The 288358-nt window shown below is 40.1% G+C and overlaps 6 protein-coding genes across 21 annotated transcripts; 3 read left to right on the top strand and 3 right to left on the bottom strand.

The window, feature by feature from the left end:
* The first annotated feature begins 63463 nt into the window (after nucleotides 1-63463).
* GEMIN8 (gem nuclear organelle associated protein 8) lies at nucleotides 63464-91402 on the top strand. The gene is made up of 5 exons (XM_056498469.1): nucleotides 63464-63573; nucleotides 64284-64333; nucleotides 67904-67941; nucleotides 70747-71212; nucleotides 89449-91402. The coding sequence occupies exons 3-5, from the start codon at nucleotides 67939-67941 to the stop codon at nucleotides 89697-89699; spliced, it is 720 nt and encodes a 239-aa protein (XP_056354444.1). The 5' UTR covers nucleotides 63464-63573; nucleotides 64284-64333; nucleotides 67904-67938; the 3' UTR covers nucleotides 89700-91402.
* Nucleotides 91403-106883: 15481 nt separating this feature from the next.
* GPM6B (glycoprotein M6B) lies at nucleotides 106884-212342 on the top strand. Of its 9 annotated transcripts, none has more exons than XM_056501556.1 (8): nucleotides 106901-107069; nucleotides 188085-188204; nucleotides 198805-198991; nucleotides 202399-202555; nucleotides 205679-205850; nucleotides 207708-207781; nucleotides 208089-208154; nucleotides 210479-212342. In XM_056501556.1, the coding sequence occupies exons 1-8, from the start codon at nucleotides 107066-107068 to the stop codon at nucleotides 210626-210628; spliced, it is 930 nt and encodes a 309-aa protein (XP_056357531.1). In that variant the 5' UTR covers nucleotides 106901-107065; the 3' UTR covers nucleotides 210629-212342. The 9 variants fall into 9 exon arrangements, with proteins under 9 accessions (XP_056357577.1, XP_056357531.1, XP_056357537.1 ...); XM_056501562.1 differs by having other exon boundaries at nucleotides 208844-212342; XM_056501611.1 differs by lacking the exon at nucleotides 106901-107069 and adding an exon at nucleotides 180672-180732.
* A 1059-nt stretch (nucleotides 212343-213401) lies between these two features.
* Nucleotides 213402-242672, bottom strand: OFD1 (OFD1 centriole and centriolar satellite protein). 3 transcript variants are annotated; one of them, XM_056501527.1, is made up of 23 exons: nucleotides 242591-242672; nucleotides 242361-242462; nucleotides 240381-240581; nucleotides 239544-239612; nucleotides 239431-239458; nucleotides 238535-238642; nucleotides 237722-237858; nucleotides 235736-235909; nucleotides 233687-233793; nucleotides 232711-232830; nucleotides 230294-230367; nucleotides 229580-229671; nucleotides 229251-229440; nucleotides 228473-228603; nucleotides 227991-228102; nucleotides 225968-226546; nucleotides 223602-223734; nucleotides 220721-220821; nucleotides 217205-217324; nucleotides 215996-216147; nucleotides 215222-215392; nucleotides 214516-214583; nucleotides 213402-213587 (listed from the first exon to the last, which is right to left on the bottom strand). In XM_056501527.1, exons 2-23 carry the CDS (start codon nucleotides 242454-242456, stop codon nucleotides 213542-213544), a joined length of 3009 nt encoding a protein of 1002 aa, XP_056357502.1. In that variant the 5' UTR covers nucleotides 242457-242462; nucleotides 242591-242672; the 3' UTR covers nucleotides 213402-213541. The 3 variants fall into 3 exon arrangements, with proteins under 3 accessions (XP_056357502.1, XP_056357509.1, XP_056357519.1); XM_056501534.1 differs by lacking the exon at nucleotides 239544-239612; XM_056501544.1 differs by lacking the exons at nucleotides 242361-242462; nucleotides 242591-242672 and adding an exon at nucleotides 241560-241674.
* Nucleotides 242673-242772: 100 nt separating this feature from the next.
* On the top strand, nucleotides 242773-248506 carry TRAPPC2 (trafficking protein particle complex subunit 2). The gene is made up of 5 exons (XM_056501653.1): nucleotides 242773-243159; nucleotides 243575-243684; nucleotides 245283-245431; nucleotides 246187-246268; nucleotides 247120-248506. The coding sequence occupies exons 2-5, from the start codon at nucleotides 243592-243594 to the stop codon at nucleotides 247216-247218; spliced, it is 423 nt and encodes a 140-aa protein (XP_056357628.1). The 5' UTR covers nucleotides 242773-243159; nucleotides 243575-243591; the 3' UTR covers nucleotides 247219-248506.
* On the bottom strand, nucleotides 247985-261293 carry RAB9A (RAB9A, member RAS oncogene family). Of its 2 annotated transcripts, XM_056501642.1 has the most exons (3): nucleotides 261089-261271; nucleotides 257838-257925; nucleotides 247985-253123 (listed from the first exon to the last, which is right to left on the bottom strand). In XM_056501642.1, exon 3 carries the CDS (start codon nucleotides 253087-253089, stop codon nucleotides 252484-252486), a length of 606 nt encoding a protein of 201 aa, XP_056357617.1. In that variant the 5' UTR covers nucleotides 253090-253123; nucleotides 257838-257925; nucleotides 261089-261271; the 3' UTR covers nucleotides 247985-252483. The 2 variants fall into 2 exon arrangements, with proteins under 2 accessions (XP_056357617.1, XP_056357609.1); XM_056501634.1 differs by lacking the exon at nucleotides 257838-257925 and having other exon boundaries at nucleotides 261089-261293.
* Nucleotides 261294-265045: 3752 nt separating this feature from the next.
* Nucleotides 265046-280683, bottom strand: TCEANC (transcription elongation factor A N-terminal and central domain containing). 5 transcript variants are annotated; one of them, XM_056501519.1, is made up of 4 exons: nucleotides 279813-279875; nucleotides 278136-278237; nucleotides 275197-275281; nucleotides 265046-268672 (listed from the first exon to the last, which is right to left on the bottom strand). In XM_056501519.1, exon 4 carries the CDS (start codon nucleotides 268662-268664, stop codon nucleotides 267588-267590), a length of 1077 nt encoding a protein of 358 aa, XP_056357494.1. In that variant the 5' UTR covers nucleotides 268665-268672; nucleotides 275197-275281; nucleotides 278136-278237; nucleotides 279813-279875; the 3' UTR covers nucleotides 265046-267587. The 5 variants fall into 5 exon arrangements, with proteins under 5 accessions (XP_056357494.1, XP_056357469.1, XP_056357476.1 ...); XM_056501494.1 differs by lacking the exon at nucleotides 275197-275281; XM_056501501.1 differs by lacking the exon at nucleotides 275197-275281 and having other exon boundaries at nucleotides 279796-279814.
* Between the last annotated feature and the right edge of the window lie 7675 nt (nucleotides 280684-288358).

Below are 288358 nucleotides of genomic sequence, written 5' to 3'. Positions count from 1 at the left end.
TGACTCTACACTTAGGACATTGTGCCCTGTGAGCATTTGAAGCTTTCTCATATTTCAAGAAAGACTAAGTCCAAAGGAGAACAAATAATTTAAAAAAAAAAAAAAAATTTAAAAAAAAAATTAAAAAAAAAAATTTAGGCCCACATTCATGCTTACAAAAGGATACTTACCTTAAAATCTTGCCTTTCATCTACACCTGCTGTAGTGCATTCCCCAGACAAGGACTACACATTGCATCTTTCCTGTTATCTCATGTGCCTGCCAAACCAGCACAGGAAAACACATCTAGGCCCTGATGCATGTGGTTCTGCAAGGCCTTTGTCCAAATTTATTCCTCTAAACATAGAGAAAAATGCAGAATTCCTTGAGGCATCAAAAGCCTTGAGTGAGGCTGGTTCTTGGGCAAATTTGTTTCAAAAAATAAATCTGTGTTAATTTAATCAATGAAACTTAAACTGCTTGAACTTCAGCTTGTCTAAAAACACACACAAAAATAAAGGGGGGCAAAACCAAAGTGCAAATCAAAACCTAACCTAGCCAAGCACAGGGCTAGGTAACAAAGATATTGAGGATTTTAAACAACACTTGAATCTGCATGAAAGATGCACTGGTTTCCCAAAAGACTGCTGAGAAAGTAACCTAGCTACATCTGATGTTCCCAAATACAGAAAGCAGGACATCTGCCTACCTTATTTTTTATGTGACATTGCAGTCATGTAGGTAAGAAGTTAATGGAACTTGTAATAATAACAGTAATAATAAGAATTCAATAGGTCATGATTTGTTACTTGAATTTTGGTGTAAGAAGTCATTATAGAACAAGAGAGTCTTCTTTCATTAACCACTTTGTTGTGCTTCTCCAAAGCTGAGCTTATTAAACTGATCCAGTGATATATGATCTAAACACCTTAGCTTTTAATTACCAAGTCCTGGCTGTGGCAATGTTACAAAAAGGGTGTGAAGGCTTTGTAATCAAATTATTGGCTGAATAGGGTTCTGAAGAAGTTATATGAAGAAATATTTTTGTTATAAGATTACTTGGGGATTTTGGTGCTGAACTGAAATGGGTATAGGTAATTTTTATTTTAAAAAATATTTTAAAGAATTGGGGTCTTATAAAGGGGCATATAAAGCCTAAAAAAGGTACTTTCCACCTGTGGATACAAATGGTGGAAAACATGATAGCATGAATCAGTAAAAACAGATTAAATTTCACCTGCACAGCAGTCATCCAAAGCATGATTGATTGCCTAAAGAAGAAAGCTGAAGTCATTATTGGTTTGAACTTGTTTTAAGTCACAGGCATGCATTAGAAAAAAAATTGTGTGCTCCAGGATGGAATAGAATAGTGTGTCGTGTCCCTCAGCCCTTCAGAGCCCTTCAACATAGGGCAGGACAAGTCTCCTTGCTAAGACTAATGGTAGTGCTGTGCTAGGGGAATTTGCACAAAAGCTCAAGGTGAAAATAGAAAACAATGCATTTAAAGGTTAGAAAATCACTAACAAAGACTAACATGCATTTCTCTAATATACATAATTGCACTGAGATCACTGAGACAAACAGACTCTTGGTCAAAAAAGCCAGAAAGGTCAGACAGATCCCAACAGCAGCTGAACTGATCTGCCTAAGTCTTTAAGCCTAGCTTGAAAGTTCCCTACTTACAAAAGCTGTCACTGCCAGGAAAAGAACTTTACTGACACTGCTGTCACCATGCAGCAAGAACATGGTATATCTGAGAAAGAGTTACTGGCACTGGGCTTCAAGGCAGTTGAACTGGCTCTGTTCCTTCTGCCAGCTTTAAAAAAAAGTAAAGCAATCCCTGGCATCAAGACTAAGTGCCAGTGGCAAGCTCACAGCCACACTGCCAACACCACATAAATTTGGTCTAAAAGAGCCAGATGGAGAGGTCCAAAGCAGAGCTGGGGTTCAGTGCTCAGGGTCACTCCTTTGGGCACTTTATTTTAACTGTAGAGACATAACCATCACCATAATACTCCATATTCAATATCTGGCTAAACAATGTGTGCTGTTTGTTTCACAGGCCTTGGAGATGGCCCTTTAGACAAGCAGTTTACAAGCTGCAAATGTACATCACACAACATCATCCCACTTCAAAGAGAGGAAAGACTCATTATTTACACTTATTACTGAAATCTGACCTGAAAGCTTTTTTTCTTCTTAACTCTGATGTTCCTGTCCAACCTAATGTTACATGGTACTTCTGAAGTCACGACATAAATTAATAATAATGTTCTGTGGCCATAATCTGACTCCCAGCACACCATTTCCCCAGATACTCTTATGTAAAAGCATTTTGTTATTTATAGTTAGGCAACTCCATCCTCTTCTGCAATTTGAATTAAGAATGGTCTAAATAATTAGACCATTACTGTTCCCCTAATGATCAAATCTGTTTCAAGTGTAAACACAAGGGGAATAAAGCAGGTCAGTCTTGTTCTCATTGATTTTTAATGAAAAAAACGTGAAATATCCTCTAACCTAGTTTGTACCTTCCTTTTTCAGATCAATAAGAAATCGGTAATAGTTTTGCTTTCAGCAAACAGGGATTGTGTTCATTAAAACATTTTGCTTCTCCAACCTTGATCTTACTGAATATATTAAAAAGTAGGTCACTTGGCAGGTCTTTTCTTATTCCTTTTAATTGAAATCAATGAAGCTGACCCTGGCAGGTAAAACTAATTAGATCATTAAAGAAGTAGCAATATTTTTAATTATGAGATATCTTCTATTCAACTTGGCATTCTTTTAAAAGGAAATGAGTTTGAAGTCAATGTAAGGAAGAAGTTCCTAAAAAAAAATTCTATGAACTTTGAGGAAGAACTTCAGATTCAGCCTTTCATAGTCAGTGGCATTGTAACAAAGCTGAGTATGATTCTAGAACCTCTTCTCCACACATGTAAGCAGAGGAAAACCCACAAACACAATTGCATTTGGGAATTAAACCTCTTGTGACTGAAATAAATAATGTCACATCTATGGACCAGGCAGTCTGTCAGCTCTTGTGTCCTTCAAAATGTCTCAGGTTTCATGAAAACACTGCAACTTCTGAATGAGCTTTAGATTGAGTGAATCAACAGGCAGTGAATAAATCTGATCATCGTGGTGGCAGTGGCTTGTTTTATATGTTAACAAAAATAGTCCAACCAATAGTTGCCCATCAAGAAAATTTGTATCAGTCACCTAAATTATTATTTAGATACAGAGAAGATAATCAAATATATGAAAATCATAACAAGCAGGCTAATTATCAGATCTTGAGGCAATCCATGAAATTCATTCACATCATGAGAAACTGGATAAAAATCAGGCTTAAAAACATTACCTCATTGTCCTTACACAAAAAACTTTCAAGCAGTTCAGAACAAGGACTAAAATGAACTCTCAAGTTAGCATATATTGCTGAATAACTGCAAGAGCTTTCTGTCAGTTCTGATGCCCTAAAGGAATAAATGCATATAACTCAATTCAGTTTTATGCATAAAATATAATCAACGTCATCTAATACATTATTTGCAAGTGAAGGGATTTTTTGAAAAGAGACTGTAATTGAACACTCAGTTATGCAAAATTAGCTCATCTTTCAGGAGAACAGTTATTAGTGGAATGAAAAGCATTGTGCTAAGTAAACAGCTATAATAACATTGGCATAAGAGCCAAACACATTTCAAAAATAGTTATTAAAAAAAATAAAATGAAGATAGTTTAACTTTTTAAGATTTGTAACTAGTAACAAAACAAAATAGACATAATGTAGATAAAGCAAAGGAAAACATGCACACACACAAAAGTCAGGTATGTAAAGCAAATACATTATTAAAAATAAGCCCAAAGAAAAACTGTAGAAAATCAGTAACAAGGTGATTATTATGAAGAGGTTGCAAATATAGTGTACACATTTTCTGTATTGTGTGACTGAAGAAGAGCATCTCTTTCAAGGAGCTATTTTCCTAGACCAACATAATTAATATGGGATTTAACAGCAGAATCCAGGCATTTGAATCCAGGTTCTGAGTGACATAAAACCAAAGGCTGGGTGATATGCAATAGGACCTCTGAAAGTTTTCAACCTCTCTAAAGTGGCCCCTAGGCCAGTTGTTATCCTCAGGGGCATTTGAAATGCACTTTACTATGGGCAAGTGAAAGCAGTACTGAAAGGTAACATTGGACACTTTGGGAGGGATTTGGCCTAGAGTGTATGTTTTCTAAATATGAACTGGGTGTCTAAGCTCCACAGCAATATAATCAAGACAACTGGAGACTCAAGAGTAGCTCATCCTAAAGCAGACATCTGTGTCTGGATAGCTGATTATCTCCCAGACTCCAGAGACTGTGATTTCTCTGACTTCACTGGACATATAAATTAATGGGTAGTGTAAAAAGAGAGATCACATACACAGATTTGAAACTCTCCACTGCACTGGGATTTTGTTACTTGGTATTACTGAGAAGTCTGTTTGGAAAAGGAAGATGTGGGGAACTGTAAATTCAGAAAGCCTTGACCTAGCCCAGGAAGAAATATATGCAGTATCCAGAAGCTCATTAGCTTTTATCAGACAACACATCATATTACAAAAAGACTCAAATGTCCAGCTGAATCACACCCCAAAGCTTTGTGTGACAAAATTCTGGTATGGAGCTAATTCAAAGCCTATGAAAGAACATTAATCCAAGAGGAGAAAGGGAAATAAATCTCTAAATACTGTACTTAAAATACCACGCAGAGTTATGGCTCCCCATAAATGTTTAACAAAAGGCATCAATAATGAATGCCTCTTCATTTCTACTCACATCTGACTCTGTAAGGTTTTATTTTGGAAAATTAAATCTACCTACTCCGTGGAGGTGGATTGCTCTCTGGTGATCAGTGAAGGAGTTTGAGAGGCAGTGGCCACTGGTCCACACCAGGGCTGGGATTGCTCTCTGAATGTGAATCCCCTTCCTCAGACAGGGAAAAAGTACCTAAAATGTCAGAAGACATATTGCATAACAAGTCTAAGTCATTCCTTATGGGCAAGCATGAAATTCCCACCAATGGCAGAGTTCTATGGGTATATGACTATCCAAGATCTGAACACAGTCAGACTGTACAGACTCTCCATAAGTCTTATCCAATGCTTGTAGGAGACTTTATACTTCAGAGTATAAAACTCAGCTCCTTAGACTTCTTCAAACTAGAGGCATCTGCTGTGCATTTCACCTGGAGCATTTCTGGTCCCCAGAAATACATCCATTTGTTTCCATACTGCATTTTGTCCCCAGCTGCAGTTTTGTAACTCCACCTGACTTGCCTCCCACTTTAGGTGACATCCAGGACATCCTGGCAAGTGTTTCAACATCTCTCTCAGGGCCCAAAGTGTGGGTTTAAGCAATTCTAGGATTTGAATTCTCAATATGTAATGATAATGTCATGCTCTTTATTCAGAAATACACTCTGGTTTGAAAATTACTCAGAGCACATCAAATAGTTCAATTTCAGATTAGACAACAGTGTTGCCTATTGTTTGTATTAGCACTTAACATTTATTTATGGAAAGCATAGAAGACAGAACAAGGTAAAGACCTTTATTCTAAAAAAAGGCATTCATCCTTTTATTCTTTAAGATGTATTTTTGGGTGTCTTTCTTTAATGAATAGTGGAAAATCAATTTCTCAGTCTATGCCAACAGGGAATAATCACATTATGTATTCTGGCTTATGAAGAACCCCAAGCTTGTTTCTTGTTTATGCTAGGGTGGTTTAGAAAATGGTATTCTCCAGTTTAGTGCTCTCACTAAAACCATGATCTGTTCACTCCCCACTGCTCCATCCCCTGCAGCTGGCTGGAGAGGGAAACTGGAGGTACAACAGCCAAAGATCATCAATTGAGATAAGAACAATTTACTGGAAACAGCAATGAGATAAGAAAATGAGCAGTACCAGTAGCAATATTAATTTTAAAAAATAAGAGAGAGGTGAGTGATTCACATGCAAATGGTCAGAATTAGGGATCCCAGCTGCTCCCTCTAACACATTTACTTGACAGGAAGGAACCCCTTTTCCCTGGAATAGGGGAATTTTCTCTTCTCCTACCCCTGGCAATGATGTGAGGTGGTGTAGAACTTCCAGGCCCTAGCCATGCTCCTTCCTGGCTACTGCAAAAATCAACCCAGTATTGCTGGAACCAGGACACTGTGACAGGTACTGTGAACTCTGGAAATGACAATGAGAGCTCTGAGACTGCCTTTCTGCTGGGAGATCCTTACCCAAGAACACTTAGGTAACAGCCTGTAATGAACTATTCTCCACTTCTTCCTTTCAGCATGCAGATACTTTAAGATCTCTCCAATAGGTAACTTTATTAAAGGCATTGCCTGAAAGCATGATCCTCATTAATCACCAATAATTCTGATATGCCCAGAGGAAGAAAAATACATGCAAAGATCTCTTTCACAGATAGATAAAAGAACTGCCTTGTCCTCTTTAGGCTCAAGTGCCTTTAATCTAACTAGAGAAACAGCAAAAAACTAGGAGTTGCCTCTGAATCACTCATTTTCACATGAGCAGCTAATTTGGTTTTGATATATGGATGATAAAAGACAAAGTTTGTATTCAATGGTGTAAAAAGAAACTGTCTTTGTTCATATTTCAGACTGCTGCAATATTGATCTTAGGGGTACTGGGTATGAAGATGCTAATAAGCATTATTGAGCATTCATTTTTTTGTTCCTTTATATCAGCATGTTTCACTGCAAACCTACAGAATCCTCTCTTTTACCAGCTGAGTTAGATATATCACCTCTTAGATGTGCTCTTATATTTTTCATCATTACCAGTAACTTATGCATTTACTGCCTGTTTTACCCTTTGGTGCAGTGCAGTAGAACCCAACAGCCTGCCCATAAAATTAACATACATTAAATAACCTGTCCCATGCACCAGGAATGCATCCCATCACCACTCTACTGCAGAGAACTCTGATATGTGAAGACTGATGCATATTTTAACCTTAAATGTGTGTCTCAGACACTGCAAATCAGGCCAAAAGACTTACACTGATCTAGGACTAGAGTTCAGTAGTGTAGATAAGCACCCATTTCAGAAGAAAATTAAAGGCACTAACTTTATTCCAAATAAATGTTCAACCAGGCAAAATTATAAGATGAAAAGCATTTCTTGATGCCATTGAATATAACTTTGCTCACTTTAAACAAAGCACCTCAATCTTTGGTAGAGAATTTACTGGAAACTATTCAGTGTCTGAGTCCTGAAAAAGGTAGGAGACTTGTCCAGGCAAGTTGATTCTCTGGAACCAGATTTGGCACAGCTGCCAGGGCAAAAACAAACAGAAAAGCAAGGCAGGATGACTGTTTTTCAGTCCAGTCATAAGTTGTGCCTTGAAACACCTGGTAGGATTTCCAGACTTGACACCCCCTGTGAAAAGGAATTAAAACAGCAGAAGCTGAGCACTGTGATCCTTGTTTCTATACTAGTTGCTGCAGTAGACTGGAATTTTCTTACAGTCTCACTGCCTCCTCCTGGTCTCACAAAAATGGTCCATGCCCACCAGAGACAGAGAGTTCACACGATGCCCCATGAATGCATTTGGGCATTCATGTACATGCAGGGGTCACTGAACCCTTGCTGTCCTCAAGTTTAAGTGCAGACACATGAAACTATATTTCAACACTTGTCTCAGAGATACAGCATCAGTTCACCACTAACTGGACCCTTGCAGTCTTAGGCTGCAAGAAAACAGGCTGGTTTTATATACAATTGGAATGGTGACACCAGTGATTTTCTTAATAGGAGAGCAGAGCCTAGAGGGATAAAAATAAGTAGCTTTTGATTCTGAGAGATTTAATAGAAACAGATATGTCTGCTGTGAAAAATTCAAAGCTTGAAAATTTGTTTTGAAATCCTAGCCCCATGGAAATCTGCATTTTCCATTAGCACAAATAAAGCATCCGTTTTGTTTCTATTAAGTCAGCTGTGGCTCTCGTTGGCTTGCCCAGTGGTGTTTCCTCATCAGAGATGTCCACAGTTCCTATGATAAAGAATAGCATTTTTACCCTGGGCCCCTCTGTGCCCTTGTCCTGCACAGCCTGCTGGTTGCAGTCAAAGGCAGAGTACAGGACTAGACAGCCATTTAGTCTGAACGAAATGTTCCTGTGTTCTTAGAAGACAAAAATCCTGCATGTTCTTTAACACACCATTAACTCACAGGAATAGTTTTCTTGCATCAGCACAGATGGATTACCCTTGTCCAACTGATTTTAATCACACTACAAAGTCACAATCCATTTAATGGGTCTTCTCTGGTACTCTGCTTTTGCATGTTATCTTTTAAGCCTTCAGACATCTCCTGTGGTTCTTGATACTATATTATGCTGAGCTACTCTGATCTTTCACTGAGGATGGTTTGGGAAATTTTCTGTCTTTCTGGACTCAAAGGGGAATTGTAGGACTGCATTAGTGGACCATTAGCTCTTGAGAGTGACTTAGCCAATATAAATGGAAGTGGCATCTGAGCCTAACTGGACAGATTAATTGATCTAAATATGAAGCATCAGCACACTTAGATAAGAGCTAAAGGTGAGAGGAGGTTAACATTCAATGACTCAAAATCTCACTGGACACTCATAAGGCACTAACAATCTGAAAACATGGGAGCAGAAGGACATCTATTTTCTTCTCTAAACAGAAAATGCAGTCATGGAAGGAAATACATTGATCACAGTGATAAAAACCACAAACATCACAGGCACCCACACTATCCAGTCATTTTCCTGCTCTGTTCTATCTAAAAAGTAATTAACTTGCTCCCATTATTTCTTCAGGAAGATGATTACAAGCCCTCATTGCTTCTAATTTCCAGCCTATATTTATTCCTAGCCCCTAAATACATGGGAATTAAAATGTCAGTGTTGAGAGTTGTGTCTGGTAGCAACTCGGAAACAAAAGGTCTTTTACTGGTGTCTGGGGATCCATTGGCAGATCCACATCATCATCTGTGAGCAAAATATCTCACAAACTGCATGGATGACGAAGGCAGTGACTGTCATGGTTTAAACACAGCTGGAAATTAAGCACCACACAGCCACTCACTTAGTCCCCCCCTCCTCTTCACCCCTATCCCAGTGGAATGGGGATGAGAATCCAATTAAAATCTCTAGGTTGAGATAAAAACAGTTTAATAATTGAAAATAAAGTAAAATAGCATAATAATGGTAAATAAAAATAATGATAATAAAAAGGGAAAAACAAGTGATGCACAACAGAGTTGCTCACTGCCCAATGCCCAATGCCAGACCAGACAAAAAAAAACCTTTCCAAATCCAGACAGATCCCCCTTCCAGGTTACTCCCTCATTCTATATGCTGTGCATTATGTTCCACAGTGTGAAATATCCCCTTAGTCAGCTTGGGTCACCTGTTCCAGCTATGCTCCCTCCACTTTCTTTTGCACATTTCCTCACTGGCAGAGAATGAGCCAAGGCAAAAAGGTCATTAACTTACAATAAACACAACTTAACAAAACCCAAAACCCAGTGTGTTATCAACACCATTCTCATACTGAAACCAAAATATAGCACTGTAGCAGATACTGAGAAGGAATTAACTCTACTGTAGCTGAAACCAAAACAGTTACACAACTGGTACCTGATTTCCAGAGGTCTGTATGGAGACATATGCTTAAAAGTCCATCAGTTGAGGAGTAGAATAATTTAACTGCAGTTGAAACCCAGTAATGTTTTATCAGGGAATTAATTAGGCAAACCACTTGCTCAGGGGCTGTCTCTCCTTCAGGTCTTTTGATGAAGAGAAACCCTCAGCCAGGACAGCAGTCTGGTGGTTCTTGTTTTAGCCAGGCCTGACACTTCAGGGCTGCAGAAGGGTGAAGGGTAGGAGACAGCACCTCTGACTTTACCATGGACAGCTAAGAAACCTCAGCTCTGTACCTCAGATTGGTATCTTTAGTAAACAGAGAGCTGGAGCCTTCCCAATGGCTGGAATCAGTCTGGACAAAATCAGAAATACACTCTGATATCAAGGAGTATCAGCCAAGTTCACACATGCACACTTCCCTGGGAATTCACTGAGAGCTGGGTGAGGGATGGCTGCCTCTCTCCTTATCCCCAGGTTTGTGAGCAAGCTCAAGTGTCCAGACACTCGAGTCCACAAACTCCATCCAAATGTAATGTCCAGCAGTGGGACAAAGGAAGGAATCATACTGAGCCTGCAGCCTCCAAAGCTCAAAACACATCTGTCCTTCCTTCTTCAGAGCAAGAGGGTTCCTAGGAAAACAGACTTGAGCCTAGGAGAGAGGGATATTTACACTCACACCAGGACAAAGCCAAGGGCTCCACAGGGATATGGTGACAGTGCTGGGATATAGCCCTGGGGACACAGGACCCTCAAAGGCTCTTGAGTTTTCTACCCTTTTAGGAGGCACAAAGTGGTTTGTTCTTTTCTTACCCTGTACACTTCACACACCTGACTGGTCCTAACTGTTTAATTTGTGAAAAAATTAGAAGCTCAAACCAAGCACTTACCTTATGCTGCCACTTGATGTGATATAATGTGACATATGGTGCCAGCTGCAGTCACAACCTATGTCCTAAAATAACTTAATAGAATATGTCATGACATGAAATAATAGGAAATTATGCATGACAAATTAATACCTAAAAAAGCAGCAGCAGCTGGATGTGCAATCCTTTCTTCAACAGTTCTCATAACATGCTTGTTGGAGCAGTTTCCCATTTAACAATAAGAGGCACTGCAGTTCACCACACCACAGCAAATCCCTTACTTTACACCAAATCCTTGGCTTCTGCAGCTTTTACTTTTTAATAGGTAAGATCCAGTGTGATCCTCCTACCAGGCATTTTCACAGTTCACTATTCATGATTGAGAGCACCAACATGCCAGCTTCGATTTTGGTACGGATATTTCAAAGTCTGTCAGATTCTGCTTGATTTCAGGGAGTTAATGTGAAGAGTTTTCCATGCATTCCTTAACCCAAGGCATGTTTCAGGAGCACTTGAAGTGTCTGCCTTGTAAGATTAAGTACTGCTTCACCTTGTTTTTTGTCAGTCTGCTTAGACTTGGTTTATGAAGGGAACTTCTTAGAAGATATAATGCTTTAAAAGGTTTGTAACATAAGTAAAGGTTATTTCCTTACACTGAAATTTCCATCACGCCTGCTGGACAGCACAGAAGGCTGCAAGGAGCACAGGATTGTCCATCCCAGACAATGAAATGTGCTGTTATTAGATTTTGGGGGAAAGATAAAATACTTTATATATGCACCAAAGCCAATAATCAGTTCCATAAACAACTGGTTTTTCAGGTAAAAGAAATGTTTGTACAGTTGAAGAAGTGAACCCACTGGTTCACACTTTAATGCACTGAGTGCCTGTTAACACAGGAATGATAATGGCACATGTTGCAGCAAACACTGTGGTCTTAGGCCACTTACTTTGATTTAGATCAAATAAATCACCTTTTTTTTCCCTAGCTGAACTTGACTACTACAGTTGTTTAAACCTAAAAGGTCAAAAATACGTTATTAATTACAAATTATTTTATTAAAGAAGTATTTTAGAATGAGGAGGTTTTATACAAATATGTATAAATACACATATATTCTATTGAATAAATATGAAAAATAAACTATTTTCTGCAAATGCAAATAGCAGCTTTGTGGAAATTTATTCTTCAATCACATATTCTTTTTTCCCATCACGTGTTCCAGGTGATCTGGAGTGCAGAGTCATGGACCTCTGTCATCAGCAGGCTTTGAAACTTCACTATCAATAATCACACTGGTTGACAAGAATGAATGCATCCAGAATGGTATTCTGGAGGAATCCAGTTTCAGAATTATGTTTATTTCTCACAAGGCTTTTAATCTCCTAATTAAGAATCTGAGTATCTCTCACGTTTAGAGAACTGGAAAAGTCAGTTCACTTGGATTCATTCTCTTTCATTGACTACCTCAGGTTTTTCACATACTGATCATTCCCTAGTATTACTTTGTAGTCACAGATATTGTGCACACTGGCATGACTAACATGATGTTCCTGCATCTCTCTCCTGTGCCTGGCATATTTTCCCTACATCCAGAAGTGCCCTCTGAGTTATGTGCAGAGCACTCAGCCTCTGGAGTTCAGGCCAATAAACATTCCCATGTGCTAAGAAAATCCAGCCTCCAAGTCAATCCTGCTAAGACTTGCTGTGAGCAACTTTAAACCACAGGTGCATATATACACTTAGCAAGTCAACCTTGAAGAAGAGGGAGAAAAAGGAGCTGCTGTTTCATTCCACAGAATGTACAAAATTTGTGGCAAACAGATCAGTCACCTAAAGCCTTCACACACTAAGCATTTTCCTACATAAAAGCCTTTCTGGACTTAGGAAAATCATAGAAGCTGCCTGATCTTTTTATGGAACTTTATTTTCAATTTTGGGAAAAGAACCACAAATTCTGCATCTTTACTTATAGCACTTGAGAGCTGCCAGGTCTATAAAATATAGAACAAAACTGAACAAAATTTACTGACAATCAAATATTATAAAAAGTTGAATAATGCAAGCTTTCTCTGAAAAATGTTCTATCCACAGTTCATCACATAACACTGAAAAAGGCTTCAGCCACCAAAGGTTAGGCCAAAACACTAAGAAATGAAATTTTATCTAAGCCAGCTTCAGAATTATGAAGACAAGCTGAGAACTGTCAAATACTTCAGAAAAATGCTATCAGCTGACATATTGAACTTTCCACTTCATACCTTCAAGGATAACAAACAGCCTGTCACATAAGCTCCTGGAATGTAATTAGCATTAATAGTACAGAAAGTAAGCAATTACCTTCAAAATGTGATGGACACAAGTACAGTTTCTTTACCATAACAACCAAGAGTTCCTCTTCAAAGCCACAGCAATTCATCTTGAATGACTCATGTAATATTACTTCTATATTTCAACCAGCATAGGATGCTGATTCAACCCCAACAATGCCTTTGCTTTCCCAAAAATAAAATCCTCAGAGGCAATTTTCCAAAACAAATATTCTTAATCCTCTTTTTACGTGAAACAGGATGACAATAGCATCACACAAAAGTTTTAAATGTATGGATTTAATTCTTGGTCTGTGGAAAAGTTTGGTCTCTGCACTTTTCCCTTCATAAATATAAATGTGACAACCTTGGGAAATCAACTTTCCTTTGGGAATTATTGTTGACTTCTAGTATACATGTCTTGGCAGAGATGCTAAACAAGGGTTTAAAATCAAACAATAATTCAACAGAAGTATAGGCTTTCTTTTTTGTACAAATTTAGAAACATTTGCATTGCATTTTCCAGTGTTTTCAAGCTTAGCTCTTGAAGAAAAAATAAATAAATTGATTATACTGCATCCAAAAGTAATCTGTTTTTAGCAACATGAAAGAGATACTGATAATAAAGCTTAAAGACATAATAGAATATTTTTAATACTATTCAGAATTGCTTCTTTGAAGAAACAAGATCTGCAATGTACAGATGTCTATAACTGGTCTAAAGCATAAACCCACTGGCACAAATAATTTCATTTTGAGAAAACAGCAAAAACTCCATTTGTGGTATGTATACACAGGGCAGGAATGTCCTGGCTGCACTTTTATTTCAGAAGAATCAATTAGAATAAAAGCACTAACTGTGGAAATGAATAGTGAAATACTGATACTGTGAACATGAATCTGTTGCTGTTTAAGCAAGCAGTATGCAGAAACTATACTGGAAGATAGGAGTGATCAGCTGGAACAGGAAATTTATCCTTTTAAGCAGGCAGAGAATCTCTATGGGCATTCATTCAGTAAGCTCTTTAGATGGGTATTCTGTGAGTTCAGATAGTCAGAATCCCAGCAGACTTCAAATTGTATGTTTACTTCATTTAATTATAAACTGAAGAAGACATACAAAATTCTGCAACAAACCTACAACAGAAATAAAATGCAGGAATCTCTATTTCTTCATGAGGTGAATACTCGGTGTCTCAGTATCACTGGAAGAACAGCAGTAGCTTAAGATAATGCCCTTGTTCTCTTTACTTTGCTGTTTTGTCTAACTGTTAGAAATAAAATCTGCATAGACCAGAGATTGCTGGGTTGTTAACAATTTTTGTTGTTTTCCATGCTTTTTGCTTAGTGATTTACATATTTTTCCACTTCTTTTCAATAATTTCTCATAATATGAAAAATTATGTCTTTATAAAATCAGTATATAATTAATCCAAAACATTTCACATATTCATGCGAAGGTAAGTGCAAAAAATACACTTATGGAATTATGTCTAGTACATTCAAGGGGAGGAAAAAAAAGAAAAAGAAGGTAAGCATAGTGTAATCTTTCTGATAATAATCCTCTTATTCCCCAGACTCCTTGTGTTTGAATACTAAAAATGAGATTTTGAGCAGTCCGTCACACGCAAAATGTTACAATAGAGCAGAGAATCAAAAGAGAGTGAATTTAATCTTTTTACTACTGTGAAAAAACCCTCTGATGCTTCCAAAGAGGCTCTGAAAGGAATGAGGGAACAATCAGCAAAGGTCTGAGAATCATAGGATCATTGAGTTTGGAAGAATCCTGTAAGATCAAATCCAGCTGTTAGCAGAGCATGGCAAAGTCCACCACTAAACCATCTCCCTTAGCACCACATCTACATTTTGTTAAAACTTCAAGGGACAATGACTCCACCACTTCCCTGGGTATTCAATGATGAAGTTTTAGTGATGAAGTTTTTCTAATATTTAATCTGAACCTCCTCTGGAGTATGCTATTTATGTCCATCCTTTCCTCTCTGCCAGACCACACCAGCCTTGAACCTTGAAAACAGCCTTGAAGGGTAATCTCAAGAATAAATTGTGACCTTTGTCTTCAAAAATTCACATAGTTTGCATTTCTCTCAAAATATTCTGTCAAATATGCTCCAGGTACTAGAACCTCCAAAGCTAAAGTGAAACAATTTGGAAAGCTGCACTGCATCTGTGCAGGTCATATTTGCAGTGATCTGCTACGTCTGCCATTGGAAAATCCGCAGACATGTCTGGTGTTGGCTGTAATGCTGATTGTGCAGAGTTGCCCTACACATAAAGTGAAGTTTGGTTCTTTCAATGTAATTTCACTGCAGGATTAAAACCTATGCAGCTGTGAAGCTGCTACAGCTCTCCCTGTGCCCATGAGTGACTACCCTGAGATAACAGGTTTCACAGGAACTCCTGATTGTGCTGAGCTAACCTGCTCTAAAATAACATGGGGTTTATTATCTTGGAAGCTTTATAAAAATTTTAATCTGTAAATATTCTGAACTCTATGCTTTCTGTAATTTTTAGCGTCTCAGGCCATGTTCTTTGTACTGTGTATCTCACTACAATATGCACCTTGTTGCAGAGCAGTGCTGGCTCACATCCAGTACATACATCACTAGATAACAAGGTGATTTTCTACATCAATTTTCCCCATCTTGCCTTTATTCAGTCTAACATCTTGTTCTGTCTTGCATTTATTCCTACCAAATCACAGAACAAAAAATTTCTTTGAGTTGTATACTCAGCTTCCTCATATGTTTTGTGAGACTTTTCCCTAGTTTATCAAGGTAGTTTGGATTTCTAATTCTATCCTTCAGTGGTATTTCTGTATCTGCAAGGTACACTCTTATTTTTTTCATTGAAGTCATTCATGAAAATGCTGAACAGCCTCATTGCATTGAAGTACTTTACCTGCACAGTTCCCTGGTGTGACAATGAGTGACAGTGATCAAGCTTTCTCTTGCTGTGGCATGCTCTGCATTTCTGCTTTCACTTTGCAGTAGTTTCAGCTAATTCAGATTTCCTTCGTTTCTTTATGATACTGTTAGAAGAATATGATATGGCAGCATCAAAGATATTCCTAAAGTCATGGTAATTTTCTGTTTCCTGCCTATTGCCAAAAACAAGCTAAAACTGTGGCCTGATCTTACATTGATGGAAAGATAGACCTCATGTTTGTTACCTGTCAGAGCTTACTCAGCCTCCAGGAGCTCTCAGGAAAAGTTACAAGAACATAACTTAGACAGGTACAAAATCTCAGTTCTTATCTAGGTAGGAAAGGCTTGGCTCCTCCCCCTGCTGGAGCATCTCCCAGTGGGATGATGTAATTTTATCAGCCATACACTGGGACTGAATGGGCCAGCAGCAGATGATATCTTCCTGGAGGGAGGATGGGTTGTGGAAAAGATAAAGATGATTGCCCACCTGGTTTTAAAGAGGCCCATTAGCAGATGGTATGTGCCACAGAGATAAGGAAATCACTACCCACCCAGCTTCAGCAGATGGTGATAGAATACACATTTCTGGTCACATGCTGTATTGCAACCCAAGGCAAACATATGCTTAAAATCCAAATCATTATTTCCAATTCATCTGCTGGATCAATTAAATTACCCTTTACATACCTCCAGTGACAAAAGATTACAATGAAAATTACTGAATGTTTCTCATGTGACTCTCACAGCAATTCTTTTCACTAGTTAAGAGCAGGATGAGGATTGTTTTTCAGAGAGCATTGGTCAAAATTTACATTAAAAAAATTTAGCTAGACTAAAAGCAACAGACAAAGGAATATGTCAGTTTAAAAAAACATGATTGCAAAAAACCACATAAATTAATTTGAGTCATTTCAATTTTCCATTAGTTTCTGAGTTAGAGCATATTGTTTCAGATATGATTTAAATCATATTTCCTTTGTGTGATTCACTTTGCTTAGCTATGTAAAATATGCAAGCTGCCATTCCATTAAGATACAATTAGAAAACATATTTTACATTATAATATCTTGATGCTATCTGATTAAAACAATTAAATGGTTCTGCATATTTTTCTCGGTCTGTGGAAGCTGTTAAATGATATTATTTGTTTGATTGTCAAGTCAAATTTGAAAGTGTCAAAGCTAAATTCATAATCTTACCAGCTCTGAGGAGAAGAGAGAATTGTGCACACACTAAGTATAAGTATTTCCATCCAAATGAAATGCTTATTTATCCAACACAGATGAGCCAAAACCATGACTTATATATCTAAGTTTTGTTTATATTTTTTCAACAGCTAGTATGGCTGAAGGACAGCTGCTTACACTTGTTTACACATTTTCTACCTATATTTGTTTCTATTATTTCCTATAAAGTTTGCAAATCCTTTGTTATAAGTATCTCTTTCCATGCTTTGTTATATATTTCATGCCATTATATGATATTTGCAAACAAACAGAATCTTCCAGGTAAAAATAACTGCCCTGGTTTTAGACTTAGGGCTAAATTCTGGGCTTCTCTCTTATACCCCAAAAAACCAGCAGTATAGGTCTGTGGAGAGAGTAAATAACATTGTTCTGTTAAATTTAGAAAATCCTGAGATCTAAACTTCCACAGCCTTTACAGAATACATGCTGGGATAAACTCTATGCCATTATTATGTGAGAAGAATTAGTCTGAAAAATATAAAATAATCAAATTGGCTTTAGAAATACTTCAATTTTTACAAATAACAACAATCTCTACAATAGAATAAAATATATCGTGCTAATACAAAAGTATAAGCACTGTTATCCAATACTGATATTTATTCCTTGGCTGTGGAAGATTAGAGACTTCTTTCAAAAACTATTGTGCAGGTAATTCCACTTGAACAAAGAAATTATTTCATATTTCTCTTACAAAATAACCTTCAGGGAAAAGGAGGAAGGAATATATATTTGAGCATCATCTTGAGATGAAGCTGAGATACCACCTGAATATGTATCCATACATAAAAGGAGAAGCACTCCCAGTTCTCAACATTTACATGCAGCCTGGCTGCTCAAAAGTTAAATAAATAAATATAACCTCTAAGTACCACGGGGAGTCAATTGCTCAGATGTGTTAAAAATAGCCTCCTGACTTCTCTCCTGTCAGAGCAGATTTGTTTGTAAGGATGTGAGACACAAGCATGCAATGAAATACAATCTAGATAATCCATTTATTAGTATAGGCAATTATTTGAACAGCCTGAATGAATAAGGAGATTCCTAAAAGGACTATTTCCAAGAGACCAGTGGATAAATGGACACCTACTGTTACAGCAGCCTTTAAGGAAGGTTAGAGAGACCTTAAGCTCGGCAGACAATCAGGTACCAGTGGCATCCCTGAAGGTAAAGAAGACCTGTCTAGACAGAAATTATGCTTTACTAATTCTTTCCTTACCTCTTCTTCATGGAAAAGGTGTACTGTGTGATAGGATATCTCTACATGACAGGAGAAAAGAACAAAAAGCTGATGATAAAATTAACATAAATGAATTCTGGCTTTCCTCCATATATCCCACCTAACTTAGTGATAGTAATTAACAATGAAATTAGGTACACACTCAATTTCCATGAGGTGATAGGCAATGTTTGCTGACTGTCTCTGCAAAGTTAGAGGCATTAGAGGATTCTGTCACTGACTGTCAGTGAACTCCAGTCTAGAATTCTCTGTATAGAAATTTTCATAAAGATTTCTATTCAGCTGAGGTCTCAGCAATAAAACCAACAGCTGAATGCTTTAAAGTCTGATTTCAAACTGCAGCACTGCCAGCATATTTATTCAGCTTTAATAACAGCTGCTGGTTTATGATTCTGCTGATAAAGTGGAGCAAATACACAGTGCCCTTCTCCTCCTGATAAGAATACAGAAATATCGATATGTGATTTTGTAAACGGATAATCTTTAAAGAGAGTTTTTCACCTAGAGCTGGCAAACAATAGTTGATAACAAAAGCACCAAAAATAAATATATAGAAAGGCTTTTTAAAAGGAAACAAAAACTCAGAGGGATTTAGATACTTGAGTAACATCAGTCCTCATCATACTGGTTATGGGCATGAGCTAAAATAGACAGTCACACTTCTAATTAGTTATTTTCACACTCTTTTAACTAAATATTTGTTTTGGACAAATATGCAGATTATTTGTGGTGGAATCTGCATCCTAATCCAGGAGTCCCTGTGTTCTGGCTAATATTCACTAGCAGTTCCTGCCTGAGAAAGCTGCTCAGCCTGGCAGCTCATCTGGCACTGTGTGCTCTCTGTACCCACAATCTCTGTGCTGCCAGTATTCCTTCACAGCTAGGTGCTGCAAACATTTGCTAAGAAATTACAAATAAGCCCTTTGCAGAGCATGTGCAACAAAACAAAGGCTTTGGAGATGTGACTGTTCTACCCTGTAGATGGTCTGTGCATGCACTGTGCTTTCAGGACAGGGGGATTTTAGCTCCAGCAGCTCAGAGCTGCTCAAACTACACTCACAGGCTGTCTGATGTCGACTGCAGGTTTTAGCTTTGCTGTCCTTACAGAGCACAGTCATCCAGCAAGTGTGCTCAAGATGTGTCTGGAGCTTACGAGTTATCTGCCAGTCTGGACAAATAAACAAACTCTTCCAAAGTCCTGCCCAAAAATAGGAGGACAGGCCTTCAATGTTCACAGTGTGTCAGCTCTGAGCCTTGCCATGAGTTTTCTGTGGGTGTTTAAGAGACAAACAAACACAAATGTCTTTGGTTCATCCAGCTAACCTTTGGCTCATCAAAGCTGGACAGGATCATCTCAAGAGGGACACAGGGACAGGGGAAAGTAAAACAGACCTCAGAATTTGTCAGTCCATATCTGAGTCCACACTGGAATGTGACCTCCCAATCTCACCCCTCTAAACTACAGTAGTCCTTCTAAAAAACAGATGTGTATAGCTGTGCACAGACAGAGCCAGGAGCAATACAGACACTTGCAGAATCTGAGAAACTTTTTTTCCTCTGGCCAGCTCTAGGTTAAACAACTTCCCCTGCTCCTCTAGAGATCACTGTACTGGGCCAGGCAGGTAATGCATATCATGAGCTCCTGGCAAGACATAAGCTCTCCTGTCCAAAAGGCACAAAAGTTTTCTACTTTTCCAGTTTCAACACTCAGTGCAGAAAAGAGCATCTGGCAAGAGGCAAGAGGCCATTCAGCTGCTCCCTGAGCAGATCCCTCTCACAGGGTGGTGGCAGGCAGAAACCAAGAGGAAGCCACCTAAGCCACAGGCCATGCAGCAATCTGCTATTAGCATTTAGGCACCTATCAAGTGTTTTACAAATGTATTGTATCCCTACTTAACCTCTTTTCAGCTCCATTTCCCCATGCTTCTTCAACAAGTTGGTGACTGAGCTGGAAAATATATTTCTTGCTGGCTTCAGACCTTGCCAGAAATACAAATGCTACTTTAGCAGCTCCCTGTAGATGCTCTTCATGCCTAGCAAAAATAAACTTTTTTTTTTTTTTTTTTTTTTTTTTTTTTTTTTGAGAGCGGGTTAATTATAGGGAATTTCAAGTAATAGAAAAGGCTAGTGCAAAACACCCAACTTCAAATTTTAAGGCAAAAAGGATAATTCATGTTCATCTATATTTTCTTTTCTTTGCCATCAGTACCAGGTTAATTACCTACTGCCCCTTCACCCAGAGGAATAAGAGTTCACCTGGATTTTATTCCACCATTCTGAGGAACACATATCTTCCAGCTATATTAAGCTAAACCCTGTTTAAAACATATAAAATCGGAGAATTTGGTTCAGCTTTTTCCTTTCCTCTAGTGACTCTGATGTCCTTTTCAGCAAGCAGCACCATGCATGGGAAGCACTTGTCTGAAAGGCTCCAATATAACATGAGCATTTAGGCTGAGTCCCCTGGGGAAGAGCTCCACGGTGGTTTTGACAATTTCCATAAAAACTTCTGAATGTCACATTTTGAGTGAACTTTGCCTCAAAATATCATTTATGGTAGGAACCATAGATGGTAAAAACAAAGCAGGCAGCACTTTGATTCAGTCTGGACAAAGTTCAGACAGAGGGTGAAGGAATTAAACTCTATGTGCTGAGAGGAAAATCATGAACATCTTCTAGGTGGCATTACAGGCACCAGAGCTGCACAGAGAGATTCACCCTAGGCAAAATGAAACTGCTTGTCTAGCCCGAGGGAAATTCAAACACTGAGCAACAGGGTAACCAGTAAGAAGGAATTTGTACCTGCTGAGATGCTGTTGAAGTTACTACTTTAAAAGTTTCCTCTAGAATGCAACCTCTCTGTAAGAGAATTAAAGACTGCTGAGGTGATATGATCTCACACAACTCCAGACTTCAACATGAGTTTAACGTGGAGCCTTCATCATCTGTTTTAGATATTTTCTTCAGGATTAGGAGAATTGCTCACTTTTCTCCTTTGACCACAGAGGGCTGGACAAGCAGCACTGATACACAAGGCTGTTGTCAGCTGAACTTCCCTTCAGTTTTTAACCTGGACCTACATTTTCAAACAAAACAAACACTGCTTTTCCCTCTGCAATTAAGAGGAATCAAACTTCAACCAACTGAGCTAATCCATTCTCTTTCTCCTTTTTGCCATGGAAGAATTAAGAGGTAGTCTGTTTCCAAGTCAGAGGCAGAAAAGAGCTGTGAAACAGCACAAATAAGGAAAGAGAAAAGGAGAAAGCAGTTGGAACTGTGCAGAGAGGGATTTCTCCCAGTGTTGATGCTGAAGGTGCCACACTGGTTCAGCTCCAGTTATGTAAACCTATGGATGAGGGAGATGATAGCCAAAGTAAAGTTATCCCAGGAAAAGGTGAGACACGGAAATTGTCAACAGATCTATTAACTGTATTAACTTTTGGGATCCAAAACACATACTTGAGCTAAATATTCAGGTGTTTTTAATGATCAATGTAGGAAATAGACAAAATTTTACATTACCGGCTATGGAAGACCAGGAGGACTATGAAAAAGACAAATTGTTTAAAGAGGAGTTACAGAGAAAGTGGCAAAAGATCCAAGAGAATAGGAACTTGCCTGAAGGTTGCATCCAGTAGGTTAAATCTCCAAAAATGGAAAGAGCTTCATTTGAGCTCCATTTCATTTCATGTAAATTTCATTTCATGTAAACAGCTTAAATTAGATTTATTAAATACCAATAAAAGACTAATTTTTTTTGTCAAAACAAATTTTTTAAAAAACACAAAAAAATCTTTCTGGGAAAATTATTTATATTCCTATATTGCAGTTCTAATGTCTTTCTCGTTTTTTGCAACTGAATTTTTTTAAAAAAGTCAACAAGAACCCTTTCCTTGTATGCAAAAGGGTTTAGATTTATTAAGAATGTAAAGGCAATGTAAAGGCATATATTCCAACCCTTGTGTCTGTAGCTAAAATCCAGTGGCCTGGTTTTAAATTGAGCAGAATGCCTGCACTTTCCATCAGGTTCAGGGAGGATAACACAAAAGACAGAATAAAGATTAAATGAAAAATCGCCCTATGGGTTTGCCTCCCATGACATTTAAGGCAGTCCGTGTTGTTTTTCTCCTTGTCTACTGAATTTTGGCAGCTGTACCAAAGGTGTCTGCACTAACTGGGTCAACCTCAAATGAAAGTGCCTTAGAAATGACTCCTGTGTCTGCTGCCCAGAACTGTGTCCAGCAGCAGGGACTAAAGGGGAGTGAGACTTACACAAACAGCATCTCGTGCTTACTGTACATTCTGCCTGTGCCAGGCAGCTCAAAGGGAGAGACCCAGCCTAGTGAGGATTTGGGTAGGGCAGGGTGGTGTAGCCAGGGGTCTGTCTGAACTTACACAGTAACCTGGCTTTGATGGGAGGTCTATGCCAGGTTCCTCAAGAAGCCTTATTGAATGCCTGTTTATAAACCACAGAAGGACTCAATAAACCAGAAATGCTGAGATTATTTCCATCTATTCAGCCCCTCTGTGATCTTTATGTACCACAGAATGAAACCAGTGAAAAAGAAGGGCTGGGAAGCAAAGTGGGGGTGAGCAACAGCAGAGAGTGAAGAGCTGAGAAACTAAGAAAATTTTCAGTTCGGTGTTTACATTTGGCAAAACAGTGAAAGGGCTGAAGTGGATCTGTCTCTGTCTCTCTAACACAATCTTATTACTGTGTTCTGGATTCCTGGTTTTGACACCACCCTTCACCTTGCATCAGCTTTGGTTAACAACCCTGAGCCACATCTCTCCTGATCCCAAGGTTAACAACCCTCTGGGGTTAAATGGAATTGGCACAGCTTGGTGAGACTGGGCTGGGCTGCTTGTTCAGTTTATGTCAACTCTCTGTCCTAAGGGTATTCTTCATCAGAGCATCTCATTTTCCATAAACTGTTCTTTTAAATGCTTGAGTGATCACTCAAAGTTGGTCATACGACCAATCATGCACAGCTACACCAAAAGTCCAGGGAGCAGAGCATTCATTCTCTGGTGTCTTTATAAAACAGATAAGTTATAAATAGACATGGGCTATTTCACAGCCAGGGTGGGCTTTTTACTTGCCAACCATGGATGGACTCTCTATGGGTAAAATAGCAGCAAGAGGGATTTATTCAACAGTCCTTGGACATCTGCAGTGCACACTTTTAGTCTTGACCCAGTTATGCCTGTTTTCTCCATTGATCATCAAAGGCATTTAAACACTTAGCTCAAGTTCACATTATAGATACCAAAGGTTAATAGTCTCAAAAAGTCACTGCCCAAAATTTTACAGCTGATCAGGCTGCATAAACAGCCCTACAGCATAACTGCTGCTAATGGACCCAGCCCTGCTTCTGTATTTTCAGACCTCCTATTCTCCTTCTAGAAACCCAAAGAAATCTGTCCCTCATCAGCTCTGCCCCCATGGCAGTGATCTCACCAAATTGCCAAAATCAGCCTTTACCCCTTTAACAGCCCCTCAGTGCAAACCAAGCTCAAGTTGAACTGTTTGGCTGCTGAGACACTGGTTTAAAAGTGAAACTGTGGGAATAAATTAGTTGTGACATTTGACTGGGAAGATTAGATTCCCAGAAGCTGAATACAGAATTTGTGGACCATGAAAGTGATACCCTGATGAGGTAAGAAAGGAATTCTGGGTTGCTTAGGGCTGTTTCTCCTCTTGCAGCAGAAACTCAATCAAATTTCTTCAGCCTCCTACTGTTTTTTTATTTTTAATGATCATAAATACTTTCTAGCAGTAACCATGCCATTTTTTCTCCCTGAGACTACATCAAGAAATTGGAAGTACATCCTGTTTATTCTTATCTCATTTGCTGATTTTTCTGGAGTATTTTGAGCACCTGTAGAGCCTACATGGATTTGGATGAGTAGGTGTGCAGGGACTGTTGGAAAATTTTCTGGACACATATGTTTTGTGCTAGTTCCTTTGACTGGCACTTGATGGAAATCTGGGTTCTTCACTGCATGCATATACTGGGCAAAACGAACTGGGACGTACAAGAGGAAATTTTCATGCAATTAAAACACGCATACAAAGATTACTGAGACAATTGAAAATTAAAATTCCCCAGGGTATGGTATTAGGAAGACTATCAGAGTGAATATAGCTTAGAGGAGCAGCAAAGATGCTCTCCAAGGAGAAATCAGATAAAACAGTTGAGCATGAAAAGTATTCACAAGGGTATCCCTGATCACGACAGCCATTGCACAGGAGATGGATCAAATCCATATTACAACTGAAATAAAACCTGCAGAGGGAGCTCAGAATTTCCTCAGCACAAGGGGATTTTCCCCAAGGAGGAATTTTGCATAAACAGCCTTTGTAGAGGAGGTGGAGATGCTACCCAAGACAGCATGAACAAATTCACCTGAGAGATGCTGCATAAATATTTGAAATGCGAGAAAAGACAAGAAGTGTCTCAGATGTAAAGGAATATTCCAGGCTCCCCCAGCCGGGCAGCAGGCAAAGTCACAGATCTGTGGTGAAATAAAAACAGAGTCTATGCAGGAGAAACACTGATCAATGACCTGTGAGAGATGAAAAGCCATCCAAAACCTGTCCTTGCTAAATCACAGACCTCCTGCTAAAACCAAACCTTTGTGATGGAAACCGTTTTGTTGGAAACAGGGAACCCACAGAGAAGAGAGATTTAGGAAACAAATCATATAGGAAAACTCCTATTTGCTGGGGGAATCCTTGAAGATGAGAGGCCAAATTGAACCCAAAGATGATCCCCCCTTTGCTCCTGCATCAGGAGTAAGGTGTATGAGTTCACATGTAGGCACCTAAGGAGGCTTCCTGAGCACTTTGCAGTTGGAGGGACAGGGACTGAGGAGGTGAGAGAAGGATGAGGAGTGAGATGGGCACAGACAAGTGTTGAGATACCAGGAGAAAAGGGGCTGGAATCTGTGTTTTAGCTCATCCTGGATGACTACTGGAATAAAGAATCCAAGAGAAAGTAGCCAGCTCCCAGCCACAAGGAGGCATGTTGGAGAGAGCATCCAGGTGATGAATGATGCCACATCCAGTTGGCAGCCAGTCACTAGTGGTGTCCCCCAGGGATCAGTTTTGGGCTCAGTCCTGATTAAAATCTTTATTGATGATCTGGTTGAGGGGATTGAGTCCACCACTGGTAAATTTGCAGATGACACCAAGTTGAAGCAAGTGTCAATCTGCTGGAGAGTAGGAGGGCTCTGCAGAGAGCCCTGGAATGGTTGGATTGATGGGCTGAATGCAACAATATGAGGTCCAACAATTCCAGGTGCTGGGTCCTGCACTTTGGCTGCAACAACCCCATGCAGCACTAAAGACTGGGGACAGAGTGGCTGGACAGCAAAAAGGACCTGGGTACTGGTTGACAGTGACTGAGCCAGCAGTGTCCCTGGTGGCCAAGAAGGCCAATGTCCCCTGGCCTGTGTCAGGAATGGTGTGGCCAGCAGGAGCAGGGAGGTCATTCTTACCCTGTGCTCAGCACTGGTGAGGCCACACCCTGAGTGCTGTGTCCAGTTCTGTCCCCTCAGTTCAGGAAGGACATTGAGATGTTTGAGCACATCCAGAGGAGGCAACGAGGCTGGTGAGGGGCTGGAACACAAACCCTGTGAGGAATGGCTGAGGGAGCTGGGGGTGTTCAGCCTGGAGAAAAGGAGACTCAGGGGTGACCTTGTCACTCTCTACAACCCCTGAAAGGTGTTTGTAGCCAGGTGTGGGTCAGTCTCTTCTCCCAGCCAACCAGCCACAGAACAAGAGGACACAGCCTCAAGCTGCACCAGGGGAAGTTTAGTCTGGACATTAGGAAAAAGTTCCTCACAGAAAGAGTGACTGGGCATTGGAATGGGTTGCCCAGGGAGGTGGTGGAGTCACCATCACTGGAGGTGTTTAAAAAAGACTGGATGTGGCACCTAGTGCCTTGGTTTAGTTGATGAGGTAGTGTTAGATCATAGACTGGACTTGATGATCTCCAAGGTAATTTCCAATCTAGTTAATTCTGTGATTCTGTGATTTATTTTGGCCAGTGGCTGTTTCAGGAAAAGGGGGATGAGCAGGGAAATGCAGACTGTTTACAGAGGTGGGAGAAAACTGCCCTAGTAATGCAAGGAGTTTTAAATGCCACATTCTTTTTTTGTTTCAATTTTTTTCATATCCTCCTCATGGGAATTTCCAAAAATTTCTTCTTTGGAAGTGTCTTGCATGCAGTACATTTTCATTTTCACAGGATATATTTAAATACTCTCTGTCCTGTGCTAGAGCAAAGGATTAATACTCCAAATTATTCCAGTACTACAATAACTCCAGCCCTTGTGAAGTCTAGCAGCTGTTCCCATTGCAATTAATTAATTTAATTAAGGAAAAATAATTAATCAACAAGTAATCCAACTTGCAATCTGCCCCTAGATAAGCATTTTATATTGAGATTCGAGTCATCAGAACTACCTCCAGTATAGTTTTTAAAACCTGATAAAATGTCCCCTGACTGGAGTTTTCTAGAGAAGCCAGGTGACTCCCAGGAGAGGTGTCATGGCTCTGCTGGGCAGTCACAGGCTGGCAGTGGGTGCTGCCCCAGCAGAGCAGCCTGATCACAACTGCTGCCTCTTCACAGTGAGGGAAAAAGGGGAAATGTGATTCTGAGCTTACTTCTCATAAAGATGGAAATGTGGGTTTCTCTGGCAGACAGTGAGATACAGGAATTTGTTCTGAGACTTTCAGAACACTGCAAAGAAAATGGTATATCTGACTGAGGAGTCCCCTGCACCAGCATTTTTTTTTTGGAAACCAGAAATCCTGGATTAGCAGGAGCCAGAAATTCTTGACCAGTGGTGTCTGCCACAAGTGAGGCCAAGTCATGGAAGAAAATCTTTCTGCAAAAACCAGTGAGTGAGGCACAGACACATTAAGTCATGGCAAGCATTGTGTTGATGACATTACAGGTCAAAGGAAGAAGGAGACAGCTACAGGAAATGAAATCTGATTTAGCAATGTGTTTCATTGCATCTTCCTTTAGTTTCAAAACATTCCCATGTACAGTTTAAATCTGTTTATGCATATGTATATATGTATACACATATAGACATAGACATATAGACATATATATATTCTGTTTAAGGTGAAAACCTTTATCAGAAAGGTATAATCATGCATTTCTCATGTAAGTTTAATTTTGTTATGCAAAGGGATAGTTCTCTGTTCTGCTCACAAGAAACATCCCTTTGCTTCAAAAGCAATGGCAGATGGGTTTTGATAAAAAAACTACAGCCCTCTATCTTCTGCTTTCATAGAAGACTTTCACTTATGTTCCCAAACACTGCTGATGGTGCACCCCTTATTTTCAGAGGTAATAAACCACATCTTGCATCTGATACAAAGAAAACCATATGCTGTTTCCAGCAGGCCATTCTGCTTTAGAGAAAAAGGCACATTTATTATTAAAAACAAAAGAAACAAAAATCCAAAACACAAACAAAACAAAAGAAAAAAAATTACACAAAACAAAATCCACAGCCAAAGTAAGCTATTAAATTCAATGACTGTGCATTTTCCACCAAAAATTCCACAAATCCTGCATAACAACTCCCCTCCTCAGCAGCTCTGTGTTCAGTGTGTGAAGGATTCAGGGGCACCATACAAGTTGGCTGCTTGTCAGAAGAAGACTTACACTTGTTTTTTACCTGTATCTAAGCAAAATACATTTACAAAACAAGCAGAGAATGCTTAACAATTCACATTCACATTCAAAGCCCACTGTTGAGAGCCTTAAAGGCTCTCAAGAATTTTGCTTTTCACATAGTCCAGAGAAAGGGTGCTGGGATTTGGTTTGGGGTTTATTTTTCTCCTGATTTTCCCCTGCAGTTACTCAAACTTTATGAAAATTTATGCTAGCAAAAAAGAAAAAAATTAACAAGTTAAGCAATTATATCCCCAATGTGACTGCTGTTTTAAGTGCAGCACTAAAAGCATTACTCATAACAAAAACCTATTCTGAAAGCATTTACCCATTCCAAGTGAATCACAGGAAGTTTCTGCTGTTCAGCAATTAGAAAAATAAGTCTATAAGCAGAACATGAACCTCAAGGCCTGGGGCAGCATATTAAAACAGAAACATTTATACACATACAGTCAGTTATAAAAATTAGGTAGGCTTGTTTCCAGGTCTACAGAAGCAGCCACCTTTCTGTCACAAGGTTGCATTTTAAAATGCAGAGAAATTGATCTGCTTAAAGCTGTGGTTTTTATAGTTTGTAATGGGATACTGAGGCCCAAGTCCTATTTGTATCTCAAGAAAAAATATCACATTCTTGCAATTAAGATGAGCCAAACATTTTCTTTTCCTAAGAGGACTGCACTGTTCCAGCAGTATATTTATGGCATGCATCAAGAAAAAGATTTTTCTTTGTAAAATGAAACCATCAGTTCTGCCTGCTAATAGCAAATGAATGACTCAAGCCCCGTGTACTTCAAGGTGCTCTTCTGAGTCCTGTGGGGCTGTACTGAGTACAGACTGGTCTGCTAACATGAGGAATAAACCCTTCATGCTTTTTAATGGGATATTAAAAAGGGATTTCAAGAAAGAGGTGGGAAAAGGTCAGAAACAGTGACAAATGACATTCTGCCTGCAGAAATTTATCTCAGTCATCTCTGGAGATTTTCCATGTGCTCCAAAGCAATAGACAAAGTAATACTCCTTTCCTCTTCCCAGTATTAATGTGAATTTAAATCTTTAAAGTTTTTGCCTTCCAATTGCTTCTTTTGAAAATTGACATATCTAGGTGTGAGTGAAACAACATCTGCTCTATTTTCCAGAGACAAAACCCCCTGGACTCCTGGCTTAGTGAAAATGAATATAGATAAAAGATATGAAATATGGCATTTACTGTACATATTACTGTTTATAGGACTTGGATTTTGAAATACATATTTTGGTCCTCTACTGAAAGAAATTTATACTTTTTGTATGCCAAAAACACACATAACTAATAATATATCATGTCAGTTTAAGTATAAAGGAGATATATAAAATATATTGGACAAAAAAATGATGATAAAGTTGTCTGCTTTTCTTATTGCTGCATTTTAAAAATATATTTTATGAAACATTTTATGTTTTGCATTATAATTGCCTTTCATTTTCCATTTTACAAAATTTTCTTTCATTCTTTCCTTCATCATTGGAGCAGATGATAATGTGAGGAATAGAACATCTTGCTTCTCATAGACCTTGTTTAAAGTATACAAACATTTGAAGAATGTACTTTACTTTATCTCAGGAAATCTGTACTTGTTACCTTGACACAATCCTCACTTTTACTGAAGTAAGAGTTAACAGAGTGCTACTGCATAGGCAGAAGATGGTTAATTTATCATTTTGATGGTTAATTTATCATTGAAATCAAGAAAATGGCTATTCTCATTCTAAAGCAGCAAGTTGTTTCTTTATTTTTCTAGAAACTTGTGTGGTTTTTAGCAAGGTGTGTCAAACCAATATCAACACTTATTTTAACATTCCTATGGAATTTCCTTTTTTCCTTGTTATCATTTTTAAACCTCAAAGGCCATAAAGAATTGACAAAACAATGCCACTGTCTTGCCTTTGTTAATTAAAAAAAAAAAAATATATAGGGAAAATGTGACTGGATTATACCAAACTACACAAAAAGGTAATCAAACTGCAATTAGAAATACCATAGTCTTCTTCCAAAATGTATATTTTTATCAAAAGCAAACTTTTAAACAATAGTTAGTTTTATTTCTTCAGCATAGCCTAACTGCATTTTTACAGGCAGATCATTTTAAAGAGGGCTTTATCATTGCTGTTACACAGCATTCATTACACCTAAGGTAACAATAAACAAATGGAGTTGAGGGTTAATATTGCTTACTGTTGTCAACATTTTGCTAACTTTACCTACTGTATCAAGTGAACATTCCTCTTTCTGGTCACATTAGTTTAAAAAGTCATTTTGGCATTTAAATACTTACATGGCCTTTTGCAAGGACAATTCCTGCATCAAATGCTGTAACATACACACAAAGTGCTTGTCACAAGTTTACCACTATAACAATGTTGTTGTTATTATTATTATTGTCACTGTCAGTGTTGCTAACAATAATGTCAGTATCAATAAGAATTTATTCTTTAGATTGGCATAATTTCAAATCAACCATTCATGGGCATGATCGTCTTCCAGATGATGAAAAAGCAAAGCTCTCATTACAGATCCCAGCAAGTTTTTCATCTAATCTTCTAAATAAGGACCTGTGTTTCAACAGCCACAATCATTTGGAGACTGTGACACTTTCTTATCAGCCTTTCTGACCTCTTTCTCTCTTGTCATTTCTGTGATGTAGGCCACTTTTCTGAGTGTCTGGGAGCAACAGGTGGCAGAGAGATACCTAGGCAGGCTGTAGACATAAACAAAATAATTCCCATCTGATTGCCACCAACCTCTCCTGCCTGAAACCAATGTTGGCATCCATTTTTCTGTGCTTCATTCAGTCCCTACAGACGTATATTGACACTCACAGTTATGGACATTTGTATGTATACTTATACATACACATGCATGTTTATGTACTTGAGAGGGCACATGTTCCTTTACCTGTTCCTCAGCTTCAGAATGCTCTCAGTAGCCACATCCCACCCATGAATCAGTTTTCTGTGTTTAGAACTCATGTAGCAGCAAGCTAAGGGCAGAGGGAAGCAAGACACATCTGAATCCAAATGCAATTAGGCAAATTCCAGAATTCCTGTACGTCACATTTACCAAGGAGCAGAGGTGTGATTAGGTTTAATCAAGAGCTTGCTTTCTGATACCTATCTTTTTTTTTCATTCTGTAATTAACTGCAATGGGGGTGCAGGCTTTGATAAGGGTCTGAGTGATTTATATGCCATTTCCAAACACATCCTTTTTATTTTAATTTAATTCAGTTTGAGAAGAGGCACCTGGACATCTCCAGTCTCTCTGTGCCCTCTGGCAGCCCCATTCCCAGGATAAGCACGCAGCAGACATTAAGCACAGAGGAGATCTGAAGCATTCCTGAACAGCCAGGAAAGACATGAGAGAAAGGCTGTTCAACAAAAACATGCTGGGCACATAAAACTTCACTAGATAATAGGATTATTGTGTAGAAACACCCCACTTCTATCTCTCAGGCCCACAGTAGCTACAAAAAAAAAAAAAAAAATGGCAATAGTGAGTACAATGTTAGAGTTGCAGCCAGAGTGAAAGAATAACGAATAAGCATGGTGTTAAACTTAAATTGGGCTCCCAGCTGGAGTTTTGCTGTAGTCTGCCAAGCACAACAGGGAAGAAGGCAACAAGGACACCAGTCTGAAGATCAGAGAGGAGGTGTCTGTAAAGAACAAAGGATATCCAAATAGTATTGTTGGCTGCAGACACTGCACTGATAAGTCAGGCAGCATTTGGAAAGAGGAAACTCACAGGAGGAGAAGAGAAAGAAAATGAAGGTGGCAGAGGGATAGAAGAGAACAAAATGGTACAAATGAAGATAATGAGAAAAAGGCAGAGTTGTAGTGTTCTTCAGCATTTAATGATGAGAAATCAGTGGTACATTATAACTATTGATCAATGGGCAAAAAGAAGTACAGAAAAGAGAGAGAATGCTGCTGGAAGGGTCAAATGTCATAAGAGAGGGGATTAAGGTAACTGAGACCTACTTTAGTTCTGCAGACCCTTGGGACAAATGCCACTAATGAAATGCCACACTCTCTGTGGCATGACCCACATCTGTGTCCAACCAAGTGGTCATGGACCACTTCATGAACCAGGTCAGAGAGTTGGTGGGAAAAGCAGAGAGAAGGGGGGAACTTCTTTCCTCATGGTATTTCTTGGAGGAAAGTATAAGGGGATGTTTCCTCTAGCACCCTCTCCTCTTGACCCAAACTGATTTGCTGAGGGGAAAGCAAGACAGGTTCTGAATAAAAATATCCCTACAAGAATAATATCAGTGAGGATAATATTAAGCACAGAGACACTAAGCCCTACATAATAGCAGAGTGAAAAGTAAAAACCAGAGTTTCTATAGAAGAGTTGGCATAGAGAAAGAAGACATTAGCCATAGATTTTCCCCTTGAATACTTTTCTTGAACTACTAGGGTGTTTAGATCCACTTCCACTGGGAAAATCCCCATGTTTTTCACAAACCTTTCACAATTAGTTGTCATTCTCTGCTCTCCTAGGCTTCTAATACTGAGACATAATTAATTTATTAGCAAAATTAATTTCAATTGCTTCAAAGTAATGAGCAAAGATACACTCTTTTCTTTATTTAGCTCATTACTGGATAAATGACTGCTGCAGGCACCAGCTTGCAAGTGATGCAGAGAACATGTGCATGCCTTGTCCTTTCATCCTACCCACTTCAGTCCAGTAGGGCAGACTTCATGCTCTATACCCACCCCAGAACACTGTTTCCCCTGTGGATAGGTTTCTCCCAAAGGAAAGGAACCATCTGGGAACCATCTGGGATTTCTTTGAAGAGTGGTAAGCAAAGTTAAATATTTGTGCAGAGAATTGTCAACATGGAGATGTCCTCAGAAGGATTTTCCCAGGCTGAGTTCCCTACAGAGCCTTTCAAAGACACCAGCCTAGGGAGCAGTCAGTCACATGCATCCCAAGTGATTCTGTGGACATCACAGGTCAGCATGTCTGCAGCCTAATTTAGATGGAGCTGGCACATCATAAATCAGGAGCCAAATCACTGGGATGTTGGCTCTCTGGGAGCTTTTCCCAAGCCCTTTCCTATAATAAAACACTCCAAAGACTGACTTGCTAAGATGCAGAACGACACAGGTTTCCAGAAGTTCAAACAAATTGAAATTCTCTGGGGTCTTGGCCTATAATTAAAGCTCCCCAGTAAGGTACTGAGTAAGTATATTTTCCTAAGCACTCTGGGTATTGCTCCTTCATCCTGACTCATAAATTACTGATGCCTCCCTGTTTCTCCTGGTGTCTTCTTCAGTGGAGTCTTCAGATTTGTAATGTCAAGTAACTCACAACTGGCTGTCCCTGGCTTATGCAGACATAAGAACTTCCCTGTTTGCTCTTCAAAAGCACCATGCAATCCAAGGACACTGAGGAGGGGCTCATTTATCTTTTACTCTTCCCAAAAATATCAGTGAGGTATTTCATTTGTAGCCTGCAATCATAACCAGAAAAGGAGAAGCATACAAGTTGAAATTGACAGCATGCAATCTGGCTGTTTTCCAATTTTCATCTTTCTGGAAATTAGTAGATCCACTAGTTTCATAACTAGTACATTGTGAAAAGTTGTGTTAAACAAAAATCTTACCTGCTATAGTAAAAAATAATAATAATAAATCAATCTGCTCTGTCAGCTGGGTCCACTCCACATGTGATAGCATCATTTTCTTTTTGTGTGCTGACTTCAGGATCAGCTATCACAGATGCTCCATTTTCAGGTTCTGTGAAGTCCTTTTCATGCACATTAGTTTTGGAGGAAGGATGCAGTAGAAAATTTGAAAAAAGCTAGAAGCTTTCAGCATCATTTGATGAAAATGAAACCATTGTGAAGGTTCAGCAGTTCAGTAAATTGTCACTGCTGCATCTGTGCTTTCAAGTCATTTTAAAACACTGATGCTCTTTATGTAATCCAGGTCCATAAACCACACAATTACACCCTGCTATGTTGTATTGAGACCTGGAACTACTCTATGCCACCACCAAGTAGACAAAATAGAACAAGTCACCACAGAAGACAAGCTCAAGAATGAAAATCTATTTAGACTAGTCTCTGCCAATCCATAAACAGCTTGGCCTCACTTTTAGAACATCTGTTTCCAAGAGGATACTGATAACCAACCAAACCCTGTCTTTTGAGGTGAAAGAGTCTACTTTGAATTGTTTCAGTGTGTGCTGCAACATTAATAAATCTCCATGCTATGTGACATGTCAGAAACACCACCAAGACAAACTCAGGCTGTTTGTGCCATCACTGCTCTGCCTCTCGTTGTAACCTTGTGCACCTCTGGCAGAAAAAGACCTACACACATGAGGGACTTCACTAAGAGAAACACCACTGCTGTTTGGAGAATGATGCCTTCCCTTTCCTGTTTGAAAAATTCAGCTGGAAAATGCTCTGTCACCTTCCCCATGTAGACAAGATCTTCTACAAGAGCATTGGGAAAAATGCATTAATTTTATCTGCTTGCACCCCAGAACTTTGATCAGCACATCTCATTCCAGAAGAAGTGAGTCTTCCAGTTCAAAGAGAGTTAAAAGGCTCAATTGTGAGTCTTGCAATCTCTGACAATAGAGCCAGCTTGTCACATCAGGATACAGCTTTTAATCAGAACAAAATCAAGCTCTTGGAGTTATTGAGTACCTCAAAGAATATTGCCTGTGTTCCTGAACAGTTACAAATGATAAAAATATCCTCTGTATCTAGAAGTACAGCTAAGTTGTCATTACCTGTGAGCCAGTTTCATAAGCTTGACTAATTTATTCAGGATTTTTTATCTTGGGAGATGCCAATCCTATAGCTATGATAATAAAAATCACAATGTATACTTGAAAAAATATGAGAGTCATAGCTGTTTCCTTTGGTTACACCCAAGCAGTTGCAAGTTGAAGTAAGGTATCACACTAGATTTGCCACTAATCCCATATGAACATATAAGCATTTCTTTCCTTCTAGTCACTAGAAACCATATAGCAAATCTTTCTATGTTTATTCCAAATTTTCTTTCTAGACTAATCCACTAAACTATTATCATCTCTAATCTTTAGGGCATTTTATTCTTGGTTCTTGAATACTCCTCCAAAAGAGTCAGGTTTGCTAGTTTTTAGAGGGTATTAGCTTTCCTTTCACCATTGCTGTGCTGCAGCTGAGATGGATTTATCACCCAGTGTAGTTCAAAAGGACCTCAGCCCTATCACCAACACACCAGAAGGATTTGGTCTGCAAGTTCCTGAGACAGACAGCACCAGCCAAGTGGCCCAGGCAGGGTAGATTTTATCATTCTTAAGGGAGAAACAACAAACCCACATAAAGCAGGGAAGCATCAATCAACTGATTTGGCTGACTCTAATGTTGGCTTTGGCATTCCACCTTGCCTGGCATCCTTCTCTGAAAAACAGCTGAATTCTACTTTGGTCTTTCTGAATACTTGACTAGATTTCCCTAATTCAACTTTTACTACCAGTGTGACATGTAACACTAATTTTCAGACATGTAATTCACTCTGCAAAATAGCAAATTATCAAAAGCCATGAGTACAGGCCATGTCTGGCATTGCCTTACCTCTGTGTTTAGTTAGATCATATTTCCCACTAGCTTACAGGTTGCACTAAGAGTACTAATTGAGAGAGAAAGGACATCATCACTTTTAAGAGCTTTCCTCTAGTCAGACAAATAGAAGGGACTTTAATCACATTGTATACAGTGTCTACCACACTGTACTGTGAAATCACTAGTCCATCAAAAGCCAGATTCAGTTGGATTTCAGCTCTTAGCTACCCATTTTAAGTGTTGATTAGAAAGCTGGGAGCTTTCACATCTTATCAAAGGTACAGGATGAAAAAAAAGTTGCACTGCAAAGAAAACTGAGTGTGCCAGGATTCCATCCTCATAGAAATATAGTCTTACAGCTTGAAGAGATATTTGAAATGTTTGCAAATATGCTTGTCTATGCATACTTGTTCTGGAACTGTATTTGTGAATTTTTTAATCTCCTTGTCATAAGATTTTTGTAAGTAAACAGTCTCAGGGAAAACAAAAGTTCCTTTCTGCATAAAAGTGTGCAAACCCTACTTACTGTGAAGACCAATGGTATTTTGTCAGTTCCCCATGCTGCCCAGGTATTTTTTTATCTACTGCCTCTCCTCCTGCACTTGGGTCATAAACTCTTTTGGGCAAAGACCATTTTTATGCCTACCTTAAAACATCAAGTACAATAGCATCTTGGTGCATGACTTAGTTCCTGGTCCAAATAATAATGTGGCTTTTAGATCTTAGATGAAAGAGGTTTTCAATCTCTGTAAAGAACAAATTAATTACTGCTATTTCTTGAAGTACAGAAGCATAACCAAATAGAAAGAAAAAAAAAAAAAAAGAACAGAAATACAAAGGCTGACAATGCTTTTTGCAGAAACCTAGAAATATTAAAGGAGAAATAGATGCCTCATATTACCTCAAATCAAAGGGAACTCAGAGCAAATGACCAAACAGTGATGTTTTGTTAAGCTGGAGTCATGAAAGCTGTAAAAAGCAACTGGAAAAGGCCTTATTATCTAAAGTTAGGAACAATGCTGAACAAAGAATTTCAAAAGAATCAAAACAACATTAAGATGGGCAGATATTTTACACAGAAGGATGGTATTATTTTTAAGCCATCTGTCAAATCAAACTCTAATATTTCCAAACCCATTTTGCAAGGCATGGAAATACCATCAGATGCTTTATATTATCTTGATGTAAGGCTAACTGGGTTAGTTCACTGTCTCCAATAGTCATTGTCTCTGTTATCTTGCAAATTTAAAAGAAACCGTAAAATTCTAAAGTAAAGGTAAAGCAGTTTAAAAAGCAGTGCATTTTCTGTTTTCTGATAATACCATCATGTTCTTTGATTTTACTTTGGGCAATAAAGTGATTCAAAGTCTCCAAAGCACCCTGGTAAGTTATTTCTGTTGATCCACAAAGCTTAATCACAAAGTTTTCTGTAGCACATAATCCGTGTTCCTCTGAATTTTGGAGCTATTTACATTACTCTAAGATCAAATAAATTGCTCAACACGTGAGCATCAAACTGCAGTGTAACTCTTGCTGATAGGAAAAGAAACTAACAAAAAACCAACCGAGAACCTACACGTTAAATAGTGGCAGATCTTGCTAGAGTTGATGATGACTCCCTGGTGCAGTCAGGTCCACACAAAGGCACACTGGCAAAAGCTCTGCTGCTCTCTCCAGCCTAAATAATCCATGCACCTGTTTCATATAGTCAGAATTAACTAAACCAAATATATTTCCTCTTTTCTCCTCCCATTACCCACCTAGAAGCCTCTTTGCAAACCCTGAGCTTTCCATAGAGAGATGAAAGTCCCTTCCAACTCAACATATTCTATGATTTGGAATTTGCTCTGTGATTCAACTTCATCATTTTCTGTTGAGCATGACTCCTTCTTAATCCTCTGCTCTGCCTTCTTTTTCTCTTTCCTTTCTTTCTCTTCCCCTTTGTCCTCTTCCCCACAGGCATAACATGTTTTCCACAGCATGACTCAATATTTGAAGGCAAAATTTGCTTTTTTCTTTTTTTTGTTTGTTTGTTTTTCCCTCCAAGCACTTCATTCTAAACTGGCTGTTTGTTCAAACACAAAGCATCATGCAATCACAGATCTTAAACTTGTCTCATTATGTATTGTGCACTATCAAGGAGATCCACATCTTTGCTTTTTTGTTGTGAGCTGTATGGAGCCTCATTCTCAAGCTCAGCATTGCTGCCAGCAGTCCTGCCCTTTGCCTCCTGTGGCACTCCACTGCTGCCATGGCCAAGAGCAGAGCACTACAAGATGAAATCCAGACCCAGGGGACTGAAGGGTTCAAACATCACTCTCATCATGAAAGTAAGATCTGTGATATCATATCAAAATAAGCAAAGATCTAAAGCTAAAGTTAGACGTTTGTTTCCATCCTTGAAAAGCAATATTTCTTTCTTCTAAAAAACCAGAAGGCTGTTGAGAAGTCTTTCTGTTAGCTGCTGATGAGCTCAAGGAGAAAGAGGGAAGGTTTAGAAGCCTTATCCTTACCAAAAGAACCCAAGGAAACTTAAGGAAGTGGCCTCTTTCACCACAGAATTGTTGCTCAGACTCCAGTTTCTCCTGGGGGAATGTAGCAAACCAAAGCTGACCTCATGTTTGGCATTTGATAATTTCATCGGGGTTTTTGCTACAAAACTTTTCCTCTGGGTCAAGGCAGAAGAAGAAGCTTAGATGTGAATATCAAGACATTGCTCTGCTGTGGCTTGACAAGCTGCAGTCTCTCCTATTGTTGAAAGTTTTCTAACTGTATGCAAAAAATAAGGATGAAATCCCTATCAAAATATTCACAGCCCCAAAATCCACACTTCTGTGGCTCCAGCTGGGAGTAAGGACACAAGCAGAAACTGTTTGCTCTTATTTTGTCATCCCTGGATTGAAATACAGAAAGATATTAAGTTTGTCCAAGAAACAGCAGGCATTAAGTCTTCAATTTTCACAGGTCATTTTAGACTTGAAACAGTAACCAAAAATGAAAAGCTTGAACATTTGGGTTGGTTCAACAGAGAATAAATTAAATGTATGTTTTATAAAAAATGACTGTGTGGCAGGGAAATATTTATTCCTTTGGGGAAAGAAATTAATAGAGAAATAAAAAGCAGAAGGAAACCCAAGAAAAACTTAGATCTGTGACTATCTGTATGCACATTAAGGTGCTCATTGGAACATTGAGCCCATAAGATGTTTTTCATCTTTAAGGAAAAATAATGTTATGTGTGAATGCATATATAGATAAATATATGTATAAATACATAATGTGTTGAAACAGGATTTTCAAAGAGCTATTATTTATGGATTTTTTTACTCAGATGGAAGAAAATACCTAAATTCTTTTTGCAGTTTTAGTGCTCACTTTCCCATCCTAAAAGAGGTCCCCTAAAACACTAAGAGCAAAAGTTAATGCCTCCATGCAACTCTTGCAAACAGGATAGCAATATGAGCAGCTAGAAAAAAAAAATTCAAAGTAAATAGGACAGATATTTCAGGAACAAATAGAAATGAGGAAAAAACACCACCAATTGTTTGCATGAGATAGATTTGTTTTTCAGGACTGGAATTTTAAGTTCATGCTCCACTATTGGGAAAAAAGAATATCTGCAGCCAAAAGCCATGCCTAGATTTCTGAATGAAGCTTGCCTGAAACTGCTCTCTGACACTGAGACCAAGTGGCATGGAACAGCCAATGTCCATACTATTAAATACTCTTACTCTGTAAAATAGGGAAATAGGGTGGCTGCAGCTACATCACACTTGGGAGCAGTCCCTGGCCTAAGCCAGCTTCTTGGACTGTGCCAAAAATCATCTGGGAGAGCACTACTTGGCCAAAAGCAAGCCAATGGGCATTTCAATAATTTAACAATATAAACAATCAAGTCCAGTGATGTGCCTGGCACTGCTTAATTTATTAGAGCAGATACAGCTGACACAGCCAGCTGCTGATCCCTTGATGGCCCAGAGAAAGCACAGCTGGCCTGGGACTGCTGCTCTTGAAGCAGGGTGCAGGGTTCAGGGATGCAGGGATGCAGGAGGGACCAGGGATGCAGGGATGCAGGGATGCAGGAATTACCAAGGATTCTGTGGCAGGGACAGTACCCAGCAGTCAGAGGCAAACCTGTCCAGGAGATCAAGCCCATCCTTGCCCTGCTGAGCTGCTGGGGCTTACCCCAGCACAAACAAGAGCTTTGGTATCTGGCTTTTGATTTATAAAAAGGTATAAATCCTTTTTCTGCTGAGGAGCACAGTTCAGCTCAAGCCTGGATGTGTGCCCTTTGCCAGGGTGCAGTGTGCAGCCACCACCAGGGAACAGCTGCCCCCAGGCAGGCACTGGGATCCAGGGGAGCTTGGACACCAAGGGACCACTTTTCCAGGTGGCAGAGACTTGTCAAAGAGCAGGGAGAGATCTGCTGGGATCTTTGCATACTGCAGCAAAAATAAAAACAGAAGCAGGCTTACAGGAGGGACTGCATTGTTTACTACAATTTACATTTCTTAGTGCAGTTCTCAAAACAGGTGGCTTGTTTTCCTCCTGAGTAGCAGTGTAAGTATCTGTGGTGTGAACTTTTCAAAAATTATCTACTTTTTAATAGAACAGTTTTGTTACTGGACTACTCTGATCATTAATTTTTAATGAATGTCTGGAAAGACGGCAATTATTTTTTGTAGGTCACTGGATAAAACCCAACTTTTTCTTCAAGAGTCTTATTTTAAGAATTGTAATGAACTAAACCACAAACATTTAAATGACATAAAAAATTTAAAAATATATGCAGGGTAGCCATGCATAGACAAGTTCCCAACAGCTCTTGCGTGTCTGTCCCTCTGTTTTTTGTCTGGAAGGAAATCAGCAGCCCTGAGGAATTCACCAGCCTTTCCTCATTTGCCTCACAACACTCTCACTGTTAAGCCTCCACAGATGAGGCACATGCCATGGGCCTCAACTCTTTGTCAACCACCCACTTCAGACTGGGATTCCAAGCTCCTGGTCACACCTGAGGGCTGATCCTCATCTCTCATCACTGGCCCCAACCTCACATCCATCACACCCTGGACAGCTTGACTCAAACCTCCTACAGGAGGTTTAAGAAAAGTCTAGAAGAGTCTTTACTCCAGCAGTCTCCACTGCCAAGCATCATCTGAGATGGGCAGCATGGATGCCATGTCTTCAGCAGCTTGTCTCAGAGATAGCCTTTACCTTGCTCCAATGAATGGTGGGGAAAACCTTTCCTTGGACCTTTTCCTCATTCCTGTTCATTTGCATTCCCAAGTTACAGCTGTTTAAGTTACAGCTTCCCCTTCAGAGTTTGCCATACCTCCACAGAAGGGTTAAAATGTTTGAGTGTAGGGGGATTGATGCAAACTTGCCAGCATGGCATGTGGGAAGGGGCCTGAAGATTCACCTGGATCCAGAAAATGGGAAATGTTTCTGAAATCTGTAATACAGCCATGACCTCAGATAATCTGTCTGCAAAATGTGGGGCTGGTCTCAGGCTGTGACATCTGTGGACAGATTGGCTTGTCTTGGCTGAAAAAACTAGAAAATGGAACAATCCAGTGAACTTAGAGAATGAGCAGCTATTACCCCCAGTGTGTTGGATCTAGGCTGCATTTAAGCCAGAGGAAGTTATAAAGGCACTGTGGATGTAGGTGTCTGTGTCCTGAGAACTTTGTGTGGAGCCTCCACAGCAAAAAACTGCTGGGTGATTTCACCTCCCTGATGTCCTGACCACCAGAACAGACCAATACCATGATAAGTCAATTGAAAAAAAGCAAAAGTCCAAACATCCAAGCACTCAAGCCATTCTCTGGAATTCCAGGATGATTTCCTGGGACACATGCTGAGGATTTGTTAGCAGGGACACCTGTGCTCACTTCAGGCAAAAGCACTCCTCTCACAGTTAGTTTTGAGCCTGGGACTGTGTTTCTGAGAGTGCACCTGGAAGTTTCTGTCATTATGTGGGACCATAATATCTTTTTAACCAAGATCATTTATCATCTCAGCAGAAACATGTCACTGCAATTCCTGAAAAGCTCATACAATTAAAAATCCTGCTGACATGACCTCTAGCAGTAAGAACAAGAGGGTGAAATTTTTATATGAAATATCCATGACAATTTATTGTGAAAATTTGATTCTGGATGTACAATGTCACTGAAAAATCAAAAATAATGAAATTTTGATAGAGCTAATTTTACAATATTTATAGTATGAAAAGAGGACGCAATTATTTAATTAGTCCAATCCCTCTCAGTTGCACGAGAGCACAGTTTTACTTAAAATAGGCTGTATTTCTAGGAATCTGGATAAACACAGGCCCATAAACATGTTATTACATTTGCTGGAAAAGGAACAGAAGAAGCAATCTAATCTGATCATATTACCAACACAGAGTAAGTGTCTCATAAACTGTGAAACAGGAAAAGGTAAACTCCATGAATTTCCTCTCTGGTAACCCAGTTTGATTTTAGCAACTGTAGAAAATAAAATTATGAAAGAATAACATTCTTTTTAATATTGGTAACATAAACAGACTCTTGTTCCAAATGAATGTGAAAAGCACAGCCACTGTTTTTTCCTCTACAGATAGAAATAATTCTGCTCCTCTCTATGAAGAATTAAAGATCCCAGTAGCCCTAGTAACTGGGCTACTGAAAGTCTTAGGCAGACCACATAAAGATCTGAGAGACATCCCAAAAGCCCAGATCAAACAGTTTAAAAGGGAAGCATTCTTCTTCACTCCATGACTACCATTTTCTTGTTGCTGGGGAAAGAGGCAAACCTTCTAACTCCCAATGTGATATCTTTGTACATTAAGCAGTTATAATAAAGGCTAAATTCAAAACTAAATCACTTGAGTAGAAATTGAGGACCTAATTTACTGTAATATTAGGCTCCTGGCTCCTATTCTCTTCAGTTCATAAATGCAGATTGGCTAGAGGGACTGCAAAACACAAAGCAATAACATAAAATAAAGTATTAAAGCAAAGGACACCATGTTCCTTTGATTCTCACACACACCCACACACACGCCCACACACACACAAAAGCTCCTTGGGAGTAAGAATTCTGAAATGAGAGAAGTCCAATGTACAACAAGGCTGTAAAATAGGCTTATTACTTTTTTTATGTACATGTCCTGTGTCATTAAACAGCTTTTTCTGAAAAAAGGCCATGACATCTACACAGTTTTTTTTTTCCTGCTGGAGATGTAATTGCTTTTTCAGTAGAAGTTATTTCAAGCTTTTTGTTACACATTGAGTGACAAACTGGACAAATAGTTTTGTGTTCCCACAACAGCAAATTAGAAAGGCAGCAGAAGAGTAGAATAACCACAGGACAAACCTTTTAATTATTGCTTAGAAAGAAAACAATATAATATCCAGCTATTGATTCCACAGTGGAACCTATTCCACCTCAAACTCTCTTGCAACAGTTCACATCTACATTGCTTTTGAAGGGATTGCAAAGGTCTAGAAAGTTAAGAAAGAAAGTTAGAAATGTTTAATTTCACAGCAAACAAGTTAAAAATTAGACTGTTTTTCCATTTGGAAATAATTTCTTGATTGTCAGAGGGCCTGATTTGCCCTTTAGAGTTTTTCTGCCTTAACCAGTTCTCCAGTCAGTCATAAAAATTCAGTTGTGAATTTACAAATTCAGCTACATCATTTGCACAAGAATAAAGACATGGTTGTCCATGGAAAGCAAAACAAAGCTTTTGGGACAGTTCTGAATAGGAGAGAAAGGACTGCAGTTTTTGTACTTAAAGGCAGGGGGAATAAGAAAGTCTGGAGCTGTCACCTCCATTCTGGATGCTACTGTGCAGAACTGGATTCAGTGCTGAGCTCAGATTGCAACACTCCCACATGCCAGAGCAGATGCCTTCCAGCACTGAGAGGAAGAGCTGAGGAAGGCCAGCTAACACCAGTTTTATTCAAAAGCTTCTGACCCCTCTTAATGACTCTCCAACGTTCGGCTAAAATTGATTCAGCCTGCTGAAGGAGGGAAAAGGAGTTAAAGTACCTTTATTCTTGTGTACTCCAGTTCAATTTCCCTCCTTGTCCTTTCCTCTTTCCCAGAAGTGTCAAGCTTGCACTGTGGATGGAAATAGGAGAGACCCTTTCGAAGAAGACCATTTATTTTCACAATGTGCACTGACAGTCATAAGCATACAAAACAGGAAAAGAAAGGTTAGCAATGAAAGCATGCATATAAACCATTTCTGAGTGTATGATTTTACAGGACAGGCAGAGAAGTTTTACAGAATAAATCAAAGCAATGAAAATGGAAAAAGGAACATGCTGAAACCCATACTTCAGTACTTAGATAAAATGCATACAAATTTGAAAGCAAGTTTTGCAAGCAATTCACTAACTGTTCATATTCCATGACTTTTCATAAATAAAATGACAAATATGTAAAGTAAACATCCAGATGCACCATGTCAGTTTTCCCGTCTCCAAATCCAAGTCCAAAACAAATTACTTCCCTTCTGTGCTTGGACTCAGAAATAAGTTGAACTGGTTCACTTTTGGCTCAAGGGATTGGCTTTCAGTTGGCTTGCTGAGTTAGAGAGCAGCAATAAGCTTCCTGTTTGTAGAATATAATCTTAAACTTGGCACTTGCTGTCCGTGCAGTCCTCTGGCACAATGGCATCTATTCAGACTGCCTACTTTACTTGCCTAACACGAGTGCTGAACATCTCAAAACTGGATGCCTGTCCACAGCAGGCATCATTAGAAAGATAACTCAGAGTACCCAGATTAGGGCTACTTAGCCAGTGGAAAGAGCCAGGCCTGAAAGAAGGCTCCTAAAGAATGATTCAAATCACTGAGAAGCTGCCAACCTCCCCCTGAGGCCACGAAGGCTCTAAGCAATGAAGAAACAATCCTGAAAGTTTCCTTGGGACTACTGCTGTGTAGCTGAATAGACAAGTGCCTGAAGGAGAGGAGAAGGTGCACTCCCAGCAGGTGTTTCTCTGGAAGTTTTGCACTGTTTGTTGCGTGCACATGGTCAGAAAGAGGAGCCCTCTCCTGTGGGTGCCACATCAGGGATGTTTCTGCTCCTTGTGTGCCCAGCTCGGGGTGAGCCAGACCTGATACCTTGCAGCCCCAAAGAGGAGTCACTGGGGACCTGAGCCCATTGCCCTCTTTTCCCAGGGATGTACTATCTGTTACCACCTTAGAGGTCATCTAGCAGAGCCTGTTTTCACACCATCCCACAAACCACAGCAACAGAGCAGATACATTTCCTTAAGCAATTAGTTAGGTAAGGGAAGAAGATTATATCATTGCCCCTGCTGCAAACCAGGAGCTGATGCACTGCTGGCAGCACAATGAAATCTAGTTTTGATACATCCTGTAACATATATGTGTCTACAGCTATACATACACATCATAAAGTACAAATATATATTTATACAATAGATAAAATGTAGGTGAAACATGTTACAAACTATCACATTCATCACAAATACTTATGTATTCTATATTAGTAATATATATAAACTGAATTCTTACTCATTTCAAAAAATAATAATTTGAAGTTGCTTTCAGACTTTCTGGGCTGCATTCTTTAAAGCAGCTGACATTTCAAGAAAACCTTGATCCCACCCCCTAGAATGGGAGGTAGGATCAATACATTTAATAATGGCTTCAATAAAATACAGCGTTGCAGTGAAAATTTCATCAAGAGTTGGAATGATGTAAAGCAATCAGTTCAGCTGAACTTCTACTTCCTCTGCTTGCATTTTTAAGCATGAATAAATGTAACATAAATGTAGAACAACCATAAGTCTTGCAGCATCTGCAATCCCATCTTTCTATTTTTTGATTTAATTTGTTTCATTTTGCAACTTTCATTTGGTTTTCCCAGTATTGCTAATCTTATTCAGTGCAATGTTCTGGCATTGTAAATTAAAAATTTGTAAAATATACAAATAAATTTCATTCCTAGTTACAAGTCACGCTAAAGCTAAGCAGCTCTGCCAAATAATAGCCTGTAAATATCAAAGTGAATTGCACTCTGTTTGTATAGGCAAATGTAGAAAAATTTTACTGGAATCGGTGGATACTCCAAGCTTATATCATCCCTAGCAAGTACAGAATGTGGATCAACACCTAATATTAAGCTTTAGCAGTATTCTGCTCATTTAACGAAGTCACAAACATTTTTTAGATTGCTGTCAGCGTGACTAAAAGAGAAGACTATGGAATTTACAGTCCCATTCTTCAAAAGTAAAGTATACTTTATACATATATATATATATATATACTTATATTTTCTGGCCTGTGTTAGTCCTCTTGTAGCCACTCACTGCATCTTTTCTAGAACTTGTCTTCTTATTTCGATCTTCCCATGAAATATCACTTCCTTTCCTTGCAAAGTTGGGTTTTTTTCAAGGAAAAAAATATCAGAACATCTGTGTCAGTATCAAAGTTGTTTTGCAGGATTTAATGGTTTTCAGCCACAGGTTATGTTCTCTCCTAGGAAGCTACTTTCTTGACTCCAGCCTCATCAGCAAATACAAAAATTCCCAAATGCCCAGATGTCATAAATGTCTGCTTGTCAAGTATAGACATCCCACAGATCTGGCGATAATCATTTGTGGACTCAATGTCTTCTAGGAACCATAAATAAAATTCTCTGTATCAAGGACAAGAACCAGTAGCCAGGAAGAAAAATCAAGATTATATAAAATTTAGCTGTGCACCTACTTAGTGGCACAAGTTGCTTTGCCCTTAAAAAATAGCACATCTACTGCAGAGAGAAGGCTGTGAATTCTAAAATCATGCTGTTCAAGTTAGAGAGGTGGTAAACAGAGAAAATTACATTTGAACATTAAGTCATAAATGTAAGATGATTGGCAATTGGTATTCATTCCTCCATCATCTATAAGGCCTCACTGGTGTTCATAGCTGTGTGCAGCAGCTGAGCTGAGGTTAAGTGAAGATCTGGCCATTGCAGTCAGTTGAAAAGTGAGGCTCATACTCCAAGATATAAAATATTGTGAATCTATTCTGTCTGTAGGATCACTGATTTGCCTCTTCAGCCTTGCCCAGCTGAGGCATGAATCTCCCTGTTGCTGGGGATCACACCCTCATTGTTGCATACTTTGTGCAAATGGCATGCACACCTCAGTGTCAGTGTCCTGTCTCTGATCTCTGCTCACTCACAAGTAACCACCAGCTCTTTCCAGCTCACAGATGTCTTTCCTCATCCAAGCTTTTAATGGGTTCCTTACAGAAAAACATTGCCCAGACTCATATTAATCTTCAGTGCCACAGAGGTCTAAAATTTGATTGTTGTGGAAATTCCTCTGGCTTTGTGGTATTTAAATTCTCAGCCACAATCCCATGTTAATGTAGAAGTTATTGTGTCTTGAATATGTTTGTGTCTTCCCAGAACAATGTTAGATTAGAGCTTAACATTTCAGGGTTGCTCAGCTTCTTGTCACATTTGCTTTTTTTTTTTTTTTTTTTTTTTTTTTTCAGAATTAAGTCCAGCTTTATCTAGTACATACTAATGAGTCCAAGCTTCTCCTGTTTACATGTCAGGAGTTTCCTAAGGCTACAGTTACAGGTTGGAAAGTCTACTGTGTATTCTGTCCAAAAGAAAGAATAAAAGAAACAGAGTGGAAAATTAAATCCTTGAGTAAAAAGGGAAAACTAAGAAAATTCGCCCAGCCCTCCAAATAATCACTTGCTTATTCAGGCCTCGTCTGTTGCCAGCAGACTACACACTGATAAAACCAATTTTGGACTATTTAGACTTGAGCAAAACCCTGTGAGTTTAGGAAGTCAGCATGAAAATCACTGGCATAATTACAAGCTCCAGCAATAAGAAAATTCAATTAAATCATTACACAGAAACATAAGCACTGATGGAGTTTTCACAGCTTTAATGAGGCCAGTATGGAGTTCATGACCCTCTATGAAAGAAAGTGTGTTTAATGATGATGGGCTGGGCCACTGCAAGCCATTATTTATTTAAAGTCCTAAAAGGGAGCTTGTCTTTCACTCTGGATGAGTCTAATCAGCATGAAAAAAATGTTAGCCTAAATAAGATATTTCTTTGCCTTTTTCAGCCTCCCCTTCACTAGCACCAGAGAAGAAAGGAAAAATATGAGTTTTGCAGCATTCTCATATATTGAGAACCAGGCAACTTGGTGAATGAAGAGCAGAGTTCAGCTCTATCCATGGGTCATGGCAATACTTTAAAGGATGTGAGGAAAATTATTTTCTTACTTCAACAATTGCTAAGCTGTCAAGGGAGAAAGAGAACAGGTGAACTGGGGTTAGGGGGTACAAGAAAAAGAGCCATGTTTATGGGAAAAGAAACAGAGCAGGAAGTTCCTGAGTTTAGAAGTAAAGCATGGCTAAATAAATCCAACATTTAACTGATTTAATATTAATTAATAAACTGATGTTTAATGGTGGAGAGCAGAAAATCAGAAAGGCCATGCCTATTCTTGTAAATCAAACAGCACAAGGCACATTTCAGCTTTAACACTTCTTGGCTCAATTCTTTGCCCCATTAAATTGTTAGTGATCTCTGGTATAGTTCAGGAACATTTCGGCTAACACTATCTGAAAGTTTCCAGTTATGGTACAAAAGTCAGCAGGGATAATCAGGTGGCACACAGCAGCTTGAATTAGAGAGGAGGGTGGATGCAGTGCCCCACATCATGCAGCAGCAACACCAGGCAGCACTCACAGGCAGTTGCCATTACTGATGTAGATGTAGCTGGAAGCTCCATCTCTATTGCTCCAGTTCCACCTGGCCTCATTTCGGCTCCTGAAGAAAGCAAGAGGTGATGAATTTCTGCCCCAAGACACTGTTTGAGAGTGCAAGATACTGGCATTTATTGCAGTGCTGAGTTCTGGGTGTATGGTCAAAGTTTTTACAAGAAATTAAATCAAAATCAGAAAAAATGTCAGCTGAATGTGTCACGAGACTACTTGCGTGGTCATCTTTATTTCATTTGGTTTATTTCAGATCAGCTCTTGAGAACACTAAGTACTTTGGACTCCATATGGAGTCCTCGAGTCAAAATTTTATTAAGATAAAATTGAACTCCCTCTTTAGGGAGTACACAAAATGAAATCCAACACCAAGAAAGAAAAAGAATTACATACTTCTGTACCCATGGGAGAAGTGAAATCCTATTAAAAAAAATGCACAGTGGGTAAACACAGCTTCTCACACTTTCCCTCCAATAGCATTTTAGAAATATTTTATTAGGGTTACCACCAGTCTTACAGTTGTTGTGCAGAGCTGGGAAGAAAACACTCCTTGGTTTTCAAGAAGCTGTACTGTGCAAACTTCAGAGGATCTTTTTTGATTTTTGAACTCTGAGTGTCTCCACATACTGCTCCTCCACATGCAGACAGGACCTTTTGTTGAGTGTTTATAGAACAGATATATGTCATGCTGCCTCATAAATACTGTTCTATTGACATTTTCTAGCTAAATAAGTTTTTCTTTGGCTGTTTAAAATTCACCACACAATACTCGGTGTTTGTAGAAAGGTGCTAAATAAAGAGAAGGAAGAAAAAAGAAAGGGAGAAAAATGCTTCAGGCAAAGTTTTCCATCACCTTCTTCTTACTGTAATTATCACCAGAAGCATAGCAAAAAACGGTTCAGAGCACAATGGTTTATCTAAGGTGATAAACTAATAAAGGTCTGATTCTGATTTTCTGATATTCGTCAGTATTAGTAGGAAGACTCTTCTACCCTGTGTAAACGACACCACAAAAGAGTGGGGACTGATGCCCTTGGGGATGTTAACCTTATTTCCTTCCAGACTGATCCAGCCAGTTTTCAGTGTTCCCACTTCCAAGGAGGCACTCAGCTGTGCTGTTTTCATCAGCATCTCTGTTCTCAAATGCCTCCATGCTCCAGGGGACAGTTTGCAGTCAAGGCAGTTTGCTCAGGAGGATGCTGTATATTGTGCTGACCATGGCCTCTACTCCCTCTTTATAGAGCAGAGAGAAACATCTGTGGAAAATGCCTGATTTTCTGAGGAGCTAGAAGTTATAGAAGTTATTGCTAAGAGAAGCAAGGCAAGAACAGAGGGAAAAAGTAGGATAGGTCCAGGAGGGGACATAGGAGAAAAACAAGCCCTGGGTTGCTACGCTTTTTATAGATGTAGAGGGATTGCCATTTAAATGTTTTGCCAAAGTAAATCAAATATTTATTAAGGAAATCGCCTGCTTGGATGGAAAGTTGGAGCTCTTCAGAACCAATGATGTGTTTACCTGAAACAAATGGAGATTTATTTTTTTTTAAATAATCCCACACCATAAGCAAAAGTAAAACCCAGGCCTTGACAGAGAAATTCCTCTGCACTGCAACATTTGGAAATAACCCAGGTATTCCAACATTTGGTATCTAACATAGCTCAGCTTCCCATTTGCATTTCTAAACAAGCTGCAGTGCTATAGATAATGCAAATAAAACAAGTTGTGTTGCACAATATTCTGATGGGGATGATTTCTGCTTTGTTTTACTGCTCTGCAGCAGATTATCTTGCAAGTGTTTGCTGCAATGCCTGATTATGCCTGATTGAAACACAAAAAATCCCAGCAGCATATTCTTGCTGGGAACTTAATCATTTAATCGAATTGCTATGGCTTTTTTAATCCACTGAAAGGAATAATTCAATTTTAGTCTGAAATGCCTTTACTAGAAAAAACATAAGAAACAAAAATAATAGTAACTTTTGTTTCTTATGTTTTTTCTAGTAACATCTCGGTTGCAAAGAAGCTCTTTAGAAACCAGAAGGCAAAACACAGAGAAAAATCAAATGATACTTTCATCATTGTCTTCTTCCTCTTTACCCAGACTGGAAGCTGTTCCCAGGTATATTTTATAAAACTTTTCCCCCCAGCTAGTTAGCTGCACAGTCATCTTGAGTTTTTTTGTCTGTTTGTGAGAGTCCTGGAATCTGACTTAGGAACACACATTGATGCACTTCTCAGAGATGGCTTAGTTTGAGGGTATTTAAACATTAGCTATATATCACACAGTTTTCAAGCACTTGAGCAGCAGGTTAAATATGATAAGGCTTTTAAAAATAAAGATTTTTTTTTTTACAGCTTTCCTTCTTTGATGTTATTGATTTTGTAGTTTCCTGAGCAGCTTATTTGTTATGTTTTGGAGCATGATCATGAAAGCTCAGTTGTTCATGGTCAAGGAAACAGCTGTGAACAGATGGAATATTTTATGCCCATTCTTGTTGCAGGGTCATACAAGAATTTGTTTGAATGGCCATCAGAGCTGAAAATTTTCTCTTATCAATATGAGTTGAAAGATACTTTGACCTATAGTAGCCTAGATAAGGACTGGACATTTTAGAAAAGTACAGAAAGATACTAGTGAGATTACCAGTCTAAAGAATTAAACTTCTGAAATTCAGTTGTCAAATTGTATCTCAAAAAAGATGTGATGAAAGCTAGCATGCTATTACTTTTGCACCTATAGGAAAAACTTTAAAGAGGTGACAACTGCATTCCCAAAGTTTTGCAGTGTTTACATCAGGGTCCCCTTCCTCTTTCCTTGTGTTAGCTTGTCTATCTTCCTGCTTCCACCTCCTTTATAAATATAGTCACTTTTATTCAGGCTCATGCTTCTGCCCCTCCAAACTGCTGGTGTCTCCCTGCCCTCTCAAATGTAGCAACTCTTATCTCTTTTTTTTTCCAAACAAATCCTTACAGTTCAAGCATGCCAACCCTGTCCATCCCAACTCTCTGCATCCCTGTCAGGGCTGCAGCTTCCTGGAAGGGTTCCTGGCACTTTGCCTCACCCAGGTCTTAACACCTTCTCACTTTTTAGCCAGCTTCCTCTACATCTCTTCAGCTCACTCAAAAAAACCCACACTTTTCCATATATCCTTGGGGCTTAGCCCTTTCTGCTTCCATTCCTGGTGTGCCCTACCAGCTGCACCACCATCCCCCAGAGGAATGTGCCCTTGCCACCACCACCCTGCACCTGTGCTGCCCCTCACAGCCCCACTCACACCTTGGACATTTTAAACAGAACTCCTATTCACAATTATTTTTCAATGTTTTATCATTTAGCATACTTTATATCATTATCTTCTAAGTTCTGTCATCAAAATCCCTAAAGTGGCAGAGGGAGGAAATGTTAAGAGAAGAAAATCTGGCTGTGCATTAGCACAACCCAACTAGATTTGCTGAATGCTCCTTCTGTTTTTCTTGTTAAATGGACGTTGATGAAATGTGACCTGGTTGTATACATGTGAAAACTGTATCTCATTAGGTGATAACTCATATAAATGTGTAAAAGACTGTTACTTGTATTAATGTGCTAAAGAAAGACTTCTATAATCATTTCAAGATAACGAAGACATTGTGATCTCAGTTAAATCTATTTTAGGAAGATATAATGAGCCAAAATTCATCTAAACTAAAAAATTTGAAAGCTGTGTGTCTTGAGAGTTTGAAAAATGTAATGTCTTACAAGCAATGCCTAGAAAATGTAACACAATGAATTTTGAATAGCATTTAGATGCCAAGAAAAGACAGAGCATTCTATTTCAAAATGAAAAATATCAAATTACAGATTTCTGTAAATTCTAGAGAATAGTAACGAGATAAATGAGAGAAAAGGAGTGGAAGGGGAATAAATTAATCTCTTCAAGCTTAATGATACAATGATTTGCATGTAGTTTTTCTGGTTTTACCAGCACTTTTGTTGGAAAAGTTTAAGGAATTCTGTGAAGATGTTACAAAACCTGTACAGCATTTTTCACCTAGGAAGTCTTGCTGCAATACAGACTTTAGGAAGAACGTGCCTACAGGGAAGCCAGAGCAGCACCCTAGAATTCTGCTTTTGAAACTCAACTTTGGGGCCTCCATGGTGACCATGGAGGTGCTCTAGCAAAAGCACTGCCTCACTTGGAACAACCTCACACAACAAGATGTAAGCTTCCCTTGGCCACTTTCACATCCCACTATTTCCAGAGCTGTAAGAAGAGCTGTGGAAGCACCTGCCCACCTCCAGGCTGGATGGATGGCCAGGGAGAGGCAGCAGCCTTGTGCATTATCCCTGCTCAGCACAGACAGTGTGATCATCATAGTGATCATCACTATCTTCACTGCAGCTGCACCCATCCTCTGTAATGGCACAAAAGGATGGCAGTCCTTTTTCTAGTCATCAAAGTTACAGAGGTACCCTTAGGCCACACAGCCTAATGGAAGATAATGGAAGTATGCATTGCAGGCTGTATCCTGTTAAAAACCCACAGGGCTGGAAGTAGACTGATGCATCAAAAATTATTTATTTCCAAGCAAGCAGCTCTATGTGTTAGGACAAACTATTCTGAGGATCATCTCATACTCAAATAACTCAGACCTTGGCACACAGCACCAACAGTTGCCTTCTTCTACTGCTGCCCTATTAATATGCTGTCACACTGCTGACTTTTCTTCCTTTCACACCTGTTGAAACCCTGGAAACTGAGAATTTTAGACTTTCTGTGCTAACAGGCAATGACCCCCAAAAAAAAACACTTGCAAGTAGACATGGTGCTCCTCTTTGCTTTCTCCTGACCAATCCTCAGGGCTGGCTCACCCATACAACTTCTGAAACAGGGAGAGCAAATTACATCAGCTCAGAGTAACTGAAGCTGGAAGGAAAGGTGTTACCTTACCTGAGGATTAAGGCAGTACTGCAAAGATTCTATGGGAACTGTCATGATTTTAGGTGTTGACAGCATGGCCTCCATATTTCTCAAAGTAAGAATAGGCCCTAGCTGTTCTGAAAAAGGATGAAGCCTAGAAATATGGTTGCATTCATTCATGAAAATATCTTCTGAAAACCTAACACCATTAAATCAATAGTAATAAAATAAGCCTTGGTAATTCTGTACAAGCTAAGCCAGCTAAAAAGATTCTGAAAGGATTTTTCACTGTTTGTACTCTCATAAATTGTTACTTCCTAGAAGTAGTATTCTAAATACAGCAAAAAAAAAAAAAAAAGTCTTGAAGAAGGAGTTTTATAATGTCCCCATAAACCTGTAAAATAACAATGCAAGTGCAGGAGCTCTTTTTCTTTTTTTAAAGTGTATCACAGAATGCTGATGTGTAGACTGGAATTATGTTTTCAGGAATAAATCTCTGGAACTACCTCTGGATCTATCTACTTATGTCATATTGCATCCATTACAGCAGCATTTGAACACCTTCCAACTACTTACAGTACAAATAATAATCTCTGTCTCCTTTACCACAACAGGGCAGTGCTCATATTTGCAGTCTGGAGTCTGTATAGTGTGTATGGCAGCTTGATGCTATTTCTGGGTACAACTTAGAAAAAGTATAACAAGAAAGAACAAAAGTGAAGCAAATTGTTTGGTAAGACTTTTTGTACATTCAAGCCTAGGAAATTGAATGGCCAAGTATTGCATTTGCTTTTCAAAGCAAGTGTTATTTATCACACCAGCATGTCTCTCATTTTGTAGAGACAGATTATCATCTCTACTGCTGAAGATTTCTTGTCACACTGGTTCAATCCCATGTGTACGTCCTTTCTGCTAAGATAAACCCTCCATGAAATACTGGTAGTGAGATTTTGATTTTCACAGCCATTTAATAAAAAGTACTTCATTATTCATTCTATACGACTCCCTCTGGAAATAGCAAGCTCTCTTTTAACAGGGAGATGCCTTGGCAGTAAATCATAGGATACCAAACAGGGAAGATAAAACTTGTGAAGAACTTTTTAATTAAGAGAATGGATGAACAATTCATAATTAATTATTTGGGAATTAATGCCACCTCAATTTATCATCAAACGTTTGTAAAGGCAATACATGCACTTGTAGCCTTTTACAGTCTTTACTGTCTTTAGGTCAGTACTGAATGCTGACCCAATCCAATGCAGTATGACAGATGTAGTCAGGTCTACATTAGTCCTTTGTTGACTGCTCTGCAGAAATTGTATGAAGGATGATGTTAGTAATCATTTAAATGCTCAGTTCTTTGCAGATAAAAGGACCAGGAAATTAAAACTTTGTGCCTATTTATTATTTCAGTGTGACTGGCTGTAAATTGTTATGCAATGATTTGTGTAATCTCCGTACAATTTGAAATAGTTTGATATTATGAATTCCCTGTGTTTAATTCATGAAGACTGCAACTTCATTTCACATACAGAGTTTTCCTTTGCTCACCATTGGTTGTTTTATCTCTTCATTTTATTTTGTACTGAAATTCTCAAAGATGGTGATTCAGGGCTAATAGCTGAGCAGGGATGCCATCTTTCTGCCAGCATGTGTCACATAACCTGTTATGAAGACATTGGGCAGCTATTCTCTGCTAGATTTGTCACTCATAAAATCAGACATACAGCATCTCAGCATCACCAAGGCCCTTCCTCTACCAGGGTCACTACGTGCATCATCACCAGCATCATTTCCCACATGGTGAGACTGTGCACCAGGTCTCCTAAGCAATTTCTCACACACATCTCAGACCACAGCAAGGAGATTCTGATCATGTCAGCTGCAATAAATACATTTCATTCACAGTCTCATGATGGAAGAGCTGAATCTTCAGAAGGGAGAATGTTAGGGAAGAGGCTGTGAGCTCCCAGAGCAATTCAACCAGTCCACTTCAGGCTCTCCTCATCTCCAGGCTAACCCCATAAAAAGAGTCAGTATGAAAACCACAGAATGGTTGAACTCTTCTAGTCATTACATTTTTTTCATCCTCTGTTCACATGGAAATTTGATGGTCCAAAATGTTCATTAACACATTAGTCAGTTTTTTTCCTAAACTTGAATTTCAAGAGAGAAGTAACCAAGCAGGCAATTACTGAGTGGGGATCTAGATAACCTGAGAAGGCCAATAAAAGTTTTAATTGACACAGAAAATTTTGGTCTAAATATAGAGACAGAGACAAGTCCAGGAGAGGAGACAGAAAGATAGTTATATGCCAGAAGAGAAACCCTAAAGGAAAAGAGATATCATTGCTGCTGAAAGAGGATTCTGGGCACTCCAAGCCCAAGGACAGTTCCAAAGGAGAAAATTGGAGTATGTGTATATATGGAGACATTCTGGTTCTGATTGCTCATGCAAGGTAACAAAGAGTTACCATTTTCTAGATCACTTGCCACTTGCATCTCCACACAGAACTTTGAGAAAGAGTAAGCAACAGTGTGTGAGGACACTAAGAGATCATCATTGTTCCTGGCTAGTTCAGGCTTCTAGACATTTAAGACCTTTTTCTGAGAAAATTGCCAAGTTTCATAGACAATATTTATTAATACCAGAATTACTCAAGTGGCAGAAAGTTTAAAAGGATAGAGGATCAACAGCAGCCATCCCAGCAGTATGACATATATTTAGCTTCTTTAAAAGTTCACATTTTTCCACCCTTCAGAACATCTCAGTGAAATGCAACCCAGATAATGAGACCCAGAAGCAGCAATTAATGAATTCTCAAAGGAAAATACATTCACTTTTAGTGTTATAAAACCAGCTCCTGTATAAAGATATTTAATTTAGATATGCCAAAATATTTTGAGAGTTTCCAACACTACTCTATATCAGTAATTGTCATACCTGAGGTTCTTGTGCATCTTTTATTCAGATCAAAAAAAGAAAAATTAGTCTTCAGTGAAGTCTTCAGGATCTGTAGGAATTTATGCCTCACAGATCAGCAGGATCTAAATATTATATGTAGGCCATTCCTTTGGGCTTGCATGCATCTAGGACCTCCTGGAAAAGTTCTTATTTCTGATTTGGGAATTTTTGGTGGAGGAAATCTGAGGGATAGATCCATTTGTCTGACTTTTCTGTAGTGCTGTTAAGTGCAAAAGTTCCTGAGGTTTTGTTGTCTATGCAAAACCCCACTCCAGAACACTGGCTTAGCCAACTCTAGAACTACTTAGGCTGCTGGAGATTTGCTGTAGATATTGCTTGTATGTCCAAGCTGCCTTGGTTTTCCTATACAGAAATAAATCAGCAATATCCCCATAAACAGTAGATCCAACATGAGTAGCAGAGATCTTCCTGCCCATTTACCATGCAATACATAAAACAAGTACTTCTGACATGTCCAAGACTCAGATTTCACCTCTCCTGCCCAGAAGCAGAAATCACCTTCCCATAGATCACCAACAGTCAGATCCCATGGCTAAGAGCTGAGAATATACTGAAGGGAAGGCCAACATGACTCACCTCCCTCAGGCCTCGCATAAGTTCTTTTGAGAAAAGTTGTTTCCCTTCTTATGCCCTCATTCCTAGAGAGACCTTCAATGTGGTAGGTCCTCAGGTACTTCTGCACAAGGACAAACTACACTTAGAGAGCAATAGCCAATGTTTCCATGCAAATAACAGCCCAGAAGAGCATTCTCACTGAACTAATATGATGGAGGTAATTATACAGAGGAGCTGGGTCCAATTCATGACTAGAAAAATGAAGTAAAACAAACTGATGATGTTCAAAATACTTAACATTTTTCTCATTAGTCATTCCTACTGCAACAGACATGCTACTTGTTCCCCTAAACTGTAGGGTTTCTTCTCTATATTGGCCAAAATATTTGTGTCTGGAGCACTGCAGCATCCCTGGCTAAGCCAGTAGAATGGCTTGCCAAATAATGTCTGTGGACATACAAAAAACTGGAATGAAAAACAAAATGCTGATGCTGGCCTATAAACAGGAGTCATGCTTTCAAGGTCAGTGAGAGGTAAGTGGTTTGTTTGTTCTCATGGGGGTAAGTATTAAGCCTCTGAGGCTTAGAAGGGAATTAAGCCCAGATGTTTCATTTTCTAAGGAAGTGATGTACTCAGCAAGCTATTCAATAATCAGAGGGGGCACATTCATTTCACTGCCACCTAAGAGAGATGTGTTGTTTTTTGAGAAAACAGCTGCAGATAAAGATCCCTCCATGCAGCAGTTTCTTCACTTGCTCTCATCTACCTTTAAATACACAGCAGAAGTACCTAAGCTTGTATCTGTTTGGTCGAAGGTCATTGGAGGCAGCCAGAGAGCTTAGCTCAGAGACTAGATATGATCTCTGTCTCCTGGAGATGCAAGGCTTCAATGACTATAAAGGAAGTACTGGCACTACAGCTGGAAGGTTAAAGTTGATAGAATAAACACAGGTAGCAGTACAAAGGTTTTTCAGGTAATTCCCTTGGACACCCAACTGCCGTCCTGGTTTAAACCAGGATATGGCTTTGAACTGCCTTCATGGTTTGAAACCACAGATATGGCTTTCAGCTTTGGATCCCACCTTGTGAATTAAGGGCTTAAAAGTCATGCACTTGTCTTCTACTACATCTGTCTTTTTTCTCCTCTCCTTCCTGTTAGTCAGCTCCTCTCCTTCCTGTTAGTCAGCTCCTCAGTCAGCTTCAAGTTTCACAGATCTAATGTTGATCCCTAGATCCCTGGAAAGCCTCAAGATCCCTGATACTAACAAGCCACCTGTAGCTCCTTGGCTACAGGATACTTATGAGCAGTTCAGAAGTCATTCTTACATGAAAGCTGTGCCTCCCAGGGCTGTGTTGGCCTCACAGACAATGGGTTATCTAAATCCTTGGCTGCTAGAAGAAGCTGCTGAGGCTGACTTTGCTGGGTTACAATCCACCTTTGTACGCAACTCAAGAGCCATTGCCATCTCCTGTCCTTGTGCTCAGAACATTCTGTAACTTTTGGAGCAGTGTGACAGACATCTTGTCCTTCTCAGTCTGAGAGCAATGTATTTGCAGGGTCAGGCAGCCTCCCCTTATTTGGAGCAGGTGTTCATGAGTACACACCCAATCTATATTCTGCACTCCTTCCCAGTGCATTTCTACTGCCACTTCAAAGCCTCTGTGACTAAAGTCAATGATAGCTGAGGATATAGATAACACCTCATGAAAGAGCTCCTGTAGCTGGGAGATTGGTCAGCATGCTCTGGGCTGCCTCAGGTTCTCTGCAGTTATGTGCAGAGTTACTTTCACCCACTGTACTGAGCACAGCCATTTACAATTGTGGAAATTCAAAGGGTCATGGAAACACCATTAGTGAGGCAGTCTGCAATGACAGCTCCTGGTGAGAGTGAGCTATTCAAACAACCAAGAGCTTGGGTTCACAAACAAGCAGTCATTGTTAACAGCAGTAGACACAACAGGTAGGTACAAGAAATAACAGAAGAAGGGAAGAAAAGAGGAAAGATGGAGGGCAATGCTAAGAAATCAAGCAGCTACAAGACCTGACAAAGTATGTAACTGAGTGATTTCAATTGGATTCAAGGAGTTGTTCAGCTCTTCTGACTAACCTCTGGTCAATCAAAAGCTGATCTTTAAGGTTATGCAGAAGTTAACACTTGCACAATAATGGAGAAAACTGATCCCAAGCTACAGGACTTGTAGAAGCACTTTCCACACATAGATGCCTATTCATTTTGGTGGAATCTGTTTACCTTTCAGGCAGATCGTGGTATTTCAAAAACCAATAAAGACATTCAGTGCACAAATAACACAAATAAAAACTTATAATTTATTTAAGAATCCAGTTGTATCTCTAATATTTATAATGTTTATCAAAGCGGGGGGGGGGGGGGGTAAAGAAACAGACAAACAAAAACCAAACAAAAAAACCCCCACTGAGCAATGTTGTATTAAAATGCTGAATGTTATGTAGTTGTTATTGATCATAAGTAATTTGAAAATTTGTACAACAATAACAGACAACTCAGTGGATTAAATATTAGTCCAGGGAATTAACCTGTATGAGTTTTGTGGACTAGATTCTAGTAATGTGGAATACATGCCTTTGGAAATCTTTTTAGAGTTACTGATGTTACAAAAACTGAAGGAGAAAGGGAGTAATGAAGATAGGTACAGTGCAGTTTTGATTCAGCAGTGTTTCTTGGGGCTACATTCAGGCAGGAGAAGCTGATATCAAACACTTTGTATGCAGCAGCACTTAAGCCAAGAGAATGTGGAAGCTACTCAGCCTAGACAGAACAAGATTTACCAGGAAATCCAGTCCTGCCCCTCACTGCTGTAGTCACAGCCATTTGGCCACACAACTCTTACCTGATCCAAGACAGAGCCTCTCTGGAATCAAAACCTGGCCACATCTTCTGATGTCTTTACAGTATTCAGTCTTATCATGACATTTTCACATGTTACGTGCTGACTGCAAAGCACTTCTGGCATTATTAATATTTTCTCAGTTAATAACAACAAATATTAATATATTTTTTCATATAAAAGAAACAGTAGTATGCCATCTGTATTTCCTAATAAAAATTGGTAAATGCTTTTGTTGTATAATAATGTCAAAATAACAATGACACATGAAATAAATCCAATTACTAAAGACTGAAAGAATAAAATTCAAAGATGAAAATGTAAGACTATAATGTTTTATTGTGTGTACAAACTGAATACAATTACCATATAAAATTCTCATCTAAATCATTGTAAGCTACTATGTCATATGTTCCAGTGTAAAATGTTCAGGAATGGAAATTTAGGAGTTAGCTGAATATTCAGTTTTCTTTTGTTTTTAAGACTTTGGATATCTGGATATACGGTTCAAGGTTCTTTTGTTATCTTTCAAAAAAAGGTAGATTTTGTGCCATCTGAAAGGTGAGACGAGACAGCATATTTTAGCAAGGCAGAGGTACACGAGTCAGGGCTATTTGGCAGATCTGTTACTCCCCCAGAGTAACCAGTTCAGACTCCCTTGTGCTGCTGTTTCAGTAGAAGGCTCTGCTTTACCATTTACAATGCTGCCATCTATTGACGGCGGTGGGCTTTTATCTCATGATCCGCGGTAGTATTTTCCTTTCGCAACTTTTTGCACTTGTATTTTTCTCGATGGGATTTATCTGACTAAACATACACATTTGCAATAACAGCACCACGTGAGAATTGCCTCAGGCTTCCTTGAAAATCACTGGAAGAAAAAAGCACTTCTGGAGTGTGATTTGCTTTTACTGAAAGTACATAACCAACTTATACCAGATGAACAGCACCCAAAATGCATTACTGTGCTTTGCCCGTGGCTATAATGGTATCTGAAGAGTGACTGGCTCAGGTGTAGAGATCACTGTCAGACTGTAAGTGAGCACAGAAAGACAGCAAAAGGAATATTACCTCCTGTCCCAGTGGGGGATGTTTTTAGAGGTGCTCCTGATATTTAATTCATTAACATATATTCATGTACAATGAGGCCACAGAAGCTACAGAAGAGAGATATGAGCTGCATCTAACTTTGGATAAAAGTATTGGCATTTGGTTTAGAAGTATAGCTCCACTTCATATTTTCTTTGGCAGTAAAATTGTCTTAAAGATATTTTACCTCTCCCCAACTCTGCCTCTGGTAGCCTGTCCCTCAGAAAGCCAGGGGTGAGAGAAATTTCACATGTAGTTTCCCACACACAAACACAGCCACACACCTTCCCCCTCCCTCTCCCCAAAAGTAACATCTTTTCCTGTAAATTTTATTAATTGTAGATTCAGATTATACAGGAGTTAGACCTCAGAAGAATTTGTTTTACCAAACAAAGAATTTAAATAAACATTGAAAATCTGCTACAAATAAATTAAAATATTATTTTGTCTTCGTAAAGAACAAGTGGAGTCAATAATTGGAACACCTTGGCCAATCTGTTCAAAATGCCATTTATTTTGAATTATATTTAACTCACTTCAATAACACAATCTTTGCAAAATAATGGTCTACATACAAATTTGCACAAGCTGTGCAGAACCACACACTTGGGTGTGACAGATGTATCATTCTTGAACAGCAGAACAAGAAAAAGAGGTTCCTGCCCACTTTCCAACTTCCAGTCATTGCCACTGTGCATTGGAAACTACCTCCCCTTCGGATCTGATGCCCAGAACACTTTTTCAGCTTATGTAAGTGTGCTGCAGATTTAAACTTTCTACACCCTTTTTTTTTTTTTTTTTTTACAAACCTCCAGCCATTAAACTCAAAGCTTCTTAAAGAATAAGTTAATGAAATTAATTTGCTAATTAATGAATCTGAGTACCAACAAATATTCCCTAAGACTTGACAACTGCAAATGCTGTTTCTTATGAAGAAATTTCCGTACTCTAAAAGGTAGTCTTGTCCAACATTTTGTTTTCTTGCCAGGAAACATTTCCCAGCAAAGAGTGTCCTTATTTTTAGCCTATTGGAGCAACACTGAAAGCTACAAAGAACACAGTCATGGAAGAAAGTAGTTCAAGAGGGACGTGCTGCATTATGGGACACCATTGACAAAACTGATCAATAAAAGCAAGGCTCCCCTGTGCTGCTTTGGCCCTCAGCCTGTGAGAGATCTCATGCTGGAATCAATAGGACCAAATCATTAGTTTTGAGAAAGAAATTGCAGGGGTATTCACTTCATTCTAGACTCAGTTTATATTTTTTATGTTTCATGGGTGTAGAAAAAAAATGTATTTACCAATCAAAAATTAATGTGACACCTTCTCTACTGTTGGGTTTTGGGAGGGACCATGTAAAGAGGCTTCCTTTAAAAGCAAACCTTGCCAGGGTGCTCCTTCTCCTCTGATAAGATAGATTTTAAACTCACTAAATATCTACATGGTCTTCCAAGGAAAACACAGCTCATACTGCAGCAGATATCTTGTGAAGTGAAAGATTCAAAAGTAATCCAGGGAAAGGGATCAGGTGAAACACAGAGGAAGAAATTGGTTTTCAGCAGATGAGAAAGGGGAGGGGAGAGGAGGGGAGGAGAGAGGGAAGTTCCGGGAAGGGGAAGGGGAAGGGGAAGAGGAAGAGGAAGAGGAAGAGGAAGAGGAAGAGGAAGAGGAAGAGGAAGAGAAGAGAAGAGAAGAGAAGAGAAGAGAAGAGAAGAGAAGAGAAGAGAAGAGAAGAGAAAGAGAATTGTAACACACATACGTGTGTGTTACAGCCCATCCATGAGCTGTCCAGAGAAAGGCACAATGGGATGGCACGGTCTGTTGAGGATGCTGGGCTATTCAGTATGGTACAGCTGAGGGGTTTATTGACCATGAAGAAACACACAACAACATTATGGCACCAAGTAATAGCTGGCAAATTTAATATAGAGAGTGTAAAATGCTACACAGGGGAAAATGCAATCCCTGCTCTGCCAGCTATGACAGGTCCCCAAGGCGCTGCTCATTCACAGTCGCGTGAAAATACTGGCTCAGTACAGAACCTGAAGAGAAAATTAACATATTAACTGTGGGAAAAATAATAACCAGAGGGTAAAAAATATAGCCGTGCCACACCACCACCACGGCAGAGCACAAGTTTTGAGTAACACATCAGTTTGGGGAGCACTGTGTGTGCCCCGGGACTGGAGATGGCGACAGGGAGGGATGAGGCGGGACAGCAGGAGCTGAGAACTTGCCAGAGAAGGGCAATGGAGCTGGTGAAGGTCCGGAGCACAGGGCTGGAGGAGCGGCTGAGGGAGCTGGGGGTGCTCAGCCTGCAGAAAAGGAGGCTCAGGGGGAACTCACCACTCCCTACAGCTCCCTGGAAAGAGGCTCCAGTGAGGTTTCTTCTTGGTCTCTTTCCTCAGGACAAGAAGAGATAATGTTAAGCTGTGCAAGGGAAGGTTTAGGTTGGACACTAGAAAAAGTTCCTCACAGAACGGGCGATTAGACATTGGAATAAATTCCAGGGAGGTGGTTAAGGAAAGCCTGGACGTGGCACTCAGTGCCGTGGTTTAGTTGACGAGGTGGTGTTCGGTCACAGGCTGAACTCGATGATGTCGCAGGTATTTCCCCAACTAAGCGATCACGTTAAGCCCGTGAGGGGCCGGCGGCGGCGGGGAGCGGGCCCGGGCGGCGCCTCCCCACACACCGCGAGATGGCGCCGCGGGCCCGGCAGCGCCCGGCGGAAGCGGCGGGGAAGGCGCGCTCGGCCCCGCCGGAACGGAGCGAGGCGGCGCTGGAGGCGGCTGTGCCCGGCTCTGGCTGCCCGCCGGAGCCCCGCGCTGCCCGGGTGGGTGCGGGGACGGCGGTGCCCCCCGCAGGGTGCGGCCCGGGCCTCCCGCCCGGCGAGGGGACCGCGCTGAGGGCGGTGGCAGCGGGGGCGAAACGGCGGCGGGAGCGGGAAAGCGAAGGGCTGAGGAGGGAGATGTGGGAGCCTTGGCAGGGCCGGGGGCGGTGGGTGGCAGCGGTACGGCGCGGGGCTTTGCCCTTTCTCTGCAGTTCATGGCGTGAGGCGGCGCTGAGCGCGCTCGGCGCTCTGTGTGCCGGGCAGCCGGGGCACGAGGCCTGTGCTCCCGCAGCTCTTGGGTGCAACTTGTGCCCTGTTTGCTGAGACGGGAGCTGCTCATCGCTTCTGCGAGCCTTTCAGTCACTTGCTGCAGTCTGGGCACGACATCTGTGAGACCAGGAAGCTATTTATGCCTTCAAAAGCTGGAGAAGTTCCGTCCTGTTCCTTGACCAGACTAAATTGACCAGATGAAACAGAAGCTAACAGGGCTATTGATAGTTGTACAGCTTTTAGCACTTTATTTCTTCCATCTGGTTTTTGGCCAAAATAGCTTTTGGGTTTATGTCCTGGAGCTCAGAGAATAAAGACCCTCTTTTGGGGAGTCGCACTGCCTCGGCTTGTGCTAGAGCCAAAAAACCTGTAATACATACGCTAAAATTTGAGAACATTTTCTTTTTTTGCGTTATGTTAATTTGTTTTCCTTCCATTCACAGGAGTTGCTGCTGTTGTTTTAAGGACATTGATGTGAACATCATAGTGATAGGTGGGTCTTCATGCTACTCCTGTTGGGATGAGAAGCAGCTGTAACTGTATCCTGAGTGCTCGACAAGTCTTGTATTTACAGCCATTCACAAACCAGAATGCAGTGTATAGCGTTGGGAATTTTTACCCCTTCTTTTGAAGAGAAATAACTTTTCTTGCCAACTGTCCCAGCAATCACAGGCTTGTGTTTCTGCGTGACTGTAACTAGGGCATTTTGGTATTAAAGTAAACGTCACAGCAATGCACAGTAGTAATCTGAATCACAGAATGTCTGACCACTTTTCAGACATTTCCCTCTCCTGGTGGTAATTCTGCATCAGAGTAGGCATCAGAAGTGTAAAATGAAATAGTGTTCATGGGAGGATGCACTCGATGTTATGCTCACATTTTTTTAGCTAGTTTATACTAAAGTGAGTTCAAAATATACAGCACAAAATTGTGTTTAATCCCTTAAACTGAAATTTACTGCCCGGGGATTTATCGGAAACACCTGTTACGTATGGGGATTTTGGTTTTAAATGCCAAAACCAGTTTGGAGATGAAAAAAAAAAAGCATCTGAATTACCACTTTTTGAAATCAGGAGAAATGTATCTGGAAAAGTAATTCTTTTATGAATATGTTAGTGTCACATTTTACTGAGTATCTCTTAGTAATCTTTGCCAGAAACTGGATACTGAATTAGGGCAGCTCTGGCCTGACTGAAGACACTTCTCACAGCAGGGACAAAAGCAGCAGTGGGCACTGGGGCTGGTCAGTTGTCTGTTGTTAAGGGCATATCCAATTCAAATGTAGTTGGCTTTTTCATGAAACTTTGTTTAAATGTGTTTTGTTGAAACCTGCTGAATTTATTCGACCTTCTGTTAATAACATACGATGTTTTTACCACAGTATCATGCAAGAGGTTAGTTAATCTTGTGTCAATGGATACTGTGAATAGTGGAACCCTCACTGATCCTGCTGTGGGCTCAGAGTTGTCCCTGTTTTTGTCTGTGTGGCCACACTGTATCCAACACACCACTAGTCCCAGAGTGGGATTTACTTACCAAGTTATAAACCCCGTGCATTGACCTTGTGGTATGACAGACATTGTCTTAATTTCTATTGACTCTAAGGGAATTGAATGCTGTTATTGCTTTGATCAGGTTTATTTATTTTCTCTAATGCTCACCTGCTTCAAGCTGGTAAGGGAGACATGTTTTGATGAAAGGGAATACATCCCTGGTTAATTATCAGTGGAGAAATATTTTAAAATTGGGAAAGAAAGTTTAAAAAAATTTCCATCATTGATGATCAGTTTAAGCAAACAAATCTCTTTCCCAGTTTAAGCAAACAAATCTCTTTCCCATTTTAAATTGTACATTTGCTGGTGAGTTCCATATGTTCAGTTGGTTCATATTTCATTTTTAAGTATTAATTATAGATGTAGAACTATTACATTTATTTTTTTTCTGCTGCTTGTCATGTTTCATATTTTATGTAGTTTGTTTTGGAAGAGTAATTCAACTGAAAATAAACTCATTTTTTAATTTAGTGTCCTTGCTTGCAGCATTTTTATGCTCTGTTTTATATTTGTAGTCTAATGTTTCATAAATAATTTATGAAAATAATTAAAGTTTCTGTATTTGGCAAAACAAGTTTTTCATATTTGGTAAACTAATATAGTTGGATGGTTTTGCCATCCCTTTCAGAAAGCATATGTACAAGTTGTGTATTAATAATAAAGCATCAGACTTTACCAATTACTGCTTTAAATATTATTTAGCTTGAGATCAGTCCTGATTTCTGTTTATTCTGAAGCAGTTTCAAAGAAATTTTTGACATGTAGGAATTAGAATGAACATGAAAATTAAACACACCTACTTTTCTGAAGTGGAAAATGAAATTGGCTATCATGGGCTTAGGTTTTTTAAGTATGAGCAAAAGACGTTATGGCAACCTTGACAGTATGCAGATGTATCTGGGAAAGAGACAAAAAGTATATGTGCACATCTGAGAGTGGAGGTGAAAGTTTTGAAGAAGGCAGTGGTTGGATTTCAGATGTTTGAGATGCACAAAGAGGAATGGCACAGCAGTCTTTTATGTGTGCATGGGTTTTGAGTGTTACAAAATGCTGTAGTGTTTTGCAATGATCTCAGTGCTGGGTTTCCTTCTTCCTCCAAGGAGGCAGGAGAGAATCCAGTGACTCAAATGCTTTAGTTGCCTAATGCCTGAATCTGCAGCCTTTGCTGGCATGAGTTGTTATCAACTGCAGTGGGAGTGCTGCTGTATGCAGAGCTTCTTGCAGACAGATGGGTGTTACCAGGGGTTTATGGCTTTGAGCTTAGTGTGGGCTCTGGAAAGGACAGTCATTTGCTTTTATGGTTGCTGCATGATTTGCATTTTGTTTGACCATTCCATTTTTCTTCCAAGAAGTATGGCTTGTCTTAAGTGACAAAAAATTGCTCTTTAATCGGAATCATTAAATATGAGGCAGAACACAACTGGTCTATGTACGGTGTTCATATGCATTTTGAAACACCCTGGCTTTACCCTGGTATAAATCTGCAACAGTTTTAAGTGCTGTCTTGGCTATGTTCCAGTGTTTCTGGGAGCAGCATTTGACCATCTCTTAAGAGTAGCAATAGGTAGTTTAGTGTATTCTATTTCTGTTACCTTTCACTGGCAGCTAAAATAAAGTTCAGGCTGAGGGTGAGAATGTCAGGAGAAATATGTGAAGGAAGCAGCTAACTTATTAGTGTAATAAATAAGTAAAATAATATGTAATAAGTAATAAAATAATTGTCAGATAAGAGGAGACTAAGAATATTTCTCAGCAATATGTATTGGTAAACCACCTGGAAATTATGGTAATTATAAATCCTGCCTGATTATTATAGAGCTCTTGTTCTCCCTTTCAACCCCCACAACCATTTATTTCATTTTTTGGTTTTTTTTCCTGTCCAGTTGCCTCTCTTCCTTATGCCCTTTCCACACATTTACAAAACATGGTTGCAACTTGAACTGATCTGTGTTTTCTTCATGGGAGGCAGGATCAGATGCCAGAAAAGAAAAAAAAAAAAAATAGCAAAGAGAAAGAAGGCACTATATGTGGTCAAAAGTGCAGCACAGGTTAAACAGAAATCTCACTGCATGAGTGGAATCAGGATGGGTTTAATCATTTTATGGCAATTGCTTATTTTATACAAGCTCCTGTGCAGACACAGCTGAGAAGTGAGAACAATTTGTTTGGCATTAATTTGGAGAATAAAAGTTGTAGAAACGTGAAGAAAGAGAAGAGCAATGGGAGAAATGTTCAGTTCCAGTATTTTAGGCTGCATTTTGTAGAAGGCTCCCATTTAATTTTCTTATTGTAGTGGGGAATTTTAATGAATGGGATTTTTACTGCTGCTTATCAAAATCTATCAGTGAGGAACTTCAAACGTGCCTAAACAGAGAAGAGATGCTTAACAGCTGTTGGTTATAGTACTCAAATATAAAAAGTATATTCAGTACAAAAAATTTATTCAGTGCCTGTGACCACCTTAATACATATATTTTTATGAATTAAAAAGCTACTCTTTTCTTTCCTAGTTCACGTTGATCATCACCAGAACAAACTCCAAGAGATGGTAAGAGGTCTTCATGGGTTTCTATGTGATAGCTTAGTCACATTTTATATATAAAATGCATATAAACACGTCTATTGAACTGTGAATGCAGACATATAAAAATTAGATGTAAAAGTCACTAAATTGCTTTGAAAATAGAATTCATATTACAACAATGAGTGATTTGTCTATTCCTGGGAAGACTCCAGAGAAATAACGGGAGAATAACAGAGGACTGATCATTTGCCTTAGATTTATAGCTTTTGTTTCCTTTAGGAAATCTCTTATTTCCATTTATTCCACAGCTGAAAAAGCACAGACACAGAATTAAGTGAGACTAAAAGTGTTCCTTTCCCTTTTCCACTCAAAAACATTTCTGTAATTCCTTTTTTAACAGATGTATTTTTAAAATTCAAATGTAAGAGTGGTTTTCAAGGGTCGCTTTCAACAAAAAACCCCTCACAAAAAGTAGTTGGACAAGCACCAGCATCACAGTTCTGTCTGCATGAACTGGCTTTTTGTCTTCTTTTCCCTTAACAACTGGAGCTAGTCAGCCAGACAAATCAACCAACTTGATTCCAGAGCTTTCAGTAAAGTCATCAAGTTCCTTTTTAGAAACATTTTATAAGAACTAGAGATAATTTTAGAGCTTTAAAAGAAAATATTGTCTTCTGTGCAGATATATAGAATGTAGGAGATACCTGCTTTTGTCAAGCTTCATGGTCTTCCAAAACTGGATTTTAAAGTATTTAATATTTAAGGGGAAAAAAAAATAGGCGAATGTTTTAAAAGTAGCTTGTTAATGTATCAGATTTGATAATAGGACATTCTCATCTGTCTCCTGAAGGATGAGGAGTCAGTATGACATTCTTAAACTAACGGAAACAGTAAATAAAACATTGCTCATCCTAGCTGTTAGGTAGTTGAATGATTAAGGATGAGGAAATTCCATATGGAAGGCAGATGCTTTCTTTCTACCCACTCATTTTGGGAATGGTGCATTTTGGGAACTCCAAGTAGGAGTGCAGTGTTAGACCAAGAGGAGAAGAGCAGTCAAGGTTCATGTCCATTAATTCTTTCTTTTCAGGAAAGATTAGTTGTCTGCACTTTTAAAATACATAGCTGAGCTACACAGCCTTTCACAAATAGGCTGCAGATTTTGATCCTTAAGGAATGCAAGTTTGTTGTAAAGAGTTTTCATTATGTACTCTATTAGCTGAAGATATTTTGTTTCTGAGAGCACTTAGCCATGACCTTAAAAAGATATAGCATTGATCTCTTATGGAATAATGGGCTCAATTTTCCAGAAAGAAGGGCAGCATGTGTGAGGTCAGTATTATTCCGAAGTCACTAGCCTTTGCTTTATTGCCTGAGAACCAGAAAGTGAAAACAAATGTAAGTAAACTAGACAAACCTCTCTGGATAGTGTTAAATAGAAGCTATATTTTAGGTTTGAGTTTTCTGTTTTACCTTGGGATTTCTTTTCCCCAGAGAATCATTCTTTTAAGGGTACCAAATGGTGCCAGTGCAGATCAAGAAAACAGACTTAAAGATTTTTGTCCTGAATGTCCTTTAAAAAAAAGAAAAGAAACCACCTTAATATAAAGGACTGTAAATGTCACATTCATCTCTGAAAAGTCAGCTAGTTTTGCCATAATTTTGAGTGTTTGCCAGAACATGGCTTAATTAAAATTTTCCTATTTAAAGTAGAGGCATTCTGTTTTACTCCAGATAAAAGATTTTCTATGGAAATTATGACATGAGGGAAAGGGGGAAAATAGTTGCTTTATTTAATTTACCTAAATAATTTAGTTTACTTGTTTTAGGCTCTATCTACATCATGGCTTTTTAAGATCCTCTATTATCCTGCTTTTTAAGAGTAGGATGAGGGTGGACATGAAATAGTTTGTATGAAGGGAGCTTAAGGCTACAGGGCCTGTGAGGCTTTGTAGTTGCTGGTGAAATCTGAACAGCATGAAACTTCTTTAAGGAAAATTATGATTAGCTGGAAGACAGGAGAAGGTGTGTTACACTATGTTTCTTTCTATAGAACTGTTTTTCTCTGTACTTTATCAGTGGCACTTTATTGCCTCTTTTCATGTTTTGGCTGGTGATGGATACAAAAGGGAGATTTACTGGCAGCTTGCATTTAGCTAAATACAGTCTTGTTTTTAATTGTGGCCATGGTGGATATATGAACTTGTCTGAATTTGCTGTTTGACCTTTTCTGAGAAACTTTGGCAGGCAGATGGAGGAAATACATTACTGGAGGAAATATGTTACTGGATAAAATGAATGCACTTCTTTTAATGCAGAAGAATTTTAATCTCTTGTGTTTTGTGTCTGTGGATTTGGAAATCAGGTATAGGTTGTAATATCTACCCCTTGGAATGATTCCGTTCTTACAACTCATGTGAGTGTCTAAGGAATTGTGGAATATATCCACACGGCTTATTTCCTAAAAAGAACTGATTCCCATTGTAGTAGCATGAACACTTGGAAAATACATTCTGGACACTACAACCTCTGTGTTTCTAGTTCTTCAGTAGTTGTGTTGGTGCCAAAACAGTCTCTTGTAGGAGTAATGAGGTGTGGTCCAAGTGCCCTGTGCTCATACATGTTGTTTTTCAAATCTCCATGTTCTATCATAGCTAAAGGATGACAGAAGATTAAAAGGCAGCGTTGTGCTTGCATTTAGTTGCTCCCCTCAATTATTCTTTGTTTCTCTCTCTCTTTATACCTTCTTTTTTGGGGGGAGCATTAGTGCTGTGGTGTGTGGCTGATTTTTCTTTGTTCTTTCCCTCTCCCCGTGTGTTTTGGCTGCAGGAGGACACCGAGCCGTGGTACTCTCAGAAGGTGTACGGGAGGTACTGGAGGCACTATGACTTAGCCATGCGCTGGATGCGCCGGCACCAGAAAGCCTACAGGAAAGCCATGGAGTGCTGGTATCACCTGCCACAGCATCCATGGCATCCTGCTGCAGCCTCTCCCAGCAGCCACTACTCACATTGGGGTGGGAATGGTCTCCCTCATACCCAAAACTATTCTTCCAGCTATAGACCAGATGTCAGAGTTCCTTATCATGGAGGAGCTCAGCGTTACACAGGTGCCTACCAGGAGAGGGAGGATGCTGATGAGGACTCCGAAATGGAAGAGGATGCTGAAAGGGACTCTGAAATGGAGGAAGACTCTGAGTCTGAAGGGGAGATAGAATATGACTTGAGTAACATGGAGATCACAGAGGAGCTTCGCCAGTTTTTTGCAGAGACAGAGAGGCACCGAGAAGAGCTGCGTAAGTCTGTGTTTGTTCTGTGTTTTGTGGTATTAGCACTTGAGTGTTGGATTCAACATTTACAGGTTTTGTAAGAATTCACAGAAATAGGCTCTGCAAGTGAGAAAGTCAACTGACTGAAGTAGGCAGAACTGATAGGTGCACTTAAGTACCACTCATTAGAAATAAGTTTCAGAACATGTTTGAAAGTTTTTGGTGAGAGAAAACTATGACTGTAAAGAGGAGAATAATGCTTTTGTCCAGAAGACAATATTAATTTTGAGTGCTGAGGGAAAAAAACTCCAGAATTTTTGTGGTTAAATCTAGTTAATGTGCTGTATATCTGAGAGGAGAACCCACAGGAAATGCTTGACTCCATCTCTGAAGCAGGGAGTAAGCCTCCATGTATTTTATAACACAGAACAGCCATTTTGTTTCTTATCCTTTGGCTAACCTGACATTAAAATTTCATTACCCTTTTCTTCTCCCCCTGCATCCTCTTCATTTTGTACTCTACTGCAAGTTTCTCTTTGTTTTGCATCTTGATCTGGACCCAAGTCCTTTGGTAGGGAATGTAAGCCAAAGTCTTAATATTTTTCTCAGGTCTTGGTCCTCAGAGGTGTTGGTGATCTTTGTCTGAAATCCTTAAAAGAAGTAAAGCATTATGCTGTAATTTATTGACTCTTCATTTATATACAGATGTTGTAGATAAATTTATCTGTTTTAAGAAAGCAGCATGATAAAAATAACTTTTCTCACATGAATCCAGTAGAAAATACTCATAATTCATGTTTAGTAGAGGTTTATGTTCTTCTCTGAAAGATAAAATGTTCTAAAAACATATAATAAAGGCAATGATTGGAAGGGAAAGAAAAAGTGGTTTAAATTCTTTGATCAGCAGGTATCAGAGGGTGAGCTGAAACAACTCAGCTTAACTTCACACTTCTCATCAGTGTGATGCACAGTTGATCTAGTTAGCAGAGGAAGGTGAGTTAAAGAGATCTGTGGTAGTGCCTGACATGAATCCACTTCTCATCGTGCTTTTGCAGAATCAGCTTGGTGTTCTCTTGGAATGTTCCTTTGTTGAGATACATGGTGTTTTAAGACACTGGGCTGTTTCTTGGAATGCAGAAAATTTTCTTTGGATTTATTTTGACTCTTATGATTAGTGGTGTTTAAAGGTATGTGAGTGATTAAAGGTGGTATCCTGGAAACTGGGAAATTAGGGCTTAGAGATGTTCTCTGTTGGAAATATCCTGTTTGACCTTGGTATAGCTATTTAGTCTCTTCCTGACCCCTTGCTGGCTGCTCTTGCAAAAAATATTATTTGATTCTTAAGGTGAGCAGGTGAATTGGGAAGAGGTTTGAGACTCAGAATACAGATTTTACTTTTGTTCCTTCCAGCACAGCAGTACTTGCAGCCTTTTGGAATGATTTGGTCTCTGCTGTGTAGTAACCTAAGTGTAACTCGGTGTGCTTCAGTGGCGCTATTGCAGATCTTCATGCAAATTCAAGCAGTCTCTGGTCTTTCACTACTGTGCATGCCTCAGTTTCTTTAGTAGTGTCCCTGATAAAGTGAGAATAGTACTAAATAAGCATCTATAATTCCTCAAAGCATGAAAAAGTAAACAGGTACTTGACTTAAATGAAATTTAAAAGTGTCATAGAAATCTAGGGTGAATGGTGCTTTCTAAATGCTTATTTCGTGAGTTATTAAAAACACAGTGTGATCTTGTTTGGAAATTTTTTTTTCTTGCATGGTGAGGGAAAAGGAAAATAGAATAAATTAAGTTTAGAGATTCATTAAGCCATGATCCATAATGATGCTATATCATGTTATATCTTTCATCCTTTGACAATTGTCATTCTGTATTGATTGAGAAGATTGAGATAATTCATCCGCAAAAGAAACCCTCAGTTACTTGAGTATTTTTTCTTTCATGCCTTTTCGTTTTAATCCCAAACTGCATGTCCTGAGCATGCCTACCTTAGGAGCAGATTTATAGAGAAACTTGGGTAGCATAAACCTCAGTAATGCCTGAAATTTACACCTCCGTGTCTGAGAGAGACATTTTAAGGGTGAGGCGAGAATTTTACATAGCACTTAATGCAAATGAGATTGTTTGGGTGTGCCCCCAGTGGAATACCAATAGGGACCTTGACCATCAGTTAAAGTAAAAGCCCGACTTTAGGGAACATTGAGGGGAAGACTGTGTGTCATGTTTTCTTTCTCTGGCATCAGTAAGGGGCTCCGGGTGGAATTCACAGCTTCTGACCTCTGCACCTTGATATTCACTTGGGAGAAGACACACAGCTTGCTCTTCTTTTAAAAAAAGAGTTTGCAAGAGTTAGATACATGCTTATGGGCAGCTTAGTGAAGTGTGAGTCACGGGGGAACAGAGCAGCAATGGGGCACATAGGATGGGGAATTTGGCACATAAGGAAAGGGATACCAATCTTTGTGAAGTATGACCTCCATTATTTTGATGTTTTTCTACCTGTCCAAAATTAGGAAATACTACACAGCATTAATGCATCTATTTTGGTCTTGATTATTCATGTGGGATACAGCTGATTCCCACTCTTGATCCACAGATGTCTCATCAAAATGTAGAAGGATAATCAAATGGATTAAAAGGAATCCTAGCTGATGTCAGACTCTTCACTAGGAGTGCCTGATCTTGAGCTTGCTGGAGGTAAATGATTACAGACATCAGAGGATAAGATCTTGCAAACTTCACCTGTGAAAGACTTAAATAGGCCTGAGATGTAGGTGGGAATGAGATGACTCGGTCTTGGAGGTCTTTTCCAACCTTAATGATTCTGTGATTCTGTGGCTCTGTGAAAGGCAGTTGAGCCTAGATGGTGACTTACAAACCTTAATGCTAACTGCAAAGACAAAAGCTTCAAAGATAAGAAAGATCTTGTGTCAGACTAGCCAAAGAAGAAAAGTTAAGATTTATTTCACTTTTTGGTAGCTGCCACAAATTTGAAAAACAAGCAGATTTCTAACAGTGTAGGATTTTTTGTTTTGTTTTCTCAGTGGGCATTTGCAGCGATAGGCTAACTTGCAAAGTAAGGGCTTTGAAACTGACAAACTTGCTGCATGCTTTATCTCTGCAGTGATACAGTTCACAACCAACCTCTTTTAAAACAATCTGTTTTTTTGTGTGTTGGAAGTCACTTCAATTTCTTACTAGCTTTTATATTTGTATTGTGTGTTGTAATCACTTACATATTCCTGGAATGCCCAGGAGTAATTATGAGCAAAGTTTTGCTGTGGCTGTACGAACTCAGACATACTAATAGACTACAAACTTATCTCGTATTTTAGATAAATGGTGCATTTGGTTAAAACCCTTAGAGACAGTTTTAATTCCTCTTCATTTGTTTCTTCATATGCAATCGTAATTATATAGTGATTCTCTATTTTAGAAGGTTTTCTTGTCAGTCTAGCCTGTCATTCTGGTTCTTCAGTAGCTGGTGATCCAGGTATACTATGCATCTTGGGACTGTTTATGGTTGCATTTAATTTTTCCCTCTGGCAGTTGAAAAGCATTAAGTTGTTTTCCTGAGTTTCCATACCTGTCAGACCTAGGTATGGTAGCAGATTCCCCAGGCATCCAAGATGTAAAGGACAGAATGTAGTAAGTTGCCTTTTTACATTAGGAGGAATTAAAAGAGCAAAAACCAAGAAAGGAAGATTCACAACCATAACAATTCTGTAAATTGTCTAATTGCACATATTTATTACACTTTTAAATTTAGCCTTTGAAACATGTAGTTTGTCCTTACACAATTTTTCTTTGTTTCCTTTTGCTTAAAAGAGAAAATCACTGCTATAATTGAGTGAGTGCAGCATTGCATGTACTTTGAGAACCATTCTGTAGTAGTTAACAGAACACAGACAGGATCTTTTATTTAAAAACAAAGAAAAGCAAGGGAAAGTACCATCATGTCAGTTCATTACTGAAGGATAATAGTCTGTCATTTGTTAATGCTCTGACTAGTTTTTTCCATCAAAGCCTCTGTTTGTATTGCCCACACATAGCCTCCAGCTTTTCCCAAAAATAATGTCTCAAATTTTTATTTGCTAGATGGAAAATATTTTTTTAGAAATGAACGGAAATGGTGAATGAAGATGTTTGTTTGAAGACTGCAATCTGTAGGCTTTTCCCCTCAGGTTTCTTTTCCTCTGAAAGATGAGAGTTGCCACTGCCTCTTCTGTGAAGAGGAAGTAATGGAATTTTCCATGTTTTGTAACTTGTTTGAATCGTACCAGATCCAGATTTGGTTTTGTTTAAGGCCTGCATGCCTCTTGGAATATAGAGTTTGATTCAGTGTTTTTGCCACCACGTTTTCCTTCTTTCCTTCAGTTTTGGTAAATGCTTTTCCCTGTTTTTTATCTGCCTTTTTCTTTATAAGATTGTAGCTCTAATTCTTGGAACGACATACTGCTGGTCCCCATCGTTTCTTTTTGTTTCTTCTTCTCTACCCTAAACTGTCCAAGCAGTGTGGATGGTGAACTTATAAATACTGCTCAACTTCCCTGCCTTTAATAGCTTTGGTTGACAAACTTTTTGAGAAACCAAAAAGCCTTGTTTGGCATGAACTTCAGCCACAGTCTGTAGAAGCTGAGTTGCTGAAGTTTCTGAGAAATGGCTGTGAAATAAAAGCACTCTCTGCAATATGTGTGGGTGCTTGAGAGATGCTTTTGAAACAAGTTCTTTCGTGAATTGAAGAAGAAATCGGAAAGTTCCTCCTTTTGTACCAAATCTCTGATCCTGATGATTGAACCTTTTGTTTTGTAGCAGCAGACTCTTCTCAAATGCACACACTCTGTCCAGCATAGAGGCTGTGTTATTCAGTACAAGAAGCCAACAATTGAGAAAAGGCTTCCTTACTATAGAAACAAGGAAAAATGCCACAATTTTCACTGCTTTAATATTGAAAACTAATCTCTACTTGCAAAATTAGAGAGTCTGGAGAGAAAGAATTGGGCAGAGTTTTACATCTGTTTCATGGCAGACAAGGTTATCTTTATACAAAGTGTATTAAGAAAATGTCCTTGGATCCTAGATGATGATCCTTGGATGCTAGAGACAGAATTTGAGCTTAGGAGAATGTATAAATTTGCTCTGTGAACCTATGACTTGCTGCTGCAGGAAGTAGTGGAAGAGAGTAATTGGAAAACTCGAGGTACTGCTGAGGAAACTGAGCTGTGTGCTCTGGAGTGTTGCAGAGGAGTTAGTACACGTACCTGGAAATTATATATAAAGTCTTTCTTAATTGTATTTCCCTCAGGCTGAGCCTGTTTGACAGTGTTGGCAGCCCCTGAAAGTACACAAGAGCAAGGCCAGGCTTCTTGTTTTCTCCTAAGGGATGCCAGAGGCTTCAGCTCCTGGGTGGCATCTGGGGATTCTGTGGACTGGACTCCCATGGGTGCAGCCTGGACAGTTGGGTGGAGCTGGGACCTGGAATGCCAGTTCCCTATCTGCCAGTGGCTGTACTGGTCTTAGGTTTTTCTGAGCATGATGTGGAGTACTGGTGTTGGAGTTACAGTAGGTTTATAGCTGGGAGGGTGGGAAAAGAAGCTCATGTGATTCATTGTGACTGTAGTGTAGATGTTGCTTTAAGAGGAATGCCAAGATGTTGAACACCTCTACTTCCTCTTACATTTGATGAAAATGAAGAATGCTGTTTTAATATGAGCATATATATTAAACTTCATAAATCTGTGTTTGAAGTTTTCATCCTTTTTTTGTCTGCCTCATGTATTCCTCTTATTGTAGTGAGACAGAACATGCACTAGGGGGCTTGTTGAGAAGTTCACTTTATTCTTCTTTCTAAAGGATTTTGAGGACCTCAGCAAGAAGAAAGCAAAAGCCTCAAGTGCTAGAATAATGAACAATATGATATAAGTGTTCTTTATGGACCTTTTGCTTAACAGTTAACTTATATGTCATCCCTGTTACAAAAATACATCTTGTTGACAACACCCTTGCTGAACAAATACAGAATTTGAGCTACTCTTTCTCCCAGGAAGCTATTATCCCTAAGTTATTCTTGACTCAGTAAGAGAAGTCTGGTAGTCTTGTATTGTTGCTGTCCTGTAAATCAGTAATGTGGTAAAATTCCTTCTGACTGGACTTGTCTTGAAGATACAGGAATAAAAACAGGAGAGACAGGTCATTGCTCCTCTCAGCTGCTCTGTCCCTCATATTCTGAGATCCATTTGATACCTGTTTCTTGGTATTGTGGGTTGCAGAGGGATCCCATGGAAACTAGTCAGTAGTTTGCTCTGATGGATCAGTCACTGGAACTTCCTCTGCACAAATAAAATACATGTGATAATTCAGTTTTAGATCACACATAGTGTCAGTGTCTGATTTGTGTCCATGAGGTGTCCAAGGATTGAAGATACTGCTATGACATACTTGGTCTCTGCAGAGTTTTGGCGAAGAACCAACAGGTGGATCCCAGGGCTGAGGCCATGTGTGGAACAAGGAATCCTTCCCCAGTCTTTTAGTAAAAGTAAAAATTCCTTTCAGAATGCTGTTATGGAAGATTGCTTCATATGGGAACAGTTTGGTGTGGGAAGATGCAAACACTGCTTACACTCAGAGCTGGTGCTGGTAATTTTTTGAAGGCAGGTTTGCCTACTTGATTATTCCATTAGCATCTGCAGCTGCTCTGAGTGGCTCCTCTAGTCTCCTCTTCATTGTTTGTCCTTGCAGGGAAGGCTGTGAAAGCAGCTGCAGCTGCTGTGGAAAAGAGCAGGTGAGACCATGCTGACAGGCACAGCTCTAGGGAAAAGTGGCATAAAAGCATCTCTGTGCTAATCACTCAGCTTGGGCAGTCTGTCTTCACAGTTTATACAATTTACCCTGAAATTCCTCAATTACTGGTTCCATCTGGATACCACATGCAGCATTTTTGGATCTCTAAATGATCTTACTTTGAGGAGACCTGTGTCTCAGTTCGCTGCTGATAAGTCTAAATTCATCTGCCTTTAGTGTGATACTTTCAACCTTGAAAGTGGACAGTGACACTGTGGGCTGTGAAGTGAGTGTTTTCTAACACACCTATTTTGGTATCTACTGGGAGAGCTTTTGTTGTAGAAAGAACAAGTTCCAGGGCATTGAGCACCAGAGTGAGTAATAGTGAAAAGCGAATGCCAAAGAGCAAGGTGGAAATGGATGTAATGATGATGTCTTCTTTCTACACTCATGGCATACAAAATCTGCTCAGAAGCTGCAACAGAGCATGGCAGCAAGATACCTTGAGTGTTACACATTTTAGGGCTCTCTGTCATAATGCAAATCCCCTCTACAGACAGATTTGCTTGGAGACACGTAATTTACCCTGGCTCATTTTAATGGGACATTGTTGATGCCAAGACTTCCAGAGGCACCATTTGCTTTTCAGCGTCTCTCACTGTGCTTCAGTTTTATCAGAAGCATCCAGATGGAATTCACATCCTTTTGTCATTAGGGAAGTGTGGGTGCTGGCGTGGCAGAAACTGACAGTTCAGAGACTTCCATCTGACTGGGTCTTTTCAAAATTCATTTCCTTGGATGCTAAGAATCAAGTGAGAGAGGCAGCAGAGGTTGTTAGGCCACCCATCTCAGACTTGGGTGGCCTGTACAGATTTCAGTCACAGCCTTTTTGTGCCACTTAGACTAGATCCACAAAAGTTTTCAAAGTAGGTGGAATTCAGAAACAAATATTCCAAATAATAATCTTTGTCTTCCACATATGCCTTCCAGGAAGAAAAAAGCTAGTCATAACCAAAGGATGATGCATCTTAGACCCTAAGGATCCAAGGGAGCATTGTCCTTCTTGTCTTTTCCAGGGAAAAGGTTGAGCAGCTATGCCACTGTGTGATGTCATCTTCTGGGAAGCTCATTCTAAGGAATCTAGAACACCTCCTGCTCTAGAATTTGTGTCCATTTTCTGTTTATTTAGACCTTTAGTACAGGGATGATTGCACTTCCCTGTTGCTCAGAGAAATAGAGAAGGTTGATACGGCAACATACTGAGAAACACTTGTGCTGTAACCCTCTAAAGTACCCAGTACAGAGCAATCCAGTTGTTCATCAGTGTTACAATTATTACAATTGTTGCTGGCCTCCAAAGTACCCAAAGCTGTTTTTGTGACTCTCGAAATTTCCCACAATATTTTCAAGGACATAGGTCTGAATTTGTCAGATCACTGCTCTGGTACACCAAAATTGTGGAGATAAAGTAAAAAAAAAAAAGAAGGCTAAATATTAAATGGATATTTTTACTGAAATAAATAACATGGGTGTTACGCCATTGAGTGTTATTGTTCACATTTACCTGGATAAGAATCTCTTGGGTTTAATTTCATTTGTAGTTGCTGAAGTGATTGTTGCTCTAAAAGTCAGCTCTGCATCCACAGAAATTGTAGAAATTTTCCAAGGAATGTAGGTCTCCAAAGAGTGTGCTGGGCCTCAGCTTTTCTGTGGGTCAAATGCTGAAACTGATGCTGCTGTTCTCACTTCGTACAAGCCTTGCAGAATACCTTGATTTCTAGAAGGTCTGCAATTTCTGATGTGGTTGCTGAACAGAGGGTTGGCAGAATCACTCTTAAAATTCATCAGTTGTCATTGCCTTGGGATTTTTGGCCACTGGTAAATGTAGAAGTGTCCAGACTGTGAAGATTGCATCATGTGCAACATGCTGGTGGAGGAGGTGTTGAGGTGGTAGATCGCAGAGCAGCTGGCTGGCTTTGGAGGAGAGCAGGAAGAAGCATCTGCATTTTTCTGATCTCTGCATTGCTCACTAGGTGATACTGGTGACGTGTAGGGATTTGTATTCTCTGCTTTTACATCCTTCCCTTGGCATTAGGTACTGACCTCTGTCATAAGCAGGCTGTCAGGCTAGATGGGCTTTGAGTCTGGTGGCTCTCCAGTGTAAAGTCTTCATCAAGTCATTGAAATACTTCATGTATGAATTATCCTGTTGAAGTGACAGAGCAGAGACAGGGAGCTCCCAAGTGCTAAGAAGTACAACTTAACTTTCTGACAAGTGGGATGCCAGCTGTCTCTCTTAAAAGAGAGTGCTCTCTTTTTTCTCTCAGATTTGTGCTCCAGCACCAAATCCTGGAATTTCTTCTGAAGTCGAACATTCACATTTTGTGGAAGGTATAATAGATGCACATCTGCAGGTTTCTTCTGACATATGTCCCCAGGTTTTGTTGTGTGTTTTTAATGCTGGGCATAGCAGTTGCCCTCATGGGTTCAAGTATATTTTATTTAATTTACTGGAGTGCTGAAATGAGCGATGAGAAATTTCTTAGAAGGTCAGAGGTAAACTTAAATTTTCAAAATTATCCCTCAGCCCTTCCTTCCAAAACTTGTGATACATTTCACCAATTCCTTTAGTTTGACCCTTTTGCCAGATATCTCTTTCCAAATGCTTGGTCAGGCAGCACATGTAGTTTACTAGCAACATGGAGAAAATATGTATTTACTTGCTGAAATTAATTTTCTCTGGATTAGGCCTTGTTATTTAATTCTTCATGTCTATGTTAATACTGAATTTTGGACCTGCCAGTTAACTGAAAGGTCAGTTCATAGCCTGACTATACTTCCTCTCAGAAAACCAGCAACATGGTGGCAGGTTGCTCTCCAAAAAACTGTATTTTAAAGTGTTTTTGATAAAGTAGCTTTCTCATATCAAGCAATAAACCAGACTTGAAATCAGCACTGTACTGTGTCTGGAGTCAAGAAAGAAATGTCAGTGTGAAGTTCAAATGTGTGAGTTTGATCTAGAAGACTGAGCAGAACACAGGCTACTTCCTTTGTTTTTTTCATGAAAGCACCAAAGCTGTCTAACAGCTCAGTGCATCGTGAAACATGTTCTTCCAAGTGCAATTTCATTTCTATTCAGGGCACACATAAAAAATTATTGTGAAACTCATGTTTCTTTAGTGTTCTGGTTTGCTTTTAAAGTAGCACTTTTAAATTTTAACATTTCCTTGTTCAGTCTCCTCAGACTGTACCATAAATGTATGTGAAGGCATAGTTATATATAGATTTAAGTAATCTTTCTGTTTACTCTGGCAGTGTTGTCTTTGTCTGGTGTCAGCATTGTTGCCATCAGTGACAGATTGGAGTTGTTTTGGGGGATGGGAATGCAGAGTCAGCTGGTCTGTATTTAATCTTACTGAAGTAGACTTGATCCTTACTAGAGGCAGCTGCCAGTGCCTGATCCTGTTCTAATTTCTTAGCAGTGGTCGGTCAGCAACTTCCTATCAGTTTAATTCTGTCAGATGGCACCAGCACACAGACACCTTGGTGCCTCTGGTGTGCTACAGACCCCTGATTGCACAGGGCTCACCTCTGTGTTTTCAAGCCTTCATCAACAAATCCCTGATTATGAATTGCATTTAGAGCAATCAAATTTCTAGAGCAGGCTGAAGTTCCACAGACTAGCTGATTGTTTCATGTTCCTGTTGAATCGTTTCAGTACATTTTCTGGTTGGGCTAAAAATACTCCTTTTTAGGGGTTTCATTGTGGAAGGTAATAGAAGAAAATAAAAGAAAGGTGATTTGAGGTTTAGCTGGGCAGTAACCAGTGTAGCCTAGTGCTAAGGTAAACATGGACATGAAGGCTTATATTGTTTCGGTGTAGGATCCCTGTCAATTTGTTTTGGAGACCACACAACAATCCTTGGTTTTTAATTCTATTTCTAAAACAGAAATAGGCTTCTTTATTCTCCAGTTAGCTGAATAACTTTCTGCCAGTTGCTTAACCCAAATAACAAAATAATGTCAGATAATTAATTCTTTAAAGTGTTTAATTCATTTTACAGTGAGACTAATTAACTTGTGAGTGACATATACCATTAAGTACCAAACCTGAAAGTGGAACACCTTAGTTCTAATCTTACTTCTTGGTTTCTGTTCATTTTTATTTCAAAGGTAGGTTTTTTTCACTTGCTGTCTTGGTAAGTAGCTTTTTGCCCTGTTTCTATAAAGCTGTCCTCTTCAAACTGTGCAGAAAAATTGGATTACAGTGAAAGAGAAGTTATTGGAGTACATCAGATGTGCAAAATCTGTTTGCTGTCTGTTTAGACAGCCTGTTGCAACTGTGTCTGAGGGAGCGCACTCTCTTACCTGAGATTATTTCCTGCTCTGAGCAATAGGTTTCAGTTGGGCTGTGCTTCAGTAAACACATCTTGGTGCAAAGCCAGGCCAAGCAATTCTTCTTCCCAGGCATTCGCTCCTGCTTTGGTGTTTTCCAGGGCACTGAACTGTACCAGAACGAAATATAATGTGTTGAGATTTTGTTTGTTTGGGGGGATTGTTTGTTTTTTTGTAGGATTCTCAGTGTTGCCCCTGAGACAATTGTAGCATCATCCATGAGGGGCCTGGGAGCTGGAGCATGCAGCTAAGGGAGAAGTAGAGCAGAAATTGCATAAGCTGGTTTTTTAGCTGAGGAAAGAAAAATGTCCATGGAATCATGGTTTCAGACTGCCACAAGCTTGCCAAGGAATCACATCTGCTCTTACTTCAAAGCCTGTAAGAGAACGTTCTTCTTTTTCTTGGGAATATTGCATTGCTTGTAGATATATGTGGTGAAAATAGTCCATTTCTTTTAACTCATTCTCTCCTCAACTAGCAGATGGAAACTTTGTCAGATATTTGGGATTTTAATATCCTCAGGATTTTTGGTATTTCTCTTTCATGAATATCATGACTAGTGACTGAAAGCTTAATGTTGCAGGCAGTTACTCCCACCAAAAGTAAATTTTATTCCATATTAGTGCTTTCCAGTCAACTAGAGCATTTTGATTTTTCTGTATAGATGAGACTACTTGTATAGTAGGATAGTGCTTAGCTGTCCTTGAAGATCAGACTTCTGTTAAAAATGGGAAGGGGAAAGTTACGTGATGTCATGGGGAATCCTGTTGTCACAGCTTCTGAAGCACAAAGTTTTATATTTAAGAATAGGTTTTAAAATAAGTCTATTTTCCCCAAGCCAGTTTATAGCTAGAATGAGGCTGTATAAAATCATCATTCTGCTATAAAATCATAATTCTCTTACAGTAGGTTTCCACAGTTTCAGTAAGTTACTTAGTGTTCCATAGTAACCTTCCAGCAAGCAAAAGTACACTGTCTTTAGCAACCAAGAATATTTTATCTTTACAGATGTGGGGGTAAGTCACAATTGTTTGTATCTTGTAGACTCCCACTGATAGAAACTTGTTCTGCAAAGCTTTGCACTGATAAAGAGTTAGTACTTGAGATTCCAGCCCTGTGGAAATCCAGAGCTCTGCAGAAATTAAACTCCTTGAATATCCTGTGTACAAATCCTGATTTAAATCCCTGTTTTGGTGGAATTCCTTGAGGCAGAGATTTTGATTTTCCACATGTTATGCCCAGTTCATTCAAGTATGGGCACAATAAAATGGTCTGATTCTATCACCTAAAAAAAAAACAAAAAAAAAAAGCAAACAAACTTCTGTAGGTTTATGGTGAAGGTATTTAGCTTTTCTAGGAAGATGAAGATGCTGGCATTTTGCATGGAGAAGCCTGTGTGGGCAGAACTTAGCACAGCAGATAGGCTCGTGGGAAGTGGCATTCAAAGAGAGAACTAGGAGTTTTTAATCACTAGAAATGAGTAGAGGTTTTAACTGTTAGTGTGGGCTGCTCAAGATTAGCTCAGGTACCATTTAAGATGAAAAAGCTCTCAAAGTGCACATGCAGCAGTAACAGAAAATAATTCATCATTTGAAATAAGCAGACAAATATGTGAACACATAGGTCAGTCTGAAATCATGGAAAATTAAAAACACATCAAGGCTGGAGAAAGTGCAATATTTCCTTGAAAAATAATGTGCTAAGTAAGCAAGCAACTGGAAGTCAGTAATGCCATTTAACACTTGGGAGGGGCAAGCCCTTGGTCTCTTACCGTACCTACAATTGTGTGGGGCAGCACATGGCAGGCTGCTGAGTGTGGGCACCTACAGACCTGTGGGGAAGAATGTCTGTATAAGAAATGTTGTCAGATGGCATATGATCAGTGGCTGCAGTGAGCTGAGGGCTGGATGTATAAATACTGAAAGCTAAAAATGGTACAAGAAACCACACGATGCTGGGTATGAATCTTTCATTGAAAATCTGACATAGATAATTACCCTCCCTATTCCAATGTCCTTTTAATGTTGCAAAGTCTCTCCATGGAGACTTCTTTCTAAATAAGGGGATTTATTTGGGTTTGGGTTTTGAAGTTGTTTCTTTTCCTAGGTTTGTTTTATTGAGTTGTTTTGGTTTTTTTTTCCTTTTAATAAGAAGAGGATAAATTCTGGACAGGAATTATTTTATTATTACTACTTAAGCTTCTCCAAGGATATCACAAAGAAAGAAAGAAATACAAAGTGGATCAAACTTACAAAAAGTGTGTGACATTTTCCCTTTTATAAAATAAGGGAAACAAGGCATCTGAGTTTCTAAGGACCTATGAGGAAAATAGCTTATGTCATAGTCTTGCTGAAAGTAGGAAAGAGGTCATTTGTGTGCATATGAAGGCACAAATGCAGTGAATGGCTAATACACTAGTTACTGTCTTCTGCTTTTGCCAGTCCCTAAGCATGGGGTAGTTGTCTGTATTTTATTTGTTCACTTTTCTTTTCAGCTACTACACAACAGATAAAAAGTCATCCATAAAAAGTGGGAAAAGTAGTAAAGGGAGAAACAGTAATCCACAATTTTTTTTTCATAAGACCTATAATTACTAATGATGGCCCAGGAATGTAGCATGAGTTAGGTAAATGTGCTAGTTTTGGCTGGGGTAGAGTTGATTTCCTTCACAGTGACTGGTATGGGCAGTGTTTCAAATCTGGACTCAACACAGGGTTAAATATATAGAAATGTTTTTGTTATTGCTGAGCAGAGATAACATAGAGCCAAGGCTTTTTCTGTCTTTCCTACTGCCACACTGGTGAGGACTTTGGTGATGCATGGGAGACTGGGAGGAGACACAGCTGGGACAGGTGACCCCAGCTGACCAAAGGGATATTCCAGACCATCTGACATCATGCTCAGTATATAAAGCAGGGGCAAGAAGAAGGAAGGGGGGACATTTGGAGTGATGACATTTGTCTTCCCAAGTTACTGTTATATGTGATGGAGCCCTGCTCTCCTGGACATGGCTGAGCACCTGCCTACCTCATGAAAAAACCCGAAGAGAAAAGCAGAGGGGAGCTTCCAGCAGTGCTGCCTCAGCTCTCCACCTGCAAGAATGAAAGGCAAATAGCAAGAGCCATGGGCAAGAGAGAACTCTGTACAACCCCAACTTTAAAAGGCCTGGCACCTGCTGGCCCACAGTTCCATTTCTGGATCCAGCATCTTAAAGAGACACTTCCCATTTTGGGCACAGATAGATACAGAATACAGTAACCTTTTGGGTTACCCAGGACACTGGGTGCATGACAGAGCTGGACTGTTTTTTCTTCATGGTTAAAGAATTCTATTTACTGTTTCGGAAAAAGATCCCCCGACTGGTTTTGGCCAGGTAATGATGACTTCCCGGCAGAGCTGGACTTGGTAGGAATAAGTTAATTTTGAGAAGAGCTTCAAGTGAGAGAAAGAGCATTTTTGAAAAGAAATGGAACTGACCAACTGGGAAAACGTCAGCAATGCTTTTCCTTTGTGCAGGAACCAACCACCACTGCACTGCCTGCCTGCCTTGTGAACATTTACAAAATACTGTTCCTTGATTGGGAAAGCTTGCAAGTAGTTGAAGCTGCATGCTGTAAAAGAAAGCATGTTTATTTTAGTCTGTGTGAAGTGGAAGGAGAAACTAGTTAGGATTGTGTAAAAATTACTTGTTTTACATTTATAACTCGACAGCCCAATGACTTGAGAATTTGGAATGTGAAACTGATCTGTGAGTGAGCTGGAGACTTCATTGCTGCAGGCTGAGAATTAGTGTTTTGATAAACGGTGCTGCCTGCTTCATGGATGAGTATGTGTTGCTTGTTTCAGAGAAATTCTGTTTGTCTCCATAGGCTTGGGGTTATAGGCAGTTTATAATTTTGTTTGTATTTCCGTTGTCAGATTCTAGTTGTCAGCTTTTTGATGAAGAGGTAGTTCACATTTAGCTCAAGTTGTACTGCTTTGTATTGTTTTTAAAGTAAACTCTGAGGTAATAGATAGAATCCAGACTGCTGGAAATTACAGTGCTTCTGCTTCCCAGCCCATGCCCCACCAATTAAAGTTTAGTGAGCATCTCAACAGGACAATCCTTTCACTGTTATCTATTCCTTATGTCTGTTTTTGGCTGGAAATACTGTTTTTTGAAAAGCAGTAGTTCACATGCCCATTTGGTTTCATGACTTCTTTCCTTGACAGTCTGTAAAAGCAAATAATGCTGCCTACTCTGAGGGTGGTGGAAACACTGGAACAAGTCACCCAGAGAAGCTGTGGATGTCACATCCCTGGCGGTGTTCAAGGCCAGGCTGGATGGGGCTCTGAGCAACTTAGTCTAGTGGACACTGTCTCTTCCTGTGGCAGGGAGGTTGCAATAAGACAATCTTTAAAAGGTCCCTTCTAGTCCAAGCCATTTTATGATTCTGTCTATGACTGTGGAGTTTGTTACAGTAGTATCTCTGCACAGATAACTGATTTGAAACTGCAATGTATTGCACACAGCAGCAGCTGTCACATTCTGTGCTCAGATTCAGCCTTTGGTGCAAAAAACTCTGGGTCCCTATAGCACATTTCTGTCCTGAGCCTCTGCCTGGATTCTAAACCTGATTTATGTGTCTAAAACTCTGTAATGCAATCACTCTGAGATTTATTTTTTTTTTTTTTTTAACCAGTAGCTGTGGAATGGCAGAAGTCAAGTTAGAAAGTTAAGGGCAGTATATCTGATTAGTGTAAAGTAAAACACTCCAGACATACATCAGGTAATTCTGAGAATGGAATTTAAATTGGTATTACAATTTTGATTGTTACAATTAGGATCTACAGATTTATTGACTACTCTGTGTTGAGAAATGGAGATTGATGCACACTAGACTGTAATCCACTCATCCACCATGAAGCTTCTACTAGAGATCCATTTAATTTCCAAACAGAAGAATTAATTATCTATCTCCAGAGAAATATTTTTTCTTAAGGATCAACGTGTGCAGTGAGCTATCAGACAGGATTTTACAGCAAACAAGCAAGGGAGCAGCTGTCTCTAGCACGCATGGAACTAAAGACTAAAAAATGGAACTATGGAACTAAAGAATAAAAAATTTCCATGGGCAATACAGAAGTATGAGGAATAATCTAATGTCCCAAGAGAATTAACAAATATGGGTCCAATTCATTGCCTTGCCAGTATTTCTGTGTTATCTGCAGTGGGAGACATGGGTTTGCCAGCACAGCCTTGTTTGGTTTTTTCTGTCTAAAACTACTCAGTGTAATTTGCATCAAGTTTGTGCTTAAAAGTGTGTTATGTAGTTGTGGGAAGTGTGGTGTCCCAGGAAGTTGGTTTCAGTGGGATGCAAGGTATAGCCTGGGTGCTATACCTTGTCTCAAAGTGCTGAGCCCTCTGCAGGCAATGTTAGTTTCTTTAATTCAGACCTTCTGGTTAAAATGGCCCAACACCAAATAAATCTGACTCTTCCAAAAACACATATGGACTCTAATGTATATTTCCTTGTGAATTCTGGCAGTGCAGCCTAATTCAGGGGTGTGCCCTTAAAGCAGAATCGCAGAAATGGCTTTCTGGAATAGATCACTAATAACTCCTCAAGTCCTTCCCCAGCCAACACAAAACTGTGAATGCTGTTTCAAATGACAGGACAAAAGCTTTCTGTGTCTGTCAGACAAACAGATCCCAAAATTGAAGTTTCTGATCATATCATTTAAAATATCTGTTTTCTGTGAATGCCGTACAGGGGATAATTCCTTCAGGAAAGCTGACAGTCAGTTGGCTGCTCGGTACAGTACTTTCCAGTATAAAAATAAACTGCAGATGTTTGACACAGAAATGTCAGGATATTTAACTTTGGGTTAGGGTTTGCAGATGTCATGTGCGTTGTGGAAGCTAAATCTCTGCCTTAGGGTGAAAGAAGGAAGAGTTACATGGCATCAAACGCATGTCCTGTGTGTGACCAGTGCATCCTGACCTGTGGACACTTTGTCCTTTCTGATGTTTAAAAAAACCCGACTGCTGTCATTAGTACTGAACTGTGCCTGTTACACGGTTTTGAGGATGGTCATTTGTTATTGAGAAGTTCAGCTGCAGGGTAATTTTCTCCCTCTTGTCAAAATGTCCCCATAAGAGGGGAGTTTTGTGTAGCACTTTGATATTTTAACTGCACTCAGCATTGTTTGTTTCCTCAGAGCAGTACCCAGGAAGTGGAAGTAAATTTGGACATGCACAATCGAGTTCTTGCTTCCAATCAGGCTTACCACAGAGCATTTTTGTTGACAGATTGATTCAGATGTTTCACCTCTTTAATTGTTTTAAATCCTCTTTAAAAGACCTGATGCATGCATTTATGTTGGTGTTGTTTTGTTTGTTTTCAAAGCAATAAGTAAGTCTGCCAGCTTTGAACTTTACAAGTCTTGAGAAATGGCTGAGCTTGGACAGTTTATCTAGACACAATGCTTACAGCTGTGTTCCATTGAATGCACTTAATGGCAGACATGACAGACCTATTTGTTCATTTTCACAGGGTAGTAACTGGTTACATTTTCTCTTGGTATCATTCAGCTAAAGTTACATTGTCCTGTGCATTGTTGCCTTTCTCAGCTGCTAAGTCATTATTTTGGAAACAACTCTCCTTTTTGTTTAGATTTTTTTTGCTATAGGGAGTGGGTTGGGTTGTTTCTGTTTTCTTGGGAGGGGCAGGGGGGTTGTGTGTTGTGTTTTGTGTTTTTGTTGTTTAGTTGTTTGAACTTTTTCAGGGCATGTGTATTTTGGGGAGAAATGGAGCAATGTTGATTTTTGCTTAGTAGTACTAATACAGAGGTTTCCTACAGTTTTAGGATTCAGTACCAGGATCTTCTTCATTTCTCCCCATTCATTCTAGCCTGACTTTATCATGATATTTAGTAGGAATTTCTCTTTATGCAAAATGAGTGCAGCTGCACCCTAGAACATGTGTCTTCTTCCTTTTAGACACAGCAAAAATATGAATATATAATATTTTTACAAGTTAAAATAAAACATGATTGGTTGATAGCCCAGTAACTTACATCTCCTGTGGTTTATTTGTCTAGGGAGGCAGCAGCAGCTGGAGGCTGAGGACCCATATGTGGAGGCTGATCAAGACCTGCACAGGAGGGTGGAGCGTTCTGTGGAGCCGCCTACGGAAAGACCTGGGGAGAGGCGCATGGCAGAAATGAAGAAACTGTATGGTGCTGAAGCTGCCAAAATCCAGGCAATGGAGGCTGCCATGCAGCTAATCTTTGATAGGAACTGTGACAAAAAGCAGCCCAAATACTGGCCCATTATTCCCCTTAAGCTGTGAGTATCTGGACTGTGCTCTGACATGGCACAGTGCTACAGGGTCAGGTGCCTTAGGTTGGGCTGCTGAAAGAACAAACTGCAAATTTTGGTTTGGGGCTTTGGGGGAGCAGTCTGGCAAGGACAGCATGTATTTCTTTGGCCTTTTTCTCTTTTACAGTGTCTGTTAGTGATGTTCACAGTCCATTCAACCCACATACAGTTGTCAACTAGTAATAGGACGGACAGAAATACCAAACCTGTCTAAAATTCACTCATCTGATACCCAATTGCCATGACCATGCTTGCAGAAAACCTAACGTCCATACCCAGTGAACTGGGAAAACTTAAAGCAATGCAAAGAAGAAAAAGACTTTAGGAATTGTCTGTTCTTCTTGTTTAGGAATTTGAGTGATCCCATTTTCTAGTCTTATTTAACATAGTAGTATTAGGATCTTGTTTCACACAACATAGCTTGAAGTGTTTTGTCTGCTAATCTTGGGGTTTTTTTGAGAACCAGGAGCCCACTGGCAAAGATACAACTTATCAAATTACCATAGCCCAGACACTGGAATTCTTTTTCAAAGGTTTATAATAAAGCAGGAACTTTTTCTTCCAGACTGATACTTGTCTGGCAGGAGTTTGACTCTAAAGCAACATTATATAGAAAAATCTTTTAATGAAGGGGTGGGAGGATTAGACGGAAGCCTGATGTGGTCCTGTCTGTTAGAGATCTGTTTAGCAGAAGAGAAACTTAAGAGGACACAGCACCATTGGAGCCAATGCCTACAGTAATTTTTGCCATTCTAGTAATAAGCAGCAATGGGCTTGAAGGCTTGAAGCTTTAAAGAAGGCTTATTAGAGTGATAGACTATATCAGACCAATGTATAAGGAGCTGTGGAAGCCAGGTAGCCCTGTGGGCTACATCTGTTTTAGGTGCAGCTTTCCAATGGCCAAGTGCATGGGACATGCACAAAATTTAAGCAAGTAGATGTGTACTCGTCTATCTGCACAGATGTGCCTCTGTGTGTGCTCCTCCATCTGTACTAGCTGTTTGGTTCTGCTTCTGTCACTCTTTACTTTGGCCCAGTTGTGCTTGCCCCGCACCAGATGGAGTGAGGCACACTGGTGGTTTGTGTAAGAGAGGCCAAACTGGCCCCTCAAAACCAGCAGCACCTTAGAAAATGGTACCCTGAGCACTTTAAAGGATTCTCTGTGAAGCTCTGCTGATAAATATCATTGTGTACTGAAGGGCAGTAGTTTGTGTTCAAACATATCCATGCCAGGGCAGAGGGAGGTCTGCTGGTTTATTAGTGACATACTCATCTGCCTTCCTGGCAACAGAGGAAGCTTACAATTAAAATTTTAGCTTCAGTTCGTGCTGACTGAGTGTCCAGAGTTTCTCTGTAGTAAGTGTTTGGAGTATCTTTGCTTTCAGTAGTAGTTACTGTTTTTTCAAAGCAGCATTTCCATGTCAGTCCCACATCTTTCACTTTAGATGTGACCAGATGAAGTTAAATTGAACACTGAAATTAAAAAGCCTCCAGTTTCCAAAACTTCTTTCTGTTGTGATTAATCTGAAAAACTTCAGTGAGACAGGAGAGAGAAAAGGATTATTAACAGTCCTGCATTTGTCTTCACTCTTGTATTTGGTGGATTTTGTCAAGAATTCAGTGTTTTATTTGAGTTTCCTTTCATTGACCAAATAAATTTTCTTCTTAACACTTTGCAATTTACTTTTTTTTTACATATATAAACAATCTTCCATACTTAGAACACTTCAGTTTTGAGATGGCAGAGCTTTCTTTTAGCTGCTGTATTGTTTAAGGAAGATTGAACTTAGAGCAGGAGTGGTTTTAACATATGGAGAAGCACAAGGAGTGTTGACAGGACTTTCACAGCAATGTCAGGCAGTACCACACATGTATGCTGTGGTGCAAAATGAATGGGAGGGTTGCTGTATCCACTGGGGGAAAACCCTGTCACAGATTAACATGCATAAATTCTTCTGTTCTTATTTGAAATGTTTCCAGTGTGGTGATGGTGTTTTCCCTGTGCTGTTCTGTTCAGGAAAAAAAAAAAAAAAAAAAAAAGGAAGAATGGGTAGGGTAGGACTGGGCTTACTTTTCAACACAAGTTCCAGTTCTTGCTGTGGTTGATTCTTCATCCAACTGGTTCTGCTAGCAGAAGCAGAAATTCTAGTCTCAAAAAGTATTTGTAGAGACCTCATATAAGACAAACATTGAACTCCTTTCCTAAATCACATAAAATGTAAAGTAAATTTATAAAAAGAAATGTATATAAAGGAAATTACCTTGCCTTTGGTTCTTTTAAGTATTTTTAAGAGGGTTTAATATACTTGATATGCTATGAGGTTAGAAGGAAAGAGAACTGGATGAATTGTTCCCTAGGAACTATGTGCTAACTCCTGAAAGGGGGGAATACCCCACTGAAGACTTAAAAGTTTGCTGCCAAATAATCTCATTTCAGGGGATGGGCCAGCAAAATGGGACATCTGGCCAACTACTGCCAGATGTTTCCATTTTACTGGAGATTCAGCAGAGCTTGAGAATTCTGTGTTGCAGTTCTGTATCTCCTATGTAATTTTACATTTCTGATAAATATCTAACATAAAAGCATGTGATCATGGTGAAATGCAGAAGCAACTCAAAAATGCCACTTCAATCACCTGTAACATTCACTATTTTTGCACACACCTATTACGCTTCCTCAGTCGTGGGAACATTTTTTTCCCCCAAAGATACAATGTTCCTTGACTGGAATGGTGTTGTGATGCTGCAGACTTGATTCTTCCTGCTCCAGAAGGTTGCACCTTTGCTTTCAGTTATGCCAGCTGTTGGTATAGTCCTGCCCAAAGGGAATTCTTCACTTGCTGGTGGTACAGTTTCTCATGAGCTTTTCCCAGCTTCAGCAGAAGAAATTATACCCTGAAGTCACAAGTTGTCATCCAGTCAGTCTTGATTTCAAAAACTGGTTTCCTCATTTGTGCCATGCAAATCAGCCTTATTTTCAGGAGAAGAGTTTGTGATTGGTTGAAGATGCCTTGAAGATAGGAGAAAAATATAATTGGTCTTTTCTACTAAAAGCATTCTTAAAAGAAATGAGAAAAAAAACCTTTTAGAATTGGTGTGATATAAATGTAACATAGAAAACAAGCAATGATCTGTTTCCTGCAGAAAGAAAAATTGCTCACTTTTATGCACTGGTGACGTTGTCAAGGGCTCTTGTTCTTTTAGAATTATTTCCCCAAACAACAGCTGACAGCTCAGTGTGCTTGTGTGTACAGGCAACCTGAGAAGAGATTCAACCCTTTTGATGAGCATCATTTTCCCAATCCATGTTATGGGTAAGTATTCATCCTTTTTGACCAGGGTCTCATTAATGGCTGGCTGCAGACATCTCACACTTGGAAAAAGCATTAATAAAAAGCAATCTAAATTTCTGTAACAGCCTTTATGAAAGATAAACATCACATACATAACACATATGGATTTGGTCACTTGTGTCTTTTTCTTAGTAAAAGTTTCTCATTCATTACATGAAATATGATGTAAATATTGCTGTCTTCATCTCTTGTTGCACTAATAGCAGTCTAGCTCTTGGTGTAGAAATTGAGAAAAGCAAGACACAGATTCAGCTGCTTGAATTTTGAGTTTTAAGTGTGATTTTTGGCATGCTGGGCTGAACATTTTGGCTGAAAGAATTAGCAAAGGGCCAAGATTATTGCCCAAAATGTGAAATGCAGTCTGTCAAAAGGAAGCATCCCAACTCTGTTTTCCTTCTGGTTTCTTAAAAGTGTAAGCTCCTGGAAAATGTATTATTTGATAAATAATGCATAAATGCTGTGACAAAAATCTTTTCTCATGTTTGTGTGCTAATCGATCAGCTGTCTACCCTGTCTAACCTGTTGTCTCCTATGTTTCTGCATGGATAGTCCAAAGGACATAAATTCTTAAGGGCTCTTTTTTAGGTAGAATAGCAGCCTCCAAGGGAGTCTCAGCTGCTACTGAGGGGTGGTTATAGCCAGAGTGTGTTCAAGGCTTCACACCTCTTCCTATATTCTGACATAGCTGGGATTGCTGAGCTGGCACACAGTGACATGTGCAGAGGAGCTCAGGGTGGATAGGTGACAGACCATGACCATTTGGGTGTTGGAGACCTGGCTATCAGAGCAGAGGAGTTGCTTGGGCTCAGTCCATTGTTTGGAATTGGTCATACAGGCATCAGCCTCGACTATTAATATTGACAGGCCAGGAATGGCACAGTCTTGCTTGGCCAAAAGTGGAGGAAATCTTGCTTCTCTTGAGCTTGCAGGGAGTAATTGAGATTCTCTGTGCATGGATTTCATTACACAGTCACAGAAGAAAATTTTTCCCCTTTAATCATGAATCCTTGCCTAGTAAGAAGGCAAGCAAGCAGAATAAATGGAACATACATAGTTTTTGAAAAGAAAATACTTTTTAGCCTAATGATGCCAACACCACTGCTGGTTCCCTAAACTACATTGAGATCTTTTGCCTGCAAGGCCTTTTGAAAAACCAAAATACACATAACTGCTATACCCATGACTTCAGACAAAGACATACATTTTTGGGGAGGAAGGAATGAGAAAAGTGGAAAGGATTGGTGGAGATCTTTTCTGAATGAGAGTTACGAGTGGTTCTCCTTAACTTTTAGAGTTTGTTTTAAATAAAAGCAGCAATTTCTTGACTCAATAGGAAGTGAAACAAAAGTCTATGAGGAGCTATTAAAAATAAATTACACCACTGTCTTCAAATGTCCTTAATCTGGACTTTACTGATAGCTGGGAAGGGTTAAAAAAATACTGTTTTATTCATGTCCCCTAGATAGCTGCCATCAGGTGTTGGTATAGAAGATAACCAGATTTCTAATCTGTTTATAGGGATGTTTAGAATCTTTCCACACACTTCTGCTGAAAATGAAAATTGAAATACCAGTCCTGAGGTTCAGCTGTCTTACACATTCTTCTCTTCTAGTTACAGCAATCCCTCCTGTTTGGTGACTCAGCTCCACCAAGGTTTACTGGCATTGAGGTCAAAAGGAGCCAAGTTGGAAAACACGTAGTGCTAAGTTGTTTAATGTAATCCCGTTTACTTGTTATTTGGCCAAGATTCAGTAAACCCTTTTGGTCTAGGCTGGTACAAGCTGCCAGCATGAAAAAGTCTCTGCATTGTATTTCAGCAATTTTGATACTCACATAGCTGTGTTACTCCCATCCTTTGCATTGGACAGGAAAAGATCTCAGTCATCATGTCTGGTTTCTGCTACCTCCAGCAACCAACTTAATCTCAAACATTTCAGAAACTAATGAGGAAATTCCATTTCCTGTCACCTCCATGTCTGCTTGTTAAGGCTGCAGGGCCTGCTTCTCACTTGCACAGTGTAATAAAATACCAGGAATGTTACAAATTTAAGTTGTCCTTTGTCATCGTTGCAAAAAATGTAAATATGGTTACAGATTATGTATCTTGGTCTTTTTTAAAATTAAGATCCTGTAATATCTTCCCTGTGGACAGAAGGACTTACTGTTGTAACAGAAATAAATGCTTGAAGTATGTTTTTACTTAAGCAATAACTCACCAAAGGCCACGTTTCTGGTCTGTAGCGTATTCCATGAAGTGGCTGAGTAGTAGCTGAAGGCTCCCCTTTCACTGTCTTTTCATGAAAAGTGGTGAGGTTGAGCTAAAACTTCAGTCAGTTATGCTGCAGTGCACTTGAAACACACAAGTTTTGTCAGTTTCTCCAAACAGAATAATTCTTACGTGACTGCAGAATATAAATCTGAAATGGACTGTAAATCAAGAACAGAATAATAGACTGCATAATGGGAAGGTGGTAGTAGTTTACTACTTTTTATCAATTTTCTCTTCATGTGTTGATCAATTTAGGATTTCCAGTATTGCCAGACCAGACTGCACTAGAGACAAGAAAATATTTGTTGAGTAAGATATGACATTTTCATTGATACTGCTCTGCAGAGCCGTGTCAGCAGTGCCACAGCTACTTTGCGGTCCTGTTCTGGTGTCACTGCCCTGGGTGCTGGGGGCACACAGAAAGTCCTTCCTTGGCACCTCCTCAGAGAAACCCTGTAGCTGAGCATGCTCATGGCAGCTGTTTTTGTCATTATATCCTTGCCCTGTGGTCCTTGCCACCTTTGTCTGCTGGCTGCTGGACCTGGACGTGCCAGCTGTGCTGCCTTGTTCTGAAAGGATGCTGAGTGTGGGGTATGTGTGATGACATGATGGTCCCATGGCAACAGGCTGTGATATCATCAATGCCAGATGGTGAATTCTTTCAGGGACACACCAGAAAGAACAGCTGTGTTGTGCTATAGAAAATCTTTACTCCAGAACTGCTCTTCTCTGTCGCCACAGAAAAGAGAAAATGACAGACAAAATTTTCCCTCCTTTGCTTTTTCTGTTGAGCAGATCCCTCTCCAGGTCACTTACAGCTCCAATGTGAGAGCATAAACATGTATCTCCAGAGTGCAAAAGTGCTTTATAGAGAACTTTTAACAAGATTAGTTATTTGCCCTTCCTGAGTGTGTTTTACTATGCAGACCTGCTTTAGAAAGATGTCCTGTACTTTCTCTGTCAACAGCAGTTAAATCTTGTTTAAAAGCAGAATAAGAGCTGTCTTACTGTCTCTTCCATTCAATAGATCTTTTAGTCTAGCTGTGTTACTTGCATTTTCAAGGCTAATAAAATGAAATCTGTTTCTCTGGCATGGTTGGAGCTAGAGCTTTTTCGTGGTAAATACATTGATAATAATTAGCAGCACTAGTTACTTGTGTTTACTTTTGGAAACTGTCATTCCAGGCACAGCTTGTCGTGTGATAGTCCCCATCAGCATGACAAAATTGTTCACCTCAATCCAAGAAGATAACATGTCCTACTGGAATAAAACATAACAACTGCTTATATTGTTGAATTTTTAAAAATACCTTACTAAAAACTAGTAATTAAATTGTGTTTTGCTAGTTTAACTTCCTTCATTACAGGCTTTTGAAGTCTGAATTTATGTAAAATCATTAAAATGCTAAAAACGTTCAGCAGATTCTCAAGTATAAGACAGATTTTTTTCATTCTAGTAGGGTGCCAAAAATTATTATTATAATTATTATTATTATTATTATTATTATTATTATTATTATTATTATTATTATTATTATTATTATTATTATTATTTTTGTAAAGAAAATATGTCCAAAAATTGTGTTGTTTTTCTTGATTTTCCAACATTATTTTAATTTCCTGGTTTACAGGATTAAAATTTGCAGGTTTTTTTAATATATTTCTTAGCTGAGCAACCTTTAAAATGTTCAGTGGCTTATCAGCTGCATTTTCAAGGCCTAAAATACCATCTGAATATGTGCTAAATGTAGGAAAAATGCCAACACTGCCTCTCCCAACACTGCCACCCCCATGAAGCTACCTGAGATTTAATCTGTGCACTGTGATGCATTTTTCTGGTCACATCCATGACACTTGATATCTCCAAGAATCCAGCTGAGCAGTTTCCTGGGCTTCTCGTTGCCACAGTTCTTTCCAGCAGACTCTCTTCTTGCTCCCTCATGTTCTTTTTCACAAAGACTCCTTGCTGATTGTGTCCCTCCACCCCAGCACACACTGTTCTGCAGCCTGGTGATGCTCTCTCAGCTCCTACACTCCTGTCTGCCTCACACAGGGAGGGCAACAACTGTTGTCTGGACACTCAGTTGCCAGCAGAGCACATGAGAAGGACCAGTGGAAGTGACCAGATTTTCTGGTCAGTGCCTCTGGCACCATGAACAGTGAAAGCAGAAAGTACCAAGACCCTTCCCACAGCATTGCCCCTGGCCTGTCAGTGGGTAAGGGAAGAGTTTTCTCTCTTTTTCTACCTAAAAGAAAATTTCTTCCCTACAGTGCAAATGGTGGGAATTGTGTCACTGCCAGTTTGTTTCTCCCACTGCAGCCAATCACCCAAAACTTTTTCTAAAGTTGCAGTGCAATGAACCACCACAATCCTGTTGAACACTGGGAAAAGCTTTTGTAAGGCTTTCCCTAGTGGGAGAAACAATTGCTGGATACAGTGCCTGGTCTGCACAATCCATCTGTTAAATTTATGTGTCTCAACAGTACATCTCAGTCAACTGCACCTCCAAGGGCAAGGAGTAACTGTAACTTGGGAGCTCAGCCATTTGGAAGACCAACCAGCAACTGTGATCTATTACCACCCAGCAGATGAGGATGTTGCTAAGGCAGTTTCTCGATGTAAGAATGATTTTTATCTCTTTTTTCTCTCTTTTCAGCCCTCTTGGCCAGCTGGCATCCCGTTTTTAAATTTTCCAGCGGGCATTGGTTCAGTTTGGCGTGAGACTTCAGAGTGGGAGCAGTAGCCTATTTAGAGCTTCTAACACATAAAGACTGACTGGCTGGAACCCCAGAGAACAACCTAGCAAGAGGCTGACAAGGGCGCTTAGCCAGACTATCTCCAAAACACTATTGTTAAAAGAACCTGATATGCATGTTAAGTAAACATCAAATATGCAAAACCCAGTACACGTAACATGCAGATAATAGCATAAGGTAATGGGCCCTATCTCCAAATAAATAATAGCACCCTCATAACCACAGGCAGTTTCAATATTTTCTGTTCACTTTCAATGTCCTCTGGATGGGTCATATCTACAACACAATAAAACTCCCACAGGCTCCAGCAGGAGCTGGATTTTAGTATTAAACCCTGGCTAAAATGCAGGAAAGAAATTTCTCTTGCACACAAACAGACAAAAGCTCTAGAATAAATGTGATCCAGGAAGTTATTATATAAAGGCATTGATAATTTCATTTGCATATAAAATAATAACAACAAGAACGGAAGCTAAATTATCCCATACATACAGAAACCCTGGGTGTTCAGGATTGGCTATTCATTATTCTCTTGTCATATAAAGCAATTCAGTCTGCAGCTGCATTTCTCTTACAAATCCAATTCAATCAAGAGAACCGAAACATCATTAGCAAACCCACTGATTTATCCACCAGTAAAGTGCTGATACAGGCCTCTGTTCCTGCTGCTAATAAATTTTCTGCATAGCAGTGTTGGCTCTCTCTAGGGATCTCTCATTATTCCAATGACTACAGATTTCTAACTTAACCACTGGAATTTTTAAGCCTGAAAGTCCATAAGAGGAGGGTTCAAAACCTGTGGGAGTCATAGGAAAGAAAGGACATGACCCAAACTACCCAGTTGCCTCAGAGATGTGTTTAGATGTAACTGCAGATAGAGCAGCACTTGGTGCCTTAGAAAATTGCTGTAGTAGGACTTTTTTTCCCCTTTCTGAAATGCATTGTCTCCTGTTTTGCTCATCACTTCCTATTTCCCCCAGTGGGCTTGCCTGCAGAGCTTTGCCTCCCTCTCTGTACCTTTCCCTGGCTCCTGCTTGGTTTGTTTCCATAATTGCCAGCCTGCCAGGCTCATTTACCTCTGCCTCAGCCTCTGTTCTCCTGCAGAACTGCAGGGAATGCTCTGATAAGCCCTTGTAGATAGATGTTGTCTCCAGTTCCTCCTGCACATTGTCTAGCACCAGGGCTCTGGGCAGTCACCTCCGAGCTCATCACAGCATCATTGTTGTTACTCCATGTGCATAAGCCCTTAGACACTGTTTCAAGGCCTGGGCATGCACTTCTGCTTCCTTTACAAGGTGGTCTTCAAACAGTATCACTTCTAACAGCCCAATGGGTGTTAGAAGTAATGTTGTCTTCTGGGAATAATTTTACAAGCTGCAGTTTCTGTGGCTTCTTAACGGCCTTGGGTCATTTTGTCTGCCAGGTTCTTGTGATGTTTGGTTTGCCTGTGGCCCTTTCATCTTTTAAACACAAAGAAGCTATTTCCTTGGAATATTGGATGGCAGAATTAATGTTCTAGACTATCCGGCAATTTCAAAACATTCATGTTCAGCCTGGACTTTATTTAAAAAAAAAAAAAAAAAAAAAAAAAAAAGTACAAAAAGTAAGAATCCAGATTCACCTATGACAGTATAACGTGTTTAATATAGTTTTAATAAAAAGTTTTATTACATTCCTCACTTGGAATATTTTTTTTCTATTAGCTGAACATGATAACCAGGAGAACAAGAATCAAATAACACGAATCTTTAAAAAGTGTTCTTTATTTTAAAAATACAGGCACTCCTATCTATCTTATGTATGCTTTATATAAACAATAAAATTATTACCAATGTAAGATACTTGCCACTTTCATTTACTTTTTTATCTCTCCTAATTGAAGAGTAGATACATGTGGGTGACTAGTGTGTTCTGCTTTTATGTTTTAATCCTGTACTTGTGCATTTGCAAAAAATTACCTGTCTGCACTGAAAGTAGGAGGAAAATGCTCTTGTTTAGCATAGGTGTTCGGATGTTTGTTTTTTTTTAATCACCAGGTTTATTAGTGTAGGGAATGAGAAGTTACACTAATCTTCCAAACTCAACATTTAGTATCAAAATGTCATTTTATTATTTTTCAAGTTCCTCAGTTGCATTTATCAGGTTGGATTTTCTGGGAGGGCTCTCACTCATCCGACCAGAGTGGCTTGAGCTTTTTTACTCCTGAGTGTCGCACTTCTGGCAGATCTAGTGTGTTTGGCTTCCTGTGAAGTCAGAAGTAGGTGAAGCATTCCCATGATGTCAGCAGATCTGAAGCCACACCTTCCTCCCGAAACCACATCTCACAGAGCTGATGGAGGTTGTTGTGTCTTAGAGCCATTTCTGTTACCTCCCAGTGAAAAACCTGTAGGGCTGTGCCAGCTGCTGTAGCTCCCACAGCCCAGGACACCCATCCTCTGCAGCCTATCGGCACTGTGGGCACACCAAGGATATTACATTATTGCTAGCTAATGGAGTCTTTCCCGTCTTTCCTCCAACACATCACATTGTTGCCACAATCCACAGCTCTAAGTATTAGCCACTTGTCAGAACTGGACTGTACAAAGCAGGAAGAACAGTACAGAAGAAATAAAGCACACTGTGTGTGGGGAGGGCAAATCCCAACACAAAACCCAAACCAGCATTTTGGAATGTGTGTGAGTAGAAAACTAAAGCTGAGTGGCCATTTAGGACAGAATTTAACTCAGGTTTGTGATATAGTTTAAGGCATTATTCATGTTTACAGAGCAACATTAAAACCTTCTGTAATCAGTTGTGAGCTTGTACCTAATGACAGAAGTGAAAAAATGAGAACTAAAGTGAAATCAGCTGGCTGTTTCTCAGTCTCTACTGCCCAGCTAGAGCAGGAAAAGTGTTAAAATGACTCCTGCAATTTTCCTCCCCAGTTTTTTGAGTTTGGTTTTTCAGTTTGCAAAAAAGGCACCTGAGAATGTTCTTAAATGCTCTCTGTGCCTGCCATCAAAGGAGTTTTCTACTTTGGAAAAAGAGAGAGAGCCTTGTCTCAAAATGTACTTTGCCAGGAATTCTGTCCTGATTAGGCTGCCTTGGAGCATTTTCTTGGGAGGTTGCCATTCTGAAGTTGTTGGATGGCAGCCAAGTGTTCAACGCTCTCAAAATAAAGTCTTTTCCCTTAATTTGCAGTGCAACAGAAAACTGAGGTTAAACCTATTGATGCCACTGGAGGGTGGGACTAACATACATATGTATGCAATTATTTTCAGAATATTGCAATGAGTGCATATATGCTCACACAGAGGTTGCTCTGAAGTTGAATACTAATGTTCCTTGGGTATGCATTTTGCCCCTCTCTGGTTTCTTCATTCGCAAATTATTCCACATCCAAATCTCCCCAGTGATACTAATGAAAATGTTGGATAATCCATACATTTGAGTCAGCTCCTCCTAAAAACCCTATGCTGGCCTCTCCAGCCCACATGATAATACCTCACAATAGGAACTTAGCAAAGAATTTTAGTAAGTGTTTATATCCAAGCCTTCTAGACTGAACTCATCATCTCTGATCAATCTCAAGTGAATTTTTGAGCCCAAATGTTTTAGAATGAGGTATGTGGAAGAATGCCTTCATAGGATTATTGTATCATGATTCACATAGCAGGAGGTAAGACTTTTCTCTCTCTTACTTGGAGAAAGGGTTGTCAGCATTTTACATTTCACAGATCCATTCAGGAGGATGAAATGAGATGGGCTGCACATGAAAGGAAGGTTGTATAAACTCGTGTTTTTTCCTGTATAACACTCATCTGTTTTCAGATTGTTGGTGCACTCTTTGACTCACAAGTTTCTGCTCTGTGTAATGCTTTACTGAAACCACTCCTGCTCTCTCAGACCACATATTATTTTCTACATGGTTCCCTACCAGCTGTGGGTTATATTTGCGGCTTGCAGACAGAGAAGGGCATGGAAGCAAGTGCATGTATCCAGAATAAAAACAGCTTATGCTGTGATCTTCCCTCTGGTGCCCCCAGACCTGGATCTCTCAGGGACACTCAGAATATCCATGCACATCAGTGAAAAATTCTGTGGGTAGAGTAAGGTCCATTATGTAGGCCTAAGTAAAAGCAGAGGTCCTAATCAATATATTAATCCTTTGTTTCCAATAATATCTTCTAATTTTTTTTTGTGCCTCTAAAATCACAAAGCAATTCCACAAGTGAGTCCCACAATGGGTATGTGAATTAGAGATGAGTCTATCTTTTAACACTGAAGACGTATTTAGTACTCCATAATTAACACCAAAATTGTAATCACTAATTTTCAGATAAAATTAACTGTGTTGCATTGGGAAAAATATGAATTTTGCTGAACATATAATTATATATATTTTCAAAACTATCACTGCTTATATTTACATATTGAGAAAGAGTAGTTGGAAATATAACCTACTTGGTAATAAGAAGAAGTCTTCATTTTGAAGACTATTTCTTTCTTATACTATCACACCTGAATGTTAAATTCCAGGAGGAGTATCTACATGTTGGCTAAACTGTATCAAATTACTTCTCATTTTTTATCTTTCCCTTTCTCTCCTTTCCCCTAGATTAAACAGTGCCAAAGATCTGAACCATTTTATTCAACACTTTGCTGAACAAGCTTTGCAAACAGCTCTCTGCAGTGAGCATTAAAAAGTGGTGTTGGTAGCAGCAGTTGGAGTCTAAAGTGGATCAGCTTCACATAACAGGTACAAAAGACATGGGAGAGCATGAGTCACTTCCCTTGATCTACATCGAGGTGCTGAGAGGTGACCACACAGGTCATCTCTTCTTTACACACAGATATAAAGTGCACAAAGTGTACAAAGGGATCCAATTGTCACCTTACTTCTCTAGCATCCATGGCCTCTGTGAACAGAAGATCACATGGGAGAGAAAAACCACAGTATGCCTCGACTGTACATGGAACCACAGAAGCTCAATACAGAAAGGATGGCTGAACCCCCCTTGAGAAAGGCCTCAGAGAGCACTCACTGCAACTAAAGCCAGTTTGTATCACTTCTGATTGCCTTAAAGCTAAAATGCATTCATGGTAACATTCAAAAGGAGGCTGCTTTATGGGTCCTTGATTTTATAAGGCTTTGGAAATCCTCAGGATTTTTGCAAAAGCAGGGTAACACCCCATACACTCACTCTAATCCTCTGGAAATGGCCATGATTGCTAGCCACTGACAGTGCCTTTGTAGTAGTCAGATGGAGGAATATCATGATTAACCATCAGCTTCACTGTTAGCAGAGAGAGCCATGGGATAGGGCCTCACATACAGCTGATGTGGGAGCTGACTGAAACACACAACCATTAGCATATATTTTTATTAAACCACTGTCTTTAATGCACCACAATGTTTAGTCAAAGCTAAAACATTAAGTGGAAACACAATGCCTTTGATTCTGTTTTTAATTGGGAAGGTTTCCTACCTCAGGCAATCTGTCTAGTTAGGCAGCCTGAGGAAAGAGTGAGAGTGGAAAACAGAGACAAACAGATAGCAGCAGCTATCACACCATTCTGTCCACAAAAAAAAAAAAAAAGGATTTGTTTTAGAGCTAGTTCTGCAGTGGAGAAGTGGAGAAACAGATGGAGTCTGGTAAACTGAAACAACAAAAAAAGGCATATATATGCAAGGAGCCTTCCCTTAATCTAGAAATCAGTTTCACCACTGATTGGTGGAAATGGTCAAATACAAATTTCACACTGATGCCATGCTCTTGGTTACAACTAGTGAGACACCCACATTCCATCTTGCCTCTTCTTGATTAATCTTGAGACTGAAGTTAAATTTTCTTCTGAAATGACCTCCTTAAAACATCTCCAGTGAGGAACACACTGCTCCAGAATAGGTTAGGAGGTAATCCAAGCATATTGCTACAGGGAGTGAAGGTGTCTCTTAAAACACCTGGTATCATGGTGTCAGGGAAACTCTGCATATAGAAAAATGTTTGCAGATTGTCATCTAAACTATGGAAAAGGTTTTAAGCACCCAATGTAAACAATGACATTAATCAATGCAGAATTCTAACCTTAGCTTTCTGTTTTGTGGATCAAACCTGCAACACTCATTTTATAATCCCTTGATGAAGAGATTGTTTGGATCAGCCTGGCTTCCAGCATCATTTACAGCAGGCCTTTAGCCCTTCCTTACAGCTATCAGCAATAGCACCCAAGGAGCCATTCAAATCCAGAGACTTGCTGAAATGCAGCACACTTCAGCCTTCCTCCTCTACATTGTGTGCTAGATGCAACAGCAAGAGCATGGACCAGAATCCAGTATAAGCCTTTCCCAAACAGGGAAATACCTGTTTCTCCAGACATATTGGTTCTCAAATTAAATCCATTAGTTTCTATTCTTAGCAGAAATTTCAAGTATTCATGTCTCCCTGACCTCAATTGAATATTACAATGTAGTTTTGCTTAAGGAACCAAAATTTGGGTCAACTTCTCTCCTCACATTTCAGAGCCCAGGTAGCTCTGTGAGTGGAAATCCCCACTGACTGCTGAGCCATAACCAATATTTGGACAGCTGGTCTTCACTTTACCCTTTGGAGAGAAAAATGACCAACATTTCTGAGCATGGCAGAAAGTCAGTCCCTCCTCTCACTGCAGATGTGTTGATATGGAAAACTTCTTCTGCAATCCCTTAGGAATATCTGCCTCATACTTCAATGTAAGTGTGTAAACCTAGTCTGGGCAGGAATGACCAACTTCCCTTGAGGAACTTGTCCTACAGATTTCAGTGATGCAAAGTTCCCCATAAGTGCAAGTACAGTCAGAATTAGGGGACATTTTTTCTGATTCTATTATAAATCAAGCAGGATGCTGTAGGAACTTCAAATAATATAAATTTGAATTAAATTTTATTTTGAAAAAGAAAATTAACTTACACCTTCGCCAGCACATAGTGCTGCACACAGTGGGATGCTCTTACCATTTGTCTCTTGTTCCTGCCACATTTCAGTGCTATTTAGTGCCACTCTAGTTAAGGGTCATGTGCTATTCCCATAATTAATCTAATTTTTCAAAGGTGCATAGCTCATCTACTTTAAATCCCAGTGGGTCTGGAAGCAGCTTGCTAGTGGTCAGCTTAGCTATGATTTTTTTTTTTTATCTTTATAAAATGGCTTAGTCCATCAATCCACTATTGCCTGTTAGAGTAGAGGCACTTACTGCCTGATCCCACAGTGCTTGAATGGTGTTGAGCCCACAGACCTTACTGAAAAACATATATGTTCATTAATCAGTGCAAAAGCCTCAGATCTTTTTGGCCCAGGAGACTGTGATTTTTATGTTAAAGGAAAAGAAACCACGCATTAACATTGTAACTTTATAATGAGTGCACACACTATTTTGGGAGCAGGGGCCTGAATTTCCGTAGTTTGGACTTATTTCCCTGAAAATTGGTGTTCACACTTCTGTCACTCTTTTGCCTTTGAATTTTATTAATATGTTCTTAAGTAATCGATCTCAATTTGAGGTGAAAAATATAGTTACATAATTGAATAGATGAATGATCTATTCAATTGTTGATGATCATGGGAGGAAATGAAATATATCCTTACACTGCACATAAATAACAGAAAATTAGTGTATTATTATTGTGGCAAAGGAAAAGGGAAATGCATGCCAAGTACCCAGTTAATGTAAATCAGCACAATCTGATTGATATTAGTCACTGTAGACGCACTTATTCTGTCTAAAGCACTGGCCTTTGCAACTGAAGCAATCAAATTGCTCTAATGGTAAAAGTCCAATTCAGGAAAGCAACTAAACTGAAAAAGCTGACTTTGCCCTGTCGTCCATACCTATCTTCAGTGTCTGTGGAGGATCACTCCTGTGACACTGTCATTCTTACCTCCAACACGTCTAGGTAATGGGGAAGGGACTACTGGTAATCTCCTAAGGGAGAAGCCCACCGGTATGCCCCCGAACTACCCAGTTTGTTACTTCCAGAGTCCCGTTCACCGAATTTTCCCAAAGCCGAGGCACATTCCTCCCAGTGCTTAAAGAATGTCAGAGTCCCTGCGAGCAGGGATGGTGATGCTCGGCTGGAACGCCGCTCCAGTGGCGGCTCCCGCAGTGCTGCGTGACGCTGACAGCGGCGTGAGCGCTTCAGAGGGGCTGCGAAGGTAACAATCACATTGCTGAGCACGGCGATCGGCAGTAAGGAAACGCTGCTGTGCTTGAGCACACCGTGCCCGTGCCATGGTCACAGAGAAACGTGAAGGGGCAGGTGTCTCTGAAGGTCAAGGGTGCCCGCAGCTCAGGTTCCCGAGGTTTCCCAGGCGGGGATCAGGGGTGCAGCCCGGCCGCGGCCGCTCGTCCCTGGAGCCCTGAGGGCGAGTTATGGATGTGCCTGAGGGCGAGGGACGGATGTTCTGCTGGAGGAGCACGGAGGGTCAGGGATGCAGCCTGGCCTCAGCCGCTAGTTCCCGGAGCCCCTGAGGGCGGGCGGTGGATGGCCCTGAGGGCGGGCGATGAATGCCCCTGAGGGCGGGCGATGGATGCCCCTGAGGGCGGGCGGTGGAAGCCCCTGAGAGGGAGAGATGGATGCCCGTGAGGGCGGGCGATGGACGTCCCTGAGGGCGGGCGATGGATGTCCCTGAGGGCGGGCGATGGACGTCCCTGAGGGCCAGCATGTCCCGCCGGAGCAGCCGCGGGGGGGCGCTGCGCCGCCTGCCCCGTGCGGCCGGGCCGGGCCGGGCTCGGGGCGGCGCAGGCGGGGCCGCCCCGCCCCTCCCGCCCCTCCCGCCCCTCGCTCCCGCCGCAGCCGAGCCCGCCAGTGTGAGAACCACGGCCGCTGCCCTCCGCCAGCCCGCTCACCCGGCACAGCCCAGCACAGCACAGCCCGGCACAGCACAGCACAGCGAGCCCCTGCTCCGCTCCCCCGCTCCGCCCGGACCGCGCGAGCCAGCCATGGGTAAGCGAGGGCGGCTGCGGCAGAGCCCGCCCGCGGGGCCGCAGGGCTGCGGGCAGGGCGGGAGCGGGGCAGGTGCGGGGCGGCGGGGCAGCAGGGCAGCGGGGCGGCGGGGCGGCGGGGCGGCAGGGCAGCGGGGCAGCGGGGCAGAGGGGCGGCGGGGCGGCAGGGCAGCGGGGCAGAGGGGCGGCGGGGCGGCGGGGCGGCAGGGCAGCGGGGCAGCCGCCTGTTGAGCGCCCCGGCAGCGCGGGAGGGGGAGCGGCCGCCCCTCAACCCCCGCGCTCGGCGCCGCTGCCACGGAAACTCCGCGCAGGGAGCGGGACGGGCGCGGGAGGGACACCCTTCCCGGCGGGACAACGGGACCTGCGCTGCTCGCCAGCTGCAGAGCGCTCCCTTCCTCTGAAAATAAATCACTGATGTGCATGATGATGATAATAGTGCAGAATGCGGGATCTGTAGTTTCGGAGGCGGTTGTACTCAGCCGGCCCGGAGCTTCTCCATCCCGCGGTCCATCCCTCCGCAGCCGAGGAAGAGGCGCACTCGGGGGAAGGGGCGGCCGGAGCGGCCCCGGGTCTCTCCGCGGGTCTCGGTGCCGCCGCCCGGCGCCGGGACTGGCCCGGTCTGGCCCGCAGTCCCCTCGGGATAGAGCGGAGCAGGGGGTGCGCAGCCCCGCTTCGCCAGACCCGCGTCCCCAGAGGTGCGGTCAGCTTTTGCCGGGGTGTGAAGTTAGGTCGGGACTGGGGGGATAGCCTCGGGACACAGGGAGGAGAGTGGGGATGGGCAGTGCTGAGCACTCCCGTGTGCCAGGCGATGCATTCCGGTGTGAGCATTAGGGAATCCTGCGGGCCATTGGGATAACGGGGTGCGCTGTTCCCTCTGCAGCGGTGCAGGGAGTTGGGTGTGGGAAAGTGGCGACTTCTGTTCCCAGACTTACAGGGAGGGTAGCGCTTGTGTGAGTGTGTTAACAGGAGCAGGAATGGGACCCTAGGGAGGGAAAGATTCCAAGTGCATGTGGGTCTGTCGGCAGGCAGCACTCATCTTCAGCATTCCCATCCTTCCAGCATGGGACTTTTGGTATATGGGCTGCTTCCCGCGAGCTCTTTCAACCAACAATACGTCCAAATTAATTAAGCAGTAATGAAGGTTAGGAGGTTTGGAAAAAGAAAAGATAGAAAAATACAGCTGTATCTTTGGTCTGTTTTGCCACTGGCATGTTATTGCTTAGAGGTTGCAAGTGCTAAAGCAGAGCTATCAGTGCGTGCCCGAGTGTTAATATGCTCATACTGATGCTGGCACTGTCTCTGCTTTTAATTAAGAAGAAAAAAAATTAATTACTCAGCCAAAGCTAAAGGAAGCTGACAGAATTCCTATGGTTGCTACTTTGTTAAATTAATTCGCATCACCTAATTCCCTAATTTCTAAATGCTTATTAACTGGTTTGTTCCCTAGCTTAGTGAAGATCAGACTCCTCTGGTATTAATGTCTTTTTGCTAATCTTTTTATAAGTTTTCTACACCCCTTTTAGTTCACAGTAAAGTACTGATTCCTGTAGCCTCAGCAGCTCTGATGGTTGAAACAAACCAACCAGCTGTATTAGCAGCATTTAAAAGCTTATTTTTTGTTTCCATATTTTGATACTCATTTTTTAGACTATTCTTTTCCTGTGTGAAGTTTTGATGTGAAATGAAACTGCAAAGTGGGCAGCCTCTCCTCGATATCTTGCTATCTTCCTCTTAACTTACACTTTTGCTGGCATGGGTTGATGTCCAATAAATCTGGGAATGGGAAGGGAAGAGGGATAGAAACAAAGGAATGTTTTTAATGTCTTATTAAAAGAAGAGTATTGATTTCCATGTAAAATTGTTCTTAAATGTCTTTGCTGCAAAGTGTATGAAATTGGTTTTTCTTCAATGAATTAAGTTGCTAGCAGTTTGAAATCAAAAAGTGATTTTAAATCTTTGTGAGTGATTCACCTTAAGGAGAAACTCATCTTTATTTCAGTCCTAAAATCTTAGAAAAACACTAAAATTAGTCTTGAACATTGTGGGTCTGCAACAGAGTGTGAAGTATATAATTTATGTCCATAGAGAATGTGTTGTCCTGAATGTAGCAGTTGGGAAAAGGGGAGTGAAGACAAGAAAACTTTTCTTGAACATTTTGCTCATAATGATGATAATAACAACATAAAATTCCAAGGTCTACTGAGTCCCTTGCTTAGAAGCATTGTTGGATGACCAAGATGTGTTAATGGCAGTTTGGTCAGTCAGGAGAGGGGACTTGGAGCAGAAATTTTGTATTAAATACTTCAAAAAGAAGTCACAAAAAGAAGCCTTTGTCAGCTGGCGATCCAATCCCCCATGAATACAACGTTTTGTTTCTGTCATTGCATAAGTGTTGCCTTGGCATTAGGTAGACTGGGGCTGATGTGATTGTCTCACCAGGCCTTGTGTGGAGCCCCAGTGCTGTTATTGAGCTTCCTGACCTGATGGCAGGGATGTGTTTTACTGCTTCTCATTAAGATAGTTTGAGTTGTCCTTTCTCACACAAAACTTTTGCATAGGCTTACCCAGGCTGGTTTTTGTTTTCTTTTTTGGAGGCTGAGAGCTCTCTGCAGCCATTGTTCTTTGGGCTTTTGGCTTCCTCAGCACGTCTGGACACCCTATTTCCAACACCAGGTAGGGTTTGCACTGGCTGGATGGAGGATCCTCAGTAATTACCAGTGCATTTCTTTGTGCTTCTCCTGTGAGAGGTTCCACCCATGGGCATCTTGCATCTTGGCACATACTCTCTAAAACATAGTGTTTCATTTAGAAGTTGGTGAGAGGGCCTGTTATTTTACAAAATGAACAAAAAAAAAATGCAAAAAGTTTGGTTCCTAAATTTGAAAAGCACGATACAGCATCATTTCTTGGGAGCTGCATGTTTTTGTAATGTTACAATTTTTCTTCTTTGTACTCTCCAAACTGTTGCTTTTTACTTTAAAAAAATAAATGGTTGCAGCAGTGGGGTACATGTATTATATTTGGGTTGGTTGGTTTTCTTGAAAAGAAATATTGAGGAGAGCGCTGTTTGCGAACAGAAAATTAAATGATGACTGTTTTTATGTGGGTTTTAGTCCCATTTTCTGAAGCCCCATTGCAGGAACTGCTACCTTGTGGAGCCTAAAGGCCCAGGAGTTCCCAGAGGTATCACGTGGGGCCATCTCCTGTCCTTCACACCTTCTCCAGCACATCCAGCTCCGTCAGCAGTCCTTGCTTCTGTGTCCCCATAGTTCTTCCCTGCATCCCTTTCTTGTAGGCATTATCTTCAGGAGTTCCAGCTTAGGGGCTGTTGCCACCCAGAGAAATGGTCCTTGCTTTTACATTAAATCTGTCTGAAGTAGGTTCAAATATTCCCTAAAACAGGTTTTCTACTTATAAACAGCTGGGTGCTGAAATATTTTGTGTATAACATTAATAGTAAAATCTGATTAGCTTTGGTCATTAAGGGTGGCTGGATTTCAATTGCCTAGTGGTGTAGTCCATATTTTTTTAAATTGTACACCTCTTAAACATATTTAACCTTATTCTTATTTTAAAAAAAGAAACTAATATTCAATTTATCTTCTCATAAAACCTGTGAAATACAAAGTTTTATACTGCTGCCCTCCCTCTGTTTCCACAGCATATTTTTGTGCTGTTAAAAGGTACTTAATTTGCCTTCTCACTGTAACCCTTCTTGTCTAAGAAGGAGGTAGAGAAGAAAATGTGTGTTTCAGATATTCCTAGTATCTTAAACAATCTCTGTTTTCACTATATTTACAGGTTCTTCCTCATCCTCTCTTTTAAAGTATAGTTCTGTAATACAGGATATCTTCCATCCTGTATATTTATTCTATGTCTGATAGATCTTGAATTGTTACATTTCAAAAAAACATACTGGATGATAGATTGCATCCCTAGGAGGTCTGAACTGTCAGTGCTTGATTGCCTGTCTTTTTCAGAGGGTTTATAGAATTTTTTTAAACCAATTGAAGTCTCCAGGTGTCTTCTAATCATAGAATATTTTGGTTTGACCTTTAAAGATCAGTTAATCCAACCCCTCTGCTATGTGCAGGGACATCTTTTCACTTGCTCAAAGCCCTGCCTAGCCTGACCTTGAGCACTTCCAGAAAGGAGCATCTAGGGATTGGGTAGCCACAACTTCTCTGAAAATATTTAGTAATGTCTAAAGTCCTTACTCTAAAAAAATAAGTCCAATGTCCATTTTAGGATAAGGTGAAAAAAGTTTGAAACCAAGCCCAGTGATGCCCACTTCCTGGTATCTCTTTTTTCCTCATACAGTGGTATCACGTTGTCTGAGTGGTGCATGTTTTCATGAGCGAGGATTTTCTTTTCTCTGTGACACACAGTTGTTGAAGCCAGATGCAAAATAACTCCTCTTATTGTATTTCCACTGATAGTTTTTGGATAGAAATGTGTTGTCTTTTCAGAAGTGGGAGAACATTGTATGCAGTGAAATTTCACTGAAATAGGGCATTTGCTGAGGAACTGCTGTGTGTTGTTGCATTACCTCACTCCCCACAATAGCTGCTCTTCCCACTGATGGGTTTTTTTCCTGTTTGACCTTCCCCACGGGCACCCAGCTGTATGTGCCCTCTGCCTTTCCTCAGACATGCACACACCTGGTCCCCACGAGTGCCTGCCCTGCAGCTGCACAGGCAGCACAGCACCTCATTCCCATGATGTGCTGAGAGCTTGCACAGAGCCATGGCAGCTGCCTTCCTCGAGCCCACCTGCAAAAAACTCAGTCTCTTCATGGCCACACAGTGTTAATGTTGTGGAAGATGATGGAGCACATGGCATCTCGCTGGAGTTCGAGTCTGGTGAGGTGTGTGGCAAGGCATTTGGGAGGTAATTTTCCAGGGTTTGCTTAAGCATGCTTGTGGCTGCATTGGTTTGAGAGAAATCAAGATTCTTTCTGTTTGTCTGGCTGGTTCCTTAAGATTCATTTATGTATGAGTGCCTCTGGGTTTGCATTGGTGTGAGCAAATGTAAGGGAAGAGTTTAGTTCCATGTGGGTCATCAGAGATGGTTGTATTAAAGTGATGGGTCCCAGCTGAGGCTGCAAGCCTCTCTCTGCACAGGTGCAGAATCCTGTGTGGGAGGATTACTGGGTCAATACACACAGTCAGGTCAAAGGACAAAACAGACTCGTCACATCCATCTCATAAATTTGCTTCTTCCAGGTCATGTGCAATGTAGCCTGTAGCCCAAAGGAAGCAAACTTTGCTTGACAGTACCCAGAGAGGAATCCACATCTCCTGTTCCCTTTCCAGCCCTTATTCTGCAGACAGGTGTGAACTTGAAACAGCTTTGGTGCAGGGATAGCTGTACCAGTCAAAATCCTGTTAACCCTCCCTGCTAAACACAGCTTCAGTGGAGATGTCACCATTCAGTGTAACAAATCCTATGTATCACTTAATTCTTAGCTGTTTGCTGCTTTCTATTGCTGCTCTGTCTTGGTGCTTTGGCAGTCTTCCTCTCCATAATGATTTGTCTCTTGGGTTTTAGGCTCAAAAGCTTGCATGGGGACTTGTGGGTTGGGAAACAATTTACAAGCAACACAAAGAACTATGAGAATTCAACATCTTATGTTCTCCCTGGTTTTGGAGCTCTTTGACTAGCAGCAAATTTCAAAATGTGAATGGAGCTTATGTTTCATTAACAGCAGGATGTGTCAGCTGCAGAGCTATCAATAGGTACAAACCTCAGTGTCTTTCTCTGCATCACTTTTGGGCATGTTTGTTTTATGCTTTGATAGTTGTGTGCATGTCACACTTGGGAATTTTAGCTTAAAGTTATAGGTATAGCAAATGACTTTCAGAATTGTGTTTCTACTTTAATGTTTGGGCTTTTTTCTTTTGTCTGGGGAGTGATGTTGAAAAGGACTGTGGCTCAGAGATAGCTGGGACCTGGGTCATGAGCAAGACTGGACTTCTTGAATTGATTTGAAGTATCCAACATAAGATACAGCCTTCATAGTTTAGTTTGGGTTTTTTTTATTGTCTATTAAGTGCATAGAGCAATCGTTGCATATTGCAGCCTACAGCTCCTGTCTTTGAGTACCCTCCTTCAATCCCAATGGAAATACAAGAGTTGCCCTGGTGTAAACCATACATAAATCAGAGTTGGATTGCACTGAAGGCAAACAGGGCAAAACTTGTCCAGGAGTAAGGAAGCAGCTGGCCTGCCTTCCAGGTGCTGGTTTGTGGATAAACAGACAGAAAGGACACCTTGTGTTAACAATGCATCTGGTCAGGAGATCCAAACCCAGAGTAAATGATGGGAGTTCAGCCAGAGGAGGATTATGTTTTGAGTAGTGTGCTGGTTTTCTCAATATTGGAAACATATACTTGGGCTTATTGGTTGTTTTGCTGAGCTGGAGCAGTGGAGCCTGCTGCTGATGGCTAACTGGGGAGGAATCTGACTCTCTCATGCTGCCAGCAAGGCATGGCTAATAGGGACTCTCCAGTGTCTGGGTTTACCCTTTTAGTCTATGTTTTGCCAGCTTTCATGCTAACAAATTCATTGAGGCTTCTCAGTCCTAATGCTGAGTGTGTATCAGTGAAGCTGCTGTTGCAGATGAGCATTGTTTGCCTGCAGTCACCTGCTGACACCCTGTGGGAGCCCATTTTTCTTTTCTTTTCTTTTTTTTTTTTTTTTTTAAAATTCTGTGGGTTTTATATGTGTTTTCTGATTGGATGCAAATGTTCCATGGCATAAGACAGTGCTTTCATCAGCTTAGGGCTGCTTTTCAAAATTTCTTAAGTTCAAGGTTCTGTGGATTTCTGTAAGGATTTTCTGGAATGGAATCCTTGGCACACACCATGCCAACCAACACTGTGCAAGTCTGAACTGGAGCAGAGCACTGGCTGGGTCTTCAATACTTTTTTGTAAATCCTTTACTAAATTTATTAGTTTTACTAGTTCTACTTTATTAAAATTACTAGTTTAAATTTTCTTGTTCTCTGTGTTTTCTGTTTCTTATATTTGTAGTTTTCCTTTTTTTTATTTTTTTTAAGGAACAACTTTTGGAAGGTTTTAAGTGATTGCTACTTGTGTCTAAACTTATGCTTTTGTTACAAAAACTGTGTTGACATAAATGTCATGCACTTTCCCAAACAAAAGCATAAAATGATTTTTGTATTTGTTAAGCGCACAGCTGAAAATAAGTTTGCCACATGGAAATTCCCTTGTGGGAAATTAAATGCTTCTCTTGAGCTGTTTAGGCATGCATTAAAAAAAAAGAAAAAGTCATAAGGAAATAGAGATGTCTAGTGGGAGTATTTGGAGTTCTTTTGGTGCAGGCACAGGGATCTGCTCCAGCACATCTGTCAAGAACCCACGACTTGCAAGGTGTAAAAACACTTCATGTAACATCTGCTCACGCTCTGTGACAGGCACAGGTACAAAAGCCTTGAAATCTCTGAGATATTTGTCATGCCATGTCAAGGGAATGTATCAGAATCCAGTACATTGTCTGTTACTGCCTGCTCTCCAGCCAGTGAAGTTATTAGGTACTAAAACTGATAACAGCTACATTGAGCCAAAGTTTTGCATAAGTGAATGCGAGGAATGCAGTGCAGAGGGGGCTTTGCTATGTGTGACTGATGTAGCCCGTGTTAGTAATTATTTCCCTCATGCAATGTATACCTTCACTTCAGAGACATTTCCCCATACTGTGCTGAAATTGAAATGGTGATTTCACGTGCTTGGTAATTGTTTGATGAAAAGCCCCCAGTTCAGATTATGTCTGGAGACTTAAAGAAATAATGATGTGGAATGAAAAATAGCCAGTTAAGTAATTTTTGTTGGATTTAGTCTGCAATTTTGTGTTTCTCCCTTTAAATTATTTTTAAACAGTTTGAAAATGCCTGGTTTTCTCCTCAAACTTTATCTATGTGAAGCATACAATAGATACCTAATCTTTAACCTTCTCCTGAAATTCTTTGACTTTTTCACATTATCTGCCACTGATATGCTTGCAACACCATGAAAAACTGTTGTAATCTACCACATACTAAATTCCTCTGATTCGCCTCAGTGGAAACCTCAGGAAAGCAAAAAAAAAAAAAAAAAAAGAAAAAGAAAAAGAACAAGGAAGGAGTAAAAAAACCTCTTGAAAATGCTGATTTAAAGTAGCTGTGGCAGACTGAAGGTAGGTATTGGAGGAGTGGGTGGAACTGAAACAAAACACAAATGAGGTAGAGCAAGTCAAGACTCAATTGATTTCATCCTTAAACAGTCTGCAGATTTCATTAAAATTATTCTATTTTCCTGTACAACTTTATTTCTGGATTTTTTGATGTTTCCTATGGCTGTCATCGTAAAATCTGCTGAATGTTTTCCCATTACCATCAGCTTTCCAGCTTGTCCAGAGTGGTTTAGGCTCTTTCCGTTATCCTCACAGAGAGGAAGTGCTGGATATCATAGTCAAGCCTTGTCCTTCCCTTTCTCTAGGCTGTTTTCCACTAGGTTTTGTGGGCAGTGGATGTGTGTGGGTAGATAGTTCCCTGCATTCCTGTTGGCATTTGATCTCCACTGAAGACACTCTCCATGAAGTGATGTCCAGAAGCGCTTGCTGGTTTTGCATGCTTGCGATTCATACACGGTAGATGAGCACAGCTGTGACTGTGACTTGTACTTCCAAGTGATGTACCTCTCTTAAAGATAGAAAACCTGGGAGACTTTAAAAGAAACTGCTCTAAAATGAACAGAAAGTCAGACGACACTTTCTTAACACAAAATTAAGTGCTTTACTGGAGGGAGGTTGAAGTTTTAGGTTTCTATTTCCACAGTAACAGAAAGGCATGGCACATGTGGAATATTAAGTGTTATTGCCAAGGCTTATGGAAATGTACCAGCTGCTGTTAAAACCTGACATATAACTGTGTTAATTACTGCACACTGAGTCTTCCGTTCCTATAAGAACATGCAAAGAAAAAGGTTCAGGGAAATGCCAGGATAGTTACAGTCAGCACCAGTTACTTCTCCCCCTTACAAAAACACATTTACTTGATAAAAATACTTTGTTTTGTGTTTGATTAGTAGATCTTAGATAGCACTGGTATTTTTTGGCTGTAGAGATACCTGCAAAATTGGTCAGTATGATTGCTGTAGGATGGCTGTCTACTTTCTAAAGGTTACCTACCCTCTTAGAAAGAATTATGTTCAAAGTGGTTAGAAAATTAGAAATGTTCTTTATTTGCCACAGAATTGTTAGGGTTTAACTGAGGGATGAGAATGGAAATAATACCTGAGTTTCTGTTAAAAAAAACCCAAAGAAACCCTACCATTTACTTGGCAGTGTAACATCTTTGGTCGTTAGTTGTTCTCTGGCCTGCTAACTGGGCTCCCTGTGCAGGACTCCTGAGAGGAGACTGATGAGGACGTCCTGGTTTTGGCCAGGACAGAAGTATTTTCTTTGCAGTAGCCATGAGGGGGCAGAGCCTGGAGCTGTGTGGGTGCATCTGGGCTGCTGTTCTATACCACCCACATCTCTGCCAGGGATGGAAGTAAGGGACTCCTGCTTCTGGGAGGGATGTGGGCATGGCTTTTGGGGTGGAAACATGGCATGGGGAGGGTGTCTGCCATTCTTTTTCACTGTCCCTGCCTTGGTGAGCATTTTTGCCTGTAAATCACCCTCTCTTTTTGCACATTTTTTATTAGTGCTGTTACTGGTACTGTTCATTTTATTAACTCATTGCTGTGTCCAGTAACTTGTTCTTATCTCAACCCGTAATCTCTGCCTTTTGTCTCCCACCAGAATGGGGGAGGAGGAAAGTGGCTTGTTGTTTTCTTTTAAATGGGAGTACTGTGTTGGGGAGTGCCCTTCCTAAGCCAGGACAGTGGACTTCATAAGAAGACACAGAAGGGGAAGAGCAGTTCTCCAGCCAAAATGTGAGTTCCCAAAGCACTTATTCCTCTTTGCCATCATACAAGGCAGGTTTATCAATTCAGAAAATGCCATCATGCTTGTTTAAGTTCTCATCTACTGTAATCCTTTTAAAAATACTTGACCCTTAAACCCGTGTTTTTTAGGGAAGAGACTGGTAAGATTAGTAGGAGGGAAGCATGCCTTTTTCCTTCCATATGTGTTTGTGAGCGTGACTGCTGTGCCCACTTCCCACATGGTCAGTAGTCTGTCTTCTTCTGCATGTGTGAAACATCCCTTATGTTGGCTCCTGTACCTTGTAAATAAAGTGTTTTCTATTGCCTTACTCGAAAATATGTCAAGCTTTTTGTTACATATGCTTCATTGCTCTGACACTTGTGCTTTGCATTTGCATGTGGTTCTTAGCTCTCTATGGGGAGAGATTTATTCTCCTTATCCAAGTTTAAACATAGGAGAAAAATCATGGAACTATAGGATGGTTGAGATTGGAAGGTGCCTTAATGATTATCCAGTTACAAGACCCCTGCCATGGGCAGGGACACCTTCCACTAGACCAGAGCTCCATCCAACCTGGCATTGAACACTTCCAAGCATGGAACATCCATGGGATGCTTCCTTGGGAAACCTGGTTACAGCATCTCACCACCTACATTGTAAAGAATTTCATCCTAGTATCTCATCTAAATCTGCCCTCTTTTCAATTTAAAGCATTACCCCTGTCATTACACTCCTTGGTAAAGGGTCCCTCTGCATCTTTTCTGTAGGCTCCCTTCAGGTACTAGAAAGTGCTACAAGGTCTCCCCAAAGCTTCTCTTCTCAAAGTTGAACAACCCCAGCTCTCTCAGCCTGTCTTTGAAGGAGAGGTGCTCTAGCCCTCTGATCATTTGTAACTTCCTCTGACCTGCTCCAAAGGGTCAATGTCCATCCTGTGTTGAGGATGCTGACCCCAGTGCTCCAGGTGGGGTATCACACTGGCAGAGTAGAGGGGCAGAATTGCCTCCCTCAACCTGCTGGCCATGCTGCTTTTGATTAAGCCCAGAGTTGACTTTCTGGGCTGCAAGTGCACACTGCTGGTTCAAAGTCAGTTTTTCATCCACCAACACCTCAGGTCATTTTTGGCAGAGCTGCTTTCACTCATCGCCTGGCCTGTGTGCATGGTTGAGATTGCCCTGACTCAGGTTCAGGACCTTACACTTGGTCTTGTTAAGCTTGCCTTTATTTGCCATTTTAACACTATTTTCATGTGTCAGACTAAATCACTAACATCACAGCAGTATCCCAAAATTTAATTTATCCTGAGCTGTTGCATGTGGTCCCAGAGACATTCAGAATAGCCAGAGATGTTTTGTGCACTCAGGTGACTTCCACATCACAGGTGGACTTGTAGCAGTAACCTGTGCTCTTCTGTGGCAGACATGGGTGGAACTGTGACACTTAAAGCCATCAGGCTTGGCAGCTGTTGTGTGTCCTGCTTTGTCCTGAAGGGGACACCAGGAGCACCCTGGTGACACCTGCATCTCAGGCCTTCCACAGCACTTGGGATGTACCATGCCAGTGCTTCCTGCTAGGAGATCTGGCAATGCATTTAAAATCCTTCCTCTAGGTTATCATGACTTTAAGGAGCTTTTACACTCACTGTCTCAGAAACTGCCTTTCTTCACTGAGCATGACCTGCCAAGGCAGCTGTGTTTCTCTTAAGCACTGAATTTAATGATGCAAAGCTTGAAGCTTGAGAGGAGATCAGGATTCCAGCACTTCTTAGCTGTGTACTCACTATCAGTGTCCCTTCTGTGGGAGACTAGAATGATCAGGAGATTTTGTGGCTGCAGGACAGAGTCTAGGCCATGGCTTGGACACCTGTGATCCTTTCTGCAAGGCCTTTTGAGGACAATGCTCATATGGCCTTTCTGGGCTTAGTGTGAAAGAAGACAAGCTTGTTTTTTTTTCTCCTGGTGTGTTTTTGTTGTTTGTTATTTTGTTTGTTTTATTAATGAAGTACAAAGGAAAATACTCTCTTCAGATGTAACAGTAACATTGCATAAAAAGGTCCTCCTTGTGTTTGTGGAGGCTGCTGACAGAGCCCTGTGGAGTAGGTGGCTCTGAATCAGAGGGTAATGACAATGCCCCTGTGTGTGCTATGGCACAAGTTGCAGAGTGTGGAAATCTGGTAGGGCTCTGCCTGGGCTGTGTAGCTTCTCTCCTCTCAGAGTTCGTGTAATAACCTAAACTTAACCTCTGTTCACATAATCTTAAATTGGCCATTAACTAAATCACATGCTGATGTGCAGACCTTTTCATTTCCAGTTTTGCTTGGGAGTGCCAACTCTTCAGTCCCTTTTCATGAAGCTGTGTCTGGGCTTACCTGTGTTTGCACGGTAGGAGTTTGCTCAAGGAAATTCCTTCCCAAATGTTAGCCCCAGCAGCTGTGTTCCTCTGCAGACACGTGGAAGAGGCAGGGCAGCAGTTGGCAGTAAGCGTCACCACCGTCTTTTGTTTCCCTCATAGCTATGGTGACCCTGGATGTGAGACCAGGAATGTATGCACTGGAGATGATTGAAGGAAATGTGCAGCACTGCATACTAATTGATTTGGGTCATGGTACTCACAGGATAAGTGCAGCAGCTTCCTGCCTCCCAAGTGGTTCCTGTGGTTCTGATGTGAACCTCTTTGGCTTATGCCAAGAAAAAAAGCTGTGTAGTAATTAAAATTAACCTGACCTGCTTTAGAGGATCCTGGTTTGAATTAGGGCATGATTATTAACTCTAGCAGAATTAGCTTTGCTAGACCTCTCCCTTTGCTTCCACATCGTTCATTTCCTGCCCTTCCATCAGCTCAGTAACTGGGGTAGAATCTGTTTATACGGGACCCCTCATTTCTGTGGAGGAGACCAAGGCTTGGCTAACACAAGCACAGGCCTTGGTGGGACTCTGTCAGGGTGCAGAGCTCGGTGGCTGACAGGGCCTTGTGCTGTCCCATCTCCAAAAAGCCAGCACTGTGGGAGTAGAAAATGGGGAGTGAAAAGAGAACTTTGTGTGCAGAAAGGACCTGAATGCTGTTCTTGGGTGTCTAAAATAGTTAACATAATTTGGCTGCTTGGAGTTTACTGCATTAAATCCAAATCCTCTGAGCTTTAAGGGCATTGCCTTTTATATCTGTATGTGGGAAATTCAAGAAAAGCAGGAGTGCAACAGAGTTTTAATCTCAAACCATGGAAGCTTCATCAGTTTGAAGGCTCAAAGTCCCTTGCTTGTGGTTTTGAGCTAGATGATGTGCCTGGTTGTTTTTTTATATGTAGATGACATTTTAATGTGTCTTCAAGCCCTCTTTGTTGGCTGGGTAATAGGTGAACAGGAGTTTTCATTGAAAAGTGCAGTAAAGCCTTTTTGAAAATGACCATTTTGCATTGGGTTGTCTTTCTATCAGGTCACAACTACAGAGTGCCAGTTTCAAGGTCTCTCATATGATAGCTGTGCTCCTTGTTTTCCAAGACATTTTTCAGATGGGAGCCATTAGGAGCTGCTGAAGTGTTTTCCTGAATTCTTCTCTGGTATAGTGCCTGGATGCCCTGATGCTCCTGCCTTGTTCTGCTGTGCCATACAGTGGTGTGGTAAGGTCCTCCACGACTGTGATCTCTGGTGATGGAGTGAATATTCTTTTTTCACCATTTGTTTGTTTTTACAGTGTTTAAAAAGTTGATGTTGGCAGAAAAACAAAAACCAGTAGGATTATTTTTTCATCCAAACAAGCAGGATACTTGCATTAGAAAGGTCTTTCTCAAAAAACTGAAATATTTTTTGTGGAAAAAATGTTTGATATGCACATTGTGATATACTGCCTTTTCTTTTTCTTTCAAAAGATTTGTCTCTGCAGTGAAATGAAATTGATACCTAGTTTGAAGACTCGTATTGGACATCCCCTCAGCTTGGAAACAATTGGAAAAGCAAGCAAATATATGAGTTGTACAGAGAAACTGTGTTTTGGCTCTGATTTTCCCTTATTCTTCCTTTGAAGTTCTAATTTACCTTTAGAAAACATGAGAAATTAGAGGTCACTAAACATAATTTTCTGCATTCCTATAAAATGATTAAGCATTGATAATATCTAAACATGGCAGTTCCTTCTCCCTTTTTGAAGAATCACATTTTTGCAAGATACAATTAATCTCCACTAGCTGTAAGGTGTCTCGTTGTCCAGAGCATCTCTTTGCTGTCTCCTTGCTTTCTGTGCAAGGATCAGTGTCCTTCAGAGAGCTGCAGATGCCTAGTTCTTTAACACTGCAAAATCTCTTGGTTTCTGCTCCTGTCCAGCCATTGTCTGTTGTAGTCCTTGAATGCTGAAAAAAAAAAAAAAATCACAAGACCTGCTATTATTTCGGAGGCTTTTGTTTGCTGTTTGTTTTCTGAGCATTTAGTGGCTGGTACTTACTTCAAATTTTCCTTCTTCCATGGTGATGAATGGAAATCTACTTTTTTTTTTTTTTTTTTCCTCCTATTTCATAATAAAAGATAGAGGCTTTCATATATGCTTTAGAACTGAGACTTAAGCTGGGCACCAGATATTGATAAACTTGGTGATAGCATTGCAAGAGGCAATTCAAGTGTAGCTAGCATGTTGCTTCTTATAAAAATCTAGTACTTTTGCTATTGCTTTGGGAAGAAAAGGCTCAGTGTGTTCCACTCTACCTGCCCCTGCTTTTTATGCTCTTCTCTTTTCTCTCAGGGATTACAGTTGCAGATCTATAGGAAAGCACAAAGCTTAGGCAAACCCTGAGCCTCCAGAGCCTATGGAAGACCTATGTTTTAAGGAAACATATCTGAAAGGAAATAGTGGAAACAAAACAGGGATCCCTTCTTTTGGTAGGTGGTACCTATTTGCTGTCTGGAGGAGAAGTACTGTAGCCTACAACAGGGACAGTACATTTTTAAATGCTGAAAATACTCTAGGTCTCTTCCCCCATCTCTTCCACCTAGTCAAACAAGATCTTGCTATTTATTGTCTGTGTTTGAGTGATGTCATATGTCTGCTGATACTTCAGTGCATTCCCTCTTTGGTCACTAAAGAGGTTACATCAGCTGTTACATCTTTGTTACAGATGTGTAGATTAAAACCAATAAACTTGGGAGTCTGGGAATAGGGATTTTCATAGCATGTAATTAAGGAAGTGTTACAAAACTGATGGAAGGGTCATATTCTTTTTCTCTGCAAGCTCTGCATTTTTCAGGCAAACTTTGCCATAACAGAGCAGTTAGGAAGCAGTGGTTAGTGGGTCAGACAGGCCCAGGGGGCTAAATTGGGGTTTGCTCAGCCAAATGTTAGTGCTTTTTAATCAGTGCTGAATTTTGCATGCAACATTCTCTTCCTTCCCCAAAGCCATAACAAAAAAAAAGGGTGTTCAATTGGGTCATGTGCAACGTCTGTCCTTTACTAAACCAGCTAGGGAGGTACCCCAGTGAGGGAAGAGAAGCTGCTAGAGCATCTTTTCACCTCTGTGGCTTTGGTGGTCTGGGACAAGCAGCTGTCAATGAGAATCTGTGTGCGGTCCTCAACCCCCAATTTAGAAGGAAAAGGAGAATTTCCTTTCAGATTTTGTGTTGCATTTTTTCAACAATTGCAAAATTCCAATAAAACTGTGTAATGAAAATTGGAAGTGCAATTAATTTACAGTGATGTGAAATAATTGCATAGATTTCTTTTCGCCCTGTTCAGCTTCCTTAGGTGTTAGGCTGCTTCACACTAAGGAATTGTTTTGTCAAATCCCTCTGCTGCCACCTGTTCAATCTCCAGTAAATGTAATTAATGTGATGGTAGGAATGACAGAGGCTTTGGCCTCTCTTGTCTAGATGGTTTATATATTCTCCACCACAGACTACGTGTTAATTGGGCTATCCTAATAAGTTTCAATTTGCTTTGGTACAGGCTTTTTTTGACAAAAGGCTCTATGGAGGCAAATTTAACTTTTTAACAAAAGTCCATTGTAGTAAAAAAGCCTTAGTGAACATATAGTGCAGGCATCTTTGATTTGAAGTTTTTAAGTTCACCTGAACTTCTTCCAATTAATGAGAGTTTATTAAATTCATCACCCAGAGCAGGATGAGTCTGTCTTTAGCTAAGAACAGCTTTAGCTGTGTATTTTAGCTAAGAACTATGGTTTACTGGAAACTTACTGGTGGCTGCTGCAAAGAAACATAAGGGCAAAAACTGGTAATTTTATTTTTAAAAGTTCTGAAGTAATTAATTCTTCCATGAAAAGAAATATGAGGATCTGCTGTGAAGGGACTCACAAGGATGACTGAAGTCCAGCTCCTGGCCCTGCACAGGACAGCCCTGAGAGTCACACCATGTGTGTGAGTGTTGTCCAGTCACTTCTTGAACTCTCTCAGGCTTGGTGCTGTCACCACTTCCCTGAGGACCCTGTTCCAGTGCCCAGCCCTCCCTGGGTGAAAAAGCTTTTCCTGATATCCTGTCTAAACTTTCCTTGACACAACTTCATGCTGTTCCCTCGGGTCCTGTCACCAGTCACCAGAGACCTGCGCAGTGCTTTCCTTCATGAGGAAGCTGTAGACTGCCTTGTTTTGGGTGAGGAGCTTAAAAATAAAAGCAGTAATTATTTTTAGGGGGTGGTTTTCTACAAAATATTATTGCTCTGAAACTTCCAAAGCCAGATAGTTTTAAAAGTAATGAAGACTGCTTTGAAGTGGGTAACTCCTCTCTGGAAAGCCTGGACTAGTTGTCTTCTCATAATGCTCAGTGTTGACCTCTCCTTTCCCATTATATGGCAAGCTGCAGAGAGGTAGTGGGTACAAGTGGAAGTATAAAATGTATATTGATATAAATGTATATATTGATAAAACCCAAACCCCAAATATGCTAGAGCACGAAACTAAGTGCACATTTATTTAAATAACTGATTCTCAGAGGAGAACTGTGTTTCAGGGTACAATCTGTTAGCATTGCAGCCTGATTAGTATGAAAACTTGTCCCAGTTCAGAAATGCACTGATAGATGTGTCTCCTCAGATGCACCAACAAGCAGCCTTGAGAGCTTGAGAGGCAATACTTGGTGTACTTGGCAGCACAACATACACTCAGGGTCTCTATGTGCATGCTTGTGTTAAAAGACGTGCTGGGAAACACCCGTGCACAGCAGGCAGAATTTAGCTGATTTGAGGCTTTGCAGTAGTGATTTATTACTATTGCTAGGGCTTGCTTGCTTTAATGGATAGGAAAAGTCATATTTTGTGTTAGACTTAGAAGCAGAAAAAGAAATGGTTTGGAGTGGTGTATAAAGCATGACTTGGAATAATTTTTATTTGGCTGAAACATTGCATTAAAGACCAAATGAAAGACTTCCTTAGCTTTGTTTTTCAAGTAAGTAATTACAGAAATATGCATTGGTATGTGATAATCCAGGAAACTACTTCTGGTTATAACGAAATCTACCAAACATGATTTATGCTATGAGCACAATCTTGGAAATGTCACTGAAAATCACCACCATGGCAATGAAGTACAATGCAATTTGGATACTAATTATTAAGCTTATGTAAACAAATTATTTGTGAAAGCATGGTTGTAACAGATGTTTCAGGCTAGTAATGGGGCAATGTGCATACAAACTTTGACTTAGAACTCTTTTTTTTTTTTTTTTTTTTTCCTAGAACCACACAACACTTTGTTCTTGCAACTCTGTTGTTACCACTTGTTTTCTATCTAGCAACCAATTGTGATAAGAAAAAACTTGGTCTGTGGTGGAAATTGTAGTATAATTTCAAATTTTATGCTGTTTCATAGTTGCAAAATGCATTAATAAAAACCAGGGTTTCTAACAATCACATGTGTTGAGAAGGGCTGTACTGATTGCGAGGACTGCAGGAGAGCAGGCTTTTCTGAGTTGCATTTTTCAGTCTTTTGTAAAAACACAGAAACACCCCCAAATGTGAGTTAATTTTTCAGTAATGAAGTGCTAGCAATTACTTTTACTGCAGTCTTCTTGGGTAATATTCTTGTACAAATAGCTCCCCTTGTATGTGCATCTAATGGTATCAATTAATGCTGTAATACATACACTATTTCAAAATGCATTATATTGTGAATAAACTTTCATCTCTAAAATGCTGAAACTCCTTTAGATATAACCATACTTAAACCTACATGTAACAGCTAGGTGGCAGAAACTGTGCCTTTTTAAAATAAAGTTGGTACTGTAAATGCAGCAATGTTGCTTTGTAGTGACTGTTCAGTTTCTTTAAAAGAAAAAAAATTGTGATACTTTTGTATTGCCAGAAATGTACCTTTGAGAAGACAACAGTAAGCAACTTCCTTCAGTTTTATTGATGGTGTCTTTTCCCTAAGTGTCTGAATGGTCAGAAATAGAGTCTTCTGTTGCATCCGTGCCATCTATGTGGTTATAAAAGAAAAATAGCTGAGAGATGTCACCTTGTGCTTTTATAACTGTGGCATTCTCAGTGTCTGCTGTTGAGTCATTTGCCTGTCATACCTTGTATGCCTATATACATACAACAATTAAACATGTGAGAGAAGACTTTGGATATGAATGTGCCCCTGTAGAACAGAAGTCTAAGGTGAAACTATTTAAAAGCAGGGACTGTTTCATGGGTTTATTTATCAATGATGGCCCAGTCTGCCAGGTTTCTCCTCTGTGTAAAATACTGGCCAACAATGCATGAAGGGGCTGTCTAATCTGTGAGCTACCTGTGCTGTGACAACAGCAAATAATATTTTAGAGTGCACCATCTTATCAAAGTTACACAAGTTTGTTTTAAGAGTCCAGTAGACTTACTGAAGAATGAGTAAGTTATTTCGTGTGACAGGTTGGGCAATAAGTGCCTTGTTACAAAATGGGGTATTTAAGAAAATGCGTGAGGATGCAAAACTTATGGCCTGTCTAAATGAACATTTCATTTGCAAGCTCTCTTAACTCTTGGCTTTCCAAAAAGCTTGGTTTCTTAACCAGGTTGGGTAGAATTTGGAATACGTGAGCTGCAAGGTGGTTCACTTGTCATGATGTTTAACCTTCATTAAATGGGACACTAAATGGGAGACTAAGAAGACAACATGCAAGTTTTCCTCATAGCTGAAATTGTCAAGAGCAGGGTGTCCTAAAGGGCAGTGAGAGGGATTAGAGTATTTTACATGTACTGAACATTGAGGAATGCAAGTCTTACATGGCAGTTAAATAATTTGTAGGGTTACTGTAAAGTCCTTTCAGTCACTCTTGCTTTTTAATGTCACTTTTGCACATTAACATTATTGAGAGAGCATTATGTTTTTGACTACAGAAAGTGCTGTCTGATTAAAATGTTCTTGAGAATCTTCCCAAGAGCTTTTTTTTAATAAGAACAAGCATATTGACTTAGCAAAATGCTAAGCTGTTCATTAAGGCAATATGCTGTAGCCGCCAGCCTCATGTGATTTACATGAATTTGAAATCACAGCTGTACCTGTTTCTTGGGTTTATGGCTTTGAGCAAGTGAGTTGAATTCTTTTAGCCCACATCTCATTCATTTGTTTACATATTCAAGGTGCTTTATGGACAATTTCTGCCTAAATGGATGGTGATGCTGAAGAAGTTTCTCTGAGAAAACACGACTTAGAGTTGCAGCTTTGATTCATACTTGTTCTTAGCATTATCAGCTAGTGTGTGTTTGCACTCTCCAAAAGAATGATGTCTGAAAAGGCTCATAAATCACATCTCTTTGATTTCTTCTGTTGCAACCATAAAGTGGAAGATTTGAAGGCAAAAGGAGCTGAAGCTGAGGAAGAGGCATTACTTTGCTTTTAAGAAAACAGCGGCAGATTTTTCCCGCAGTTTTGTTTCCTTCCAGCATTCTCATGGCATTTTCCTCTCTTTCTATGTGTCTAAATATGAAAGACTTACAGTTTTTAATCGTTTTGGAGGGGACAGACAAACAAAATGACAAAACAACCCTCAAAAACTAAGCAAGAAAAAACCCTGGAGAGTGGAGTCTACTGCCACTTCAGAATTTTGACTTGAAGTTCTCTGGGGTTCTGCCTCTTATGGAGCATCATAAATACGAAGCATGTCCCAGCTACCAACCAGCCTGTTACTGCTTTCTGTGTTTACATGGGAAGGCTGAGTTCCATGGTCATCCAGACAACAGAGGGACCTCAGCCTCTGCTGAGAAGAGGTGGCAGGCAGGGTTTAGGGTTTTGAAAAGAGTAGCTGCATTTCCTGGAGTTCATATGCTTGGCTACTCTTGAATGGAGAAGCTCTTGTACTCCTTCCTGGTCTTGAGACATGCAGTCCCTTCCTCTTTGTTTAGCCATCTTTAAAGATGAATTTTTCTGCAAGTAAAGTTAGTGTGCTCTGTCAGTGGTCATTCAGAGGAAGGGAGAGAGCCTGCAGCTGGAGCAGGGAAGAGGTACATCTGCTGTGGGGCCCCAGTCCCTGCTCCACTGGTGGCTGAGTGACCTGGGGTAAAGAGGAGAGGGAGCGGGTGGTGAGCAGGGGGATTACACTTAGAGATGGGAAAGGCTGCACATGGAAAAGTGGAGAGTCGTGGGAAAAGGAGCACTTCTTGCACATGAGGTTAATAATGAAAAAAAAAATTGTCTAAACGGGAAGTGAGTTAAAATTTGTGCTTGGGACCCTGTCAGTTAAATCTTGATTTATCTCTTCACACAACTTCTGTATGTAGTTCAATATATTATTTCTGCCATAGATGTCAGTATATGCATTTTATTTTGGATACGTAATGCTAGTAACGCAATGTGGCATAAATCATCTGGAATTTAACTCATGTTGTGCCCATTTCACAATTTAGTACTTCTTTCCACTGTTAAATTGACTTATGGTTTAACATCTGTTGGGACAAATTGGGCTACATGGCACATTGTGAGAGGGAAAGTGTGTGTGACTATTACTCATTACAATTTTAAGTGTAGCTTTTTTCTCTTTTTCTCTCCCTCAAATCATAAGCTAATCTCAATCTTTGCTTTAGAGTCACTGATTTACATGTATGAGCAGTTTCTCACCTGAGCTGGCTCTTCTCTAGCCTTATGTAGGGATTCCTTACTAATTTAATATGGAATCCACAATCTCATTTAAAAGAATTTGTGAAGTTGCGTCAGTGCTTTACATTTGTCAAGGACACAGGTCATCATGGTATTTTCAGGCCAGATTCTGATATCTCTTCTTCATCAACCGTTTCCACCTTAAAAAAAATCCAAAGGCAGAATGTAACAGATATAATAAAAGCAGCAGAATTTTGGCTTTTACCATGTCCGCTGTGAACTTGAATAATGTTTTTTCATCATGTTTGTGAGATAATCCCTTTTTTTTCTGCTTGATTTATTTCTAACAACTCTGAAGGCCAATGAATATGGTATTTTCTGGAATGAAGTGTGTGTTTGGAGGCTGGGGGGAGTGTCAAGCTGTTTTTTGTCCTTTTGTTCTGAGCTCCTCTTCCACAGAAGACACGGTGTCCTACAGACAGATAGAACAATGCTATATTCCGCTGTAGCATCGAATCACAAGCAGGGTCTTTGGAATTAAATTTGGCGAATTGCCTGGATATGTCCAGTTTATAACAAGCACTGCTTTGTGCATTAGCACCCTACGCTTCCTCCCTCCCTCCCTCCCCTCAGTGCTGCCACTGAAGAGAGGAGGAGAAACAAAAAAAAACCCCTAAACAGAATAAAAGCATCTGTTAGAGTGAAAATGGGGAAGAAAGAAGGGATGAAAATGGCAGAAAATATGTATGCCAGAACAGCTGTCAAATTTGTCAAAAGAGCTGGAGAGCTGGACATACTTTTTAAGTTAGTCACACTCCTGAGTATCTGATTACCTATGTATAATTTTTATTTTTTTTTTAACATTAGGAACAGTGTAGATGCAACACAACTTTTTGTGCAGAATGCAGGTCAATTTTCATCAGAATATTTGAATGCTCCTTTACGAGGGCTTTGTACCCAGGCATGGGCATGTGAAAATTTGACACTCACATGTTCTTCCAGGGAAGGGTGTAGAGAGTGATTCACATGAGGAGTGATTGAGGGAGCTGGGGGTGTTCAGCCTGGAGAAAAGGAGGCTCAGGGCAGACCTTACTGCTCACTGCAACCACCTAAAGGAGGCTGTAGCTGGGTGGCCAGTGACAGGATGAGAGGTCATAGCCTCAGGCTATGCCAGTGGAGGTTCAAGTTGGACATCAGGAGAAATTACTGCATGGAAAGGTTTGTTAGGTGTTGGAATGGATCGCCCAGGGAGTGGTGGAGTCACCAACCCTGGAGGTGTTTAAGAAAAGACTGGACGTGGCACTCAGTGTCATGGTCTGGTTGGCAAGGTGATGTTCATAGGCTAAACTCTGTCATCTCAGAGTTCTTTTTCAACCTGATTGATCCTGGGATTCTTTTTTTGAGTATGCAACCAAACATGTGTTGTGGTGAGGAATATAGATTATTACTGAGCATAGTAGCTAAGTCAGGGTTTGACAGACTTTGAAATACATGTTAAAGCATGTTAAAGTATTTTATCAAATATTATTGCTTGTGCTGCTTTTCTTTTTCTTAATTTCCTGAAGGATAAATAAATGGAAATGTCAAGCTCAAAGGATTATTTTTCTTGAAAGAGATCTGTGAAAGTATTTATTGGATGACCTGAGTGACCCATGAAGAAAAGTACTATCCTACTGTTGGTAAGCTTATTGACAAAATGACAGGTGAAGAGCCCCTTCTGACCCCCTGCTACCCTGTTTTACTTCGGTCAAGCAGTGTGATTGATTGTAAGTCACCATTAAGCTGAAAAAAATGTCTGGTACATTTAATGCAACGTGTAATTTCAGCCTACCTACAGAGAAAATTTGAGATTTAAATGAGGATATATTCCTAAAATCAGCTGCCTTGCAGTAGCTGCATCCAGTACTGCACTCCAAAGAGGAAGGAATTGTGAACAAGTGTGCAAATAAGCTAACCCTTTAATGAGAGAGGGGGATAATGAGGAGGTGGCCCTCTCTGCTCCCCAGCTAAACTCATGGGAGCTAGAGTCACCAGACAAAGCTGAAAACTGAGAGCTGTGAAGCTGAACGGAATTCTTGTAATTCTTTTGAACTGCAGGCAAAATTATTTCACAGTGAAAATTGTACTGGAGAAATGTATAAGCTCAAATATTTTCAGTGTAGAGAGCAAAGGGAAATCCATAGTCAGGTAAATGGCCATAACAGATGGTGGATGTTTTCTGCTTTTGCATTTTATTTTTGACCCAGGAATGAGGCTCTGGAGCAAATCTCATTTATCCCTGTGCACTGTGCTTTGGTTCAAATCTCAGAACAGTCCTGGAGTCCATGACCTGGTTTCCTTTTGGATGAAAATGACCTGAAATTTGCACTCCAGGAGGGCACTTGGGAAGTTCTCACCATTGAGAGTTGCTTAGTTCATGGGATCAGGTTAGAGCTGGTTTGAAACTCTTCTCAAAGTGCATAGGTAGCAGTGACTGTTCCCCCTGCAAGCCTGCTGCTATTGCTGTGCAAGTTTATTTTTCAGTTGAATCTCCAGTGACCACTTAAAACATGTTGACTAAGCTACAGATAGCTTTTGGTAACTTTGCACGTGGTTTTGTCATGCATATGCATGTCAATTTTCAGAAGATGCACAGTGTAAGTTTTTTAATGTATTAAAAGATGGAGGATAAATAATAAATCAGTTTAAAGTCATACTTGATTTGACTGAAGAGCCCATCATTTTAATGCACTTCAGTATTTATCAGTTAGCTAAAACACCTGTATACCAAATCTGCCAGCACGTGTGTAGCTAGTAAGCAGAAATAGTTGCATCTGATCACTCTTGACCATGTGTATGCTGTATTTTAAACATGCACATGATCTCCCACATGCTGCCAGCGATTCACACTTGTTTTGGCACAGGTCTTTGTGAGAAGGTACACATCTGAGGGAAGCTGGAGAGCCCTTCTGAGGAGGTGGGAGGTCTGGGGAGCTTGTGCTTGTCCCTCTCTCTGCAGTGAGGGTGGGCTGTAGGTACCAGGGCAGGCACCTGGCTGGGCTCACCTGGCTGCCTGCAGCAGCATCCTGAGGAATCCTGCAGGGCTGGTGAGGTTAGAGCACTTGTGCTTGGGCTGCCTGGTGCAGCCTGGCAGTGTACTGCTTCTGGCAGGGGTGTGCAGGGCCAGTCTGGGAAGCACTTTCTGGCCCCATGGGTGGCTATGGTTAAGGTTTTTCTCCAAATCTGAATTACTCTCTCTAAGCAACTGGGCTAACAAATAAATGAGCAAGAAAATGAGAGTTTAAAAACAAAAAGTCATTTCAGTAGTCTTTAATTCTATGTGCTTAGCTAGTGACTGCTGCTAATCTGATTTGTCTTTCTTTGAAACCTAACCAAAAGCATAAGCTCCTTGGGTACGTGCTGAACACAATAATCATGTAGGTGATAAATCTGTGTAAACCTCAGCATAGGTTTTCAGAGGTAGTTTTGCTTATGAGGAAAGCTAGAGAAAGTATTTTATTTTGTTTTTAATTTGCTTTTATGGCACATCCCTCTCCACCCACCATAGCTCCCCAGCTGTGCTTGAATAGCTGATCAGGGTTCAGAGTAGTTACTGTGCCAAGGAAATGATGCATGTGAAAAAATCAGGAGGTAAAAGTTATGTCACAAGGGAGTCAAGTTATCATGACTCATTTCACTCCAGCCTTTAGATCTGATGCTTTTTTAAAATTTGAATTAGTTTCTGTAGCTCTCCCTTTAAACTGTGCTTTGGTTTGGCAGAGCAGACTTGATGAACAAGTAAAACAATCAAGTGATGTTTAAATGGTTGTGTTGAATAGGCTGTAGCACAGCTTTTGAGATTCTAGAGAGTTTATTCAGGTAGAAGGGCCACCAAGTTGATCAGAGGGATGGAGTACCTCTGCTGTGAAGAAAGGCTGACAGAATTGGATTTGTTCAGCCTGGTAACAAGTAGACTTTGGGGTGACCTAATTGTGGCCTTCCGTACCTGAAGTGAGCCTAAAGGAAAGAGACTTTTAACAAGAGTGGGGAATGGCTTCCAACTGAGGGTTGGTTTAGATTAGATATTAGAAAAAGATCTTTACCAAGAGGATGGTAAGGCACTGTAACAGGTTGCCCAGGGAAGTTGTGGGTGCCCCATCTCTGGAAATGTTTAAGATTGGAGATCTGATTATCCTTGTCTAGTGGAATGTGTCCCTGTCCACAGCAGTGGAGTTGGAACTAATTTATCTTTAAGGTCCCTTTCAACCCAAACCATTCTATGATACTATGATATTTTTAGTCAAAATGGAGACATACCACGGCTTGTTGCAGCCCAGCAGCAGAAAGCCTCATCTTTTCTGGCCGGGTGGGAGCTGTGGCTCTTCTGCAGGGGCAGAGGTCCAGGTCGGCATGGGGCAGGGCTGTGCACACCAGTAGGTGCAGCCACAGGTGGCTTGTCCTCGGTACTGTGGTTCTGTAGTAAAACCACTGTTTATGAGGTCCCTGTGTCCTTGCTGAATGTTTCACTGGAGGGTGGAGGGTCATGTCTAATTAGCTCTGGTTGGGCTGCTCTTTGTGCTCCCGGGGCATGTCTGGGTTTAGTTGCACTAAAAGAAAGTCAGTTTGTGTGCTCTGAGGCTACACCTCAGTGTGGGACAAGAGGAGTGGCAAGGGGAGGATGCCTGGGAGATGTGTCAGAAGTGCACTTATCTCTTCATTTAAATAGTAATTGCTAATGTTTTTTGCTCCCCAGCTGTTCAGTCTCTTTGTGTTGTTGTAAGAGGTCAGTGCTAATTATCCTGGTGAATTTAGCATTAGTGTTCCCTGGCTATTGAAAGGATCCCTGCAGTGTCCCTAGATTTTTGTTTGTTTTTGGCTGAAGCATATCACTTTGTTATAATTCACATGGTACTGTCTACTACTAAACTGCAGAGTTGCCTTGTCAAAACTTGGCTCCAGCTGTTCACCAGAGTGGTGTGAATGGTGTTTGAGTCTTCACATCTGGTCATTTTGGAACAGGTTTAGTACATTCTTTTCTGTGCTAGAGTTTAATTTGCAGCTGTAAAGCAGACAGACACAGCACTAAATTACTCAGTTTCAGATAAATGCTTTCTTTGTGACTGCTTTGTGAAAATGATTTATGGCAATGCTCTGTATCCTGATATGTTTCTTCCCCCTCTTCTGCCACTTGCACAAAGTCTGACATCCTACAACTTGTGTGTTAGTCTTTGCATCTGCTTACCAAGTATATAATTATTGCATAAGCTGAAGATACAGATTGTGTAATTAAAGCAATAAACTGAAGTAGAAATTTATATTGCATACCTTTTGGCATTTACAGAATCTGAGAAAAATTTAAAAATTGAACTTTTGCCCATGAGTATCAGCAACTTCTCTGTCCTGCACTTGAGAAATGTTTTTGTTTCAATAACTCTTAAAATAAAGCTAGGAAAAGGGAGAGCCAGAAATTGATTCAGGACAAGCAAAATCAGATTTTTTTTTTCTCACAGAATTTCACTTGGATATATTTTGATTAGTAAGGCCATTTTTCAGAGGGGAGCATGTGCAAAGAAAATTACTGATCTGGCATAAATCTCAGTGATGCTCAGTTTCAGCTGAGTTCCATTTGTAAGACTTACAATAATAAACTGAAAGTATTTCTTTTTCCTTGCAGGCGTAGATCTTGGTATTTCTTTCTAAGCAATAAGTGAAAGGAGGAGAAATTGGAGGGTGCCTTTTCGCCACAAATGCATCTTTTTCTCTGCTCAGGTTTTAACCTTGTCACTGGTAGTGTCTTTCCCTCTTGCATCTTCTCTGAGTGAAGATGTTAAGGCTGTACCTGTTTTACCTTTTGCAGTTTCTAAGAGGATCAGTCTACTTTGTTTTTCATTAATAATGATCATTATAAGAGAGAAATATAATTTATTTATTAAATTTGAGCAAAGAACTTGAACGCTTACAGTTGTCTTGCTGTGGAGGTATAAACTTTCTGTGTTTTTTAAGGTACAGTGTCTTTTTACAACAGGTTGTTGGACTTTGTTTCCTTCTTCAGTTCTCAGCTGACTGGAGAATGCTTTTGTCCGACCTCCCCCAGCAACTTCTATTTCATTGTTGCTAGAACCAGCTGGTGCGAGCTGTTATCACTTTGCTGCTTTAGCAGTTCTGGGGATAGTATGTTCAAGATGGTGATGTTTCCAGGACCAGTCAAAACAGGTGCTAAGTGCTAGACAGAGAGACCATGGGAAGTGTGGGTGATGATAACTTGCTGTTTATCACCTGACATAAATTATTGTACATTATTGCTCCTTTTGCTTGGGATGCAGAGAAGAACTTGCTGCAATTATCAGTAGTCTTATCTTAAAACCCTCTTCATTTTATTCTGCTTTGTAAAATGACTTTGAAAAATACCTCATCCAGTTCCAGCAAAGAGGAAACCTACCTAAATGTTGGTTGTGCCATTGGGAAGATGGATAGTTGAAGTGGAAACCCATGAAGTGGAAGCAGAGGCATTTGCTTTGTACCCTCGTGAGCCAAGCTGATGAGGCAGTAGATGGTGGAAGCTGCATCTCTGGATTCCTCTCTGGACAACATATTACAGTGCTCTGTAATCTCTTGACAACCTTTCCACTTGTGTGAAAGTTATGTCTGTTTTGCATGCATTTTCCCCGTCTCAAAACAGCATAAGTGCATTGACTACAATATCTTTAGCATTATACACTCATGTGTTCTCTTTGCCAACTTAATTTAGCTAGGTTAGTGCACTGCTAACTTAAAATCATTAAAGTGCACTTACTAAGTAAATCACTCAAAAGCATTTTACTCCTAAACTATAAATGACTACAACATGATTTTCATTTGGTGTAGGTCAATTTGAAGCCTCATTCTTTTTGCAGACTCCTGATAGGGGTCTCTTGTGAAGAGAAGTACTTCCTGATAATTTTTTTTTTTTTTTCTGAAAGAATTCTACATCAATGTGGGAGGTCATGTTTTGTTTATTTTTATTTGTTTATTTGTTTATTGTGAGGGAGGCAGAATGCTCCCTCAGTTTCTCAGATGGTTTTATGGAACTGAGTCGGGGCTTGGACAGTTAAATTGTATTCATTTACAAGAGATTACTAATCCTATAAAATCAGTCAGAACACAGTCGTTGGGTTTCCCTCTTCTAAGCCTTTGAAAATGCTTAGTGCACATATATGTATGTACATGCATATAAATAGAAAAAAATCTGTTCTACATGGTCAGAGTATTTATCTTGTATTGTAATCCTTTTGTTTTACCATGAAATGCATATGTTAGATTTGCTGGAACATTTTACATGAATTCCTGTTGAACTTGCTAGGTGTCTGTTACAGCTCATAATAAAAATAAATCAACTCTTCATGTCCAGCAAGTTTGTTTTTTATCCGAATGCTATCTTGAAAGCTGTTGGTTGTTTTTACAGTGCAATTAGATTTATTTTTTTCTCTGTTAAGGTAGAAGACTTTTGACAAGTGTGATGGCTCCTAGCAAGAAGTCAATGAGACTGAAATCATTGCCAAACCTTACTGGTTTAGGAAAAGAAGAGCACACCTTTTGGGTTACTTTATTATGAACACTGCAGGTTCAGAGAAGGATTCGCTGGTGTTTCTCTGTTCTGTCAGCGTGAAAACCACTAAAATGTTCAAAGCAGATTAATAATGACTTTTGCTCCTTGATCTGTCACTTCTTTGTAACTGCTTTATTGAGAGATCAGAGAAGGAAATCCAGCAAAAATCCAGTGAAATATTTAGGGGACCAGAGTATATGAGAAAGGAGTCAGAGGGAAGGAGGAAGGCTGGGGCTGAGGGGCTGGTCTAATCCCCAAATCATAATGGACATGTGTGAGAAAGTGGAGGTAAATACTTCTTATATGTGCACACCACAAGGACAGGGGACAGTTGTCACTTGTTGCAATAAAACATTTTTTTTTTATTGGACATAAGGAGAAAAAACTGTAGTGAGAGTGGTTAAGTGCTGGAAGTCACTTCAGGCTATGGAAATTTTGATCTTGGATGTTTTCAAAACTCAACTGGTCAAGGCCTGGAAACCTAGTCTAACTTCAAGACTGTCCCTTTTGTAAGCAAGAGATTGGACTTATTCACCTTCCAAGACCCCTTCTGATTATCATCAGTTACTTGAGAAGGTCCTGTCAGACAACTGGTCTTTCAAACTGCTGCCAAATTTCACAGGAAAACTTAATTCTGTGATTTGTCACCACCCTCTAGGTGAAAAAGATGCAAGTGATTCAAGTCAGATTTTAAATAGATGCTAAATATCAGTGGGAATACGTTCCTATAAGTCTTAATAGCTTTATGTGACCTTGTAGTCATATATAATTTATCATACTTAACTTTTTGCAATGTCCTGTTGTGAGGTGAAGACTCTGCAATGAGGTCAAGTTTCAGCTCTCATTTCATTCACGTGTGGTACCTCCTCCCCCTTATCACAGACTTAGAGCCTGTTACTATTTTTTGTTGATGGCCAACACCTTCAAATACTTCATTAATGGAAGATTTAGTCTGAGTGCTTGTTGTTTAAGCATTATGTAATGAGTCAGGCCATTTTATGAGTATTCATTCAGATGATCACTGCATAATGCTGAAACTAGGCAACCATAGATGGACAATGGAAATAGCATCAGTCAACACAAGATGATTTTCCAGTTCCACCTTGAAACAGCAAACATTTATTTTAAAGAGTTGATGAAATTTTAATCATTTCTCTATACATTGGCTAGTCAAAGTAATTGCTTTACCTGTAACTGCCTCTGCTTAAGGATCAGGTCACTATTTTAAGAAGCCAGAATAAGTAGTACAGCCAGTGTTAGGCATTTTACCCAGTTTGAAAAACTACTGTGTTTAAGCTAGTTTTTTAAAGAATTTTCTGCCACTTGGAATAATCAGTGACTTGTGTTTCAATAAACAGAAAAAGAAAACAAAAATAAACAGGATCCTAGTACAGGGCTGATTGGTAGCTGGGAGCTTGTTCTTCCTGCTCAATCACTTAAAGGACCTACATCAAAGTTGTCAGTGCCACCAGTCTCTCATTAGGCACAATAGCTACCTAATAGGGGAAGTAACCAGGTGCACCTCGATCCACTGTCATCGTAGAATCACCCAACACTTCAACTACTTCCATGTATGAATTGTGTGATGTAGCTGATTTCACAGACACGCAAAATATTTAAAATTATTCCTTGTTACTGGATTAAAAGATGTGTGTATATTTGAAGTGTTTCCATAGACATTCACTGAAGTGCTTTCTTGCATACAGAAAAGTGCTACTGAGTGTTTTGAGCCATATAGACTGGGTTTTAACTTCTTGTGTGCCTAAAATATATCTGTTCTTGTGTGCCTAAAATATATCTGTTGAGTTTTAGGCAACTGTCATTGAAATTTGCCACTGTTATGTGGTTAAGGTTATTGTATTACAGGTTCGTAACTGGACTTTTCTTGAATGGAAAAATTGCTTTTAAGATACTTAAATGATCAAAACTTAAAACTTAAATGACTTTGATGACCAAACAGAGCAAATATATATGTTAAATAGTTACATTTGTGGAGTGCAGCCAATACCAATGTGTGGAAATTGCATAAGTCTTAGGAGATACTGGAAAGATCTGGTCAGTAGTGAACTATAAAAGATTTTCAGAATTTCCTGGTCTTTTTTTATATTTTCTATTGCTCTCTGTGACAACTGTAAGGACAGAGATGCCAAAAATCTGTGGACAAAAGCTGTAATGCATTATCCAGAGCATTACAATACCATTTGTTTAACTTTATAGTTAAACAAAAAAAAAGTAACTTCTACAAAATTACATTTTAAAGTATTAGCATATATGAACATAAAACAGGAAAAAAGGGTCTTAGTTGTACTATTTTTGGGTCAATAAAAACCCTAGCATGATCAACCTTACTTTGCTGACCTGATGATAAATAATTGTTATGCTTTCAAAATACAGTTCTTTATAGCTGAACAACAAAATGCCAAAGAAATTACCCTTTTTCTGCCATGTACCATCCAGTAAAAGGTATCTGGGTAGCTGAAATTGGTGGAGAAAGCCTTTATTCCCCCTGACTCTTTGGATCAAAAAGGAAATTGCAAGGTTGCTCTTCATAAAACCCTTTCAAATGCCTTTGAATAGGCCTTTGCTTCGCTTTGAAAAGTGGGAGGTGTTGTCAAGGTGGTAGTTCAAGTCATGAGATGGGGCAGGGGTGAATTGTTGAGGCCAAGAACTTTTCCTCTTATCTTCACACCTTTCAAAATGTCTTAAATTGCCATTCACCTTTGGTGAATGCATTTCCTTTAAGTGCTAACTGCCTGTCAGCTTTCTAAGTGGTGGAAGCACTTGTGAAACAAGGAAATGTGAATTAAATCTGGTAATCATGTCACCATGAAAAAAAGCACTGATATCTGTCATTCCCTGGTTCTCCCCAGCTGCTTGCAGTCTCTCTGCAATTCCAGCACACATTTGTGTTGCTCCTGGAAAACCTCCAGGGACTGACAGTGTGGGCACCTCTAGGTGACCTGGTCCTTACACCCGAGCTGGGCATTTTTCTTTTATTCCTTTTCCCTCAGTCACCACCTCCTCACAGTTTTGTAATATCCAGTCTAAATTTCTTTTTATCATCATTGTAAGCCAACTGTACTGTCTGTCCTGGGTGAATAGGGAGGATGTTACACTCTGATCCTCTTCACAGAAACCTTTCAGACATCAAATTTTTTGTCATGCTTCTTTATTTTCTTTATAGACTATCAGACTAGTGACAGAGGGAGGTCTATCAGAGTCTAGAAAGTGAAGATATCTGTGAGCTCACAGGTGTGTTCACTAACCAATATGTAGTATAAGCAGTTGGGAAAAAGCATGTGTACACTTTCTTCCTGTTGATCTCTCATACTTTGATTTACATGGCCTTAATCTGTGATGGTCAATTAGTGACCCATAATGCTCAATAAATCATAACTCGACAGAGAAGAATGACTTAGAAACAGTTGGGAGCAGTAGTTTCTTAATAACAGTAAACTTGTAAAGTTGCTTGTTTTTTCCTGCCTATCCAGTCCAAGCACTGCCAGTAGGTGAATTGGAAAGGTACACTTACTTTGCAATAGCTGGAGTTTGTGACTGTGCCCTGAGCAGCTCTTCAAGCCTAGCTTAGTCTACACAATACCTGCAATGAAATGCTTCTGCTTGAACCCGAGTAGGGAATTTTAATCTGGCCTTGCTTGAAGGTGCTGTTGTCATTTTTATGGCAGTAATTCTGCTGCTTGGGCTTGAAAGGGCCTGCTGGTTCTGGTAAGCATCCCCATCCAAGATCCAGAAACAGCACCAGAGAGCCTGGCTTGAGGTTTTGTGGTTTTATGGTCTCTTTAAAGAGTATATTAATGAGGTGGACAGTGCAGATCGCCTACAGAAGTTCTAGATGTTGTTGCCTAAAAATCTTCCTGCTCAGGAAATAAAAATGGTTTTTTAATGAAAGCTTCTTTTGGATTAAGCAAAAGCTTAATCCAATTCAGAGTTGAGTTTACATTGGTGTGTATAAGCTCTGAAGTAAGTCTTGGCTTGAGCTGCATTTGTTAGTCCAGGGACAAATTATAACTCTTAAATTGCAAGCATCTTGTTTGGGGGTACCAGTGTGGCCTCTTGCATGTTTTCTGCATACTTTCATCAGCCAGTAGTTGTTCTAAGGAGGCAGTGGGTATAAGGATGGGGCCTTTGTATATATAGGAGTTTGAGGTGATGATTTAACTGGGGAGAAAACAGAGGAAAAACAGCTGGCCTCTATTAGTTTCTACTATCATAAATGGGATTTGACATCAGTAGATGAGGCTTTATTGTGAACTGCAAGAGGATGTTGGGATGACAGCTTAACCCCAGCCTCTTAGTGAAGATTCAGTGGGATTTCTGTTTGCTGAATGCCACAGCACTTTACATGATGCCCGGAAATACTGTCATATTATTTACTGTTTTTTCACTTGTGCTCTTCTGAGTATAATAATGAACTTCAGACTGAAGAGTGGAGTTAAAACAAAACTGAATAATACATGAAGGCTGCCAGTGATGAAGCTTGCTTTTATGCCTTGTTCAAACACAGGTGAAGACATAATTGAAACCCTGATCCTGTCTCCAGTCCCTTTTCCCCTTGGTATGGGTGAATCCACACACCTGCCTATGTGACTGAAAGCCTGCTCAGTTGGGTTTGTGGTGGCCTCTACTGGTGTTCCTCTGAAAGGGAAAAAAGTCACAAGCCCAGTTGTTCTAGTTTGCTCCTTTGAAAACTTAATAGTCCAGAAAATCTCTGCTTGTTAAGTGAAGTTCTGGAGAGGGAAGATGAGGAAAGCTCTTCTAGTGCATCTACTATTGATGCCCTTTGAATCAAGACCTACCACCAAGAGTGCAGCTCTCAAAGCTGAGCGTTCTGCTGACCATTTTGAGTTTGTTGCCTCCAAGAGTAGATGAGACTCGTCTTGAGCCTCGAAGCAGCTCCTGCCAGCTTTGGTGCTGGGTTGCAGCTGCAAGCCAGCAGGGGTCAGGCAGCTGGGGGAGTCGGGGTGCTCTGCCCTGTGTGCTCCTCGGTGAGCCTTACTTGCTTTGGATCAGGAGTATCTGCACTCAGGCTTAACTTGTTCCAGAATAATTCAGTCCCACAGGTCATTAAAGCTACTTAGAAGCCCTCCAGCTGTTGTAGATGAAATACAATTAATAAAGTCAAGAGAGGTCTTGATTATCAGTGAGAGGATTCTTTGAATTGATGTGAATACTGGGCTCTTTGCTGCTCCTGCTAGGCCAGAGAAAGCATGGTGGGAGAACTTGGAGCTGGGGCAGAAACATCCCTGAGAGGAGCTGGTGTCTAGGTTGTGTCTCTGTCCTTCTCAGCTGAAGAGCAAGGCATTGCTGTGGGCAGCAAAAGGGCTTCTTGCTTCAGGTTTAAATGACTCTTCACATGCTTGTGAACATCACACTAGGACCTGTTCATAACCTTTGGCCAGTAAATTGTCAGTGGGGGAGAGGGGACCTGTGGGTGGTTTGTCCATCAGGTGTGTTTAGTTTTTTCTAGGAACTAGAAAAGTTTCCGAGCTCTGTGATGTTCTGGTCCCTCCTGGCAGTTGTGGTCCAAGGGTGGTGTAGGCTCCTATCTTTGGCTGGTTTTGTCCCATTGGAAACTCAAAAGTTGGCTCTCCAGCTGTTAGAGCAGGGGGTCAGAACTTCTCAAATCTGTTTGTGAACTGAGCTGCTATGCTTATCTAGCTCATGAGGATGGCAGTCTGGTGCAGAAAGTCATGCTGTTGGAAAGTCACAATGCAAAAAAGCACATGGTTTGGTTTTGAATGTTGTGCTTTGAGTTTATCAATTTTGCCTTTTGGTCAGTAGTTAAAGGTTACATATTTATCATTATCATTTATCATTTTTTATCAGAAATAAAATCCAGGCTGGAAAATTTGTATTTTGTTTTAAGCAACTTATAGCTCATGTTTAACAGTTGAAAAGCTGAAGCCCTGTTAAAAGCACTGAATATCATGAGACTTGAAATAAAATCATGAGATGGCAGTGTTGCTTCTAGCAGCTGATCTCTTGGCAGTGCTTTATTTTCTATGTCTCTGTGCAAATGCTTTTTGCTTGCTAAAAGCCTTGTATTGACAAATTACAACCAAGGCTAAATGCATGATTATTTCCACTATCTAACCTGTTTATCACTTTTGGGTTGCTTCTGGATTTGTCAGTTGAATTTCTCACAGGCACAAATTAGCGCACTTGTTTTCCTGGCAACGCATAGATTTTGAATGTGGTTAAATGTATTTAAATGAATCTGACATCTGGGGATGTGGGTAGTGAGAACAGGTTTCCATGTTACCAGCTAACTTTAGCCTTGTATCTGAGGAGCCTCTCTCTCTGACAGTGTAGAGTGGCAGGAGGGAGCTCTGCCGTGCTGCCGTGCTCTGGCACTGCCGGCTGTCAGGAGAGCCTGAAGGGACTGGCCTCTTGACTGATGTGCTTCAATTTAATCCAACACGTTTCAACCACACGGGGATTGTTGCCCTAAGAACAACCGGGGAGCTTTCCCGTACAAGTTCAAGAGATCCTTAAACTCCCCCTGGCTGCTTCCGTCCTTAGCTTTTAGCCTGAGTCTATTTAGGCACGCTTTGAAGGCAGGCATTGCCACTGGGTGAGAGGGTACCCTTGATCTGGTGCTACTACAGGCAGTGCTTTATCAGTTTGTGTTTAAGTGTTTGAGATTTCAAAGTGTAAGACCCTGCCTCCTTGGGCTTGCTAGGTACTTCAATTCTCAGCTAACATTTGCCACCAGAAGAGGTTTCTGTGAAGTCAGTGTCACATGCTGCTTGCTTACCGTGATCTGCTGGCACTGTAACAACACTGCAGTGCTTCCATATTGAGCTTGAAAAAGGTCTCAGCTTACTTATGCAGCCCTTTAAACAGGATCCAGTCTGTAGCAAGATCTTTTTCTGTGGATCAAAGAGTAACTATACCCTTTAGGCAGTTGGGAGTTTTTTCCCCGGGTCCTTTCTTCTCACCCCAAAGCTTTCCTGCAGTTTGTATCCTCAAAGGGTGACGTTTTTTTCCTTTCAGCTGGAATAATGGCTACTCTTGCTGCACTTGAATAACATTGATGTCCTTTAAGCAGGGGGAGGCAGAAGCATTTCCTGACTAGACAGCAAACCAAACTGGCACAGGATTAAGCTTTTAAACAGCTTGCATGCTGTGTTGGCAGCCTTCTCCAGGGAGGGCAAGGATGGGAACTTAAGTATAAGGAATCTTTGCATGGAAATCAACAACCTTACTTTACACAAATATGTCCTAGAGAAGAAGAATTGGCTGTGGCTGAGCAAGGTGGTGGCAGCTGCTTCAGAGCTACAGCAAACTCAGGTGGCTGAGCTTGGCTGCATGATACCCTGGTGGTGGCCTCTTGGTCCCTTGCAGTGCCGTGAGACTGTAGAAGCAATGAAACATGGTCTAACAGTGTGAACTCAGGAAGAGCAAGTACAAAAATGGAGAGTTGAAATAGAGCAATGAAATGTAAAAATATTCCTTCCTGGAAAGGGCCTTCATGCCATTTAGAAAGGAAAAGAGATGCGCCTCCGTTCTGCTGCCAAGATCCCCTGTGCACATTGGCTTGGCTTCAGTAATTTTTAATAGAATTCAACCTCAAGCTCTTTCAAATGAGCAAACGGGAGTTGAATTAACTTCAAGGACTCTTCTCCCTTTGAAAGACAGAGATAACGAAAGAAAAATTCTTTGTAGATATGAATGAATTGCAGATACCTGTCTGTCTCTTGTTCTGGGGCTTTTTTGTGTCACTGAAACTTGTGCTCGGCTGTTCAAGCTCTGTAAGAGCTGCATGGTGAGGGTTAATTTTGAAAGGCTGTAATTTAGGTAAAGTAGGAAAGGATTCAGGATTTCAGGGAAAATGTCAATGATATATGTTCCAAGTACCCACTAACAGCTTTAATGTAATAATTTCAAACCCTCAGGGAGTATAAGGGGAAAGAGATGCAAAAAATGGCGAGATTCACTTTCTAACATCTGCTTTTGTCACTGAGTCAGAATACCAGATTATTGCTTAGACACAGCTGGGCATCATTACTTATGTTTTTAAGTAACATGAAATTCCTCTTCCAGTGTTCCCACAAACATCATGCTATAGAAATTTTTCCTGTGTATACATATGGACATGTTTATTTCCTAGGGGATGGATGGACTCTCACAGTGCTTATTTTCCCATGCTGTTATTTCAAGACTAGTTGATGGTTGCAAAAGATAATTCCCCAAAGAGGAAGATACCAGGTCTAGCTTCTTTCAAAGCTTGTCTTGGGCCCAATGCTCATTAGTTAAAGGGGAGGTTTCTTGCTGTGTACTGTGATGTTGAAAACCCTGAAAGGGACAGCAGAATGCTTTGTTGCTACACATAAAATAAAATAATTTTGTCCTCCCAGCTGCTGCACCTAATTTTTTTCAGTTAGGTGCTTGATTCAGGCTGTGTGGATACAATCGGTAGTGTAGGCTGAATATAATCTCCATGAAAACTTTACCTTCACTGATGGGTTTGTTAAAACTTTGTCACCTTGTTCTCAGAAATGTCAAGTGAGGAATTTCATCTTGATTTTCTTAAGTGGATTAGCCCTGGCATAGCTGCAATGCTGCTCAGTCTTCAAGGTGCCTTCAAGGTTGCAGTGTCATAATGGCTTTAGCAATATTGCTCTCAAAATATGCCTGTTAGCAGTTTTCAGCAGTAATGATAAACAAAATGGAGTGAATTCATGTAGAAAAACTTTACAGGGAGTTTAATTTTATCACAGTGTAGAATTGTTTAGCTGATACGTAACTTTTTGTGCTTTAAGTGTTGTGGAATTCTGATTTCTTTAGCAAATGTCCTGTTTCAGAAAGTGTTGCAGCTGGTTGACAGTCAATGTGTTTGGTTCGGTTAGTTTTTTAACCAAAATTCTAGTTCAAGGTTTTAAAGAGTCAAGACACAACAATATTAAAATGGGATCCTCTAATGACTTCTAATAAATTCAGGCAAACTGGGGGAGGGAGGAAGCGAAATTCTGTGCTAAGGATGAATGACTGGGAGCCTGACTTGAGTTCACCTCATGGGTTTGTGTCGTGTTGAACTTAAATGTCAGTCCCCTCAAAGCTGAGGATGGATAACACTTGTTTCACTGGTGAAAAGGAGCTTTGAATGGATGCTGGTTTTGATGTGCATCTTCCACAAACTGATCAGTACAATGTCTGTCAGACTGTTTCAGGTAACAGTTGACAGTGTTGCAGAGCGTAGATTAAACAAGGGTTACACCTGACTCTGAAAATTGTTAAAATTGCAGCTGTTCTCATGCAGCTGTTGGTTGTTGCAAGGGTGCTCTGGGATGACAGAGCTGTGACTCAGAGGTGCCATCCTCCCTCCTGCAATGCTGTTTATCCATCTGCACTGATAGTTTTCTCCTGACTCCGTGCAGGGATGAAAGGGAAAGAGACAAGTCTAGATCTGATGATTGGCTGTATAATTCTCATACTTCAAAGGCTATGCTTGTTCTTGTCACCTTCTGCACTATTTATGTTGTATGTAAATCATCTGATCCATGTTGTGTTCCTAATAATTCTCAAGCTGTTTGCCCGAGTTGCTCATCACTGTCTTTGCTGCTATGGAAACAAATTGTTCTCAATTTCATAGGAAGAATATTGGGTTTTTTCTGTGATTTGGTTATGATGCATCAGAAACTGAGAGTCCAGGCATCATTCTCTATAACCAGGTGCTTTTGGAAGAGTTTTTGGAGGATGGACGATGCTGCCTAATATTTGTTGTTTGTTCTGAGTGGAAAATCAAGTGAAAGGGGCGGGGGATGGATATTCAATCATATTTGCTGCATTCTGTTGAGGGAAGCGCTGCCCAAAAGTCTTGCAGCAACACGTCATTTTAGAAAATGAATGACTGCCATTGTCTTTTGCTTGTCCTTTGTACCTTCATGACAGTATGACTAGTGTGTTCCCATTGACTTTTTCTATGCCGGCAATGGGCAGTCACTACTTATTTCACAGAATCACAGAATATTCTGAGTTGGAAGAGACCCACAAGGATCATCGAGTCCAGCTCTTAAATGAGCCTGCCAGGGATCAAATCCACAAATCCTTGGCATTATTAGCATCATTTTCTCACCAACGAGTTCTTTGCATGATAGTGAACAAGAAGTGATGAATGGAAAAAAAAATCCCTTTCCTAATTGTGGTATCCTGTGCATGCACTAGTGGGATTTATGGTGCTACAAGGCCATCTTTTGCCTTCTCTTAGTTAACTTGCTGCTGGATTGTTACTAAGTACGTCCCTGAAAGCACTATAGTCTATTAAATTGTTTCTCCTTTTTTATGTATGTGAACAATGCATGTTTGTTATGCTTGTGAACCTTTTTTATGCATAGTGAAGGGTCTGGAGGAAGAGATGTATGAGGGATGGCTAAGTCACTTGGTCTGATCAGCCTTGGAGAAGAGGAGATTCAAGGAAGTCTACATCTTCCTCCCAAGGGGAAGCAGAGGGGCAGGCACCAGTCTCTGGTGTCCATGACAGGACCCAAGGGAATGACACAAAGCTGTGTCAGGGAGGTTTAGGTTGGATATTAGAAAAATGTTTTTCATTCAGAGAGTGGCTGAGCTCTGAATGGGCTCCCCCAGGAAGTGGTCACAACACCAAGCCTGATGGAGCACACAAATTGCTGGGACAGTGCTCTCAGGCATCACAATCACATGGTGTGATTCCTGGGGCTGTCTTGTGCAGGCTCTAAGAGCTGGACTGCAGTGATCTAGGTGGGTCCCTTCTAACCTAGAATATTCTGTGGAACAAGGTAGTCTGACATGAGCTGGACTGCTACTCAGACAATTCTGTTGGCTTGATTGTGCTTTTTTTTTTGCACAGACTTTCTGGTCCTTCATAATGGTATGTGTATGGTATTCATGTGTATGTGGAAAGAGCTCTCTGTCTGTAAAGGTGATATTTAGGTAAATATCCCTTTCCCTATCAGGCCATGATCTCAAACATCTGAAGTCTCAGATTTTGATAAAATGTGCCCTGGTTTCACTATTGCTCTATCCTTTTAGTCAAGAGATATTCCCTCCCATCTATTTGGTTTGAGGGGGTTTTTTGGTTTTTTTTTGGTTTTTTTTGTTCAGCTCCACTTATCTGTATCGCAGAGGATTCAGTGTAGGATGACAGCAGTGTCTGCTTTCTTTGCCTGGCGCAGCAGGAGCCTTCTCCCTAATTGAGCACTGTAGGTGCTAATGCAGTAAAACCTTTGCTGATCGTGACAGCTGACAGCATATGGCTGCTTTTCCACAGAACAAGAATGCCCTCACAGCAGAGCTGCAGGGTGGGCAGATTGGTTGCATTTTTGCATTTCACCAGGTGGAGCAAACTTGGATTCCCCATCTTGGTGCCTTCAGTCCATTTTCATCCTGCTGTTACTGAGTATCTGTGCTCTTGGTTCTGTCTGTCAGCAAAACTGTAGCAGAGTTTGATTTCGGGTTTGGTGCATCTCACTGCTAACAAACTGAGGAAAAGGGAGAGGGAACAGAGGAACTGAGGATCATTTTGACTTACTGGGCTCACAAATCAGGTCTTTGAGTGACAACTGAAATAGGCAGAGGAGAATGAGCTGCATCATTCCCATTATATCTTCCCTTTTCAGTAGTTTGGACCTTGAGGGTACATTGTTTTAAGCATATCTACATTATTTGCTCAATTTTTCATCCTTAAATTTGGCAGGAAATGCTTCAGAAAGAAGCTGCCCTTTCTTTTTCTTAACATCGAGGGATTTAATGTAAAAAAGGAGATTTCTAATGAAAACAGAACAATTGCAAGCAAATCATTAAATTACATACTAGCTAATGATCCGTGTCTGTCTCATACCTAGCCATCCTGAAGGTAAACCTTGATATTGGACATGGAAATGAAGATGAACTCTTTGCAGTCTTTGTGATTTACAGCCAATGAAACTTGACAATGGAACAAGAGAAGAGAAAGCAATCAGAAATACCCTTTTGTCTACCAGTATAAGCAAGGGAGAGTGACCAGTGCCCTGGCAGACAGGTTTGGCTGTGTGGCATGTGCTGCCATCCTGTTTTGAGGCAGATCAGGTGCAGGGCTCAACAGATGCTCCAGAGCGCAAAGGGTTGGAGGCGAGCGGGTGAAACACTGACTGACTTGTGTTGGCAGATGGGAATTGAGGGATTCGTTAGTCATGCTGTAGCCTCTTGTTTTGCAGTTTGTCGTGATGAAATGAGAAAAAGGAGTTGCCTTTCGATAGCTGCAGAGGGCTTTTAAATACTGCAAGTTGAAGGCCACTGTGCTTGAACAGTGTTTTCTTCTACAGCGTTTGATCATCGAGACAGTTGTCTTACAGATCAGAGGAGACATACATGATGGGATTAGCATTACCAGCTCCTGTTGATTGCAGAAAGTGCTGGATCTTATTTGGGAATAAGCAGAGAATGGTCCAAAGAGACTCTATTCTAAATGCTTTTTCTGTAAGTAAGACCATCTCTTTCAGCTGCTGCATAATCCTGCACGACTGCAGTTCTCATCTGATTGAATTAGGGTCTGTTCCAGTAAAAAACAGTCAACTGGAAGATAAGCAATTTATTTTTTTCCAAAGCATCTTACTAAATGGTACCTACTTGATACCCAAATGTGTATTTTACATCTCTCTTCACTTGCTCTCTCCCCAGGAGGCTGTAATGTACTTACTTAAGAGACGCTTTGCCTTGCTGTTCTTCAGTGATTCACTTCTTTGTGTGGAAATTGGGTCTAGACCTATGCTGTCTGTCAAAGTATAGGATATGAGATATGTTGTCCTGGTCACATCATTTTAATTTTAGATCACAGGAGGGAGGAGGAAGACAAGCAAGTCTTTCCAACCACCTACATCTTCAGGGTTGAAGTCACAAGTGTCTAAAAGGGTGTTAGTAGAAATGATTAGCTATGAAATCATCCATGCAGGTTAATAGATGGGTAAATATACAATGAAGTGAAAAATGCCATAGAATTAATAGCTGAAGAGACATGAGTATTTGTAACCTCGCTAGTGTCTGTGGCAAAATGAAGTACTCTGGAATAAATTAGAATAACAATGAGAGGAGTAAGCTTATGAAAAGTTTGAAGTATATTCTATCAGAATTGGGTAGCATTTCTCAACCAGTCATATCTCAGAGGTACACTTCTGCCTGAGAAAACACAGTCAAGCCTTGTGGAACAATCCATCCAAAAGGAAACACAATTAATGGGCCATTTTGCAGTGCTTGCTTGGTACAGAAAAATGAAAATTCCTCCACAAAGTGAGATCAGTTTAAAGGGACTTAATACTGACAGCTCCTGGGCGAGAGACTTCCAAGCTCGATTTCACCCCTTCTCTTACTGAACTGTAAGTAAATAGAAAGGTTTAAAATAAGTGATCCTCGGTGTACTAAATGCAGTTTCACAGAAGTCTTTCACCAAGTCTTCCTCTCAAGACATTAAGTGCTGTGCTTTCCCCATGCTCTCTACTGTCCTTGTTGCTCTGCAAGCACTGGAAATTTTTCTCGTTAGCTGTCAGCAACTACTGTTTGAGTTGCAGTGCTTGTCACAAACACCCTTTTAGCTCTTACAGGAAGGGACATAACCTGCCCTGTTTCAGACAGTTCAGGTAAGTATGATATTTGGAGAAGATCCCAGCCTTGGGCATTGTTCTCAAATTAAGGAAACTGGTAATTATTTTTCTATTTCCTTGTTAGCTGTGAGTATCCAGTACAAGAAGCTGATGGCTGAGCTTTCCAGGAATGGTGCCTTTGGGGTGCTTAAACACAAACCAAGAGGCCACATTTGATTATCTCTTAAGAGGCTGCTTCTGCACAAAGGACCGGGGTCCTTGCAATGCTGAGGAGAATTAACCTGACAAAAACTGGAGCCTCCATCTTTGATAGCTTCTGGATATATGTGCAGTGCGGGAGCAGTTTTTTTACACGTGTGTGGGGGGGAAGAATTGAAGCATTCGGTATTTCCAAAATGTTCTAACCATACTGTCAGTGTTGCTTAGCAGCAGAGGGTTTAAAATAGCGGTATTACTCAACAGTGTGAGCCACATTTGCACATGGTAATGTTCTGTGTCCTGTATTGACTTGCTGCATTATAAAAGTGCTAAGTTAATGTAAGGAAAGTGAAGATAGCTCACCTCCTCCTCTCCTAACTTGAGGAACAAATGGCTGAACAGTGACATGTCTTCCTTATGGTTTTAATGAGCAGATGTCCAGCACAGGGATGCCAAGGTGTTTCGGTCCCCCAGGTGGGCGTGCATAGACCTCACTCATGTGCAAAGGCCTCCCACATCCCTGTTTGCCTCTGAGCAGGTGCAGCTCTCGACCCAGCACCCTGTGCAGGTGCTGGCTTGGGCTGTGTGGTTACTGCAGCATCAGCTGGCTTGGGGCGCCTGGCGAGGAGCAGCCGGGACAAGAGCAAGTGCGAATAGCACTCAGTGATCTCCAGCAGCCTCACTTCTCAGTCCCTGCTAGTGCACATTCCTGCCACTCTTCTGCTTCCTGGGTGGTTTGGTCTTCTGAAGTGATGCTGAGAGTACCCGAGGTGGAGGTGTCACTCACCCACTGTCTGTGGGAGTCCCAGCCCATGCTGGAGTAAGACAAAGGACTTGCAAGTCTGCAGCTGTACTCACTGTCATCTCCAGAAGAGTGGAATATTGTAGTGATGAAGGCAATAATAGATCATGGTAGCATAAGTAAAAAGTCCGACTCAGGTATCAAGGAGTTAAAGAGTTTTGTCCTCTACAGGATTAAACTAGGGGTGAATGGTGGTTAGGCTGTAAGGTAGCTACTGGAAAATATTATAGATTAATATAATAATTCTATGTAATATTATAAATTACTATAATAATATTATGTAAAGATAAATAACTCACTGTATTACATGTTTTACCTGCTTTGAAGAGTTTCAACTATTGCTTTAGAGCCACAGAAATACTCCCTTGGCATTGCTAATGATTTTATTTAACATTTGTGACTACATATTATTGTGTCAAAACAGGGCCATATTTTAAAGCCCTGAATTGAACTAAAATAGCAGCTAGATCTGTCTTTAGTGTTTTGTATGCTGTACCATGGAAATAAAATGTTTGCCAGATGCAGATATTTAAATGCTGACCTTAAAATAAGGCAAATATGTTTCTTAAGCGGATCTCTCTGTTTTTTTCAGTATTTAAAACCGTGGCCTATTTCTTCAGTGAAGACTCATACACAACCCATCTTAAATGGCACAGTTAGAACATCATTTAAATTTACAGCTGTTTTATCTATGCTTTGCCTGAAGTGTGGACCATGTTATGACAGGCATTCCCTCACACACAGTATATGAACAGTGGAGGAGTATGGCCATTAAGTGTTAATCTAAGACTGGGAGTTGTGCATGTAAAATACTCTTCATTCAACCACTTGCAGTTTACAGGGCAATGTTTCAAAAAGAAATGTGGTAGTGTTTGTGACAAATAGCACAGTATAAATTATGATGATTCATGTTAATTTAAAATGCTGGTTTAATGTTTCTAAGGAGGAGAGCTGAGCTCAGTCAACTGTTTTGGGTTGGGGATAGCAATGGATTTAATACTTCCATGACTTACTTGCCATTACTTTAGTACTGTACAGACTAAAGACACAAGAGACAAAGATACTGAAAAAATGTTTTTTTTTCCAATTGCTTGGAAAGATGATTATTTTCAGTTGTTAAAAGAAAGCAAAACAGACATCCCATCTCAATAAGAAAAAGGACACCTGATGTGCCATAGGCTGATGCATTTTCTTCCCCTGGTATGATTGACAGACATGAAGGTCACATGAGACACCTCGAATTTCCCTGCACACATACTTTGTACTTCAGAAAGCAGTAAGTCTCTTGAGATGTCAGTTGCGAAGAAAAATACCCCTGTGTTTCCAATCAGACAAGCAGGGCTTGTGAAACCATCTCTGCAACCTCCTGTAGCTTTGTTTCAAAGTTCCTGCCAGTGGAGGTGCATTCACAGGAGCCCAACTTGCAAGGGTTGCACAAGGGTTGCACCAAATTGCAAGGTGCACAAGAGCTGGTGCAAATAATTTCTGTACTGCTGGCTTTCCATATTGGGGCCATATGTTACCCACCTGATGTCATATGCAGACTGAGGATGTTGCTGTCCTGTGCTGCCTGGTTTGCCTCTGAGCTGGCAAAGCCTTTTAGTGAGTGTGATTCAAGGGTAGTGCTTAAGGATGCACTACAAAGAGGAGAGAGCTTTTTCAGCTGGGATTCCTGTCAGTGAATTGCTCTGAACAGATTCTTGGATGGAGGAGAGGAAAACTGGGGGATTGGAAAGTGCTCAGTACAGCTCAGTGGTGCATAGGTATTATTTACCACTTCTGGTTAGTCCCTGAACAAATGATTTCTCCACATAGTGTACACGTGTGCTATAACCAGCCTTGAAATGTTTATCCCGTATTTCAGAAGTAACTTGTTCTTGTGATTTCTAGTAATAGTGCTCATCCATGAGTTGTTTTCTGGATGGTTTCCAATGAACAAAAAATGTATTTAGTTGGAGAAAAGCAGCTGAATGAAAATTAGCTGTCCATATACACAGTACTGTTCTTTATATGACTGGCTGCCCTTACTGACACACAGAGATGAGCAGGATTTATTTTGTTTGTTGTAGATAAAAATCTTGCTAGAGCTTGAAGTTTTTCACAAGTCTACAAAATGAGCTTTTAGTAGCCTTACAGGATGCACCTGGGCTTCAGCAAGGTTTGGGTTAGGCCCTTTGACAGTGTTATTTCTGTGTATGTGCTCAATTGCAAGTTTGTCTCAAGGCTTGCGTGTTGCCTTAGATTACCAGTTTGTTTTCTCAGAGACCTGGTGACTCCATACAGGAGGAGGGATGGGATTCCAGTTCTTTCTACCACTTTCCTTAACTAGGTGGGTTTCCTTCTTCCTTTTTTGTGTCTGTGTGTGCTTAGAATCATGAATGTAAACCTCAAGCCTGTTGCTATGTAAAGGGGAAAAAAGCTCCATGTTCACACTGCTGCTGGCACGAGCATGAGTGTCTCGCATTAGGCTCTGAGGTCAGGCCAAGCTGAGAGGTACATTTCCGGGTTCTCTTTGGCTTTAGAAGCTCGTTTCACATCTGGAGGCAATGCTTCCATGAAGCATTATTCCCTTTGGTCAGAGGCAGATGTGGACCCTGCACACAGGCCACGTCCCGCTCCCGGATGTTTGTTAGCTCTGCTCAGCCGCTCGTCTGAGCTCCTGGTGTCCTTGGGGCAGCGCTGGGGGAGCAGTGTCCTCCTGCTCAGACACGGGGTGCTGGGCACTTCAGGGCAGCCTCTTCTGAATGGGACCCAGGAAAGGACTTGTCTGCATCTTCTATCCCTAGGCATACCCTTGTGGATTTTTCTGGTCAACCAGTCAACTGTTGTAGTGAATGTGGTAGTATTTCTGTTTGTGATTAGGTGTTGCATAAACTACTGCATAAACTACACTGCTGAAGTGTATGCATATCCCTGACCTAAGTATCCAAGTTCTGTTCTTGCATTTTTGCACCTTGCCAATTCAGGATCTAAATAATGAAAAACAGAGCTCAGCTGCATCACTATGACTTCACTTCCCTGAACTTTGTTGCTTTCCCATGTTTCCCAGTTGCACTCTCTTTGCCAGCCATGCCGGTAGTCATCAGCTGTGGGGAGCTCTTACACGTCATCTCCTGTTCTGGGATGAGTTAGCCTTTTGCTGCTCCTCACTTTCCTCTTGCTTTGAAAGGAGTTTTTCTTCTTAAATTTTTCCCCACAGCCAAATGTGGTTGCATGTTTTTGTTTAAACCTAGGTCTTCTGCTTCCAGACAGGATTGGCTTGAGCTGTTTATCTACCCTGGAGCACCAGTTGCAAGTAGCTGAAAAGGAACTGAGCTCTAAGTGTTTTGTTAGTTTGTGCTGTTGACATGTAATTAAGGGGCAGGCCAGAAAATGGCAAGCTGTGACTTTGTGTTCTGTCTCTGGCTGCCTGATAGATGCTTATGTGTAAAGCATCCATCTTGGTCTTTATTGTTGAGGGAGAGCTTTAGATGTTGCTCTGGTGCAGCTTCTCCTCCAGGGTGAGTGTACTCCTGACAGTACCTCTGTGCAAACTGGTGTGGTTTGGTAGGAAAAGCTTGACCTGAGGCAGAGCTGGGATCAGCACTTAACTGCTGGCTGAAGTGTGCTGTTCAGTGCCCTGTTTCTTAAGCCTGTGTTTTTTTCTTTTGGCGGGTAGAAGTGTCTAGAAATCAATCCACAAGCTGGTACTTGCAGATCTCAAACCAGTGCAAAGTCCACTTAATATAGGGTGGATATTTTTGGGGTCTGTCTGCATATTTCCTGGTGGTGTTCCCTCTGCAATTTAGGTGTCTTGGAGCTGCCAACACTTAGTGGTGTGTATGAGCTGCAGGATGGGGGGAAGCAATGCGATCCTAGATATCTCTTTGCTGCTTCCTTCCTCCTCCAGCCTATCTCTGTTGCTGTGGCAACTCAGAGCACCTACAGGCATGGAGCTGTTGTTGCCTATCCTTGCCTTCATGCTTCATAATCCTCATATTTCTGTGCCTCTCAGTTTATCACATGTTTTAGGACCTGGAGTTTCTTCTGACCAAGGCTAGAAACTGCTAAATTTTTAGGAGGGCGTTTGTCTAAGACAAGATGTCATAGATTACTTTTGGTCACGCTGTATTTTGTGTTGTGATTGTGTTTGATTAAAATTCCTCGGGCTTCTTTTCTGAGTAAAGCAAAGCACGTGGTCATGCAGTGTCCCAGTCACACGGTAACAAAGGACTCCATTGCAACATTTCATTAGAAGTCTGTGAATATCACAGTTGCTTCCATTTCCAATAAGAAACCCATGAACAACCCAAGGGAAAGTCAAATGTGCTGTCCAGCTATCTGCAGCTGTCTGGAAAGTGTTTTTGCAATCCCCATCCTCTGTTTTGTTAAATATTTTCTTGTGCTCTTTTCAATTATAAGACTTTTTTAGTTTTATCAACTATTTAAGAAATGAGAATGATACAGAATCTATTTTGCTGTCACTTTCTTTAATGTAATACTTTATCTTCCACTAATTAGGTTCTTTATCATGAGCAATTATTGTCATCTTATACAAACAATTGCCAAAAGGTTATCTTCCTCTAATAAGAGCACAGGAAATTGTGCTAGGGATTACAGACCCTGTGGAGGCTTGCCAATAAATCTTCTACATAAAATATTTGTAGTCTTTGTAATTGCATACTGTGCTTTATGCTAGTGCAGAATCACATTCTTCCCTCGAGTTGATCATGCCTAAGTCTTAAGGCTTTTATGGTGTTTATGTGTTTAACATGCACTTGCTTCTGCAGCCAGAAAGTAGATTTAAATTACAGAGGAAAGAAAATGGCAAACATTTTGCTTATCTCAATTACTGTGCTACAAAGAGTGGTAACACAGATGCAGATACAAGCCAGTGGAGGGGAGACTGTCATGGCTGAAGTGCTGTGGTAATCCCTGTTGCTGGATATGCCTTTTGAGAAAGTGCAGGCAAGAATGAGGGGCATCAAGTCAGACTCATCTAAGCAGATTTGGTTTCATGGGGACTGCAGGGAAATTGTGGTGTTTCACCCTTCATTTCAGATGAAACGAATCCATACAGCTTGTTCTTGCATCTCTTTCCTTCTGACTCGCCTTGTGGTTAATAGTGACAAGCTAGAGAGAATCTAATTTGTGCATGTCCTCCTGTGCTACCACTGCACCTCTGACAATAATGTGTGTGTGCTGGAGAAAAAATGTATGGAAACTGTACAGGCCACTGTGAATACTCCAGCCATCCCCACTCCCACTGGACTCATTCTTTGGTTAATTAGATTGTTCTAGCCAGGAGTCCTGGAAAATTAAACATTGGGTGTTAGAATACAAACAAAACTCTTTTTTTGTTTGTTCAATGGTCTTTTGACTAATGGGATGCCTTCTTGATGATTAAGATAAAATAAGGTCTCTGGAATAGGATCATTAGTTTCGTGTTGACCACAAAAGGTGTGGTTCAGAGACATCTCTCACTAGCAAACTACTATCTCAACTTTGCCAATTGTGCATCCATCTATAGGAGAAGCTGTTCTTAACATTTAATTTTGTGATGTGCAGTGGTGGGGTGCACCTCTCATGGCAGGTCCGTTCTGCAGGAACCATTCTGTCCAACCCTCTGGTCCTGTTGTCCATCACCCTAGCTTTTCCTCAGCTTTCCTTCATAAGCTGTTATTTTCTGGTGCAGATAGGATGTCTTAAATGGACTAGGATCTTAGTAGGCAAACTGCATTCAGGAGAGTTGTCCATCACATGATCTAACTCGTCTTCTTTAGTACATCAAGAGTTTTCTTCTCATTCATTTAAAACATCTCACTTAGTTAAAACATAGCATTTGAAATTGCTTCAAGTAATCCAGTTCTAGTGTTTATCAAAATATAAAATTAAAATAAAAGCTAAATTTCAGGTTTATAATATATTTAATATAAAAATAACATATTCCAGCCTCAGTGCAGACTTTTGCATCCGGTTTTTCAATACCTCAGCAGGCCCCCAAATCTACTACCCAACATGCAAAATGAAGCTACCAGTCACTGTGAAGCCAAAACTGGCCATTATAAAACCTCTGTAAGCTGGCTGCTAGTCTCAGAGTTCATTATGAGGGAGGTCATTCTTCCTTACAGCAATGAATGTAGCTTTTGAGTACATTTTAAAAGTTTCATTTAATCACAGTGCGGATGAATTGTTTCAGTTGTGATCTTCTGATGGGAAACTAACTTTCTTCTTCCTGGGAGAAAAAATACTGTGTTGATTCTTGCAGCAGCTTTTAGAACTACAGGATGTGATTTCCTTGATTTTTTTTCTTTTAAAGACTTGAAGATTTTGGCACTAACAAAGGAAATTTTTCTGTTATTTTCTTTTTAATACAGAGTAATCAGTTTTCTTTTGAAATTGGTGAATAAGCAGAATAGGATCTTCAGCAGGCTTGCTGTACATCTTCTTAAAGTTTGGGGGTTTTTTCCCAAAGTGTTTTCCACTCCTCCATAAAAACTGTGTGATTGCAAAATGCTTTAAAGAGTGTATCAGTTTCAGATTTGGCTGAAATGACTTAAATAGGGGAAAGAAAAAAATTTGTTGTTGGTTGTGTTTGTTTGTTTGTTTGTTTGTTTTTGGGGTTTTTTTTGTGGATAATTGGAATGTGGATAATTTTGTGCCCTAATTTGATGAGTTTGAAGAAGATGTCAAGGTTCATCTTGGAGATATATAATATTAGGATGAAAAAACATGTCCTCAACCCAGAACACAAGAATTGCCAGTGAGATCCAAGGAAATATTTTCTTTTTTCTGTGAGAGTGGTTAAGCATTGGAAGACATTGTCCAGGGAGGCTGAGAACATCCTTAGAGATAATCAATGGAGCAAACCACTGGACAAAGAACTGGACAAAGCCATGAGCACTCTGCTGTAACTGACCCTGCTTTGGCCTGGGTGTTGCAGTGGACATTTCCAGGAATCCCTACAACTTAAATTATTCTGCGATATTAATCTTCTTTGTATCTGCAATACCTGTGGTATTGGATGAATTTTCTGTTCTATTATACAGTTGTATTTTCTGCATGATTGCTGACAACTGCAGAGGAATGGAGTGGGGGTGGTGTTGGTACAAGTGAGAAGTCTCCAGCAGCAGATAGCTGGTGAGCAGCTGGAGTCAGGAGTCCAGTGCAGCCGCAGGATATCCTGCAGCCATGGATTGATGGGGTGGGCATGTACAGTACTCCTTGGCCACTTTGGGAGGACTGTCATGTTGTAACTATCTCTGAACAAGGATGCCCAGCCTTGATTTTCATTATGCACATAAAAATGTGTTGGTGAACGGAAATGGTAAGTTTAAAGTACTGTATAGCTTTACTTTCCCTAATACAGACCCTTTGCCAGGACCAATGTAGAAGAATCCTGTCTCATACCACTAGTCCCTGTATGCTGGGAAAAACAAAAAGCAGCACTTTCTAACACATCTTCTCCCAGCAAAACTCCAGGACTTTTTCCAAGTAAGTGTGTGCTTCAAAACATGTTTAAATGTTAAATTTCCAGTGACTTAAACTAAACATTTAAAGTATCAAGGATATTCAGTTTTAATCCTCTGTAATCTTTTTGATTACTCTGTGGTTGTTGGAAAGGCTATTGATTGCCTGTTGCTGGAGAGATTCAAGATGATCAAAAAGGCATCCTAACCCAATAGATCAAAAAGAGAAAATTCCTTAGCATTAACTGTTTAAATATTTACAGAAAATCATTTGTGTTTCCCAAAAATATTGTATTCTCTGTTCTACGTTTCCTTTTCTTGCTATTCAGAAGCAATTCATTAATTCAGGTTATCTTAGTTTTTAATATGGATGTGTCAGTGCTATCCTGTTGCAGGTCCATAGAAGTTCTGAGCTATAAACATCAAAGAAATTCTGTATCAATGAGGTGTGTGGTCTAGGCTGGAAAAAGATAGGTAAGACAATTTAATTTCTGGTTGCATTCCTCATATTGGTGTCCCTAATACTTATTTTCCAAGGTGGTTGGCAACAAGGGGGAGTACAGACCTCAGGAAGCACTACCTAGTGTTCATGAAAGACAAATCATTTCATTTTCAGATAAATCTGATGAATATTTTTTTTCTGAAATCTCAGACAAACAGTGTTGAGATGTATCTTCTATGCTGTATAAAGTTGCAGAAGCTATTCAAAACTGTCACACTGCAGAGCTGAGATGAAAGTCTTTGTGGCTGTTAGCTGTGACTCAAAAAGAAGTCCCTGGATTTTCTTTTTTCTCTCCTACCACCCTTAGAAGTGATAAAGTAATTCCTTTAATATTTGCTGTTCGTGAAGTACCCAAGCTGCATAGTCCAACCAGTCTAATTAAGGGTGTTTGTCACATTCTTATTAACCAATAAGGGAAAAAATACATAAGAAAATTTTGGTCACACCATTTAAACAGTAAAGAAATGCTATTGTGAATAAATTATACTCGACATAAAATGTCTTCATAAAAATCTAATGGGCTTCAAGTAGATGATGAAGTGGAGGAAGCGTTGCATGGATAGAGGAGAAAGATATCTGTTTTTTAATTAATTTAACCAGCTGTAGGTGATGAAGATAGAGTATTGATATAGTGGAAAAAAGGATTGTATCTAGAACCCAGATGTAGGTCACAATCCAAGAGAGGAATAAATTGCAGTTTGAGGCCCATACATGGATAATGGAAGGGGAGCCCTTGGTGTACAGCACTTGAGGAAGGAATGCAGCAGATCCCCAGTTGCAGGAGTGAAGATTCTGTGTGAAAGGGTTTGATTCACATGAGTTGCAAAGAGAATAGTAATTGTAGAAAAGCTGTGAGGGAGTGAGGTTTTGCTATGATCCAAGAGCAGGTTAGTGATGTGTGGGGGAATGTTTCTACCAGCGGACAGAGCTTGGATTCACAAGGGCAGTGGCATAACAAGTTCCAGTGTCGGGAAGCTGGAACATAAAATGCATGCTACTAATAAGTAAAGCTTTTTTATTATGCTGATGATTCATCTATGAAAGAGCTAAGCCATAAATTTAATAGGTTTCTCATCTGGCCAATTCTTTCAAGATACCAGATTAGCCATCTTTCTTCAGAAGAAATGTCATAACCTTGTACAAAAGGTAGAAGACAGTGAGATGATGGAGGACTCACTGGATGAAGTCTTGTGGGCTATAATAATCTGGAAGCTTTGTGATCTGGAATAAGTCTGTCAGGAACTGGAGTGAGGCCATCAGGTTTTTTTCAGATAGGCTGCTGAACAGCTGTCAGACACTAGCTGCCAGATAACATAAAGAATGTGTCCTGCGTTGCCAGAATGTCTAAGTGATTTTGGCAGTGGAAGGAAATGTGGGCTTGCTTCGTAGTCTTTTCACCACAGGAAGAGATGATGCACATCTGTTCTAGCAGAGCATTTGTTTGGGCACCCAAGGAAACAAAAGAAAATACAGGACAAAAATCCAGATCAGTGCCCTGTGGAGAGGGTAAGACCAGATCTTGGAAGCTTTTACATGCAGTTAAGTTTTACTCTTCAGAAACTTTTAGAAGCAGATCACTAAATCATGTAGTACTTTCTGCTGACAGTTCTGACTTGTTTGAAGCTGTTATACATCATTGCTTGAGAATAGACTCTACTGGACTCACCAAGGTTAGAGATGGGAAATTTGTCTGCTTTTACATTCCTTTTGTCCAGCAAGCCTTTCTTCTCTTTGCTTAGACTGTGCCAGTTTGGGGCTGCTGCCCTTTCAAAAGTGTCAGATGTGAGTGTTGTGCTTTACACCCATATTGAGAAATGTTGAGAGGGAAACTGGAATCTCTTGTACTCCAAATGTTTTCATTTTCTTCATCACTCTGCAGTACCATTTAAGTGTGTATCCTGTGGGTTTTGGCAGTAGTACCAGACACAGTCTAGCTTGGTGGGTCTTTATGTGGACATACTACCTCCAGTTAAATTCCAATAAGAAAGTCACCTTTTGATGCTGCAGTTGGACTTGTCCCCCTACCTGTTTTGTGACACCCTGGCCTGATATAGCACTGTATCACCAGGTGTTGGGCTGATGCAGTGGTTTGTCTCCTGCCTGTTAGGACAGGCTGAGGTCTCAAGGTATCAAATCTTTCTCTAGAGCCCTCCACGTGAATATCAGCTATGTTCAGTGATTCTTCATTACCAGCTTCTTGTCATCACTCTTCTCAGCTTTCTTGAGAAAAGGATAGAGATGGCAAAGACATCAAACAAACCCAGAATGCTCAGTTTGTAGAAATAGTGATGCAGTGTATGGACTTAAAATGGAGTTCCTTATTGTTATAAAGAACCCCAGATTGTGCGGAGACCACCGAATGCAGTCTTGCTTCTGCTTGAAGGTGCCTCATCTCAAGAGAGGCATGAGGAAGATACCAGTGCTTGTCAACAGAGGTAACTGTCAGCCATTCCCAACTTCACAAGCTGATAGTAAAGAATTACATTAAAATAGTGACTGCTGAGTTAATTCTAATCAATTGGAAATCAGGAACTGAGGAAGGATGAATATACTACATAAGCACAGCATTGTTCATATAGCACAGATGTTTAAAATATAACTTTCCTGCTAGTACTGAGAATCTGTTGGAAGTTAGCCTTAAAACATAATCCATTGCACTGAAACACAGAAGAGAAGTTATGTTTCATTTTCTATCATAAGTTATTTATGTGTTCTGTGAGAGACTTGTATCTCTAGGAAAAAAATTCAGGAAAGCCACCAAGGTTCACATGAAAATGGGGATCAATGCACTTTCAACTACATTTATTTGCTCAAAAATAAGCATGTCCAAACATTACAGGTTTCAAGGGGAAACCAGTGAACCAGCTAGCTTCCAAAGGAAAGTTCTTACTTCTGTTTCCACAGAAAAGCACCTCTAGCCATTACCATATTTTGAAGGGCCAGTGTTATTGAGTACTTTGTTCTGTAACTGGTTTATAGTCAAAAACTACTAAGAGAAATTGAAAAATTCTTTTATAGGAATTCAGAAGTAATTCAGTACCATCAAAGACTAATAATTCAATTGGATGCTATCCCTCAAATGCTTTTTCTGTTGTTAAATCCTCACTTCTTCCTGTACTGCTTTGCTTTGCTGAAGATTCCTCACATTTCACACAAAAGGTCCTCTTTCCCACTAACTCCAGGCTGTGCCTGTAGGTCAGGTCTCTCTCCCCATAAACTGGCAGTTTGCACCTCTTATGTTATTGGGAAGTTCTTACAAACTTCTTGAATTTGTTATGGTTTTCTGCAAACAGTGCAACCTTGCAAACTCCTGTGTGGTGCTGTGCATGATGAAGGAAGAGAGTGCATCATTGCCTCAGATGGCATTCTTTGGACCATCATGTGCTTTGTTTACTTCTGAGTAGCAGCCCTCCTGTCTGGGGCTGTATATGTGCCTGGTGTTGTTTAGTGCTGCTGTGTGAGAAATGGAAGCAATGTGACAAGATTTGAACAAAAATTTACCACCTTTTACACAAATTGTATTTTTTCATACCAACTTTTCTGAGTCTTCAGTCTTAATTAATCTTTTTTTCTTGATTATTCATTTAAAAATTAGTGAAGAGCAGCAATTCACAAAGTCTACTTCTGTACGTAGAGCCATGACACATAGGATCTACACATAGGATGACTGCTTCCATGTACTTTCCCAGGAGTTTTGTGACTAGCTCTCTGAGCCTGGCAGCAGGACTGAATGACTGGCATTGTAGTGCCTTGCTGAGCTGTGATGGTGCTTTTGGAGAATATCTTGGGTATCACATGCTGGAGGGAGAGAGGGGAGTGCCCATCTTATACTTGTAGTGAGAACTCGGGAGAACAAGAAGAAACCCACTGGCAAGTTCAGGTTCAGTTTCCACTGCTGTACCTGCATTTGTAATAAACGGGTAATTTCCCTTGTCACAGGCAAAACTGTTGCTTTTCCTCATCAGAGGAGCCAATTCACAAAGAGACAAAGTTTCTATACCACAAGGGCATTCCTGCCAGAGGACAGATTTTTGTATCAGATACATCGAACAGGCTGAAATTATATCTAATTAATGACTGTGTAAGCTGGCCTTGTGCTAGAAGGCCATATGTTCATTTGTGTAGACATGATGAAGACAGGCAAACAGCATCTGCAGAGATTACAGATCTGCCCCAGAGCTGCTTACTCACTGTGAGGCACTTGATGAGGAAGGCACTGCTGATGCCAACTGCCTGGAGGAGCACTGATACTCACTGATTGTACATGATAATATGTGAATTTTCATGGCATATTGCTGCCTGCAGTCTTTTGTCACTATGGGATGGGGTCCTCAGCATGTGGCTTGATTGGGGATACCTCATCTCTAGAAGGGCTGCGTTGTGGTATAAATGTTTGGATACTCAGGGAAACAAACGTGGCAGATAGCGTACAATGTTTGTTTTTAAAGAGAGAAGGGAAGCAGGCATGAGTGGGAATGCCTCACCTATGTGGAGTTACAGCTTAGAGCTTTTCTCCAGTCTGTGTGAGCAAAGTGTCTTTCATCATCAGGTCCACCTGTCCTGAAGATGTGTGCCACAGCTAGCAGGAATGTGTGTGTGCATGTACCTTTGCTAAGTATATTTCTAGCCAGTGAGGGAAGGGAAAGTGTGTTTTAAAGGTGTTCAAATAGTAGTTCAGTGTAAAATCCCTCCTGGAAATCTCTCTCAGCCTTTGAGAAAGCATTGAGAGCGATTTTTAGTTGTTTTTCTTTTCTGGTGGAGGATGTTGATATCAATAATGTTTCAAGAAGTGAATAGGAAACTTTGGGAAAGGCCAGAGGAGAGAACGTAATTTTGCTGTGATCCATTTTGCTAAGATGAATGGTGACCATTTACCTTTCACCAGAGTTGTGTTGTCTCAGTGGAGAGATGATTGCATAGGCAGAGTCTGGAAAAATTCTACTGAGCTAGAGGAGAAAGGCATTTCTTTGTCCTTGAGGAGTTTTGTATTTGTCCTCTGGGACAAAGGATAAGTCAAACAAGCTAATTTTGGAAAACTAAGAAGTCGTATCATTTTTCCCCAGTATTCTTGCCATTTCAGACAGCTCTATCTTTCTAATACCATTTTTCTTCTGACTCTTATTCTACCAGAGACCAGCATTCTAGGAGGATGGCTTCCAGTTCTCTTCTGCTGTGAAGAAGAAACTTTAGGCAAGAGTCAGTGAAGGGATATTGTTCAGCTTTGTGGCCACATATATCCTCACTGTCTCCATACAGGAGCCCTTAAATCCTCCAAAAGTGAGGATTTACATTAGAAGATGGGAAGGTTTGTAGTTACTTGGCAGTGATCTGGAACCACTTTTACTATAGTCTGTACACCATCAGTGGGCAAGTGGGCTTTTCTGACCAATTGCAGAAGAAATTGGAGAGATTTTAGTTGTCTCAGTATCTCTGTGGGCTTAGTTCTTAATTATCCTTTTGTGCCATTCTGCTGAAGCATGTTTGTTAATCACTCCAGAGTACTTTAGCTTCTTTCAATATATTGAATTCCACTTGGATGCTTTAAAAAGTGTTTGCGCAGCATATGCCTTTCTTAGGAGTATGGGAAATATCCACAGCTGAAACAAAAGTGCAGTGTTCCAAACTCAACATCCATGTTGTTATCCCGTAAATTAGTACGCACTGTGCTGTTACGTAAGTTTGCCTTGTGTCAGAATAATAAAAGCTGAGTGTACTAAAAGGCTGATAAGCCTGCCATGAAGAATTACATTGTTCAAATTTTTCTGCCTTAAAATAACACTTGTTGCATTACTGACATGCTGGTAGTATAGTGTGCCTTGAGAGCTAGTATAAAAAAAAGACAAAACGAAAAAAAAAGCAGTTTTTCAGGTCTGAGCTTTGGCAGCCTTGAATTTAGTATTGTCTCAGAGCCACTCTTATACAAAAGGACTTCAAGAAAGCACAGCTGTTCTGTATTTTTGGATATTAAAAATGGACAAAGTCACTTTTCAGTAATACTGCCACAGCCTCGAGGACCAAATGCAAAAAACAAGTGCTCCTTCTGTTGGCAGGTGGGAAGTTCAATCCCTGAAAAGGCAAAATAAAAAATAATAAAATAGATGGTTGTGCAGATTCTGAGGGTAGCCTGCCATGAGGGTGAAGGGACAAGTACCCCACAGCTGCCAGAGAAAATCACTGCTGGCAGTGTGTGCGCATAAAGTGACAGCGCGCTTCCAGCAGCCCTTAAATGAGCGGCGGGGGGGAGAGGGGAAGTTCACCCCTGCTACCACAGCTCTGCACAATGATCGCCTTTCTGGGTGCTGGGGTCACAGCTGCTGTCTGGAGATTACGTACAGAAGCACTCTTCTTCTCTGGAGAATGAGGTTTCCTGGAGGATTAAGCACAGGCTGAAAGCAGGAGGAGTTATTCAGGAGGGAGACAAAGACTGTGAGCCCACGGCTGTGACAGGCGACAAGGGCGGAAGACTGTGAGCAAGAACAGGACTGCCAGGAGATGCTGCTTGGATGGGAGAGCCTCCAGTTGGGAATCCTGACGTGGTCCAGCTGTGGGATGAAACTCACTGAGGGTCTGGCATGACCTTGCCTGCTGGCAGGACTCCAAGTGTCCTTTCCCACTCACATGGGAGGTGGAAGGAGTCTGAGCCACCTCCTGCATCTGAACTAAAGTAATTTCTTTGCTCTTAATCGCAAGCCCTGTTTAGTATTCAGAAATAGTGATCAGTGCAGTAATCTAAACCCCCATGTAAAGGTACATATGCACTCCCTATCTGCTCAGAAAGTGATGCTTTTTGCATTTTCTTCTGTCGCTGACATGTTTCACCATGCCTTCTAAGCCCGCTGCTTTGGTGCTTCCTTCTTCCTTCTTAGCTTTCTTTTTCTTTTTTATCTCCTCTTTTCTCTCTTATCCTGCTAGTTCACCTCTTGGGTACACACATTCCCAGGCAAGTATCCAGAATATCCTTCACCCACGTATCATGTGCCAGCACCTCTGTTTTGTGTAGGAAGGTCTTCTATATTTGAAGCCAGGGCCATCTGTCTCAATGCTTAAAAAAAAAACAGGTTTCTTGCAGTTTTCTGCAAGGGCAATGGCCACAGTTCTTCTGCATAACTGTAAAAGGAAAAATGCAACTGATTCTATAGTAATAATATCTGAAACTTCTATTTATCAGTTCTAAAGTTAAGTCTTATTTTACCCACTGGATCAAATTTCCCACAGATCCCATATGCTGACAACTTCTTTTTAGTGGCCAGAATCCACTAGTGCTTTTTATAATCTGAAACAAATGAGTGCTGCACATAATGTAGGAAAGGAGAGGTGGAGGCAGAGGAGGCTGACAATGCATGCATTCAAACGATGTGAAAGTGCAAGTGGGAAAAATCTGACTGTGTTGGTAGAGCTTGTCAGAGGGGGTTTCAGGCATATCATGTATTAGAAAATCATAGCTATTTTAAAAGCAAAAGAATGAAACTTCTTAAAAGGAGCAGAATTCCAGAAGGATGCTAATGAGTAAGTATTGGTACTGGTGTTTAAATGTAATGTCATAGTTGCTAGTTATTGTCCCTACTATATGGATATTTCCTAAGTGCTGTGTGAGTCTTAACCAAATCACATTTAAAACTACTTGCATTTGCCTCTCACTCCGTAAAATCCTCTCTAAAAAGGAGCATTGTCAAATAAATCGGTAAGAATTTAAATACTGCTGTTGTAGCTGAAAATAGTTCATGCTTCTGATGTTGCATTTAGGCACAAACATAAATAAACAGGAAATTGTACAAAAACTATTAAAAGAAGAAACTCAGTGTGATGAAGAAATGTAGAAATGTAACCTCATTGCTACTCACTTCCTGGCCCTGGTTGATATGTTGTTAAGAGCAAAATGCTGAAGAGTGCTCCCTTGCAAGCAGGAACTGAAGCAACTTTGATTTTTATTTTTTTTTTTTAATCACAAGTCTTGTGAAGAGTACTGATGACTGCCCACATCTGGTGAATTGGATTAGAATCTAATTAGTATGCAGAGTTTAGAAAACTTCTATAAAGTTTCAAAAATAATGTGAAAGAAAGAAATAGCTTAGCTAAAAATTCAGAGAATTACTGAAATGTTCATCTGAGCATAATTTGAAAGTAGCTTTTCTGCTCCTTAAAGATGTAGTTCACATGAACGGTAACGTATTTTATTTGTTAACAGTTTCTATTCAGATAATTTGTTAAATTTAAAGTTATCTGTAGTATCTAATTGACCCCTGTAGCTAAGAGTCCATCTGGAAATCTAGGCACATACTGAGAAAGATCAATATAGTCATTTTAGTGTTTGTGAAAGCAATTTTTGTGGCCTAGTTTATACATCAAAAAGGATATACACCTGTCCTAAGTTTGTGAAGTACCTCAGCCAACACAAAAGGATAGTCTATTCAGTTAATGTACTTACTTTTTCAACACTGTTGTAATGGCATGTTTCCAAGCAAAAACATACTTTCCTCTTTAATCTCATTCACTTTCATATGCATCAACTGCTCTGTATAGCAAAGGGGTTAAATTCATCTGAAATGTGGTCCAAAGGAGAAATGAAGGCAGAAACTCCTTCTGTAATTCTTACTGTAGAGGAGCAGAAATTCTTTCCCAGTGTCTCTAAATTTAGTGCTTACACCAACACTGAGAAGCAGTATTTTTTTAAAGAAAATGTTGATTTGTGAAATAGAAATAGCAAATATTTTAAGATGCAAATTGTTGCTTTTTTGTCTTCCTTCTCCATTGCAGTTCTGAGTATCTGCTCAGCCCTAGGGCAATCTCTTTTTCTGCACAGGGACTGCACAGGGCTTATTTACAGAGCATATCCATAACAGTACTTCAACTTGCAGGGATGGAAAGTAGAGCCCACTATGTAGTATATATTGGTAGTATATATTTTGTTTCCTGAAGGAAAAATCTTAAACAATATTTATAAGAATAGATCGATCAGCATTACACTATCAGATGATTCAAACTCTGGAAAAATTACATTTCACTTCTGTAAGGCATCCCACATATTTAGTTGCTACATATTGGCTTAGTTGGAATTTTCATATATATATATATATATATGTGTGTGTGTGTGTGTGTATATATATGTGTGTATGTATAATTTTTTTCTCTTTGATCTATTTAGAAGAGAGATAAAATTCTGTCAATATCTGTGGTGATGTTACATTGCAGAAGAACATAGGAAAGAAAGGAGGAGTGTTTCTTCTTGGGAGAAAAGGGTTTATAAGTGTCCAGGCCCTTAAGTGTTTTCTGGCTTCTCAGCTTCAGTGGTACAACTCTGTGAGGAAGCCTCTCTGTAGCAGAACACAGGCTATTTCTTCCTGGTTTGGAATCAGCTTGTGCAACATGGCTGGGAACATGCAGCACATGGCAACTTCAGTGCTGCAGAATCGTGGCTCTTTCCAGCCAGTGCAATCCAGCTAGGATGCAGCAGGATGCATAGGATGATGTGGGGAAGCATTTACTTCTCTCACGCTGCTCTGTGCCTACTTGCATCACTCTCCTGATCTTGGTCGTGATGTAGCTGGTGGCCCAGCTCTTCAGCATTTGGCATTCTCTGCTTTCCAGTCTTGATCTGAAAGGAATTTTCTGTTTTATGAATCCTGATTGTCTTTCCAAGGGCAAACTTGAAAGCCATGGTACTTTTTTCTTTAACATCTGTGTGTCTGAATAAGTTCTGGGACTCTTGCATTTGGAGCAGAAAATTTAGACCAGCAAATTTCTGCCATTTCCTGAAAGGACTTAAAATCATCTCTGCCTTGACACCTGCAGCAAGATTCCCCAAATCAGTGTCTAGAAAGTAGCAAAAATAGTAATGATCCTTGAAATTGGTTTTGTAAGACTGAGTTAAAAGGACAGGAAAGGAAATGTGTGGAGCTTGTCCTGCTTCATAGCACATCAATCTCTTGTGCGAGTGCCAATAGTTTTGGGGTTTGGTCTTCTTCATGAGATTAATATAGAAGGCCAGAAACTATTTCTGCCTACAGGAGCAGGCATAGTATATCCTGCATTCTCTGTGTCTTCCTCTTCTCACTGAATGCTGAAGCGTGAAGCATATTTTGAGATGTTTCTATGCTGTGCACTTGCACAGCAGAAAACAGCACTAGGTGGGATATTGGAAAAGTTAATAGCATTTACTTGATAGGGAGGTGAGAAGGTAGTTTTGTTTCAGCAAGATGGTGACTCATGATGCCAAAATGAATATGATGAGAGTGGTTTATTTTAGCTTAGATATCACACATACCTGTTGAGGTCTGAGATAAAGCAAGCGAACCCTCAGTAAGCAGACTGTCAGAGTTCAATACCCTGCAGTGATCCAAGTTGTAAAAGCTGCCTCATCACATGAGAGCACAGAGCGCTCTTTCTGGGGCTCTTTGAAAGGAAGAGTGGTGCCTTTGTTGGCAGGGTGCTGCCCTGTGCCAGAACACCACAGCGGATGGCGGCATGTGCTCTGTATTCATCGCTGGTCTGAATCCAGTGAATCTGAAGAATAAATGAAATTTGAGAATATTTCCTCGATTGGGGAGTGCTGTTATCAGGTCCTTTTGGGTGTCAGCAATGTGAAAGGCACTGCTTTACCCTGGTCTGGGTTCTTTCCCTTCCCTTCTTCTTCACACCCCAAGACTCTGAAGAGAAATTTTGCAGGTGAGACATAGTATTTCTAAATGAGTGGAGGGCTTTTTTTCTCAGCTTTCTCTTTCCTTAGTTTAAATTCAAAATTATGACACTGTTTTACCTGAAGTTTCTTTTGACAGACCTTTACTCCTAAGAAGCCTAAAACCTCATTGCTGAGTTTACTGGGCATATCTCTTACCACCTGTGATGGGTTGACCCTGGCTGGACATTAGGTGCCCACCAAAATTACTGCCCTCCTCAAATGGGTAATGCAGAGAAAATGTAGCACAAGTCTCACGGGTTAAGATAAGGAGAACTATATGTGAATGGAGCTCAGATCTGTTTTAATTCATTTACTGTGTCAAGCTGTTGTGGCATTTGATTCCAAAGGATTCATCTCAGAAGGAGTGCTTACGAAGTGAAGTTCGCATGCCAGTGTGAATGAGAAAACCAGTCTCCATTTTGGTCTTTAATTCCTCTTTTCTCCTGCCTAGACTGTTTTGTTACTCTCACCCATCTGCTAATGACCTAATGAAGGCCTCTGAAGGGTTTCTTATGTCCTTTCTAGTATTTCTTTGACGTTAGACCTTTGTGTGGTAACATGTAGCAGTCTTGTCTACTATTTTGGTAACAAGTTGTGAAATGCCTCAGAGCTGAGTATGTCCAACCTTTAAAGGCAAGTTCATGTGGTGGTAGAGAAATATTGCCAAATAATGTGTAGTCCTCTCCAGCCAGATTCCTTAGTGTCCCTGAACAAACCCATTAAAAGTGAACCTGTGGCTACTGGAGACTATGAAAAAGCTTTCCTGGGAGTCAAACTGGCAGAGCTAGTGCATCAGAGAAGAGTGTAAGTCACTAGGGGTCAGACCTGTGGGCTGTAGCTCAGTGTTGCAGAGAACCTTGTGGTGAGAAGGGAGGAGGATGTCTACGGTCAGACCTCAGTCGCTGCTGCGCCGTTACCATATGGACACCGTACTGTGCCCGTGCCAGGAGCTCTGTCATTGTGGTGAAATCAGTGAGTGAAGTGCCTCTCCTGCCAGGTCGTGCAGATCTGCACGGGCTGGCACTCTGCGGGAGGGAACGCGCTGCTGCGTGGGCCGCTTGGCACGGGGCAGGGTGGCAGCGGATGGCTGAGAGCAAAGTGCTCGTGCACAGCAGACATGGTGAGTATCGAGCATTGCTGCAAAAGAAATCAAGGAGGAGAGATGGATTCTTATCCTCAGAAAAGTTTCCTGAAACAGAAGAGTCTGAACAAAGCAGACGTTTCTCCTACAAGACTCCTGCAGGCTGCAACCCAGGTTTTTTTTCTGAAGAGCTTTTATATCCACCTCACTTGCAGGCTGCCTGCCTAGGGATCTCATTGGCATTCTGCTTTTCTGCTGTAATCTCATGTTGTTAAGGAGTGTGATTTTTCTTCTTAGCTGTGCTGCATATAGAAGATTACATAAATACTATGGAAATTTTGGGAGAGGGAAGATGAAGAAGAACTCAAATCACCAAAGCCTTCCTCTAAGAATCATTTTGACTTTGTAATCTTGTTTGTTTCTTCCTCACAGAGAAAATTCTGTTTAATATAAGAGGAAGGTAGACATGCTACCTTACCAAGAAAACCACAAACTGGCTTCCTAATGGTCCAACTGTGTTAATGAGTAATTACAAACACACTGAGCTGAGGTAGATTTATTCTCCTAGCAGCTGTTGCCCAAAGATAGTTTGATGCAGGAGTGCTTTTTCCTCCTCTTCTGTGTTGATCTCATTTCCATCTCCTTCCTCGTGCCCTCTTTTCCTGGATAAATAGAAATTCACTTTCTAGGTTGAAGCCATTTCATAAAGGTGATACTTCTGAGGTTCAGCTCTCCTGTTAAACCAAAGGATAATTCCTCTTCAGGATGGGTGGGAGGCTTTTTTTTTTTTTTTTTTTTGCTCCTTATAGCACAGTGGTTCAGTTTCCCATTTTCAAAATAGATATTTTCAACAGTGTGCCCAGGATACAGGGGTAAAATTGAGCTTTGCATACAGGACACTTTCTACTGGGTTATGGGGAATGTGTTAGAGTTCTGAAATCCTCGATTACAGGGTCCGTGTGAGTGTTGAGGGCAGTCAGGCAAGCTCTCTGAAGGGTGGTGGACCCTGGGCTCAGTACTGCACACACACCGTGCTGCTCTTTGCAGTATCACACTGAAGATTGTCTTTTTCTTTTAAAGTCTGAAACCGATCAAGTAATAAGATTTTATCGTTCGTGGTTTCTTCTTTACAGGAGGAGTGAAAATTTGTTAAATATGCTTGCAACTGGGGATGGAGGGGAGGAATAAAACTTCAAACAGCGCTGCTAAAAACAGCTTGGGCTGCTTTTGTTTGGACTTGCAAAACGCAGCAGCTTAATGCCTCCATTGTACGCAGGGGGAAATATGCTAATTCAAAGCACGTTTCCCACCAGAAGGCCTTTCAGGCCTGTCATCGCAGCGATATGAAGGGCGGTGAAAGCGGGGAGCGGGAGGCCCGTGCTGTGGGAGCGCGGCCCCGGCCATTGTGCGCCGAGCGGCGCTGCCGTGAGCGCGCTCACCCGTGAGGGCCCGGCGCTGCCGTGAGCGCGCTCACCCGTGAGGGCCAGGCGCGGCCCCGCGCGCTCCCAGGGCCCGGCGCTGCCGTGAGCGCGCTCACCCGTGAGGGCCGGGCGCGGCCCCGCGCGCTCCCGGGGCACGGCCTGAGGGCCGGGCCGGGTGTGCCAGCGCCGGCCGCTGCCCCCTATCCCGCAGCCCCGCCACAGGGGCTTCTCTCTGGTAACACCCACAGCTTCTCTCTATTCACTCCATGTTTAAGCTCAAATAACAGATTTTTTCCTGATAAGGCCTCCACCGCTTCTTTTCCAAGTTGCTGATGCGTGCAGGGCAGTGGCGTTGAGATCCCTCTGTAAAGAGTCGCCTTCAGCTCGGGAAATGGGGGATGCTGCAACTGGCAAGACATCTTTCTTCTCGGTTATGCAACAGAAGGGAGTGTGTGAAATGCTACTTAGTATGTTACCATATCTATATGGTTGTATTTGAGGTTGAAATAAATGCATTCATCAATGTTTGGTATATATTAAAAATCCTCTAAATACTGACTAATATGTGTAAAAGCCTAGTTTAAGCTTTTTTTCCCTTGTCTCTTAAGGTTGTGAAAAGGTCTTTAAATTATGGGGTTTGTCTCCGGACCCTGTTGGTCCAGAAACAGGGAGATGCTCAGTTTACTCAGGAATACATTTTCTGTCTTCCTTTAAACATGTGTGTGTTGTTTTATCATAGAGAATTTGGGATTTAGTGAACTTGACGATCTGATAACGTTGCTATGATATTTGCTTGGAAACAGTTTGAAATGGCAATGAAAAATTAGTTATAGTTTGTTTGGCTCTATAAACCTGCAGTTTAAATCTACTAATGGCAGATTAAGCTAAGAAAATGGGCTTTTGATTGTGTTTGCAATCTGGTGATATTCTGTCTGTAGCAGAAGTATGCACTACACTTGAACACACAATTAGTTTCTGAGGAACATGGATGGAATTAAGTTCTTATTTTAAAGCTGTGGCTGGTCTTCAGTTTCTTCCTTGTACTAATAAACTTGTAAACAAGAAGTTTGGGCTGGGTGATTTTAGCTTGGCATGAAAAACTGCGGTCTTTTTCTGCAACCTGTGGGTAAGTCTGAGGTGCAATGAGAGGAGCTCTGTCCCATGTTGAGCAGCGTGTCTTTGGTCACTTCCAGGACAGTGAGTGCACACTTGACATGGTAGTTTTTTTCCACACAGAGTTCTTCTTATAGGCCAAAGAAAGGTCCTTAGCTGGAGTCTTGGGTGTTGTTTCTGCCCCGTGCTTTTCTCTTGTTTTAATTTTAGGTTTTTTTTCAATAGATACATCCTTTCTCCCTTTCCCTGGTTCCTTAGCTCCTTTTTTTTTTTGTCTTCAAATGAACAGAAAGGTAGAGCAGATAACTGTACTTCAGGAATCAGTAGTAGTGAGATATATGGAAGATGTGTCCATAGTACTATTGAAATAAAAAATGCCTGGGGCATTATCAGTAACTAATGTGAGGGTCTCCAGAGGAAGCACATAATGAGAATGGTTAGTGTTTGCACCTGGGAACCTCTGAGTGCATGAGAACTGGTTACAAATATGCTGAAAACCAGAGAGTAGAAATAAAATGGGATAGGAGTGATAAAAGGAACAGATGAAGAAAAGTAGATGCTAAATGAATTTCACTCTGAGTCATGACAGAAATGGTGCCTTTCAGCTGTTTAAAACAAGTGGATGGTAACTAGGTATCGCTCAAAAGAGAGTCTGGGTGGTTTTCAGGCAGCAGGCTGGGACCCTGCTCCTTCTGGAGAAGCCGCTCCTTCTGCACTGACTGCAGTGGCGCCCTGGCCATTGTGCAAGCCCTTTGTGCCAAGCCTCAAAACCTGCCGGCCACAGAATGGCTCTTCTCGAGAAACACTGAAAGGCTCCAACCTTGAGACACTTAAAAAATTTTGCAAGACAAAGTGTTGGAAATTTATACTCTAGGGAATAATCCTGCCCTGGCAAGGGATTTTACTTGACAGCCTATCGGGAATCCAGGCTGAAAGCTGCAACTTTGTCCTTAACTCACCCTCTACGGCACTTTTGTCTCAGAGCTCACTTTGTATGCAGGATCACCCACTGCTGAGGTTCGGCAAAAATCGAGGCGTGACATGATCCAGACGGCGCTCCAACCACACTCGTTGTTAGCAGGTTAAGTCATTCCCTGTCTATAAAGGTAGAGGGGTGGGGTTTCCCCGTAATTGTGCGGAACTCGCAGAGTGCACACTTAGCTTTTTATGGGCGCAAGTGAAAGACCTGTAGAACACTCGAGCAGTCGTTGTTTGTTTCCCCAGCGGCACTCGCAAAGGCTTTGCAAAGCGCAAAAGAACCACTACTTTAGACCTGACTAAGATCCCAATCGCTGCAGCTGGAAAGAGGGGACTGGAAAAGCTAGGCTGGAGAAGTTGCTTGGCACATATTTAGTCGATGAGTTAATTGGACACTCTCAATGTGGGACTTGTTAATGTCCTGCTGCTTTGTTAATGAGGATATCTGCTGTTGCAAAGAATACAGTGATTAATTGGGGATCCATTCGTTAGTGTCTTAACTGAGGATTTCATGACTAGTGTCTTATCTGTGAACAGAGACTGCATTTGCAATTCAACAGGCAGTCCAGCACTACATGACAGAACTGGTCCAGGATCTTTCCCAAAGTATAGTTTAATTACACCGGAACGAGAATTTTCTGTCTTGGGGAAACAGCTACAGCTGTGTGACTTACAAGGTGGTAAAACTTCAAACAGTGAATTTCAGTACCTCATACCAATCACTATTTTGATGCTTTCTCTTACATCAACATTTTTACTTTTTGAGTTCAGTGGGCTTTTCAAAAAGTTGACACACAGCTGCCCAACAATCTGTGAGTGGGTCTAGGAGTATGGTGGAGCCTGGGGCTGGTGGTGCTGGTTTTCCAGCCTAGGATACTGAGATGAGCAGGTGATGATGCTCCCAAGGTGTGGTTTAGCTGTGCTGCAAACTCCAGTCTGATCTTGGGTAACTTGGTTCCTGGCCCTGAAACCTTGACCTGGAGGAGTCTGTAGCAGTCTGTACACTGGGATGGCTGTGCATTCACCATCAAACTGAAAATCTCTCGCCTGGCTCTGTAAATCAGTATGCATTCCTCATAGTGGTTCCAGTGATGCTTGTATGGTTTACTGTTCAATAAAAATACATATATAATTGTATGTATTTTCTTCGTATATGTATGAATATGCACACATATGTGTTTTCTGCATGTGTACATACACACACATATCTACATGTGTGGTTTATGCATGGAATCCTTTGTGACATTCTAGGAGGATTCTTCCTCCTTGTCCCTCCCCATGTGCCCCCAGTACGAGTGTGAGGTACCCTTCTATAATGAGTGCCCCTGGTTTCTTTTTGGGGAGCTGTAGGCTTTAGCACTTCTTTTTATTTCCCTGCTTTTTTCCATGCTTTATGAAAAGACTGGACTGAAGCCAAGACTGAAGAACAAAACGAGCACTGAATAGATGAGAGATTGTAGGTGGGATGCTGAAGTCTATGTGAAGAGTGGGAGGGCAGTTTTGAAAATCAGAACTGGATGTAAATTAACAAAGGATTGTCTTATTAAATCTGACTTTGTGGAGCAAAAGGCTAAGTTTGTGTCAAGGCTGAACTCAGTGACATTTATTTATAGACAAAAAAAAATCAACAGGTAGCCTCCCAATACCAGTCCTATCTCAAGCTCTTGTGTTTTGAGATGGAGCAGCAGTATTAACAGGAGTATATCATAATGATACCTTTGCTGCCTTCTAAATTGCTGGCAGAAATAGCTCTTCTACAAGTACAAGAGGCACTTCTACTTGAGTGCTGGCAAGTGCGACATAAATATCTAGGATGCTATTTCAGTATGTCCAAGTATTCAGAAGCTCCAGTTAGTTTTCTGAGACAGCAGTAAGTTTTGACAACAGTATTGGAAGGTTCACAGCAAAGCTAACTATGTTGGATTGTCTTCAAAGTGCAGAATTAAGGCAGCAAAGACTAAACACTTGAGCATATTATTTTCTTGCTCTACCAGGCAGAGGCATGATAGCTGAGAATCTCCCCTCAGCTGTAATGGACAGAGGGAGCAAAAAAGGGTGGTTATGTGTGCCAAAGTCAAAAACGTAGCCCTTAAAATTCTGGAGGAGCATTTGAAGTACTGTTGAAGGCTTCATGTACTAGTGATATATGAGAGGATCTTGCCACTGATGAAGAGAAAAATTTATGGAGATTGGGTAACTCAAAGCCTTGTTTTGCTTCTTCATTGTAAAGTTAAAGCCTTTGAAGCCCGCTATGCAGTACACTTGTAGAAAACTATGCCATGAAATTGCGGAGCTGGAGTAGAAGCTGAGGACATCCACTGGAGCTTTTTAAAATACAGGTTTCTAAAACCCAGGAAAATGTTACTAAGGCCCTTAGATTAGATAAATAAAATCCATCACTTTTTAAAATTATTTCTTTCCCTCTGTGTTGTTGACTGCCTTTCATAAGCAGAAATAGAACTCCCACCTGTTTAAGAACACATCAACTTTTTCTTTCATTTTGACTTCCATTATAATTCTTCAGGCTTTTTTCTTTGGTAGGCCTCACATCTCTGCAATCTGAGCCATCTTTGAGACTAGAACTTGATGAGACCTAGCTACTGGAAAAGCCATACAGAACCATCTGTTCACTTTCTAAGGGATTTTTTTTTCCTTCTGTGTTCCAACTAAATGTTAGTTGTTGGTGTATGTTCTGGATCTGGGCCGTTTATTACCTTTGATTCTGTAAGGTAATTAAAGTGGCTGTAACTACAGTGGTCCAGCTGGAAACAGGCAGTCTGGACAGAGAACTGTATGTACCCCAACAACTGAGTCACATCTCCTTGGCCTGCTGCTGGCCACCAGGCATTTAGCTTGGCAGCAGTCATTGACATCTTCACGAGGCTTTGCTAAGGGAGTCACAGCACTGGCATCTTCACACTGTTAAGGTTGCTTACCCTCCTGGACTTAGCTCCCTCCTAACTCAGTGATTTTCTTTGGCTGCAGAGATAACCACTATCCATGCTTAAGCCTTTATTTTTGCTCTTTCTTACAGAAATTTGAGACTGAGACCCCTAAGTGCAGTGCAGACTCAAGTCTGTGTTTTATACTGTGGTATAATTGCAGGGATTTTCCACTGTTATTTGTTAATTTGGATTCCATTTTCCTAGTAACCTGGTATAGCTGAAAAAATGAACCCTAATTTTCAATTTTTTGTAAAGTACTTGCAAGATATATGACTGCTGCACAACTGAAAACTTGTCATGCTTTGATTTTATCCACATGGAAAGTTTGTCTACTTTTGCATAAGTATTTGGATTGGGTTTTATAAGCAATTCTTCGGTCATTGGTTTAAAGCTGAACACAAGCAATTACATTGCACCAAGTGGCTTCACGTGTATTTCTTCTTTCTCTTAAATATTTAAAAATTAAAAGTATTCTACAAGTTGTCTTTAAAATTAATTTTTGGACTATGTGTCAGTCTTGTTTGAGGGACAATCTCTGTATTTTAACTTCTGAGTCTTGGATCTTGTAGATAATCTCAAATTGCTCTTCAGCTATGTGAGAATGCTCTTTATTACAGCTCTGTGAAGCCTTTGTAGAAATGGCAAGTGTGTATTCAACTCCTGAAAGCTTGTGAAGAATTTGCTGCAGCTTATGGTAGAGCTTCTCAGCCTTCAGGAATGTAAACTAGATTCAGTGACATTAAAGATAGATGTTCAAAAGGAACTGGCACATGAACAGAATAGGGATTCTAATATATTTTTTAACTTCTGCAATTGTGCTATTTTAATTGACTGAGAAAAATAATTAAATGGTTTGGAGTTGTTTTTAATGCCTAGATAAAATAGATTTAAGCTTTTTTTTTTTTAACTATTTTGCAGTAAATGTGACTTGGTCTGCAGAGCCTTCACATACTTTCCTCCACTGCTATTCATCCTGAGGTTTGGCAGTAGGCTGAGAGCTGTGCTTTAGAAGCAGAAACCTTTGCTGCTCAGCACCTCCCCTCATTTTCACTTTTATCTTGTTCTGCAAACAAAATGCTAGGCTGAACTTCTCAAATGTAACTAGCTTCTGCCCTGGTTGCTGGTTATCTAAATCTTCTTGGTCTGTACAAGCAGGCTTTTGCTGAATAAAAGTCTTAAAATATTTTTTTTTTATAATTTTTGCCTTTGTGGCTTAATCTTTTGCTGTGTTATTGTAGGAATAAAGTTGATGTTTCCCAGTCTCATCTCATATTATGACAAGGATGTATCTGTTTAAAGGAGGGAACATTGAATGAGACAACTTGCTGGCTGATATCAATGCCTGAAGCACAAGATTAGCACCTATGTTGGCACCGGAGGAAATCATATAGTTTATTTGCTGTATTTACCAATAATGGTATAGAAGTTTGAAAATCAAGAAATTACTTTGGATGATAAGTGCTTAAAACCTATTATACACTGCAGCAATCCAGAAAATAGTAAGAAGAGAGGGGAGAGAATTTTACACTCATGTATCACTTGAAACTTTTAGAGGATGAATTAGTAGGTAGGATTAATGCTTTTGAATAGTTAGGCTTGATGATTTTTGAAGTGTTCAGTTCAAGTTCATGTGAAGTTGATTCTGGTATTGTGCACTGATTTTTCATTGCCTGTTTGGGGAAGATGTTATTCTGAGGAAACAGTCAAGGAAATGATCTCCCAGCTGTTAATTTTGGATTTCTGAAACATCAGAAACACTGAAGTCCTGAGCCTGCCTAATAAATTCTGCTCACCAGTAGGAAAGCATGCAGCTGTTTGAAGGAGTAGGTCTCACTGGTAAAGAAGGGAGGCCTACAGTCATGGGTTTCCTCCAGGGACAGTCTGTAACCAGAGGTTATGTCTAATGTATTTTCTGTTTAAAAAAAGGAAATTCCAGATTATGTTTGTATTTTCTGTGTATTTTTAATGATAAGTGTATTGATATTGCACCGCTTGAATTAAGTTATGAAGAGGCCTTTTGTAACTTAGGATATTCTGAATGGAGGTTTCAGCCTTTTAAAGTTTTAGACCTTCCAGTCTAAAAGCAAGGATCATTAAGAAAGAGAGATCTAGACTGTGACAGAAGTACCAACTGCACAATGAGGCATTCCAAGAAGAGAATTTTATGTCAGAAGCAATCAACTGCTTTGACCAATGACTAAAATGTGCGTGACTTTCAGCAAGGACAATGTACTTATATGGATTTTCAGTCTTACTGATGCTACATGGGGAAAAAAAGCCCCACTCTTTGTAGAACCTTTTCTTTGTATAATCATCATACCAACAACTTTTAGTAATAGTTAAAAGAATATAGCAAACACATCACCCATGCTTTCACCTTTAGGCTGATTGTTTCAGGGAGTGTGTTTGCAGTGCATGGTGTTGCTGGGGAGGGATTTCAGTCCGTGTGTGGATTGTTGTCTGAGCACTGGAGAGGAAGATTTGGGAAATATGCCTTGCCACCTGGGTTGAGGTCTCTGCTCTGGCTACTGATTTGATTACCTTCAGGAACCCAACCCCTTGCCTTCTGAGGATATTTCATGCCATCTACAAATTAGCATCATCCTGCTTACACAGAGGTCCGCTGAAGTGGGAGCTTCAACTGCAGACTTTTCCTGGACTCCAAGGAAGCATTTTAGGCAAATGCATGCTGTGATGTGAAACCTTAGGATATGACCAAGACATCCTGGCAGCTGTGCTAAAGCCTGAAGTCTGAGCAGTAATGCCCAAAGAAAAGTAACAGCTGTGTTGGCTGTGGTGAGAGAAGAGGGTTTGTGCGCTAATTTCTTGAAAGAGACAGGAACTTTCTCTAATGATTGGGTCTGAGGGCTTTTGTGCTTTTCACTAGGCATCTAGAAATAAAAATGCTCAGCAAAATTGTGGATGTAGTAACTTTAACCAGAAGAGACTAAATTGCAGCTACAAATCTTTGGACTGTTTCCCCCTTCCCACTCTCCTGTTTGAATCTGTTATAGGGAACATGTAGGGTGTAGGTTTTAACATACCCAGCATTTGCTTAATCTGCTGGGCATCCTTTGCAGGCTGCAGAACTGGCTGCAGTGGCTGGACCACAAAGGCCATTACTCCATGCTTGCTCCACCATCCTACACACATAAAGGGGTGGGTGCCTTTGGGCATTTGTGCCCTGTGCAGTGTATTGCCCGGTAAGGCATTGAGACAAGGAAAGTGACAGAAAAGGTTAATTAGTCTCAGAACAGCCTTAAATGTGTCAGTTGTCCTGGGTTTTGGGAGGGGAACAATACCCCTATGTGGTGTTGCCCTGCTCTGTGACTTTTGGGCAGGGGACACCTAAAGCCACCTCATGCAGTCAACGCTGGCATGTCTTGAGTTTGTTGCTCCCAAGTGCAGCTTATTTGATCATGCTGCAGTCAGTCTGGATTTAGGAGAGTGATCAAACGTGCTGAACAGCAACTCTGTCCTCACTTCCAAGCATGGCTTTATGTCTCTAGTGGCAGATCTCTTTTTAAAGCCCGAGTTTTGTTTTCTTAAACATTTTATCCTTTAGAGTGTTGCACGTGCATTTTAGGTCGCTTGAACTGGCTTCCTGTCTCCTTGCTTGGATTTTTTTTTTCCATGGTGTTTGTGAGTCAAAGAAAGAATTAAAATTTTCCATGTACATACATACATGCCCACTTTGGCTTTTATGCTTCTCTCACAGTCTTTTACCGTGGGTGAGCGGAACTCTCGGCAAAGAAAGCAAACAGAGAGAACAGACCCATCACCCCTCACCCCCTGAAGGAGCAGAGGGCATGTGGAATAAATCAAAATGCAAAGCATAATAACAAGGTCCCATGGGAAAGGGAGCCGTGTGATTGTGTGCCGGCGTGCACTCCCCTTGGAGACGGCGGCCGGGGGGCTCACCTCACAGCGGCTGGGGGCTCCTTTCTTTCTCACTTGCATCTCCCCTCCCGATGTCACCAATCCATTCACTACCCGGAGAATTGATTAACATTTGTCGGGAGACGGGGAAAGAGGGGAAGAGCGGAGGGCAGGAGGAAGGGGGCGCGAGCGGGTGATGCTGGTCCCCACGGTGTGGCAAACCGAGGCACAGGATGGCTATTTTATAGCTGGGGACCGTGGTGACGTATAGCTGAGCGAGCTGGCACAGCTCCTCGTGGACCAGTCAGCGGAGCGAAATTGAAGCTGACAAGACTTTTCTGGCATTTTGGAAAGGACTGTAATCTACTGTAGGGGAGAACAGAGCCGCTCAATCACCGCCGCTGTAAATAGGAGACGGAAGGGAGTGAGAAAGGAGGCGAAGAGAAAAAGTGCTTGCTGGGGGGGGAGGGGGGGGCGGCATTTTTGGTGGATGGTATGAAGCCAGCCATGGAAACTGCAGCGGAGGAAAATGCAGAACAAAGCCAAGAGAAAAAAGGTACCCAGGGGTCTGACAATAGCCTGTTTAAATCTTTTCATTCGGGGGCTTAAAGAGGTTTAGGCCAGTTTTGTCACTTTTTCAAATAGCTCTTAAACAATCATTACTGCATCTTCGGGCTTTCAGCCGTCCTTTCCTGCATGGCTTGACAACAAATTAATAGAGCATCAACCTTTCTGTCTGCGTCTGTATTTGCTCTGAATCTGTCCTAACCCTACCCGAAATAATGCTTGCAAAAGAAGTCTTGTTATTGCTGCGTCTTTGACAGATTTTGGTTAATTTGGTTTACAGAGGTAGCGTGTGCCTGTGTGTTTGCATGTTGTTTTCGGAGCCGTAATCTGGTGTTTTCATCGAGACTAGCCGTGTAGCAAGGCTTTGCAATGCAGTGTGGGAGACCTAGGTTATAACAACATATAATAGATTATAATGTCACACAACCTTCGTGTAGTGAGCTCGGTGCCAAATGCTACTCTGATTTTTAAAATTCCTGTTCTATGGTGTCATCTGGCAAATGTTACTTTTGTAGCTATCTGCCTGCACTATGATAAGGGGGAACAATGCAGTGAGTTTTGCAACGTTAGATTTCAGGATGTGTTAATCACTGAGAATTGCTGCTTAATGGAGAGAACAAATCCATGGTAATGGTTCTGTGGTAGGAGATGGCAGCGCTGAAAGAGAGGTGCTTCATCCATCCCCCTTTACAGGTTGACTCTGGTCTGGAGTGCTGAACTTCAGAGCGTAAATTCAACTCGCAAGGGACATTTTCTTTCCGTGTCGTGTAATTTGTGTCAAATAACCTTTCCTCTTCAGTGTGGCAGACTACACTACAGATAGCAGTTTGTTGGTTTTTTCCCCCCGAATGATACAGCAGCAACAAAATTATTTAAATTTCCGCTTTTTATTTGAGTCGTAGTACATTTTTTAACCTGTTATGTATAAGCAATCTGAGTATCTCATCTGAGTATCTCATAGGCTTAAGCAGCTGATAAACAAGTAATGCATTTTCCCAAGCAGAATTCTTTCATTGATTGTTAAGCAGTTCAGATATAAACATGATAAATTCTGGAAGTGTCCAGTAACAGATTTTGTTTTCCTACTTTGAATCTGACTCCTGCTACACACTTCATATAAAACGAGCTTCAGTTTCAAGTAAATGAAATTTGTCAAGTGATTAGACATAGTACTACATAATCCCTTAGGGATTTCACAAAAGGAGGTCCACTGATGAGAGATTAAACTCTGAAAGCCATTAGTGTGTGGGGACAATAACCCACCTCACCACAGATTTTGTATAATTAAAGTACAAAATGTCCTGGATAGATTGACTATAAAAACACCTTGAATTGATAGATCATTCTTCAAAAATTACACCAATTCTTTCTTCTGATTGGCGAGCTTCTTTTAAACCAATGGAATTCATGTTACAATGAACACTAAAGAAAGTTATCCGTATGCATTAGCAGCTGCGCAAAACAAAATGTGTTGCTGACTGTGTTTATGATGAGTTTATGGCTTCCCTTTTGTTTTGGCAAGGATGAAAGCACAATATGTAGAACAGTAAATCTTTTTCCAAGGCAAGGTGGTTGATTGTTGCTTTCATCAAATGCAAGCAGGGAGCCTCCTATCCCAATGTTACCACAATTTCTTAGCTTTTTCTATAATAATTTCATACTTTGGATCTGTTATATATGTATGTAACACTTGCAGGCTTTGTTCTTGTTCTCCAGTTCCTGAAAGTAACACATGGTCTCCCACATTATGCTCTGTATTTCTCTTCACTTAAATTCTTAATATGCTTCACAGCAAATTAAAATGCAGAAAGCTGAAACAGTCCCACTCCTAATTTCTGTAGCAAAACAAATAGACCAGATCCCCCTGCAAAGTTACTGCTGTGAGGTAGTCATGGAGGAGACGCATTTGGTTTTGAGGGGCAGATTTTCCTAAGTGCTAAATCTGTCGAGTCCAGTTGGGTTTTCAGATGGGCTCAGCAGGCATCAGGTGCCTCTCAAATGTCAGAATTTTTCAATAGGACTCTTTCACCAGCAGCTCCTGAGGAGGAAAATGGGCTTTTTCTCTGTGTAAAGAAACTTGCAGGAAAATGCTGCTGCTTTATTTTGGGGTATAGAACAGAAGAGGACTCCTTCATTTCCTCTCTGGACCACATCTCTTACTTGTTATTCCTCACATGCTTGCCAGCCTTGCAACATTCTCTTCTTCCTCTAGGATCCCACCTGGACTTGGTAATGGCCATCCTTTACGAGATGCCCTAGATCAAATGATTTCAAGGCAACTGCCACAGCTTGAAGCAGTTAGAGTCCCATCACAGGGTCTTTTAACTCTTCCTTCTAAAAATTTAATTGCAAAACCTAAGGAGATAAACCATCATATGAAGAGGTTTGAGAGATGCTGCTATTGCTAAGGCTGAGCAAGGGAAGAACATGAGCATTCTGCTTTGGATATTCAAATTCACACTCCATATGCTTTTCACTTCCAAGTTTTGGGGAAAGTATCTGCATTTAACTAATATCAAATTGTGCTTTAAAGCTAAAAGGTGTTTTCCCTTTACCAGAATTTTAAACTGCATGTTTCTGAGCTGTGTTTTCAATGCAAGTGCTTCTTGATGATGTGCTGCAGTTTTGTGAAATAGATACTTGGAGGAGGTTGGGCGAGGACTACATGCTGTCTGTGTACAGGGCTCCCAATACTTGGGAGAACCCTGGAGAGCAATGCTGCTGGAGCATTTGGCATGAACAGCCAGGTCTGTTTTCAGTTTGAGCACCTAAAGCAGTCGTACGTGACCTGTGCTGCCACACAGGTGTTGGCTATCCTATGTGGACAGCCAGCTATTTTGGACTGCAGTGTAGCTGAGACAATTTGCACAAGCTAATGTGCTTTATGAATAACTGCAGATTGATAAATGAAAATGATTCAAAATTATTTAGATTTTTTAAGTTTGCTAAACTTTATAGAATTCCCATTCCATCTTGTAATAATTTTCATGAATCCCCTGACTGATTCAGGCAGCGATTCTACCCAGCTGATGGATCCAGTGTTTATCTGACATTTGCTTCTCTGCACCCAGATGAGTGGCTGCTGCCCCAGTTTTTTTAATTGGAATTGGAACAACCCTCATGTTGATGGAGATAAGAAATAAGTCAGCTTTATGCTGTGTATCAGCAGCCCTTATCAGAGGAGAACACCATGGAAGCTGAAGCAAAATGTTTAACGGATACTTTGCAGGGCTGCAGGACAGATTGGATGCATTTTAAGGATGAAGGTTTACAAATTATTACAAATGACAGGGTTTATCTTGCAGGCATTAAATTAAATCAAAACGTGAGGACTGGGCAGGCAGATTTACTGAGGTGGAATAAATAAGAAAAACGAAATGCCGTTTTGCATCAGCAGTGAAGGATATAGATCCTGATACACATTAACAGAGACAAGAAGTTTCCCTTTTCATTTAACTGTGAGAAATACTACCAAATTGTAAAATTAAAAAAAAAAAAAAAGAAAAGAAAAGAAGAAAAAAAGAAAATAAACCCCAACTGTGGATGACCATGGTGGATTCAGCAATTACACACGGGATGGAAGAAAGCTGTGATACTAGGGTTTAGGTTCCTTATATGAATACATGTGATGTTCAAATTGCCTATGCTGTGCTGAAGAATAATGAAGACCAGTTTGAGCAGCTGTACCAAAGGTCCCTTTTAATTGGCTCTTCCCTTCTTATGTTCTCTTGATAAAAGAAGACCTTGTGCTCAGTAATAGCTGCGAGCTTTATTATTTTTATGGTATATGAAGCCTTGTTTCATCTTTTAAGCTCTAAATAGACAACTATATACTAGTCAAAAATAGAAAGAAAATGCTTTGCTTCTCTTACACTATTGCACACAGTTGTACAGATGTGTTTAAATGAAGCTGTAAAGCGCAATGTGAGTAAGGAATGGATTGTCGTGCAGTTTATTTCACTTTTAGCAAAGTTATTTTTACACAGTGAGCTTATGACATTTTGATGCATCACAGATGTATTTTTCATAATAACAAATTGAAAGAAGTGTTTTTAAAAATATGTGTTATGATCATCAACCAAAATTTTAAAGGTACCTACTTAATGTTAGACTCATACAGTGGTATCAGAGCTGTCAAGCCACTCAAAGGTTTTTAGTACACTGCATGTTTTTCCCATTTAAAGCAGCTGATTGATCTGTTTCACATCCACTGACAACAGTAACTGCTCTAAGTCCCTGAAGAATATGACTGTAGGAAGAGAGGTCCAGCCCTGGGAGAATCTGGGACACGCGATATTCTGGGGATAATAATTTGGCAGGCTTAGTGATTTAGGTTTTAATGAATAGGATTTGGTTTCTAAATAGGAGGGGGTTGAAAAATACTCAGAGAATGTACTCATGCTGGTCTGAACAACCTCGTGAAAGCAGAAAACCTAGACATATGTGCCAGGGGATATGGTAACGGGGGGTGGGGGAACCCAGATGGCACTGTACGCACACAATGGATTTTGCAGCAGGAGCAAAGGGGGCAAAGGAGGGGGGGAGGGAAATCTCCTTCAGTTACTCTGACCCTTCCCACATTTTCTGCCCAGCCTTGCTCCTTGTCCAATATTCATCACCAGACCATCAATGACCAAACAACACCCTTTCTTTGCTCCTATGGACTGCTTCATCAGCTGAGACAGATGAATATGAAAACTGTTTCCTCTAAAACCATATGATAAAGGCAGCAAGCACGAGGATGTTGAGCACTGTGAATTTGATTACAGGCGTGCAAGATGATTCATCCCAATGAATGTTGAACACCACAGCCGCCATCCGTGTGCCTGCGTGGTGTGACATGAAAACATTGTCAGTTCTGTAGCTGCTGTGTCTGTGCAGGATTGAGGACAACCTGGTTCTGACAGGAGAGCCGTGGGAGCTTGGCTGTGGGTGGAGGGTATTGTAACCTAGACCAGGGAATGCAATTAGTGCAGCTAGTTACTCAAAAAGCAAAAGGTAAAGAAGCCCTTAAACCTGTTTCCTTTCACAACTATTCAGGGGACAGAGTTAAATTCCAGTGGATATGGACTGTGTGCAGTAGTTGTTATACCACTGGAGGCTGGGGAGCTTTCACCTGGTGTTGATTTTACATGAGTGGGCCTGGGTGGGTCCCAGCAAAGTCACCCAGTGATACTCTTCAGCTTCAAAGTTCGTATCAGGCACGCTCTAAGGGCCACCAAACAGCCCAGGCATTCACTAAGGGCTACCAAACAGCCATTGCTAAGTGGCTCTTTGCAGAGCAGTGAAAAACTGAGATTTCTTACGGAGTTTGAACTGTCTCCTAATGAAAGGAGCACTGTTACTGCAAAACCAGAAATTGCTAATTAAAGAAACCAACTCCATAGAATATTTTCATTTACAGAAATGATGGTTCAAAGTTTATATGATGTCTGTGTGTTTCAGGGTTTGATGTTTGTACCACAGGAGACAGGTGACTTCACCAGCATTCCCCCAGGCTAAGGGAGAAAAGGAGCAGCCTGCTCTGCTGCTCTGAACACGTGCATTTGTGGCCACTGCTGAAGAAATCTCAAACTGTGGGTTCAAGCTAGAAGGATAAAATCTTAGTGGTGAAAGTTTGGTTTAGATGCTGCTGCAGTGCAAATGAATAATTCTTTTCTTTTTGGAAATCTTTTCCGCTGGTTATTTTTAATTTTATTTTTTTAAAAATCTGAATCTATTGCAAGTGTCCAGTAAGTAGCCTCAAAAAGGCAGGGAGCAGACATTGGGAAGGCAGAGAAGAGGAGGTATGAAGTACTAGCGAAGAATTTTGTTTTCCATTTTGTATCCAATTGAATTATTATGGCATTCCTTGTGATCTCCAAAGCAGGATTGTTCCTCTCTGAGCAGAAGGAGATGATATCATCCTGAGAATGTGCAGTCATTTTGGAACACTACTTTCAACACATTTTGAATTTTGTTATGCTCATAAGATGTGGAACTTGTCTTTCCTAGGAGGAAGAGTGAGCCATACAATACAGAATAATGTCTTCTCTGGAAGATTTACTGATACCTGCTTGCTGGTTTGTGTGTGAGATGCAGAGAGAGGAAAATTACCAAGCCACAAAGTATCCTTTAGAGAGCCATTCATGCTAAATTTATGTACAAACCCCAAAAGGCTCTTAGTACTGGAGTTCGTTTGCTGATAAAGAAGACAAACAAATTCTTGGTTTAAATCTCTAGATCCAGCATTTGGATTCAAGGCCAAGATTTTTTTCTCTTCTTGACGTATGCAAATGTGGCTGTGCCAAACTCGTCATTGCACAAGCAGCAAAACCACAAGGGGAGCTAGGTCGAGGAGCTTCTGAGACCCTCATAGGCTAGAATTTATGGCATTTCTACTTCTCCTACCCCCTGAAATTTGTCTCTGATCTAGTCTACAGTAGATAGCATTTTCATCCTCATAACCTTCACTTTCTCCATGTGCCCAAATGCTGCCGAATTGGATTTGCTTCAGCCAGAAGTGATGGTTGCTTTCTCATTTAGCCACTGCAGAGGGGGACTGTGGTGCATTTTGAATATAGGTCTGTCAGTCTCACCCTGACAGCTTTGACAAGGCCATAGTGGTTGGTACCAATGGGGGACATGGAGGCTCAAAAGTGGTTTGATGCTGTTTCCCACCTCTTCCAGGGGCATGGAAACCCTGTGGCAATGAATGTGTGAGTGGGTCAGGTGAGTTACTGCTGTGGGTCTTGTTGTTGGGCTTCCTCTGAAAAGACAAGGAGAAGCAGGACTATTCTTCTTGCCATGAACCTGGAACAAACAGTTTTCAGTACACTTGGTCCAGATTTTGGATGTGAGCAGAGCCTAGGTGAATTAAAGCCCATAAACTTTTATTTTTTTAATGCAAGAAAGTATCCGAGCAAACTTTTGTGTTTGCCCTACCTTGACATAAAGCAATAACCTTTTTCTTTGACAGCATTAGAGTATTTTTTAAAAACAGGTAATGTGATTTTCCATGATTTTACCTTCTTTTACTTCTGGAGCAGAGCTTTTTGTCATGGACAAAGAGAGGGAGACGTGTGAGTGGGTGGGGATAAGGAATAGAGAGCCTTTCCTTATGTGTTTTAACTCAAATCCTAGGTAGAGTTTTGGCTATTCAACCTTTCTTAACACCTGTGTGAGCATTTCCCTGTTGATCATCCCTCCTAATCTCTTCTCTTAGTCTGTAAGGTTATGTTGTTTCAGTTCTGAAACTACAGTGTGTATTTTTTTGGGCTCTTGTTTTTAAAGTTAAATGACTGAAAGTACTGAACTAAAACTTGCTGGTGACACTGACTTTTTACCACCTAAAATTGGCAGTGATCACCAGACCAGAAATGGAAATTGGCAGGTACCACTGGATGTACAGGAGTTCAAGGCCACACCGGTACCATCATGTGCCAGCATTGAGAGGCAATATTAGTCCTTTGGGGATTCAAGGTAAATAAAGGGCTGGGTGAAAGGGAAATGAAGAGTCCAGAAATGATAGTAGCATAAACTTAATGCTTTGCAGTAGTCCTAACAATTTAAGATAAACGTTCCTCTGTTTTTCTTGTTTTGTTTGTTAAGGCTGTAAGGAGTCTACTTCTTCTGTATGAACACTTGACATAAATTTGAATTTCCTTGTTAATGCTTGAAAGACAATAATGGTGGTGTGAGGGATAGCTTCCTTTTAACTGTGTTCCCAATTGCTTCAAAACTGTTTACAGATGAGATGAAATAGTATGGGGGTTTATGCAGATGAGTCTATCAGACTCATCAGCCACAAATGCAGAAATGACACTAAAGCAGTGACAGCACATCTGACTCACTGGTATCCTACAGTATGCTTCCTAGACAATATTCTGTGGTTTGGTTTGCATTTTTCCTTTGCTAGAAGCACTAAGGGCATATGTGAGAGTCTAGAGGAGGATTTCAGGTGAGGCTGTAAAATGGTTTGATGATTCTACATGCCTGTCCTTTCGATGTCTGGCTTGAGACCTCAAGAAGATCCTGTTTCATTTTCACAAAGCTTTATTTTAAGGGTCTGTGGGGGAAATGAGTTTTGAAGCATCTCAGAAAAGCACCTGAAATCAAGTCTATGATTGATCACATTAGAAAATTCTAGTATGACTGATGGATAGTACAGCAAGGGATGTATATGCTCAGAGGCAGCCTTTGCAGCTAGCTCCATCCAAAATCTTCTTCTCTTTATGGAGCTGAGTGACTGAAGCTTGACAGCTTGTTTGCTGGAGATGCCTGCCTCCGCATCAGAGCCTTTAATAGCAATGCAGGGAAATATTCACCAAAGCTTGCTGCCTCATCCTTCCCCTTTCCATTTTATTTTCCTACTCTTGTGCTTTAGGATTCAAATGCTTATGTATTTCAAATGGCTTTTTTCCCCAAAAATACTTAGCTCACAAATTATGATCTCTGTCTCCAGTATCAGCATTCATTTTGACCATATTTTAGGACAAGTTACCTGGGTGATAGGTTTGGGGCTGCCAGAAGACATTTCCAAACTTCACATTTAGTGCACATGGGATATTTTACACACAAAAGAAATGCTTCAAGAAGTAGTGGTAGGTTATGAATTCTGCCTCCCTGGGCTGTGATGGACATGGAAGGAGCAGGCCAGACTGTGGTTATCAGGGTCTTGGGCCCCTTCAGCTGTCCCCAGTGATGAGACATGTCCATATGTGCTGGCACAGATGAGCCAGGACATGGAGATGCACAGCCTTCTGTTACAGCAGCTGGGAGTCTGGCACCTAAAATGGTGCTAGAAACCCTTGTTTAGGCAACTGAGCCCTTTTCAGTCTGCCTTGGGAATCGTTCTGAACTAACATATAGGTAAATATGCTTGCCATGAAGGAGTTGAGGATGAAAGGGTACTTGTTGATGGCATAAAAAAATCCCCTCCAGCAGGGCCCAGAAATGCCAGTTCAAGGAAAGATGTTTTAAGTGGCTGCACTTAAAGAAATCATAAGTCTTTTAGGCAACAATGAAGCCTCTCTGAGCAGGTCTTGAGTAAAACCAACCTGCCAGTGATGGATTAGCCACTGTGAAAATGCTCTTGTCCCTTAGCTAGGAGGGAAGATGTCATTTCACTCCCAACACAAATCCCTGCTGTAAGATGCCTGCATTTAGCACTGGCCTACAGCTCCCCACTGCCATGTGGCATTGGCTGCTGGGCTGAGATAACCTCTGCTTCTTTGACAAACCACAGCATTTCTTTGACTTTGTCTCCTCTGTCAGTGTCCAAATGGACATCACTATTGAGGGCACCTCTGTCGCAGTCCTCACAGCATCCACCTCTTCTCCCAGGGTCTCCACAAACAACATGATCTCACTTCCCTAATTTAAGCATGAATCCAGCTCTTGAGCAACAAGGGAAGAGTCAGTGTGGGAGATTCACTGCAGTGCTGGAGCCAAGACATCTCCAGAACACCTGCAAGCTTAATGAGCCTTTCAAAATGCTAAAACAATTTTTTTCTCAGAAAGCAAAGTACCATCTTTTTCTCTAGAAAGAGAAACTTTGCAGTAGTTGTTTAACATGAGCTTAGCTGTAGGCACGATTCCAGGTTCAGGGGGTGTTGTTTGCTTTATGGGAATCTTTTTTCTTGTTTTTTTTTAAACTTGCTTCCCCCAGATGCTGGCAGGTGTTTCAGCTGCTCTGTGAGCACATAAGGGCATGTGAATGTGGAATATCTCACTAAAACAGCCTTACTGCTCCTTTGCTGAAACAAACTCAAGTTTTGGAAATGGTTTGGTGGGGAAATAATGGCATGAAAGCTGTTGCAGGACAAAGGACTTCTACAGTTACTGTTCAGTTTTCTTATTAGTCCTCTTGTTCCATAGTTGGGTAAAGGTTTGGGAAGATCTTTGCATCTTCAGTTATCTCTTAATTTGAGAATTTACCTTCTGGATCTGAGATCTACCAGGCTGGAATACATAAACACACACACACACACACACACACATGCACAAGTTCACAGGTTTTGGCCCAGTTTTCAACTCTAGGGAGAGAGAGGTTGTGTTTCTTGTTTGCTTCTTTATAGCTTAGGGAGGAGTCAACTGGGGAAGCGGTCGATAGCGGTGGCTGAAATCCAGTGTGGCAAAAGTCTTGTCTCCTGCTGAGTGCTGAAGGCTGGTGGAGGGTGAGGTGAGTTACAGCTGGCAGAAAGGTGGAGCTAAGAGTTTCAACTCCAGTCTTCCAGGTAAGATATTCACCTTTGATTAAAGTAAAAGCTTTCAAAACCATGTCAGCCAAGGTACAGGTGAGTCTGGAGGATGGCTGGATCAAGGAAGATCAAATGTCCTTACAGATTTTCACAGAGTTATGGAAGTCACCCATGGAACTGAAATGCTTAGGTGCCTTTGTATTTCCACACTGAGCTTGTCTAGACCTTCAGGCATTTGGATATCTTTGGCAGTCTGACCATTGCTTCATCTCTTTTACCTTTCTTTCGGAAGTTTGTCCAAAATTATCGCCTGGGCTGGCACCTATTGAAGCAGCAGTTCCTGCATGTTGACCCTGCTTGAGCATTTTTTCAAGAAGAAAAAAATAAGGGAAGCAAGGGGAGGGAGGCCACGGCAAGGGCAGAAATGAAGGAAGGTCTTCAGGCCTGTTGAGCAGAGAGTTGATGTTTCAGCTGAGAATTACAGCCCAGTTTGGACCAGCAGCTGCCCTGGCTGATGCAGTGTGTTTGAACTTTGAGCTCTGCATGCCAATGAGCACTTCCACATGCTCAGGCTGTGCTGAATCCCAAGGGTTATTTTGGATGGTCAATACTAGAACAAGTCTCAAGGAGAAATAATGCCAAAGCTTATATCAATAATGCCTGATCTGTCCCCTAAGTAAGAAGTCTCTTTTTCAAATCGCCAGCTTATTTTTTTTTCTGAAGAAGTAGCTTAGAGCTAAGAAATACCCCTCCTCAAGAATTCCCATTGAAATCTGTTTGAAGTAAGGCCTTTTCCAAAGTATAAATAAGGTATTTTTCTGGTATGAATTCCACTGTTTCATAGGCCAAAAGTAAAAGAGAAGACATGAATTAAAATGAAGTTCTGCCTGACCTTTGTCCAAAGACAATAAAGAGACAAGAGCAATTCTCTCATCCTACCATCTTACAGGGCAGCAGTGTTCTTCCAATGCATACATTTCTCTCATACAGCAAACACCTGGGATGGGCACTTGCAATAAGTATGGATGGAGTGATTTCTCTTCTATAAATTTTACTGTCTGGAAAAGATGACTTCAGAACACCTGTGAGCTTAATGAGCCTTGCAGAGGTTGGAATGATATAGATGAGGAGTGTGTGTATTTCACTAAATTTGGGGAAGGTAAACTAGGTAAGGCATGTAAAAAACCCTTTCAGATCATCTGTCTTTGTATGAAATAGGTTTGGTTCCTGCAATGGGAGTGCAATTTTTTTCCTATAAGAACTGCTGAACTGATAAGAACTGATTTGGGAAGAAGAGATTTGGAGGGAAAAAAAAGAGGGTTATGATTACTGCTGTCTGTTCTTAGAGTCCTCTCTGCATCATTTAACACCATCCAGAAGAAACAAATCTTGCCTTGGTAAAACAGCCTCTTCTCCAATTTGAACATCATTTTTTCTTTAGTGAGAGAAAAAGAATCTCTTTTGCTGTGGATGAACATTGATAACCTCTGAAAGACTATTTGATTTATTTGGGCTTATTTGTTTGTGGATTTTTTTGTTAATCATGGTATAAAAAAAAATATGCTTGATTTTAAACCTGTGCTGACTGTATTTTTGCAGACAAATTTAGGAGCCACTTATTATCATTATTCATACAGTACCACAGAGATACTTGGTGCTTTGTGGATTTGAAGAAGGGTCTGCTAATGGTTCCTCCAGGCTGTGAAATTTTTGTTTGTAGTGTGTACCAATTGTCCTGCTTTCTCTGTGTTGGTTTCCAGCGCAGGTGATGTGAGCAAGACTTCTAGTTCTCTTCTATACAAGAATATGGAAGCATCTAACTGATAACAGAGAATAAATACTTTCTCAGAAGAGGGGAACTAGCTGTATGACAGTGCTGAAACCAAATATCTTGTATCTGTACCAAGAATAACTAGAGAAATTACAATTAAAGCTGATGACCTTCAGAAAGGAGCTACTTCTTCAGGTAGCTCTTAAATAGTAGAGGTTGGGATGAGGTTTAATGGATGGATCAGACTACCCCAGATCTCACAGGTTTTTACTTGAAAGAAGCATCCTATGCTGGCCACTTGGAAGCATAACAGAAGTGGTCTTGCTGCATTTCAGGTCTGGTCCTTTGTGGCAGCCCTGATGGCAGTGTTCTCCAAATGTGGTGCTGCCTCCATCACAGGAACTCTACTGGCCAGGAAGGAGTTATTGGTTAACAACCCTGGAAGAGGGGAATGCAAATACAGTGAGGAGATTATCAATCTGGCTAGACTAAAGAGCATTTACATTAAGTTTTCTGGCTCTCATTAGTTAATTTTCAGTATAAGTTGATTTCACAACTTCTTATTTGTGTAGGACAAAAAGGCAAAATTAGGAAACACTGAACTTGAAAGCAAGTTTTCTGTGGAAGAGCCTTAAGAGGTCTGTGGGAGGAGAAGAAAGGATTTTCTCTATTTGAGTTCATCACTTATTTAGTCTGTTTAATGTTATTCCAGAAGTGTGGTGAGTGAACATTTCTTCTATGTAGTAACAGCAGTTTTAGCTTTGTGTCAGGTTTTGTAAATCAGCAAAATTTAAGATGAACAGGAAGAACAAAGACTTCCATGTGATTTAATGCTGAGCCTTTTTATTTTTAGTCCCTAAAGCATGGAGAGAAAATTGTCACAGGCTTCAAACTTACACTAGTAAGGTTAAATATTTTATCTTGTGTTGTTGCCACTCACCCTTGGCTGCAGGTGCAGGTGACAGATGTGAGGAGTTGCCTTATTGCCAGGTACTGGCTTAGTCTCATGCAGAGAAGAAAGTGGTAAATTCCGATTTTGTTTCTGAGGTATTAGCCTATTCCCACATCTCTCACTGCTTCTTCTGTGGCTGTCAATCATGCAGCAGGTAGGAAAATCTACATTCTAGCATGCATAAGCCATTCAGAATGGAAATTTTGAAAAATATGGTGGGTGGCAGACAGTAAAATTGGCATTTGCTTTCATTGACATATAAAGTTCATTTTCTGACAAAATCCAAGGTGGTTGTGGCCTCCAAGGGTATTATTCATGCTTGGTATTGGGTAATCTTCAGCACTGGGGAAGCAGGAGGTGAATGTCAAGTACTGAGTGGGCCTCTTACATTTATGTGTGAATTGGGAGTAATGCTACCAACACCAGTCTCCTGTGGATGTGTAGTAGTAATGACCCCGATTTACATGTGATGGCTGCATTTAAGATGTTATCTAGTGCTTTCAGTTAAGGTGTTATTTAGTGCTTTTTTTTCCCCTTGGATTTTTTGCAACCTTCATTTTTTTAAAGCAGTTCCTCCCCACATGCTCCCTGAGCTGTGGTGCTGAAGCCAACAGAGCTTGTGGTTCTGTAGTAGAACATGATGTGAAATTTCTGCTGTGTCTGGTCTGGTGTCTGTTAATTTCATAACAAAAACAGCATTTCTTAAAATGTGTTACACAATTACAGGAAGTAAGAGAGCAGGAGAAAATGATGTCCATTTCTTTATTTTTCATGGAAGGGGAAGAAACCAAACTTCTAAGGAAAAGAAAGTGGGAACTAACTCAAAGACAGCCACAGGATCCTGGAGGTTTAGCTCCCTGAAGTGGAAAACTTTTCAAAGCTCCTTTCAGGTTTTCTTGGTTTTTTGTTCAGTAGTGACCTTGACTATGGGCTGGCAGTTAGAACCTGAGATGTATTGAGGCACTAGTTCAACATAGGAGGTGTTTGGAACATCAGACAATAGGCTGGTTTTCTGTCCAGGAGGTGTGGATATTCCTCCTTTACATCATGTTTTCCATGCTTTGCTTTGAGGGATGGCCTTTTGAACATCAGCCTTTTCAAGTCTTGGTTTCGAGAACTGATGAATGATCTTCCTAGAGCAAGCCCTAGGAATACTCAAGGAAGCTACCTGATCTTATTGCACTGTCTTTTGTCATTTCCAAAACACAGATTTGACTGTGTAGTAGAATGAGGTAGTGTGTGAGAACTGCCTCTTTTCTTTTTTCTTTTTATTTTAAGACCATTTTCTATTAATTCTGTATTACTTTGCCATTTTGAGTTTAAATCTTAAAGCTTTACTTAAAGTACCAAAGGAGGTTTAGCCACACAATCACCATTTGGCATGGGAAATTGAATGGCTAAGCCCCTGCATATATGCAGTAGGCTGTACACTGCTGAGCAGATTGTATAATTGTTCATCATACATTAAGCAACCAATTGCTGATTTATGTACATATGTAGGTTCATCCTTTACCAATTTCCTGTGACTGATAGCTTCCAGGAGATTAAAAGAATAGCTGGTTCCTGTTTCTTTCTCTTCTCTTTATTTTTGTCCTTTAGCAAGAATATTCGTGTGTGTGTGTGTTTAATAGCATTCATTCCCTAGAGAATAATCTCAGTCTTTGTTTTAGCTGGCCTCCTTCTGAGTGTGTGTTAAATCTGTAGCCAAGATCACAGGCAGCTCTGGGCAAATCATTGGGCTGTTATTAACCTGCCTCCATGGCAACTGCTGCTCGCCAGCCTGAGGACAAAAAATGTTTTTATTCTGCTGAGTTGCACAAAAGGTTCTAGTGATGCCTTGCACAAAATGGCCATTGAAAGGGAAGATGCAGTGATGTGTGTTTGTGCTGTACAGTTTCATATTTAAATCGTTTTACACTGTTTCATTGGAAATGGATATACAGCCGAACAGTTCAGCGTTTTGGCCATATGAAAAGTAAAAGCTAGCAGAAAATTGGAGCTGAACTTATTTTAATACTACTTACTTTTGTCAGTTTGAGTTCACAGGCCTTCAGCCTGCAGTTGTCATCAGAGTGTTAGCAAGTTATTTTGTGAACATGAACTAGGGAAACATCTCCTGGGGTTTCAGTTGTGCTGTGTAAAGATAATTGCTGACTTAAGAGTTACAGAGAGAGAACATAAAGGTTTCCTGGAAAGCTTACTAATTGTTTTCAGAAATCCTCTGCCTTGCTTCAGTGCTTCTTTGGGAAGCTTGGTAAGCGTATCTTAGTTCTTGATGAGCTTCAAATTGTAGCTGGTTTTGAAAGCTGCTCTTAGCAGTATTGTTTTAGGCTTGTGTTAAAATTATAAAATCTGCCATATTGCTCAGGCTAGTCATGGCTTTAAGCTGCTCATAAAGAGTGTTCACAATGGGATCTGGGGGGAGGTCTGGCAGCCCCAGCACGGCGATGAGGCTGTATCCTGCAGTTAGTTACCCTCTGGCAGGAGGCCGTGCAGCTCTGCTGTCAATTTGGGTGCAGAATGACTATGTATGGATGGATGCTGTCTCTTGGAAACATGCTGGCTTGGGATGCTTCATATGCTTTCAAGTTGGCTGTGTGCTGTTTCCAGGTGTACCAAAGTCTCTGATTCCTGCTTTGGTCTTGTGGTCAAGATGAGTAGTTCCTGCAGTTCCACATTTGGGCAGTTCTCTCTGCTCAAAAAAAAGTGCTTGATTTAGACACCTCTGAGGTGTTCTTTGGTTTTGTTCTGCACTGAGAAAATGAAGGCCACCCAAATTCTGTGATGCCTTTTTACTTGGACGGCAGAGGAAGACAAGGAGTATGGCCACAAAGACAATCTGTGCAGCTGCCAGTTGCTGAGAGGTGAGAGGGGGTCTGCCACTCTTGCGTTGTGTTCAAGGGTCTGTGGATTAGTGGCAGATACTGTCATATGTTTGGGTAAGGGATCCAACAAACTCCTCAGGGCAAATGTTCTGCCAGTGGCCTGGAAAGCTGGCTTGGCAGTATGGGGTATTAAACATCAATTCTGGGTCTGCATTAGCTTTTAGTTTTGTCAGGCTGCTCCCATTTTCTGAAACCAGCTGCTTTTCTTTTGGATCTTGTCAGTCTCTTGGTTTTGCTTCCAGCTGTTTTTGTTTCCTGGCTTTGATAGGATCCTCCTGCAAAGCAGTCTGTGGGATCAGCACGATTTAGGTGATCAACCTCTCCACACTAAGCAATGATCAGGCATGGGGTCTCCTGCTTTAGGAGTATGGCTTGAAAGGTGGTTTGTTTTGTTCTGGGCTGTGACCACATGTGTGTTGTCTGCTGGGTCAGAGCATAGTTACTTTTGGGTAATCTTTCATGGCTAATCCTACACCAGGTGCATGCATTTCTTGGATTAACTCTGGGAGGTTTGGATCTGACCTGGGAGCAGATGCTAGGGAGGCGAGCCAGCCTCACGTGTATGGCTGCTCTTGCGTGTGAGCTGCTCTCAGGCAGATTCCCCAAAGCAGAGGATTGCTCTGCAAGGTTTGCTGTCTGAACTCAGCTCTGGACCTCTGTGATAAAATGAAAACCAGAGATGATTTCCTCTGATAGTGTGCATTTGGATTTTGTTTGGCTCGTCACTGCTGAGCTGTAATGTTTGTTCATTTGGCAGTACTTTTGTCATGAAGATAGTTCCTACTGAGTGGACTCCAGCTGAGGACTAGGCTATAAAACCTTCCCAGGCTTGTTTCTATACAATTAAGTCTTGTCTGCAGTTAGTGAAGTAGCATTTCGTAAGTAATTTTGATGGTGATAGCTGCTTAAGCCTGACTAGGGCATTTGCTAGAGACTCTCTAAAAGAAGAGTTTCTCACTTACGAAATGGGAAATCTTTCAATTACCGGATCCATATTATTCCCCAGTGCCTCATGGAAGTGCCTGCTCTGCAACTCATTCATTAGTGGGAAAGGGAGGGGTGTAAAAATAAACTTGCCTCATGTGGTGGCTGGAGACTTGCTGATCTTTGTAAGGAGTTTTTTGGGTGGGAAGATGCGATGTGATGTCCTCATTTGCCAGCTGTCTTCTTGCCTCAAACGCTTTGTCCATGCAGCGCCTTGCCGTAGCAGCAGTGGCTGTGCTGCCACGCTGGCCGCTCCATTAAGCGTTGTCTTAATGGCTTGTGTTTTGCGCAGTTGTATGAAATGCACATTAATGGAGACAGCTTAATGCCATCACCCTGAAGTAATGAATTGGTATGGATTGCCATTACCATTATAGCGCAGTTAAAAGCTGTGTTTGTTTCCGATTTACATTTCCCAGCTTTGTAAGCAGATGGGTTTTCAGGCCACGCAGTTGGAAGGAACCTGGCAATTCAGCTGCAACCTCCTTATTACAGTGTTCGTACAAATTGCAGCTCTGGGGGAAGTGTTTTGTTAACTCAGACCAGTTAAACAATGCATTTCAGTTGATCATGCTGCTGCAAACTGTATTCAGGGATCACTGTAAATCCAGTGTCTCCTGTAAAAAGCTGGAAATGTATTGTCGATGTAATACAGCTTCATACAGCTGCCCTCTACAAAAATTGTTACTCTTTGGACCCCATTCGATTTTTCTGTTTTAAAAGTATTTGTATCCCTGTAACCCTATGTGGACTTGTATAAAAAGATACATTGGGAGTACTGAGAGAGTTCTGGGTAGTTAAGTTTTGTGGACCTAAATGTATTCATCTTCCAATGAAAGTGCAAAGTATCTCCTACTTTTCCAAGGCTTCACTGTCTTGAGTATTTGCCTCTTGCTCCCAGAGTGTTGCCAGCATAGCTGGTGCTCCTGCCATTAGTAAAGCTGAAACATGGTGAGCTCTGGATGAGCAGCTGAATTGCAATGGATCACTTTAGACAGTGATTTTTTTGCTTTTTCCATTTCATAGGCTGTCTCATCGATCTCCTCTTGATCCTGTAAAGACAGGAGCACTCAGCCCACTTTCTGGGCTTTGAGTCCATACCAACAGATCTGTAGGTCACTGCTTTAGAGGGTGATGCTGTCTTGTACCACGTATAGATTTTTTGCTTAGCATGTCAATGCCTGGGCCTTTTATTCCCTGTGGCTTTTACCAAGTGGAGAACATATTCTTTTCCTCATAATTTGCTTTTTGCTCATGATGTTTCTTTTGCTTTCTCTCTTCTGCTTAGGTTGCTTTGAATGTTGCATTAAGTGCCTAGGAGGAGTGCCATATGCTTCGCTGGTGGCAACCATTCTCTGCTTCTCGGGGGTAGCGTTGTTTTGTGGCTGTGGCCACGTGGCGCTCACGGGAACCGTGTCTATCCTCGAGCAGCACTTCTCCACGACTGCCAGTGACCATGCTTTGCTGAGTGAAGTGTAAGTATGCCTCCCATTCCCATTATTCATCATAGCACCCTCCTGCTGAATGAGTAGAGATGGTTTCAAACCTCAGTCTCCATCCCTAAGTATTAGGTTGCTTGTTTTTGTAACAGCACTCAGTCATTTACTGGTGTTCACATACAAAGAACCTAAGTGTGTATCCTGGTATGCCTGTTTACACTGGGACCAGTACTATTCAATATCTTCATCAGTATCACAGACAGTGGAATTGAGTGCACCCCCAGCTGCTTTGCAGATGACACCCAAGCTGAGTGGTGCAGTTTGCTTACCTGAAAGAAAGGATGCCACCAAGAGAGACCTTGAAAGCCTTGTGGAATGGGACTGTGTGAACCTCATGGTGTGCACCAGGAGCAAGTGCAAGGTGCTGCACATGGATCAGGGCAATGGCCAGTATCAATACATGCTGACAGATGAAGGGATTGAGAGCAGTCCTGTCAAGAAGGACTCGGGGGTGATGTTGGATGAAAAACTGAACATGAGCTGGAAATGCACACTCACAGCCCAGGAAGCAAATTATATCCTGGGCTGCATCCAAAGCAGTGTGACCAGCGGGTGAGGGAGGTGTTTCTGCCCCTCTACTCTGGTGAGACCCCACCTGGAATGCTGCATCCAGGTCTGGGTGTGCTCAACACAGGAAAGACATGTTGGAGTGGCTCCAAAGGAGGCCACCAAGATGATCAGAAGGCTGGAGCACCTCTCTGTGAAGACAGGTTGAGAGAGTTGGGGCTGTTTAGCCTGGAGAAGAGAAGCCTCTGGGGAGACTTTACAGCAGCCTTCCAACACCTAAAGAGACCTACAAGAGAGGTGAAGAGTGACTTGTACCAGGGCCTGTTATAACAGAACAAGGGGAAACGATTTTATTTTAAGAGTAGATTTAGTTTTTGTTGATGACATAAAGTTGGAAGGGATGTCAGGAATAACAGGGAAGCATGGTTCTGTCCATCTCTCTTCAGAAGAAGCTAGACTGGTATATGAGAAAAAAAGAGAGAAAAAACTAGAAAAGATCTGCAAATATAGCCTTTGGATATAACCACTGGTGAAGTTTTTGGGTCTTTTATGATCCCAGAGCTTCTCTGTGAGGCCAGAGGAAGGCCTGGAGTGCTGCCTTGGGTCCCATGCCCGGCAGCCAGCCTGGCCATGTGTGGCTGTGACAAGGGGCCCCTGTGATCAGCATGGTGGGCTATGTTACATACAGGAGGGCACAGGCAGCAAGCCAGGCAGGTGATACTTGAAGGCTCTGGTGTCAGGGCCCTATGCAGCACACTTAATTCTTATTTTCTTTTTAATTTCTGTTGTCGCTGACTCCCCGTATAGGCTTGCAGGCATAGACCTGCCAGTTTGCTGCATGCTCTCTGAGCACTGGTGCTGGTCCCACAGCACCATTGCAGGGCTTCCCCTGTCCACAGGACCCTCGGTATCCTGACCTGCTCTGGGGCTGCTCCCCACTGGGGTCTCCTAGCACTGCCCACACTCAGTCCCTGGCTGTGGCCAGCAGTGTGTCCCCAGCTCCAGGGCATGAGCCACCAAGGCCCTGCAGTTAGACACAACGTTTAGTGAGAAAATATAAGCAGCTGTTCTTCAGCAGCTGGGTAACAAAACACCCTGTGCTTGCATCAGTCTCCATTTGAGCAAAATAGAAGAAATTGCAAAAGCAGCAGTCACAGGCAGCAAGTTTTATGTTTTGGAGAGTTGTTGACAATATTTCTTGTCATGTCAGCACCAGCAGCTGGGGACATGCATAATTCCTACCAAAGCAGCTCAGGGTTCGGCTCTGTGGAGCCAAGGGAGTGACAAGGGAGAAGAGGTGTTAGAAAGGGGCAAATTTAAGACTACAGCAACATTAAAAAAAAAATTAAAAAAAACAAGAAAGAAAGAAAGAAAAATACATTAGTAACACACCATTTGGAATAGACTTTTTAAACCAGTTTTCCTATTACTAATTTCTGGTAGATGCATTGAGTCTGTCCTGGACTATTAATGATGGCAAAATTATTTCTTCTATATGCTTTCAAATCCTGAATTCATTTATCGTTCTTTAAAGCACAGGTGCAACAGATTTATCCAGTTATTTTTAATCCATTTGGAAAACAAAGATAACACTTCCCACATAAAATTTTAAATGAGCAATATCCTATTTTGATACAAGAGTAGCATTTAACTATATAAATGGTAATCATCAATTTTCTTTAAGCTAAAACATTCAGCTGCTCTTTGGAGGTCTATGCCAGCAGCTACTTAGTGGAGCGTGGCAAGAATCAGAAAAAAATATCTTGAGCAAAGCATATTTATCTTCAGAAAACTGGTAGTGTGGATATATAAAATTAACCTCTTGGTTCTGTGAATAGTTTCATCCAAAATAGCCATCCCAACAATCAAATTCTTTTTAAGAACTTCAGGGAAATTGTGCTAATAACAAAATAAGACTTCTGAAGACCAGAAGTGTTATAGGGAAGATCTGGCATTCTGGTTCTCCAAAACAATTAGCTTTAGATACAGAAGCTGATTGATAATATTTAGAAATTATTCTTTTCATCTACCTATTCTAGCTAAAGGAAAAATACAGTGTTATTGCAGATGGTAGATTTTTAAGGAATCAAGAACTTTCTCAAATAACATCTGAGGGAAGTGCTTATACCATGTGCCCTAAGATGATCTTCCTCTGAGTGGTTCCAGAGTACCTAAAATGGAAGCATTTCCTAAATAACTCTTCAATTTAAAAAAAACAAAAAACTTTACATTTTGAGGTGCTCAACACTGCTGTGACTTAAAACACTGAAACTACCAGCTCACTTGGAACTACCCTTCCAGCTGTAGAGCAGCCTCAGGAGAAGTCACTGCATGTTTGCTGAGTTTTGTATCAGACAAATATTGCTGAATTCAGAAATTTTTGCAAACTAAAGTTAATTGGATTTCACAGGTGGAATTCAGGGACTGCCTCCTTTCCCTGAGCCAAAGGAATGACCACAGAGCCTTGTAGTTCAGTCAGGGGTTTAACTCCAGGCTTTGCCACTTCAAAGCCCTTCATTGTCTCTGTCAGCCATTCCCTAGTTAGATGTCAGGAGCAGTAAGAGTTAAAAAGAAAACCTCCATAGTGGAGGCATGGAATTGCAGCTTTAACATGGTGACTAATACCAGTCAGTGTAGGGACTGCAGCAGCAACAGGGGATGCTCAGGTGGGTGCAGGACTAATGCACATCAAGATTACTTTCCTGGGAGGGGGCACAGTTGTAGCAGTGTTTTCCTACAGTCTGCTTGCTTAAAATGCTAAGAAACTTGAACTTTGTTTCTAGGAGTTGTCTCTCATTTATTATAATTTGAGAGCACTGACTTTGTTTTTATAGGACTGAAATCTAATTATATAATTTCTTTCTTTTCCATTTTAGAATACAGCTAATGCAGTATGTAATTTATGGCATTGCATCGTTTTTCTTCTTATATGGAATAATCCTTTTGGCGGAAGGTTTTTATACAACAAGTGCTGTGAAGGAGCTGCATGGAGAGTTCAAAACAACAGCCTGTGGCCGCTGCATCAGTGGAATGGTGAGTGGGATCAGAAATGGGAACAGCAGTCTTTGCTGCCTAAAACCTGTTGGACTCCATTTAACTCTTGGATTTTGAGTACAGACTATTGCTGCCACAAGGTTAACTCCCTGTGGGTGATCTGGGTCATTCCATGTCTTGGTTCTTCTTTGAACTTCAAGGGTGCTTGCATAAATCAAAATGCCACAGATGGGCTGGGTGGGGGCTGCTATGGCCTCCCCTGTCATAAAGCTGAACCCATGGTCTACACTAAACTGAGAAGACTGCTAATTTTAATACACTTAATCTGAGCCAAAATGCAATTCGTGCTTTTAAACATGGAACACTTGAGTGATGCTTAAAGGCAGACTGTAAAATGGCTGTGGTTTGCAGAGCTATTTAAATATCAAACTCTAATGGCTCCAACTTCCATAGTCAATTGTGCTTGAGTGTCTGGATCCTTCAACAAACAGTAATGAATGAATGAAGCTTCACAGCATCTTTTCACTTGAATCAAGTATCGATTTGCAGATGGCAAAAGGCAGACAGAATAGGGAGGCTTTTTTGCAAAGCTGAAACACTTAGAGTCCTTATGTTACCAGCCATATTCTCTTCAGTATAATTCTGTATTAGAACAAAATTGTTAGCAAAGTTTAACTAAAAATAAAACTTCAGATTCTCACCCACATTGTCCCCAAGGGCACACTCTGCAAGAACAGCCATAACTATGTTTCTGAGAGAAGATTTCAAAGCTATTACTGAAAATCTGAATTCAAAGCTCGTAGTTTATGGAGGAAGCTAAGCAGTATGACAGATCGCCCACGGGAAAGTGTGGGTGAAAAGAGAAGAGGCTTTTGATGTGATTGTTGCATTTTAATATACAGTCTGTATCCTGAACTTAAAAAATATGTACTTTCAGCTGGTTAAATACAAAAGAGATGCATGTTTATTTTTATGAGAGTTAGCAATTTTCCACTGTACTGTTGGGTGCTTACTGAATTTTTCAAGAGCTAATAAAAACGAGGCATCTGATAATTTTTCAGTTAAGCAGCTATTTGCTCAGTTTTTTCCTAGTAAGTATGGTCTTCACCAAGGAACAAAATTAGATATAAAGCAGTGTTTTCAAAAGATCCAAAATAAATAGAAACATACACATCCATGCATCTTATCAGTGCAGACAATTGCTTATGCAGTTGAATAGTTGCAGGCACATGATTGTCAGCTGCTTATGCAAATACCAGTGTGACACGTGAAAATATGGCAGAAAAACGTGTTTTCATGTTTGTCTGTATTTGTCCACACAATGAAGGAGAGAATTTACCAGCTGAGGAATGGCTTGGAGCTCTGGTAGGCTGCATTAATGTTTGGTGGTGACAGGAAAAGTGCTTGTATACTGCTATGTAAAACCTTAGGGCTAGAACACAGTTTCTGAGGAGATAAAATGTTTAACAGACCAGTGACTGCAGCTGGGTACAGGCAACAGGCTTTTGGACATCCAGTGATCTTTGATCAAGATCTCCTCTACTTCTTCCTTAATTACATTAATGAGCAAAGTCCTGAAAGGCAGTCCCATCTTGCATAAGGTGTTACAGAAGACAGACTTCCATCTTTCCTAAATTATTTATGTTGGCTCTGGTAATGCAGAATAGCCATTTCCCACAGTTATCACATTAAATGTGAGAGTGAGTGTATTATTTCCTGGCTATTTTTGGATTAAAGGCTTTGTGCACTTCCACATACACATATGCAAACTCATGTTTTATTTGTAGTGTATCTACAGAAATCCTTTAACCTGGTCCACTTAGTCCTTCCCAAAAGCCAAAGAGAGGATTTTCAATTCTCACATAAAACATGAAGGTCTGGTATATGGTGCTATCTAATATGAAATAGGATATTCCAGTTGAGTTGTCTATAAATGAAAGTACAGCTGGGGTTTTAAGGGCCAGAGTTTTGCAAGAACTTCCACCTCCCCACACACCACCTCCCTTGACTGAAACCTAACCAGCTGTTCAGCTTTTGCTTGAATACTTGCAGATTATTCTGGAGAAAACCTGTGGGGATGCAAATTTCCACCACTGCAGCATTAGTTCAGTCCTTAGTTTGGGGTCAGGCTGAGAATCCTCCCCCCTGAGAGCCTTTCCCATCCTTGCTGTTGTTCTCTAGCACACAGATTTTAACTAAAATAGTAGAGCACCAGTGCTTTACTGAAAGTAAAGCCTTTCCAGTCCTCCTACTGCTAAGAGAGAAGAGCCACAGCTAAGGGTGAAAACAGAGCCCAGGAGATGTAACAGCATTCCCCCGCCTTCCAAGTGGGATCCAAATCCTGCTCTCACCAGGAGGAGGGAGCTGGGAACTGATGCCAGAGCTACACCATAACACTTAGAAGAAGAGGGAGAAGGGAAGGGGCTTAGTAGGAGGAGGAGGAAGCTGGAGATTTTCAAAGCAATCAGTGCCACATCTTTTAATCTAACCAAAGAAAATGCATGTAATGTAGTTTGTGGTTTGTTTTTTTTTTTTAAAGAGCAAACCCATACCAGCAAATTTTAGTGGATAAATCCATGATTCTCTAAGGTGAAGTAATTAATTTTCTGCTTGGCAATGTGTATTAGACCAATTGAATCCTTCTGATCTGCTGTTAACGGTCATGGTATGTTTGTAAAAATAGGTACTTTCAAATCTTACATTCCAAATTGATTTCAATACATCAGGGAGTGTGGGGGAGCTCCGTGAGCATTGATTCACTGCGTGGTTTTGATTTGCAAGTTGTATAGAAATGCTAGTATGTTATAGTTAATTTTAAAAAAACCCTTAAATTGATTTTTGTTGGAATTTATTGGTTTTAGCCTACAATCAGCATCCCTGCTTAGCTGAGAATCTTGAGAAATCAGTGGGCTTCTCTTTCATGAGGGCAATCTGTTTACTCGAGCAGGCTGATGAAAAAGGAAATGTCTGAATTGCTTTCTCTGTAGCATTTAAACTACCAAAGTATTTGTAAGCAATGAGAGTACTGATTTTGTGTGCTTGAAAAAGTTTTATTACTTGAATTCTGAAAGTATGCTTAAGATTATTTTGAAGCATTTTAAAGGAAAATTTAAGTAGTCTTTCAAAGAATAAACTCAAAGTGTTTGTGTTTTCTTTGCCTAGTTTGTTTTCCTCACCTATGTGCTTGGAGTGGCCTGGCTCGGGGTCTTCGGCTTCTCTGCTGTGCCTGTCTTTATGTTCTATAACATATGGTCAACTTGTGAAGTCATCAAATCTTTTCAGACCAATGTGACAGTTCCAGGGGACCAGATCTGCGTGGACATCAGGCAATACGGTACTCGTTTTAATCCTGATTCAGTGCTTTAGCCATGCTCCTCCGTCTGTCTTCTGTAGTTCTGGCTCAGCCTTTTCAGATGAATCAAATGCAAAAGCATCTTCTATCTCTGAATGTGCTATTACTTTTTTAATTAATTCACATTACACTGATCTCTTTCCAGATGCAATCAATTTAACTGAACTGACAAGTCACTTATCTGAAATGATTTTGTAGCGATTTCCAATACTGTAATATTAGGTTTGAAAATAGATCAGCCTCAAAATAAACTGCTTGGAAACAGTGGTGAGAAATAGACAACCAGATTGTGGGTTTTGAACCCATATGCCTATATTCTGTTCCTTCAGAAAGCTGTCTTACATTTAAAGAGTAAATGTCTGAATGTTGCTCTGACGATTACTTTCAGTTAAAAAACCAAAAAATCTGCAATTAAAAGGCTGCCAGAACTAATAATGAATGAATAGTGCATTCTGATGACATGCAGAAATACGAGGGAGCTGGGACAATAACTTCAAATAAGGTCAGGCTTTTTATTTTTTAAGATGAGTTTTTCCTGAAGTTAAACTTTTCAGCTTCCCTTGTGCAGAAGATTTTTTGTCACCATTACTTTCGGCTTCATTGTAGCTAGCATTTTCTAGGAATGTTTCTTTATTTGGACTAAGTCGTTCAAAGCTGAGAAAATGGATTCAAAGTTGAAAAAGTAAGAAAACTTAGCTTTGCTCTCCTGTCCAGGTAAGTGCAGTAGAAGAAAAGATACACTGATTTTAAAAGCAAGTCTTTAAATCAGTTAAACATATACATTCTATTTCAGCAGCTCACAGCAAGAAGCTGGGAAGACATCTTCTTCAGCAGCAAAGCCTAAAAGTGAAGGGAGATGTGCTCCTCCACCTTCCTGCTTCTCCTGGTTGTTTTGCAGCTGTGTTAGTGCTGTATAGAGCTGAATAGTTCTCCTGATAAGTAAAACCATTTGGGTTTCAGTGCATGATGGGAGAGAGCAGCTCCCTAACCAATAACGTGTCACTGAACTTTCCTCACATTTCTGGGGGGAAGCAGTAGCTAAAAGGCTGGAATGGTATATAGCAGTTGCAGAGAAGAAGCTGACTTGGAAAAAAATCCTATAAAATATTTTTGAAAGCCATGCCATCCTGAGATAATTTCAATGACCTGCCACTTAGAGAGTTGCTAATTCCAACCAGCTGGGTTAAAATGCAAAATTGTATGGGGAAACAAACTGGGTTTCTCTTAATTCAAATAGGTTTTGCTTAAGCTTTACATCTGTTACAGGCCTAAAAGTTTGTGTTATTTTAAATCTGCTAGATTCTGTTGACTTTTCAGACTTGAGAGTATATGAGGTGTGACAGACTGAATTTTCTTGTAGCAGTGTTCACTTGATGCTTTTTATCTATTGGAACTAAACCAGAAAAAAATCCTGCAATTCTTCCCTCTAGCTCTATATTCACACCCTTCCACAGTAGTTTCTTGTTCAAGTAGAACCTCATCTAGTAAGTGCTACCCTGAAAGGTGCCAAGTACCTCTGAGATGCAGATTCTCTCTTCTGTGCTGAGTGAGGGAGTGGGCAGAGTGTGCAACTGGACCTGAAGTGCAAAAACCCAACCATTGGGCTGCCAGATGGGAAAACCACATCTGAGAACATGCCTTAGCAGCAGCCCTCAGTGTGAGGAGAAAGCATAACCTGAGGGAGTTGTTTGAATTCCTGCTGCCAACTCCAAGATGTACTGGTCAACACACAGATGCCCAGAATGGGAACACAACTGGCAAGTGGGTGAAGAAGATGAAAGGAATAGGAAGTTTGTGTTGATTGCTAAAATTAGTGGTTTCTTTTCTGTGGTATTTCAGGTATTATCCCTTGGAATGCTGTACCTGGCAAAGCCTGTGGCCCAATTTTAGAGAACATCTGCAACACGAATGAGGTACAGAAATGTAACCTGTGTGCAGCTTTTGCCTACAAGTCACCTGGGCACCATGTAATAAATACTTGATTAAAGATTTTGGAGAAAACTCATGCTAGTAGTGTAAAGGGATTGCTTTAGCTGTAACACTGAAGTAACTGCTACATCATCCAAAAAAAAAGAAATTTATTTTCACAACATGTTTATTTTCTAATGCTTTGCTACCATGCTACAAAGATGGTTTTATTATTCTCTAGAACACTTGAAATATATTTTATACTATTTCTAATGAATTACTTCAATGTTTTTAACATGTTTTTTTCTCTAGTTCTACATGTCTTATCACCTGTTCATTGTGGCTTGTGCTGGAGCTGGTGCCACTGTCATAGCATTGGTGGGTAGTAATTTTTGTTGTTTTATAATTAAAAAATGTTCATTTTAGGCTTAAGATGCTTTAAGATTAAATTTTGTATATATTAAAAGTAGTGATATTAGACATGAAGCTGTGATCACCATTATTTGCTGATATGGTTTGGTCATCACAAGTCAGCAGGTCCCCAACTTTTGCTTTAGGAAGTCATCTTAACCCACCTCCCCCCCACACTTAAGAAAAAATTATTTGCATGTCCTTTCAAAATCCTACTTTTATCCACTATTTCTGCTTTTATCTCCACTATTTATTTTCGTTTCTGTAGTTTATTTGATCAGCTGCTTGTAACCTCTTGGTTTGCTTTGCCTGGAGCCAGGCAGGTTGACTGGTCCAACCCTGCAGTGCCCGTTCCAGGTAGCGGCGGGGAACAGGGACGTTAACAACAGGACTTGTTCCTATGTCTAACACTTCCTTTAGTGGCCAGCTTCTAACCTGTGCCAGCCAAGCCCATACTTACCACTGGCTGTCAAAATAGCCTTAAGGTTTGTACTGGGTTATCCTCCCCAGAGAAATGGCAGGTTATTTATTTGCATCTTCACCCTGGAAGGAGCTCAGAGTAACATCTGTTGTAAAAGTATCGAGAGTTGCCCAAGTGGGCTTGAGCCGTCACCTTGTTGTATCTTACTCTCCTGTATTTTGTTCTCTTCCACCAGCTGATCTACATGATGGCTACTACATATAACTATGCTGTTTTGAAGTTTAAGAGTCGGGAAGATTGCTGCACTAAATTCTAAATTGTATAAGCCCAGTAAAAAGCTGCATTGCGTAGCTTGAAATACCACTGACACCCTAGACTAAAAGTCTAGCTTTCTGAATTTTGTTACAGTAATTGTAAATAGCTTCAGTAAGCATCGTTTAGCTTTTCAGATTAATGAAATGACTTCTTGTATATGAACTATGATGTGGATGAGATCTGGCTATTTTTTCATGTTGAGAGGATTCAGTTACTGTAGGGGTGTTTATAAAGCATCCTTCTGAAAAGGGGATGTTTTCATTTCAGGTCTCCGCTTGATTTCTTACAGTCATCTCAAACAAATACTGGAATAGTTCAGGGTCAGATGCATTAATTTATTCTTTGCCATGAACACCAAATAAAAAAACCCCCAAGCATACAAAATATATATGGTGTGAAAGAAAAGGAGTAATAAAGTAGTGCCAGTCTGTGTTGGCAGAGATCAGAAGCCCAGGTATTATGAATTAATTTGCTTGCCTTTCCAAGTGATTCCATGGATGATGAAATCAATTATTTTCTCTTAAGTGCATTCCAAATGATACTCCTTCTCTAAGAAAACAAATCCTTGTCTTAGCTCTGCGTAAAACAATCACATTCTTTCTTTTGGACCCTGAACTAGTAAGAAACAGCATATAAATAGCTTCTGCTCTTGTATTGCTGCACTTTAGTAACTGATTTCTCAGTAGCCAGATCTCAAAAATGTAAGTATGATTGCACAGGAAGCAAAACCATGCATAGATCACAGGGACCTTTTTACAGTGTTGGGGGGAAAAACGAAGGAGAAGTGAATCAATGTTTTCAGATGTAGATGTTTTTGCATGAAGTATGGGCAAAAGAAGTTGGCAAGAGACGAATGCACAAACTAGAAAAACACATAATAATTTAAAAAAGAGAACCGTTTGCTACATACAACATAAAAATCTTCACCTGAGGTTGAACAATGGAAGTTTAAAATGTAGCTATAAAAATACAAGATTAAGACTTCTTAACCCAGAGATTGCATGCTTTTGCTTAGTTTTGGACTCATGTTTTGATGTTTAATTTTTCGATGTGTTAATGTAGCCTTGTTCACGTAAATAAAACGGTTCACAGTTTCAGGTTTTTTTCCAGGGGGAGGGTGGAATTCTCATCTGCTTGTTGGGGAAAAGACCTGCCGGGCTCTGGGCTTGGATATGCATAAACACCACGACCTTAGAGAGCAGTTCTTCTGAGCACCTCGTAGTTTACAGATTCCGCATATTGCCACGTACAAAACTGTTTTCCTCCTTCCCCCCATTCTGCATTTTAATTGACCCGTACAACTCTGTAGCTCATTTTAATATTGTTGTACTAACTTTCTCTAAATTGTGAATAACCAACTGAATTATTAGCATGCCAAATTCTAGAGATCTTTGAAACAAATAGCCTCTGTGCTTGTTTGAATAACAGAATGCTTATTAACGTAGAGTAACTATTTTTTTGGTCGTTATTTTAAAGAGCGTCTATTAATCTGACTAGCAGCTTGCTTTGCCTCTTGACATGCTCACTCGCCATCATGCTCACCCTTCTCTTCCAGATCCACTTCCTCATGATACTGTCTTCTAACTGGGCCTACTTAAAGGATGCAAGCAAAATGCAGGCCTACCAAGATATCAAAGCAAAAGAAGAGCAGGAGCTTCAGGATATCCAGTCTCGGTCAAAAGAGCAACTCAATTCTTACACATAAATGTTTGCCACAGTAATTCAGCAGAAGAGTTCTGTAGCTCTGACAAATCAGCAAATAGCTGCTCTGCAGTACAGATGTGTGTCTAGCAAACAAAATTAGAGAGAAGTGTAAAAGCTTCACATTCCAGCTCCTGGAAAACTTTTTTAGGGAAATCTTCCCATGGGTAATCTTCCATCTTTTCTAACAGAGAATGGAGGGTTTATTCCAGGCATTTTAAAAGGCAACACTTTACAAAAAGTGACCAAATTACTCTTCTTTGAGACTTGGTATTTAATATTTGACCTGTTCTAGAGCATGAGGCCTGAGCAGGCAGCAGATCTGAGCGGACCTCAGCCCGTGCGCGGTGTGTGATCGGCACCTCCCAGAGGAACCCGTGCCCAGCTGGGATTTCCCAGAGGAGCTGGTGTGTGTGTGATGGCACAGCTGCAGCACCTCCCAGGCTGCAGGGAGCTGTTTGGGAACACCCCAACCTGGGCCATGGGAGCAGCTGCACTCCTGTGCCACACGCTGCCACAAGGAAGCCGTCACACCCCTGTGCTCACCTGAGGGTCGAGCAGATCTTCCAAGTTCTAATCTTTTTATTACCTATTTAATGGAATGTAGATCACTGGATCTGGATAATGATCCCCTTCTTTGAAAATAAATGTCAGCTTTGCCTTAATATTTATTTTCTATAAATGTCTTAACATTTATATAGTGGCAGGAGACCATTATCCTACATTTTAAGTGAGTGAAAGTGTTACCTTATTAAAATGACACTGATCTGACTATTCCAAATGAGCGGATGAGAAAGTTTGCAGAGTTTTACACAAACAATAAAATTTGCAGCCATAAAATAATACAGGATGTCCACCTTTCTCTATCTTGGTGCTTAGCAAATTTATAGTCAGTGCTTATGTGTTTTCCTTTTTACAAATTAATTAGCACACTAAGAAAACGTGGTGTTCAGAGAAAACAACAACAAACAAACTGGTGCCATTTTAAAAGTCATTTCCCATAGAAGTCTGCCTTCTAATTAATGTTTTTTTTCAGAAGCATTCAGTGATATCTTGAGTATTAGTGATGGTATATTTGGTGTTTGTTCTATATGATATATATATATATATATATATAAATGTTGGGGGGGGGGGGGAAAGTAAAAATACATCATTCATTTGAAAAAAAACTAAATAGTCAAGTCATACCCCTGCTAAGCTGACTGTGGTTTGGTAGTTTTGACTGCTGAATATACATCAAAGGAAGCACAAATTCCTTCAAATCAGTATTAAGAGAAAAGGCATTTTTGGGGGGGTATTAACTTCAAACAAAATTCCTTTTGTTAAGTATTGAAGTCTAATTTGACAGTTTCAAAAAAGGGGCAAAGTTGATTGATGTAGAGCAAATATGACAAAATAGCCTAGTGTATGTTCTTACCTGTTGCATGAAGGAGACATTTCTACAGCAATGCAGGTGATGTTCTAGCCCAGTGTTTGCATAAGGGTAATAATGGAGGCAGTGTCTTAAAGCCTAATTCTTTTCTAATTCAGTGTAGCTATTACTGGGAGTTTTTGAAGTTTTGTTTAAGTAGTCTAATATTTTTATGTAAAGAGCATTAAATTTTGCTATGTATAAATTTTTGTAACCTAACAGTGAATCAATATTTTCTATCAGTGCCAAGGGCTTCCTGTAGTTACATCCAAGTGTTAAAATAAATATTTGTAGATAATAGACAACACTTGTGTATGCTTATTTGAACCCAGACCTACAGCTACTCCATGGCAGTGCATCTCTAGGCTTTATGTTTCTACCTGAGGTGAAACACATTCTGTTCCAGAGCTCCCTGCCCTCCTGCATGGGGCAGGGCTGCCCTGCAGGTGCAGCTGCAGCAGCAGCTGTGTGCAGCATGCAATAGTGTAGTTGTTCCAGGCCAGCATAATGCAACAAGCACTACCCCTTCCCAACATCCAACAGGAGCAGTCACTCCGAAATTCTTTAAAGGCCAGAGTGGCTGCAACAGCAAATTAAGCAGCATGCAAAATTAGAGTAACCACCACATCACATTTCAGCTTCATTTCAAAAAGCAAAGTTTGTATCTGTCACGGTTTTGGTACATTGTGTTTAAACATCCAGTGAATTCAAGACAGAACTTTGTTTTTTGCCCCTAAATTCTGTCAAACTTGGCTTCATGTTCTTGTAGTTAGGTCAAGATGAGCAGCCTCAAATGCAGTGCAAGTTGTAATATATGCTGCCCCCCCCCAAAATTACTTCATTGATAAAAACTACTGTATTTTATACTGTAAATAAAGTTTAATGATCTTGCCTATAATCTACCTACAAAATACAAAGCTTAAATAAAGATGAGTTAAATAGCATTTTTATTTTAATCTCTCCATTCTGGGCTGGTCAATACCAACGAGGTGATACATGAGAGGGGCTGATTTTGAAAGTGGCTCCTGCCCCTGCCGTGCAGCAGAAGGGACACCTTAGTTTGGGTCTGTCACACTCAGTGCTCTGAAACTGTGAACCAAGGGCCTCCATGGGACACCTTTACAAGCAGGTGATGATGAGGGAATTTTTTGTTTCTTTTACCCACAGTTTGAACCATCTGGAGAAGGGGTTGGGGGGCGGGGGTTGGCAAAGTTGACAGAGTTTAGAGGAATTTAGTGCCAATCTACTCAAACATACTGCTCAGTTTCTGTTCCCTGCTTTGTTCTTTCTCTCACCCCACCCAAGGGCTTCCTCCTGGATTATTAACACATAAGGACTCCCTGTTTGAAGTCAATGACTGAAGTGATGAAACAGATCAAAATCAGCTTTATTAATTTATAATTACACAGCTGCAGTTGGTACCTAACATTTATTACAGGCACAAAGCTACTTTAAAAATCTTTTTCTCATAAAAATAAAAAAAAATTTAAAATCAGTAGCTATTATTCACCAGAAGCTTTCATCCATGTCTCCATGAGAAATGTCTGCAACACTATATTGATTATAGGAGAGAGGAAACAAAGTGGTATTAATCCAATGTAGTTTATCTTAAATCTTAATACTCATTTTAAAACAGAAATTAAGAGACTCCTGCAATTTTCTTGCTGTTTCAGTGAACTACTGTCAATAAAACCAACCCTAAAGGAGGAGAATTTGGGCCTTCATTAACTGAAGGCCATCACCTATATCTCAAAAAGCAGAACTATCTTCTGTAGTGCTCACCCAGTGAAAATAACACAACTTGTGCCAATTCAGGAGCAGGAGGGCAGGGTCTGTTATGTTTAACAGCACAGATAACAGTGAATCATTAATATGGTTATGGTGAACCTTTATGGGGTTTTTTCCCTAACTGCTCCACATTTTTTGCTTATTTTCAATTCTACATCTTTGAATAAACTGAAAGATTTGGAGGAAGATTGTTTGGTTTTTCCCTTGCAAAAAACTATAACACATATCTGTATTTAGAGAGAACCCAAGGCAACTCAGTGCAGGCTGACAAAACCTCTGAATTAAGTGTCTTAAAAGTCCACAGTGCTACTGAAAAATCAAAGCTAGGAGCAGGCTATGGGCGAGGTGCAGCACAGACAAACCTTCATCCAGGGTGTCATCACCCAAGAACAATCCCTCAAACTCCAGCTCTCTGTGAAGGCAGCTGGATGCTGCTCAATTGCAGATAAAGAGTTGTGAATGACACAACTACTGAATCAGGTCATTGAGTGCAGCACTCAGATGTGAGTTCCATAGAATTGGAAGGAACTTCTATTTTTCCAACACAATTGATTTTGATTAATAGTTTATTTTGGTTTCTAAGAAGGCAGATGTCTCTTAACATAACTCATACAAAAACTATTAAAACTATATATTAACTTAGAATTATTAAGCATTTGTTAATATGGAGTACTAGAATACATGAGCCTTACCTGTCATTTTCAGTAGATAGAAGTCCTTCTGAAGGTGACATTTCTCTAATTTCTTCTTTTTTTGAATCCTGGTAACCAAGAGGAAAATAGAACTATTAGGTCACTTTGACTTTACAACTGGTTAGAAAAAGTGTATTTTTAAGGCTCATAACTGAAAATAAAAATCTTCTGAACAACCAACCCTATTTCTACAAATGCTACATTGGATCTAGAATAGTTTGAAATAGAACACTTTGAAAATTTTGACTGGGATCATGTCTGAACAAAAGCATCCTGCATTCCTTCACTGAAGTAATGCCCACCCAGACCTCTCCTTTAAAAGTCCAATTTTCCATTTTAACAGAAAAAATTATGTTGTGTTAGAGGAACACAACCAGACATGTAGGTTCAAATTGTATTTAAAAGCAGCTTAAGCTAAAAAAAGGAGGACATTTAAATACTGTGCTAGTGTCTTAAAAACAAACTAACAAACCCCCCACCCAGAGGACACCAGCAACTCTTAGAGAAGAAAGGTTTCAATGTTTTTTCTTCTGGATCATCACACTTTTTCAATTCAAATCCAAACACTCTGCTCTGCAGGTTGTTACATAAAGTTTATACATGAAGAAGAAATTAAAATATGACTTTTGTTTTCATTCTAAGCTTGCCTAGCAAGACACAAATTTGGTCAATAATATTTTTGGGACAATGTTTTGAGAATAATCACCTTGTCTGCCAGTTCCTGCTCTCTGCTCTGCTGGATTATTCTCATGTATTTTTCTAATGGATTGGAAGGAGGATCCTTTACATTATTTTCAGTAGCACTCTTACTATGCTCAGATTTTACTCTTTCTTTATCTTCTATTTCTTCATCTGTTTTCATTGAGTCTTGGACATACTTTTCAGGGCACAAAAACAAAAATAAATACTGATCAGAAAAATACATTTATACCTTACTACCTGCAATACATGCAGAATTTCATGTTAAACTCAGTAAAACACACCAGTGTCTAAACAGGATTAAATAGGACCTAAAAATCCAGAACACTATTTAAACACTAAGTGTTTAAGCTCAAAGGGATTTAAGCAAACTCAAGGTCTCCTTATACCCTCTGCTTCCCAGAGTACCCTGGACACCCTGACAGAGGCTAATGAACAGATGGACATTAACATATTCTGGTGGTGTCCCACCTGCAGTGGCCACACCACAGAGACAGCAAATGTTCAGTTTGTTCCAACAGCATGGTGACAGTGGCCATAAAGCTGTAGCTTCCAGTTACATGAAGCAGAGAAGGAAAGGCATCTGTTTGCAGTGAAAAATCACTTGGCATAAGGACACACTCTGGTGAGATTGGTTAATCACACAAGTACATAAAATAACAGCCTCTACTACTTTCACTTCATGGAATAAAAATTTACTTTTAATCAAGTAACACATATAACAATCCTAAAATGCAAGGCACTACAAAGCTGCATTACTGTCAGAAATTAATTAAATTACCTCTTTGTTAAGCTTTTCCACTTCTTTTTGCTCGCTTTCCAAAGCTTCCTGTTGTTCTTTCTCTCTCCTTTCTTCTCTTGCTTCCCTTTCTTCTTCTAAGTTTTTCTCAACTTCTCTGTTCTGTTCTTCAATCTGCCTTTGATCCAGCACCGCTGTGAAAAATTATTTCAACATCTGTAATTTGATTTATGTAGCTCAGTAATCACTACAAGAACATACAAATAAATGCCAGGTTCCTGTAGAAGGTTAACAGTAAATGAAAAACAACTGGATACATTGTTTGTACATGCACTAAACTTATTATTGGGTACTGGGTAATGTGTTTTCCCACACCTAAACATTTTTTAGTCTGATAAATGACTCGCCAAGAATTAAGGAGTAGAGCTAAAGTACAGCCCAGAGTTTTGACAGATCTGTGCACTTCTCATTCCTTTCATGGGCATTCTCATTAAACCTCCCAAAGTCCATGTTACTATATTCTTTCCCCCTCTGCAATGTTGGATACAACTCTTTATATTTATAAAGCAAAGTATTTAAAACCCCTTCGAAAATTATTGCAGGACACACTACTGGTGTGACCAATGTATTGAAAAAGCTGTCTACAAAGAATAGCATTAGATAGTAATGAGATGGGCAAACTAAGGACTGGGAATCACAAGAAGCTAGAAAGCTCTTCTCTAAGTAAAAAGAACCATAAGCTTTCCATCTAGAAAAATTAGAAAAGCAGCAAATGCTGACTATATACAATGAGATATTATTCTCATCTAGCCAAAGAATTGAAACTGCATTGTGATAATACAGTGCACCAACAGAATCATGAATAAATTTTTAGAAATCTAGACAAGCAGTACATAAAATATTTTAAAACATTTAATGTCTCTCCTATCAAAAGCCAAAATTATATTTAAAAAAAGAAAAAAAGAAAAAAAGAGCAATCTCACAAGAGGCTGGACAGGGGGTGGGATGGGTGGTAAGAATGTTTAAATTAAAAGCAAATTTAACTAAAAAGAGCATCAAAAAATACAGAAAAGCATACAGAAAAGCAAAGGAAAACACTCCTTTCTCTGTATTACAGACATGTCACTTTCTGGAAAATTTTTCAACCACTCCAGCCTACATACCTACAGATTCTTAAATATTTGGGTTTCTGTGTTACACATTTGACATTTAAAAAGAGTACTTTCTTTTGTGTCTGAGCTGAGAACTCACTGGAGTCCTGCAGGGAAGTGGCTGTTGCTGGCACAGGGGCTGTGACACAGTTTCCATCGACGATGTCCCCAGATGGATGCGAGACATCATTTTCACACTCCTCTGGTATGTCCCCCTGATCTGGAGAAGAAATTTGAACAATGGCTTCATTATTTTGTAATTGCAAAAGTGGAGCACAGCAATGGACACAGAGTGTGGGAATGGCTAAATTAGAGCACAAAAATATCAGCACTAATTGAGCATTTTCCTTTCAACTTGATCATCTCCCTGAGAATTAAGAATTATCATAGGCTGTACTTGCTTCCTAATTACAGAATTGTTAGTTTTGAAATTAGCTATTGGAACACATCTGTTTATAAATCCAAAACTGAAGAAATATACAACAGAAACTCAAGATGTTTTAATTTCTTTACAAAATCAAGATACAACTCACAGAAAAATCGTATGTCCAAGTTCAGCTCCTTGTTTTTATGCATATAAAAATAATTTCTAACTATTTGGTCACACAGTCTTTAATGGGGTCCTTGCCTTCTTCAGTGCACAGGATGGATGCTGCTAACTCAGATATTCTACATTACACTGTCTTCTCCCTGTGCAAGGTTGGCTCTGAATTCACAAGAGCACAATTACTGTCCTTCCTCTTTGATCACTGCTATGACATTCAGCTGCTTTTAAATTACTTATCTGCAAAGTAGGCAGGCTGCTATTATGTCATTTGACAAGATAGAAAAAGAGACAAAACAAGATGTGGCCATTACCTCTAGATGGACAACCTGAAATACACAGGACTGTTCTCCCAGGCACTTTGTGTAACACAGCACAGACACTATATCTCTCTAGGTTTTGGATAAAGCTTTAGAAAACATCTGTTTTCATTTTTCATACACTAGCAATGTCTCAAGCATTTTTCTTTTTCACATTATAATATAACTGAAGTATTTTGCATTAAAAAAAAAACCCAATTCAACCAAACTGATCAGCCTCTCTCTCTCTCTGAATGGTTTGAATTTCTTTAAATTAAAACTCTTTCAAAGGAACTATAGATGAAAGCATAACAGAAAATTTCTGTCAAGCTGTCATTCTAACTAAGTTAGGAAAATGTTTACAGTTTCCTACCAAAGCAAGAGGAACGTTTCCCACCAGCTTCATCTAGGAGAATAAATTCTATATATGGGGTGTTTTGGAAGACCAAAATAATGGGCTACCACACTCAAAAGAAAATCTATTCTGTTTTCTTGCTCACTCTCAATTATAAAGTTATCAATAATATTTTCATATGAGGCACCAATAAGCATCAGGTGTATTTAAATAATAAAAAAATTTCTTTCATAAATTTGTCCTCGTTAAATATTACTTCTAACTTCAAAATGACTAACAACATAAATAAAAAAACAGAACCATTAATAGTAAAAACAAATTAACTACTCTGCAAAGGAGAAAAAAGGTAACTGTACATTTTCACTCCCTTTTTAAGGGTGGACAGCAAGAGATGCATTATTCCTTTAAGATGAGCACATCACCTAAAAGCAGTTGCTGCCAAGAGAATCTGCTGATCTTTTCTTTCTAGAACATACAGTAGGACTAAAAGTCTTCCATATTTTCTGGTATATCCTTTAAGTCATTGGTTTTTTACTGTTATCAACTTCATCCTTCATGATACCTTTTTCTGTATTTACTTCTCAGATTTTTCTTTCTAACCCACCTCTGCCTGCAATTTCTCCTGGGCTACCTCCTCCCCTTTTCAGCCAGTCTGATTTCCTGCTACATACTGAGATTGTCTTTTGATGCAGGCACACCCAACTAAAGAACTGTTGATTGAGAAATCATCAGCATATGTGAGCTCTTACAAAATTACTGACCACCACACATCACCAAATGATTCATTAGTACCTTTCTTGGGCACAGCATCTACTCAGCCTAATTGCCAAGAAAATGCCAGTCTGTTGTCATATGTAATAAAATAAAAGTGAAGTATGTAATGTATTCCCAAAAGTCTCCCATATAAAATTAAACAAATAAATATAAGTCTAATTAAAATGTGAAATGAGTAGAAACCATTACTGGCTACAGGCTTGGTTCACATTCAAATAATGCATTTAAAGCTTATAAAAAGGAAACTAAATGAGATAAATAAAACTAACTGAGTAATGAGTAAAGCTTCTCAGAGAAATGCACAGCTGAGGCATTACATTCTGCTAGTTATCACGAAACACTATCAGCACATCTGCAGTTTAAACAAACATCTTTTTTTTTGGTTGCTTTTAAAATCCTGAAAGCCATATTCTCACAGGGTCAGGAGAGTGAGCAAGGGCTCCACTCCATCCTCCATATGACCTAACTACAACCAAAAGAATAAGCCAGTCTGGGACCCAGGAAAACACTCACACCAGTTAGAAATGCTGCTTTCAAAGAAAACATCCCTAACTCTCCCAGACAACAATCACAATCTCTTCACCAACTATGAGTGTAGTTATACCACACAATGCCATGTGTCACCAAGCCTCAGGACTTCACAAACCTCATGAAATCTGGAAATAGGAAAGGTTAGCTGGCTGTTCACATCTTTCTCACTGACAGCTTCACTTACTTTAAACCCACAGTTTCATGGGAGATAAGGCTGCTCAGGGCCAACATTAGGCTGCCACTCAAATGCTGAAAAACTAAGGAAGGCCAGTAACTGTGCTTTTATTTCTCACTCCATATACAAATCAAGTTTGATTATCCCTCCTCTTTCTACACTACCTTAAGTTACATCAAAGATTTTTGAAAACTGACCCTGCAGCACACAGAGAGAAGGAAACATTTTATAGCATGTAACCAACAGAGAGCAGAAATGCAAATAAATAAAATGTTGACCTCAGTGAAAAAAAAGTTAGGATAAAATTCAGGTTTCAGTAACTGAACCACATGTTCCAAAACTTCTCAGAGATGCTGATTAATGACAGCATAATTGCAAGAGTTCTTCCCACATTTACACACAACCTAAAGCAGCTTCTAATTCATACAACTATTTAAGCCTCAGTTACTGAAGGAAAAACAAAGAGTGCATGCAATAGCTACAGAAAATGATCTTTAGAACCTGGTTCTAATTTATGCAGCAAACATAAAAAAATCTCCATTTATTTCACATACTAATACACTTTTGTTTAAAGAAATTTTAAACACCATTTTAAAACATTCCAAAGCAACCATCAGACCTACAGCATTAATCAGAACAAGGTTATGCAAGATTTCTGAACAAATTTATGTTACTGATTTCAGAACCAACTCAATTTAATGTCTGCTTATTACTACATACACTTATCTAAAGATGCAAGAATGAAGAAAATTAATCCCTCATCATCTGAGACATTTGTTTTCCCTAATTCCAAAATCAGTCAGAATTTTTTCTCTCCATCTACAGTCTTGAAACTATTACTTCCTATAACTGTCCTATAACAATAACTTCCCATAATTGTCCTATAAGTGTTAAGCCCTAAGGTATTAAACAACTGTCTGAAATGCACTAAAACTTACCTTCAAGAGTATAAATAGGTTCTTCAAGATCCTCATACCTTAGTTTCTCTGGTTTGTGGGTATCACTGAGATCTTGTTTATCTGTTTGTTGACTCTGAAATCTAAAAAAAAAAAATAAGGAAGACTATAAATAAATTAATAAATATAAGTGCTGAGCTTTTAAGCAAATAGCAATCTAAAATTCAATCACATGCTAAGCAACAGACTAAACCAAATCTAAAATCCATGAAGCTTTCTGACTCAAATTTAGAATATAAATCCAGTTCTCTAACTTACCAAAAGTCCACTCCATTCCCCCTTAGCCTTTCCCCAAGGTCTTGATGTGACATATAATTATTACATTATAACAAAATAAAAGGAGCAAGAAAAAACATCAAGAAGGAGAAATACAATGAATTGTGACAGTCAACTGAAATTAAGAATTTGCCTTTTTAAGCTCTGTGTTACAGTTTAATTCATATTTTGATGTCATCTTAACAGACGTGTTCAAAATGTATTAGGATTAAATGTCTGGCAAAACAGAGATGCAGGGGTGAAAATCTGGATTCTTTCAAAATGGGGTTAGTGCCCTCATTCTAAATCCTTGTTTATCTCATCAGAAAGATAATGTGAAAGAACAATGTCTCCCATGTGACCCAGCTACTAAACTCTGACCAGAACCAGAGCAGCAAAAGGAGTGCAGGTCACTAATGAAATTCAGCATCAGCACTTCATAAAGGAGCTTACTTCACACCAGCTGGTGCTCTTCATCACAGCCTGTTTGTGCTTACAATTTCTAAGGAATACAGATCTTCCATGGGGCAAAAGTGGAGAACAGACAATACAAAACATACCCCCAACAATGAGAATTGCTCATAAACAAAAAGCAAATCTGGGCACAGGCAAATAAATCTGCCCTGCCAGAAGGATATTTCAGTGACGTCAGTGGGGAAAAATATTCTGTAAATTAAATAGGACAGAGTAAATGAAATCTCAAGTTTTTGGAAATCTGTTTTGAGTTTTTTCTTCAAAGAAAGTACTAAATAATTCTTAAGGGTGCAAAGTTCAAGGACACACATGTCACTTCCTTCAATACTGTGTCCTGCAACACTGCTAGAAAGAGAACCCATTGCCTCAGGAACAACCCTCAACTGGTTTCTGCAGGCCTAAACAAACAAACAAACAAACAAAAAATTAGGTAATAATCTCCCTTATCACTCCAGTCTTCCTGTCTGTGTTTACTGGCTTCCTTCATACCACTCATACCTTGGAATATAAATAAACAAGGAGCTCCTGTAATCACAGAAGCAATTGTTCTTTGCCACCGACTGAGGTCTGACTTTGAATGGCTTGTCATGGATGTTACAGCATCATATTCGCTTTTGTTTCCTTTCCAAAGAAGTTCCCATTGCCACTTAAAATCTACAGGTCATAAACTAATCCCACAATACACATCAGTGATGTGGCATTTGCCTAATAATAAGAGTAAATAACTGGAAAAGCCCACACAAGCATTTCTCAAATATTTCATGTAACACAAAACAGTCCAAAGCACATTAAATTAGCAAATACACAACAAAAGAATGTTTTTCTTTCAAGAAAGTCTTGGGAAAGCAGCAAGCTCAAGACAATTATTGGGACCTTATACCCTTGCTTTGTCATAAGAAACCCAAGAAAGCAACAACAAACTATAGCTGCCTTCCCAGACCCAGGCCTGTCCTCTGCAACACAACTTGCTCATATGTTCACTTCTCAAGCACGATGGAGTCTATAAAATCCTTCAAAGAATTACAGTCCCTCACAGGATTAGAGCATTTTCCCCTACCACCTTAACATGGAGGTTAACATTCAACCTTCACTTGTAAGGTCTGTCAGAGAAGTACAAGAAATCTGAGACATACAACAGAAAATGTGAGTGGGTAGAGAAAGGAGACACAGCCTCAAGGGAATGCTTAAAGGAAACTGACCTCACAATTCCTAAATATCCCAACAGCTCATTTTGAAGACAAATAACATGAAGGTTCTCCCAAAATTCTCACCAGATAAGAGACCGTCTCTGCATTAAATGTATGTTGAGGCCTTGATAACAACAAAATAAGAAATCCTACAAATGCCTGCTGGAGCTTCCCCAGCACAGGCTGCCTTTCTTCTGCCATCAAATCATGAATGATGGCTGGCAGGTTAAGGACAATTCAGTTGTCTCTTCTTGGGAAAAAAATACTAAAAGTTAAATCCTAGAGCTGCTTCTGAAGAAATGTATTCAGGATTCTTAGTTCTGAAGAGTGGAAGCAACACTGGCCATTAAGAACAGAAGAACTCCAGACATGGAAATAGGAGATAGAGAATGAAAGAAAAGTCATTTGAATGCAGTCTAACTTTGTTAAGTTATTAATTTACCTCAAAAAAATCTTAGAAAAAACAACAAGAAAAGGGAAGAGTTGTGCTACCCTTCTGATTCCCACAAGGAGACTGAACAATCCTACTTTGAAAACAGGCACATGAACAAGCTCTTCAAGAGAGAGAAAAGAAGTAATAAATTTAGCATTACAGCTTGTTAATGAATGAAGTGAGAATGCCTTGATTTAAATTCTCAAACAGGAAGCAGAAATTCAAATGCATCAATTAGCAAAAGCTCATCAGTCAGGTCACAGATGTGAAAAATAGAGACACAATAAAGAGACATGGCTTTGCTCAGAGCAAACCAAAGTGTTTGGTTTTTTTTATAACTAGGTTACACTTGATGAATGATATTTAAAACGGAAATCCTTATTCATCTTTAGAAAAGCATTTACTTACAAAATCAATGGCTTGCTTGATTTGTAAAAGCAGCTATCACCTGAGCAATTAGATAAGTGTTTCTTTAAAAAGCAGGTTAAAAATATTGCTTTGCAAACAACGTTACCTGATTTTCTGGCGATGACTGGATGGTGAGGAAGGAACAGATTCAGAAGATGAAAGCGAATACGGCTTTGAAATAGGAGAAAGAGCCTGGTCAACACTCCGCTGTGAAGAGGTAAGGGATGAGCTCTTGATGTCTGCAGAATAAAAACCCCACAATTCATATTAGTTATTTGTCCTACTGTTTCTCAGACAAGGCTGGTTGTACAACACATACATTATTGGTTCACTGTGCATGGACTTAAGATGGAAAATAGTCAAACAGCATGAGCTAATTTTAAGGAAAAGAAAAAACTGCATAATCCTTCCACTTGCAGATTATGCAGTAAAACAGCTGTTGGATCTGCCAACTTAAGTATTTTAGAGGAGGACACACTTCTTCCTTTCGTTCTCCAGAGACAGATGCTGACAACTGAGCTGCACTTAAGCTCACTTAAAGGAAAAATAAATCTGACTCACATGCATCTTCTACCTCTTTAAATTTACCCTGAGTTGTCAGACTGGTATTTCCAACAGCACCAAAAAGCTCCACAGAAGCTTCCAGAACAACTTACGAGTTTTCCAGCAAAACCACCCCTGGTGCTTCAGCCATCTCTAGCAGAAAAGAACAATATATATACAGCAGTATAAATGCACTCCTCAGAAGACTCATGAGAGTAGAGTGACATCTCAGTGGGGAAGCAATCCCAGTGGAAGGTGACAAATCCCACTAACAGCTCACTTAGCACTGAAGCTAACCTTAATATCCTATCACCCAGCTGCAGCCTGGTTTCCTCCACTCCACACCACTCCATTTCTGTAACTCCTGAGTCAGGTAATGAATTCTTTGTTATTCAATTCTTACCCCTCTCCAGAACCTGTCAGTTTTGTGCATTAAGCAAAGATCAGATCCAATGGAAAAAAAGAGATCTGCCATCCTTCTAGCTTCTGAAGAGTACAAAGACAGGAAGGATTGTTCAGGTGATGCACACAGCTATAGTTTTAGCATTTCCTAACTTTTCAACAAAACCCTAGTATTATGAAAGATTTTGTCTGTGTGCAGTGCTAAATAGTCTGTGGGTACTTTATACAGAAGCTGACAGAGAGAACTTTCAATGTGAAAGATTGCTTTGGAAGTTCAAGTCTCAAAGATGTTTTTAGTAACAGTATGATGCTCTACATGCAGAAACACAGGGACAGTCACAATCAATCAGTGTTTGTAACTTGTTTCTAACAGTGCCCATTACCAAACAAAACTAAACTAAAATTGAAAAAGGAGAATATTCGTATCTTGCTTCTGGCAACACCCACCTCAACCTTTCTCCAAGCAATACTTTTTTGGATCTTTCTGACAAAGAAATTTTATTCCTGCATCTATACTTGCTCCCAAAGAAGCAATAAATTACACAACTTACTAATGGTATGAAAAAGTATTTAATTTTATTTCCTTTCAATGTCATGAGATTCTGGGGTCTGTGAACAGTAATGAACTGATCTCCTTTCACCTTTTTCACATTGCTCACTGTTTTCCAGATTTCCCACAACACATCTCAGCCATTTTCTTCCAAACTAAGCTGCCCTTGTATTTAACCTTCCTACATGGAGAAGCTGATCATTACCCTTTTTTTTGTTACTATCTCTTTTTTTCATTCTATTAAATCCATTTCGAGCCAGGGTGAAAAAAAATGCATCACTCAAGAAGCAGATGTACTGCAGATTTGAAACAACAGATTTTTAAGCTATTTTTTTAATTGCTTGCTTTTCTGAGTGCCATCCTTAAAAAAAAAAAAAAAAAAAAAAAAAAGACTAATCAATTATTAGAAACTGCCATATTAATAGCAAATTAAAATTTTTCAAACACTAAATCCTTCCTCCTTAAAATTGCTTAGGAGTATTTTATAAAGATGTCACAGCAAAAAGAATAAACAAAAGGAAATCTGGACCTTTCAGACTGGAAAACTCAATTTAAGAGAAGCCAAAGACATCTTCTGCCACACACTTTTAACTACAACAGTTAAATAAAAGGTTAGAAATATAGGAGAGTTAAGAAAACTAACACTGATGTTGCAACATAGTTATACTTAATAGCAAGTTTTGAATTAAACTGTATATCTTAGGGTTACACCTGTAGGGATTTACACAGCGTAGTCTTCTCCCAGAAAGCTCCCTAGAGCATGTCAATACACTTCTCCAGTCCATGTTTCCAGGAAGAAGCAGTACTCCAAGCAGCTGGTACATTCTGTCTCCTGCAAAACCACAACTCCTGATTTCTCCTGCATCTTAGCAATTAACAAGTGAACGACTAACACCGATAGATCTTTGTGTTCCCAGAGCACAAGAGGAACAGTAAGTAAAACCCATTACTGCACCCCATTAGCAACTGTGACTTACCATCTGGAATTTTCTTGTTCCTGAGGTCTCTCTTCGGTTTGGAAATGGGAGTAGAAGAAAGGCGCCTCGGAGATGCTCCTCTGTGCGGCGGCGTTAAGGGAGTTTTAAAGATATCAGCCTGCCCAGTTCTTTTGATGTGTTCCTCACCTCTTGGACTGCTCAGAGGGGAATGTGGGGAGCTGGGATTATCCTCTAGCAGTTCCTGCTGGGTAGTCAAAGGGTGTCTACTAAGAGGACACTGCAGAATTAAAGGAGGCTGCATCTTCCTTGGCGTTCTGCTAGCAGCTGCGTTCAGCATGGCTCTGTGCTGGTAACTCCTGTAGGCTTCATCCAGGTACTCGGCCTCCTTCTCCAGCTCCTTGACCCTGGCGCGGGCCTGCGCGATGCACTCGAGGTCAGAGTCGGGGGAGGCGCTGCGCGGCTGCAGCTGCTGGCCGCAGGGGGGCGCTGGCGCGGCGCTCAGCGCTCCCAGCGGCGGCGGCCCCAGCGCGCTCTCCGCGAACACGTCGGGGGGCACCAGCCGCTCACCCAGCAGCACCAGCGACGGCTTGGGGTTCCGATACACCTCGTTCTCCAGAGCTAAGGGGCAGCGAGAGACAGTGAGTGACATAACGAGAGAGAGAGTCCTACCGCAAAGCAAAAACAGCAAATCATGGCATTTAAATTCCAATTTCACCATTCTCTTCCATTTTGAGAATTTAATGGTTTAATTGAAATTGATTTAAATGTATTTTCAATGCAGCTCCAAAGCTGCAAATTACCACTGCTATTTTTTAAATATATAATTCACCCATATAAAACCACCATTACGTATGTACTCTACGATGTTATTTTTAAAATTATGTTTAAGTAAACAAATAAACATGAAAACATTACCACTTTGGACATGTTATATCTAATCATGCTGGTAAAGTCTAAGGAACACAGGGTATGCCACAAGTCCTAACAGTTTCCTTTATTTAAATAAAAAAATAATTTTGGAGAAAAACAACACAGCACATAGAAAATGTTTTGTTGTTTATTTTTTTATTTTTTCATTAAAAGTACTCTAAAATTGTCAGTTAAATTGAGTTTTGGGGCAGTCTGCTTCCTTGCACTTGCATGCTTCAACAAGCCCAAAAAAACCAATCTATAAGGTTGTATCTTTCAGCAAATTTACCACCTTGTTTTTATTCTACATAAATGGTTCTTCAATGATTTCATTAACTCTGATGTAAAATAAAAGTTCCTACAGTACTTTCAGTCATTTAATTAAAATATGTATTTTCTATTTTGATATAATAAATTTCCAATTCCAAATGGTACTGATACATGTACCATAAACGTACATATCAGTCTAGTGAATAGTGTAAATCATAAAATATTGCATATACTGAACTATGAGGCAAAACATGCTGTATATAATGTATAATCATTGCAGAACTGAATTCCATATTTTTACATTAAATTCACATACCAACCCTTTTATTTATAATACTTAATATTAGCAATTTGACAGCATATTAAAAGCATATTTTTGAGCAGACTGAATTGCTTTATGGAAGTGCTCCTGTTTCTAACATCCATACAAGATAAGCTAAGTGTAAGTTAGGCAAAAGTTATTAGACTTGACTAAATCTGTGTAGGAGTCAGACTTAAGTTTCTGAGGAACAAAATAACGTTTCAAATTGATTATTTTTATTATGAACATTCAAGAATCAAAACACATTAAAACACAAGTTGCCTGCTGGAAAATGCTGTTTCTGTTACCAGCAAACATAAATGTCCTTATACAGAGGAAAAACAGAGAATAAAAATATACAAATGCTCATGAAGAGTATTTTCCTTCCTCCTGTAGGTTTGTTTTCTGAAAGGAGGTTGCAATGAGTCTCCTTTTTAAACTGGCTTTAAATAGACTTTGATTTTAAACTTTAAAATCTACTCCCTGATGACGTGTGAGTTCTACACAACTGCAGTTTTTCAAGCTTCTGAAACTTCTTACCCTTTTCCATCATAAAGGACTGCTCTGGTATAAGACACAAACCTGCCTGTGTTTGTTTCACTTGCAGTTTCAGTTCTTCAACCTGCATATTTAGCTTCCTGACAGTAGCTTCAGAGTCTAACAGCTGGGCCTTTAACTGGGCACAACGCTCAATCTATAGGAAATCAAGAGAAAAACAAAAACCAGCATAATTCAAACAACAAGAATAATCTCAACTGGCTGAACTTGGTTTCTAAGTGTTTTTCAGGTCCAGTCAGACCATATACACATAGTATCCCACTGAAACCCAGCACTGACAATTTGGTAACTCAGAAAGACCTACTTGGTTATGTAGGGTTGGTTTTATTTTTTGATAATTTTTTTAGTGATGTTTTGTTTTCTTTTGAATTGTTTACATAAAAATAAGCAGAGTACAAACAATCCTTGTAACTGCACGCCAAATGGCCTGCACAGGCAGATGGGTAATTGTGAAAGAGAAGACAGGAAGAACATAAGATTCAAATCATTTAGAAATAATAATTTACCTCACTTTGTAGCTGTTTTTCCAACATCTGCTTATGACTTTCAAATTCATCCTGCACCAGCTTCTTAGAATGCTCCACTCTCCTCAGCTCCACTTGGCAAGCCAAGTACTCTGCTGAGGGCTGGGACAGCTCTACCCAAAAGGGAAACACCAGACACTCAGACAAAGAATAACAAGTGTGCACTTTTCTACACAATTCCCCATGAACATGTAAAGCTGATTTGATTTTAGGAACACAGCAAGACTTTGTCTAAATAAAGTACCTGGGGATATTTTTTTCTTCCTTTTACAAAGGACCAAAAGCCTTTTTGGTGTAGTTCTTTAAGAACTAGACCCAGACTGTACACATTGGAAGAAAAATACATATCCTCACCTGTAACTGCACACACATGTCTACTTTCCTGTAATCCAAAATGCACATTAAAATTACTTCATATTTATTACTGTAGTCAGGCAAACAAACAATAATGCAATATACTTTTGCCATTATTAACCATACTAATGCTGTGGTTAGAAATATTGCACTGCTTTTTTCAGAATTACTACTCTGAAAAACTCTTTCACAGTTACTACTTAATTCAGAATTTCTTCCATACAAACATATAAAAGAAAATAAACCTATGCCAAGAACTGCTCAATTATAGACAAACACTAGCTTGGGCTTCATGCAAACTACTAGCAAACATAATACAAACAAAACATTTTAATGAAAATTTACTTCTAAACAAATACTTGTAGAGAAACATAAACAAGAATATAACTAAATCATTCACACTGACTGTCTCGAAGATGCTGGTTCTCACTCCGAGTCTCATCCAGCTGTTGCCTAAGTAGTTTATTCTGCACTTGGAGCTCCAATTTTTCCTCCTTTAGTAAAGGATAGTCTGATACCTCTTTCAGTTTTTCTGTCAACAACTGATTCTGTTTATTTACCAACAGAACCTGGGCCTTCACTGACTCCAAATCCAGCTGCAGATAAAGAACAGTTTAGAAGCTTATGAACTGCTGTACTTAATTATTTTTATTTCACATTTACTTTTTTATTTCTAGCATACCTCAGCTGCACCGATTAGAATACCGGCTTCTTTAAATTCATATTTACAATTACCTCAAGCTCTTTGGTGCGTGATACAGCTTGCTTGAGTTCCTCCTTTTTTGAATTAACAGCAATGGCTTCTTCTTGCAAAAGCATAGCTTTCTCTGCAGGGAGGATTACAAATGCTGAATTAAAATTAGTAGAGTATTACAGTAAAAAACTGTATCAGCAGAAAACAGTTCTAAGCTGCTGAGCCCAAAATTCAATTTAAGACATAAAAATGACTGAATGTCATACACATGCCTTCAAAATTAAGTAAATCATGCTGTATATACAAAAGTATACATAGGCATATACACATTTAGAATTAAGTAAATCAAATTCATATGTCTGTGATACATCATTTCTTACACATCCCAAACTTAAAAGTCTAACCCTGTTATCTGTTCCGGCTCTCTTCCGCAAGCTCCAATTAAACATCTTGTGCACAATAAATGTAGAAACTGGCAACTGTGCCAGGGTACAGAACCAGAGTTCAGTTAAAGCCTGAATGAGCCAGCAGGACTTCTGAGGGAAACAGGACTCTGAAAAACCAGGAATGCTTTGCAGCCTCTGCGCAAAGCAGCAGTTCATGATTCCCAGCGCATTCTGAACAGTAGCGAGTTGCTGAACTGTCACTGTTCTGAACTGTCACCTGTTCTGTTCATTAACAGTAATGGTTTGACATATGACAGTAAAAACTCTAGAGATAATCAGGTACTTCATCAATTTCAGACAGATGGTTACCTTTATATTTTTTTTCATCTTCAGTAACTTTATTGGTTCTGGCGATGTATTCTTCTTTTAATTCAAGCTGATATCTAGAAACAAAAAAAAATTATGTATTCCTAAAGGATGTGTGTGCACACATGCACAGGCATTTGTGTTAATTCTATTCTTTCCCAAACTAAACTATAATCACACAATTATTTATTGACAAAAATTCACTATCATAAAGCCATCAAAATGGTTGGAAAGGGCCCTGCCAACCATCTCATTAAACCACCTCATCAAAAAGCCAGACTATTAAAACCTCTACAGCAGGGCAGATGTGGCTCTTCCTAGCCAAGTCTTGAAAACCTCAAAGGACATTCATTATCTCCCTGGATGATCTGTACCAGTGCTACACTACTCTCCCAGTAGATTTTTTCCTTATGTCCAAGCCAAATCTCCCAAGCCACAACTTCCAGCCCCTGTGATATGAACTCAGAGGTCACATCTGAGAGTCCAACTCAAATGGACTATTCTGACAGACTTTACCAAGCCCTTTCCAGTTTTGTCATGACTTCTGAATTGGGAAGCCCAAACCTGGGCATGATATTCCCAGAACAGCCTTCCCCAGTACCTTTCAAAGGACAATAAGTCCCCTCAATCTGATGGCCACACTGCTTCTAATCTTATCTATCATATTATTTTGTCTTTTTGTCAGACCATGCTGCTGGCTCATAATCAACCTGGCATTCACTGTAATTTACCCACCTCCTCTTCAGAAATGCAGCTCCTCAATCAACTCCTTTTCCCCATTTATACAACCTCACAGGGCTATTCTGCCCTGAGCACTGAGCCTTGCAGTTTTCCTTGTTAAAATTCCTAAGATTTGCAGTGGCACAATTCCCAACCTTGTCAAAATCTGCCTGAACTGAAACTCTGCCATTCATTGTGGAAATGATTCCTCTTAATTAAGCCTCATGTTCAAAGCTGAAGATGCCCTGTGTCCATATCCAGATGAAGGTTCTGGACAATAAGGGCCCCAGAACTGGCCCCAGGGGCTCCCTGCACACCACCAGTCACCAGCCAGACACTGAGCACTGCCCAGGTGCACCACTACTCATAGCCCAGTAGTTATCCAACAGGGCCACTGCACTGAACTGGAATTTACAGGAGCTAAGAAAGCTCAGCATTCTACGTTGACTGGGATTAATTATAAATTATTTCAGATACAGCCAAATCCATCCTCCTGCATTTCTGCAAATGGTCCAGGTCCTTCTCACTCAGATCCTTCTCACAAATATGGCATTTAATGTTCACTGAAAAAATAAAAAATATTTATTTGCTAGCAAGCATCACTACTTCTGTATAATAAAAAGTAGTTCTTTAATACTTTTCATCAATGATTTGGGACAAAAGGACATGGATCTTGTCTTTCTGAGCACCTGCAGCATGCCTTGAAATTTTCTGTATGTTGATAAAATAAGCCAAGGCAGTAGATTATCCTTTAAATGCTTTGCTTCTCCTCATGTACTGAAGGGACTTTGCAATCACTGTTTGTAACTAGCTGTGAGTCAAGTAGTTGCATTTCACTGTTCTCTAACAAAACTATCAAATATTGAGGGATTATTTTCACCAAAACCTACTATCAGCATCTTTGCTCTTTAACTTAAAGACCTAAAAACACAGATAATACTGCTCACTGGTTTGCAATTAAAAGTCACTTTTATTAACTGATACATCAGTCAATAAGACTTTAACTCAGTGAGGCTTTAACTGCCTCACTGAGACAGGTTCATGACATGCCAAGAGCATTTGGTATCAAGGAACCATTCAAGTGACCACAGTACTACAAAGAAGTACAATAGCAAAGTTAGGATACACCCCTGCAATACCCCAAAAGAAGTCACAGGTGACTGCCAATTGCTTAAGACCAAGTTCAAGCAGAAAGTAACCAATAAGAGGGAGATCTGTATCACAGAATCCCTCTTCAAAAATGGGAAGGGGTGAAGGTCAGTCTGTCTGTACAATGGACTGGTATGTCTCATCCTTTAAAAAACTTATAACATCTCTTTAATGCTGATTTCCCCTTCATGCCTGCTCTACATTCATAAAATGGCCAGTTCCTTTAACTGTGGTCAAAGGAAGTAACTAATACTGCTACAGATCCTCTTGTTTAAATATACAAGCTAATGTCAAATCTCTTCTCAAGATATAGACACAGAATTTAAACTACAGCAATAAAATAACCTATAACCAAATGGGAATTATTTTCTATAGCAAACTTACTAGCAAATAGCTAAGCAGTAATGTAAAAGATTCAATCTGACTAAAACAAAAACATAAGTGCATATTTTCAAAGTCCTTGCTTTGCTTTTCAAAATAAATCTTATAGAATTTATTATTCTGTTTTCATGGGAAATATTATGTGTCCTATTAGAGACAAAAAAAATTACTTTAAGAGTTCTGTCTTCAGCTTTTGGTCATATGTCTCCTCTATGCTCTTCACAGCAACCTCACGACGCCGAAGTGCATCTTCTATAGCTTTATTTTTCTCCTCCTGAACCTTCTGGGTGCTGAAATATCCAGAAATATACAGACAATAAAGTCAAAGTTTTAGTCTGGGGGTTTGTTTCTTTTTCACAATAACATTTGTAGACATAGAAGGGCAAGGTGCTTGTTTGGAATACTGTAGCAATTTGAAATCATCATCAGACACTGTCACTGTAGTTCATTAAGAACATGGAGATGTGACACGAACTAAATTGCCCCATTTAGAATTCAGAACCAATCAATTATGCAGCTATCCCAGGTTAACCCTGGCTCAGCTTCCCACAAGAAACACTTCAGAGGAAAAGAGTGCTGAGCATGCTATTCTATCAGCACCCTCTGCTGGGTTGATAAAAAATCCCAAGTTTTTGTTAGCAGGATACTCATTTTGCTATGAAAAACAGATGACAATGTAACAACATTAAGTAGTATTGGAAGTTTGGCCAAAAATGGATTAGTTACTTTTTTTATTTAACTAAAGAAAATGGATCTAATTAAGGACAAAATAATAAAAAAAATCAACCCCAAAACATAGGACTAATGAGGCAAAATACTCCTGTGCACATCTCATGAGTATTAGGGTTACATACTGTATTGTTCAGGGGTTGGGTTTTTTTAATTTATGCACTTGAAAGTAAACATTTGATTGTCTGCAAAGCAATGCTGAACTATTTTGGTTGGATGAGGCGGAATAGAAAAAAAACAGAAACATCTTTTTGTATGGGGTATCCCTGCTCATAGAGACAGTATACAATACTGCTCAAAATGTAAAACATAATTTCTGGGATATATAATCTACTTCAACATCACAAAGCAGAAACATCTCGAGGCAAATTTTGCAGAAGCATCATTTAGCACTGTACATATCCTTCAGTAACTTACATTTCAAATGCCTCCATCCTTTGTTTCAGTTCTGCCTCCCTGGTCCTTATGGCTTCAATATCTTTCAACAGACTTTGTCTTTGAGCATACACTTCTTTTGCTTCTATCTGAATCACAAAATATCATCCTTAGTTTTACTTCACTATAAAACTTCATTTACTGTTTAATATACTCAAAAGGATCTTCAGGGACTGACTGAACCTACTCCCATAAATACTATTTATATAGTCATTATATGAAACAGCATCTGGAATCAATTTTAAGCATCTTTTTAAAATTCCCTTTCTACTAATACTCAAAGAAAAATGTTTTAGATGGAGTCACTTTTGTGTACCCATAAACACCCTTCCTTTAAGAAATAGCACTGATTAAAACTCAAGTGAAAGGAAATTATTTTTAAAAAAAATTGCAGAATAAACATATTCAAACAATTGACTTTTTTTAATAAACAAGTTTTGTATGTTCTTCACAAAAACATAGTTGAAGTAAGAAATACCAAAATCCACTGGTAAAACATGACTTAAAATTGAAACTGAGTAAACTAACAGTCTTTCAGATTTTGCAGTTTAATTTATAGAACTCATAAAAAACTGTAAGAGAGATTCTCCAAGTGATGAACATCTAACACCAAAACCCACATATCTTCTTATTAATAATAATAGATTTTTTTGCCTTTAATCACAAAAGACATTATTTATCTCAGAAAAAAAAGGTCTAAGAAGAAAATTATGATTTTGTCATATGGACCCTTATTTTAACTTTGAAAGCCATGTGTATTTGACAGCACTGACAGATTTAGCTACTGTTCCTGGTACAAAAAAAAAGAGCAGTTTCTTAAGCCACATTTCCTAGACAAAGTGAAGGGGTAAATGACCTGACATCTTTAATATAAATACACCTGAATTCTGTTAAAAGAATCCCCAGGTAAATGAAATAAAGTTACCAGTGAGTGCAGAAGCTGACAAGAGAAATCAAATATTTATACACAATACTTGACAAATATGTTGATCTAGTCTTTGGTAGAGGGGTTTTTTATTATTGAATTAATTTCATGCCCACAGAAAAAGAATGATAGCATTAACATATGTGTTTTCTTGTCAGCTACAAAGTACATAACCATGAAATAAATTCATGGCATGCTGATAAAATGTTTAATATTATAATAATTTATATAGAGATCTGCACAACTGTTTTGTTAACCAATACCACATGTTCTCAGGGAATAAACCAAGACAAAGAAAATCATAAAACCACCACACCAAAGCAAAAATTCAATCAGCATTTGTGGATGAGACTGTTATCTGGATATGAAGGTCTACTGCAGATAGCAGGGAGGTGGCAAAGCAAACAGGCAATACAAGAGCAAACAAACTATTCTTTCAAAAACTTAGAAGTATCAGCTTGAGATCAGAGTAAGCAGTTGAGAATTACCCACAAATCATTGTGTGCTGTAGAAACAGTTACTACCATGGCAAAACACCAAGAGTTAACAACCCTGAGTAGTAACTCATCAACACAAAAGTGTTCAGCTTACAGTAGCTTACAGTAAAGATGGTGGTTATTCATAACATTCAATATATAAAAACAGACAGCATATCAGTACCATATTTAATCTATTTAGATTAAAGTCTTCCAAACAACTAAAAGAACTTAAAAGCACAACTAAAAGCTTTATGTGAAAAAAAAAAACAAAAAAAAACCAAAAAAAAAAAACCAAAAAAAACCAAAAAAAACCAAAAAAAAACCAAAACCAAAAAACAGTGATCTGAATTCAGCAACATTATTAAAACAAATTTAGAAGTATTTATTACATTTAGATCCCAGCTTGTAGAACCATTCCTTTTCCAGACATCTCTACTTAGGTGTTTAACCACACTCATTCTTGCAGTTTTAAATGCATTCCCCTATTTATAAAAATAAATGTGAATTCTAAGTTTTCCCTAATAAGCCAAGTAAGTTCTGATGGTAAATCTCCCAAAAATAAAAGAACAATCTAACCAATTCACTGAATCATTTTGCAATAGATTAGGAAAATACTTGTAACTTTACCTCCTGTTGCTTTTGAAGCCTCTCAATAGCATTCTTTTCACGAGAAATCAAGGCTTCAGACTTTGCTTGATGCGTCTTCTCTAACTCATGGCGCAGCTCAGAGATTTCTTTCTGGGTCTGCACTTTCTCTTCCATTTTAATCTTTGCTATTTCAACTTCTTTAAAATGTTTAAGCTTTTACATAAAGGAGGAAGGGAGGGTTAAATAGGGCCATCTTCAAATCAAAAAAGACAATTCAAAATTTCACCTTGAAATTCTTGTTAGGAAATGATAAATTTGTAGTAATCTATTACTGTGATAGAAGTACATACTATCTGCAAGTCTCACATACTTTTCATGTGTTTATCTGGCATCCCAAAGCAAATCTTACACAAAACTATCAGCTTTAGACAAGAGCAGAATAGAAGCCTATGAAGAACAAATGCACTGCAGGAGTAATACTCTGCTTGGAATTAAGGAACGGCCAGTGTCTTTTACTTCTCCTCTGACACTTGTACTTTCCCAAAGAACCACTTTTGACTAGTAATTCAAGAATTGGCAGAAACAGACCCACATCCTGAATTGCTAAGAAAAGACAGAAATTCACCTAGACATAAAAAGAAGAGCCAGAAATGTAAAAAAATGCAGAACACATAACTTTATCTAAAGAGGATTATAGAAAGAGAAATCCTGATTCACTGACTTTGAAGCACAACTGGAAAAAAGTAAATGCACACAAACAGGAAAGCACAAATCTTCCAACTGCACAGAAGAATCACCAGGAACTCCACACAGTGTATGAAGGACAATATATGTGAGAACAAATGGGATTAATAAAGAATTATAATAAAACTTTGGAAGAAAATGGAAAGCAAGCATACAAGACAAAAACGGTGAAGAAAAACTGAGCAAAAAATCAAAAGAGAATGACAGAAAACTTGTGAGAAAAGATTAAAGAGCAGTAAAAGCACAGTAGGAATGTCTGATCAAGGAATTCAAGTCTGTGGGCATAAATTTTGTAAAAAATTTGAAAAATAGTGAGACAGTATAGCATCACTTGTATGCATATATAAATTTGACTGGAAATGTCTTACAGTAATTCACATCATGTTGCTAAGGAATTCATGTAAAGCTAATTGAATTTAGAAGTGATTTACACTCACCTTAACCCACGGGTTAAGACTCCCATCTCATTTGTTACAACTGGTTTGCTTAAACTGATACAAACTTAACAACACACAAATTAACATGTTTTACATACTAAATAAGACAGTTGGGGAATAAAGACTAAGTGAAGAATGAAGGTAAAAGAGAGGTTTAACTCTCCATCTTTCTACTTCTCTGGCTAAATAAATCATGACTACACTGAGTGCCTTTAAAAGTGTGTGGAAGAATTCTGATTATTAGATTATCATTTCTGTATCCCAATAAATGACTGATCTTGACAGAAATTAAAGAAAAATATATTGAAATGAAATATAGTTTATTTATTTTTTCTATCCAAATAAACTGATGATCTCGACAGAAATTTATGGAAAAGAAAACATAGATATCTGAATGAAATGCTGTATATTCCCTCTGCTCCATTTTTCAGACAGAAGGATTATCAAAGGATTATGTGACAAAATTTTAAGCTTATTTCCAAAATGACGGAAAATTCTCTAGAAGAGTTATCTTCAATTATAGGAAGAAAAAACACAGAAATTATTCATAATACTGCCTATTATGACTTTAGAGTTTCTGTGCAATGCTTTGAAATAGAATGCAAATTCTCATCAGTATCAAAAATTAATTATTTGTCAAGCTACACAACAGCAACTCCCACCTCTCAGCTGCTATGCATCATTTTGTCATCAAATTAATGATGCTGGATTAATTTGGCCATTTGTTCCTGCTGTAACTAAGTATTAGATCTTTTTTTCAATTTACCCTAAGTATTAGAAGTTTGCAATATGTAAAGTCAAAACTAACAAATGTCTCCTTCAGATTCATAAACCAGAGTTATACCTTTTGATGCATTTCTTCTTGAAGCTGCTTCTCTATTTCTTTTCTATATTCATTAAGTTTTACTTCTAAAGATTCATATTTCTGGTGTTGAGGATAGGAGTCTGCAAACTGTTCATCAATCAGCTGAAGTTTCTCAGCTACAAAAAAGCAACACATCCATCATAATTTAAAAGCACTTGCTGCAGTTACCTTACCAAAGACTGCAGGAACCTCTCTCTGCAGGACATTCCTCAGTTTATGCAAGCAGCACTATCCTAGAAAGATTTGTGTGACACATAAGAAGAGGCAGTACAGCAATGCCATCTATCTGCTCTATATATTCATATAAACATGTATCTAGAAGGAGGTACTTGGCTGTTTAGGCACTATCTTCACCATGGATGGACAAGAATTTCCTTTTGTATGCAACTTTTAGCTTATTAATAACAGCATGCACATTACACATTCAAGAACTCCCAATGTATGCCTAACTTGCTCACAGAAAGAGGGCACACATTTACAATTCTGTTCTCCAGAACATATTTCAGCACTTAATATTTATAGTCCATTTGTTATAGATCTTAGCTAAATGCCTAAGAAAACACACAAGTGATTAAAAAAAAAAAAAAAATAAAATCCTATCCTGATTTTGCCTTATTTTAAGAAAATTTAGAAATTCCATGTTCTAGTGACAGACATGACCTTTACTCATTTCCATTTCAGGCTGAATTTGAGTAAGTAACCAAGTAACACCATTCATACAATATATACAAAGCTATTCCATACACCAGTATGAAAATATCTGGGAGACTTGCTTGCACAGGTTGCACTTACCAAGAGACTCTCTGTAAGAAGGCACTGAGGTGGTCTGAGTTTCTGTGTTGTGAGTTTCCCTGTTTAGATGATGCTCTGTAAGTCCCATTAAAATTTGCATAAGGAAACCTAGCAAGATCCAATAGATCAGTTAGTTCTGATTTCACACCAAAACAGAATTTGAGCCTGTATTTAACAAAGCAATTTTCAATGTACAAGAAAACCTATTTGATTTACAGAAAGAACAAATATTTCAGTAAAAATCAATGCTAGTAAACAATTATGGTTTTATTACAAGCATAATACGGTCCATGTCAGTCAGCAAAAGCTGTCCTTATACAGGTTTTCCTTCCATCCATGTCTCTTGACTCCCAAGGTCAGTTAAGAGTGAAGATTATTAGTACTTAACTATGAGGCCTTTAGGCAACATGGGTTATTAAAGATTAGGCTCCTTTAGGTTATACAGTATACCTAGGTTTCATCATACAAATATCAGTATTTCTTATAGAATACAATGGGAAGTGAATTAAATCCATAACCAGCTTTTGAAGTATATTCTGCAAGCTAATATAGTGTGATAAAGACAACCCAAAACTTGAGTTTTCCAAACTTAGTATGAAAAGCCTCCAAACAGCATTATATTTAATACCTGATTACAGATTTTCTCATATTTCTAATGTACAAGACATTTATTTTGTAAGTAAATGTCAACAGTTAATCCACAGTACAAATACAAGTGGGATAATCCTGAAATATAACATTCATCATCCTGGTGTACTGCAAGTTTCAGAATCCAACTAAATCCATATTACTCCATACCAACACACTCAATAAATCTGATTTTTTAATGCTCACATCTTAATAAAAATGAAGCTAACACACTTATCCTTGTCTGCATCACATGCAAACATTTTTACCTTTGTTCTCCTTCCGAGTTCCTGAAGTCTGTAAGAAAGAAAAGAAGTTTTAGCCAGTCTATGTTCATCACCACTGTAATTTAAACTTATTTTCAAAATCAAAATAACTTTACCAGTGATTTGTAAAGACTGGATTTTGGATTGATCCTCATTAATTGAAGAAGATCTTGCACATTCCACAGCTTTGGGGAAAAGAAAGATCAGTTGGAAAAGGTTAACTAATTTAAAATAATTTCAAGTATACAAATGGCACTATATCACAGTTGTAAATGTTTTCCACTTGTGAAAGTTCTATTTACTCCCTGTAAAATCATTTTTAGAGGCCTGCTGTTATAATTTACTTATCTTCACTACTTCAGACATACAGCAGCCAGCATGTAGCTTCATCATCAGCTGAGCTGTGAAAAGAGAGTTTTGTTTTCTCCCCACCATCAACACATGCTTGCTACTTTTCTTGTCTGTTTTCTTGATTTTTCATCCAAATCAGATGAGCTCAGTAACCCAAATGATGATTAACTACTCACCAGGGAAAAAAATTAATTTTCAGTTAGAAATAACCTCACCCTATCACACTCTTACAGAGAAGGGAAGACAAGGACTGCCCTTTTCAGCCACACTTTGTAGCTAGAACAGCTTGAACTGACCAGGAACCACATTTTCAGGGAATTGAATTACCAAACAAACTTCCATCAGATCAAGTTCCCAAATGCTCTGCCACACAGACAGACTGTGGCTGCACCCTTCCAGAACAGTATCATTAGCTTTTTGCCAGTTTCAAATATTCATGAAAATGATCCTGAATGATGGAATGTTTTGTGGAGATGATCAGAAGCTGTACTTATGCTTGTATTTTCTATCACCAAAAATTATTTTTTCAATTGTTAGAATATGACAACCCCCAGAGAACAAAGCTCCTAAACATTGTGGAATAGGCAAAATACTGAACTTACCTTCTTCTTCTCTAATCCACTTTCTGGGAAGAAAACAGAAAGTGAATACTCGTAGCCACATCTCTCTAGATGATCTGCCACCAAACTGTTGGAAGCAGTGATCAAAAGTGAACTGTCTTCACTTGGAACCATCTGTGGCTGAAGCTCTCCATTCAAAATTGGGTGCATTAATTCATGGATTAGCTGGTTTCGGAGATGTGTCTGATACAGAAAAAAAAATTGTACTATCAGTTTACATGTGATTCAATGAGAGTTTTAAGTTTTCAAAATCCACAGGGAGCCTCATTTTACTTCTACAACCTACAAACAGAACAGGGCAGACTAATTTTGGCAAAATTAGTGCACTATGAATATTCAGCCTTTCTTCCCTTGAGTGGTGGATACAGTGAACTCTGACTTACCCTCAAAATGTATCAAATGTAGGACTAATAAGAAGTTCCCAGACAAGAGCTCACATAAACCAGTCTTGTACCCCCAGCTTCATTTTCAGATCACTGCCTTCCTGTTTTCCTTCCCTTTGGCTCAAATAAAGCCTTCCTGATGTGGCCTCCATTTCAGGTGTTCTTGGAACCCTCACTGATCCTCTTTTGAGTCTTGTATCAAGAAGCTGCTCATGCCATCAAAAAAGTAGATGGCAAAATAAGCAAAAAATTCAGTGTCTTTAATATCAAATCTTTTGCAGGGAAGCAAAAGAGTACTAACCAAAGAGACCTACAGACACCAATAATAATAAAATGGCATTTTAAAATTATTTATTTGCATTCTGTGAGTTACAATAGAGAAAAAAAAATAACCTAAAATCTTCCATAAAAGGAAGAAATAATTATTTTCATTACAGTTATACAAATTGTTTATACAAATTGTTTATAGGAAAAGATCATAACACAAATAGTGTTTTAAGCTTTCAGCAGAACTATGCAACAGTGACACAAATGAATAAAGAGATGGTATGTTACCAAAATGCCACAAAATAGTTACTGAAACTTAACAAAGCCAGATCATCAGACTAGCCTGATATTTTAGCATGGTTTTCAAGAGAAATTAGGGTGAAAACAAAATTACAGAGCTACAGAATATTCTGAGTTGGAAAGGACAATTGAGCCCAACTCCCAAATACAACCAAAAAAAAATGTTTTTCTTATTAATTTCTGAGCTTGCCCAATTTCAGCCAACTTTTACCAGAGGTGATGTTGTCTCAAAAACAGCCAAGAACAGTGACCTCCTGCATCTTGTGGAAAAGTGCACATAGAAAGCACAGGGTTAAATCCCCATCCCTAATACAGAAAAGGAACACAGAAATAGCTTTCTAGACAAGGAAAACAAAGCAAGAAAATGGACTTAAACAGAAAGTAATCTGACAGAATATTAGTTAAGTCAAGCAAGAAATGGTTCAAGCATTGCAAGCTTGATATGGAAATCAGTAACACAGAAACAGATTGTCCTGAAGAGGAAACTCCTGGCTACAGGATTATCAATAATAGTTTTGAAATACTGATCTTGAGTTTTTTCCTAATACCTGAACGAGCAGACAGGAACAAAACAGCTAAAATAGTTTTAAGCCAGGATTGTAGTATTTTAGAAGTATTATTCATACAATATGCTTACTTATCATAGGTAATAAACACTCTCTGTAACTTAAGAGATCCTTCCCTATTTTATATTTGAATTTATTGTTCTCTCCCGTGCTTGACTTTTTTTTCAAGCACAGATATTTTCAAAGACCTTATACAGGCTTTTAACCTTCCTGAAAAACACTCCGAGGCCAAGGCATAAAGAAAAGAAGAATGAATGAAAGGGAGAACCTCCCATATGGGGAGGAAAAACCCAAACACAACACACCCCACACACATCCCCCCGGATACTAATTAGGTTGTGGTAAAAAAAATACTTTGTGGAGAGAGTGAGACACTTGTCTCATGGCTTTCAATGGTGCAGCAGTACAGCGCATCACAGGCAGCACCTGCTGAAAACAAAGCACACCTTAAGTGTGTCCAGTACGCCTCGGCTCTTAAAAGTCTGATACAGCCTTTTCCGGAGCTCCTCTTGGGACAAGGTCTCCCTTTCAACCGAAGCCATCCTGACCTACAACACCGAAACAGAAAGGGGCATTACTGACTGGCAGGATGAGCGGGACGCATGGCGAGCGCTCTGGCCGCCCCGCCTCCCCTCAGCCCGCTCGGGCTGTGCCGGGGCAGCCTCCCGCTACCCACGGGAGAGCGGCGGGGCCGGGAGCGGGGCCTGGGCAGGAGCAGGGCCCGGGACTGGGGCCGAGCACGGCAGGGCCGGGCCGGGCCGCTGAGGCCGGGCTGAGGCGTCACGGCGGCGCCGGATGGGGCGGGCGCGGCGCTTCCGGAGGCCGCGGGCGGCGAGCGGGGCGCGGCGCAGGGTAGGCGGCGGGGCCGGGCGGGACCCTGCGGCCCGGGCCCCTTCTCCCGGCCCGGGCCCCTTCTCCCGGCCCGTCTCCCCTCTCCCTGTGCCGTGGGCCCCCCCAGGGACGGCAGCCCCGCCGAGTCCGGCCCTTTCCCCGGGAGGGCCGGGGGGCGGCGGGACGGGCCGGCCTTTCCAGGCACCTCTGGGGTACCCGGGGATGGAGCCGTGAGGCCGCCGTGTGCCCGCTGCCCTTCCCTTTCTGCTGCCTGTGAGCCGGGCCCGGGGAGAGGCGGGCGAGGAGCTCCTCGGAGGCGGGTGCAGCGCGCTGTGGCCTGGGCTCGCTGTGTCCGGGTGCCTGGGGGCTCCCGGGGGATAAATCACCGGAGAGCAGGGCAGGAGGTGGCTTTAGGTACCTAGCTTCACTTCCAGCTCCGCTTTGCAAGGATTCTGCTGGCCCAGAATGTGTCAGGTTGGGAGGGAGCACAGGTATCTGCTCCAGCAGGATCATCCTGGAGCTCAGGGCACAGGATTGTGTCCAGACAGTTCCGGAATAACTCCAGCCTCTCTGGGCAATCTCTTCCAGTGCTCAAAGCAAATAAGTTCTTCTCGTGCCCAGGTGGAATATCCTGAGCATCAGTTGCAGCCCATTGTTTCTCATCCTGGTGGTTGGCTGCACCAAGAGCTTGGCTCCATCACTAAATGTTTATCTGTCTTTTAGCTTCTAGTAAATATTTGGAAAATATCTGGCTGATTTTTAGGAGCTCTTCTGCATGGATTAATAGTTTGTATATACACTCATCAGCATTTTTGTCTTTTCTTCTAAGGAGCGTTGTTTTGAAGAATGTCTGGAAGTTTCTACTTCGTGATAGTTGGTCATCATGATAATCCCATATTTGAAATGGAATTTCTGCCTCCTGGAAAAGTAGAGTCAAAGGTGTGTTTTTTTCCCCCTGTGGTACTCTTGTAATTCTTTTATAATTTTACTGTCTATTAGAAACATGACCATGTTATTAAAAGTAGTATCTACTGTTTTCTGGGGTTTTTTTAAATGGAAGTTTTGTCCTAGGGAGTAAAACTCTGGATTTCCCAAGTCTCTTAAAAAATCTTTGCCAGATTATAGTTCTTCACAAGACACAGCTTCTTTATATATTCCCTGCTGTATATTATAGAATATATATCTTAGTTTTGCTTTGCTAATTTCTCTTACTGTGCAGAGAGGTTTTATAATAGTTGCTCATTGTTTAATGCTACTTACTTTTAAGACATTTATATACAGTAATAAGGTAAAATAAGGAGCATAAATTTGAAAGCTCTATTCAGTCCTTTATTTTTTATGCTATAAAATACCTAATTTTTTAATCTTCATTAGTCATACTTGCTTTTAAGTAAAGAAAGCTAAAAACTTATATTGATAGATAAAGACTTTGAAAATGTGAGACATGTAATACTACTCAATAAGTAGTGTTTCCAGTGTGAAAAGATCAAATCTATCCATAAGTGCTATTGCATCAAAGAAAAAGTAGACTTCAGAATAAAACTGCGTGTATCCAAAAATGTTTGGAGTGTATCCAGAAATGGAAATATCTGCTGTCACTGATTGGAACTGCATGGCATCATCTCTGTTTTGAACTACTGTCCATAAAAGATCATAAATAAGGCTACTCAGACTAGACTTTGTATGAGGATGTGTAAAAGCTGATTTGAGGGAAAAACTGAGAAGTTTCCAGTCTAATGAAAGCTTCCAGTCTGGTTTTATGTTGTATCTCTTCTTGGCAGATGTCCTCTGGTGTTCTAGATTGTCTACAAAGGCTCAAACACTGTGATCACTCTCATGTAGGAAGAGATGCAATTTACATCTGCAGGCTATATTTAATATTAGTAGCAGGATGTTTTTCTGCACTAGGTTTTAGAAAAGAAGACCCCAAAACCAATAAAACCATCCTGTTTCTAGGTAAACAACATGAGGAAAACAGAATCTTTTGGTGATTTTATCAGCAAGTGATTTTATGCCCTCTGTATCTCTGCTTTCCCCATCTGTCCCCCAGCTTTTACACATTGTAACCTGTGGGTCAATTTCTGCCGAATATGACTGAAATTTTATAGTCAGAAAATGCTACATTTTATGTATGCTATGTAAATGTCACAAAAACAGATATCTGGAAAGAAGAGAAAAACACATATGAGGGCCTCTATTGGAATAAATTAGCGGTGGGAGTTTGCCCATAAGTAAACAAAAGAATTCATGCTTGAGTTCATTCCTGAGATGTAATACAGGCTTTACTGATTTTGTTGCTCTCAGGACTGTTTTGTGATGGTCTTTTTATTGTGACCTCTTTTCTCCCTTGAAACTAAATACCATGACAACATATGCTAGTTTCATTTAATCACAGGATGGCACATGTGACAGAAAAACAGGGTATATGTAACATTATGTAACTTGAATACTGGTTCTGTAGCAACTTGAGCAAATGATTGTTTATATTTCATTCCTTTCACTGAATTGCTAATTACTGTCTTCTGGAAATGCATTAGGATGATCATCGCCATCTCAACCAGTTCATTGCCCATGCTGCTCTTGACCTCGTGGATGAGAACATGTGGCTTTCTAACAACATGTATTTGAAGACTGTGGACAAGTTTAACGAATGGTTTGTTTCTGCTTTTGTCACAGCTGGACATATCCTTTCCCTGTTCTCTTTCCTTTTATTTATATAAGAATAGCCTTTCCCCAGAAAGAGGTAAGTTAGATACAGTGAGTTTGGAACAGATTTCTCTGGCTATTGTTAGAGTCATCAGCTTGAGGGAAAACTATGTTGGGAGGCACAGCAGCTGGGAACAGTTTGAAAGGTGGATTGTTACCTTTGTGGGAGGCAAAATAGCATAATGAAATGTGGTACTCAAATGGAGTAAAGAGGTAGGAGAGGCTCTGAGCAAACTTGTATGATTCTCCGTTCCCACCCCTTAGACTGTTCTGTAGAGAAGAAGTGGCAGTGAACTGTGTCAGTCACTCCAATGGGGAAAATGCAGTGCCAAGCCGTGATACTATGTACAGCTAGTCCAAGAACTATTTATTGTGAAACATTTGTTACAGATAGCAAGTAACATTGAGTGGCATTGTAACTTTAGGGGTACATGGCAGAAGTGCAGAGAGCATCATCCGCATTCAGAATTACATAGTTTTAAAAATAACAACCTTGGATAGAGAGGTTTATTATTCAAACAGAGGATTATTTTCAAATGGGGAAATGTTAAAATATAATGTTTTCAAAATTTTATTGCTTCAATTACTTCTTTAAATCCTTCCTCCTGTGAGTCACTGCTATTTCATTTACAGCTAAACATTTTAGGTGTACGTTGAATTAGGTGTAAATGCTTATCTCAGGATAATGTCTCTTTTCTTTATAAAAGTTTTATTCTCCTTAATTACTGTACATATGAGATTTATAATGCTTCATGATGTAAGGCAAGAAGATGGAATTAAGAACTTCTTTACTGATGTATATGAGTTGTATATAAAGGTAAGAACTCATTTTTATGGTCTTACTGCACTGCTTTTAATTGTGTGCTGCTCTTCATGCTCAGGCACAGCTGTATTAGCATATTTTCTGTTGGGGGGCCTGTATAAGCACCCATACATTCTAAATCAGCCAGAGCTGGTAACATGTGACACAAAGGCTGTATTTTCCATTAAACAGAATAGATTTTTTTGAAATTGTTATAAAATCTGCTCTTTTAGACTTCTTCACTTTAGTGAAGTGATTTTTTTGTAGAATAGATTAGAATGGTTTGGGTAGGAAGGGACCTTAAAATCCATCTAGTTACAGTTTCCCTGCCATGGGCAGGGACACCTTCCAATAGACCAGATTGGTCAAAGCCCCATCCAAACCTGGCCTTGAGCAACTCCAGGGGTGAGGCATCAACAGCTTCTCTGGTCAACAGAGAACTTGTGGGGCAACTTCTTGTGATGCATTTTGTGGTAGTATAGTGTCATTATCATGATAATGAAGGGACTGTTCTACAGGGCCCGGTAGCTTTGCTCTCAGAACACACAGCCCTTGTTCTCAAATCCTGGTGGTCCTTCCATTAGATGGGGTCATGGCAATCAGTCATGGGAAGCATCACCATCTCATGGGCACTCAGATGATCCTAATTTCCACTGGTGTGATGGGTTTGTTCTGAGGAGCTGGTGCTGGGGAATGGCTCTGCACAAATATGGGGAGAATGCAAGGGCCTGGAAATCAAGGACTATTTTAGGTCTGTGCTCTTAGTGGCACTAAATAGGCTGAAAGCTAGTAGTACATATCACCTGAAGTGACATTTTCCAGGGCTGGGCATTGTGCTTACTGATGGGTTTTTCTTCTTTCCCCAGTTTGCAATGAATCCATTTTATGAACTCAATACTCCTATTCGATCCACTGCCTTTGAAAGGAAAGTCCAGTTCCTTGGAAAGAAACACCTTTTAAGCTGAATAAATAAATTTCCCGACTGAGTGCTTTTTCCCTACTTTCCTGATAGTTTGAACTGTACTTCGTCTGGTTAGTCCCCTGCATACTTTATGTTCATCTTCTGAAGACTAATTGGATGCTGAAGCAGCTTTTTCTTTTGCAGATATAGATAAGAACAGCCAAGCTTCTGTGGTTAAAAATTTTATCTCAAGAGGTTTCCTTTAACATGGTATGAAAAGAAAGTTTTAAACTGTCAGAGGCAGCAGAGATACAAAAGAAGAAACTGAGATATTATGTGTTAATGCATATGGAAAGTGTAAGCCTCTGACACAGGGTGGGAGGAAATCAGACCTAAATGCAAAAGATGTTGCCAGTCATCTGTTTGAACAAAAAGGAATTCTTGACTGTTTGGCCCAAGTGCTTAATTTTATTATAGACTTTCCTAATTGTATTCCTTCAGTAGAGAACTCAGTCTGCAGACTAACCAGACTAACATTACACTTTATGGTAGTAAATCAAGCCTCTATTTATTAATGTGTAATTGTATGTATATAAAGTGCTCAATAAAAAAATGGATAGATCAGAAAAGTTGTCTCCAGTACTTAAAGAAAATTTGAGGAAAACCCCTAAAGTTTAAAAGTGTTTAATTTCAAATTTTAGTGCAATACACATTTAGCTACAGTGTTGCATCAACAAATCAGTAGACCAGAACAGCCAGATCTGCCCTGACATTAATTCTAATTCACACATTAAAAAAACCAAAACTAAATTTACATGTTTGAACCCATGTTCCCTAATGGGAACTGCTGAAACTTTATTTTTGTAAATAAATTTAGAGGAAGATCTTTGAACCACAAAGCTGTATTTGTTGAGGTTTCAGAAAGGCATTATTTGGCTGGTCTGGCTTCTATTCCATTGTAACATGTTTTAGGGACCATTTTGCAAAAACTTAAAATCATTCCAAACCAGTAACTTTTAGACAGATCATTTGGCATACATGTACCTAATACTTTGCTTGGGTTTACAGTCTTAAGTATTCTGTTCCTTTTTGCAGCAAATCTGTATAAACTATCTTCTTATACTTTTTTTTACACGACTGAAAAGTAATTTCCAAAGGAAGTGGCATGCTATTCTAAGAAGTATTTTGCATAGTCTGTATAATTAAGGGGACCACATGTGTATGTGCTATAAATGTATAGTCAGTCATTATTTCTGCTAAGCTGTCACTGCAAAACGTTCCATAAGAAAAAAAAAAAACATGATAAAGAGGGTGCAATATTTACCTTAAATAAAACATGGAATGATGTAGTGTGGATGCCTCTTGAGTATAATTGAAGTGATTTAGAAGAAAACTACTGGGGTGGCCAGTGAAGATGGGAGTACTTGTCTTTGCAATGTTATTGCATATAAACTGCATTGTACAGCACTTGGATAATGTAACTGTATATGAATCAACTTTTTTTTTCCTGTATGCATGGAAATAACAGAAACACACTTGAGGTAAAGCATTCTTGATCATGTGATAAGGAGCCACTCAGCTGCAGTTATTTTCTACCTCCTCCCCTGTAGCATGATGACTGAAAAAAATACTAACAGTTAAGTTTCACTGAGGAAATACTTAAATAATTTTTATACACTTAGCAGGAAGAAAAAGCTTGGCAAATATGAAGGATTAGTGCTAACAATTTCTACCACTTTTAGAAGCCACATTTTTTATAATTGCATTTGCTGCTGCAGTAGGAGCTGCATTTTTACATTACAAATTGAAAATTTACTAATTTTACATTAAGCAAAATGAAAGCATTTTCTCTCTTGCCTGATTTCTTAAGGCAGTTAGCCAAATGGTGCCTGTTTTTATGCCTCGCCTACATCTTTCCCTCTTTCCTCTGAATATAGTAGTTGTAGATGGGAAGTGCAGACTGAGGTCCACCTAGGCTTTATGAAAACAGACTGTTACAGGAACAGAATTATTATGTTCTAACTCATCACCCTTGTCAAAGAGTTTGTGGTTCAGAACTCTGAAAGTTTGTGGCAGAACTCTGAAAGTCTTGACAAGGTAGCTCCAAGTTCTCTGCACATGGACAAACACTTGTTTATGCTTGAGTTTGTGACTCTTCACAGTCAGCTGAAAGACCACAAGTTGAAGTGATGGATGAAAATTATTTTGTGGTCAGCTAAAGTTCCAAATCTGCTCTAGGTCTGAAGACTGCAGTTCCAGCATACTTCAGTGAACAGTTTCTCACCTCCTTTGCAAGGATTATGTTCCTACCCTCTCAGGGGCTTATAAGAATTCAAAACAAAATCTGTTACAGTACAAGAAAACAGAGATAATCTGCATTATGTAATAAAAGCAATAAAAAGTTCATAAGTTAAAGGGACTAGAATTACCCTTAGTCATTAAAAATCAAGCATAAGGAGATGAGAACATTAGCACAAGCTAACATGAATCAATCTTAGTAAACCTGGGCTGGAAATGCAACTTGGACTCCACCTTCTACAAGGTTCTATTACTGTTTAGGTAACCTGCCAGGTGACTTAAAGTAAGATCCATCTGAGGTATGGAGCAGCTGTTAAAGCAGCTTATGTAAGCATTGATACAGTTTGCTGTCAGCTGCCCTAGGCCCATTCTGCTCTCTAGCAAGCACAACTTTCAGCAGTCCCACCAATCTGCCACAACAGTTGTTTTTTCTCCTCATTTTAAAGGACACCTGGAAGTTTGCATACATATTAGACATATGCTGTCAGTCTACAGAGCTCCAAATACTGCTAACAGGACCCTGTAGCAAATCAGTGAATTGAAGCATAAGCCACAAATACCTACCTTACATCCATATGGAATGTGCTTTTTAAAAGTACAGAAATTAACGTTTGTTATTAAGCATTATGATTTAGTACCTGTCATCTATAGTTACAGGCTTATCAGAAATTTTTTGATTCTGTAGGCACTCAGTAGTTTCTCTCTGAGACCAATTCCTGACCTAAACCTAATTCCTATACTGTCTTATTTATACAGCATGTACATGCCTGTCTATCTTTACTGGCCACTTTTGTGATTAGTGTACAGTTATGATACAGCAGCCCAGGGCATGAGTAATACACTTCTATGGGATTAGGTTTTAACTTTATTAAACCAGCTTCTCAGATGGAGGCTTGGTAACCATGATGTTAAATGGAAAGGGGACAGATGGGAAAACACAGATGCCTGGGCACAAGAAAGACCACAGTGGTTCTCATCCTTCATTTTTTCCTTTCAGCAATACTACTTGAATGGTATCCATAGTACTCTAGTCACAGTATTTTCAGCTCCTGTTTTGTTTCAACCTTAATCTCTGCTAAAATCAATGTTAAAGGAAGCTTTAAGTAGTTAGGTATTTTTACAACAATTTCATGTCACTGGCTTAGTAGCCCCTAACACAAGCAATCTTCATTTCTAAAGCTTTATCTCTCTCATTCTAAGATTAAGAGGGATTTAGCCAAGATTTTCTTCACAGATCTTTTCATTCATTGACTAGAAATTAAACATAAGTAGCAGTTCAGCCTATATTTAAGTGCTCAGGGACTGAAGTTTAAAACACAGTTCTGTTGGTATAGATTCAGGACTACAAGAATGAATCAGTCTTAGGAATGCACAAAAGATGAAAAGATGGCACTTCTGAACAGTAGTGGCAGGTCTGCAGAGTAAAGTAGTCCTGGACAGGTTCAAGCAAGAATAAAATACATTCAGAAAAGTGTACTAAGAGCAACAAGAAGGGTTTGTTTTTGCAAGCTTTACTTCAAAATAATTACACCAGGTACAGACTGATCAGATACTTTTAAGATAAAATGCTTGCTGGTAATGTTCTCTCAAGAAAGGCTTTTCCATTGAAACAAAAAAGTTGCCATACAGAAAGCAGTTGTTTAATGAATAACATGGTCTGTTCTGCAGCCTGAGACTTCCTTTCTCAGACTACATGTGCACATGTGTGCCTGTTAGCAGTCAGATTACAGATGGAAGCAATAGTGCACTAGCAATTTTGCTATTGCAAGGACACTGGTTACTCTGAGAGCCAATATTCAACAGTTTCTCATACAAGTATTCTACCACTTAAAATGCACCTGAAAGCCTCAAGAACACCTGCACTTTTGTCTGCCTGACTGCAAAAAAGACTGTCCAATAAACACAGAATTTGCTCCTGTTCATCATTATGAAATTAATTCAGTAATATAAAAGACATTATCTCTTAAATGTATAAGTCCATATCCTAAAATAGCAATTGTAATAAGGATCAAATTCAGCTCAAACACTATCTATAGTTATATATCTGTATTAGGGCTGAAAGCTGTCAAAATCTACTGTAAGAGCTTCCTGAGTTCTCTACATATTGCCAATCCTTAATATCACAGTGCAGATATTACTGGTAAACACATTCATAGCTCAGGTTAACAGGAACAAGAAGTTTGGAACTTCTAAGGCTGTACACGAGGAATTTTCCTAAAAAACTGTCACAATGTGGATCCTTTCAAGTACTATTAAAGCTGACTGAATAAAGCATTTCTTTTTCAAAAAATGGTTATACTTCAGTTACCCAGATTTTTCACCTTATTGTGTAGAAACATGCTAGAATGGACTTAAGGCAACGACACACAATTTTAAAAATGATCAGTATTTTGCATTAAACCACTGGAAAAATTAGTGCAGCATTAGAATAGTAGATGGGGAAAAAACAGACATTAAATATGCAGGAAACTTATTTCCTACTTATAAACCTACACAAATTATAGCAACATTAGGCAATTAGAAGACCTGGACATAATTTATATTAATTTACAATAACCACATTAGAGATGAAATACCACTCACAGCAAAAGGAATGTAGTGAGACTGAAGTTTAATACCTAGCATTGTTAAGAAACTGACATCTAACAAAACAAAAGTGGAATGCTGATTTCATAAAAATATACACATATAAAAGTATCTTTGTGCCTGAATTCCAGAATAGCTTCTCCAAAGTAGTGCTTCTAGAACTTTCAAGTTTTAATTATATTCAAAATATTTATCATTTGAATAAAGTTGGCAAATTACATTCCTATATTTTTTTTTACTTGATGTCTTCCTAAACAGAAAGCATCACTTATTCAATAATGGGTCACTCATGAATGGAGATTTTCTTTTTCTCCCTCATGAAAGCAGCAGAATATTATGATTTTGATATTAGAATGAAATCCATTTGTTACTCTATCTACTACACCTTCCCCGTTCTTTTACAGAGCAAGCTAGTCAACAGTAATTTGGCAAAAAGAAATTGAAGTCAACAACAAGATGAACTGGGTTTTGGTTTCCGGTGAAGATTTACTGTATCTGTTTGAATAAAGTGATCTGATCTATCTTCAGAGGCTAGAACTCTTCTAACAGCTTCTTCAAAGGCTGCTGCAACATTAGTGGCATCTTTTGCACTGGTTTCAAAATAGGGATGGTTGCCATTATTCCTGCACCAGTCTTGGGCTTCTTCTGTAGACACTTGCCTTTCATCGATATCAACTTTGTTACCAAGTATCACAAATGGAAAACTTTCAGGCTCCTTGACATCTGCATAATAAATGAATTCTTTCTTCCAGTTGCTTAAGTTTTGGAAGCTTTGAGAGTCATCCACGCTGAAGGTTAGCAGGCAACAGTCTGAACCTCTATAGAAAGGAGTCCGCAAGCTCCTAAACCGTTCCTGACCTGCTGTGTCCCAGATCTGCATTGTAACAAAATGTCCATCGACTTCCAACTCTTTATTTAAGAATTCCACACCTATTGTATGAAACAGCTGTGCATCAAACTTGTTGGTGACATATCTGTTCATAAGGGAACTCTTCCCAACTCCACCATCTCCCAGCAGTATTACTTTAAGAAGTGATGATTTTGCTGCCATTGTTATGGGAAAAGATCCTCCTGGTTTCCTAGACCTGTAAAGAATAAGAAAATCATTAAAAAGAAAAATAGTTGTGAGCAGCAAATTTTACACACAAAAATATCTAGAATGTATTTTAAATTCCACCAACATCAAGTTTCATGTACAAAAACAGGACCCTACTAAACAGGTAAACTCCAGGGAGATACTCTCCAGTAAGAATACCCACTGAAGAATACCAAATTTAAGAGGTGTCTCTTCCACAGACTGCAGTCTGCACTAAGCAGTATGCTGCATACATTACTGGTCTGTCACTTAAAACTCTTTAAAATCCCCACACCCTTCAAACCCCACCCCCCTTTGTACTGAAGGGGTATCACATCACATTCAACAAGTGCTCTAATTCATTTATGTTCACTGGAAAAGGTTCATGGAAAAGAGAGGAATGAATTTTATAGAGCATGTGCCTTGAACTAGTAGTCACTTCAGTGCTCTATTTTATTACCAAAGTTACTTTTTAAACCAATGCACTTGGAACACAGTTATCTATGGAACAAATGCAAATGCTGTCATTTTATTTAGAGAAAATTTCAATAGTTTAGAGTTTACTCCTTGCAGAATAGCATTGATGAATGGAATACAATTAAAACTACCACAAAAGAAAATTTGCTGTTGCTACTTCAGTGGTACTCAAAATGCCACATACCAAGCCCAAGCCTACAATGACAGTTCAGTTAGGAGGTATCACCTTTCCATAGTAAAACTGCCAAAAATTCTGGAAGTGCTAGTGAATAGTCTGGCTGCCAGCATGGGGATGGCAAATTAGTGACACCAAAGAAGGCTTTTTAACTGTTAGACTTCAAAAGAAATTAAAAAAGAATCCTTTAGCACTAAAGTAGATTGCTCATTAGTGCTTTGTACCCAACCTTTGCTCTCAAAACTGTAGTGTCATCTAATACTGTAAAATGGTGTTTTAATTAGTTGAGGGGTAAAGTTTCATTTTAGCAAGCCCAAACTGAAGTTTCTGTATGAGGAGAACTGTGTTCCTAAACCTGCCTAATAGTTTGGGTTTCAGCCCAAACAGACTTCTCTGAAAATAGCATCTATTTAAAATGGAAATGGGTCAGAAGTTGCCTGGTCCCTCTCTTTCTTTGAAGGAAGGAATGTGGTCTTTCTAGTTGTAATTAGCATTACTGGCATATACATCACCCACAGTGTGGCTGTAGAATTAGTACCTGATACAAGCTGGCGTGAGAGTCATATGACTCTGTGCTGCCTTACAATCAAGGCCTACAGTAGAAGCAAGAAATTTCAGGAATTTTTTTATCAGTGACTTTCCATCTTTGAATATTTATTTGGCTAGACACAATCTCATTAAAGACAGAAGGAGTAGTTTGAAGCCTCAACACGAAAAAAGTCAAAATACAAGGAATGGACTGCTTCTACTAAAAATTTGTTCAGAGCAAGTAATTTAATTAATTCATACTGCATAATTAACATTTATAAAATCTTAATTCTGTACAGGTTTCTGTGATAATGAAAGCACTTAGAAGCTATAAGAAGATACTTCATTTGCCCTTCAGAGAGCTCAGTTTCAATGGCTACGGTTCAGATTATGAACACATGCATTTTGGTGCATGTGAAAAGCCTTATTAGAGTCACTGGACTACTTGCATAAGAGTTGCAGGTTTATACTTAACTCTTGAAAATGGTCCAGTGTATTTATTTACATCTCCAGTTTCTACATCAATAGATAGGAACTGCTTCTTAATAAATAATGCTTTAGTGGGAACAGAGGGTACTGAATGTTCTCCTGTTCTTCCCTACAGTGCAGGGAACAAGTTACAATTTATTTTTCCAGTCCTGCAGAATTCAGAAGCTCCCTAAAAGACACAATGTGCATAAATAACTGGCATAAGTAGTTCTCACTGGTACTATTTTTTTTTTTCTTTAGTGTCTGCATTTTAATTAATGGCAGTTACTATCAAGAAATTGCCCACAAGGCCACATTTTAAACAACATACACATAAGGAAAGTGTTAACAGTATGTACTACTTTGTGCATTTAGAACCTGCAAAGTTAATTTGCAAAATTTCAACTATGTGGGCCATTCCAGTGAGGTCTGAGAGACTGATGACCATAAAATTAATTTTACCTGGCAGACAATTACAGAACAACCACAAATTACTAAAAGTGGACCAAACTGGTCCTTTCACACAAAAGCTACATAAAGTCTTCTGTGATGTTGCAGGCCATGTTGCTTTTCAGGACATTCTGTTTCCACAGTTGTCGTGCTAGGTGAAAATTAAGTTTTTGTAAAGTTTTTAGTCCAAAATAATGGAATATACGTTCAGTCATTCAAATAGATGCTGACAAGCTGTATCTGAAGCACCAAAGAAGCATATTTAAAAGCATTAACAAGTAGGTTTGTTTGAAAGCAGCGAAGACTTTGTACATTTACAGTTTTATTACTATAAAAGGGACTCATCTGCAGCCACACTAATAATGTGATTTAGAGTATTTGCTGCTCCAACGTGGTATTTTTCCGAACAGTAGACTGCTGCATTTTTTTTTTTCTGATTTTACATCTTTAAATATCTTTAAATACTTTCTGATTGCATATCTTTTAAAGAGGTCAATTCTTGTAATTGTTTCTTCTGAAGTTATGAATCTTTAACACTCTAATAAGTAATACAAGGATAAAATACTTAAGATGTTACAAGAATTAATGTTATTTCTCCCATTATAGAATTTATCTGTATAATGTGAGTTTTGACAATGTTTTTGGAAGGGATGGTTAACATACGATATGATGTTTCTGAAGATTTACTACCCTAATTTTTCAGTTTAAATCATCATTCATCATCTGAAAACAAAACAAAAGCTCAATTCCTAATGTGCATCTGATTGTTTTACCCAGAATCAGGAACTGCAATACGGTATAGAATTACACATAACTGTTTGTTCCAGTTATTTCTTAGTGAGCTACACAATTAGTTAATGTAAAAACAATCTCAGCCTAGTAGACAAAGAGTCTGTAACAAGAATAATTCTCCCTCACGTTCTTCAATCATGTCAATATTCAAAGCAAGTTAGAGCAAATAAATAAAAAGCGGCCCCACTCTGGTTCATTTTGATAAACATTTCTGAAATGCTTCCCCTAACTTAGAAGGATTACAGTGCTTAAATCACTGACTTCAATATTAGTATTAAAAGCAGGGAACGTTTTCTACTAAATGTAATTTATAACATGATCATATACCATAACACAAAAAGTAAATTAATTGTTGTCTTTCAGGATGTCCCTTTTAAACAGTAAAATGATTGCAAGTCAAATATTTCCACTATCAGTCCAAATATTTGCTGTCACAATGAAAGACAAATAGCTAAGCAACCTCAGAAAAAATCAGTTTGCATTACAAAATCCAGTCCTGCAAATCTTAGTGAAATACCACTGCCTTGTCCAGTCTATGCATCCAGATTGTCTTACTTCCATATGTCAGCTTAATATCTGTCTTTATTTTGAGTGCAAATACTTCTCTTGCTTATGTACTGAGGCAGCACTCAAAGAAAAGCAAGATGCTTGGTCTAGAAAACCATAGCAGCAACACGTAAACTCAAGTCTAATAATTTGTCCTTCTTTACTATAAAAATAATTTCATAGATTAAGGAGGACCTGCTCACACCAGTGTACTGAAGGCTGAAGACAATTGCTGAACTCAAATTCTACAGAAAAACAGTGCTAGCTGACACAGTAACTGCATTGTATCTATAATGTGAGCAAGCTGCAAACCCCACATACACTAACTATTAAGCAAACCAAGGCAACTGGACCTATTTACAGTTTCATTATTCCCACACTTATGCCAGCCACTGCAGCATATCAATAAAAACCCAAACAAAAAAACACATGTAGCAATTGAAATTTCACTTCCACTCCCCTTTTTTTTAATAGGGCACCAAAACCTGGATCTATTGTAATAGCACCACTGAACTGCCAGAGGATTTTTGAAGAAACAGATGTAAGGGACACTTCTAATTTCCAGACAATTGCTTCTCCCCATGTATTTACCTTCTAACTTGGAAACAGGTGTGTCATTCAGTGGTCACTGATGAATCACCTGCTATACAAAGCCAAGACTAAACCTAAAGGTTTTCTTGAGGATATGTAGTACACTGTCCTTTAACTGAAGCTGTTAAACTCAAGTTTGTTCCCATCGTGTAAGTAATTGTGTTTACTTACAACCTAATATGCTATCAGCCAAGACTTACTGAAAAAAGGAGCCATCTTTCATTTAAGAAAAAAAACACTAAAGTGATGGACAGAGAGAATTAGCAGTTCTACAGTGAGCATAACACTGACCATGTTTCACAATTTCCTATCCTCAAATTTACACATATAAGCACATCTATTTCCATTTTGAAGCTTATTCACAATTTTATTTACTAAGCCACTATATTTTGTTAAGCCACTGGTATCAGCTTAGAAGTTTACAAAGGCACACCACTGCAAGTATTTTGACTGGAAAAACCATTTGCCTTTCAATAGAAATGTAAGCTCTCTCCCTCATTAGTAGTTGGGTTTTTTCACACAAACAAAGCATTTGACAATTGCCAGGCTAGCATAGAAATGTAGTTTGTTAGTTACAGTAGCCCATCAAAGAATGACATTAATTGCTTCTCTCTGAAATGTCTGAAAACAAGTCCCAAGAACTACAAGAGCAGCAGCAGAAAGGGCAGAATCCAAAACTACAGTTTTCAACACTTACTGTTTGAGGAGGTTTTACATTTCTCAGCCCTCAATCACTACAGTGGTTAAACTTGTTGCCTATAGCAGATCTGCAAGTTTCCAAAAATCTGAAAAGAAAGACAGAAGCACATTTTCTCACTTTTCTCCTCTTAGCCTCTTGGGAGGTAGTGGTTTATACCCTGGTCAATTAAGTGGCACAAGAATGTCTTATTAGTGCATAAGAGGTCACAAACGTGCTTGTCCTGGAAAGACTTTTGTCTCAATTCAAAGGACAACAACCAGATATGAAGTCAAGCTGCTACAAGCTTTGTACTTTTGAATGTGTTACAAGCAGAGACATTAGTCAGCCTCCAAACTGACCCTCCCCTCCATGGGGCATTGATGTAAGAGCTGTGGATCAGGAACATCCCTTTACTGCTCGTCACTTGTCAGCTGCCTGGAAGCCCTTCAGTCATACAGCTCGACCTACCAAAGTCCTAATCTTGCTGTGTTCCTTCCTGTATCTGTGATTTCACCACTGCACTATGAAGATAACCTGTCAGCAAATTATTAAACATCTATCCAAAAGAAAGTACAAACTATCTGAAATTGCCTTAAGCTGTAAGCAGCCTAGACATGCTTGATATAACACTAGAATATCACTAGAATTTACTTGTAATTTCTTATATGAACCCAACCCAAAATGGACTGTCATTCAGCTGTTGCCACTCATTTGGATACCAAAAAAGTTTGGGGGTTTCTTTGCAACGTTGTTTTTGACTCCTTTGAAGCTCAGGATTCTCGTTCAAACAGTTGCCTGGTCTGACTCAGGGCTATGAAAGAACCAGTGGTCAAGGGAAGGAATCCTGAAGTTCACATAACTCTTGGATCATTAAATCATTCCAGTACCTACTGCCAGAATCACTTTATTTATTCTAACTTCTAGCTAGACACAAAGTCAATTAGCAAAATTTGTCAGGAGAAATACCTACATTTATACCTCTGCCAGTTTAATCTTGTATAAGCCTAACCTTAACCTCCAAATTCATTCCCCAAATTCAAGCAGAATGAGTGAACTTATTTATTCGGATTTAATCAGAGTTGACATTTCTCAGCAGTTCACAGTTAAACATCTTCCAGCTTAAATATTCTATTACTTTCAGCCAACTTCAAAACACCCTCTGGTGCTGCTGCTCCTGGTCCAAGACTGCTAACAATGACTGAGCCATTTGACATTCTCCTTGCAACCTACTTCTCTATTACTGCTTCCAATCTTTCAATAACTTATCCAGCAATTATTTCTGCCCAAGTGTGCTCATCTTTCTCCCTTGCATTAGTTTCCCTTTTCCTTCAGGGAATCTTAGTAATAGCAGCCTCTATTGGTACAAGGCTACCTTGTACGTTCATTTTCTTCCCAGTATAACTCTTGTGACGAAAGCCCATCCCTAAGGCATTAAGTGGGTTACACTGTACCAGGCCAACACACTTCTATGCTCTGCTGAGAATGAAAACAAACACAAAACACAGAGGAGAATGAACACTATTAAAAAAAAACCAAAACAAACAAAAAACGAAACAACAAACCCTAAGGACTTCTTACAAGCCTTTTTGCTGGGAAGTTTTTATTCATTGTGAAATGTTTATGTAAAATTCTACTCCTAAGGAGCTGGAAGATCTGTTTCCCATAATTTATTACCAAATTGACACAAAATAAAACAAAGCTTGAAATCTAAAGATCTTATTTGACCCTCTGCAATTCTTTTTTTCCACATATTTTCAATTTAAGGAAACCGATGGTGTTTGAGCACTCAAAAGCAAAACAAGGACTCCTAGAGGAGGTTGGGGTTTTTTTGTTTGTTTGTTTTTTTTTAAACACACTTTCTCTTTTTAATGAAGAGAGAGAAAAGTAACAGTTCATTATAAATTTAGTATGAAACACAGATACAGCTGTACCATCCTTTGGTTAGGTTTCTCTGAAAATAAAAGTGCTAAGGAAAAAAAGTTTTGGACTTATTTTGGGGTATGTCTGCTCTCCCTCCAGTCTGCCCTTACAGCTTGTTACCTTCAAAGTTACTAAAAGTCATGGAAAAACACTTTGAAAAAACAAACAAAAAATCCCCAGTCACACACAGCCACCCTTACTCTAAAAAAAGCAAGCACTGACAACCTCAGTGTTGCACAACACTTTAAAAGTAAAGACAAATAAAACCCACATGCTTATTTAGTGTAGCTGTAGATTACTGTGGACAAGAAGGAAAACAACACGTAGGATGGGAGGCTGCATGACAGCTATCTGCAGACAAGCATTTGAATTCCTGAACAAAACTTGGCTGAGAAGTTCCCTACTTGACTGTCCCACCCAAGTTAATAAAACTTAAATGCTCTCTACGTATCTACTTATACATAACCTTGCGATAAAGGCCATGGAGGTTTTCAAAACTATTTTTCTTGCACTATTCTGTTATCCACTCAATTGTTTCGCACAAGTTACATGTAATACGGATTTACTCACACCGAGAGCAGCCCACCAAGCACCCAGAGGTAAGCGATTCTCCACCGTGGCCCACGGCCTCCCTGCCCTCCCAGCCACGACCACACCTGAGCCCGCAGAGCACCTGCCGCCCCCGGGATGGGAACTCCCCGGCCCTGCTGAGCGGCTGAGTCAGTCACTGCTTCCAAAAAGAAGAACTGAAACCCAAGGGCGCGCTGAACAGGCGGCCCCTCTCCAGCACAGAGCCCATTAGGCTGGAAAAGACCTCCGGGATCACCGACACCACCCCCCGACCCAGCAGCACCCCGCGAACCAGCCCACGGCTCTGGGTGCCAGGCTCTCCTTAAACACCTGCGGGGACTGACTCTGACCCCATCCCCTCCCCGGGCAGCCCCTTCCCAGCACACGGCAACGAGAAAAAGGAGACGAAAGGAGCTTTAGTACTTCTTCTGCTCCCAGTGCGAAGCGAGTTGGGGACACAGGTGCGAAGCCGAGTTTCACGCTGACAGACCAGCGATCCCTCAGGCGTGAGGAAGCGCGGCGGGGTCGCGACCGGCCGTGCGCCGGCTGGAGCCGCTTCCCAGAGGAGCCACCGCCTGCCGGAGTCACGGGATCCCGGATCACGCCACACTCCCCAACACCCGCACCGGCTCCGGGGAGCGCCCGAGCCCCCTCCCACCGCGGGCCCGGCCGCTGCCGGCAGGCTGCGCCACGGAACACCGGGGAGCGCGCCCGGGATCCCGGACAGCGGCGGGGAGCGAGCGGGAACGCGGCAGCAAGGGGAAGGAAAAGAACGCAACCTGACTCGGCTCCAGAGCGCGGGAAGGAAAGTGCCGCCGCTCCCGGGCGCGCTGGGGAGGCCGATCCCTGCCCGCGGGAAGGGCCTGGGGCCGCTCCTGCCGCCGGTCCCGGTGCCGGGCTGCGCCACCGCCGCCGGGCGCTGCGGAAGGAACGAACATGGCGGCCCGGCGGGGGGCGGGACCGGGCACCGCGTGACACCGGCCCCGCCCACCGGGCAGAGGCCACGCCCCCACGGGGATGGGCGGGGGGAGCTGGTCAGACCAGAGCTGCGGGGAGGCGCGGGAATGGGGACAGCGGGAACGGCGGGGAACAGGGGGAAACTGAGGGGGAAACTGAGGGGGAAACTGAGGGGGAAATTGGAACAACGGGAACAGGGGGAAACAGCAGGCAACGGGAACAACGGGTACAGCAGGCAGCGGGAACGATTGTGCCCGCAGCCAGGCCAGGGCCGGAAAGGCCATCTCAGGCATCTCTCATGGATCCCTGTCGTGCACCACTGAGAGCGTTCCACTGGAAAAGACACTTTCACGTGCTCTAGAATGCCCTGCACTATTAAGCCCGAAAACGCCTTTATTCAGTATGTGCCGGTCAGAGTTAGTTATTAAAGGCAGCAGTCTCACTGTGCTCCACACTAAGGGCCCCAGGTATGCAAACTCACAGTTGTAAGGCAGCTTCACTTTGCAAGCAGAAACATTTAAAACTGTGCTTGTGACAATGAAGGAATTCATTGAAATACAAAGCAAGCTATTTTAAAAAAGTAGCCAGGCACTTTTTTTTTTCCTATAGTAATTCAGAATAACACCAACTCGACTGTTTAAACAAGATCACAGGGAAAAAAGCAAAAGGAGACAGTGATAACAGTCTTTTCTGTGCTCTTACAACCTCCCCACGAGGGGCAAAGTATAATTAAAATGAGAAAAACAAGAAATTAAAGAGGTTCCCACACTATCAGGAGGAATAGGTGATGACAGGCATAAGTGCACCCATTTGCTCAAGCAGTCATCACATGCTTCCGATTATAACACAGATGCAATCAGACTGGAATTGCCACTCGTAGGGCTGTCTTGTTTTGGATCAGACATCAACACGGCCCAAGGAATGGAAAACAAGATCTCAGTATCATCAAAAGCAGATGTCTCCTACTGACAGGAACAGGATTATTAAAAGGAGTGCCATGCTAGAGGCTAATCTGATAATACCAGACCCATTTTTATTTAACAAAACTGGACTTTGAAAAATTTTAAGTGCATTTTTCCTGGAAACTGCTTTCATACAATTCTAGAATAAAATACAAGTAAGTGCTGGAGAGGTAGGAAAGTGGACTTTAAATTATGGTAATTCTAAGGCATATAAATTCTGATCAGTTATGGCATTATTTTATGATTAATGAAGAAAAAGCTGCATTTAGAAGTGGAGGAAATAATTATTCTATTTTGCACTTAATACCTTTTGGGGGGGAAGCTTCCATTTTTTGTTTTGAAACAACATTGGATTTTGTTTAGAAACACATTGGATACAAGTGAGAAAATTTAGAATTACAAGATAGTTTGGCTTGGAAGGGACTTTAAACATCATCTAGTCCAATCACACTGCAATGAGCAGGGACATATTCAACTCAGATTGCTCAGAGCCCTGTCAGCATCAATCTGGGCAACCTATTACAAGGTTTCATCACCCTCTGAATTCCTAGCCTGAATAGAGTCAGTCTGTCCAGTCTGGATCTATGCTACTTTCTCATCCTACTTGAACAGGCCCTGCTAAAAAGTCTATCCAAATCTTCCATATAAGCCCCATTTTAGGTCCTGGAAGGCTTCAAAGAAGTCTTCAGTCTTGTCTTCTTCAGGCTGTACCACCCTAGCTGTCTCATCCTTTCCCCATGGGAGAGGTGCTCCAGCCCTCTGATCTCTTGGTGGCCTCCTCTGGACCTGCTCCAACAGGTCCATGTCCTTCCTGTGCTGGGGATCCCAGAGCTGGATGCAGCACTGCAGGTGGAGTCTCGTGAGCTCAGAGGAGCAAAACCACCTTCCTCATCCTGCTGCCCATGCTGCTTTTGATTCTTTCTGGGCTGCAAGTTCACACTGCTGGCTCATGTCCAGCCTCTCATCCACCAGCACCCCCAAGTCCTTCTCCTCAGGGCTGTTCTCAACCCATTCAACTCCCAGCCTGTATGGACACCAGGGCTTGCCCTGACCCAGGTACAGCATCTTGTACTTGGTCTCATTGATCCTCATGAGGATCCACTTGAACTCAATTCTTCAGCTTGTCCAGACACCTCAGTTTTTCAAGTTCTATTTGGAAACAAAATTCTTAAACTTCTCAGATAAGATGTATTTTTATTTCCTTTACATGGGAACATATAAGAAAATAGAAAAGAACCATGGTGTAACCATGGCTACTATGCTTACGATTTTATAGGCTTAATGGATTGGCATTGTAGGGTTATTTTCATGGTTAACACACGTGCATGAGTGCTTGAGGATCAGGAACTGAAGGCCCTTTTCCCTGTGTCTACTCTGTTGCATACCTTGTAACAAACCCAGTAGTTGATAGAGAACAACACAAACTGTAGAACAAATAATGCTTCTGATAGGGCTGGTCATGTGAAGCACACCTGCCAGTCCTGAGGTCAGACAGGAGGACATGCCCAGCTAGGATGCAGTTTGAAACAAGTGCACCAGAATTACTCCTGATTAAATTCTGCAGACAGGCAGGGCCCAATGGTGGCTGCTGTGGGGCTGCCCCTGTCCGAGGTGACTGTTTGACCATCCCAGTGGTGGGGAGCAGTGCTGGTGGGGGCAGCTACTTCAGATTCCCACTGCCAGCAAGAGCCCCATTTTGGCTCAGACAGTGTACAAACCTGGTGGCCCCGTTCCTGCACCCCACCTTGTGCACCAATCTCTATCCAACAGCACATACCCAGACCCACCTGGTTCTCACTGGAGTTTTGGCAGATTATTTTCACTGGACCTGCCTTGCTCTTGTTTGGGTGCTGCCAAACAGTGACCCTTTTAACTGAAGCCACTGTCCCTGCATGCCTTGTCACCCGCCATCCACCCCTGGCTCACCTCCTCCTGTGCAGCAACCCATCCTTGCTGCTCCCTCTCATGCACCTTCATCAAAAACTGACTTTGCACCTTAAGGATTTTGTTCACAGAGGTGTAAACATGAAGTGTGGTTATGCAATGTTAGAGCAGCACAAAAAACATCCAATGGCAAATAAAGGGCAACTTTTTTGTATGAGTAGGGGGAAGTTCTGTATCAGCAAAGCTCTCTTATAATAAGAGCTTGTGAATAATACTTTTTACCATCTGTAGCTGGCAAGAAGACTATGTCCCATCCTGGCAAGTGATGACATGGCCTCAGTAAAACATGACTTTGTCACCTCTTGGCTGAATTACAGCAGTACAAAATGAGGGGATATGAAGTCATCTGCCTTTATGGCTCTGTTAATACCAAAATGCAGCAAGCCAGCTTCCAAGCAATCCAAGAAATTATCAAAGTGCTCTTGTTTCTTTCCTTATCTTCCAGGCAGTCAGTGAATTGGGCCATTACACCCTGAAGGACTGTAATTCAACACATTTGCTCCTTAACCACAGCCTGTTACCAGCTAACTTTCCTTCTTGGCACAAAAAAGAACTGTTTTTTTTGTTTAAAGAGCTGCAGTTCTTTGCTTTAGCAGCAAATGTAGATAGCACAGCAGATGGAAAGGAACACACTCTAAATGAAAAATAAACAGCACAAATTTCCTTTTGGTTTTGAAAAGAAGAAAGAGTTATAAACAACAAATGGCAGCAGAGTACCTCCCTAAAAAGTGCACATTAAGAGGAATATGACAAAGATAGAAAAGGCACTCAACAGAACAGAAGGAAGTGGATCTGGCAAAGGATCTCTAGGAACCAGAAGGAGTTTTGTTACTGGTATTAAAGGAGCAACATTGACTACAATTAATAGAGCACTTCAGACATAGAATAGTATCTTTGTTTTTACACTGAATTTCATTGTTAATTCAGCTCTCATCTTCTTAAGATATGTATCACAAGTTCTGCAGCTCCAGACTGCTTGATCTTTGAGGGCAATTTATGTTTAAGACCTTATTGCTGCTGTTAGATCACAGGATTCAAGAAGGAGTTGAATTTACAGCATCTCTGTAAAACCCCATGGAGACAAATACAGACTTTGACCTTGTTCAGCATGTATTTGTCCTATGTTTGTGGGTATCACCTCTAATGACACATTCCTTCTAGGAGAAGCAGCATGGACATCCTAAACATCATACCCAAATTAATTGTCTCTGCTTAAAAAAGTTCAGAGATCTTTCTCTCACCTGGAATGAACTGGAAAAAAAAGACTTCAACAATATAAAAGAATCTCACTTTTCAAAGCTTTTTTTTTTGTTTCTGGACTCTACTCCCTGTGCTCAAGTGATCTACACCCTCCTGCTGCTGTACACACTACCTAGTTGCAAATTGGCTTCTTGAAGACATTTTGAGACAAAGCATATAATCTTAGCAAGTCAAATATTTTAAGGCTACACAGTTACACATTTAGTGATGGGCAGTTAAAAAAAAAAATTATGTTATATATTATGTCACAAACATAGTCAATGATACAGACACAAATTTTACCCTTGAAATATATTCTGTCAGAAACACCCTCCATGCCTTGCAATATTTCCCTTTGCCAAGATAAAACTTGGATGAGCTCTACATTACTGGAATGGCTTCAAACCAACTGCAGGCAGAAATTATTTATAAGTTGTTCATAGCTAAAATAAAGTCTTCTGCTACATGGTGTTCTGACACAGCACAATGCTGGCACAACTCCTCAACAGGATCATGACCTTCAAAATGACTGCACACAATCCTGTGCTTGCTGTGATCCACTGACACAGGATTGTTTGCTTTCCTGTAGTTTCATTGAAAGCTAACAATAATACTTTACACAAAAGCACTGCCACTTAGGTGGAACTACTTGTAAGCATCAATTCCAGCACACAAATAAGGGCTGGGAAGGAAGGCCAGATAGCAACTCCTTGGTTACACAGCTGAACACTGGGGGTCTGGCCTAAAGCTTTAATGTGTATTTTACATCAGCAATTTCCCTAAAACACACATTTTAACATGATAAAAATCTAAGTAATGCTGCTGAAAGGTAATTGTTAACCCTTCACAGATTGGAAAGATTTTTCTTCTTTTTTTTTTTTTTTTTCAGTAGAATAGTTTAAGTGTCTCTGCAAAATCAGGTTACACATAATTTTCTCCATATACAAATAAAGGCCTGTCTTTAAGTCCTGGCTGGCAATTAGCTCACCAATACCTATTTTCTCATCTCATACCTCCAACTCCTTTTTCTGAGAGGTCATGCAGCTCAGCCCAAAAGAGCTGACCAGCCTCAGCTGTGTCACAGTCAGATGGGTGCAGAACTGTCCTCAATTCCTCCAGCAAATACTCAGCAGGTTTCTCTGCTCTGCTGATACCTTTTAACCTTGAAGTGCTAAATGCCTGTTGGGCATTTGCAAAAGACACAGGCCTCTTATTTTAGTGAGAAGAATTTTTTTTTAAAATAAATACTTCTAGTAAACAATCAGTGAGAATCCTCTTGACTCTGGAACAAAAATATGTACAAAAACTTCTGTTACTGAATTTCCTTCTATTCATTTTTTATGGCTAATGTGCGCTATATAAAACATTAATTTTCTCAGTTCAGAACAGATATTCCAGAGAGGATATCCACTCAAGAAAGTTATTAACTACCACTAATTTTATTAAATAAACAAATCCAATAATATATTTACATAATTTTCTGAAATAATCCACTGTCTGATCCTGCATTAATTTATTTGCAGCAGGACATACCATCTTACATTGTAAATCTAGCCTGCATATTGATAGACTGTCACATGTCCTGTTTTCCTTCTAATAGCTAAAAAGACTAAAGCAGAATTTAATTCTTGCTTTCATTTGCTAGCTGCTTTCTACCCCCTTTAAAGCTCTACTTTTAGTTTCTTTTTTCCCATGTTAGAAATCACCACTAACACTTGCAAAAAAAGTGATTTAATTAAGGAGTGAATCCTCTCTGAACATTCTGCAATGCACACAAGTATGTCAACTGCAGTTTTGGAAACAGTTTGTTTACTGTAAATGAAAAACTTATGCTCTGTGAAAGAACTCCTGAAGTTAAAAAAAAATTTGAAGTATCCAGTCCCTTCAGGAAAAATCTCAGCATTTGGAATAATTTTAATGAATTTACTAGCAAATATTCCACTCAGATACAGTGTAACCATTTTCCCCTTTACCCTTTTATTTCTTTACATATTTGCATTACTTAAAGATTAATTCAAGCCATCTTTAAAAACATATTAGCAGTTTTTTTAAAAACTGATTTTGCAGTTTTTAGTGGCAGCACCCACATAATACCAGCACAGAATTTAAAATTACTGTTTCAACAGAGGTACATTCTCATACACGTTTCCAAGCTCCTTACTAAAGAAGGGTAACATTACAAACAAATCCATCTGCTGTGATACCACTGCTCTCCACACTCATTACAAATAACATAGGTCAACATTTGTTCATCTGGATTTGTGTTTCGCACCCAGGCTGGAAGAAAGAGAGTTCCTCTGGCAATCATAGTGACAGTGCAATCAAATTTTTCACAGCGTCTGCACTTTATTTTGTTTGTCTGTGTGCCATTAATAACCTGAGGAAGCTGATGTTCCTGAACAGATGATTTTGTGTACAGAGCCCTGAGCTGTTTCAGTTCATCACTGGCCATTTCCATCACTGTCATCTCAGCAAAAGCCTTTGGGCTCAAAGTTCCTGAAAGAAGATTCTGTTTCAAGTGGCAACTTTTAGGGTTCTTAAGGTTAGAGATTTTACTTCTGATGCAATTTTTGTACTTTTTATCATTTTTACCATGAAGAGCAAAAATACTTTCTTCAATTTCTTTAGCTAGCTCTAGCCATTTAACAGTTTCTTCTTTGGCAGAACCAATCAAAGCTTTATAAAGAAGATCCACACATTTACACCTCAGAGCTCTAATCAGATCCTGCTGTAGACTTGCTTCACTAGCAACAGATTTAGAACCTTCATGAATGGTGTGTTGCTCCTCAAAAGAAGAATGCTGATTCATACTGCCTTCTGCACTGTTACATACCACATCTTTAACAGTTTGTGACGGGACCAAAATGTTGGAACTAGTACCATCTAATGCCTCCTGCTGACATGGTCCTTCAGATGGTGACTGCTCTCTGGGAACTACATGGAGATGCTCAATTTCTTCTTTCACATAGATAGAAACTGGCTTTTTAACTTGCATTGACTGAGCACAATTATTCTTGTAAACTGCTTTCCACCTTGACAATAACTGCTTTGCTTTCTTTTTCAACTCTCCTGAAGGGCAACTTTTGAGTACTCTATATACAGCCTTGGTAACTTCTGTCCCCTGAAGATATTCTACAGTCATATCAACATCTTCAAGTTCTTTAAGATGATCCTCAACATCTTGCAAATTGTTCTCAGACAGCAGCTTTTCAATGCAATGGGTTCTGTGTATAATATTTTTCAGATCAGACATTTTTAAATCTGGAAACAAAAAAAAAAGATCATCACATTTCCTGCAGTTATAACATTAATTCATCTTCTGTATAAACACACAAGGTCTTCTTTTCATTCTATGCTATTTTACACTATTTTATTTGTATATCTCACTGGGTTTCCCACCATTTCCTTGAAATGGTGTACAGAGCCCAAAACACCATTCTGACTCCTACATGACCCTCAACTTTTCACTTGCTATACAAGAGATCTCTTTCAAAAGTTTCTCCTCATAGCTATCAGAGAAGCAAGTCACAGTTGTGACTTTTACCTGAGGTCCCACTGCTGCCCTTTCCCTCGCTAGCTCTAGCATCGTATTACAGATGGATTATCAAGATGGGGCAGCTCAAAAACAGTGACACTTGCAAAACAGTTTCAAAACACAGACATCTACAAATTTTGAAAGTTCTTAAAGGTTAAAGACAGATCCCTCTCTATTTTAGTGCAGCTGTAGCATTATCAAAGCATGCTCCCATATATTCTGACACATAAAGGAAAATCACATGGTGTCTTCAGATTGCTGAATCTCATGGTTTCAACAGTATTTCCTTTTGATTCCTTTTCATCAAGCCCTTTGATCAAAAAATGTTCAGTGCATTGTTCTTGCAAATTTTCATGCAAAACATTTTTTATATTTCCAACATTATTATTCTTCTTGCTGAAAAGGAGAATTAAATTTAGAATGTAGAAATGGTGTCTTCTAAGTGTTGTGTTCTTCTTTTCTGCAGTTAGTCTTCTAAGTTTATGCACGAAACCAGTGTTTTGTCTGAAATGGCATCCATCCTGATTCTACTCCAGAAAAACTCATCTGCCTGACAGAGCAAGGCTAGCTACACATGTCCCAATGGGAAGGAACTCCTAAGCTGGTTTCTTGAAGCATCATTGTTTCCATGATGAAAACTCCTGAGAACACAGATAGAGAAGGGACATCCGACACTGTTTCTGTGACCACCAGCAGCTAAACTTGTTTTTTGCATGACAGAAATAAGTTCAAACTTTAGGTAAGACCTCAGAGCTCCACAAAAGAAAAGGACAGAGAGGATAAGACTTCACTTTTTTTCTATAGAAACACAACCAACCCATCCTCCACAGTAAATGTTCTCAGCATTCCCCTAAGAGTATTTAAACACTTTTTTTTGCCTTACATTTTGAAGTCCTGTAAAACCTCAATAATGGTGACTATAGAAATCAATTAATTACTCAGGAAGTTTCAAACTCAGAGAAACAGGATGCAGTTTTTACATACTGAAGTTCAGCCCTCTGCATCATCATACTAAAAAGAACATGTGAGTGCATCCAGTCTTCTGTTCTGCTACAGGAACACAGAGGCTGTGAACAGAAAGTTTTGTCATGTAGGAGACCCCCACAAAGCAAGAACAGTTCCCTGTCTCCAGAATACCAAGAAGCTGACATTAGAAAATTATTATCTGCCAATTATCTGCAATCCAGGGCAGAGTTGGTAACAGCTATATGTTAAGCCAGTATGATTGCCCTATGCCTTAGAATCAGTATGTTTTTTCTAGCATACTCCACATTTTCTTCAGATCTTGTGTCTATGTATTTATGTGTTGTATTATGCTCACACACCATAAAATGGACATATCTAAATGCAAGATAAAATCACGAACTCTCAATATTTAGTATACAGGACTATGGACACAGAAAGAGATTATCACACACAAACAAAAGTGAGGTATTTGGATCTTTCACTCAGGACTATGCATCTTTGAAGGCTTCCCCTCTATTACTGCAGGCTGAGGATCTATATATGAGAATTCCATAAGCAAGACCCATATGAAGAGTCTGTGAGTATCACCAGCTTCATGGTAGTGGTCCTTGCTCATCATTATCAACCGGACCCTACACAGCCCCCCAGCATGGCAAAGCTCTACCTTAAAACTCTTACACTAACGTGATAAATTAGTTATTAGAAATTTTAAATTTTCTTAGTCCTGCACTGACTTTTTCAAGTTCATGCAACATTAAACTCAAGTTCGTAAATGTTTTGGCAGCAGCTAAATAAACAAACTGAAATAACAATATGGCCATCAAATTATAAACAATTATTTAAAAATAATTTTGGATATTAAACCACCTAACAGACTTCTAATATTCAAGCCAAAACCATCACTTCTAAGGAAATGCTTTTCTCAAAATGTATGAATTATAGCAAAGAGGTAGGACGGAGTGACTCCCTTCAAATGTAATTACCAGAAAAAGTAATTAAATAATCTAATGGAGACTGATATTCACTGGTAATTGGGAGAAGAATAAAAACAGCAGAAAAAAAACACTAAATAAAGGTAAGAATCAGTGACATCAGAGAAGTTTCTACAGAGAAAATGTTCTTGAAATTGTCCTGACTTTCTTGTATGTATCTAGTTTGCAAAAAATTTTAAAATTTTTCAAGGTGAAAAGCAATATATACTTCTGAAATATTACATTAATTACTGAAATATACTAACTACTCAAGCATAAACTTCATCTTGGTTTTCAAGTTAAAAGGAAGCATGCTGAAAACAAGGAGTTGTTTGCACATTTGCTGCCCTATAAATCAAGTAAGGATCAGATTTATCACCAAGGTTGACATAGACTCCGTTGTTCCACACAAAAATAAATTAAATAGAGATTCCTAAACTTATAAGGAACATATAAAGTAATCCAACAGTTCATTTTACTATCATGGTTTCTTTCAAAGGATGAAGCAAAGCTCATTAATACTGGGGAACCTGCACTGCATTTCATATTAAGTCTGAATGCCAAGCACCTTTTCTGCTTTCCTAATCATGGCACAACATGATTATGTCAGACAACTGTAGAAAACATTTTTTTTCACATTCCTATAGGGATAAACTCGAAAATACTGATTCAGTGGTAATACTGTAGTATATTTTCTAGCCAACCTTCACTGGGAACTCAAGTACAGCAAGCCTGAGTTCTTCCCTGCCCAGACTCGTGTTCTTTGAAGTCGGATGTTTTTGTTACAAATCAGAACAGTAAGCTGGGAGAAGCCCCAAAACCTTTTGAAGAGAATGCAAGTGTGTCACAGAAATCAAGCTGCAATTCCAAATGGAAAATGATTCTACCACTTGAGGGAGCTGTGCCATAGCAAACCAATGAAATCTTTTGAAACCTGCACAAGAAACTCTAACCTGTTAAGAAAAAAGATAAAACAATCACTCTATGAACTTTAGGAGACTTCACATTTTTAAGGTACATATTTGCCTAATTTTGGCAAACAAACTGTGCACAGTCCATAGATGCTGGGATACAGACAGGAGGGAAATAGTGTATCCCTTATCCAGTTACTGTCTGTACACTGTGCTTTGGTTTTAAAATTTGGAATTTGACAGCTTTACTACCTGAGTTAATGCAGTTTGACAAATGCTGCTGAGCAAATATTTACAAAATTAGCTGAATCAAACTCATTCAGCACTGTTCTGCTGTGATCCTAATTCTAAGAGACAAGAAATCTGAGAAAGACTTTTTTTTCTTAAGGTAGAGCTGTAAGAAAAAGAATGAACAAGTGATAGCATCACAATTTTGTGCAGTAGAAAACAAACATCCTCAACCCTCCTACAACTGCACAGGGCATTTCAGTTTAGCAATGACAGAATCACAGAATGGTTTAGGCTGGATGGAAGGGACCTTAAAGAACATCTAGTTCCAACCCCTCTAAAATGGGCACAGGTGCCACTTACTAGACCAGGTGCTCAGAGTCCCATCCAACCTGCCCTTGAATACTCCCAAGGATGGGGCACACCCACAACTTCTCTGGGCAAACTGTTCTAGCACCTCACCACCCTCAGCATAAAGAGCTTCTTCCTAACATCTAATATAAATCTGCCCTCTTGCAATCTAAACCCATTGACATTTCATCTGGCACTATCTGCCCATATAACATGTCCCTCTCCCTCCTTTTTATAAGCACTTTAAGGTACTGGAAGCCCTCCCAGAGCCTCCTCTTCTCCAGGCTGATCAACTCCAGCTCTCTCAGCCTGCCTTCATGGGAGAGGTGCTCCAGCCCTCTGACCATCTTTCTGGTCCTCTTTTGGACCTCCTCTAACAAGTCCATGGTTTTCTGGTGCTGAGGACCCCAGAGCTGGATGCAGCACTCCTGGTGGTGTCTCATGAGGGCAAAGTAGAGAGGGAGAATCCCCTCCCTCGACTTGCTGGCTACACTGCTTTAGATGCAGCCCAGGGTATCATGGGCTGTAAGCACACACTGTTGGCTTCATGTCCAGATTTCACCCACGGAACCCCCAAGCCCTTCTCTGCAGAGCTGCTCTCTGTGACTTCTCCCAGTCTGTGCTCATGTCTGGGATTGCCCTGACCCAGGTGCAGCACCTTGCACTTATTGAATCTCATGAGGTGCTCATGGGCCCACTGCTCAAGTTTGTGCAGGGCTGCCTGGATGGTATTCTGTGCTGCTGTTGTGTCATTTGCAAACTTGCTGAGGGTGCACATATGCCACTGTCCAGGTCACTGATGAAGATATTAAAGGATGCCTGTCCCATGAGAGTCCTGAGGGATACTGTTCATCACCAGCCTTTACGTGGACACAGAGCCACTAAACACAACTCTCTGGCTGCACCCATCCAGCAAACTCCTTATCTACTCAATATGAATGAGTCCATCCACAAAATCCCTGTCTCCCATTTGTAGATAAGGATGTCATGTGGGACTATGATAAAGGCCTTACAGAAGTCTAGATAGATTACACTGCTCAGTCTTCCCTTATCAATCTTTGCTGTCACTCCATCATAGAATGCCACCAGATTGGTCAGGCATGACTTACCACTAATAAAGCCATGCTGGCTACCTTGAATTACCTTCCTGTCTTTTACGTGCCTTAGCACATCTTCAAGGAGGCTCTTCTGAGGCACAGAGGTGAGCCTTGTCGGTCTGTAGCTCCCTGGATCTTTCCTTCTCCCCTTTTTAAAACTGGAAGTGACACTTCCCTTTTTCCAGTCACCAGGGACTTCACCTGACCGCCATGACTTTCCAAATATGCATGAGAGCATCTGTTTGAATTCCAAGCATACACTGAAGGTTACAAGGCTCATATTTACAATGAGACTTTAGTGCTGTGCTGATGAGGCACTTTCTTGCCAAATCATTACAAGCTCTCACTGACTGCATGGTATAATGAGTCACTTGTTTGTACAAGAATAAATGATGACAATCAATAAAAACCTTGTAAGCCAGTTTGCTTGCAAAAAAAACCCCAAACATCAGGCTACCTCAGGTTTAAAATATGGCCATCCTGTAATAATGCCAAGTTGAATCAGAACATTTCTTAAACAGTAAAATGACTAAGTAAGAGAAAACCAGCCTGAGACACTTGCTGTTAGGTGCAAATTCTGTCCCCAGGAAAAACACTGTCCTCTCCAGAAGCATTAGGGATAAAATCTTTGTATTTGGCTTACACTTTATCTCGTATAAAGCCATAGTCCATTTTGCTTTAACCCTGAAAAACCAAGAATGCATCCAAGCAAGTGTGTGTGAATGTCTTCGAAGGGTGAATACCTGTACTCCTCTCCCTCATCCCAACCTCCATTGTAGGTCACCTTTTCTCCAAGACATTCTGTGTCATTGGGAAAAAATCCAGACCACAGCCCAGACAAGGATCAGAAGCCAAGTACTCCTAACAGTGCATGCTGGTCTCAGTTGGGGTGGAGCTTATTTCCTTCACAGTGGCTGGTATAGAGCTGTGTTCTGGATTTGTGCTGAACACAGGCTGATAATATGGAGATGATTCTGTTATTGCTGAGCAGGGCTTACACAAAGCAAAGGCCTTTTCTGCCTTTCCTACGGCCACACTGGTGAGGAAGCTGGGGATACAAGGGAGACTGGGAGGAGACACAGCTGGGACAGGTGACCCCAAGTGACCAAAGGAATATTCCAGACCATCTGACATCATGCTTTGTATATAAAGTGCAGGGGAAGAAAGAATGCCGGGATATTTGGAGTGATGGGGTTTGTCCTCCCAAGTCACTGTTACAAATGGTGGGGCCCTGCTCTTCTGGAGATGGCTGAACACCTGCCTGCCCCTGGGGAGCAGTGAATGAATTCCTGGTTTGCTTTGTTTACGTGTACAGTTTTTACTTTTCCTATTCAACTGTGTTTTCAAAACCCACAAGTTTTCTGGTTTTATTCTTCCGATTATCTCCCCAGTCCCCCTGGTGGGGTCGTGAGTCAGAGGCTCCATGGCACTTGGCTGCTGGCTGGGGTTAAACCACAACACAGTGGAATAAATGTTCTGCAAACATTGTGTTAAAATATGTTAATACTACAGCAGAGATGATGCATAGCATAGTCCTGGAAAGACCAGATTACTATGGGCAACCTAAATCCCATATAAATGAAAATTATCAAATGCTATTTTAAATTCAAGAGCCTAAGTAGAAATCAGAGAATTCTCACAGCCAGCCTCCAGCCCCAAAAACATTTCTTCATCCTATCTACATTGGAAGAGCAGGTATCAGCAATGTCAACAAGAAACCACTTACTAGAGCTTTCATTTAATCTCAGCAAAAAATCAGAGCTCTTCTTGCCTCTCCAAAGGACTGCCGCCCATACCTAAAAAATTCAGAACTAGACAGAAGTTCATCTTCAAAGAACAGCCACATGAATGAAGCTAAGTGAATATAGAGAGCTGAGGCAATACATCAGTATAATTTCCAGAAATCCATGACCACTGACACCTCACTGACCAAGAGTCACCTCTCACTCACAGATCTAGAAGCAGTGGAGTACACAGTACTAATATGGAGAAGAAGCTTTGTCCTGCATCTTTGACATCAGTGATTGCTTGAACTACAGCACTCCTATCTAATCTGGTGCTGTACTGTCTCAACCCTGTGCTTCTCAGTGAAATCATTCTGCCACAGCTTTCTTCCCAAATTAGCAAGTTTGAATAGGAGAGATGGCAGAGTGTATCACATTCAAGTGAAGAATATCCTCTTTTACAAGGCAAATTTTTAATCCTTATTTGGAGTTGTGTCTTCTAGACCCCTCATTTTTAATTAAAATGGAGTTCTTCTATTCTTAAAATAAAAGATAAAACAATCAATATAACACATAATGAAATTCTCAAGCCTCAGGGATCAACCCCAATGCAGAGCTCTCAGCACATTTTTCTAATAAGATCAAACATGAATGGATTTAATGAGATAGGAAAAGCTGTTTTCCTTATCAGACTGCTTAGCCACTGGCTTTGTTTGATATCAGTATGTAAGTCAGAGGCTCATGAAAAGGTTCAATATATTACAGTTACAGCAGATGAATTAAACCCTGACTTGTTTCATGGTAAAAACTAAATGAGAAAATACTTTACAAATTGGATAGCTACAGCTGTTTCGAGTTTTAGGATGTTCTGCTGCTGTTAGAGAGGATGCACATCTCAGCAGAGACATTACCTTGCTAATGGCTCCTTTTAATAACTTAATTTACAGTTAAGCTGATTCACACTGGAAGACATTTTAGCTTTTCCTATATCCTGTCTTCCTTAACCATGTGGGTTTTTCTACTGAATGAAATAGTTAACTACCTGAGATACTGAAAATGTTACAAGTAATGCATTATGCCACTGATAAGAAATCTTTTTTTTTTTAAATTGATATTATTGACCTTGTTAATAAAGTAATTTTAAGGAATTATTTTTTTTAAAAAATTAAATTTATTTTTAACAAGTTACAGATTACAAGTGTCAAGTGGAAGTACTAGGTAATCTCTTCCACAACTGAACAGATATACAGACTCACAATACATTCTAATACATCATGATTTGGGGGAAATAATAAAATGTATATATAGTTCTGAGAGATTTGTCATCAACAGTTTTATTAGTAATTATGTATAAATAAAGTGGGTGTCTCTGTGCTTTAAAATTTACACCATTTCACATAAATAAACACTTGTGTGGTTTCTCTAAGCTACAACCAGATTACTTTTCAATATTAACTAACTTTATTCAAAAAACCATTTCCTAGTTTGGGCACAAAGTCACACAAATGTTCCATGGAGCTCTCTGGTTTTCAAATTTTCATGACAAAGCCTTGTCAAAGCTGGCAGAGGAATCTCTTTCTCTCAGCCACTTTCCACTACTTGTCAATACGAGGTACTAGCTGGGACTTCAAGCAGGTCAAAAGTCAGGCTTTTGACACACAGGGCATATTTCCTAAACATGAACTCCCATTTTGGCCTCAAGTGACAATACATAGGAAAAGAAGTGTGTTGAATGGAACTCAGCAGATGACTCAGACATTACTTAATGCTACCTAGCTATTGCGATGTGTATTTTGCACAATTAAGCCAAGCTGCTACAGTAAAGTTTATTGTGAGATTTAGGCTTTTGGTGCAGCAGCACAAAGTCTTTCACAAACCATACAATAACTTTTGTGCTTATATATTAACAGTCTCCTGCAAGCTAAGAGTACAACTTTATCAACTGCATAAAAATCCAAGCTTGTTAGAAATACACCAGGCATTTTCCCAACATGTCTCTATCATGAAGAGCAAAACTTAAGCTGAGCCAAGCAGAAAATGCTAATATCAATCCTTTAACCTCACCTGCCTCAGTACTGAACCAAAACTTCACTGTATGAAAAAGTTCTTTGCACTCTGTGAAATTACTGCTTCATTTCCTAACATCTATGTTTTTCTGACAGTAACAGATTTTAGAACAAAAATGAGTTGTTTTTAAATCTGACAGACAACGTGAACAATGTTTCACTATTTTCCCACAGCAAGAGGATATTATAAACACTCCTCCTCACTTAAGAAACATACTGGCCACAAAAGTATGATCTAAGCAGATTTGTGTCACTGTTTATTAAACAACTATTTTTATGCACAATAGTTTCGTCTCCTAACTGTTCATCTGGATGGATGCAAATGCTCATAGTGATATTTCCAATCACTTCAGACAGCAAACCACTGAAAAAATTTCAGGAAGGCTGTGACATCTCCAAGTAGCAGCCAGTTCCTTCAACATACTTTAACTGTATTGCTGTATACAGCTAACAGTTCCAGTTCATTAAATGTTTTGGTGCTCTTTCAACACCAGTGGGATTGTATCACTCAGCTGCTCTGCTCCCTTTACTCAATGACTTTGCACAAGAAGCATTCATAACATTGTCCTCCCAAGTCTGGGAAATCAAAATTCCCAGAACACTGAAATTGGCTTATACACTATAATGCTGTTAGAAGTACAAAAATGGCAACTGTTCTGCATTTCCTTTAAAGTTGTAAGCCTCTGGTCTTCCCATCTTGCCGCCGCAGACAAAACGATTAGAAGTTCACCTTTTTGAAAAGGAAAGGTTACAGTATTATGTACAACATGGCTCCAGCAGCCACTACTTGAAAAAAAAAAAAATCAGACTTTCACATGTTTTATTATAACTACAAAAGACTGAAAATTCTTTCCGTTTACGTATAAAGATGTTACCTTTCGTGATCGTTCCTGGCTTTACAGCTTTCCTCCACTGTTTTGTAATTTTGTCTTAAATTTCTTGTTCATTTACCCAAGGAGAACTAGTACTTTTTAAACCTACAGAAAAGAAGAACATGTTGTGAGCTGCAGGCTTAACACCGGCTTTCAAGTGAGAGATTTCATCAACCTTTCTTACATGTTCATCTATTTTCAGTCTCTATAAATACAGTTTATATTCTCTTGGAGGTGTACCTATTTGAACTCCAAACTCAACCTAAACAAAGCTTTCCTGAAGTGGATCACACTTCCTTCTTTCACTAAGCTCTGCATTGGAACAGAAGTCCAACAAAAGACTGTCTTGAAGACAGAAGCCTAAACCAGTAAGTAAAAATATACTTAAGAAATATTCATCCAAAGTACATTTGTTTACTTAGTACTTTATAAAGAAAATATTAATCATTTTGGAGAGAAATAAGCAATTCTTTTTTTTGAACACATTTCTTTGACCACATAGCTTCAAATTGAATTCTAGCACACTACAAGCAAAGGTAAATATTTTGTTTGCAATGTCTCTTTATGGAAAATTGTGCTGACAAATTCATATAAAAATGGAACATGTAAGTAATAAAAACATGCTTTATGAACTTCTGCAAGTTTTTCATCATTTGTCAGATGAACACTGTCTTTTCATTGCTTTAACATTAATTTTCTTAGTTAATCTTGGCTCTATACTATTTCTATTTGTCATTCCATTGCCAGGGCCATACTTAGATTAGATATCACTTTTTTGTTGTTTTACAGGTTATCCAGTGAAAAATTATAACACTTTTTTTCTTTAAAAATAAATCCTTTGTTTGCAGAAGAGTACACATGCTCCTGAAAAGGCCATCCATCCTGAATAGATAAAGAGCACAATTTAAACAAATGGTATTTGTAAAATATTATTAGTGTCTACTTACATTCCTTATGCTAAAATATGAACACTTTAAAGTGAAAGTATGTAATTTCTTAATACTTTAGAGTCTTGATCAAAGACTCATGATGCACTGGTTCAAGCAAGGGTGAAATACACTTGATGGATTAAAATGATGGATTAAAATAATACTACATTTAAAAGTGTGAACTCTAACTCCTTTCAATATTTATGCCAGCATATTTCAAGACATCAGTGCTGAATGGAGACCAGTATATCAAATACTTAAAGAATTCCTGTAATAGCACAATTACAGATACCCATCCTGCACTTCCAAGGTCAGCCTCTGTGAGTGGAATTACAGCCACTTTCGACAGAAATCAGAAGGGAAGGCAGGGCAGCTGGGAGCAGCAGCCCAGCCCTGTGATATGGAAGCAGCTGACATTTGCTTGGCGTGAAGCCAGCCACAGGTGACAGCTTGTCTGGCCGAGGTTTGGGGTCAGGCTCATGCCACCAGCGGCTGAGCATCACCCCTGGATCCTCCACCTCGGTCCCCAGCCCACAAAACCTGGGCGAGACCAGCCTGCAAACCTGCCTGTGCTCGCTTCCCGGGAAGCGGGCCGGCCAGCGCACACCAGGAGTGATCCAGAATGCCACAGGCACGCCAACTCTCTGTGTCTTCTCCAAATTCTTCATTAAAACTTGACAAAAATCACAGAATTAACTAGGTTGGAAATTATCTCTGAGATCGTCAAGTCCTACCTGTGACTGAACACCACCTGTCAGCCAGACCACGGCACTGAGAGCCACGTCCTCAAACACCTCCGGGCACTGTGACTCCACCACCTCCCTGGGCACTCCATCTAATCACCCTGCCGGTGAAGAAATTCTTCCTAATGTCCAACCTAAACCTCGCCTGGCTTCCCATACCCGCTCCTGCACATCCCCGGACCCGTCTACCTTAATTCTGACCCGCTGCTGTCCTGCTGGGGTGAAATGCCGCCCCGCACAGCCGAGCCAGGAGGAAAAGCAAGCACGGCCCTACCTACCAAACCCTCGCTTCTCAGGCGCTGCTCCCCGTTCACCTCGGTCCGGAGGGCCGGCCGGGGCCTGCACAGTGCCCAAGGGCAAGCCGGGGCTGGGGGGCAGCTGGGCGGTTCGTGCCTCCTGCGACTTCCCCCGACCTCACCGCCAGCGCCGGGGCAAGGGCGGCGGCTCCCCGGGTACTAGTGAGGGGGGAAGCCGCACTCCTGCTGCCCCCAGCGAAACACACAGCGCTGCTCCCGCACGCCCCGCGCCCCGGAGCCGGCCCGGCGCCCTCACCTCCGCAGCGGGGCCCGGCATGGCGCCGCCCGCCCGCTTCCTGCTCCGCCGCCATCTCCGGGCGCTGCGGCCCGGGCGGCTGCGCGCTGCCGGACACCGGCCTGGGGAGTGTCCCCGGAAAGAGAAACCCGTTGTGCCAGAAATAGTGTGGGCAGCAGGACCAGGGAAGCGGTTCCTCCCCTGTGCTCGGCACCCCTGAGGCCACCACGACTACTGTGCCCGCTTCGGGGCGCCTCACTCCGGGGAGAACGCCGACCGCGTTCAGAGAAGGGCGGCGGAGCTGGTGCAGGGCTGGGAGCACATGTCCTATGAGAAGCGGCCGAGGGAGCGGGAGCTGTTCGGCCGGGAGAAGAGGCGGCTCAGGCGTGAATTTCTCAGTCTCTACAAGCGCCCGACAGGAGATTGTAGCCAGCTGCGGCTCGGCCTCTTCTCCCACACGACTAGTGCTGGGATGAGGATATAGCCTCAAGCTGCGCCAGGAGAGTTTTAGGTTTAGATTGGATATTGGGAGGAATTTCTTCACAGAAAGGGTGATTAGTGGTGGAATGGACTGCCCAGGCAGTGGCAGAGTCGCCGTGCCTGGAGGTGTTTAAGGAAAGCCTGGATGTGGTACCCAGTGCTGTGGGCTGGTTGTGTCAGGGCGATGTTATGTCAGGGGTTGATGATCTCGGAGGATTTTTCCAAGCCAGCTGATCCTGCGGTTCTGCTGTCGCATGACCGTGGCAGGTGTATTGGCTGTGTGACCCGGGGCTGCTGCAGGGTGAGAGCAGCTCTGGGAATAACTTGCTCTCCCCTGCAGCCTCAGTGGCATGTTGGGAGGGCGTGTTGGAGCCCTGAAGCCTGGGCACAGTTCCCACTGGGGCTGCTGGCTGTTTTGGGCATGGATCTGGCTTGTGACATGGCTCTGGGGTGTAAGGGACGCTGTGATGCTGCCCTGGTGCCCCTGTGCAGGGCATGGCCTTCCTTTGGTATCTGTCTGTGTGGCTGGGGGAGCCCCACCAGGCTCCTCTCAGCCCTAAGGTGAATGAAAAATAAATGACATTCATGTGATTTTAAACTTTAACCTCAGTCATGATATGGTCCTTCTTGAACAAACATGCTTGGAAAGGCAGTGTGACACACAAAGTAAATGAGTAAGGCTAACAGAGAACAAAGAAAAAAAAAAACAACATTGTAAAACATCTTGTTTTCAACATGATACTGCATTACTTTTGGTATAACCAACTAGTCTTTTGGATGCTAAACAGAGCTATTGGTATACACAGAATTAAAGAAAATAAATATAAAATTTCACAAGGTTACAGCTTTTGGGTGTGCTGAAGTCTGCTGGACACCTCTGATTATCCAGTTAACATTTAAAAGTAAATGTAGTTTAGTCAGAGTAAAGATATTTGTCATTGCCTTTGTTGGAGTGCTTTCCTCTTTCACATGTATTTCATATGGGTGTTCAAAATTATTTTTTAAGAGATTACTACTTCCAGAATTTTGGCTCTGCAGCAAATCTATGGATGATGCTGTGGTTTATAGAGTAAAATGCTCAGATACAGTAAAATGCTGGTATGATTTTTTGATACATAGTTTTGGTTTTATCCCCTAATGAGGTCTATGTTGCCCTCTGCTGTCAGTAATCTGATTTTACCTACCTGAAGGTGCCAAATATGATTTGTCAAGAATATAATGTACTGCAGACCTGTTTTTCCTTATTTTGACATAATAAATGTCACTGTTACTAACCACACAGGGGAAAAAAAAAGCCTTGCATTGTTGTATAGGATGTAAAAAAACTAGATAAGTAATTTATTAAATTATTGTAGTGAACCAGTTTATCAGTGCTTGTCACTAAGTGATCTCAAACTTTTCCTTGCTATTGCTGCAGTGGTTGCATTACACACTGATTGCTGATGCTGTTCACTTCTTCACTCACAATGTGTTTGTGCCAAACTCATGAATTCTTCATTTTGATTGAACATGTGAAACAGTGGTTAGCCCTGAGTAGCTGAAGGCCACAGCTGAAATCAGGCTTCCTTTTTGCCTTTTGTCTCACACAGCAAAAAAAATGTGGGGCAAAACCTATCCCAAAGAGTTTTATGAAACAAGAGATCAAGAACTTGAAGCATGGCTGGACAGAAATGGCACAGTAGCATACTAGCAGAACAGGATCAGAACCTTCCAGGTTCACTTGTGGCAAGTCATCCAGTAGCCTGTGCTACATATTTTGAAGTATTTCTGCAGCCTACATACGTCAGGAATTCAGCAGCAGCTCTCATTGCTATATCCAGGAGTTCACAGTTTAGTGTTAGTTTGGAGCTCCAAGGCTTTAAATGCCAGTTTTCTTTAGTCTTTCTGTGCCTTTGTGACTGTGAGAACAGTACATACTGCATTCCTTCTGTCCTCAGCAGAAAGTGCCTTGCCTACTACAGAGGAACAGAGCTTCCCTGGCAGGAAGTCAAAAAAGGAGCATGTTTTTTTCCTTGTGATTAGCCCTCCTTTGAGTTGGGATCAAAACTGAGGGTGCCCTGGAGACTGGTTTCTCACTCAAAGAACTGTTTGGACATCTCCATTAAATTGTCTTTGATCTAATGAATAAGAGATCATTATTTCAATTTCCCATTTATAGAACAGATGCAATAATGCTTTCTCAATTACCTCTGAAGTAAAGCAAATAAAAGAAAGAATATTATTAAAATTATACACTCATATACTCATATATGTATAGGTGTGTAATGATATATGTGTATGTCTTTGTGTTTGTATGGTTGTCCAGGATGATATCAGTGCTACTCTAACAGTGATAACTTCCTTGAAACTTCAGTATTGGCTGTGATAAGTATCTGCATTTCTAGAAACATAGGCTTCTATTCAACAGATGGAGATATTCTGCCAGCTGGTAAAGTATTGGGTATCCAGAGAACTATTTGGAAAAATGTTGGTTCATCATAAGTTTTCTGTAGAGAATAGTGTATGCTTCAAATAAGCCTCTGTAATTTGTTTTATTTTTCTAAAGTCACTGTTCTTTTTAAAGAAAAAAACAAAAACAAACCCACATAAAACCCCCAAGACCAAATGCATTGGCATTATTTATTAATAAAATAATTTTTAAATATTTTTACTTTATTTGAAAAATGGTGTGCTATGACATTAATTTCATGATCCACTACTGTAATTCTTCCTGGAGAGCTTTCTTCGGTTTAAAGTTTCCTTGTTTAAAGGCTATTCTGTCAATAAGTCTGTATTGATTTGAGAGTTCCCAGAAAAAAAGCCAAAATTTAGAACTGCAATTCTGTTCTTGAAAATACTCTCTACCTTTCCACTAGCAAGTGAGGGAAAAAACCCCAAAATATGAACTATGAAGCAAAGCATTATGAGGAAACAAAATGAAATTAAATCGGGACCAAAGTGTTTTGAACAGTGATCTCTCTCCATCCTTAATGATATGTGGGAATCCTATATAAATGTCATATTCATAGACTCGGAAAATCCAAGAACTGGGCCACACTTTGGGATTCAGATTTCATTTCATAAGAGTACTTTCTATCACAGCCTGTAAAGTTTGGTAATTCACACAAAGAGTGACCTCTTGGGTGGCTGTTTATTTCAAGAGTCACTTTCATATTTTTAGGCTCTGATCCAGTTCTGAGAGGGAGGATGAGGCCCTGGATTTGCTTAGGCTGGCATTGAACTGATTCTGCTTCTGTGTGATGAGATAAAGCCTCCAGCCCTGAGCAGTGGGTGAGCTTGGCAGTAATGCTGCTCAGCTCTTCTGATGGCTGCCCATGCTGTTTGTTTCAGGTCTTAAGATTCCTGTGCATTTTCTGTAACACTGGAATGTGCTGAATTTAGGATTATGAGGATGATGCACATACAGTTATCTGGGTAGTGTTGATGAGAGATACTTCCCATGTGTTTCCTGGCTTTTCCTCCTGGCAGGAGTTCCAGTACATGGTGGGCATATTGTACCACCTGGAAGACGTGAATTGAATTGCTGGGAGGACTATGAAGCAATTCTGCAAAAGTCAGTGGAGTGTTATGAAGCCATCTGAGTAACTTGCTTAGTTAAGCACTGAAGAATACTTCACTTGAGGGAAATTCAGATAAGCAGCTGTCTCTCTGTCTCCTTTTCTGCTATGCATGGGCAATGAACCAGTTGGTGAGCCAAATATGAATTTGTTGTGGCAGCCCTGGGGTTGTTTATATATACACAGTGCTCTTGAAATAGTTACTGGATATTAAAGAAAGCTCTTAAACTGTAGTGATAATGATGTTAGTCCATGGACTCTCCTCCTGAGGGAAGCAGCAACTAGACAAACTAAGAAGTGATCCCATGTCCCACCAGTACACGACTGCAATGCCAGTACAGGAAAGAGGGGAAAAAGATATGGGATCTTTTTCAGTGCAAGTGAGTTTCTAGAAGAAAATTCAGTCATTCTCAGACCATTTTCCTTAGAGGTATTAGCTAATTTGGAGCCACTGACTCTATAGATATAAAGAAGATTGATTATTTATTCTTATTCCATTACCTGTGGTGACCTGCAATTAATTTTCATCTCCCATTTGCCTGCACAGTCACTCAGTATCACCAGATTCTTTGCAGCCACCTTTCAGTTTAACTCTCTTGAACCATAAAGGCAAACATCATTATCTTGCTATTCACACCTTCACATACATTTTCAATAGTGCACATACTTGGGCCAGTCTACAGGTGCCCTCCCTTGCCTCTGCAAAGGGTAACTATTTTATAATCCTGGCAATTTCAAAGAAGACAAAGAAAATTTGGACTCCCATATATTTACATCCTAGGCAGGAAGGTGGTGCTAATGGTCAACTCACTGTAAGTGAACACGTGGCTTTCTTGAGTACAGTATCTGTCCTAGCATTCTAAAATCAGCTGTTAACTTACTTAGTTAAGAAAAAAGTTAATGCTTGAGGGGAGAATAGTTTGGGTTTTTTTGTGGGCAATTTTGAAATATATTATTTCTGATTACTTTATGGCATATATTTCTAAAAGTTTTTATCATTATTTTGTACCATTTTATCATGTTTGTGACTTCTGTTTTTTTATGGTATTGTATAATTGTAAATTGAGTCATTTTTCAAGTGGGAAGACAAATCCTTGTGCAGTAAACAAAAGTACCATTAATTAAGATACCAAATATAGCAAAAAAAATAAAATACTGCAGTGAATCAAAGCACAGGGATTTAACATTAAACTACTATCAACCTGAAATCAAAGCCATACTCTGGTTAATTGCTTTATCTGCCAAAGTCGGATTTACTGACTGTGCCCCAGAGGTGTCCAGTTCAGCAAACAGATTTTGGGCATCAAAGTTAAACCCTGTACAGCAATGGAGCAGGACAGTCAGCTCTGACAAAGATTTCAAGACTCAAGCCTGAATGAGCAGCTAACTTTGCTACTGTCTTTCTAAGGAACGAACTGCAGAAAAATAAACATGTCACCTCCTCTGCCAACAAAAAAGTGGCACTTGTGCATGTGAACTGCCTCCTGGGAGTGATTCTTGGAGCAGTTTGACTTCCAAGCTCTTAATGGGAATCATTTGGGGGAGAGCTGGGGCTTGGGCCCTGTCAGAACATACCTGAGGAGCTATTTAGTGCTTCTGCAAAACATCCTACTTTTTGGAGGACAGCCATCTTTTCATAGAAGTAAAAGGAAGCATATAGAAAAAATAATAAATTGCTGTTTTAAGACATGTCTAGGGACATGCTGTTTCCTTTAACTAAGACATTATTTCTATCAGAATTAAATGCACAATCATGTATTGTATTATTTTACAGAATGCTTAGCTTTGTAATATTTCCTTTTCATTTAGATTAAATAATAAAACACTCTAAACATGTGATTGAAGTTAGCTTTTACCTGAGGACCTTACAAGATCACTTTTTAAATGTATTCTCAAATCTGTTGAAAGAGAAGTTTCTGCTCAGGAGTATATCTGAAATAGAAATTGGTATAAGCCATTACAGAAATATTGATAAATTGAGAGGTTTTCAGAGTTTCAGGCTATTAAAAAACTAGAAATCAGTGAATCACAGAAGGCTATTCCCCAGCTTAGTATTGCCCAAATAAAAAATTAATGATCAGTTCTCTCAACAGTTGTATAATGTACCCTTCCTGAAGAACTGGGGAGGGTCTGAGAGAGTGTATGTCTAATTTTGTCAAAATCCAACTTTAAAGTCTGGTATTTGAGAGGTTAGTAGCTGTTGAAATTAGAAATTATTTTCTAATAAAAATCTTTCACTGTGATGAGCTTTAATGAAACAGTTGCACATATGACCAAGTAAATTACTTATGCTTCATTGCTATTTACATTTTCATTAATATATTTTCATGAGTTACAATACCTCCAGTACATGCAGTTGTATGAATCTGTCACTAACAATATAGCAATTATGAAGTAAATATGAGCAGCAGTCACTGAAAACCTCTTTTCATTATCTTGATCTTTTTGATCCTGAAAAATTGCATTTGGGATTCAGTTTTTAATATATAAAATAACATCTAATAGCTGGAAAACGTTTTCAAGTTCCTTTCAACTGCAGGTTAAGATAACCATCTTTTGGGAACATGCCTCAGCATTTCCATGTATTCACCACGGTCAAAATGAAATGCCTCTGTTAGTTCTTTTGGCAGCCATGGAAAAGTGATTAAAACCTTTTGTTACAACATTCAAGATTAAGTGATCGTATCTGTTGAGTAGCTTTTGAAGGATGCAGTATAGATTTGGGAAATTAGAAGCTGGGTTTTTTTTTTTCCATTAACTTGCAGGAAGAATAGTCTCTAAAGTGTGTTATCAGACTTAAGAGTTACAAATGATGTTATCAACATTCAAGCCACTTGACTGCAGCATAACTTTAACTTTCTCAAATTCTCTCAGTGCAGGTTCCTTGCTGTCTAAAATAATCATGCTGGTAATGGATTTCACAGTAATGGAAAACTGTCAGGAACATTTTGAGGCATTAATGACTATAGGCATATTATGTCCTTTAACTGTTTTCATCTGAAGAAGAAACATGTAGGTTTTGCCCTTAGCAGGTCCATCTTCAGAATGAAAGTTGTGAACAATACCAGTTAATTTGCCAATGCACTGATGTGGTTTATATGATTTTCTACACAGAATGGATTTATTTTGTTGCTTCTGCAGATGCTATCTTTGAATTTATTCACAGAAAAAAAAAGGTTTCGTTTTTTTTATTCAGATTTTATTATGATAGAATTTATCTAGGCAGTATTTATCTTTCTATGCCCAGTAACTGCCCATGCAAGAAATGCCCAGATGCACATTTTAGGTGGACTCAGTTTGTACATCAGATATACATCAGATATACATAATTTGCACTTCAAACACTGCAGCGCTCCAGGCTGTAATGATTATATAATGATAATGTAGAGGTGCTGCATAAATTATTGCTGTTTGAAGCTAGACACAGGATTTTCCTTCAGTAAAATGGAACTTTCATTTTTTTGATTTTCAGTAAGAATAGTTCAACTTCAGTCAGACAAGGAGGAGTGAATCCAGAAAAATACTTGTCTTACTTTTCTGCCTCACTGTGACCAGGTTATTCAGGCATCATGAGATCAATCACAGTCAGCTCCTGTTTGATACTGAAGGAACTTTGCCCTCATTTTGAAGCTACAAGAGTCTTTGCCCTTAAAATAGAGTTTGGTTTTCCGAGGTCTTTTTCTTCAATTTCCTCAGCAAATCCAAAGACACCAGGAGACAGATTCCCATGTCAAAGCTGAAGTCCATGTACACTTCCCAGAGCATGTGTTTTGCAACATGAACCAGTTCTAACAAAAAAGCCTACTTTCCTGGTTACATAGCCATTGTAAACACTCCAGATATTTCAGTTTTGCCTACCCTTTCCTCAGCTGTGTGCACAGTGCAAAAATACTGTGTTTCAGCAAGAAATCTCTCAAGCATCCCTGGCTTGCTTCATGGGTGCAATTCAAGGTGTTTGAATTGGTGTTGTGTTTTTGTTAAAAAGC

The sequence above is a fragment of the Oenanthe melanoleuca genome, chromosome 1 (genome assembly GCF_029582105.1).
Source record: "Oenanthe melanoleuca isolate GR-GAL-2019-014 chromosome 1, OMel1.0, whole genome shotgun sequence".
In the NCBI taxonomy this organism is placed as follows: domain Eukaryota; kingdom Metazoa; phylum Chordata; class Aves; order Passeriformes; family Muscicapidae; genus Oenanthe; species Oenanthe melanoleuca.
This window is presented reverse-complemented; position numbering and strand designations above follow the sequence as displayed.

Excerpts from the sequence above, each read along its gene's own strand:
- GEMIN8 (XM_056498469.1), top strand. Across the intron at positions 71,213-89,448 it reads GAGGCACCGAGAAGAGCTGC|GGAGGCAGCAGCAGCTGGAG; the intron begins GTAAGTCTGTGT and ends TTATTTGTCTAG.
- GPM6B (XM_056501611.1), top strand. The coding sequence starts at position 180,672 with ATGAAGCCAGCCATGGAAACTGCAGCGGAGGAAAATGCAGAACAAAGC. Across the intron at positions 198,992-202,398 it reads CATGCTTTGCTGAGTGAAGT|AATACAGCTAATGCAGTATG; the intron begins GTAAGTATGCCT and ends TTTCCATTTTAG. Across the intron at positions 202,556-205,678 it reads GCCGCTGCATCAGTGGAATG|TTTGTTTTCCTCACCTATGT; the intron begins GTGAGTGGGATC and ends TTCTTTGCCTAG.
- OFD1 (XM_056501527.1), bottom strand. The coding sequence starts at position 242,456 with ATGGCTTCGGTTGAAAGGGAGACCTTGTCCCAAGAGGAGCTCCGGAAA. Across the intron at positions 235,910-237,721 it reads AAGAAGAAATGCATCAAAAG|CTTAAACATTTTAAAGAAGT; the intron begins GTATAACTCTGG and ends TTTATGTAAAAG. Across the intron at positions 216,148-217,204 it reads CACTTCCCTGCAGGACTCCA|CGGTGCTGGATCAAAGGCAG; the intron begins GTGAGTTCTCAG and ends AATTTTTCACAG.
- TRAPPC2 (XM_056501653.1), top strand. The coding sequence starts at position 243,592 with ATGTCTGGAAGTTTCTACTTCGTGATAGTTGGTCATCATGATAATCCC. Across the intron at positions 245,432-246,186 it reads TTTGTCACAGCTGGACATAT|GAGATTTATAATGCTTCATG; the intron begins CCTTTCCCTGTT and ends TACTGTACATAT. Across the intron at positions 246,269-247,119 it reads TATATGAGTTGTATATAAAG|TTTGCAATGAATCCATTTTA; the intron begins GTAAGAACTCAT and ends TTCTTTCCCCAG.
- RAB9A (XM_056501634.1), bottom strand. The coding sequence starts at position 253,089 with ATGGCAGCAAAATCATCACTTCTTAAAGTAATACTGCTGGGAGATGGT.
- TCEANC (XM_056501486.1), bottom strand. The coding sequence starts at position 280,411 with ATGGCGGCGGAGCAGGAAGCGGGCGGGCGGCGCCATGCCGGGCCCCGC. Across the intron at positions 268,673-280,356 it reads TGCCGGGCCCCGCTGCGGAG|ATTTAAAAATGTCTGATCTG; the intron begins GTGAGGGCGCCG and ends TTTTGTTTCCAG.